At 34.7% G+C, this 261,664-nt stretch overlaps 31 protein-coding genes, 5 long non-coding RNA genes and 2 pseudogenes across 53 annotated transcripts; 12 read left to right on the forward strand and 26 right to left on the reverse strand.

The window, feature by feature from the left end:
• Positions 1-12,787: 12,787 nt before the first annotated feature.
• On the reverse strand, positions 12,788-16,313 carry LOC107419996 (probable serine/threonine-protein kinase At1g01540). The gene is made up of 7 exons (XM_016028848.4): positions 15,319-16,313; positions 14,920-15,024; positions 14,626-14,748; positions 14,361-14,531; positions 14,121-14,250; positions 13,779-13,988; positions 12,788-13,147 (listed from the first exon to the last, which is right to left on the reverse strand). The coding sequence occupies exons 1-7, from the start codon at positions 15,984-15,986 to the stop codon at positions 12,986-12,988; spliced, it is 1,569 nt and encodes a 522-aa protein (XP_015884334.3). The 5' UTR covers positions 15,987-16,313; the 3' UTR covers positions 12,788-12,985.
• Positions 16,314-17,923: 1,610 nt separating this feature from the next.
• On the reverse strand, positions 17,924-20,482 carry LOC107419948 (transcription factor bHLH95). The gene is made up of 3 exons (XM_016028792.4): positions 20,071-20,482; positions 19,006-19,455; positions 17,924-18,157 (listed from the first exon to the last, which is right to left on the reverse strand). Exons 1-3 carry the CDS (start codon positions 20,377-20,379, stop codon positions 18,059-18,061), a joined length of 858 nt encoding a protein of 285 aa, XP_015884278.1. The 5' UTR covers positions 20,380-20,482; the 3' UTR covers positions 17,924-18,058.
• A 1,436-nt stretch (positions 20,483-21,918) lies between these two features.
• Positions 21,919-25,489, reverse strand: LOC107419997 (transcription factor SPATULA). 2 transcript variants are annotated; one of them, XM_016028849.4, is made up of 6 exons: positions 24,465-25,489; positions 24,066-24,167; positions 23,901-23,966; positions 23,748-23,813; positions 22,321-22,644; positions 21,919-22,234 (listed from the first exon to the last, which is right to left on the reverse strand). In XM_016028849.4, exons 1-6 carry the CDS (start codon positions 24,990-24,992, stop codon positions 22,127-22,129), a joined length of 1,194 nt encoding a protein of 397 aa, XP_015884335.3. In that variant the 5' UTR covers positions 24,993-25,489; the 3' UTR covers positions 21,919-22,126. The 2 variants fall into 2 exon arrangements, with proteins under 2 accessions (XP_015884335.3, XP_015884336.3); XM_016028850.4 differs by having other exon boundaries at positions 24,066-24,164; positions 24,465-25,486.
• A 762-nt stretch (positions 25,490-26,251) lies between these two features.
• On the reverse strand, positions 26,252-32,645 carry LOC107419992 (probable E3 ubiquitin-protein ligase RHG1A). 3 transcript variants are annotated; one of them, XM_016028845.4, is made up of 6 exons: positions 32,331-32,645; positions 28,720-30,525; positions 27,829-27,882; positions 27,046-27,144; positions 26,790-26,930; positions 26,252-26,695 (listed from the first exon to the last, which is right to left on the reverse strand). In XM_016028845.4, the coding sequence occupies exons 2-6, from the start codon at positions 30,433-30,435 to the stop codon at positions 26,564-26,566; spliced, it is 2,142 nt and encodes a 713-aa protein (XP_015884331.3). In that variant the 5' UTR covers positions 30,436-30,525; positions 32,331-32,645; the 3' UTR covers positions 26,252-26,563. The 3 variants fall into 3 exon arrangements, with proteins under 3 accessions (XP_015884331.3, XP_015884330.3, XP_048332009.2); XM_016028844.4 differs by lacking the exon at positions 32,331-32,645 and adding an exon at positions 31,796-32,123; XM_048476052.2 differs by lacking the exons at positions 27,829-27,882; positions 32,331-32,645 and adding an exon at positions 31,796-32,128.
• Positions 32,646-36,271: 3,626 nt separating this feature from the next.
• Positions 36,272-39,896, reverse strand: LOC107419962 (NAC domain-containing protein 72). Of its 2 annotated transcripts, none has more exons than XM_016028807.4 (4): positions 39,158-39,896; positions 37,818-38,081; positions 36,629-36,936; positions 36,272-36,537 (listed from the first exon to the last, which is right to left on the reverse strand). In XM_016028807.4, the coding sequence occupies exons 1-3, from the start codon at positions 39,614-39,616 to the stop codon at positions 36,835-36,837; spliced, it is 825 nt and encodes a 274-aa protein (XP_015884293.1). In that variant the 5' UTR covers positions 39,617-39,896; the 3' UTR covers positions 36,272-36,537; positions 36,629-36,834. The 2 variants fall into 2 exon arrangements, with proteins under 2 accessions (XP_015884293.1, XP_015884292.1); XM_016028806.4 differs by having other exon boundaries at positions 36,623-36,936.
• Positions 39,897-41,367: 1,471 nt separating this feature from the next.
• On the reverse strand, positions 41,368-43,170 carry LOC107419963 (uncharacterized acetyltransferase At3g50280). The gene has a single exon (XM_016028808.4). It carries the CDS (start codon positions 42,914-42,916, stop codon positions 41,528-41,530), a length of 1,389 nt encoding a protein of 462 aa, XP_015884294.3. The 5' UTR covers positions 42,917-43,170; the 3' UTR covers positions 41,368-41,527.
• Positions 43,171-44,497: 1,327 nt separating this feature from the next.
• Positions 44,498-46,228, reverse strand: LOC107419978 (uncharacterized acetyltransferase At3g50280). The gene has a single exon (XM_016028826.4). It carries the CDS (start codon positions 46,080-46,082, stop codon positions 44,679-44,681), a length of 1,404 nt encoding a protein of 467 aa, XP_015884312.3. The 5' UTR covers positions 46,083-46,228; the 3' UTR covers positions 44,498-44,678.
• Positions 46,229-48,779: 2,551 nt separating this feature from the next.
• LOC125423090 (uncharacterized) lies at positions 48,780-49,789 on the reverse strand. The gene is made up of 3 exons (XR_009638853.1): positions 49,523-49,789; positions 49,279-49,380; positions 48,780-48,896 (listed from the first exon to the last, which is right to left on the reverse strand). It is a non-coding gene; the product is annotated as an uncharacterized LOC125423090 (long non-coding RNA).
• A 5,581-nt stretch (positions 49,790-55,370) lies between these two features.
• On the reverse strand, positions 55,371-57,111 carry LOC107419990 (uncharacterized acetyltransferase At3g50280). The gene has a single exon (XM_016028841.4). The coding sequence runs from the start codon at positions 56,945-56,947 to the stop codon at positions 55,580-55,582; it is 1,368 nt and encodes a 455-aa protein (XP_015884327.3). The 5' UTR covers positions 56,948-57,111; the 3' UTR covers positions 55,371-55,579.
• Positions 57,112-59,252: 2,141 nt separating this feature from the next.
• On the reverse strand, positions 59,253-61,529 carry LOC107419989 (uncharacterized acetyltransferase At3g50280). Its single transcript, XM_048475259.2, has one exon. It carries the CDS (start codon positions 60,885-60,887, stop codon positions 59,520-59,522), a length of 1,368 nt encoding a protein of 455 aa, XP_048331216.2. The 5' UTR covers positions 60,888-61,529; the 3' UTR covers positions 59,253-59,519.
• Positions 61,530-61,676: 147 nt separating this feature from the next.
• On the reverse strand, positions 61,677-66,725 carry LOC107419988 (polyadenylate-binding protein 8). The gene is made up of 9 exons (XM_016028838.3): positions 65,982-66,725; positions 65,632-65,750; positions 64,661-65,317; positions 64,487-64,564; positions 64,315-64,404; positions 63,534-63,671; positions 62,566-62,742; positions 62,274-62,474; positions 61,677-62,157 (listed from the first exon to the last, which is right to left on the reverse strand). Exons 1-9 carry the CDS (start codon positions 66,232-66,234, stop codon positions 61,915-61,917), a joined length of 1,956 nt encoding a protein of 651 aa, XP_015884324.3. The 5' UTR covers positions 66,235-66,725; the 3' UTR covers positions 61,677-61,914.
• A 4,822-nt stretch (positions 66,726-71,547) lies between these two features.
• Positions 71,548-72,854, reverse strand: LOC107419981 (WUSCHEL-related homeobox 4). The gene is made up of 3 exons (XM_016028830.4): positions 72,592-72,854; positions 72,111-72,389; positions 71,548-71,910 (listed from the first exon to the last, which is right to left on the reverse strand). The coding sequence occupies exons 1-3, from the start codon at positions 72,814-72,816 to the stop codon at positions 71,752-71,754; spliced, it is 663 nt and encodes a 220-aa protein (XP_015884316.3). The 5' UTR covers positions 72,817-72,854; the 3' UTR covers positions 71,548-71,751.
• Positions 72,855-84,421: 11,567 nt separating this feature from the next.
• LOC107419959 (ethylene-responsive transcription factor RAP2-1-like) lies at positions 84,422-85,754 on the reverse strand. Its single transcript, XM_016028802.4, has 2 exons — positions 85,612-85,754; positions 84,422-85,413 (listed from the first exon to the last, which is right to left on the reverse strand). The coding sequence occupies exon 2, from the start codon at positions 85,392-85,394 to the stop codon at positions 84,903-84,905; it is 492 nt and encodes a 163-aa protein (XP_015884288.1). The 5' UTR covers positions 85,395-85,413; positions 85,612-85,754; the 3' UTR covers positions 84,422-84,902.
• A 5,354-nt stretch (positions 85,755-91,108) lies between these two features.
• LOC107419957 (uncharacterized) lies at positions 91,109-92,858 on the reverse strand. The gene has a single exon (XM_016028800.4). The coding sequence runs from the start codon at positions 92,841-92,843 to the stop codon at positions 91,392-91,394; it is 1,452 nt and encodes a 483-aa protein (XP_015884286.4). The 5' UTR covers positions 92,844-92,858; the 3' UTR covers positions 91,109-91,391.
• A 2,794-nt stretch (positions 92,859-95,652) lies between these two features.
• On the forward strand, positions 95,653-98,586 carry LOC107419972 (uncharacterized). The gene is made up of 2 exons (XM_016028817.4): positions 95,653-96,918; positions 97,577-98,586. Exons 1-2 carry the CDS (start codon positions 96,003-96,005, stop codon positions 98,074-98,076), a joined length of 1,416 nt encoding a protein of 471 aa, XP_015884303.3. The 5' UTR covers positions 95,653-96,002; the 3' UTR covers positions 98,077-98,586.
• Positions 98,587-99,954: 1,368 nt separating this feature from the next.
• LOC107419968 (SUMO-conjugating enzyme SCE1-like) lies at positions 99,955-102,389 on the reverse strand. Its single transcript, XM_016028812.4, has 5 exons — positions 102,148-102,389; positions 101,932-102,015; positions 100,596-100,748; positions 100,362-100,475; positions 99,955-100,236 (listed from the first exon to the last, which is right to left on the reverse strand). The coding sequence occupies exons 1-5, from the start codon at positions 102,214-102,216 to the stop codon at positions 100,174-100,176; spliced, it is 483 nt and encodes a 160-aa protein (XP_015884298.1). The 5' UTR covers positions 102,217-102,389; the 3' UTR covers positions 99,955-100,173.
• Positions 102,390-103,144: 755 nt separating this feature from the next.
• LOC107420013 (long chain base biosynthesis protein 1) lies at positions 103,145-108,503 on the reverse strand. Of its 2 annotated transcripts, none has more exons than XM_025074968.3 (13): positions 108,297-108,503; positions 107,196-107,405; positions 107,002-107,096; positions 106,445-106,536; positions 106,171-106,264; positions 106,006-106,078; positions 105,777-105,909; positions 104,910-105,084; positions 104,623-104,763; positions 104,431-104,526; positions 104,030-104,171; positions 103,736-103,863; positions 103,145-103,642 (listed from the first exon to the last, which is right to left on the reverse strand). In XM_025074968.3, the coding sequence occupies exons 2-13, from the start codon at positions 107,341-107,343 to the stop codon at positions 103,466-103,468; spliced, it is 1,494 nt and encodes a 497-aa protein (XP_024930736.1). In that variant the 5' UTR covers positions 107,344-107,405; positions 108,297-108,503; the 3' UTR covers positions 103,145-103,465. The 2 variants fall into 2 exon arrangements, with proteins under 2 accessions (XP_024930736.1, XP_015884359.1); XM_016028873.4 differs by having other exon boundaries at positions 107,196-107,424; positions 108,297-108,502.
• Positions 108,504-109,811: 1,308 nt separating this feature from the next.
• LOC125423028 (uncharacterized) lies at positions 109,812-116,394 on the forward strand. Its single transcript, XR_009639104.1, has 3 exons — positions 109,812-110,249; positions 115,509-115,595; positions 115,730-116,394. It is a non-coding gene; the product is annotated as an uncharacterized LOC125423028 (long non-coding RNA).
• A 524-nt stretch (positions 116,395-116,918) lies between these two features.
• Positions 116,919-118,669, forward strand: LOC112491996 (aminopeptidase P1-like). Its single transcript, XM_048476020.2, has 6 exons — positions 116,919-116,951; positions 117,096-117,157; positions 117,417-117,483; positions 118,010-118,064; positions 118,241-118,276; positions 118,452-118,669. The coding sequence occupies exons 1-6, from the start codon at positions 116,919-116,921 to the stop codon at positions 118,646-118,648; spliced, it is 450 nt and encodes a 149-aa protein (XP_048331977.2). The 3' UTR covers positions 118,649-118,669.
• Positions 118,670-120,844: 2,175 nt separating this feature from the next.
• Positions 120,845-124,157, forward strand: LOC107419954 (uncharacterized; annotated as a pseudogene).
• A 418-nt stretch (positions 124,158-124,575) lies between these two features.
• LOC132803836 (uncharacterized) lies at positions 124,576-125,260 on the forward strand. The gene is made up of 2 exons (XR_009639059.1): positions 124,576-124,872; positions 125,011-125,260. It is a non-coding gene; the product is annotated as an uncharacterized LOC132803836 (long non-coding RNA).
• Positions 125,261-132,061: 6,801 nt separating this feature from the next.
• On the forward strand, positions 132,062-143,989 carry LOC107419991 (kinesin-like protein KIN-4A). 2 transcript variants are annotated; one of them, XM_016028842.4, is made up of 26 exons: positions 132,062-132,812; positions 133,762-133,908; positions 134,009-134,158; positions 135,022-135,275; positions 136,015-136,202; positions 136,375-136,499; positions 136,984-137,020; positions 137,628-137,719; positions 137,893-138,003; positions 138,226-138,339; positions 138,511-138,604; positions 138,810-138,925; positions 139,019-139,117; positions 139,199-139,303; positions 139,401-139,517; positions 139,609-139,689; positions 140,156-140,227; positions 140,626-140,719; positions 140,865-140,896; positions 140,983-141,080; positions 141,152-141,250; positions 141,410-141,631; positions 142,157-142,319; positions 142,655-142,825; positions 142,915-143,221; positions 143,352-143,989. In XM_016028842.4, exons 1-25 carry the CDS (start codon positions 132,696-132,698, stop codon positions 143,131-143,133), a joined length of 3,117 nt encoding a protein of 1,038 aa, XP_015884328.3. In that variant the 5' UTR covers positions 132,062-132,695; the 3' UTR covers positions 143,134-143,221; positions 143,352-143,989. The 2 variants fall into 2 exon arrangements, with proteins under 2 accessions (XP_015884328.3, XP_015884329.3); XM_016028843.4 differs by having other exon boundaries at positions 132,063-132,812; positions 138,813-138,925.
• Positions 143,990-144,424: 435 nt separating this feature from the next.
• On the reverse strand, positions 144,425-146,988 carry LOC107419974 (uncharacterized). Its single transcript, XM_016028819.4, has 2 exons — positions 146,629-146,988; positions 144,425-145,135 (listed from the first exon to the last, which is right to left on the reverse strand). Exons 1-2 carry the CDS (start codon positions 146,818-146,820, stop codon positions 144,770-144,772), a joined length of 558 nt encoding a protein of 185 aa, XP_015884305.1. The 5' UTR covers positions 146,821-146,988; the 3' UTR covers positions 144,425-144,769.
• Positions 146,989-147,673: 685 nt separating this feature from the next.
• LOC107419971 (probable inactive receptor kinase At5g67200) lies at positions 147,674-150,929 on the reverse strand. Its single transcript, XM_016028816.4, has 2 exons — positions 149,270-150,929; positions 147,674-148,424 (listed from the first exon to the last, which is right to left on the reverse strand). Exons 1-2 carry the CDS (start codon positions 150,717-150,719, stop codon positions 147,853-147,855), a joined length of 2,022 nt encoding a protein of 673 aa, XP_015884302.3. The 5' UTR covers positions 150,720-150,929; the 3' UTR covers positions 147,674-147,852.
• Positions 150,930-153,666: 2,737 nt separating this feature from the next.
• LOC107419983 (uncharacterized protein At4g06744) lies at positions 153,667-155,348 on the reverse strand. The gene has a single exon (XM_016028833.4). The coding sequence runs from the start codon at positions 155,204-155,206 to the stop codon at positions 154,013-154,015; it is 1,194 nt and encodes a 397-aa protein (XP_015884319.3). The 5' UTR covers positions 155,207-155,348; the 3' UTR covers positions 153,667-154,012.
• A 2,857-nt stretch (positions 155,349-158,205) lies between these two features.
• On the reverse strand, positions 158,206-160,449 carry LOC107420009 (probable WRKY transcription factor 7). Its single transcript, XM_016028867.4, has 3 exons — positions 159,415-160,449; positions 159,183-159,308; positions 158,206-158,748 (listed from the first exon to the last, which is right to left on the reverse strand). The coding sequence occupies exons 1-3, from the start codon at positions 160,239-160,241 to the stop codon at positions 158,586-158,588; spliced, it is 1,116 nt and encodes a 371-aa protein (XP_015884353.3). The 5' UTR covers positions 160,242-160,449; the 3' UTR covers positions 158,206-158,585.
• An 11,601-nt stretch (positions 160,450-172,050) lies between these two features.
• LOC107419994 (cysteine proteinase mucunain) lies at positions 172,051-175,634 on the forward strand. Its single transcript, XM_016028846.4, has 5 exons — positions 172,051-172,759; positions 173,855-174,090; positions 174,182-174,322; positions 174,448-174,900; positions 175,180-175,634. Exons 1-5 carry the CDS (start codon positions 172,285-172,287, stop codon positions 175,273-175,275), a joined length of 1,401 nt encoding a protein of 466 aa, XP_015884332.3. The 5' UTR covers positions 172,051-172,284; the 3' UTR covers positions 175,276-175,634.
• LOC107419980 (uncharacterized) lies at positions 175,179-180,156 on the reverse strand. Of its 3 annotated transcripts, none has more exons than XM_025074804.3 (8): positions 179,568-180,156; positions 179,434-179,487; positions 179,197-179,328; positions 178,992-179,100; positions 178,837-178,878; positions 178,653-178,709; positions 177,895-178,539; positions 175,179-177,485 (listed from the first exon to the last, which is right to left on the reverse strand). In XM_025074804.3, the coding sequence occupies exons 1-7, from the start codon at positions 179,765-179,767 to the stop codon at positions 177,904-177,906; spliced, it is 1,230 nt and encodes a 409-aa protein (XP_024930572.3). In that variant the 5' UTR covers positions 179,768-180,156; the 3' UTR covers positions 175,179-177,485; positions 177,895-177,903. The 3 variants fall into 3 exon arrangements, with proteins under 3 accessions (XP_024930572.3, XP_015884315.3, XP_048331051.2); XM_016028829.4 differs by having other exon boundaries at positions 175,179-177,492; XM_048475094.2 differs by lacking the exon at positions 175,179-177,485 and having other exon boundaries at positions 177,716-178,539; positions 179,568-180,155.
• Positions 180,157-182,460: 2,304 nt separating this feature from the next.
• LOC132803710 (uncharacterized) lies at positions 182,461-187,100 on the reverse strand. 3 transcript variants are annotated; one of them, XR_009638923.1, is made up of 3 exons: positions 186,571-187,100; positions 186,071-186,208; positions 182,461-183,675 (listed from the first exon to the last, which is right to left on the reverse strand). It is a non-coding gene; the product is annotated as an uncharacterized LOC132803710 (long non-coding RNA). The 3 variants fall into 3 exon arrangements; XR_009638925.1 differs by having other exon boundaries at positions 182,470-182,950; positions 186,571-187,098; XR_009638924.1 differs by having other exon boundaries at positions 182,524-182,945; positions 186,571-187,093.
• Positions 187,101-187,371: 271 nt separating this feature from the next.
• On the forward strand, positions 187,372-190,806 carry LOC107419969 (mannose-P-dolichol utilization defect 1 protein homolog 2). Its single transcript, XM_016028813.4, has 8 exons — positions 187,372-187,680; positions 188,345-188,498; positions 188,931-189,003; positions 189,127-189,193; positions 189,411-189,470; positions 189,982-190,042; positions 190,137-190,178; positions 190,356-190,806. The coding sequence occupies exons 1-8, from the start codon at positions 187,534-187,536 to the stop codon at positions 190,457-190,459; spliced, it is 708 nt and encodes a 235-aa protein (XP_015884299.1). The 5' UTR covers positions 187,372-187,533; the 3' UTR covers positions 190,460-190,806.
• Positions 190,807-192,318: 1,512 nt separating this feature from the next.
• On the reverse strand, positions 192,319-195,640 carry LOC107419998 (F-box protein At1g47056). 5 transcript variants are annotated; one of them, XM_016028853.4, is made up of 2 exons: positions 193,725-195,640; positions 192,319-192,695 (listed from the first exon to the last, which is right to left on the reverse strand). In XM_016028853.4, the coding sequence occupies exons 1-2, from the start codon at positions 195,260-195,262 to the stop codon at positions 192,632-192,634; spliced, it is 1,602 nt and encodes a 533-aa protein (XP_015884339.3). In that variant the 5' UTR covers positions 195,263-195,640; the 3' UTR covers positions 192,319-192,631. The 5 variants fall into 5 exon arrangements, with proteins under 5 accessions (XP_015884339.3, XP_060672964.1, XP_024930793.3 ...); XM_060816981.1 differs by having other exon boundaries at positions 192,319-192,759; XM_025075025.3 differs by having other exon boundaries at positions 192,319-192,730; positions 193,725-195,638.
• A 1,136-nt stretch (positions 195,641-196,776) lies between these two features.
• On the forward strand, positions 196,777-200,069 carry LOC107419961 (protein DCL homolog, chloroplastic). The gene is made up of 3 exons (XM_016028805.4): positions 196,777-197,332; positions 198,416-198,530; positions 199,715-200,069. The coding sequence occupies exons 1-3, from the start codon at positions 197,007-197,009 to the stop codon at positions 199,883-199,885; spliced, it is 612 nt and encodes a 203-aa protein (XP_015884291.1). The 5' UTR covers positions 196,777-197,006; the 3' UTR covers positions 199,886-200,069.
• A 6,004-nt stretch (positions 200,070-206,073) lies between these two features.
• LOC107419965 (cyclin-D3-1) lies at positions 206,074-207,841 on the forward strand. Its single transcript, XM_016028810.4, has 4 exons — positions 206,074-206,783; positions 206,881-207,082; positions 207,227-207,357; positions 207,472-207,841. Exons 1-4 carry the CDS (start codon positions 206,232-206,234, stop codon positions 207,736-207,738), a joined length of 1,152 nt encoding a protein of 383 aa, XP_015884296.3. The 5' UTR covers positions 206,074-206,231; the 3' UTR covers positions 207,739-207,841.
• Positions 207,842-224,517: 16,676 nt separating this feature from the next.
• On the forward strand, positions 224,518-226,626 carry LOC107420012 (probable isoaspartyl peptidase/L-asparaginase 2). The gene is made up of 4 exons (XM_016028872.4): positions 224,518-224,769; positions 225,093-225,326; positions 225,720-225,806; positions 225,916-226,626. The coding sequence occupies exons 1-4, from the start codon at positions 224,608-224,610 to the stop codon at positions 226,411-226,413; spliced, it is 981 nt and encodes a 326-aa protein (XP_015884358.1). The 5' UTR covers positions 224,518-224,607; the 3' UTR covers positions 226,414-226,626.
• A 2,117-nt stretch (positions 226,627-228,743) lies between these two features.
• On the reverse strand, positions 228,744-231,886 carry LOC112491964 (uncharacterized). Of its 4 annotated transcripts, none has more exons than XR_007241346.2 (5): positions 231,591-231,886; positions 230,739-231,299; positions 230,541-230,636; positions 229,341-230,368; positions 228,744-229,210 (listed from the first exon to the last, which is right to left on the reverse strand). It is a non-coding gene; the product is annotated as an uncharacterized LOC112491964 (long non-coding RNA). The 4 variants fall into 4 exon arrangements; XR_007241347.2 differs by having other exon boundaries at positions 230,739-231,321; XR_003056285.3 differs by having other exon boundaries at positions 229,507-230,368; positions 230,739-231,886.
• A 1,319-nt stretch (positions 231,887-233,205) lies between these two features.
• LOC107419986 (probable carbohydrate esterase At4g34215) lies at positions 233,206-234,816 on the reverse strand (annotated as a pseudogene).
• Positions 234,817-236,662: 1,846 nt separating this feature from the next.
• LOC107419984 (probable carbohydrate esterase At4g34215) lies at positions 236,663-238,426 on the reverse strand. Its single transcript, XM_016028834.4, has 2 exons — positions 237,707-238,426; positions 236,663-237,160 (listed from the first exon to the last, which is right to left on the reverse strand). The coding sequence occupies exons 1-2, from the start codon at positions 238,331-238,333 to the stop codon at positions 236,822-236,824; spliced, it is 966 nt and encodes a 321-aa protein (XP_015884320.3). The 5' UTR covers positions 238,334-238,426; the 3' UTR covers positions 236,663-236,821.
• Positions 238,427-246,472: 8,046 nt separating this feature from the next.
• Positions 246,473-247,938, forward strand: LOC107420003 (transcription factor MYB44). Its single transcript, XM_016028861.4, has one exon. The coding sequence runs from the start codon at positions 246,680-246,682 to the stop codon at positions 247,619-247,621; it is 942 nt and encodes a 313-aa protein (XP_015884347.2). The 5' UTR covers positions 246,473-246,679; the 3' UTR covers positions 247,622-247,938.
• Positions 247,939-261,664: the final 13,726 nt, after the last annotated feature.

The raw sequence follows: 261,664 nt of genomic DNA on the forward strand, positions 1-261,664 counted from the left end.
TTCGCGGACATTGAACCTAAATTGGGCCGCCTTATTAGTTTTGGATCTAGGAAAGCATGGACGAATTAGAATCTCAATTGGGTCTCTTGAGAAATGTAAACAAAATCCACAAAATAAAAACGTATCTGCTATTATTAGAAGCGAGAAACACAACACACACACGTATACAAATATATACTTAAAAAGTCAACATCTTGGAAATTACTATCGGACTTCTCACTTTGTGCCCGCCATCTTCTCCAATCCAAACTAGTTCACCATTTAGAACTTTCCCCTCCTTACTCCCTTTGTAACTCACAACCTTATGGTGTAAGATATCTCTTGTATTTGTTTCTGAAAACCAACTTCTTTGGCGACACTTCAACTTCACAACCATATGGTGCTGTCACATTGACCTCATAAATTACTGCGCCTTTTCCCACATTGGTCAACATTGTAAAAAGCAATATTGGATGGATAATTGAGATCATCATGAAAAGAAGAGTTTAAGCATTTGTAGTCGGTCGAACCTGTGATGCTTAGGGCTTCCTTCTCCGTAAATTTCATAGAGCACAAAGGACTTACATAGTCTTGTGGAGGTGAATCATAAATCAAACCTGGGTCGAGTGCTACATTCGGATCGATTTGACCCGAACCCATATCCATAGGTGAGGCAAATTGCTAATCTCGGTCGCCATCTCTTATGGGATTATAAGTGTTATCCAATGGATTCAAAGTGGTCCTTATAGCAGACCTAATGGCAGCAGGAGTCCATTCCAAATGTGGACTTTTGACAAGAGAAGCTAAGCCGGTAGTATAAGACCAGGCCGCCGATGTCCCATATATCATTCTCACCGAAATCATTGTAAATTGGGCCTGTTTGGGGCGCTCGTTTGTCAGGAACCCAAGAGCCCAAAACTAGGGACCCAGGTGCCATTACATCTGAACTTTACGATACTTGGAAATCTGGAAGGAGGACGCCTTTTGGTGAGGATTCTAAAACAGTGGGTGCAGGCTTCCAACCAGTGAATGTCTGACCGAACGTAATGCTTGTGGTTGTGTTCTCAGCAGTTGTTGCACAATGAATCACTTTTGATGCATCTTCAGAGCTAAATCACAACTCCAGGAACCTTAACTTCATGAATAGGATAATCAAATATGAATATAGAGCCTTTTTAAATCTGAAAACAGAATGTTTTGTATTTGAGAGAAGACTGCATATACAGCGCTGATATTTTTGTCACGGATGATGATGATGATGCTGGATTTGTTATCAGCTGCTTCATATAATGAGAGTAGTGATTCATCGCATTCAGATATGGTTTTGTTTGTATACCAACTATTGAACATTTTCCAATTTGGGACCTGTACTTGAAGGGAAAACCGTCAAACCTAGGAATTTTTCTCCAAAGCCGAGGCCACAGAGCCTGCTGCAGTGGTGATGACCCAAGGGATGCCACTATGTAAATTTCCAGGAATGCCCCCATTTCCTGCAGGACAAGAAACTAGAATTCCTTTCTGTAGAGCACCAAATGAAGCTATTGCTATAGGATCCTCATACAGCGGCAATTTCTCATCAAACCCCAAAGGGGTGGAAATTATATCAACACCATCGGCAATTGCTTGGTCAATGCCGGCAACAACATCAGTGGCGTAGCCTCCCACATCCCAACACGGACACTTTGGCATTAGGTGCAATGCCTTTGGCGGTTCCATTTAGCATATATATTCAAAATAAGATACATGTTCCACAAAGTTTCCTCCAGCTATGGAAGAGACTGGTGTCCCATGCCCATGGATATCCCTTCCAGAATTTATGTGTTTAATGCTTATTTGTACAGCTAATAATAAATATTTACTGAAGTATTTGGGTCCTATGATCGCTTGGTATCTCCAGTGGTAATATTGTTATTATCATTGTGTCGAGCGTGACAGGTTAATCTTTGTGAGCGGAGATAACCCCTCTCAGTTTAATTAGAGTGTTTAGTTGATTTTTTTGGAAGGAAGCAAGAGAAACCATGGAAAGCGTCATTGTAAGTGTGGACTAGTGTTGATGGGTCTGATGGGGGAGGATGTGAGGAGTTATTATTGAGTTTGACGTAATCAATCATGAAAGAGTACCAGTACTGGTTATAGCTTGGGAAGATTTTAGGCATCAGGGAGGTGTTTATGTGAATGATATACGTGTAATTCTCAGCAGATATAATCGTATAATTCTGATCGGCCGAAGCAAATTTTGCATGGAAAGTGAAGAAAACAAACACTATGCGTGGTCAAACAAGGAAGATTAACACTCTTCATTGCTTCTATGAATGAGAACCGAAAACCTTTCCTCTGGCAGACACGAGGAATGGACCCTGTATATATATATATATATATAGTGTATTCAATGTGCTAATTTTTTTTTTTTTTTAATTTTTCCTCTCTTTTTTAGGAGTCAAGTATTTATAACAAAACTAATTCATCGAACTATATGTTTCATCATGCTGGTCATAATTGATCATAATTGTTGAAAGTAGTGTTCCTTGGTGCATGGAATCTTTAAAAGGTAAAGAAAAGTTGCTTTTAATAAATAACCTTAAAAGAGGCAATTTAATTTCAAAAAATAAATAAATAAATAAAAAATCTATTATATGTCTCCTTCTTGGTATCAATTAAAAACACTTTACGATAAGCATAGATACTAACGTATGGAAAAACAAGAATTTTCATTTTGGCATATTAGTATTAAAACCAATCAATCTGCAAGGACCCTTTAGATATAATTATTTGGGAAGTAAATAAATTGAGAACCTTAAGAACGGCAGGAATTGATTAGACTAAAGGACAATCATCACTTGCCAGCTTGTAGGTAGAATATTAAGTACCATCTTTCTAACGGACCTCAACTAGGCTTTTTGCTAAGAAACAGAATTTTATTCACGGCCCATCGGCGTGGGGGTTTGAATTGTCCCTTTAGCGGACGAATCAGTGCGGATCGTTAAAACTTATAGAAATGGACTTCTGTGTAAACTGTGAAGTTGTCACTTAAGAATTAGCAAGGCAACATGCAGGTTATTTTATTTATTTTTCTTATTTTTCACTTTTTAGTCGACCTCAAACTAGAATATAGCATGCAATCGCCTTCTGAATTAAACAGAAAAATGACAGCGAGTGAGTAGACTACTTAACGTAGTTAACTAGTTTTTAAGATGTTAATAAAATAGAATATATATTTTAGAATCTGTCACATAAGATAATATGTAACGAAATATTTTATTAGATGATGTCAAATATATTCTAATGTTTGACAGCCTATTGATTACATATAATCTGGTTATAAATTACATATAATAAATAGGGTATCAAAGCTACATAGCATGCCCAATATCATCTAGTACAAAAAGACTATATTAACAAATATGCCAAATTAGTTAGTTATTTTCCTACTCAATTTAATTTCTTCGTTTTGGTCAAGAGGTGTTCTTTTATCTCTATTCATACTTTAATTTTGAAGGTCGTTTTGTGGGAAACCAACATCTAAGTAAGTATTCCAAAATAATTTTTTTGCAGTTGGACAAGAATAGGGTGTTAAACTCGTCTTTGTTAGGAACTGAAGTTTTGTAAGATATTCTTCAACATAGATCTGGAAGATGTTGAATAAATTAATATTTGTGGACTTGGCATAATCAATTACTCACTTACAGAGCCTATTTATGCCATTAATGTGACTGGCTTATTTTATTGTTTTGTAGTAGGGTCCTTGATCACACACTCTCTATAAGACTCCAGTTGGCCCATTAGACTGGAGGACCAACTCTCTTTAAAAACCCAATGACTTACCCATATTTTTCCTAGTATTATTATATTATTAAATTATTAGTATTTTGTGTGTGTTAAAATTAATGGATAAGTATAACTTGCAGAGACTATAAAAGGTCTAGGGCAAGCAAACAAACATATGTCATACGGTATTTTTGATATTAGGGTTTTCAGAGATCTGAGAGTGGTTTGAGAGTACTGTGTCCATAGGCACTATTTTACATTGTTTTCTATTTTGCAGGATTAAAGATTTAATTTATCAATGGCTGTGTTTGGAGGTTAGTAATTTATGATTAATGGAATTTATTATGTATATTTAGATCCATAAAATCTAACAATTGGTATCAGAGCATGGTTAATATGCATAGTAAATTTCTTTGTAGTTTATCGTAGTTAGCATGTGAATATTGATATGTGTTTCGGCCATTCATGATTGATTATCAGTGTTCTAGATATATATATATATATATATATATATATACGTTGCTTTACATTAATTTTTCTTTTCTTTTCTTTTCTTGATTTGTGTACATATATAAATTTTGAGATTCAAGATTATGTATTCTATTAAACATATTTACGTATATATATATACTCATAGTCGATTATTGTTTGTTCTAAAAAATAAAAATAAAAAAATAAAAAATAAAAAAACCTGGGTTTTCGGCGATCGAATTTCACATGCTTGGGTGTTATAATTTTCTGGGTTTTGGACCAAATTGATTTGGGGAAAAAAGTTTCCCAAGAAGATACGAAACAAACGGCACCAATTTTGCCCAAAATTTTCTGGAATTTCTTGTGTTTCCATGGTTGTTTATTTTTGAGTTTTGGCCGATTATAATCTTAAGTTTGGATGTTTGTTTTAAGCTCTCCTTTAGGCCAAATTGATCTATGAATAATATTTTCCACACTGAAAGGAATCTATAGACACCGAAATTGAAGAAAACGGTGGCCCTTTTTGTGGTTTTCCGGTCGGGTTGGGGAAGCGGGTTGCGCGACCCGTTAACCAGGAATTGCGACCCGGCTCAATGAAGAAGATGCTGACGTCAGCATCCCTTTTACTGACATCATCAACCTAAATTATAAAAAAAAAAAAAACCTTTATTTTATTTTATTTGATATATCTTTATATCATTTTATCACTTATTTATTGTTGATTATTCATTCATCTATTGTTTTATTATTATTTTAAAAAAATGTTATTTCTTTATTTATTTATTTGTTTATTGGTAATTAGTTCATTTGTTTATTTGTTTAATTATTTTATTCCAAATTTATTGAATTAAATTAAATATCTATATTTGGAGAATTGGATTGTGTTAGTTTTCCATAAAGAGGCTTTGTGCCTAGTTGGTATAGTAATATGGAATTTTAAGTACTCACCTGTTGTGAGACTTATTTTATCTGCATTATGTGTACCAATGTAATGTATGTTGGCATAGTGGATGGGATGTTTTATATTTGCCTATTTCATGAAATTGCTAATATGTTATTTTCTCTCATTTATTAACTAGGGTCTATATGGGTAACTAGGCTACCCTGTCGATGGTTTTAGTTGCTTAGTATGACGCCTGGAATGGCAGTGGATGTTGATTGAATGCCATGAATCGCAGGTTCTGAGTTACCCTGTCGGTAATTCAGTTCAATGCATTTGATTGTGGTTATTTGGTTGACTGTCTCTGGCCCGCGAAAGGGTATCTTTAGTGCTACAAAGACCCTAGCGATATTTTATGTTTTGTGTTGAGGGGCTGGAAAATAGTAATTGAATTATCTTAAATTTTTGAATGTCTTGTTGTTTACTATTTTTGGAGCTAATAGCACCCCAAACCTTCTGCCCATGATTGCCATGATGAAATTGGATGGGACAAATTATCAGAAATGGAAGAAAACCTTAGTTATGAATTTGACATTTATGAAATTGGATTTGCCTTTGGAGATAGATTCACCCAAGATACCAACTAATAATAGTAGTGCAGTAATTAGGAAACTTTATTAGGATTGGAAGCATTCTAATAAGTGCTGCAAAATGATGATGGAGAATTACATGGATGAAGCTATATATGCTAGTATTCCTAAGGTTGATATAGCAAAAGAACTTCTCGAGGAGATAGGAAAGAAATTTATCAAGTTTGATATGAATGAGAAACATCATTATTTGGACCTTTTGAATAATACTGATAATGCTTATTAGATAGGAGAAAAGAAAGAGTACTTCAATGAAAGGTGTGGCTACTGCAATAAAATTGGACACAAGAAGATAGATTGTTGGCATTTGAAGGGAAAGCAAGAAAAGAAAGGGGATGATAAGGCAAATGGCGCCAACCAATCTTGAGCAGCATGTTTATATGGGAGATAACTCGAGAGTGAAGGTGAATATCATGGGAACAATCAAGTTAAAGCTTGCCACTGGATATGTTTTAGAATTACAAGAAGTTTCATATGTACCCTCAATTAGGAGGAATTTGTTATCTATTTCACTTTTGAATAATCAAGGTTTTAGTTTTTTGTTTGGGAATAATAAAGTTGAGATGTATAAGGATGATAAAGTTGTTGGTTTTGGAACTTTATATGGCAATTTATATAGACTTGGTTTATTTAGTAATGGTCTTAATTCTTCTGTTAATTCTGTTGTTGACCCTGTTATTGCTTCTAAACGTTCAAGAGTTAATGATAATTTCTCAATATTGTGGCATAACCGTTTGGGACATATTTCGAGGCACAGAATGGAAAGGTTAGTGAAGGATGGAATACTTTCTAATCTTGATTTTTCCGACTTGTCGACTTGTGTTGAATATGTGAAAGGAAAATTAACTTCTAAGGTTAGAAAAGATAAGATAGCTAGATGTGGAGATGTTTTGGAGTTAATTCATACTGATATATGTGGACTTTTCACTCCGATTGCTTTGAGTGGTTACAGGTATTTTATTACCTTCATTGATGTTTTTTCTCATTATGGACATGTTGAGCTTATCCGTGAGAAGGCGGATTCTTTAGTTGCTTTTAAAGAGTTTAAATTAAAGATGGAGCTTCAGAAGAATAAGAAAATAAAAGCTGTGAGGTCTGATAGAGGTGGTGAATTTTATGGCAGATATGATGAGACTGGGCGGAACCCAGGGTCATTCGCAATTTATTTACGTGAGTGTGGCATTGATGTGCAATATACAATGCCTGGTACACCTCAGCAGAATGGCATAGTTGAGAGGAGAAATCGCACTTTGTTGGATATGGTGCGATCTATGTTGGCAAATTCTAGCTTGCCAGATTACTTGTGGGGAGAGGCTTTACGGACGGCGGCATATATTTTAAATCAAGTTCCAAGTAAATCCATTCCTAAGACTCCTTTTGAGTTGTAGTCAGGGAGAAAGCCTAATTTGCATCATTTTTTAGTATGGGGTTGCAAAGCTGAAGTAAGGATTTATAATCCCCAAGTTAAGAAGTTGGATCCTAAAACCATTAGTGGATATTTTGTTGGCTATTGTATAGGATCTAGGGGTTCAAGATTCTTTTGTCCTTCTCACACCACCAGGATCGTGGAATCAGATAGAGCCATTTATTTTGAAGATGATTTTGGATTTGATGATAATAATGGAACAAGGGTGCCTCAATTTAGAGAAAAAAATATTTTCATTCCCAGTATAGTTGTTCCTGATAGAGATATTGTTGATCTAGTAGTTGATGAACCAGTAGTTGGTCAGAATGAACTCATTGTTGAAGAGCAGGATACCCCAGCTATTGTAGATGCTGATGTGCCTTTGAGAAGGTCACAAAGGATTAGGAGGTCAGCTATTCCTGATGACTATGAGGTTTACTTGCAGGAGCATGATTTTGACATAAGTGATGATTCAGATCCAGTCACTTATGAGGAAGCCATAAGCAGTTCGCACTCAAACTTTTGGTTGGATGCAATGGAAGATGAAATGAAATCCATGGCATCAAATGGTGTTTGGGATTTAGTTGAGTTACCAGAGGGTAGCAAGCCTATTAGGTGCAAATGGGTCTTTAAGACTAAAAAGGACTCCAATGGTCAAGTGGAGAGGTATAAGGCTAGACTTGTAGCTAAAGGGGTTAGCCAGAAAGAAGGAATTGATTATACAGAGACTTTCTCTCCTGTATCCACAAAGGATTCTTTTAAAATCATTATGGCAATTGTGGCACATTATGACCTAGAGTTGCATCAGATGGATGTCAAGACTACTTTTCTGAATGGTGATTTATTGAAGATGTGTATATGGTTCAACCAGTTGGCTTCCAGCAAACAGGGAATGGTAATTTAGTTTGTAAGCTTAAGAAGTCAATTTATGGTCTTAAGCAAGCTTCAAGACAATGATATCTTAAGTTTGATGAGGTTGTCATCCAAAATGGCTTTAAGGAGAATGTTGTTGATAGATGCATATATATAAAGGTCAGTGGGAACAGTTTTATATTTCTGGTGTTGTATGTTGATGACATACTTATGGCTACTAATGACACTGATCTATTGGCTCAGACAAAGCAGATATTGTGCAACTATTTTGATATGAAAGATCTTGGAGATGCTTCTTTTGTTTTGGGAATCAAGATTGTTCGAGATAGGACTAATTATGTGTTGCAATTGTCTCAGAGAGCTTATATTGATAAAATCCTTAAGAGAGTTGATATGCATAATTGTTCTCCTGGAAGTGTACTGGTCACAAAGGGTGAAAGATTTTCTAAGGATCAATGTCCCAAGAATGATAAAGAGAGGATGGCGATGAGAAATGTTCGTTATTTTTCAGCAGTAGGCAGTTTGATGTATGGTCAAGTATGTACACGGCCTGATATAGCTTTTGCTGTGGATGTGCTTGATAGATTTATGAGCAATCCCGGTCCTATTCATTACTAAGCAGTTAAAAAAAGTCTTTAGGTATATTCAGGGTACTAAAGATCATATGTTGACATATCGTCGCACCAACTCTCTTGAAGTAGTGGGTTATAGTGATGCAGACTATAAAGGTTGTGCGGATGATAAGAAATCTACCACTGGTTATATATTTATCATGGCAGGAGGTGCTGTGTCTTGGTGGAATGCCAAGCAGTCAGTGACAGCATCCTCGACTATGGAGGCAGAATATGTGGCGTGTTATGAGGCTACCCATCATGCAGTTTGGCTACGGAATTTTATCCGTGATTTAGGAGTAGTTGAGTCCATTGAGAGGCCTATTATGATGTATTGTGATAATACTGCAGCGGTATCTTTCTCCAATAATTTAAAAGGTACTCCTGGTGCGAAGTACATTGATGCGAAATATTTTGTGGTAAAGGAGAAAGTTGAAGAGGGCCTCATTACTGTTGTTCACATGCCGACTTATAGCATGGTGGTAGATCCACTGACCAATGCTTTACCGGTATGCATATTTGAGGAGCATGTATCCCGTATGGGATTGTTAGGTAGTTGAGACTGTTGTGGGACAGTGGGAGTTTGTTATATTTTCTGCAGTAATATCCATGTTGAGTATTATTTATTTATTTGAGTATTTTGATACATTGATGTATGTGGATCATTATTTATTTATGAGATGATTTATTACACATATTATTGCTCCTATATTTACAGGCCTGTTAAGACTATTAGTCTATGTATATGTGTATGTTGATCCACAGGTGCCATGGTGAATCCCTACTACCTAGTTTGGGTATATTGTTGTATCCTGTCGATACGCAATGTGCTTGAATGAAATGGTTTTGTGTGTTGGGGGATTGCACATGGTTAGGTAAATCTCTACTACCTAGACTAAGTTTATGGCATGTAAGGTACTCAGTTGAAATGGTATAATGTTTTGGAAGATTTACTGAGAGAATCTCTACTGTCTAGTCTAGTATATTGTTGTGCCTTGTCGGTATACTATATATTTGGATGAAATGGCATTATGGTTCGGGAGATTCTATAGTAAGTGAGTTTGGATTTTATATGATGATGATTATGCAGTCCAAGTGGGAGAATGTTGAATAAATTAATATTTGTGGACTTGGCATAATCAATTACTCACTTACAGGGCCTATTTATACCATTAATGGGACTGACTTATTTTATTATTTTGTAGTAGGGTCGTTGGTCACACACTCTCTATAAGACTCCAGTTGGCCCATTAGACTAGAGGACCAACTCTCTTTAAAAGCCCAATGACTTACCCATATTTTTTCCTAGTATTATTATATTATTAAATTATTAGTATTTTGTGTGTGTTAAAATTAATGGGTAAGTGTGACTTGCAGAGACTATAAAAGGGGTAGGGCAAGCAAACAAACATATGCCATACGGTATTTTTGATATTAGAGTTTTCAAAGATCTGAGAGTAGTTTGAGAGTAGTGTGTCCATAGACACTACTTTACATTGTTTTCTATTTTGCAGGATTAAAGATTTAATTTATCAATGACTGTATTTGGAAGTTAGTAATTTATGATTAATAGAATTTATTATCTAAGTAAGTATTCCAAAATAAATTTTTTGCAGTTGTACAAGAACAGGGTGTTAAACTCGTCCTTGTTAGGAACTGAAGTTATGTAAGATATTCTTCAACATAGTTATGGAAGATTCATAAAATTACCTCAACCATACACCCAACATATAGGTCCCTAATTAAAGTTATAAAATGATGTAACAAATGCATCAACTCTTGTTTTTGTCTTCTTGCTGGACTATTATTAATTGATGCTATCCAAACCAAAGACCTAATTGTAGCATTTCACCATTAAGATCGATAAATAAACAAATAAATAAATAGGCCTGTATAGTTATCCGCACAATATTTAGTCTTGTAATTGAATTGGCCTTGGAATTTTGGATAATGCAGACGTACGCATTCTAATAATTAGTGGGGAAAAGCATATTCTAATGATTTCAGTAGCATAATGTCACATATATATGGATAGGTCCCAACATTGGATTCTTTGTCAGTGAGAATGGACATGATGGTGGCTATAGTCTTCTAACACTCACCTGGACTACGGAGAATGGGAGAATCGCAGAAATTTCCGACTTTGACTTTCTCCATACGCTTTCTACAATATTTGGTTGAAACATGGTGATGTTGAAACTTGAAACAAAAATGATATACTTTTTCTAAGGAGTTAGGTTGGTCCAGAAATCATGAGAAAGGTAGTTGAAAAAATGCCCGCTTATTTTGCTGCCATCCATCACCTACAGAATAAGAAAAGAAACTGTAAACTTCTAGGAGTTGGTGGCCAATCTGGTTATTTTTGATAAAAAAAAAAATCTAAATAAAAATTGGACATGGATATATTTGGTACCAAAAGATGTGGCAGTTTATTAATAATTTTTTTAAAAGATAAATGCAATGAAATGATACCAAGTTATTAAATATAAAAAAATTTGTTAGTAAATTTGATAAGTCTAGAATGCTCACTCATTATATTTTCAATAATCTAAAACGAATAAATAGATACTAATTGCAATATTAAATTCTCAATTGTTATTATTATTATTATTACGTGAATTAAGACGTCAGCCGACGCTCTCCTCCGCTCCGAAGTCCAAACTGAAAACTATTCCTTTTGAGAAGACTTTTAACTGAGTTCAGATTAGGAATTGACAATAATATCAAATATAGTTAACAAAATAAGCAGCAATCCTGTTTAATATTTTGTGGCCAAATTTCTACTACACGCAAATCATACCCCCACAATGCATAAAATCAATACGTAGGGCCTCCCATACAATGTTGTGTTTCACCAACAGCCATACGAAATTTGACGGGGTTTAAGACAAAGGAAAGCGGAAGCAATAGCTTTTATTAAATTTGTCAGCTTGGATATGTAATTTTGTACTCGGGAATATAATTGGAAAAAAGAACCAAAATAAACATATCAAAAAATAGTCAAAGCGAGCGACCAAAAGAGTTTTCAGAACACAGACAGTGCCATTTGACCAGAACTAATTAACCGAGTAGGCTGTGGACACCTAAACGAAACCAGCGCTTCTACTCCTTTTTTTCCGCCCAAGGATTTCTTCAACAAATCGCGGTATCTAAAAACATAAAAGGGCTTTTGAGTTGAAATTTGGAAAACAATCACCAAAAAGAAAAGGAAGTCGAGACAGATTACAAAAAGCGAAAAGGAGAAAGCAGAATCAGAAAGTGCCCAAATAACTTTCCTATTGTAACCAAAACCAGAAAAACCCATAATTAGAGGGGTCCAAACCATTCAAGCATTTTGTACATTACTAGCTGTCAAGGTTTCTTCTGTCACATACAAAACGTCCCCACATCTTCTAAGGGATTGAAGCAGTGAACCTTGAAAAACTTATAGGACCCAGAGCCTTTTTTTTTTTTTTTTTTTTTTTTTTTTTCTAATCACCCTCACCTAACATAAAAAGAAAAAGTTTTTTTGTCTATACCCATTTTTTTTTTTTTAATTTTTGGTGAATTTGTCTATAACCATCTTAATGAGGGGAATACTTGTTGAAATATTTAATACTAAAGTATGCTGTCTTTTAAGATTATGATATGATGTAACATGCTGCTTATTGATCCTTTTTTTCATCCTCCGATATTACTGGTAAAATTTTGCGTGACAATATCCATTGATGTAGCTCTTTGTCGGTGACCCATATTCATAGTCTACAAACATTATAATATATTGGCTGCCAAAAAGAGAATATTTTGTGCACGCAATTCTATGTTAAATGAGAAAATGAATAGACCGTTTCTATTGGAAAAATTGGTTACGCTTTTTTCCCACTTGATTCTTTGGTATTTTAGGCCACGCGACAATTGACGAAGGAAAAATTTAATAATCTGTACAGCTTTATTTTAATAATTTTTTAAATAGAAATTTGGGGTGTCAAATAGCTTTTGTATGAATTCTATGGCGTGGCGGAGTTTCCATTGCAGCTTTGAACAAGGTCATTCCAAAATATCAATAAATGGACGAGAAATGTTAAAACATTTTAATCTAGTTCTTCGTCTAAGATGTTCAGTCAATCCATGGGGGAGATTTTTTTTTTTTTTTTTTTTTTTTAAAGAAAACAACTACTTGAAATGTTAAATTACATACAAATAATGGAACAAAATACTACAGCATCTACACGAGTGCAAACTCAATATTCATGTAAATCACATTTACAGAACTAAATAAAAATTTCATAAAAGATACAGGCCAAAAAAAAAAAAAAAAAAATGACAAAATTAGGTGTGCTGATTCATCTTATAGATGGATCTGATGAAGAACTTAATGAACTCCTTCAACTTGTTGGTTTCTCCACAAAGCTTTACTGGTTTGAGCACTACTTTCATAGCCGCTACTATCACCAGATTCACTCACACGCTTCTCCAACCTTGCAGTCGCACAATCATGCTGTGAACGTCCATGTTCTCTTCCGGTTCGCCGGTCCTGAAATTATTTCCAGAGAGATAATCCTGAATGAGAAATAACGATCCAAGAAGCTTACAGTATAACATATTATGATGCACGCCTCATATGCTGAAGAACATACTGGTCTTCGATAAATGTGGCTTTGCTATCAATTATTATTATTATTTTTTTCTTTTCTCCCCAAAATGGTTTGAATATTATCATATGGTAAAACAGGTTATATCAAGACCCTGTTTTTCACATAAATCTTGTGTAAAAGCACATGCTAGCAGACCGACCTTAAAAGTAGATGGGATAGGAATTTTATCACTCTGAGACAAGACAATACGGATACAGTCTTACAACGGTACGTTGAAAATAAAAAGTTATTCAAGGGAGCATCAAACTACTTAGTACCATAATGATGGAGTAACAATGCAACACCTGACCATGTACTCTGCTTGTGTTTCTAGCTTTAAATATCTTAACAGATCCAGTCATTATTACCCAAAAAAAAAAAAAATCCAGATCCAGTCATTTGTCATTCCAAGTTGCAAGTCCATAAAGAATATCAAGGAAACAGAGAAGGCAAAATTTTCAATCAAGGTAGCTATATCAGCATCTAGATAGTAATGCAAATGATAAGCAGCCATAATGACTGTGTACTCACATCTCGGAAAGGGAACTCATCAGCTTCAAGCATATGTATCACATGCCCCATTTTTGGCCTCTTTTGAGCATTAGGGTCAACACAGCGTAAAGCTACAAGAAGAGCACGTTTCAGTGCCCTTGAAGATGGCTTCTCCAGCAACCTAGGATCCAGAACTCCCTCTGCATTCCTATTTGTAACCATTGTTTTAAGCCACTCAACTAGGTTCACCTGAAAGTTTGATTCAACGATCCATATCAGAGTAAGAAAGGGAAACAAAAACAAGGAAAATCATTGTAAAACTATGTCGTGAACCGGCAGTATGACAATATGATGAAGTGATATCAATCAATTGAAACAGACCTCCCCTGGTGGGCGGCTATAGTCAACCGGGTTTCTTCCAGTAATGATCTCCATAAGAAGAATTCCAAAACTGTATACATCACTTCTTTCATTTAACATGCCAGTGCTGGCATATTCAGGAGCTACATATCTACAAAAGCAAAGCCAAACACGAGATTCAATTTTGCTTTGTCAAAATGGTGAAGAGATCAATACAGAAAGTGACTAGGATAATTTTCACTCAGAAAGGTCCAAACTGACCCAAAGGTTCCCATAACACGAGTTGTAACATAACTCCTCTCTGAGCCCAGGAGTTTTGCAAGGCCAAAGTCAGATACTTTGGGATTCCACTGCTTATCAAGTAAGATATTGCTTGACTTGATATCACGGTGAACAACCTTAGGTTCAAGTCCCTCGTGCAAGTATGTCAATCTGAATTATTGGTAAAGTTTCTGTTGTGATGGAAATTCAAAAAATAAAAATAAAAAACGTTCAATTGGGTGAGATAATTTGATTCAACAAGTACCCTTTTGCCATTCCAAGTATTATATTCATTCGGATCTCCCATGTAAGAGGACTGTAAGGCCCAACATCTCCATGAAGCCACTGTTCTAAGTTTCCATTATCAACATACTCATAAACAAGCATCCTATAACAACACAGTACCCACGTTAGACAAAACAAAAGTATCCTAATTAGTCCAAGAAGATGAAAAATTGATAAAAAAAAAATTCTCTTTTAAAGTATCGAGAAAATAGAATCGTATAAAAAGAATAATGATCAAAGGGATACATGTTGTAACTAAGGAAGATCAAATTACCTATGAGCTCCTTCAGCACAATAACCAAGCAACCTCACTAAATTTTTATGCCGAACGCGACCAATCGCTTCAACTTCAACCTTGAACTCCTTCTCAGCTTGTCCCCTGACACAAAGGAAGCAACATGTTAAGCTTTCCCCGGTCTAATTCCCCAACAAAACCCATGCAACTCGATGAACCTATATGCTAAATAAAGCTTCTCAAAATCACAATAACGTGACAGGTTTGGTAAATTTACCCAATTAAAGCTTCCAAATTCCCATCTGGGTAAATGATAAACAAGATTCTGACATTAAATTATAATAAGCAGTACAATCCCCAAGCTTACAAAGTGGGAAGGAGGATAATTGCAAAACTGGTTTATTAAATTACGAACAAAAGCAGGAAACCAAGAAATACCTGTTATTGAGCAAATTTTTTATGGCAACCTTTGTATTATCTTCCAAGACGCCACGGTACACAATTCCATAACCACCTTCACCAATCACATTCTCATCAGCAAAACCATTGGTAGAGACCTCAAGCTCTCTGAGAGTGTACCAGTGTCCCCAACCCAAATGCGAGACCTCCGGTGCAACTATCAGCGCCTGGTCTCCGGACCGAGCTTCACCGCTTCCATGGGAGGACCCACCACCCTTCTCCGGGCATAAAATCCGGTGGTCCTTTCCAATTTCAATGTGAATTCTGTGGCGGCCACCCACTGGGCTCTCATCCTCAGGCTGAGAAAGTAGAGCCTGAGCTCTGGCCAAAGGCTCCGATTCAGGGAAAGTGTCAGGGTTGTCAAGTTGGTGAGGCTTTGAGTCGGGTTGAGGAGGGTGAGTCGGGTTTCGAGCATAGTCGATCCTGATTTCCTGAATCTCCTTAGAGACGTTAGGGATGGTGGGATTCTGAGAGGATTTAGCTTTGGAAGAGCTGCTGTTACGCCTCGAAGTGAACCAGAGGGATATGAGGAACAGTACCAAAACTATGGCTGCTCCTACACATATACCAAGCACCACCCATAAGCGTAAACCAAAAATGGAAGTACGTTTGGAGAGCTGATCGTTCAGAAACGCATAGTCAGACATTATTCTCCTTCTTCTTCTACTACCTACTTGTCGTTGCCTACGCGAAACGCAACTCTTGGTGGTTCTTCTTCTTCTTCTTCTTCTTCTTCTTCTTCCAGAAACACATGGAAACAAGATAGAAGAAGAAGAAGTGAGACAAAGTGAATGTGCGGGTGGCAGTCGAAGTATAAATGAGGTAATTGAAGAAAATGGACTGCTCAGAGTGAGTGGGGTTTTAGACACAGAGAGATAGAGAAAGAAAGAGAGCTGGCAATGATGGGACTTTTAGAGTGGAGCAACCCAACCCTTTCCTTTTATTTTATTTTTTATTTTTTTAGTTTTTGGTAAATACCCAAACCCTCCCACTTCTTCTTTGTGCTGCTCTACTTTTATATTGGCTAAATGCGCAAATCTAGTATTATCTCCTCCTTCTACACGCTTGATTGCAAACCTATTAGTGCTCCTTTCCTCTCTCACTCATATTTATTTATTTATTTATTTATCACTTTCTTCTTATGACTTTTTGTATTTGTAGGTTTTTGCAATTTTTCTTTTGCATTGGATGTTGTGCCTCGCTGCATTTTTTAATTTGGGATTTTATATATTTCCTATATTGCTTTTGTCTGTTTCTTTAGTTTTTTAATGTCCAGGAAATATTTATATAATATATATATATAAAAGATGTTATTCACCAAAAAAAATAATAAATAAATAAAAGATGCTCAGAAATATTAATACAGAAATTTACTTTTAAAGAGATATTTGGCGATGTGGTAACAGTGGTGCATTTGGAATTGGATTGTTCCATTAAGCTTTTAATATCTCTTTGTTTGCTTATGAAGATTGTGTTTGACCACCCCATGGCTGTGGTTGCCCTGTCTATGAATTATGACTGGTTTCAATTAAGATAACATAAACAAAGTTTTAATGCTATGTGATATTTGCCTTTGCTAGCCAAGAGGATTAAGGCAGTCCGGCCTGCCTTGTTTAGGGCCAATACTATGCAAAACTAAAGGGTAATAATGTATACTCATTAGGTGTCACAATATTGAAAGCTGGAAGTATATGCTGTTTTTGTTACATAAAAGCTTTTGAATCAACGTGGCCTTAGTTAGGTAGTACGTGCTAAAAATGAATTAATTATTTTCTCTAAAAAAGGAACCATGATAGGTGTATCATTATGGCCTAGCACACATCAGATGTGTATATACCCCAAGTATATATCATGAATATTCTTCACGAGGAGAATTCTATTTGTCTTGATTGGCATATTCAACAAACTTGTTCATAATCTCTTCTCTATCCTAAGGAATTACAAAAATGAGGAAGACTCTGAACCGATAAATGACCTAATTGCTACCAACTTATGACTATAAAAGCAGCAATTTTTTTTTTCATGCATTTTGAAATACTTAGCATAAAATGAATGATATCTAGATCGGACCAATGAGAGATTTCAATTTGTAAACACTAGTAGTCCATCTACAAGAGGAAAAGGAAGTAGAGAATGTTATAATAGGTTTAAGATTGGTGTTTTAATCCTGAGTCCCAAGTCACTGTTATAACCTGCCATCGTGTTTCATGCCCATTGGTTATCAATGTTAGGTTTGGAAAATAAATATATGAGAAGCACATCTTTGGTTAAATGAATTCCATCTCCATGTTCATAGCGATTAGGAGAATGGGGTCTTCTTCGATTTGATAAATAAATAAATTAACTAAATGAGAAAGAGTTAAAAAGAACAATCTTCCTTTTTGGGCATGTCTTATTAGTAGACTCGTTATATGACTATTAGGCATTTAAGCACCTAGCAAAACAGTCGGTAGCCAGTACCCCCACCCGCCAAGAAGAAGTTTCGTACAAGCCCATTTGTTCCTACGATTTCTTTCTAAATTCTCCCGAATCACTTGGAATAAAGTACGAACATAGTAATGTAATCTCCATATTTGAAGCTGGCTTTAGACCAAATGCTAATGTGCATATATATTAAAATCAACATGATAAGACTAAGTGAAAACCTGGTTGTACCAAAGTGAGAAAAAGCTGAAATAGCTATTTAGAGTACATATATACAAATATATGGCTGTATATATCAACATGATAAGAGCCACAAGTTCATTTCACCAGCAGCTAATTTGAATATATCCTCCACCGACAGTGCCTCAGGAAAGTGATCAGCAGCTCCACCTGCCTGATCCCCAAACACGAAACCAAAAAAATCATTTATAGCTACTACATAATTAAATGCACGGAAGTAAATTTTCAGTCATGAGGAATAAAATATGTAACTCCTTTCTTGAACTAAATATTTACTTAATATATATATATATATATATGAATATAATATGTATTCACTGTCTATATATTATACATATGGATCCTAAATTGGATGGCAGGCAGCGGATCTTCCACCTTTTTTTTTTTTTTTTTTTTTTTTTTTTTTTTTTTTTTTTTTAAACTTTGAATCTCTCGGGAAGAACAAAGGGAAATTAAGAGCGAAATAGAAACCATTAGCAGCTTGATAAAGGAAAGTGGATCTAAATTATGCAATTTAATGATTCTCCTTTCTGTTTCGTCGTTTTCAAAGTCCGTCAAAATCCATATATTATAATTTATAAGAGGAATTAATGAGCAATATCTTCTTCTTTAACTGAAAAATATTTGAAAGGACCTGCCCGGGCCAGACGACAAGGGTCCTAAACCATCCAGCTGTTCCCCTTATATATATAAATATTATACATATTATACTTTATGACTAATTCAACGTCACCGGCCTTTCGATAATATATTATAAAGATACGGACAGTTTCTTAACGGTCAACAGAGTCTTGGAAAATTTTACTCAATCAAATTAAACAGGAATTCTATTTCGTTTTTTTTAAGATTTTTTTTTTTTTTTTGAAAAAGAATAAAAACGAAATAAAATATATATTGCTTTTTTGGACAGCATTCAAAATGAAGACTGACCATCAATGTTTAAGAGGAAAATATAAATATAAGTTAGTGGGTTATATATATCTTAAGAGGAAGAGGACTTACATGGGCGTGGATCATGTACATGCAGCGATGGTGATAGGAGGAAATGTGAGCAGAAAGAACGTGGAGTTTGTGCTTTTCTAGTATGTAGAAGATGGTAGCAGATAAGCCGGGCTTTCTAGGTGAACAGACACTAATTTGAGCACTATCACCGCACATGTTGACCACTACGTTTGGCGAAAACCATGTCCGGAAGCTGCTGCTGCTACTATTAGGTGCAAACAAGTTGTCTGCCTGTGATATTGGTCCACCGACCTGATGGTGATGATCACCCAAAATCGATTCCCCTGGTTGAGTTAATGCCTCATGAGCTGTTTGTGATTTTGGCATTGATGGTGCTCCGTGCTCATTCATCAGTATCTTATTCGCCTTTTGTTCTTGTAACGTCTGGAGTGTTTGTTCAAGGGTCTTTATATATTTTACTGCTTCGTCAACTATAGTCGACTTGTCTGCCTGTACATACATGCATACATATATCCATATGACATTTATTAATGGCGGAATTTTATAAAGCTTTGGACTAGGGAAAAACAAAATGACATCATCGATTCATATATATTTGTGCCAAACTACTGTATTAAACATATATATATATATATATATATATATATATACATATACAGTTTGTCTATAGTGCGGACGGTCTTCATGCAGAATAGAATATTGGTAACAGTATTTTATAGTATTGGTGACGATTTTCTAAAAAATCATCGTTAATATTATAAAAAACCGTCACTAATATTGCGGTCCTCATACGGACCGTACTCACCATAAAATTTTCATATATATATATATATATATAAATATATAAATGCATTCCTTATCATATCTATAAAACCATTCTTTGTAATAGAAATCAAAAGAATTAGCTAGGCAAAATAAAGGAAGAAATTTATAACTATACAGTTGATCAAGACGAAATGAGTTGGATAGATTTATTCTTAATTAACATTATAGATATAAAATTCAGTAGTGAAGCATGTGACATCTCCTAAAACGAATCATACTGTGCAAAGACAAAAACTATCCGTACAGATAATAAAAAACAATGAGTATGAGAGTTACCACCTTAGGGGCAAGTTGTGGGAGCAAAGAATGAAGAACAGAGAACATGTCCCTCATCTTCTTTCTCCTTTCTCTCTCCGTCCAAATGTGTAACTCACCACCACCACCACCACCTCCATCAGCTTTTTGATTTTTGAACGAACTTTTCATCTTCTGGTGAATTGTAGTAGAAGTAGTAGTAGCAGTAGGGCTACTGGAGCTTGAAACATGCGGATGATTCATCATGCCCAGCTTCTCTTCACTTGCGCCACTAGAACTTCCAGAATTGACACCGGCCCAGAAAGGGTTGTCCTCCAACTCTAGGGAAGACATTGGACTTCTTTAATTTGCTTCTAAATCAAAGAGGAATTGAGGAGTTGCAGAGAGCAAAATCACATGTATAGAAATTGTTTTTTTTTGGGGGGGGGGGGGGGGGGGGGGGGGGGGAGAGATAGATAGAGAGAGAGAGAGAGAGAGAGGGATGATATGAGGGTTTAGTGAAAGAGAGAAAGAAAGCTAGGATGTGATAAAATTAAAAAACCAAAGGTGGTGTGAAGTGTGGTGGTATTGTGGTATTTGGTAACCGAGTCCGACTCAGGATTTGGATTTAGAAGCAAGAAGCACTCCAAAATACAATCATGAGACAATGCTGTTATTTCGCTTCCTAACAAAAACCGACGGTTTGTGCTTCTCACAAAAGATTTCTCGACGTGGACCCCACTCGTAATTCTTCTTTTGCATTACTCCTTCCTTCCCTCCCATATTACAACTGAGCACCCGCTCGTCCTCCTCCAATTTGGCCAGAGAATTTCCGTCCAATGTTCTGACACTAGACAATATTTATGTTCTATATAATGTGCATATGTGTTTTAAATAAACTCTATACTTTTTTATAGACAAATATCAAAATTAATTAACGAAATTGCAGTATATGGAAGGAAAACGATGGAATGGATAATTATATAGTGAAGCATTCGTGGTAAATTGGCATAGATAAACGAAGATAGAGTAGCATTTAGGTAATTTTGATGGAATTGAGAGGCAATTACAAGAGCGTGAAGACAAAGCCATTGTATATATGGCGGTTATAATACAAATCAAAAGAATTCTGATTCCTGACACTACTGACACTGCAGCCGAACTGCCCCTCTTTCTCCTCATTTTCACTTTCTCTTTCCCATTGTTTGCAGAAGCATGCTTTCCCCTGTTTTGCTCTTATTTACTTTTATACGGAAGGGTTAGTAATCCCCTGTACAATAGCCTTTATTCCCTACTTCTAGGTTTTATACAAATCTATCTCTCTTTTTTAAGACCCAAAAGTTTCGGTTTCACCACCTTTCTTTAGCTCCTGATCCTAAGATCGTCTCCATTCTTTGCAACTTATCACCACTCTCACCTCATTGAGAAACCTCTCATCCCTTCACCACACATAGCAATCAACCGCCAGCTCTAACCTGATTGGAGCTACTTTTCAAGAACCAAATTTTCCTCTAGCTAACATGGTCACATACATCTGCTGAAGCAGCTGGGCCATAGCTATACGCAAGAACTAATTTCAGTCAGATTATGAAACTATCAATAATGTCGCTAATCTTTCATTCACAGGAACGATGATGGCTGTCTAAATAGAAATTGGCTTGCTAATGATATGGACTTTCCGTCAACCAAATGCCATGTATAAGACATTGCCTCAAAATAATTTTGGCATATCAAAATTCTCTTCCAAGAACAAGAGAATATCCATAGTGATCTCTTTAGTAACTACATTATTATTCCTCGGTTTCATATTAATCATTATATGAGAAAATGGACTCATATTCCTATTCAATAACGTTTCACGAAACAGCAGTAACAGGAACATAAATCCAAGTATTCCAACCACAAAAATATAATGGCTTAGCTTAAGAAGTAGGGGAGAACATTTATACAAGTTAAGAAGTAACACAATCGGGATCCCACTATTATGCCAAGCGTCAACCTGTTACGATTTGCCAAATAAATATAACCTGATTTTATGATAATGTGTAAAACGCTGTGGTGTCTGAACAAAAAGAGCTGCTATAAATATGTGGCAACAGTTTTATACTTCTGGGCTTTTTAAAGATAAGACATCAACATCTGACGAACAATTCTTTCCAGTATGACTTGTATCTAATTGCAAGTGTGATTTCCCATCTGCGATGATTTCCTTCGCAAAGAAAAAAAGGAAGACATGAGTTTCAAAAATGCAAGCACATTAGTCAGAAGTTTGCATTTAATAAGTTTCAGAGTTACCTCGGAAGATGCCAGAAGATTAAAGGGTCTGTAGTGAGCCTGAATTGATTGTTCGAAACCAAGCGCAGCTTCTGAAGTTGTAATGTCTGAGACTGAAGGTATGATAGTTGGCTGATTTGAGATGTTGCACGAGTTGGAAAGATTATAGGCAGATTGCATTGGCCTCTCTTCATTCGAAGAAAATGCGTTTAGTCCTCTGCTGGAATTCAGAAATTTATTACCCTCATTGTAGCCCATTCCAGTATGAGGCAGCGGCAATTGCAGAGGCTGCAGTACTCCTGGTAAGCACATTGGGTGCAGATTCCCATTTCGCATAGATAGCATCTAAAAATCAAATAACAAGAAGAAAGACTCTGTCAGCTTTATTTTGAAAATTATAATTACCCTTGCAACTCAATCAGCAGTCTGGAAGAGATCAAAAACAGAAATTTACACACCAATTACAGCTTGGGGTGCAAGTTTCCTTAAAATATAAAACCCATTGGTTCCATCAAGTTTCCACTGATAATAAGTAAATATAAGCAAAGTCAGTGCGGTGGAATTTCTAGAATACATTCCAAGAGGATGATTGGACCTCAAGTGCCAATATTAGACTTGAGTCATTAAGCTCTACCCCTGATACTAGACAATTAGTTCAAGTTTCAACTTTCCATCAATTTCCAATGATGCGATTTGTTCATTTATCACAGACAAGTTTTTTCCATGAGAAACGGAATCCTACATAAATATAATTTCAAATGTGTCAGAACTACTTAAACTCTTGCAAGAACAAGAGAAGATGCTTTCAGAGGCGCTTGCAAGATGAGTTTTATGAGCTCTTAATAGTTTTTGCAGGCATTTTCTGACAAAAATTGAACTTGGTACTTCAATTGTAACCTCAACTAAGTTTTAGCAAGCTAACTAAGTTGACTTCAATTAGGTTGCTCTTACTTCTCCATAATAAATTCATTCAAGTTTTACTTAATATCGTTATTTTTCATAATCCACACAATTTTTAAAAGATACAATGCACTTTATATCGACTTCAGAATTCCCACAAGTTCCACAACATAAAGCACAAAAAGGTGCAGTTCAAGTTTGAGCCAATTATAGTTTACTAGAAGTCTATAACAGAGCTCAACAAGTGTCATTCTTGTGTCTGATGATGTGTTCTGCTGAGACAAAATAAAAACTATTATTTGACCTGAAATCCAAAGAGCATTCATAGATTTCATTTCACTTTTTCTTAACAAGAATAATTCTCACATCATCAACTTACCTACTGGATATAGTACTCAACGGGACCTAATTTTAAAAATCCAAGTTAAAAGCGAAGATAAAATGCATAGCCAGTGATTCAAAATTATTGCGAAATATTTTGGCTATATGAAAACACATTGTAAGAATGAATTATGGTCCAAAAGCACCGACTGCAAGAGAGCTCTCACCTGAACTTGAAGCTGAAGCTGCTTCAAATATTCAATTGCTTCATCAAGCATTGAAGCCTTATCCGTCTAATATCCACAACAAAACACATAAGCATTCCTTTATGAAAAATAAATTTGAAAAACCAAATTCAAGGCCATGGAAGTATAAAATACCTTGTTAGAATTTGGAATTAAGTTCTGTAAGGCTTTCATTTTCTCATTTATCCTACTCCTCCTCCTCTGTCCACCAATCAAACTGTCAGCATAGCCTAGAAAATAAAAAATAAAAAAATTCCGAACGTGACAAAACTCAAAAAGTATTGAGTCCTGAAAGACAACCTTTTCTGATAGATTATGGACCTCCGCGGCTCTGCTTCTCTTGGATGAACTCCGAGGTGGTGCTGCTGGATTTGATGGTACCTCAGACGCCTCGGGACCCTTCTAAGTCCAAAAAAATCCACAAACTTCAAATCCAACAAAACTAAAATAACCCTCGGTTTGGTCACCGAGACAACGAAGGAAAATAAAAAAAACAAAGGAAAGATTTCATCATTACGTTCGAAGTAGTTTTTGTTCGCTGAAAAAGACAGACCACTAGATTCAACTATTAGTGCCGGCTTCGGCTGAATGAAAATATTAAAAATCCAAAAGCAGCAATATTCAAGAATAAAAAGAAAAAAAAAACTTAAAATTTAAATTTAAATCCCCCAATCATGGCATCAAAGAGAGAGTGGATACCTCGCTATCACAGCTGAAGTCGCCGAGATCATTGTCAGGTGAAATCCTCCTTGCTTTCAAGTACGTGTTAGCATCAGAATCCGCAACTCCAGCAGAAGATAGAGTGTTATCGAGGCCTCCCTTCAACTCCTCCTCAAAGTAAGCGTCGGGTTCAGAGAAAAATCCAGAAGAAGAATCCGCCGCGACGGCAGACGAACCACCACCAACCGAGTTCCCATCCAGGACTCGGCAATCGGAATCGGACTGGTTCGTGGATCCGCAAAACCGAAGACGATCCGCCTCCGAGCCGAACAGTCTGGGGGCTGATACGGTGTCCGGAAACGACGCAATTGGGTGCTGTGGTGAATGCAGTAAATGCATGTACTTGGTTTTGAAGGACATGCAAGAAGAAGAAGAAGAAGAAGATAAAGCCAAGGAATACGGAGATGAGGAGTTGTGAAGGAGTTGGTTGAGAATGTTAGAGATTTCTTCCGGCTCGGAAGAGAGACCGGTGCCCGAAGATTGAGCCGTTCCGTACAGATCCGCCATAAATTAGCCCAGAAAGAAACAGAAAAAGAAAAATCTCAGGCAGCAGAAAAAAGGGAGAAGAAAAACAAAAGCGGGAGGACAGAATAATCAGAAACTGTAGGTTTGTTTGTTTGTTTGGCATCTCATTTCTTCTGTGGAAAACCGTGCGTGTTCTCTTTTTTTTTTTTCCTTTTCTTTTCTTTTCTTTTCTCTTGCTCTGCTTTCTTTCTTTCCGTCTCTGTACTTTGTTTTTTCTTTCTTTCTTTCTGCGTTTAAGAGGGTTTAGGCTCTAATTGCGGGAAGCGAAAGTGGGGTTTTGATAGTTGGAAATGGAACCTCCTTCTTCTAATCAGAATTTGATTACTCTCCCGCGCTAATCATCCAGGGTGACGTTTTATGGCCTTTTTTTTATTCATATTTTTTTTTTTGCCCATACCTCCTTTTTACTTTTCATATTTTCAAATATGATCCCTTACCTTGCCGTCTTTTATTGATTTTTTTTTTTCCCAAAAAAACACAACAAGAACGCCTCCCCTCCATCTTTCAGAATCTTCCTAGCTAATTACATGGCGTATTCTTAAATTTATAATTTTAAGAATTTTCTTTTTTTTCTCGGATAGGATATTTTATCGGTTAGTTTTTATTTTTTAATGCTTATTTGATCGTGCATTATAAAATTTAAGGAAAAAATAAATAAATATATATATATATATATATATTGAAGGGTGCAATAATTTAGTATGCATTACAGGGACATAAGCGGAATTTTAATGAAAAATTAAATAAATATAATATAGGTTCAACTTGTCCGACTGAGGAGAGAAGTCAAACATATCATATCCTTCACCGTCTTATCCAACCCAACGTCACCAAAGTCTGCAAGAAGAATTTATTATTGAGGGACCAAAGTTTGCAATTCCCGAGGTGACTTTCGAAACACGGTTCATAGGCTCTTTACTTTCCAGGAAAATTCAAGTTTGCTCTGTAGTTTTGCGTTAACACGTGAGTTTTTAACCATTTTTCCTTTTTTTCTCTTATCACAATGCAAGAAACTTTGTAATACAGGCGATCCAGATTTACCATAGCCATAAATAAAAAATAAAAAATAAAAAATAAAAAAAAAACAAATGAGTAAGGAAACAATAGAAAGAATCAATTACTTGTTTTCCATCTCAGGGAGTCTCTATGTTTGTAATGAACAATTGAACAAGGTCAAGATGTTATAACTTTGATTGCTATAAACATCAATAAGCCCAAGCATCATTTATAGACTCAAAAAATTCATAAACCAGTCATTCATTAATAAATGAAAAGTCGTACAAGTTTGCTTTCCTGAATTCGAAATTTCCAGCCACTCCAATAGGAGATCACTGGCTTAAAATAAAATTAAAAATGTAAAAATTTGGCTCATGACTCTTTTCACCTAGTGGTGGCCATTGACTAGGCTTTCAACCGGAACAACAATGCGAAGCAAGGCATTTATCAATATGACAAATGGACATAATGAAGCATTTTAGGCAAAAACCCAACATCATAGCACTCCTTTTTGTCCAATTTGAGGATCAAATAGCCTGCAAAACATAAACCCTCTCTCATGTTGCCAAGGCTGTTGTTTTGCAAATGGGACACAGATTCTTGTGCATCAGCCACTGTTTAATACAGTCAGAATGGAAATCATGGCCGCATTCAAGCGTTCCAAGATCTTCTCCTTCATTATAATCTTCCTGCATATGGTAGAAAATGGTTCAACAAAGGAGAACATACAGTCGAACATACACCCCACACACACACACACATTATCATGGTGGTCATTATTACCTGACATATACAGCACGGTTCTGCCTCCAATTGAGATACTACAGCTACAGAATATTTCTTCTGTTTCAGACGATTTCGTATAGTTTCTTCACTCAATCCAGTGCTCACATTTCCTATGCGCTCTTCCAGAGCCAATAACTCCTGCATTTTACATAAACATTGAATTGATAAAAACACTCGTTGAAACCAACAGAAATAACATGATTTTTTTTTTTTCTTTCTTTCTTTCTTTTTCTTCTCGAATGGTTTAATTTACCTCATAAGACATGTTATCAACATCAAGTCGCATGTCTCTATGCCGATCGTGAATATCAGCCACCCCAAAAAATACCGACTGGTCAAGAATCATAACATCCTGAAAAAGAGCAGGATCACAAGTCAAATACATAGTTTTACCAAAATAGAAAGATTAGCTCCTTATACCTCATAATTACAAAGCAAAGAATGTAACCTCCATTTTACTTTAAAAAGGAAAAATCCAAGTTCCCTTGGCACAAAATAAGTAAAATCACATGATCGAACTCTTCAAATCTACCTGAGCCTCTCTTTATGATGCCTTATATGACATCCTAACATTAACTTAGCAACCTACTTTTTGCCATCCTTTCTGCAGATTAGCACTCTGCATATCCTTGGTATACAGTGGCTGACTCAATTGTATCACCTCACCAGATGTCAGGAAGCTAAGACATACCATCACGCTTCCATCAGGAAAGTTGAAGATGCATACTTCTGGCTAAAATTTCAAATGGTTCTCGAGATGTCACGATCCTATGGCATGTTCAAAACTGGCCAACTTCCAATCTATCAGTTGATAGAAATATATGTTTCACTCTCTTCCATCTCAGTTTATCTTTAGGCTAATACAAGGGTACAATAAGTTCATGATCCTAATTTCTAACCAAAGATCACTGCCATTTTCAACTTTTGCATCATAAACAGAATTATTGCTAGCAGCTAGCCCAATGCACATTGCCAAAATAATATACTTATGTTGACATGCTTTATCAATTTAAAACACATGCAAAAGAATTCTAACCTCAAACCGTAAGCTCTCACCACCCCTTCGCATGAGACCAAAGACATTGCGAATCTATCCAAAAGAAATTAAGGCTTTGTAAGCTTTCTCATATTAGTAAACATTGCCAATCAAGATGTATTAGGTAACATAGGTAAAATATAACTCAGATAAAGCAACAAGCATTAAAGTATAGAAACATTAAAGAAAACTACCAAATTTTGCAACCTATTCAGAGACTTTTTCTCACATAAAACAATAAGATATCCATAAAAGCATATATCATGAAAAGTATGAATCTGCAGAACCATCTATGGAACTTCAATCTCAGAAAGGTACTCCTAATACTTACAAAATCTAATCAGACACAAGCCACTTAGAAATCAAAATCACCAGCAGGAATATGAAAACCTATTTGGAAGTAGAAAAATTACTAAAAAGGTATACTCAGTTGTAGGCGCCATAGTACCAGTAGATTCTATTAACAAATTGTCTACTTCATATCAACAAAGAAAAGTAAAGGGAAAAGAGAACAAGAGATACAAAAAACTAAACTAAATAAATAGAAGCAAAATAACTTATGATAAACCATGGATATATGAACAACTGAAGAATTACCAATGGCTAGACAAAAGAAAGGCTACTATAAAGAGCATAACATTACAAGCCTAGAAGGAAAAACATAATGCCATAACTGATCAGAACATGCTGCATTTACTATCTGCTTTGGAAAATTCTAATAAACAACTACTTAAAAACTTGAAAATTTTCAGTATTTTACAATATATATACTCTTAAAAAAGGATATGTACCTTTAGACAGTTGTCAGAAATAATTCATATTACAGAATAGACATACATGACCTTTCATAAGAGAAACCTCATAGCCAGACAAGAGAGTTACAGAACACACCTCAGATACAATCCTGTTGCTTCCTTCACCGCCAGCAGCCAAAGATCGTAGCGAATAGTGAATTCCAAGTCCACCATCATTTTGTCTCTCCATCCATGATGCTGACCTTGGGTGTGCTTGATGATAACCCTGATTACCAGCTCCAGATGGAAGCACCATCTCCTGGGAGGAAGCAGGGTGACCAGAACGCATTGGCAGATAGCTACTGCTCTGGCTCCCAGACTCAGTTCCAGCAGAAGAAAACAAGGTTCGACGAACATATTCTGATATTCTACGTGGATATTGAGGAGGAGAATTGTGATGAGGAACCCAGGCAGGAGCAGGCGATGGATGGGCACTTGAACTTGAGCTGGGCCGAGATGCAGGAGGCACATTTCCAGGGATACTAATATTTCCACCAGTTAAAGTTCGCCCTGCCGGATGTCGAACCAAATTTCTAAGTTCTGTAACAGGTACAAATATGGAATGATCCAACATATTTCTTGCAAGGCTTCTAGAGCTCAATTCCTCACGTGCTGGGGCATCTCTATCTCCATGAACCATAGAGCTTGATGAATTTCCAGTTCTTGAGCTAGAACCTCCACTCCACCTTAATGATTGCATATTTTGCGGTAAAGGAGGAACATGAATGGCAGGAGGCTGGCTTTGAGCACTCATACTATCTACTGCAGGGGCTGGACGTAAGTCCATATTATGATCCACAGGAAGAAGACTTGGAGACAATTGGGATGACATAACACTTGAATGCCTAACCGTCCTCCCCGTTGAGAATATAGAAGGAGAAATAGAATTTTGTTGATTCGAAGGATTTGTCCTAACACGGAAGTTTCTATGGGAGCTTTCAGAGCTTCCAGACACACTAGAATCAGGAAGGTTGTCAGAAGTTACTTCTCTCCCACCTAACCCAAGTATTGGGTTCCACTGTTCTGATGAAGCAGATACGCTTAGACCGCTGCCAGCATTATAGCGGGTAGGAACTCCAGGCCTTGCACTACTTTCTGCATGCTGATAGTAGCTACAACTTCCACTTACAGAAGATTGTCCAACATTTCCCTCTATAGCTTTTCTTTTACAAGATGCCCGTCGTCCCTCCAATGAACAACCTGGTCTACCATCATTCTCTCCCACCAAAAATCCAGCACCTCGAGAAGGAAGCAGAAAAGGATCAGAACCACTGGCAGGATGAATCTGCTCATTTTCAGACACAACACACTTGAATGAATTAGGACACTCCATGACTTGAGTATTCTCACTGCTATGACCCACAAAACTTGCATTTAAGTTGAGATTCTGAGGGATTGCATCAGAACTGGAACTTTGTGTAAACACATGGTTCGAATTATTATCTAGTGAGAGGTTACTAGTAGGTGCACAACGTCGTTCTTCTAACCTTGGACCAGATACAGCACAAGGACTTATTGAAGATGACCATCCAAGTTCCGTTTTCCGCTCATCAAGACTAACTTCATTCTGTGTGTTACTAGAACTGGGTTCACCTAAGCACCGTCTGCTCTGTCGTTCACGGCTCATAGAATTCACAAGTGTAATGTTCATATCACTTGGTGATAGCATATAGTCTGGCATTCGATTATCTGCAGGATTTCGCAAATTATTCCAGCATATCTGCTGATCTAAAGCAGCATTGTTTGACGTAGCTCCATGGTCAAAGTCAAGGGTTTCAGGCAAGGAACCAATAGTACCTCTCTGCCCTTGCATTAGGGCAAATATAAATATCCTAGTAACTTACAGAATAAAAGTCAGACTGATCTTCAGCGAAAACAAATTGTCATGTACACTTTAGGATATCTGACAATCAAAAGACAACGAGATGGATAAATTTTAGTGATTAAACAGCTCAAAAATATATTGTAGACAAACAAACCAAAATAAATAAAGAGGTAAAACTTCATATTATAAGAGAAACACCAGTCTCTCCAAGATATTTTTGAAAATTTAAGTGTTTTGTAGGTGTGAAAATGTAAAAATGACTAATAGGAGTCATATTTTCTGTTGGCCGCCAGTAATGCTTGTATTTTTTTTTTTTTTTTCTTCTTATGACTTTTAATTTCTGTTTTGTTGTCCAATGCATAAAGAGGATTAGTGTTGAAGAACTCAAATGTATTTTCAATGAAAATATTCTCACTAGACCTAACTACAAGGGACATATTTGAGCTTGGATTAATGACAAGGTAATGAACAAAAAGTCATTAAGTCGCCCTCATAGCCACATTGCAGCAATTTAAGAATATTACATATTTAATGGAACTAGAAACAAGGTAAAACAATTACGTGACTTTCAAAACATGAGGTGTGAGAAATCTTTACATTCCAAATATCAATCTCCCAAAAAAAAAAAAAATAAATAAAGAATAAAAAAATCTACCCTCCAGCAGCAGAATAAAAAATAAGGGAGAATCACGCCTAGAAAAGTAAAAATCCCGTTAATGCAACAGCTAAAGAAAACAAATTTCACAAAAAATTAAGGATGGAACAGTTCTAAGATCTAAAAAGAAAATTATGTCAAACAATTGAAAGACGCAAGCTTCCCAGCAGGAAAACTGACCAAACCCAGAAAATAAAATAAAAATCAAAGGAACATTTCCAAAGGGTGGAATTGGTATTCATATGGATGACAAATCAAACCCATTAAATGAAACGATAGGGTCAGGCAAACAATTTTTTCAGGATCGGTTCACTAGCTGCAGGGTCAAATATGGATTGCGCAAGGAGTTACCGAAAAGCTCACCAAGAATCGGCTTTCCAGCTTGTATCAAAAGGATTTTACATAATCAAAATGGAAAGTGAAGACCCATCAACAAAAAATAACCGATTGTGAAGACAAACACAAAAAACCCATAAGAAACAAACTGGGACAAGAAAACTATAAAGGCTTCAAACTCTACCTCTTAATCCTTCTAGCATATTTCGGTAGACCGATTAAACATTAAACCACAACCACAACAACCGAAAAGAACGATACATAAATCAAACCATATATCTTCAAATCCAATCTTATCACCAACCGATCGGTCAAAAACATATCAAATGAAAGAATAAATCTAGAAAATTTACATACCCAGATGAAGGCACCGATCTATCTAAAAAATATGAAGCAGAAAACCAAAAACAGGCCTGGAATTTCCGGGAAGATGATGAGAAAAAACCTCTTTAATCTGAGGAGCAGCTCTTTCTCTTGAAAAAATAAAAATAAAAATAAATAATTTCCTTTCCTTTCTCGAGAAAAGAAAGAGGTGTGAAAACAGAACCCACTGAGCAAATGGTAGAGAAAGAGAGAGGGTTTGGCCCTTTGGGTGGACAATATGAGATGAGAAACGCAATGTAGAGAAAGGGAAAGGAAGGGAGATTAAAGAGGACAGTAACGTTTAATTTACAAAATAACCCAAAGAGAGAGAGCCAAAGAGAGTAATAGTCATAGAGCAGCTTCCTAACAAAGAATTTAATAATTTTTTTTATAAAAAAAATTATTAAAATTAAAATTATAAATAATAAATAAACAAATAAAAGAAAAGACATGAGACATCAACATTCAACAACTAGTAGCAGAGGGCCAAAGCCAAAAGGTAGTGCCATGTTGGAGTCTGGCCGCTTACCAATTACCAAATGGTTCACCTCCTTCCTTCTATGCTCCTAATTTTTACATTTCTTTTTATTTATTTTCTGTCATCCCAAAAAAAAAAAAAAAAAAGTTACAGAAATATAAAAGACCCAGCTCCCAATGCAAGCCGTAGGCAGCCCCACATTCTCTTGTTTCCATCTCCTTCACGCCAAGCACCTACCTTTCTCTCTCTCGCTCTCTCTCTCTCTCTCTCTTTCTCTCTCTCGGTCTCAGCCTCAGCCTCTGCCTAAGCCACACCATCACATGCCTCTCTTTCTCTTCTCTTGCATTTCATTTTCTTGAGGAGCCCTTTGTGACTTGTGACTTTGAGCTGTGATCATCATATTGTCATTGTAAACAAAATATATATATATATCAAAATAAAGAAATATCAAAATATAAAAGAATATTGATTAAGATGAGTAAGACATACACGTGGCGTGGTAGTATGAATTGGGACCCACCACCCTTATGACTTTAAGATTTTCTTCCTCTCCTGAAAATCTGGGGTGGGTGCTTTTTATGCTGGGGAGTAATATAATTTTTGACTCTCTATTAATGGAGTTTGTTTCCCATCACATTGTTTTTTAAAGAAATTTTTTTTCAGGAAAAAAAAAAAAAGCAATTCCTTGAAGGCAATAATAATAATGACCCAAAAATGAAATATGAAAATATGAAATGGGTCAAATTAATTATTGTGTCGGTACAATTTTAGTGTGAATTGGATGTGGTTGGTGTCGGAAGGGCAATAGGGGGGTGACGGTTTTCGAATTTGATAATATTGAAAGCAGTAGTAGCAGCGGTCTTTGTACGTTGCAGCAGTACAGCAATCGGTTACATTATATAACTTTGCTTAAAAGAGGTGTGAATACTCGGACCTAAACTCCTTATTTAAGTATCTTTTTGCTCTATCTGGGGCAACTTACTTTCAATTGCCCTTTCGTTTCTCAATCGTGGGCCTCTTATTCTTTTACGTTTTTGGTCTTATTTGTTGCCTACCTTGTTTGTTTTTTTCCTTTTTCTCTCTTACCTTTCAAAGTTGGTTGCTTTGCCTTTCTTTTTTAACTCTTGTATTTTATTTTTCTTGTGTGTTTTAAAATTAGGCCACGAAAGCAAAACCTCAATGTGTCTTTAAGTGTTTGCTTGTATAAACCATTGCGTAATGACCCGTTTGAAAAATCAGCAGTATATTATATATATATATATATATATATATATACATAAATCACTGACAAGATAAGAATGAGGATTCCTCCACCAAAGCGAATATTTAGAAATTTTCCTACTTTTGACGATTGGATGAAACTTGACAACCTAAACCTGTCTAGCTAGGGAACAAACCAAGAGCTAAAAGCACATGAATTCTTTACATCCATAATATTAATTACTTCTTTTTTTTTTTGTCCCTTTTTTTTATAATTTTTATGCCTCTGAATAAGCTCATCATGGAAGAAAAGAAAAAACAAAATAATTGGGTTTTGCTAGTTGACACTTGCAATAAAGAAACTACCTGTAGTTAGTGGGGTAAAGGACTTGGGTGGGTCTAGAATGGCGATGAAGTTGCATAGGCAAAGAGTAGCAGTAGTTGGCAAGCATGAGCCTAATCTCTACAATTACTCAAATAAATCATTTTCTTCTTCTTCTTCTTTATTTTTTTATTTATTTTTTCTTTCTGAAAGGTGGGTGGTGTAGTTATTGAATCCATTTAATTTGAGGGGACAAAACACATGAACCCCCTTGGAGCTCTGCGATAGGGCACGGGTTGGCTTGAGATTGATCTATAACCATGTGTGACCAAACTAAGCATACGGGGCTTATAAGTCAAACAGATGTGGGATAATGATAATGCACATGGCCCAGATTTTTCTTTCTTCTCCATTTTTAATATAAAACCTCATGAAAAAGACCCAAAGAAAACAGATAAAATGTTATCATAACAACTTTTGGAGTTGGGAACAACATTTCTTTATAGCTACCACCACTGGTTTGTAAATGGGTATGACAACTTTATATTTTAAAAATTTTAGGTGCTCATTGGTATGCAATTTTATTACCCCCTCAAGTTTTGTTATTTCTTTTAAGGTGGAAAAAAAAAAAAAAAAAAAAAACCACAAAAATAAAAAGTGCCTTTCCTTTTTTTGGGTAAATAAAAGCGCCTGTTGTGTTGGTTTGATGCAAAATTGACAAATGTTACAGCAAACAATATATATGACTGACTTTCACCAAAAAAGGGGGGGGCAAAAAAACAAAAATCTAATGACCATGAGAAGAGGGAAACGGGTATCCACGCAAGCCCACTTGCAGGATTTCAAGGTAAAAAGCAGGCACTAATGGGGTGAGATTAATTGCCAAATGCAACTTCCTGAGAAGGAAAATAATTATTTTTTAGTACTATTTTGTCAGCCTCAACAATTCAACAGCCTCTGCCTCAAAGTTCATCAATAGAATGCTTTAGTATTTAAGCAATAGTATTCTCTATTAATCGCAATGAATGCACTTACCAAACCACCCTATTGACTTTTTTGGGATTCAATTTATATAGGGCTAACCACAAGGTATGGTTCACAGATGTTAGTACTTGATAGAGCAACCTCAACACGTTCAACAAATAGCGTGCAAGTTGCACCAGTTTTCTACTTCATTTCCTGAACCTACTAATTTGGGCAACAGAAGATTGAGATGCGTTTGAGAGTCTCTGAAGCAGGAATGGGAAAATAATACGGTAGTTCAATGATGTTGAAAACGCCAAACAACAAAAATAAAAAGAGGCCGGAAATATTAATAAAAGGTTTCATTTTTATATGCTCTTTTTGCAACCTTCTTATGGAGAAACTACAACATCGACAATTATAAAGAAAACCAAACCACAAACATAATCATGAACGACAATATCAAGTTTGGTTAGTCCCTTGGAAATCCAATTGTAATATGCCCGTCTTAGATTTGGATGGTCCAATTTATAGGAAAAGGTAACTTACAGCACCAAAAATCATAAAAGCCAAGAATAAAAGCATTTACATGAGATATAAAAAACAATCATATAATGGTTTCATCTAGCAAATTAGAATAAATCTCTATGTTCTTTGAACTAATGCGTATATAATACAACTTGGGTATCCAAATTTTGATCATTCGGCAGCTAATTAGTATTGATGCACAACTTTCTACACAATGACAAAAGACCAAAAAATAAGGATCAGCCAGACGGTTCAACATGTTTCACAAGAAGTTTTACTTCGAAGAATCCACCGACGGTGTTACAGTCAGGTTATATTTTTGAGTCGCTTCCAGAAAAGAAAAAAAAAAAAAAAAAAAAACTAATATTTTGAGTTTGACAGCTTTACAGAACTTCTAATATAAATTTGTCTCAAAAGTTTTTGGATTCAGGATGCTTCTGCACTACCAAAGACTCGGACATGTTTCCTAATTCCTTCATAGAGAATACTATTTGGCAATACGGATTATGCCAAAGATGATGGGAATGGACGGGTTTGGTTTAGAGTTGTTGTTAGAGAAAGCATGGATTAGGTTCTTTGCTTTACCTTGCTATCCTCTCTCAAAAGAATTGAGGGCTATACAAAATGATCTACTACTGTCTTTAGGTTTGAACTTACGTTATTGTACAGACGATTCAGGAGGAAAAATAGCTGGCAATTGTAGGCAGCAATGATGTTTTGACTATAAGTGCTTCTCTCGGATTGCCAGACATGCTTTGAGCTTATCTGACAGCCCTTTTATTTTGAGTGATGTAGAACATAAAGTGTTTCCATTCTCTCCCTTTCCCCCATGGGCAACTTAGCGACTAACACCCATTTTATAAATATGGCAGTTTGGTGCTCAATCTTGGCCAGCTTGCATATGACTAGTTAGACAATTCAGGCCAGACACACTAAATCACAAGCCATGATGAAATATAAGTTTAGGCATTCTATCAAATATATCAACAAATCATCTAAAAATACCCTCTTTAAGTTAATAATGTTACAGTCGTAATGTATGATAAAGGTGCATGATAAAATTATTTACTAGGAAATAAGGTACAATCTGTATTAAGACAGTAGCATGCTAAAATTACAAGTAAATTTTGGATGTGATAATTACGAGAATTCTACCATCCAGAAATGAGGCGTGAGGCGGCTGATGACAATGTAGCACTATTGTTCATCCATAGAGCATTTGCCTTCTTTAGGCATAGATCAAATCTGCATCCCAAACCAAAAGAAAATTAAATCCTTCTTCACATGGACAGTAAACAAAAGGGGAAAAAGTTAGTTAATAATTAATTACCCTTACTGGGAAATTAATCCAGCCATCTCATCTCTATCACCTTCATAACTGATAATACGTTTTTACATTTGCTTTTTCTTAAAAGGTTTCTTAGTGCATAAAAGCGCCTATGTCTTCAATTCTCAAGATATAGTTTCAGATGAAACTTCAGCCTGACCAGCAAGGTTAAGATCAACACCATTGAGATTCGTCATTGTAGTATTTGTAGATAATCAATCCACAAGATCATCCAACTCTATAAAATCATCCTTTAGAATGGAGAGTAAATGCTCAGCTTCCAAAGCATTTAAAGAGACTAAACTGCTAGAAGTCACCTGCACACCAGTTACCAACCATGTTACAAAAGAAATGCAGTTAACATGGAGAAATAATTGAGGATTTTATACAAAAAGTTCAAGAAGATGAAACGACATACAATTTGTAACTAGAATATGCTTGAGTCAAGATGTAAAAATCTCAATAACCATGTATATTTTTTTCAAATCAGACACTGTATTATACAGTCATTTTTATAACAAAAAGCTTGATGTAATCTACGAGTAGCTCAACAGGAATGGTTAGGAAAAAAATTTAAAATTAAGCTCATCGTTTTCTAATCTTGTTTTTAGTGTATCACAGGACAAAATGGTTTTTTTTTTTTTTTTTTTTTTTCTTTTCTGTTTGAGCTAGATGACAGAAGCCAACTATTTCGGTTGCTTCAAAAATGGGTTATACTATCCTTTCTATCCCAACCTTCAGTGACTGATCTTGACCCAGTATTAGAAGATTAAATCCACTCTAATCTTCTCCCATACCCATCCTCTTTATATGCCTTAGTAGTTAGGCACAACAGAAAAGACTCCATGGTGGAAACCAGATGAGAATGAAAAGAATACATATCAGAGTAAACTACCAATTTCACATGTTTTAATGCATAAAAGAAAACATCTAAGTTTTAGTCTGAACGATTTATAATTGTGGTTCACTTTATGCTTTAATAAGCAATTTTGTTAAATAAAGCACTGAAGATGAGCAAAACAAGAGATTATAAATGACTGAACTGTAAACAAATATAATTGTGAAATAAGTGGTCAAGCCACAACTTGAGATCAAGTATAATAGCAAGACAATAGAAACAGTATAGTAATAGCTCAAAAAGCAAGTAAAAATAGTCGAACTTTGATGCATGTTGATTTTTTTTTTTTTAAAACATTACCTGTTCCTTAGGCTGAATATCTGAAGGAAATTGAATGCTTGAAACAGTAACCGGCCCAGTCATGATCTGAGCAGGTTCACTGTCCGGACTGACTGGATATCTTGACATATCATTCAATCTACCAAATGAGTTAATTTCAGAAGTCTGTATTCCTATGTGACGAAATGCAGAAGCACTTTCCTCAGCGCAAGAATTTAAAACATTCTCTGATGTGCTATTTCTACCATGCGATTTGACAAAAACTCGGCACAAGACAAAAGAAGCCTGCAGAAATATATAAGGTTTCAGAAGACAAATATTAGAATTCAAAACTATCAACCAACCATCGCTTTCTCAAGAGGTTACAGAGGGTAATACATTGCAAAAACTAGCATCAAATGCATGAATAATACAACTAATAATCTTGCAATGAAATATGGATCGAGAGAATGAAGGGGTAGTACATTGGAGAAACGAGCATTCGAGGAGGAGGAGGCGTTCTGTTTTGCAATATTTTGCAAGCACTTTGAAGCCAAGGCTTCACAAATATTGGAGTAGATATTCTATTCTTTAACAGAAGGCTTTCCTAAAATTTAAGTAGAGCACAATATGGGAGAAAAGCAGGAGAAATGAACAACATCCGGACAGGAGAGCCAGGAAGAATACAGTCATTTATAACGTAGGACCACTATGAAGGTATAAAGGCTTAATGACTATTCACATATTTACATGCCTGACTAAATACAAGCAACTTGCAAAACAGACCTTTATAAGGTTTGACAAGTTATCTAGTTTAACATCAATATTGTATAGTTAACCAAATTTCAATTTTTTTTTTTTTCCCCTTTTCGGTTAATACGAAAATGGAACTTTTCATCAATTGAGAAAAACATGTAACTGAAACAGGTTATTATACGAGCAATTAGAAAGCTAAAAGGTCTACATGCAAGAAAAAGCTAAATATATTGATCCAGACAACTTCTCAGATTCAAATTGAATGATGTAAAATGCAAAAGAATAAATAAAATTCCAAGGTAGACTTCTGGCAAGTATGCTATGTTATAGTCGTGTGACCAGAGCTAGAAACTCCCAAATCAGAGACAACAGGGAATTTCATCGACAATATAAAAAGCAATCAAACTGAGAATTCTCGTCTTCATATTAGGAGTGGCAAGCAGCAGTCAAATATTGCATTATTGTCTAAACCAACTAGAAGCTGAGGAACAAAAATGTTTGATTTCACCCTTTTTAACAGCAACAGTTAGTCAGAGCTCAATCATACAACCGAAAGACACACTTAAGTACAGGAACATAACAGTGATAATAGCATAGGAAGGAAGGAGAATGTGGATAAATAGTACCTTAGGACGATCAATTAGGGCATATTCATAGAGAACCCAATCAGTCCGCACGGCAGTCTTGGGCGAATTACCCAAATAGAAGATGAAGCTGGTCCTGGTCCCCAACACCACTTTCCCTCCCGACCCGACCACTTCCCTGGCTCTCCCCATCCTCCTCCAATACCCGCTCTTGGCCCTCCTCCTCCCTCGACTCTCCTTCACTACCCTAACCGTGTAACAGAACCAGTGCGTCTTCATCCCACCGTAACCGTACGAATAGCACGCCCTTTCCGGCAACTCGAATGGATCGTATCCGTACAACTCCAGCTCCGATATCAAATCGCAACCGTACCGAGCACCATGGCCGGAGTTCGGGTCGGAGTTCTTGCCGCTCAGGTAGTAGCAGAGGAGCTGCTCGTCGGAAGGGTAGAATCGGCAACCCGGTGGGAGGGTCAACGACGTCGCTTTAGGTTCCCCCATTGCGGCTGCTGTGAATCCTCCGTCTCATGAATAACTTAGGAAGTGGAGAATTTGGGGGGGGGAGGGGGTGTTTTCTTGTTTTCTTTTTTTATCGGCGGAGTCAGGAAGGAATTGGAAGCGTGCTCCCGAAGCTTTCTCCGTGCCTCGGTCGTTTTTGCTTGATGGTATCCTACTGACGAGTACCTCCTCCTCTCCTTAACTGCTTTCGCTCTGTCACAAGTGTTGCCACTTCGCAAAGGGCGTGTGCGTGGTCTCCACGTCGCTCTTTCGTTGGTTCACTGACGAGGCTCCGGCGACTTTGGAACACCTTACGTGGAAAGAGAAACGACGTGTCGTGGGGATGGAGAATTTTATTTCCCTTGGTCAATCTGAGATTGTGCTACCGCATCCGGAGCCGTTGGATAGGACGATAATGACGTCACTTCTTGGTTGGCGAATCCGTATCTCGCTTTTGAAGCAGCAGTATCAAATAATGATGCGGATTAGAGTAGCTTATCGTCACTCAGTAAATGGAACCTACTTGGGACTTTCTATATTCGGAGAGAAAGATAGTGGGGTCATATAGTTACTAGGGTGCTATGATTGCTGTACGAAATGGCAGATTATGTTTTAAACACGTGTCTTTGAAACGTAGCGAGTAGCCAACCGCAAAAGAAGGATAAACTGAATTGTACGACTTTCAAAACAGAGAAAGATACTGTGTTTCAACCCGGGAGGCAAAGACAAGGAATTTCGAGGAACATACGGAAAAAAGACAAAGAAATCGTCAAAGCATATAAAATTATAAATATTAAATATTAAACAAAACATTTTTTAATTCTCTATTCGGTCAGGCGTCGATTCGGGTGGCCCAGTTCCCTTGAGCCCAATATTGTAGGCTTTAGATGGATTCAGGCTGGGTCCTTTGATCTCTATCATTTGATAAAGATTTTTGGATTAATTTAATCTCTCGATAAACCTTTTTATTGTAAACTTAAAAGAACTTTTTTTGGATGTTATTTCTATTTCAAACTTTTTAATGAGATTTACATCTTTTCAAAAAATTTAGAGATCTAGAATTGACATGAAATGACTAATTAAGTTACCTTTATCCCATGGTCAATTTTTTTTTTTTTTAAAAAAAAGTTACCTTTGGTTTTTTTTTTTTTTTTTTTGGTTGAATAAAAAAGTTACCTGTACTTAATAACAAAAGATCAAAAGAAAATTTTAGCTTCTTTTTTTTTTTTTTTTTTTTTTTGGGTGAATAAAAAAGTTACCTGTACTTGATAACAAAAGATCAAAAGAAAATTTTAGCTTGTTCCTCTTCCAATTTTTTTTTTTTCCCCCCCCCCTCAAGTGGAACCCCCCTCAAATTGCTTTCTATAGGCTATTTTATTTTCTTGGTTAATCCTTTATTTCTATAGGCTATTGTTCCAGCTGGATTTATTCAAATGAAATAAATTTGTTGTCCCATGGACGCTCACTCAACCGTGTTATGATACATATATATATACACATTAAATCCAGTTGGCTCTTTTCAAATTAAACGCATTAACTTAGTTATTTCAGGTAAAAAATCACTAGATGTCCATAGTTTTCTAAAAAGGGGGTATGCCTCATAAAAGTACTACCATAAAGTGCTAGTTCTCTCAAACATAAAATGTGAAAAACCTTTGAAGTCAAATTACAGAAAACATTTCTCAGTAAAATAAAATCAAGGTGGGATTGTAATTGGATATTGCCGACTATATGTCCACAAAGAAGGAGCATACTTTCACAAACCATATATATATATATATATATATATCAAAAAAATAGATCAGACCAAGAGAATATATAATTTCACAGCCAAACACCTTCAGCAAACGTTTTATACCCATTTCAGACACTGAATTCTTCATCAATTTTAAGTACTTACAATAAGCTATTTAATTAGTCCAACTGATTCGTTGAACCAGAAGAGGCAGCAGCTTCCATGAACTCCTTGTCAGATTCAAGAGCAGTCATTAGATGTGGGGGAAGGCAAATCTCCAAATCAATGCTTCCTCCTCCTTGACGTCCCGGATAGGAAGTCACTTTCCCACTAAACTTGTTTGCATAGCCACTGCGAAGAGCCAAAGCTTTTCCCATCCCAAATTCATTTCCATACTTGTCGAATCTTGGTGAGCTTCCCATCACCATACAAAATTGATCGAAAGTCTTAGCAGTTTGGTATATAGCCGGAGACTGCAACCAAGAATTCAGCCCCGCCTTCACCAACTCTTCATTGTAGCCAACCACCGCTTGGTTCAATTGCCATGCTGCCCAACCCAGACCCTGCTCCAGCAAATTACCTGCAGTGGCAACTCCTCTTACTTTAGAAACCGAGTTTCCAAAATAATCCCGAGACAATGGTGGGCTTATTCTCGATCTGCAATCGATTGCCAACCAGCAACTGGTTGTTTGATTTGGTTGTAGACGACGAACCCGTGTTATGGACCTCCACACAAGTGCAGTCAACGATTGGAAAGATGAGATTTTTTTAGTGTTATTGTACTCTGCATTGGCTTTTGCTTTCAGTTTGGCCACCGATTCCGATGAGAAGTGAAAGAATCTCTCTCTGAGTTGGGGAGACACGAATCTGCTGATGAACTCGTCATGATGAGTGAAAGGAAGGTTGATAATGGGGCCATGACCAGGAAGACACCAGCGTTCGAGAACCGGTGGGCGTGAGATGGAGTTATCAGAGTTTCTCTGTATTTTTTGGAAAATCTCGGACCACGTATTGAAGAAATTCCAATAAGTTGTTCCATCACCAATGGCATGGTTCATAGAACACCCAATGAAGACGCCATCCTTTAACTCCGTAACCTGGATGGAAAGCAGACTCATGGTGTGGCCGTCATGGTTGACGGCTTTGTGATGGTCAAAAAATGATTGAACAACCAAAGGCACGTCGACCGGCGAGAGGATGTCATTTACGGTGATGTCCAGAGCTACTGCATAGATAAATTTGGCACCAGGGCTGCTGTTGCAGTCCACAAAAACCCAGTAAGAAGCAGGGTTTTCAGATTTAACAGTGGAAAACCGTCCTGCAAGTGGGTAGAAATGGAGCAGGGCAAGAGAAAGGCTTTCCTTGAGCCCCTCCAGCAGACCTGCCACAAAGTTCTCATTGTGTTGTGCTTCAGGAGGCTTAGCAAACAGAAGACCTTTTTGGATGTAATGTACAGAGAGCTGGGTAAGATCCCATGCTGTCAAGTAGAAGGGCTGCTTTGACTCTTCTGTTACACAATCGGGTTTAATAAAACACTCTGAAATCTTACCAACAGTGGGTGGATTCATGGTTACTTTTTCTTTTTCCCTTGGGACAATTTTGGCTAAGCTCTTATCTTCTGTCTAGTTTACCTCGCTTTTGTTTCTTAAATTGAACTGGAATGGATTAGCAGAGTTGCCAGCCATGCTTTGTTAATATGTTACTTTTTTTTCTTTTTTTTCGGGTCTTTTTTTGAGGAATTAATCAATTTTGAAATGATTAATATTCAGTATAATAAAATTTTTTTAAAATTGTGGAAGGCTTGGATTGGGTTGGACAGGTGTAGAAAGAATAGTAGTCTTCGCGGCCAATGAATCAATGACAAATTAAAAGAGTGACATAACAAACCTGATTTATTCGCTTTGGCTTTAAATTTTAATTATAATCTGCTGCTGTAGAGGAACCTCCGAGGAAATTAAAGAAAAAAATAAAAATATCCTTTTGGAAAAACAATGGTCAACAAGGTAGGATAGAATTCCGCAAATGCAGGCATGTCCAAATGCAAAAGCCACTTGAAGATTACAAACTCAATTTTAGTTTTACTTGAATAATTGTCAAAGTCTTCTTGTTTCGATGGCGGCTAATCTATTTCTTGTAATCCAAGCTCCTTTTATTTTTTTATTTTTTACTTTTTTTAAAAAAAAAAAGATCCTTTTTATGTCATTATTTACTCTTTCTCTGCCCCTCAGAATTCATGTGTAATATTTTTTGAGGACCCAATGCTACCCAGCTTAATGGCTTTTCAATAGTCGTAAGAAGAAGTCAAAATAATGATAATTTGTTTTATTGGCTACTGGACCTAATCAGATTTTTTTATTTTTTTATTTTTTTTGACCAAATAGGTTAAGTTGAAATTAAGAATACGAGAAAAAAAAGTTAAATATAGAAATAAAACGTATATTATAATTGCTTGCAATGGGTCGGGCTACCAACACTCTTTCAGACAGTTTTGGACTTGTACCATGGGCCAAGTTTTAGAAGGAGGCCTTTGGTTTGGGCTATTGGATACTCGGTTAAATGGGGTCAGCTAGGATGTACAAGAATGCATAGCAACTTAATTTTTACTTTATTTTGCTGATTTCAGAACTTCAGGCCTAAAGATTCTACTTTTCGACGAAATTATACTTCTAACTTTTGTTTTGACATTCCACTATGCAAGCTGACTAAGCAGCAGAGAGAAGACTTAATTGTTAGCTTTCAATCACATATTCAGATACTGTTGAAGTGGTGCTGCACATTTTAAACACCTAAGCAAACAAAGCTTGGTCATATACAAGATTACTTGCAATGTAACACTTTTCCATGCCAATTAGCACCAATCTAATGACCAGTGGTGTTAAAGATTCATCGTACATGTTAATATGCATGAGCTTACATGTTTCTGTAAATAGGATAAATCTTTCTCATTTGTAAGTGTACTTCGCAAATAATGCAATGATGCCATCAGATAAGAACAAGATGAGGCAAACAAAAAGAACCGATAATCAATGTTAGAAAGGACAAAGTAGAAAAATAAAATAAAATACAAAATTGTAGAGGCAATCTAGCCTGGGAATAAAATGGTGGTTGCCAGCTACAGTCAAAGCAAGAAGCTATTCAAAAACCAAAGATAATAATAAAATAAAAAAACATTTCAATTGGGTTTTTGATTGCGACGGTCAAACAGCTTCAGTAAGTGTCTTCTGCGGACTTCGGACACTGAATTATTCAAGAAATTATAGTACAAAATCAAAGTTTGAGCCTACACTAGCTGATAAGCTATTCACTTTATTTAACATTATTAATGCAAATTCATTCATTAAGCAGAATTGTGTCCAACTGACTACTGAGATAGGTCGTGGTGGAGGCAGCTTCCATGAAATCCTTGTCAGATTCAAGAGCAGACATTGTATCCGGAGGAAGGCAAACCTCCAAATCAATGCTTCCTCCTCCTTCAGGTCCTGGATAGGAAGTCACTTTCCCACTAAACTTGTGCGCATACCCACTGCGAAGCGCCAATGCTTTTCCCATCCCAAACTCATTTCCATACTTGTTGAATCTTGGTGAGCTTCCCATCATCACACTGAATGGATCAAAAGTCTTTTCGAGTTGGTATATTTCAGGAGACTCTAACCATGAATCTAACCATGATTCCACCGTTTTGTGCGTGAAGCTAACCACGGCCTCGTGCACTTGCCAAGCTGCCCAACCAAGATCGTGTTCAAGCAATTCACCAGCCGTCGCAATCCCTTTTGTTAAACCGATAGAGTTTCCAAAATATTCCTGAGACAGAGGTGGGTTTAATCTTGGTCTGCAATTTGTTGCCAGCCTGCAACTGGTTGTTTGATCAGGCGGCAAACCACGAACCCGTGTTATGGCCCTCCACACAAATGCAGACAAGGCTTGGAACGAAGAGATTTTGGTGGTATTGCACTCTGCATTGGCCTTGGCTTTCAGTTTGGCCATCGATTCTGATGTAAAATGAAACATTCTCTCTCGGAGTTTTGGGGATTCAAATCTACAAATGAACTGGTCATGATGGGTAAAAGGGAGATTGATTATGGGGCCATGACCAGGAGGAAACCAGCGTTCCAGAACCGGTGGGCGCGAGATGGCATTAACAGAGTCACCCCTTTTTTTTTGGAAAATCTCAGACCACATGTTGAAGAAATTCCAATAAGATGTTCCATCACCAATGGCATGGTTCATAGAACACCCAATGAAGACGCCATCCAATAACTCAGTTACCTGGATGGAAAGCAGACTGAGAGTGTGACCGTCATGGTTGACTGCTTTGTGATGATCGAAAAATGATTGAACAACCAAAGGCACATCAACCGGTGAGAGGATGTCGTTTATGGTCATGTCCAAAGCTGCATAAATCAATTTGGCTCCAGGGCTATTGTCGCAGTCCACAAAGACCCAGTAAGAAGCAGGGTTTTCAGATTTAACAGTGGCAAGCCGTCCTGCAAGTGGGTAAAAATGAACCAGGGCAAGAGAAAGGCTTTCCTTGAGCCCCTCCAGCAGATCTGCCATGAAATCCTCATCATGTTTTGCTTCAGGAGGTTTAGCAAAAAGAAGACCCTTTTGGATGTATTGTGCAGAGAGCATGGCAAGGTCCCATGGCGTCAAGTAGTAGGGAAGCTTGGAGTCTTGTGAAGCATACTGAGGTTTAATAAAACATTCAGAAATTTGGCGAACAGTGGGATAATTCATGGCTATTGTTCAATTTCACTCTATTTGGAATTTGGATTGCACTATATGGCGAAGCAGCTCTTGATAACATCCCTCCCTTTTGTTGCTTAAAAAGTAATCTGGTTTGAACGGTGGGAGAGTTACCAATACGTGTCTATCCAGTTACTTTCTTTCTCAATTTATTTATATTCAGGAATTTATTGAGTTTGAACTAATCTAGAGGATCGTGGAAGGGACGGGACAAAGTCAATAAATCTTTTTTTTTTTTTTTTTTTTGTTATTTTTAAATGATGCAGATGTGGGTATGGTTGGTGCAGGCTGTAGGAAGCAAAATGGTGTTTGGGGCCATTAACAAACAAATGTAGATGTCACGTCACGTGACAAACCTGATTTATTGCGGCGGTTATTATTCCCCCTTGTTTTCCTTCAAAATCTGCTGCTCTTAAGTGGATCTCCATAAAATATAAACGAGAAAATCAAGAAAATGCACGTTCCCAAGTACGTCCAATTGAAAAAGCATTTTCAGGTCCATTGTTGAGAAACTTACCGTAAAGGAAAGGAAGTTGCAAAAGAATCTCAATTTTGTAATTTGTCCATACTAGGATTTTCAAAATCTGATCTATATGGCAACTAATACGCTTGGCACAGCCCAAGATTGAGATTTGAAATGCTTTTACTTATTTATTTATTTATCTATCTATTCCAATTAATCGGTAGAGTCCATTTCCAATATCTTCTTCAATATTGTCTCCCGTCTATTTCCAAAAGAAGAAAATTGGTAAAAGGTTTTCTAAGAAGCTAAATCACAGGCATAGCAGGCACCGCAGCCCAACAAACTTATTTATAAACCACCGACAGTCAGTCGTGACTCGTGACAAGATGACCTCTATGGGGAGGTAGAGGACAATTTTTTTCTTTTTTTTGACCAAATTACTCTGACCTCAATTATCATCATGGATTGGTTCCTATTAAGTAAATAGCTAATACATGTGTCTTATGTAAAAATTAAAAATTAGAAGAAAAAAAATTCATTATCAATTCCAACACAATATATTATAAATAAGATGAACAAAGTTTTACCCAAAAAATAAGATGAACAAAGAGGCAACCAATTCCAACCTTATAAACGAAGTAACCAATAAAAAGATACATTATACTGCTGGGACATGGAGTCCAAATTTCAACACCATTATTATAATTATAAATTCAGTTAATGCAGTAGGTAGGTACAACTTTGATCAGAATAGCATTCCAATCTAAACTTGCTTCTTTTGTTTTTAATTATTATTCTTTTAAAATTTATTTTTTTTTTTGAGAAGACCATAGAGCTCCAAGGTGCGATACAAGCAGAAACATTTTCTAGAAAAGGTAAGAGAAAATTACTAAAATATCTATGAAATGATACAATCTATCTAATATTTAATTGATTTATTTTTTCAATTTATTTATTCATAATTATATAAATATATCAATTAATAATATATAATGATGTTAGATGAATACCAAAAAATTTAACAAGAAATATACCAAGTAAAGAGATATTATTATTTTATTAATTTATATTTAATTATAACTATATTTTCAAAATTTCACTTTCCCACTCGAGATTATCCAAACAAAAAAGTTATATATATCTGGATTATATAAATATTTTAACCAATAAAATAATAATACATCACCAATAATAACACATCACCTTTTCATATGTAAATACGCTGATAGAGTTTCTTATACCTATTTATATTCATTTCGGGGCAACACATACCTTTCATTGGTCGGATAAACAAATTTTATCAAAAAAAAAATGGTTGAAATTTACGAAATTAAATAGTCCACCCACTTCCACCGAGGGTCCTTCCTAATGTAATAGGAAACGCGGACGCCCACTAAATCCGCCTCCAACATAATAAAAGATTAGAAGTAGTCAACAACTAAATTGAAAAATTAAAAAAATAAAGAAGGTAGATATAGTAGTTTTTAAATTAGTGAGGGATAGATTTTAGCATTAGGTATTGAGTCAAAACCTGGAAATTGCTCTAGTAGTTCATACCGCTTAAGCTGTCCCAGTGCATCATGGATGACGGATAGAGTAGCTTAGTCTAAAAGTTTTTATAAACCTTGTCATAAATGTATATTTCATCCAAAACAATAAAAAAACATAAATGTAGGAAATAAAAGTTAAATGTAAACCGTAACCACAATCAGAAAAAATAAATAAATAAAAAATTTATAAAATCACTTCCACTGGACTTTCAAAAGCCAGATATGTGGGAGGCATCAGCAGATAGGAGTGGGCAAAAACCGACCTGACCCGACAAAACCGACCAAACCGAAGAATTTGGGTCGGTTTGGGTTGGTTTTTATTGTTTAGTCGGTTTGGGTCGGGTTATACATATAAAAATATTAGATTTTCGGTTCGGGTTACTGGTTGGAAGGAATTTTAACCCACCCAACCCGAACCGAACCGTTTCATAACCAAAGAGCCATTTTGCAAAAATTATTTTCATTAAATTATTTCTATGAAATTTTGTAAGCCATTGATCTCTCACCATCTAATTACCACCGTTGGATTTCAAGATGAAAACACAATACACAACCGTGACAGCACTCAACAGTCAACACAATCTCAGATTCTCACAAAACGAAATTGAAGCCCTAGCATTCGCGTCGCCAATCGCCATTTTCGCAGGCAGCATCCTCCGGCCAGCCACCACCCGATTGAACTCCCAAGCAACGCCACCACTTGAACAACCGCCGGCACTGGACCCAGTCCACTCGTCGCCCTCTCGCCGATCGCCATTCGCCACCACTCGTCGCCCTCCCAAGTCCCAAGCTCTGCAGGTAAAAATCATTATATTTCTTATTATTATTATAGTGATTATTGATTGATTGAAATTGAAAGGAAATCTTTCATAATTTTATTTTATTTCGAGTTAGCAACTTCTATTTTATTTTTTTTTCGTTCCTTTCTGCTTCCCTTCAGATTGGAAAATTAAATAGATCTTTGCATCTCACACAATTCAAATCTTGTAACACTCAACACTTTCACGAGGCTCACTCTACATCCTAATTACACAAACACTGAAACACCTATGCACAAATTAAACAATTTTCCGGGAAATTGCAATCATCCTTCACAACCCAATTAAGCTAAAAACCCAGAAATGAAAGCAATGAAACACAGAAAACAAAGAGACAGAGACAGAAAGAGACTGACTTAGCTGAAGCAGACAAACGGAGTCTGGGCTCCACGGGACTCGGAGAAGCTCCTCTCATCTCAATCGATACAGCAACAAGATGAGAATGGCACCATCTGATTCTGATTTAGAGAAAAAACAAACACAAGCAGAAAAACAGAAAAATAGTATTTTTATTACTTTCTGGAAACACCCAAAAAAAAAAAAAAAAACAGATTCAGAGAAAGCAAATACAGAGAACTGAAAACGAAAAGTAGAAAATACCCAGTTGCTGTGATCTATTTAAAAGAGTGAGTAGCGGAGCTTTTGCTGGCTTAAAAAGAGTTAAAGACTGCCATAGAAGGCAGTTAATTCATTACTTTTTCATGCTCTTGTCTAAAACCCGGTAATCCAATAAAATATTGACTCAGACTAGTCAATGTTAAGAGTTCTTTAAATATATTTTCTAAATTTTACATTTTAGAGAATTAAATGGACAAAAAACCTTTCTCCTTTTTTTTTTTTAATTCAATAAAAATATTCACCTGGTTTTTCCTCTTAAAAGATAGTCAAATTTCACTTTTTTTTCTTTTCCTGTTATTTGGGTGATGTTTAAGTTTATTCTTTTCTTGTGTAATGGTGTAGGTGCAGAATGATTTGGTTGGGGATAAGTGATATAAAAAAGAACAATGATTAAGAAAACTAATAAGTGGAAACTTTTTGGGTTATGTACAATTTCTTTATCAAATAATAGTAATTTTGAATCTAGAACTTTAAAAATATTTGAAAATTAATTTCTTTGTTGAACAATCTGTCATTGCCAATTTGATTCTTGCTCTTAATGGTTAAAAATGCATACTTGTACTCAATTATGTCATTTGCATGAATGATGGAAAATAAATATTATTTTTTTATTTCAATTCATTTATATTTATGCCCTAAAATCTTGTGCAAATCAGAGTGTTTATATTGTTGTTTGTTTGATTCAAATGGCTTATTTTGTTGAATGGTGGACTAGGCAGTATCTGTCCAATTATTATATAAATTCATCATAATAATGTTCATAATTATGTACAAGCTAAACTTAAAGTACAAGCTGCATATATATATATATATATATATATATATTTATTTATATATTTATATATAATTATATATGAGGTTCTTTTCCTCAAGTCACTCAAAATTATTTATGCATAACTAAAACTTTTTGTCTTGATAAATATGAATAAAAACCTTAACCTACATTTTTTGTTCACAATCGCAGAATATATTGGAAGAAAGCTACTTCTTCAGTCACCTTCAAGGACCAAACAGCTTGCCTGAATCACCTGTTGGATAGGCTTCTCAAACTCTCAGCAGTCAGCACTAATTTGGGCAGTGAATCTAATTCCTCTCCAAATGGTAGAACAGATGTGGCAGGTTTGATAAGCTTCTAATTCTCTGGAATTTATTCTCTTTTAATTTCCTTTGGTGGTTGTTTTCCATTACTTAAAGAATCTATGCTATTTTAAATACATAAAATATTATACATGGAAACTATGGAATGCTGTTTTTTCTAATCAGTCTTAACACCAGGAGTTTGGATGGAAGAAGTGTATAGCAAACTTTTTTTTTTTCTGTTTTTTCTAATTGGTATTGCAATTTTATTTTTTTTATTTTGCTTTGTGGTCTAATATATGTTTTTCCCCTGTTTTGTAGATAAAATCAAACAGCCTATCGTGACTTGCATAAATCGAATAGCATTCCTTTTCTTCGTTTAATTCCAAGATCACAAACAATTGTGTGATTGTCTATTATTTGGAGGTAAGTTACTTAGCCTTTTTCTCGTTATTTTTGCATGTGGGAAGGTCAAAAATTGCTTTTGGAAAGTGTAGTGAAGCATAGGCTGTGAAATTGTTTGCTGTGAAGTTTGGAGATTGTGAAGTGATGTGTGACTTGATTGCTGTGAAGTTGTTAATATAATCTGGCCTGCTAATTTTGACAGCTATATGTATATATATTTGTATATATATATATATATATATATATATATATACATATATGTATATGTTTATTTTGTTTTTAATAGGTTCTAGATGGATGAAGGCCACAATGATTTGTATGATATTAATGAATTGGAAGAGTATTTAAATGAATCAGATAAAGCTGAATCTCAACCTTCACAGTTGGATAAACCTTATAAAACGCAAAAGAGAAAACCTTCTAGGGCTCCATCTTGGGTTTGGGAACATTTTGAAAAAATTCCAGATTATGATCCAAATAATCCTAGGTGAAAATGTAAACATTGTGGGGTAGATTATGCATGTAATACCAAGAGATGTGGAACTAGTACATTGCGAAACCATTTGATGAACCAATGCAAAAAATACCCTAATAGGATGGAGGATAAAAAGCAACAAGTTCTTTCATTTGAAAGTGGTAGTAGCAATTTGGTCTCTATGAGTACAACATTTAGTAAAGAGGCATGTACGCTTGCATGTGCAGAAATGATCATCATGGACGAGTTACCATTTAGCCACGTTGAAGGAGAAGGGTTTAGAAAGTTTTGTAATGCTTTGAACCCTAAGTTTGAACCGCCATCTCGTAGAACAATTTCTAGAGATGTGTTTCAGTTGTACTTAGATGAGAAAAAAATTTTGAAGAGTGTGTTTTCATTGCGGAAGCAAAGGGTGTGTCTTACGACGGACACATGGACTTCCATTCAAAATAACAATTACATGACTCTTACCGCTCATTTCATTGATGATGATTGGAAGTTGCATAAGAGAATTTTAAATTTTTGTATTGTGCAAAATCATAAGGGTGAGACAATTGGTAAGGTTATAGAAAATTGTTTGATTGAATGGGGTATTGAAAGGGTTTTCACAATAACGGTTGATAATGCTTCTTCAAATGATGTGGCTGTTAATTTTTTGAAAGAAAAATTAAATTATTGGAAAGGAAATGTTTTGGATGGTGAGTTTTTACATGTTCGTTGTGCTGCACATATTGTAAATTTAATTGTGACATTTGGATTAAAGGAAATCCATGATAGTATTGCTGGAATTCGTAATGCTATTAGATATGTTCGATCATCTCCTTCAAGGTTAAACAAATTTAAAGAATGTGTAGAGAAGGAGAAAATTGAATATAAAGAAACCGTGGTTTTGGATGTGTCTACTAGGTGGAATTCCACCTATTTGATGTTGAACTCGGCTTTGAAGTATCAAAAAGGTTTTGATAGGATGATAGATGCTGATGGACATTATCTTGGATATTTTGAGGAAGATGAAGTAGGAAGGAAGAGAGCCGGACCACCTCTAATTAAAGATTGGGATAGTGCAAGGGTTTTTGTGAAATTTCTTGCTACTTTTTATGAAGTTACCTTAAAGTTTAGTGCCTCTTTGACTGTTATTTCTAATATATGTTTTCATGAATTGAGTTTGATGTATAATGCACTTGTTGAATGGAGTAATAGTCAAAATCATTTGATGGCCGATATGGCAAAGAAAATGTTGATAAAGTTTAACAAATATTGGGGTTCACTTGGAAATGTCAACAAGTTGTTGCTTATTGCCATTGTGCTTGATCCACGATATAAGCTGGAATATGTATCATATCTTTTTGAGGATGCTTATGAAAGTGGTATGGTTGAATCTTTGACTAGGGATGTAAAAGATACTTTAGTTAACCTTTACAACTTCTATAAGGAAATTGATTCTATGAATGGGAGTTCTAAAGTATCAAATTCAAATGATGGTCAATCAATGCAAGCACAACAAAGTGGGATGATGATGGATTCATTGGATGATGGAAGCATAGATGATCGTCGGCGTTTGAAAGAATCACAATTTAAAAAAAGAAAAATGGAAAAAAATGAATTGGAAATAAAGAATGAGGTTGATAAATTTTTGTTTGATCCATGTGAGGATGTGGAGAGTGAGAAATTTGATATTTTGGCTTGGTGGAAAAATAATTGGACAAAATATCGAATTTTATCTCAAATTGCAAGAGATGTATACGCCATTCCAGTTTCTACAGTAGCATCTGAATCTGCTTTTAGTACCGGAGGGCGTATTCTTGATGTATTCCGAAGTTCATTGGGTCCAAAAATGGTGGAGGCTTTGATTTGTTCTCAAAATTGGTTGCAATCAAAGCCTATGACGTATGATTATAGAGTTGAAATACCAATAGAAGATGTTGCATATTATGATTCTATTGAATCGGGTAAGAATTTTTTTTATTATTATTATTTGTAATTTTATTTTTATTATCTATTTTAGAGTTTTTAGAATTTTTTAGTAATATTTACAACTTCTTTTAGCTTACTAATTAATCTAATATCATATTTTAATTTGTTTAGGAGCATCTTGGGTTACAAAACAAAGTTTACCTCCACCTAATTGATATATGATTACTTGGTAAGTTTGTTGTTAATTCCAAATCATCAATTATCTTTTAAGTTAGATAATATTTTAGTAATACACTTAATGTTTATTGATTGCTAATTCTTTACATTTAATGCTTAATGTTTAATGTTTATTTATAATTTTAATGTTTGTTGAAGGATGAATGGAATTTGGTTTATTGAGGTAGTGAGCTTGTGGTTGCTGCTGGTGGCTTTTCATGCAATGGAAAATGTGGAAGAAAACAATATTTAAAATAATTTTTATTTTTATGGATTATTAGTTTATTTAATTATAAGTTTATTTTAAAATTTTAGATTTCAAATATGGGTTGTATTTTATTTTGTAGCTAATAATGGTTGTAGACTTGTTATATACTTTATTTGTTGATGTATGGTTTATAATTGGGTGGTGGTAGTTGTAGATTTGTATTATAGTTGTATGATTATGTGTTGTATTATTTAATATGTTTGAGGCTTAATAATTAACTTATTTGGTATTTTTGTTTAGGTGGATGGATGTATGTTAAAATTATTTAATTTAAAGAATAATTTGAAAAGAATATCTAATTTAAAATATAGATTGATGATTAAAAAGGCCTAAAAATTTTTTTATACAATTTTTGTCCAAAAAATACCAAATTCGAAATATATATATATATATATATATATATATACAATTTGGGCCGAGGCCCAACACGAAGCCCAGACCGGCCCAACCCGCAAATCCAACCCAAACCGATCAAATATGGTCGGTTCGGTCGGTTTCGGGTTGTATATTGGGTTCGATTCGGTTCGGTTATGTAACCAACCCAAACCGAATTGGTCGGTTAGATTTAAAAAAACTCCAAAAACCGAACCAATCCGCACCGAGCCCACCCCTATCAGCAGATAGAAGGTTTTGGACTGGTACATTGGGCCTGGTTTTGTGAGCACGAATAAGCTTTGGGCTATTGAGTATTCGGCTTTGGTATATGGGTTTGCTAGACTTTAAAATTTTAATTTTTTTCTTATGCTGATTTTTAATATTCGAGCTAAAATATTAGACTTTATGATGATTTTTAATTGTCATTCCTCTATGCAAGCTGAAGTAAGCAGTAAGGAAGACTTAAGTTGGCTTTCAATCACATATTCTGATAGCAATTTAGAGGCATTAAAGCTGGAGATTCTGATTAAGTTGAGAAAGCAACAAAACCATGACAGTTGTTTAAACGTGATGTGAGCATTCTCCAAACTTAAGCCTTGCTTAGTCATTCGCTACATTACAGGCAAATGAACACTTTGCGAAGCCTATTTACCCATAATCTAATCGTTGTCTTCATGCATGAACTTATAATAAAATTAGTTGACACCTAAGTTAGCTAAATGTCAACATGCGTGACAATTTGATACTTCTATGAATATGGTGCTTGTACCATATTGCACTTCATAAGAAAAACAAGCCAAAATCTATTACTATAAGTGCTTGTAATATGAAAAGTGTTCAACGATTGTAAAAGCTCCCATCTTTTTTTAACTTCTTATAATTGAAAATAATTCTATACGGAGTTTTTGCTAGCAATTTCCAAACTATTCTTTCTTCAATTTCTATCAACCCTTTCAACATAGATGAAAATATATCTGTCTAATGCAACCAAGGTTGGGAATGGAATAGTGATTGCCAACTACCAGCAGCGAAGGAAGCTATCACAAACCAAAGACAGTAATCAATTCCAAGTAAGTTTTTAACTGCCAAGCGGAAACAGCTCCAGCAATTGTCTTCTGCGCACCTCAGACAACTAATTATTCAACAAATTGTGGTACAAAATCAAAGAATGTCATAGCCTAAACTAACTGACAAGCTGTTCACTTTATTTAACATTAATAATGCATGTTTTATTCATTAGACGGGGGACATGGAATTGGTGTTAAAATCTAGTAGACAGAAACAGAACCGAAAAATCAGTCCCAACTGATTACAGATATGTTGAAAAGGCAGCTTCCATGAAGTCCATGTCAGATTCAAGAGCAGACATTGTTTCCGGGGGGAGGCAAACCTCCAAATCAATGCTTCCTCCTCCTTCACGTCCTGGGTAGGGAGTCACTGTCCCACTAAACTTGTTTGCATACCCACTCCGCAGCGCCAATGCTTTACCCATTCCAAACTCATTTCCATACTTATTGAATCGTGGTGAGCTCCCTATCACCACACTGAAAGGATCGAAAATCTTTTCAAGTTGGAATATATCAGGCGACTTTAACCATAAATCCACCCACGATTCCACCGTTTTGTGTGTGAAGCTAACCACGGCCTCATGTAGTTGCCACGCTGCCCAGCCAAGATCACGTTCCAGCAATTCACCGGCCGTCGAATCTCCTTTCACCACACTGATCGAGTTTCCAAAATATTCCTGAGACAAAGGTGGGTTTAATCTCGGTCTGCAATTGATTGCCAACTTGCAACTGGTTATTTGATCAGGTGGAAAACAACGAGCCCGTGTTATGGACCTCCACACAAAGGCAGACAAGGCTTGAAACGATGAGATTTTGTTGGTATTGCACCCTGAATTGGCCTTGGCTTTCAGTTTTGCTATCGATTCAGATGTAAAATGAAACATTCTCTCTCGGAGCTGTGGAGATTCAAGTCTGCTGATGAACTGATCATGATGGGTAAAAGGGAGATTGATAATGGATCCATGACCGGGAGGAAACCAGCGTTCTAGAACCGGTGGGCGTGAGATGGAATTAACAGAGTTACCCTGTTTTTTTTGGAAAATCTCAGACCACATGTTGAAGAAATTCCAATAAGATGTTCCATCACCAATGGCGTGGTTCATGGAACACCCAACGAAGACGCCATCCAGTAACTCAGTTACCTGGATGGAAAGCAGACTCATGGTGTGACCGTCATGGTTGATGGCTTTGTGATGGTCGAAAAATGATTGAACAACCAAAGGCACATCAACCGGCAATAGGATGTCATTTATGGTCATGTCCAAAGCTGCATAAATGAATTTGGCCCCAGGGCTATTTTTGCAGTCCACAAAGACCCAGTACGCAGCAGGGTTTTCAGATTTAACAGTGGAAAGTAGTCCTGCAAGTGGGTAGAAATGGACCAGGGCAAGAGAAAGACTTTCCTTGAGCCTCTCCTGCAGACCTGCCATGAAATTCTCATCGTGTTGTGCTTCAGGAGGTTTAGCAAATAGAAGACCCTTTTGGATGTAATGGAAAGAGAGCATAGTAATGTCCCATGGCGTCAAATAGTGGAGAAGCTTGGAGTCTTCTGAAGCATACTTAGATTTTATGAAACACTCTGAAATTTGGCGAACAGTGGGAGAATTCATCGTTATAATTCAATTTCACTATATTTGAATTTGGCTTGCACAATATGGCTAAGCAGCTCTTGTTTACATCCCCTCCCTTTTGTTGCTTAAAAAGTTATCAGGTTCGAGTGGTGGGAGTGTTACCAGTGAGTCTATCCAGCTACTTTTCTTTCACGGTTTATTCCTTTGACATAAGTCTAATATTTTTCTTTTGACTTTTATTGCTGAGTTTAGTAACTTGTAGAGACAGAAGTCAATAAATTTTTATTATTATTATTATTATTATTTTTCTAATGATGAAGATATGTGTTAGTGTTTTTTATTTCTATTTTCATTTTTAGTTATTTATTCATTTATTTTTGGTAAATAAGATGGTGGTTGGTCGGTGCCTAGTGAGAGGTAAAGAAGTTTTTTCTAACCATGCTGCCTGGTTCCCACGCCTGCTGCCTCCCCATTGTTTCAAAGCCGGCTTCATTTAGTAGAGTGGTTAGAGCAGTTGAAGAAAAGCCTTATTTGGTTTAATCAAAAGAAAAAAAAAAAAAAAAAAAAAAAAAAAAAAAAGGAAGAAGAAGAGGAGAAACATTTCCCAACTCTCTGGTTTATTAAGCATTATCCTTTCTTTTTTTCCTTTGCTTTGAACATGTTACAAGTTAATATATGATTCGAACCGCGATCGAATTCATGCTAAACCCACTGTGTAATATTGGTTACAACGTTATGACAAGTAGGGTTACAAGGGCAAGGACAATCTGGTTTCTGCAATGGTTGATATTTATCATCATAAAACCAATCTCCAACTTCATCTGCCAATTTCTGTACATATATAGAAATTTGAAATAATTCGTTCTTTATTTGTTTGTCATTGTCAATTAGAGAAAAAAAAAAATAAAGAAAATGATCCCAAATTGGAAAATATATATGTATTTGATAAATGAAATTGTAATAATTAACAGCTAAATCGGGAAGGGGACAAGCAAATAATTACCTTGTTCGATACAACGGTAGAATCATTTCTGAACCACGTTTCTTGCTTATCGATGTGGCAGTGTTCATGGCAAGAGTCTATAAACATTCCATTAGATTCAGAATTCTTCTCCAATAATCCTCCCAATGCATCCAAAAATTTCAACCTGAATTCTGGAAAATTAATAGACATATAAATTCATCAATTTCGCGTTTTTAGAATTAATTGTTAATAAATTTATAAAGCTTCATGAAAATAAAGAAACCAGTTTGTTTGCTCAAAATATAATACACACACACACACACATATATATATAGAACATAGCACTTGCGCTGCAAAGTTTCGATTTGATCACTCGAACAATTTCTTACGTCTTGCTTGCATGGTAGGCAATTACCATGAGGATCAGCAGTTCCAGGAACAAGAATGTTTGTCACCTGAATATATCACACAAAGTATTTTACTCTGAATTTGAACAAATATATAATAATATATTTAACAATATATATGATAAAAGAAAAATATATGTTACTTTTTTATACCGAGCATTAAGTGAGCAATTGATTATACCATAAAAACCAAACTACTTGTTAAGTTAAAAACAAGCTAGTAATAACCTGCCATTGATCATAGAATGAATTTATGATATAAATGGGTATATGAACATGTTGAATCACATATTGTGAAAAGAAGCACTGCAAGATTTATCAAAATATAAATTTGATAAGTCATAAAAAAGAAATATTAATTGTGAAAATCCATATATATATAATATTAATATCAGGATTTATTTGGAAAATATCCATATACAAATCTCCTATAATACGAAAAAGATATATATTTCTATATATAAATATATATATATACATATATACACTCAGGATTACATTTCACCCAACCGATGGTTTTAACATCACGTGTATATTTCTTAAGTTAATTAGTATATTACTAAATCTATACTACATTATTAATTAATTTTTAAATATATTAACACCATCAAATGGATATGACAGAAGCCTGATTCTATATCTATATACACATATAAAAAAATTAGTTGACACCTAAGTTAGCCAATTTGATACTTCTATAAATATGGTGCTTATACGATTTGCACTTCATAAGAAAAACAAGCCAAAATCTATTACTGTAAGTGCTTGTAAGATAAAAAGAGTTCAACGATTGTAAAAGCTCCCATCTTTTTTTACTTCTTGTATTCGAAAATAATTCAATATAGAGGTTTTGCTAGCAATTTTCGAACTATTCATCAACCCTTTCGACATAGATAAAAACATATCTCAGTCAAACGCAACCAAAGGTGGGAATGGAATAGTGATTGCCAATTACCATCAGAGAGAAGCTATCGCAAACCAAAGACAATAAGCAATTCCAATTAAGCTTTTAATTGCCAAGCGAAAACAGCTGCAAGAAGTCTCTTCTGCCCACTTCAGACACTGAATTATTCAACTGTGGTACAAAATCAAAGTTTGTCACAACCTAAACTAACTGACACGCTGTTCACTTTATTTAACATTAACAATGCGTATTTATTCATTAGACGGGGACATGGAATTGGAATTGGTGTTAATATCTTGCAGACAGAAACGGAATTGCAAAATCAGTCCCAACTGATTACAGATATGTTGAAAATGCAGCTTCCATGAAGTCCATGTCAGATTCAAGAGCAGACATTGTTTCCGGGGGAAGGCAAACCTCCAAATCAATGCTTCCTCCACCATCACGTCCTGGGTAGGTTGTCACTGTCCCACTAAACTTGTTTGCATACCCACTCCGAAGCGCTAATGCTTTGCCCATTCCAAACTCATTTCCATACTTATTGAATCTGGGTGAGCTCCCTATCGCCACACTGAAAGGATCGAAAATCTTTTCAAGTTGGAATATATCAGGCGACTTTAACCATGAACCCAACGACGATTCCACCGTTTTATGTGTGAAGCGAACCACGGCCTCATGTAGTTGCCACGCTGCCCAACCAAGATCACGTTCCAGCAATTCACCGGCCGTCGAATCTCCTTTCACCACACTGATCGAGTTTCCAAAATATTCCTGAGACAAAGGTGGGTTTAATCTCGGTCTGCAATTGATTGCCAACTTGCAACTGGTTATTTGATCAGGTGGAAAACAACGAGCCCGTGTTATGGACCTCCACACAAAGGCAGACAAGGCTTGAAACGATGAGATTTTGTTGGTATTGCACTCTGAATTGGCCTTGGCTTTCAGTTTTGCTATCGATTCAGATGTAAAATGAAACATTCTCTCTCGGAGCTGTGGAGATTCATGTCTGCTGATGAACTGGTCATGATGGGTAAAAGGGAGATTGATAATGGGTCCATGACCAGGAGGAAACCAGCGTTCTAGAACTGGCTGACGTGAGATGGAATTAACAGAGTTACCCTGTTTTTTTTGGAAAATCTCAGACCACATGTTGAAGAAATTCCAATAAGATGTTCCATCACCAATGGCATGGTTCATGGAACACCCAATGAAGACGCCATCCAGTAACTCAGTTACCTGGATGGAAAGCAGACTCATGGTGTGACCGTCATGGCTGATGGCTTTGTGATGGTCGAAAAATGATTGAACAACCAAAGGCACATCAAGCGGCAAGAGGATGTCATCTATGGTCATGTCCAAAGCTGCATAAATGAATTTCGCTCCAGGGCTATTTTTGCAGTCCACAAAGACCCAGTACGCAGCAGGGTTTTCAGATTTAACAGTGGAAAGTCGTCCTGCAAGTGGGTAGAAATGGACCAGGGCAAGAGAAAGGCTTTCCTTGAGCCTCTCCTGCAGACCTGCCATGAAATTCTCATCGTGTTGTGCTTCAGGAGGTTTAGCAAAGAGAAGACCCTTTTGGATGTAATGTACAGAGAGCATGGTAATATCCCATGGCGTCAAGTAGTGGAGAAGCTTGGAGTCTTCTGAAGCATACTTAGGTTTTATGAAACACTCTGAAATTTGGCGAACAGTGGGAGAATTCATGGTTATAGTATTTGAATTTGGCTTGCACGATATGGCTAAGCAGCTCTTGTTTACATCCCCTCACTTTTCTTGCTTAAAAAGTAATCAGGTTTGAATGATGGGTGTTGCCAGTGAGTCTATCCGGCTGCTTTCTTTGACATACATCTAATAATTTTTCTTTTGACTTTTATTCCGGAATTTAGTAACTTTGAACTCATCTCTAGGATTGATTCATCAGGGCGGTAGAGATTGGAAGTCAATAAATTTTTATTCATTTATTTTTTTGATGACGAAGATATGTGTTGGTGTTTTTTATTTTTATTTCCATTTTTAATTATTTATTCATTTATTTTTGTTGAATAAGATGGAGGCGTACACAATTCAAACACCAATTGTTTGTGGTTGGTGATCTTTATTTTTCTTCGTGAGACTAGCATCCCAGTCTAAACCTACTTCCCTTGTCTTTTTTATTTTTTTTATTTTTTATTTTTTATTTTATTTTTTTCAAAGAGTAAATTTACTTATTTGAAAATTTTCAAGGTGTAAAAACATATTATAATATCTGATATCTTTGGCTCTAGTGCGACCATCCTGTAAAAAAAGGTAAGAGTGCGTAAACAACGGACATATTATATTATTATTATTAATTTTTTCGGGGCAACGCGTATTTTTTATCGATTGGGTAGAAACTAAATTTATCCAAAAATTGACGAAATTTAGGAAATGAAACTGTCCGCTTCCACTGACATTACAGCAAACGCCGTAAGCCACCAATTCCGGCCTACCATCGACATAATAAAAGATTAGGAGTTGTAACCAAATCAAATTAAATTAAAATACTAAAACGAGCAGATAATACTCCCAAGTCTAAAGTTTTAGAAACCATAACCAGAAACATAAATGACAAAAGCACAACTAGCTCCAACTTTCAAAAAACTGCAAATATCAAATAAGTCCCTAATTAAGTTCTACTACTAAACCACGTTCATGTCAGACAGAACGATAACAAGTGCCAATCTTTCCAACACAAACTCAAACAGAATAACACTTAGGAGACAAGGTTGTCATTTAGAGAGAGCGAAGCTAATTGATCAGCTGGACTGTTGGCCTGCTGCTGTGCAACATTCCTCAAAACCTCCATTGCCTCTGCGACCTTTGCCTTCAAAGCCTCTGGTGACTCGAGCAGATGCAGGACCTCAGTCTGGTCCATCTCAAGAAGCATACCTGTTACCTTAGCAGCTGAGTCATGCTCCAACTGATCTACAAGCGGATATAAAGCTTCACCCAGCATCTGCCAATTCAGGAAAAGAGCAGTAAACAACATCACTAATGTGAAGGACTGGTTAAAAATTCAAGCCAAAGTCCAGTAGATCATAACAGATGGGATGTGAAATGTAATGGACCTACCGTCCTTTGCTGTTCAGGTATAGCATTTGCAAGGGCCGTAGCCAAAGCTGGAATGGGCATCGCCTGGCCGGCAGCATCTCGCATTGGCATGCCACCCACATCATATGGGACTGAGAGCATGCCACCAGCAAAACCAGGAACTGGAACCTCTGATATGTTGCGGCCAGGTGGATAGCGATACATACGTCCCCTAGGAAGCATCTGAAACGTGAAGCAAAATAGATAAATATCAGATATGGGCAATAAACAAGCAAGAAACTAAGAACATAAACATAACACGTTTTATTTTCACCTGCTGTGGCATCAGTGGCCCTGGCTGCTGGTTTTGCTGTATAGGACCGCCCCCACGGCGACCTCCTGGGCGCTGGCCCTGCTGACCCTGCTGGACAAGTGGAACAAAGAAGTTTGGCATTGGGCCACCTCCAGGCCGCACTCCAGGAACAAGTTGCTGCTGGTAACCAAAACCAGCCTACAATCAAAATTATTTTTGAGACAGGTTCATTACCACCAATAAAAATAATTCCACACAACATTGAGTCAATATGAGAAAGAAAAAAAAAAAAAAAAAGATTAGATTTCAAAAATTACTATAAATATACATGGAATTTAAATGCATATCAAATTATTGTGAAATGAATTAAAAAGAATCCATCCCAAACATCTTCTGGGAAGAACTCAACTACAACTTTCAATATAGTTATTTTCAGAATTTACAAAAATGGAAACTTGCCAATCAAGTTTAGTAGAAAACAGCTTGTTGATCAACTATGCTCACATGCTCCTTTATTTAAGTGCTTCATTAAATGAATTGTATGATTGACAAGCTAGAAGAAAATTCAATTATATTTATATTTTTTTTTTAAAAAAAAAAAAAGGGACCATAGAATGTTTAAAATAAACAATTGTACATTTTTTTAATAAATAACAAACAATTATACATGCATTTTTATAAAAAGGCCAAATTAGACAAAAAGTAATTATTAATTATTTGGAGGGCCTAGCAATGTAATTTGTAATATCTAATTTTGATGTGGACAAATGAAGATGACAGGAACCATGTTAACACATGTATGAACAAAATTTCACAAGGAAACATGCACTCTTAATCTCCTTAAAAAAGATGCCTTTCATTAAAGCAATTACTTTTGACATCAACCAAACCATCGTACAACAGTTCTGCAGTAAATATCAAATTTGCACCAAGAAACAAAATTAAGTATAATAAGTGTGAGAAATAGATAATAATCAACAAGCAATCACCTGTGGAGGAATCATAGCAGGTGGTGCTTGCCCATATAAAAATTGTTGCCCTAGACCTGGTGCACCGGGAGGGTACATTGGCATGCGAGGTGCTACTGCAGGTGCCATAGCAACCGGCCTCATTTGTGAAAACTGAGCCTGTCAATTACAAATCACATAAAGATAAGGAAAAGAAAAGAAACTGCATCACCAACCATCCAAAAATGCAAGTTCCACCAAATATCTACAAGTCAGAAGAATGAGTCCACAGACAGTAACATCATTCTACAAGATCCATGTTTCATTATTCTACAAGATCCATTTAAAATAAAACAGAAACAACGGTAGATTTACTCCTAAATCTTCGAAACTCAATTTGGCTAATAAAAAATTCATAACAGAGCACAATGCATATGTCCCTATAACAACTAAATAGTTGAAACTTGATACAATAAAACAAAAAAACAAAGAAGAAACAGCAAGTTCAATAGAATTTTTTTCCTCAAGTCCCAACAACCACAAAATCCATCAAATATCCACAACTCAGAAGAATGAGTATATCAGGTCCACAGACCAGTTATCAGCATTCTACAAGATCCATGTTTTAAAAAAAAAAAAAAAAAAGGGACCAGATAGTTTACTCCTAAATCTTCCAAATTCAATTTGGCACATACAACATTCACAACAGAGCACAATGCACATGTTCTTGTAACAACTAAATAGTTGAAACAATAAAACAAAACAACAAAGAAGAAACAGCAAGCTCAATAGAATTTTCTTCCTCAATTCCGACCACTCATACCTGCAACCTAGCTCTTCTCTCTTCTTTCCGCTGTGCAGGGGCAACATAAAGGGGTTTGCTAACAATCATTTTACCATTCATCTCTGCAAGCTGAAAGTAAGCAGTGAATAGAATTTGGAGGTTAGCATATGAATTGCATACTTAGAATCAGATCAATTAAGAGATGACTTACAGCGCGAGATGCTTCTTCAGACGTAGAGAAAGCAACAAAACCAGAACCTCTACTAACTCCGCTAGGGTCACGCATAACCTTTTAAGTCAAAATAGACACAACAATTTTCAGTTTAGTACAACTACAGAGAAGGAATTGTAATTGCTGCATCAACAAAGAAGTATGACAACAAACCTTGAATGAAGTAATTGTACCAAAACCTGAGAATAATTCCTTAAGTTTTTCATCACCAATGCTATCATCCAAGTTCTTGACATACAAATTAACTCCTTGATGTTTGTCATTAGCTTCCTTCATACTCTGCTCAAATTGTTCTTTTAGTTCAAGCTCTCTTTCAGATTTTTTCTGGGCTTTCCCAACATACCACTCCTTCTCGTCAAATACCTTTCCATTCAATGACTCAACAGCTTTAGCAGCATCATCTGCATTTTCAAAGTTGACAAATCCAAAACATTTTGATTTGCCATCTCCATCTCTCATCACTACAGCACTGGTAATTGTTCCATATTCACCAAAAACTTTATTCAGCTCTTCATCTGTGGTAGATTCAGATAGATTTTTCACATAGATATTGTTAAACTTTGTCTTACTGGATGCAGCATCCCTCTCCTGCTTACGAAGAAAGTGTCCAACATAAACTTGTTTGTCGTTAATTAGCATGCCATTTAACTTATCTATAGCATTCTGTGCGGACTCTTCATTGTCAAATTGTACAAAACCGTAGCCTTTCGACAGGCCAGATGCATCTGTAGCTATCTTGCAAGAAAGAATATTGCCAAATGAAGAAAACGTTTCGTGTAATGCTTTGTGATCGATTTCCTTATCCAAATTCTGCACACATGAGGAAAAATAAATTAAATAAAAATTAGGAAGAAATTAAAGAATGCGGCATACTGCACAGGACTGACAAACTAACGCAATAAAAAATTAAAATAAAAACATTTCATTGCAAAATGCGAATCTTTACACCAACAGCAAGCATAATAAAAGCAAACCAAGTACGTTTTCACAACATATCATATTTATTGGGAGGGAAAAAGATCTCCAGCCGAATACCAAAGAAAATACAAACATGCATATTTTTTATATACTAATTAATAAAGGGCAGGAAAAAGGGTGGGGCATAGACCCTGGCAACCTGATACCTTGATAAATATATTTGCGGTTCCACTCTTTCTAATAGTCGGGTCCCGATGAGAATACATGATTCTGATGGACTTGCTATTCAGCGGAGTGAAGTTCAACAATCCCAACGCCCTTGCGGCTGCATAGAAAATGACCAATCGCCATGATTAATGAACACATCAAAACTATTAAACACACCAAGGCCAAATGCAGAAATACATTTACGACCAATTTGGTTGAAGCGCAATCTCTAAACATCAAAATATTTAATTTGGTCCATCACTCAGAATCTAATACAAGGAACAAATTAAATTCACCATGAAATTTCAATAAATCACAACCGAAGCTGCTCAGAAATAGCACGACTAACCGTCCTGAGGGTTGCTATAGTTCACATATCCATAACCAAGGGATCGGCGGGTTGTCAAGTCCCTACAGACCCGAACCGACAAGACCTGACCGACCTGGTTAAACAGATCGTAAAGCTGCGAGTCGGTGACGTTCTGGTCCAGATCTCCGACATAAAGTGACGTAGCCAAAAACTGGTTCCCACCTCCAGCGTTGCCTGCCACTCCGTTAGGACCAGCCACCGGACTCTGATGCTGAACCTGAATCTGCGCCATCTCAACCTCAATCGAACAAAACCTTCCTCTTTTATTTTATTTTTTCTTTAAATTTTTCTCAAATTTTTTTTTCTTTTTTTTTTTTTCCTTCCCCTTTCCGCTTGTTATTCAGATAAAAATAGCCGAGAGACAACCAAAAAGCATACAATTTCTGCACCTAAAACTTGAATCTCAATTGACCCACACTGCGAAATATAAACCCCCAATGTCTGCGACTATTACACTGAAAAAAAAAAAGGTAATCTACGGATTCTTTTTTTTTTTTTTTGGGGGGGGTGGGGGGGGGTGGTTTTCCGGGAAAGATAAGAAAAATAAAAGAGGATAGAAAGAGGTATAACGAAGATAGATCGCCGGAATCCGAACGAGTTTAGATGAAACAACACAGAACACAGAAACGAACTGAAAGATTTTTTTTTTTTTTCGGTTTTTCCTCTTTTTTTTTTTTTTTTTTTTTTTTGGGTTTTTGGGGTTCGGGGAGGGCAGAACGAACTGCACTGCACCCGCCTATAGGTAACTGTAGGGCATATATAATTGTGAAACTCTAGTCTGATTTTGAAACAAAACGTGGACCCTCTGATCTTCTTTGATGCCCCAGCCTGGCGGTTACGCTTTTGCGGCTACCTCTACAACTGTATCGCTGTAACGCGTTGATTGGGTGAGGGTGGACCAGCGCCTGTATTTCCTGTGACCACGAACTCTTAAGTCTTTATTTCCTTCCTATTAGGCTTTCTATACGACATGACGTTTTTCTTCATTTTGTTATACGAGTCAAATTGTCTGTTTGACGACGTCATGGCGCTTAATTTAACACGACATGACTGCCTTTCTATTTTTTTTTTTTTTTTTTTTTTTGGCCCGTGTCAAATGATTATATTCAGTATAATGTCCTCATAGTTGGAGTTGACTTATATCTTATAATCTACTTTCTTATCTTTACAAAGAAAATATTTGTTTTAGGAGAATGTATCTTTACCATATATGATACCGACTTCAATTATACCCAAAAAAAAATCATACCGACTTCGCTAATGAAAACTACCAGAAACGTCATTACCATTATGCATATAAGGAACAATGACAAACTGGCAAAGTTTCCGGACCTTAATTCCGTTAATAACTTTTTTCAAGAATCCGGGTGAAATAAATAAGCGTGTCATATTTTCCTTGAAAAAAAAAAAAAAAAAAAGGAAAGAAAAAGTAGACGTGTCGTGCACAATCTAATTATACCATGCCATGGAAAACACGTAAAGTTAATTTCTAATTCAATCGACTGGAATCATGCAAATTAAGCTTATTCCCATTCATTCAATTTAGTCGATCAGTTTTTTTTTTTTTTTTTTTTCTCTCCATACAAAAAACTGTTTTTTTTTTGTCTCTTTTTTTTTTTTTTTAAATCATTATTGGTTATTGTTTCTTTTTGGGCCGAAGGGGCAGCGAGGCTTTAAGCATGCAAGGAAAGCCCAATTGAGGCTCTTAGTATTCAAGAAGGTTTACAATCAGTGATAAGGATAAGCCCAAAGTCCAGAATTAGTTTGGCCCACAGTAAGTCCAAACTCAAAATGAGATTCCGCCATTGAAAACCTATCGGCCATCGTAACCATAATAAAACCCTAGAATGCAAAAAAATCATGTACAGCAAATTTGGGGAAGGTAAGGATCATTTTGCATATATTTAGCCATAAGATTATAAGGCTCTTTTTAGAGGCTCGTAAGATGAATGAAAACCTGCCACCTAATCTCACATTCCAGAAATTCTGTACCATTTTTCATATATTTGAACTGGAATGGAATATAAAGTAACACTGCTAACATCTAACAAAAGCAAGAACCTTGATTGAGTGCCAAATCAGAAACCTTAAAAATAATAATAATAAAATGTAACCATCAAGTATATTTGAAAGAGGGCGATTAACTAATATATGCTTTCACTTTTTAAATATTCACCCAAAAAAAAAAATTACAACAAAGTTTTCAATTTTAAGTATATATGGAATTCAAATATGGCTTCGGCCTACTAGACCGGCCTGGATCAGATTAATTTAATGGAAACTGGGATGGAGAACACATTAAAAGTACGTGGATTCAATAGAGATATATTGGAGGATCTCATTATTATGTTCTGGCTGCACGTACGGTCAGGAACCTGAAACCATTTAACATATTCTGCTTGGACTCAATCTGCATGGATTTGGCTCTATCCTAAATTTATGCTAATTAACAGATTCTGCCCTAGCTAATATATATACATATAGAGAGAGCATTCCGGTGTCTATAAATACATGGCTTCAGAAAATTATCGGAATTTTTATTGGTTCAACAAGAAAATTAAAATTCCTTATTAGCTTCTTATATGTTGATGGTTGTATTGAAAATCAAGGAATACAATTATTTTATATATGTTTTTAAGCGTAAAAAAGTTTATCATCAAGAATGGAAACAAGTGGGGGAAAAAAAATTGAGTGCCCTTGGAATAATGATATACCACCTACAGAGAGTTAATTGTTCGCAACATGCGTTATTGGATTGCTAAGCAATATCTATAAAGAAATACTCTTTCAAACTGGCGGTGGTCAGTGCCTGTAGCCAGTGCTTTATTAAATTTATCGAACCTTGATTGCCTATATTTTTATTAATTTTCATGATTTGGTAAAATTAAGATATTCATTGTGAAAAGTTAAAGTTATATATGGTGATTGAAGCAAATAGTCTTTTTTTTGGGAAAATAAATAAACAAATTGTGAATGCGGTCAAGCAGAGTCAATTTTATGCGGTCCTGGTGTATTGGACTGGAGCCCGCACTGCAGTATCATATATCCATATTGGCAGGCCTTATATTTTCAATTCATTTGTTGTCGTCTTGCTTGTTTAGGCCTGACAAACATTGACATCCAAATGTCAAAGACCACTTATTCTCAAGGTAAAGTTACAGATCATCCTTACGTTTTCCTATAATGGTCCCCATATCTGCGACACCGCATTACCCAAAAATAAAATTACAAAACTACAAATTATTAGATTGATTGTTTCATTTCTTAATTAATTAGTAAGAATATATGTATATTTTATATACCAGCTAACTGCTTCTTAGTCTCTTACTAAAAAAATTGAGTACATCATAATAGATCCCCATATATATATATATATATACATATATAGGATTATGATGTTTGATCTAACGTACGTATGACTCAGGTCGAGCTTTAAAAATGGGTGGACCATCCTCCAAGGTGATTAATATGTGCAGATAATCTGATTAAAAAATTTGTATACTGAAATGCATTGTTTGGACATTGTTGGACAAAAACTGACATTAAAATTGACCAAGTTTCATTATGCGATCCGCACTCCAAAACCCAACAAAAGAAGAAGAAAAAAGTCATGGATTTATTGCATGCATGAGGTTGGAGCTGGCAGTTGTTTCGTAAATGGTACGTACTATGACAATAAGGGTATCATTCAAACTACCAAAAGATTCATTGTATTTTCTATTTCTATATATATATATATATGTATGTTTCATACGACAATAGAGGGCCACATAAAAAAGAAATTATTTTAATTTATTTGTTCCTTTTTTGAAATGATAGAATAGAATTATGGTTATTCTTCTCCCATCATCCAGTAATTAATTATCCGAGGCACGTGCAATAGGCGCACTAATTATGGAGAAAAATGTCTGGGAGCTAATTTGAAATATTGGACGGCAACGATTCATGAGGCATTTCATTTGTGTGTTCCAGTACTAATCAGTAGTCATCAAAATCCAAGTATTCCTTGATTATTATTATGAATAGAGATCACGCACCGAATGAGTGCCTAATCGCATTAATCAAGGGCATGCCACCTTTCTTTTTTGTCATTGAATTTCAAACTGGAAGAAAGCTATATACATATGTAGGAAAGCTATGTCACCTTTCACAGCTAAGATTAAGCTGCACACGAAAATCAATAATTTTATGGAAACATGCCAAAAACGTAATAAACATGGTCACATCATCAATTCATAATGGGCTAAAATATACTAAATCATTTTTTTCTAAGGTTATTGGCTTGTTAATTACATTTAGATCCTTAATTTTTTTTTTTCACTTTAATCCCTGAATTTTTCTTATTGGTGCATTATGGTCCTTAAACTATTTTTAGCCTAATTTTAATGGCTTTAAGACATGCAATAAAACCTAAAATTATAAGTAAACAACAAAATTGTAAAATTAGACATTTACACAACATTTGTGACAGTTGCATCAAGAACACTTCATGTCTCAAAATTGATAACAAATAATAGTTTAAAAATCAAAGTGTAACTTTGTTATTAGAAGATGTCCTACATAATTGCTATTAGAAGATGTTCTACATATGGTCAAATCACCTTAATAGTAAAAAAAATATCAAGATTTTCGAATTTGAATTTTCTTACACTATCTGGTGATCAATAATTTGTTTTGTCAACAAAAAGTGTATGCATGATGCCTGCTAGGACAGATTTACACGGAGAACATTGAGAATCAAGGTCCTATTATAACTTGATACCGTTAATTGCAGTTTTAAATCAAATATTATTTCTGAAAATCATGCTATAGTATATCCTTTTCAAATAATACATCATTAATCTTTAAGCCAAGAATTCAAGAGTCGTAATCCCATATTTACCACGCACTAATTAAAATAAAAATTATTAAAAAAATAAACATGTAACACGTAGCGGTTGAGATTGAGAAAAATCCAAATTAAAATGTCTAAATTGTGGGGACTCCGAAGTCATCATTTGATTATAATATTATAATTACAATAGACGCAAAGGATCTTCCATCTTTCCATTTTAAATTTTGGATCATAATCTACCACCTTTCCCTCCCGAATCTGATTGGCAAAGTGAAGCAAAAGGACCCACAAAACACTAGCTGTCATTAAATTCGATAAATAATAATAATAATAAAAGAAAAATTGCATGTCAATGATTTCAGAGTAAGATAATGCATGTCTATCTCGATAAATGATACGCTACTTTATGAAAGTCTTATAAGTGCTAAGTATAGAATATAGATTTTTTTTGAAGTTGAGGCCGGAAGATGTTTGTCATTTTTATTTTATTTTATTTATTTATTTTTTGCCAGTTTGAAATGGAAGAAAAAAACGAGGAGTAGGCAGAAGAGAAACAAGTAGGTGCGTGGACTTCAGTGTCCATAGCTTCCCGCTTTTAACCTAAAAAAGCTTCGATTCAACAAGTTCCTTCCTGTAGTCAAAAAGGATTAGATACACAGTGACACCCACCAATCACCATATGTTGAAAATAAAGACTGGTAAGGCAATAAGAAAGAAAAGTGCTTTGGTTCCCATAAGCAGCAGTAGAGTACATAGACAACTTAGTCTTTCTTCTTTCCCGAAAACGAAGAAAGAAGTAAAAAAGGAAAAGAAACCCACATGATATCAAAGCCAGATCCATCCCACTGAAAATAAAGCTGAATTAATGAAAATTTTTCATTTTTTTTTTTTCATTTTAAAAATTTTCAAACCCCTTCATTTGCCTTCCGGGTGCAATGGGAACAGCTCCAGAGTTCTATCTTCCTCTTGATGATCTTTACACGATAATTTACTACTATCTTCTACCAAGCATTCGAACGCCCAGCTCCGGCACTTTCTCTTGTACGGACTATCTTCCTCTCTTTCCATGTCTCCCTGAAAAGTATTCACATATTTATTTAGAATTACATCTACAAGTTAAACTAAACTATAATTAATTATTACAGATCTCAAAAAGATCTTAAAAGGTTAAACAGGTAAGAAGCGGATTTACTATGTATATTTGGTTAGTGCCTTTCGAAGCTTCTGCTAAATTAATTAAAAATATTCAGTGTATATACATATATATTACTTACTCTGGTATCTAAAGTTATGGTAACGGGAGTAGGCGTACGGGGACTATGAACAAGACCGAGACTGTTGCGCTTTTGCTTCTGTCTCTCGCGTGCTTTGTGATTTTGAAACCAGTAAAATACATTCTTGCCTTCGATCTTGCCGTACTTGCCAAGCTGAGCGGTGATTTGTTCTATTTGCTGTGCATTAGGGGTGCGCATTCCTCCCCTGTACAGCATTTCCAGTATCCCAATCTGTTCTTGCGTTGGATTCCACCGAGTCCCTCCTGGGTGCGTTTCAACCTGCACAAACATCGTTCATATTCCAACCAAAGTCAATTCATACATATTTAATAACAATTAGCTCCAGCCACCCATATCATGGGCATGCAAGTACAATTATACGATTGCATTGCATGAAAATATATAATATATAGAAAATAAATGGAGATGAGGAAGATGTATGCATACGTATATATATGTGTATATATATATATATATATACCTGGTGGGATGAATCTCTCTTGTCGTCAGAGGATCCGAGCTTTCTGGGGCCGCTTTCGGGTCGGATGAAGCTCTTGAGATCGAAAGGAGCGAGACCAGCAGCAGCTGTGTCGACTGAGTTAGCCAGCTTTGGAGCGAGAGGGCGTAAGCGTTTACAGCCAAGCGAGAGGGAGGGTTCGTGCTCCCAGAGTCCACGTGCGAACTGGTGTACCTTCATGCTTCCCATGGTGAAGGAGTGAATGATAGAGAGCAGTGATTATATAGACCAAGGGAGAAATAGATGGAGCATTAAAAAAAAAAAAAATATTAAATTAGAAGGGACAAAGTGGGAAATGAGGTGGTGCTTGGGAGAAGCAAGACCAAATGATGAGGTGAGGTTGACTTGGGATTTTTCACATTTTAAAAAAAGAGGGAAAAAAAAAAAGGGATCAGAGAGATGATCAATTAAAAATACGAAAGCCAATAAAATGAGAGATGGAATTTGTATGTACGAGCGTGTGTATGTGCGTGTGTGTTGGCCCGTCAAATCGGGTCGTTTTTTTCTTGCTTTCATGATAAGGTGTCCATGCTTTTCGGTGGCCTCTTTGGCCCTCTCTCTTAAAGCTTTTTCACTATAAAGCGAAGAGGGAGGGAAGGGAATGAATAAAGATTCCTCCAATCCCAAAACTTGAATATGGGAAACCCCTTTGCTTTGCTTTTCAAGATACGGATATGGGTTTGTGTGTGTGAGAGAAAAAAATATTAAAAAAATATTTATATGAATGCCGTCTTCTTTATTTACTAGGGATGAGGTGTATAGATATATACATACATATATATATATATATATATAGAATGTTTGAAAATAATTAAACATATATAAACCAAATCTATCAATCTGAATGCCATATTCCCAACTCTCTCTTTCTTCGGAAAACTGTAGCTCCAATTTCCCAAATAGTATAATAACTATAAAACCACCAACCCAACTTTTCAAATTTCTTGTATGCCAAAAAAACATGCCGAACCAGCTCATATGATAAAGTGTAGGTGGCTTTACGTATTTTACAATGGGGGTAAATTCTAATCCCCCAGTCCACTAGCTCCATTTGGAATGATGAGTTGTTGAGTAAATTTGGCATCAAAGTGTTCCGAAATCGATCATTGCATTCACGGGTAACTCTAATTGAAGAGATTGAATGTAACACGTGTGATGGGGCACGTAACTTCATCCATTCAACAAACATGAATTAATAATTATCACAAACACACCTGCGGCGTCTGAAATTTTCCATAATGATAATTGATATACATGTGGAGCTAATTTTTACCACACTTTTTAAGGTTTAGGGGCCAATTCGGAGTGGGTTTGACGGTCTCCACCACCATTCTAAAAAGTACTCGTGATGTTTTGCCTGATCAGCGTCGTTACAGCGTACGTCTTGCGCTATTATTTCCACAAGGCAACAGGGGCTCGACTTGCACATGATTCTCACGTGTTCAACTGACGAAGATAGTGCGCTTATTGGAAGCTTTTGATGTGTACATATACATGTAAATACTATTATATAATATCCATATATTACTTGTACATAGACAGCTGAATATGTAGACCCCATATATCCTAGAGAAGCCAGCTGATCAGTTGGACACCTTTAGATTGATATTGTTTTGAAAGGCAGATGGCGATGGAAGTACTCTGGTCTTTCTCAGTTGATGAGCAAAGATCCCAGTTAATATCTTTGTTGTTGCCTGTAAAAATAAATCAATTGGAGCCCCCTCAAAATATGGCATTGGAAAGGTCCTACTAAAATGGCATAAGAAAAGAGAATAAATGGTACTGTAATGTGAAATTGGAATTTTTTTTTTTAATATATATATATATATATATATATATAAATATATAAAATTAAGTTAAAGGAAAATTTTATGCAATTAATTGCTACCAATTAATCATCAGAATTGCCGGGAAAGATGGATTATGGTGTTGAAGATTGGGCAGAGGGAGACTGATGTGACTCTTTGATCTCCAATTCTCTTCTGGAGCTTAGACTAGCACTGGATGATGAAATTTGACACTGACAATTCTGATAGCTACCTGATATATTACGACGCTGATTTAGTGCTGCGGCACAGCTCATTTATTTTGAACTCCCTGTGGATTTTACTTGGACAACAAATCTCAGAGGATCTCACTTTTTTCCCATTCTTCAACTTATCCCTTCAGCTTTCCATGTGCCTCTCTCTCTAACATGAAACAAATGTTTTCCCCAAGTCATCCTAGGCTGAAATTTTTTCCCACAACGTAGATACTAGATAGACATGTTGAGACCAAAACCATTTCAAACGTTAAAATTTATGCCAAAAATGTATAAATATTATTATTTTAATTATTTTAAAAGCTATGGTTTTGGGCCCTGTTTTTTCAAGGCCATTGGGGAATGGGTATGGGGATCGTTAATTACTCAAGGTTGGATTTTTTCCTTTTTTTCTCTTTGTACTTTTGGGTGGAAGACAAAGTGATTTTTATGGATTAACTTAAAATGGGTAACTGAGTTGAAGATTGTTTGGGAAAATTAATTACTTTGTACGGTGGAAGTAGATGGTCAGTAAGTGCATAGTAATTTGCATGGTGAAAAAATCTCTCCTTGTTATTGCTTTTAAAAGTAGGGAGAAATCGTTGTTTTTAAAAGCTCATTGGCCAGGTGTCATTCCAGTTTGACGCCAATATGGTAGATAATGATATCAATGTTGACAATGCACACATAAGGTTATGAGCTTGAGTCCATAATTCTATGTTTTTGGCCTTATTGTCACACCCAAAAATGCACAAATTCTTAATCCTAATTACAGATTATACCTAAACCCCATGATCCGCCCCCTCCAATCACGACAACATATAAATTTTTCTCCCTCCCACATGACGTTAGATCTTAACCTTCTCTCTACCTAGCTAGCTTAGCTACCTCAAATAGGTGCTCATTATTTTGTACCTAATCCAGGTTGTTCTTTTATTACACAACACAAAAAACAAATCACTATTTATTTCCCAATCTAAATCTAAATCAGAATCAAAAGTTTAGTTACTGAAAATTTGACCAATCATAATTATGCAAATTAATTAAAATGCAAACGGTAATTTTTAGACAGTGGAGGAGATAGCAGGAACAGAAAGGAAAAAGGTAAAGCTGAAGATGTGGCAACAGGAAAATCATATAAGAATTGGGCAGGAGCAGGATGGAACATTTTTAAGTTAAAAAATGTTGAACTAATTTTTATAACTAGCGCAGTGTACGTACGAAACTCCATGGCAAAGGGAAATAAATTAATAAAGTTTGATTGGACTGGCAATTTTGGCATTGCCATGTACAGTGGCGAAAAGTAGTATTAAGAGTCCAAAACGTAGAGAGTTTTTTTATGGGAAATTAGATGGGAGGAAGAGAGAGCACATTTCATCAGCGAAATTGTCAGCAACATTGATTTGAAATTGGGTATTTTGTCGGTCAAAGAAAAAGAGGGCATTTCGTGAAGTTGGGTCGCATGATAGGAGTGGAACCCACGCAGTGGAAGAAGCGGTGGGAATCCATCATTAGGGAAGACAATGCCATCATTTGCACGTGTCTATGGACCACATTCAAGTCCCATAATAATAATATTAAAAATTAAAATCATTATTTTTTTTCTTTTTCTTTTTCACACAAAAAAAAAATTTTAAGAAAAAAAAAAAAAGTCAAGAAAAAAACACAAACTGTAGCTTTAAAAATCCAAACTGCTATTTTCTGCAATATGCTTGACAGAGGAAACTGCAAAAACACACGTATCATCTTAGCTGTTTGGACTTATTACCAGTTATGACTCTTATTTTTCTTAATGGGTATGATGGCTAGACCACCTCTTTGCTTTTTCTTTCCTTTTCCAATTCCCTTCCAACATAGACCAATATTTTCCTTCCATGGAATTTAGCTATTTATCATTCTTGGGATATTCTTTTCCATTCTTACCAAATATCCAAACAAAACTTTGGTGTCTCTACCAAAAAAAAAAAAAAAAAAAAAAAAAAAAAAAACTTTGGTGTCGTTTTCTCAATATCTGAAATTCCAACACAATAAGTACCTTTGTACTGCTGTAAATTTAGAGTAATTCTTTTTTTTTTTTTTTTTTGGCAGTTTCATGTGTCAAAATAAAAAAACAAATTAGATTTCGAGTCTTTTTGGTATTGCAACCGTGAAGAACAAACTCTCAAAATAAAAAAATAAAAAAATTAAATTCTTGGCAATGAGTTTCGATATAATATCAGGCCAAGGAAAAATTAAGGCTACTATATAACCATCTCCTAAATTACTCCCAAAGTTGGAAGAAGATGATTTGTGAAATGAGAGAGAGAAGGTTTTTTTTATTTTTAATTTGTGGTTGGTTTGGTAGAGGGGAAAAGTTGTTGACACATGGCATTAAATGAGATGGGTAACTAAACATTATGATTAATTTTAGGGAGAAAAGGTCATCTTCAGCTACTTTTTTGGTAATGACTTTATATTTCCATACTCTAGTCCACATTTTGCTTGGAAGCCTTTTTAACTTGGAAATTGATGGAAAGGGATTGTTGATGCAAATGTGAGGCACTGACCCTTTAATCTATTAAGCCAAAATAAAGTGAATGGAGGTAGGCATCATTGTTTGGATTGAAATATATTCCCCAACTAGATTTAGATGGGGCATCTTTATATAAACTGAGCTCATGACTTTATGTTGTACAGTGTAATTCCCCCTTTTCTTTTTCCATTCCCTTTTCCTTTTTTTTTCTCGAGAAAGAGAGGGAAAGTTAGAGGGGAGGATGAAGGGGCATGATCGCATGGTGAGAAATTTGTCATGTCATGTAAGGGAAAGTGGGTGCAAATGTATGGGGAAAGTGATTTGGTTTTGAGAGTAAATGGATGACAGTCCAAACACAATTAATTGAATTGATGGCACTGAAAGATCCTCACTATACAAACTTTTCTTCATATATTCTTCCTTTGCTTTCCTTTTCCCCTTTAATTGCCTTTTATTCTTTTTATTTTTAAATTTTTAATTTCTTCTGATTTTTTTTTTCTTTTCCATGTTTTTTTTTTTTTTTTAACCGTTTGCTCTTTTGGTGGTGTTTGCACAAACTCGAAGAGTTAAAATTTTGACTGCTACTCTTTATAAAGTTACAAACGTCTTTTTCATTCTTCTTGTCTTCTTCTTCTTCTTCTTACTGTTGCCACATTGGCATACTTACCACGCTTTCTCTGAAGCGCGTGAAAATCAAGTGTCCAATTAAATTTTGTCCAAGTGTCATTGCCCGTGGTTCGTAAGTTGTTCCTCATCGCACGTAAGTAGCCTTGCGTGTATCACTCCATTGTCCAATTTCCCGCCAAAACTGACTAACGTAGCTTTTTTATTTTGTATTTATTTCATCTCTTTGGCCAAATTCTTTTTATTTTCAGTAATGCAATTTGTTGGATATATAGCAAGATCTTTACATTATCCTCCCCGGGGGCCAAAACAAAAAAAAAAAAAAAAAAAAAAAGAAAAAAAAGGGGGGGGAAAAATGACCTTTATATTAAGATAAGTAGCATGACTGGAATTTATTTGACCTTAATTATTTCTTACCATTTCTCCTCTCTTTAATTAATTTTGCTTGAGTTCAATTTTTTTTCTCCTTGAAATAGCTCACTGGGAAATGTGTCAAATTAACCTATTTTCATCTTTTTTTTTCTTTTATAAATTTAGGATGAGATATTTCATCACCAAATTTAAAATTTAAAATGTAAAAGGTTACAATAATCATTGTTGAGTAAGTTATTCCATGGCAATTGATTTTCACTTATAAAAAAAGGAAATTAAATCTAATGTATTAGCCCTACCTATAAAGAGATAATATATTAGTATTCACTTTGTTGAAAGTGAGCAAGCTAAAGGGCAAAAAGACAATAACTAAAAAAAACAAAAAAAACAGCAACAACAGCGACTTTGGTGAGGCTTAGTGGTATTAAGATGAGAACGAACTTTTCATATTATATGAGTTGAAATTGTATGGAGAAAAAGAAAAAATAAAAAGTTGAGCTCCACTTTGTGAAGGACAAGATGACGGTTAATTTTTGTTTCTTCCTTTTTTGGCCTGAAGACATAGTGTGGGATCTTGGCTAAAGATATTCTCCAAATAGGAAAAGGGATTGATATATAAATGATCAACATATAACGGAACCCATAGAAAGACATTAGGAATAAGATATTAAAAATTTTCATGAATATCTATATATATATGTATATATTTTTTTCCATAAGTCAAAATAATTCCATTCTAAATTATAGAGCTGCAAATTAATTATTAGCTTGACAGGCGCAATTATTTGGTTTTTGCAAGAAATAAATATGACTAATCAAATTTAAAATCATTCTCAGTTTAATAGGGAAAATATAAGCAAGATTGTAAAGCTTTATTAAAGCTTCATACTAAAACCATTTAATTATAAACAATGATCATGTGAAAAAAAATTATACTTAATGATTAATACTTTGTAAGACATTATGGTATATGTATATAATAATCATAAGCAAAGCGCTACACACGCTTAAAATACACAAAGTATAAGTTCGTGTAATATAATGTGTGACATTATGACATCGTCTTGGCACTTCTCAAAAGAAAAAGGTACAACTAATGGGTGTGACTTAACAACAAACTCATCAATCATATTACTTTAATATATATATATATATATATAAAGGTTCTTGTTTAAAGTCTTCATATAAAATGTTATTTCTTTGATTAAATAAATATATTTAATGTTTGGTCATAATGGCGACGATGGCATAAACGTGGTCATGTTGGGCTTACAAAATTTGTTGTCTTTTCGGTGTGGCCTGGTCCAGGCCTCAATTACAAACAAACTTTTGTGGCTCGAGTCGGATCAGACTCAGAGGTTTACTTGGATCAACTTGAAACCATGGCCCACTCTCAGTCTCACATGTAAAACCCGTTTTCTTTAAAACAGAAACGAATTAAGGCACTCATCAAATCAAAAGCTCTTTTACATGTTCATCGGTGGTGCTCGAGTCATCGTTTTCTTCTGTTATCTACAGAGGCCGAGATTCGTCTGAGCATGCTTTCATTTATTCAGGTTTCAATCAAAATTGATGCTTAATTTGAATTTCTACTTAATAATACTTTTTGATCAATCAAAAAGTGAATGACTATTGGTTTTTTTAATTTCGTCTAAGTTTCGTTGGAAATGGGCATATAACTAATGCTCTTGAACATGTGAATGTGAAGCGTACTTGCATTAAATTTTAAAGCAATTGATAAATTTAGAAATATCTTTAGGAGGTATTTAGTTTATCAAGGTTTTTACTGAATTATTAGCTATTTGAAAGGGATAGGCTGCCATTCTTATCTCAGCTTAACTTATGCTGGTATAAGTTCATTATCAGATTACTGATAGAAGCATATAAGCAAAAAAAAAAAAAAAAAAAAGAAAACTCTGCCAATTCTAGCCCACATTTGTTTTGCTCCAATTTTTGTGTCTTTGATGAGTATGAATGACTATGCCTCAAATTTTTGTGTCTTTGATGAGCATGAATGACTATGCCTCAACAGACTTTCATGCCTTAATTTTCGATTGGCCTAGGTTTTCAGACTCACACAATATAGCCTTATGAAAGGAAGGTAATTTAACGATTGTTACATTGAACTCTAATTTCCCATAGATAATTTGACATTTTTCTTTAAGATGTTATCAGAAGCTTAAAGTGCTAAAAATAATTCAATAATGAAAATCATATATATATTTGTGATTTGGCAAGCTGCTGTACCAAATCTGTTACAACATGAAGCAGGGTATTCATCAATTATTACATTGAACTCTAATTTCTTATATATAATTTAACATGTATAGTTAAGATATTCGCAGAAGCTTAAAGTGCTAAAAATAATTCAATAATGAAAACCATATATTTTTGTTATGTGTAGTTGCTGTAACAAATATGTTGCAAAGTCGAGCAGATTTTTTCTTTACCTTATCTTTCATGCTTTCAGACTGCTTACCTCCTTTTTTTTTTTTTTTTTTTTTTAATGCATTTATTGGCACCTTTTAATTTTCAAAATGATGAACTGTTATATATATGTATATATATATATATATATATATGCTACACCAATGATGATGTTAGTCTTTGTGGTCTAAGTGGTTCAAAAATTTCTCTAATTAGTTGTGATCAGCGAAAATGATCTTCATTGTATGATAGCTGTGAACTTCTTTGCCATTAATTTTCCAGGCCAGAGAAAATGGTAAAATCCACCATATGGTAGAACTATACAATGGAAGTTCATCTTTAATGGGTAAAGAATTTTACCAATGGCATACTGAAGGAAATTGTAGGACACTAGGCCCAGCTGGCAGAGATAGTTAGTAATTACTAGTTACTAAGGACAATTTCCAAAGGAAAACTGAGTAATATTTGTACTTTCTATTCGCATATTGAAAACAAAAGCATAACATACCACCATGTATAATGTATAGACTAGAAGACCTGTTCCAGCTTGAACAGAGAGATGGTCTGTCAGATCTTTAAGCATAACATACCACTATTTGTACTTTCTATTCGCATATTGAAAACAAAAGCATAACATACCACCATGTATAATGTATAGACTAGAAGACCAGTTCTAACTTGAACAGAAAGATGGTTTGCAGTTCTAACTTGAACAGAAAGATGGTTTAGTAGATCTTTAAGGTGATTGGTATCCTCTCAACTGGTAGAGATGTGCCCTTAATGACCATTTACCACTATTTCTCGTAGTACATTTACTTTTTTAATAATTTTATTCCTTCTCTTGAATCAATTCTCCTTTTTTCACACTTTGGAAGCCTTTTTTTTGTTTTTTTTTTTGGGGAAACTGATAGCTATTGTTGAAGGACTATAGCCTATAGTTTGGTTCAGTTCATTGGTTTATGTCAATCCCATATTATCTCTATTTAATTAGTGAAAGACCTTATTAGATTGATATTTTTCTTTCCAACTCAATTAAAACGCTACTTATGAAATATCTTAAAGACTTTCATGTTTTCAGATCTAATCAACTATTATTAGTGCCAGCAGTGCTTCTATCACTGCCACCCAACTACCTTCTTTCCCTGTATGTGGTGAGCAATAACCATTGACCATGTATCACCACCAAAACTTTGAACACGTGCTATGTCTGCCCTGCTTGCTATCTTTTCATATAAAAGATGAACATAAATTTTTGAATCACAGCTAGTGTGGCCGTGTTTATATTCTCATATTCATGCTTTCCCATCGTATCAATCACTATCTTTGGTCGTTCTATTTACAATAAATTGGCTGCTTTGATTATTCGCAGCCTAAATGAACCATGTTGCATAAACAATGTCAAAATGAAATAATTTCTGCTAATTTCTTACCCTTTCTTGCGGTGGATATTAGTGGAGTTCTTTTTTTATTTTTTATTTTTGGGTTAAGAGGAACAGAGTATGTTTAATTTTCCTTGAATATCGCTGCTTCTATGAATTTCTTGCATTGACCAAATGTATGTAGCATAAAAGTCAAATGTGATAGCTCTGGTGGATTCTGTATTCATTGATGCATTCACGGATTAAACCTTTTTTTTTTTTCTCTCCAATGCTAGCCCATTGTGGAAATATCAAACTAACCATTTTGACTGGAGATGTTGGGAGCTAAATGGTAATGTAAGACCGTGGAATAATATCTGCATCACATAACTTTTTTTTATGCCCCGAATGAATAATAAATATTCCATATGGTTTTTGCTTTTGGTGGTGTAAGTGAGTCGAACTACCTGCTTCTGCCACATACTGAAGAGATTTAGAAAATGATCATTTTCACTTCGGAACCTAATTGGGTTTAGGTTTGATGTTTACCCCATAGGAGGTGACAACCTTGTGACAAATGTCCCAAGTGAACTAATTTTTCCATGTCGTAAGGGAAAGCAGAAATTCCAGAAGGATCATATTCCAGCACAGAGCACATTTAGGAAGGAACACCTGTTTTGGAATTTCTCACACTTTACCCTTCCATTAATTGCGCAATTTTATGCATATTGTTGTCATATATAATCTTTGTGATTCCTCTGCTTGTTTGATTTTCCATAATAAAATGTTTAAGGAGTTAAAAGCAAAATTGGAGTAATCCAATCAAATTTTAGAAATACATCCTTGTCAGTCGTGTAGGAAACTATTTTCACCGTCATTTTTATATTCCCTGTGCTGTGTTGTGCACTTGTGGCTTAAGCGGAACCGACTTTTTTTTTTTTTTTTTTTAACATATTTGTTCTCAACTAGCAATCCACTTACCATATTTGGATACCAATTTCTGTCAAATCTTTAGACAGAGACAATCCGCTCCCACTAAACTAGTTCTGTTAATCAATAAGTGCAATTGAATCGTTCGTGACGGTGGTGGCGGTTATTTATTTATTTCTTTTTATTCCATTTCGAAAATATTAATGCTGGAAAAATTCAAATTGAAGACAATTATTATTATTTTTTTATTAATTTCTCTTGCATATACCTGAAATTGACAGCGAGAGGTTAAAAAAATTGCATCATTTGGAGGATTCACTTCTCAAAACGCTTTTGTGTGAACATATTTCCTCTTCTTCAGTGAATATAGATGTGAACATATTGCCTTGGTCGCCTGATGAAAGGCAACTTTTATAGCACTCCAACACAATTATTTAGTCATAGCGCCGACCCACACACAATTATGAGAAAATAATTACTAGTTTCCTCTGGTCAAAAACAAAAGGAAAAAAGACATTTTTTTTTTTTTTTAGTGACATACCAAATTTAAAATATTATCATCAAACCCATAAAATTTGATCATGAGCATACAGATAACATATATATATATATATATATTTTAAGAAAAATAATTGATCATCCATTAATGTAATCAGTTTATTATATATCGTTGTAAAGTTTTTATTTAGTAGAAATAATAAAAAAATAATAATAAGAAGAAAACTAGTACATGGAGATGGGTAGTGAACTACAAGATCCATTATCAGCGCGGGGATTTTATTAATTGTAATAGAAAAAAACAAAAGAAAGTCAAAAATGATTAGAGGACAGTTGGGCAGCCGTAGATTTTGGGTACAAGAAACCATTAAAAAGGAACCGTCCATATGAAAAAGCATAGAGCATCCACAACGTATGCACATTGTAGGTCTCCTCCATACTTGGACCATATATAAATTAACTTATTGACGAAAACATCTTATTATCAAAAACTTAAAAAAAAAAAAAATAGATATGTATTTAAATGATAATAAATAAATAAATATGTAATAAAAGCATACAAATCCAACCAACCGCGCACTTTCATCATCACCAGTAAACAAAACGCTATCGTAAGCTTCCACCATACCCTCCTAATGACATTGACAGCCTCGCTGATTGAGGACCACTCTCTCGCTCTCTCTCTCTCTCATACTTTGATTTCATTGCCTTGTGGTGTCCATACTCACGTCATGAGAACCGGTTCTTGGTGCCCCAACTCACCCTTATCTCCTTATCTGCTTGTTTTTGTTTGGCAACTCTGAAACTTATATGCAGCAACCCCAGTTTAGAAGCACACCTCCACTCCCCCACCGCCCATCCATCCATCCATCCATCCATCCATGCTCTTCCTACCTTCTTTCTTTTCCCCTTTTTTTTAAATATATATATATATTTTTGTATCATCTTTTTTCATTCCTTTCCCTATTCTTTTTCTTCTTATATATAATTTGCATCGAATAATATCTTAAATTCAAACTGTATGTATATAATCACTTATAAATTAAATTCAGATGAAACCAAACATGGAAATTAAATTATATGAGAATACAATTGATCCACGATCAACTAACTATATCTAAGTCATGCTGGAAATTATATCATATGAGAATTACAATTGATCCACGATCAACCAACTATAATCTAAGTTATACTATATATATTGATTGATTCATTCATTGACTGGCTTTTATATATATATATATATATTAGCTTGTTTGTGATTACAATCATGAACGTATATATACGTTTACCGAATCCAACAGAATCCTTTTGATTCCATTTTTTCTGGTTCTCTACTTGTAATAATTTTGTTCACGCTTTCACTACCACCTTCACGACCTAATTAAAAGATAAACCCCCCTCCAACAAAAAAAAAAAAAAAAAAAAAAAAAGAAGAGAAAAGATAGGAAGAAGAAAAAAGAAAAAAAAAAAAAAAAAAAAAGGACTATCTATATATGGACAGTTAACTTATTTGAATATGGTTTCATCTCTGTCAATCTTCATCCGAGTTTTCCGGGTCCGGATATGCGTTTAAGTCGGGCTTGGGATTGGATTTGGGTTGCGATGGAGCATGAAGAGCGGTTTGGATAGCATCAACCTTAGCACCGACTTCGGTGGCTTTTTTGCGAATGGAAGCAGCAGACCTGTCGTGGAGGAGTAGTTGGTCTTCTTGGAATATTAGTTCCGGGAAGTTAAGACGAGCGGAAGGTCCTCGGAGGTAGAAAACTGCGATGTCGTAGGCTCTGGCGGCGGCTATCGGAGTGGTGTAAGAACCAAGCCAAATCCTAGACCTCTTGTTTGGTTCTCTAATTTCCGCTACCCACTTTCCCCACTTCCTCATCCTTATTCCTCTATAAGGCTTTTCTACTTGGTGTTGATGATGACGATGATTATTACTATTATGTCTTTGCTTTCGCTTCTCGGAGCTGCTCGTTGTCGTCGTCGTCGATGTTGAAGAAGTGGAACAACAATCTCCTTCCATCATAAGGAACACACAAGCTCTTCTACCAAAATTAAATGATATATAAATATATATGTATATATAACCAAAAAAGAAATAAAAAATAAAATAAAAAGCCACCACCTAAAATGGGAGGAGAGAAGAATTAGAAGTGAAATCAATAAATAGGTTAAATATATAAAGGGGTGGGGAGGGTGTGGAAGGGTGAAGTGCAAAGAGGCAGAGGGCATCAGTTTCCTACTTGGCTGCTAGTCTGTCGTCTGGGAACGGCCGCCACGTTGATATCTCTTAAAGATAAATCCAAAACTGGCCGACATATTCCATCACCTCCCACCTCTCTCCCTCTCTCTCTTTATGTAATAGTACTGTTTTTATATTTATATGTTAAGCTTTATTGCTATTTTATGTTATGTTGGTTTTTGGCAGCCTCTCTCTCTCTCTCTCTCTCTCTCTGTGGGACTACTGCGTATGTGAGTCTAAAATCTATTTTGTAGTTTATTTATTTTCTAAAAAAATCCACGCAGCGGTTTTTGTGGGCTTGTGAGAGTGCGCCGACGTTGATGTATGTATAGTTCCGCCTCGTTTACGCAATCAAAACTGCTTCTAACTCTCACTTCGCTTCCCTTGCTTTGTGCCAAGGTAAGGTTTTTTTTGTCAAACCGCAAATAACTTGAAAGATGATATATTATAATCCTTGTGTGTGCGTGTGTGTGTATTTATTTTTCAAATTTTTGGATTGATTATCATCAATATGTTATCAGGTTTTGCTTGGTGGACAAGTGGATCAACGTTTTTTAGATAGAGAGAGGGAGATAGCCAAAGGTCGGTGATGGATGGATGGATGGGGTTTGAGAACGACTTTCCGTCCACGCAATGACCAACCCTTTGTGGTGGAAATAGCAAAAACTAGCTAAATAGAATAACCTAATTTGATTCCCTTCCCAGTTATTTTAATCAATATATATATATTTTTCGCTTAATCTATATATCTATGTGTATTTTATTATACCACCTTCTAGGTTTTCTTACATCAATTTATTAAGGACTGGCTTTACTGTTTAGGTGGCGCTGAAACATGATTAGAACACGTGTCACATGTATAGTGGTTATGGATAACAACCAATAATGGTTGGTCAATTTGTCAATTGAGCTATTGACTTCAACACCTTGGAAAACTGAAAACTTCAATTTCAATTTAACATGCCGCCTCGCCGTCTAAGAGCAGCAAAATAATCATGAGGAATCGAGAGGAAGTGGGGGCTGCTTTCAATGTGTGTGTGCATATATTGTATGTTGTGGCAAAACCCACACTCTTCTTTTATAATGAATGCATTGAGAACATCCAAAACCCATTATTAGTTTATTAGAAACAACTGTTTAATGAAAATGAGTTTGAAAAATGGATATTTATTAAGGAGGGACACAAGTAGTGGTCTGTGGTATATGGTGGTGAGGAGGCGGTACTATTTGATTGTCGACAAGGAAGAAGCCAAAAGAGACACTTACATCATCATGGAAATAAGTGTGTGTATTTTGTGGGCAGCAAGCAAATAGGAAATGGATGAGGAAGAGGAGGAATAGTATGCGGAAATTGTTTTATTTGTGGAAAGTATTGATAAGGATGATTTTGGGAAGCCGGACACTGAGTGTTATGGGTGTTGGCCTAACCGCATGCCCAATTTCCACATTCCAGTCGGCAGCATTAATTTTTAATTAAAATAATTAACATAAAAAAAAAAATGCAAAAACTAATTATTTCGGTTCCTTTCGTTGTTGGGTGCGCCTGTTTCTTTGTCATTGATCCTTTTCTTTTTTTTTCTTTTTTGGGGTCGCTTCTTTATCATTGATTTGATTGGACAGATGAGCGAGAGTTGTAAAACGGAGAAAGTGTCCCCCTTGCGATAGATATGTAGCAAAGTGAAAACAGCACGCAACATGAAGAATATTGGGGTAAATATATTGTTTTTTTAAAATAAAAAAATCCTTCAATTATTCATGAAATTTTAGGTGATATTATAATTTAAATAATTTCATTAATTTTTTTTTACGAGATTTAGAATTTTAGTGGTGGAATATTGTTTTTAATAATGTAAAATTCTAAGTTAAATGGTTTTCATTAATTTTTTGTACGAGACTTAGAATTTTAATGGTGGAATATATATATATATATATATTTTTAATAATGTAGGATTCTGAAATAAGTATTATTCCTAAAATATCTTACATTGATGTCCTGATTTTAGATGATCTTACTCCGTTCAAATTTGAGCGACAATTGAACATCAAAAAATTTAAAAATAGAAATAAAAAATCGGAGGTACATTGTGTGTGCAGTGGCAGGGCCTATTGTGCTGTAACGAAATTCTTCTGCAACTCCTGAACCGTCTCTTGCACCAAGTCTTGCCTGCTGCTTACATCCCCATCAAGTTTAGATGATTATTAGATGTTTGATTACATATTTCTCTACTAATAAAAAAATAAAAATAAAAAGATTATATATTTCTCTAAATATATATAAATGATTTTTCCTTCATAAACGTTTTTGAGTATGTACGTCTTAGATTATTACATACATTTGTAAAAAGCTTTAAAGAGTTTATTTTATTTTTAGTGATTCGTAAAAGCTAAAAGTTAAATAGACAAATGATACACAATTTTTTTTTTTTTTAAGTGCTACACAACTATTTGTATGGGAGATATCCTCGATTTAACCCACAAAAAAAAAAAAAAAACCATCAAAATAATATTATTTATTCCAACTTTTGGAAAAAACATAAGGGTTCGGCTTTGCTATTTTAAACATTATTTTTAAAATAGAAAAAAAAAATTTATAAAAAAAAAAAAAAAAGAGGAGAGAGAGAAAGTCTTCTATTGTTAAGGAACAACAATGCGTGTGTGAAATCGATTAAAATCCCAAAGCCCAGCCCTATTCAAAATTTCCTGAACTCCGACACCCCAGCATTCAAAATGTTGCCAATGTTGCCCTACTCGAGATGTCCTGAACTCCGACATCGTCCAGGGGACTCCAATCCCATTGCAGGGTACAAAATTTTGTTAAAATTGTTTCCTAAACAAAGGAAACGAAAAAACGTTCTTTCCTAATTTTGTTTTCAAAAAATTGTTTTCAGAAACCAATGGAGACATAAATGTTTTGGAGAATTATTCTAACAAAACACTTTTAAAAAGCAATTGACCAATCAGGTCCTAAGACTTATATATGTATATAAAATTACTCTCCAGTCGTCCGTCATTAATTAAGTCCTAAGTGTGAGAGTTCATTTTAAAAAAAACAAAAGAAAAAAAAGAAAAAGAAAAAAAAAAGAGCCTGGCTGCTGAGTGCTGACAAACCACCCTGTTAGTGGTCAGCCTCCACTGTATTATAGAAGCACCTATCCTGCGACTCCAGCAAATATAGAAATAAAAAATAATAATTAAAAAAAAAAAAAAACAACCTGCGACTTCCGGAGCTCCCACTCCACCAGTAATGCCGTCACCTATCCCAATTATTATGCCTAAGCTTTTAATTTTTACAATTTTTTGTATTTGGCTAGCAACCATTATGCTTAAGCCGAACCAACGCAGATATATAATTATGGAAGTATGATGAATGGCAAACCTTGTATAATTTCAGTTCCACAAGGAGCAGGTCTAAGTAGTATAATGAATCAACTATTTCAAAAATATAAATCATTGAAGAAATATTATCAAATTTGTTACCCAGAAGATAAACTCTACAAAACCAAATCCTTATATGCACCACAAGTACTAAAGACAAAATGGAGCAATCAACCTTTTTATTAGATTTTTTTGAATATACAGGTAATGTTCTGAGTTGAGAGTAACCTTGCCGAAGCATTGGACCTGACCTCCAAATCAAATCTTTAAGCTTTAAGAGTCAGAAACCTCCACTATGCTGAAAAGGACTCCTTTCGGTCTGGATCGTTGAATGCATATAAAAAATATTTGTACAAGTAACCTTGCAAAGTGGTAACTCTTGGTCACTGTATTAATATTATATCCATTGTGATTTTAGCAGGTACGCAGATTTCACAAAATAATGCTATTATTACAATGAAATTATACCGGTATTACCCTAGCATGGAAGATCTGCTCATTTTCAAGAATCACTCGAGCCCAGATCTTCATGATTAAATTCCATGACAAGATTTCCACAAAACGACATAATAATAAGTGTACAAGTTATGATCAATCAAATGTACAGTACAGCAATTCGGCAAATCCATTATTATAATTATGGTTGCTTGGTGATGGGAGAAAAATAAACAAAATAAGTATAGAAACATAAAAGATACATTACAACAAATTCATCTATTCAAAATCTCTGGATCTAGGACCAATGTATCAGTAATCAGTGTATTTTATTCATGAAAGAACAAAATATTTTCATTGAACTTTAGAACTCAAATACATCTAAACAGAGAAAGGCAATATATAAATGGTTGATAGTGATACCATCCCGATTGGTGTCAAATGCATGCAAATTCATATACTCTAGTCTCCTTTTAGATAGCCTGCCTCATTCAAACTGAACTACTCTAGGGAAAATCAAATGTTGAAACACAGATTATGCCGAGTCCTTGCTCCCTTCTTAATAGTCTTTTATTCCACCTGGTAGATTTTCTTCTGGTTGTTTGTTTTGTTTGTGCCTGCCTCTTCTCGAACCTGTAACATGGTGGACACAACTCATCCACTTGACCACAGGACTAGAAGGTTGGGCCACCTGGTAGATTTTCTTGTGTCCTATATGATGACTCCTTTTATAAAAATTACCGAAAGGTCTCATTATGTAGTACAAACTCCAAAAAATTGGTCACTTAGACCAATATTTTGCCCTTATCTTATTGTTTTTTAAGTTCTACTCTCTGACCTAAAACTAGTTGCAAGTACTACCAATGGAAACTAGCGTTCAAAATTTCTTTTCCCCAACTTGTAAAATCAGATACTCTCCAGTTACAATTCAGCCTTTATTCCTATCCACTCATCTAAAAACCACATCTCAACTCTCCATGATAGTGTATTCAGTATTGTTCACACAATCTAAGATTCTTCTTTTGGATGTTCTTTGGACTCATAGCACCTTTAGCACAAACGATAGCATGCTTCCTCAATGATACAGACAATATACATCATTTTATTTTATTTTTTTAATTTAAACAGGCAGTAGTGACACCCCATGTCAACCTAACAACAAATAAGTGAATTTAAGACATATGTCATGATCCATCAAAATGGTCTTTGCACATTCTGCATCCTTATTCCTTACAGATAAACGTCATATATTGACATAAAAACTTTTAACGTCAAATACTTCTGTTATATCCTATCTTTTATCTCAGCACAATTCTACCCACCAACCGAGGCCTTAGTTATTCTACTAGTTTCATATCATCATTCATGCAATCAGAATACATGGCAGAGCATTACAAACTAGCAGAAAATAATTGCATTTTTATTTTGTTAGTTGAGTAGAATCCAAGTAATCTTCAATTTAGGGCGGCATGTCAAAAAATAAACAGGAAGCAACAAACTGAAACAATACTTTAGATGCAATGTCGCATTGGTATGGAAATTATTTGGTGAATTAGCAAACTAACTACACTTTAGATCAAACAGCCATATCAAATCATTTTGGTCAGAACCCTAACCGTCAATACTTATGGAAGTGCCAAAAGGAAATGTTAAAGAGAGAAAAGTTTGAACCTTCAACATGGAGATGGTAAGACATATGAATCTGGTCAGAGACATCTTATAAATTCTTTGCACAAATTATCAACACTGTACATCCTGAAGACATCCAATCCCATCCTTACCATGAATGACGTATTATAGAATAGCCCCTTGTTATTTATTTCCATCTTGCTCCAATTCATCCAAATTTATAATTTTTAGCCTTAAAACAAAAACAAAAAAAATTAAATAAAACAAGTACCACAACTGAATTCTATGGCCCGATGAAAAAAGTTGCATAACATGACAAACTGCATTTCCTTAATTTCCATATCAAAAATTCTCATCTTCATCCATTTCTTCATCGTCACTATCCTCCAGCAGATAGTCCTCATCTATTTCTTCTGTCATAAAGTCAACATCTACCTCTTCCTCTTCTCCTTCTGAAAAGACGGAAATCCTCATACCATTAAACTGGGACCTTGCCACTACAAGTTCATCGAGTACGCTATCCAAATGACCATCATCACCATCGTCATCATCATCTAACCCCTTAACAGAAAATAACCCATTACCATCCCCATCATATATGCCGCTTCTTCTCCTATTTCTGGGCACCAAATCCTCCTCAGAAACCTCGCCATTCTCAACGCCCATCCATGAAACCCACACATCAGCATGCCTTCCCAATGCCCTGTCCCAATCCCCAACAACCACCGTCCCCAAATTCGCCTCCCTGGCCCTCCTCAACATCTCCGAGAAATCCGAATCGTCAGAGACCAAAAACAACCAATCAATCCCTCGGCTCATCGAGTGCTGCATTTGTCTCTTCAATGCCCAATCCGCCGCCTGCGGTTTATCCTGCACGGTCTTCACAAAAACCCCAGCACGCCTCAATTCCGAAGCCAAGCCGTACCCAACCTTTGGTGTGACTATGGTCCTCGCCGCCTCATTGTACTTGTGGTTCCCTGATATGTGCCTCTCTTTGTAACGCTGGCGTTTCCTCCCCTTGAGCGATCGCATTCTGTTCAGCTTCTTCTGGCGCTCGCGCTCGTGGAGCTGCCTGAAGTGCTTCTTGAGGTCCAAATTGGTCTTACACTTGCGGCCGCAGACCCCACAAACGTAAAGCTCGGAGGGTGAGACCACGCCCTTGCGCTCCAGTATGTCCAGTTGCTTGCGCTCCCGGCGCTGTTCGAGGACCCACTGGGGCATGTGGATGAAGGCGTGTCGGTTGGCATAGGCGGAGACATCGACGACGTCGCCGAAGCGTTGGGCGAGCTGCTTGAGCGCCATGGCAGCCTGGTAGGGAGGTCCACGAGGGGGCTTGTTGTCAAGGTCCCAGAGGATGACGACTTTCTTCTGCTTGGGGGCGTAGACACCCTGCTTGTTCTTGACCATATCGATGTCGGCGGCGTGGCAGGCTCTGATTGGCCATCTGAAATTGAACCTATCAGGTAGTGTTGCGGAGTAAGTGTTTGATGGAAGGTCTAGCAGTCGGAGAAAGGAAGAATGGGAGGAATGGAGCTTATTAGTGTGAGTGTGAGGGCAGCAGAAGAGAGGAGGAGGAAGAAGTGGTTTAAAGGGGAGGCTTCCTACTGCTATTGCGTTGCAGAGGGGGTTCATAGGTTCATTTACTTTGCCTTTGCCTTTGCTTTCTGAATGATAACCCTCTCCTTCGTTTATCGGTACTAGATTTTCCCACTCTAATGTGCCAGAAAACGAGGATAAGAGCTTTAGTGGGCCGGGCCTATTTGGTATCTGTTTTGGGCAAGAGTAATATTCCATTTGATCCCCTTCTGATTTTTTACGGGCTTGGAGAAATTTAACAATTTTTTTTGTTTCTTAATAGGGCTTGAAGAAAATTAACTGAATGAACATTTATTCGTTTTTACATGTAGATTCGTTCATCTTGGTCGTTTTTTTTTTGTATAAATTTAACTGAATGAATATTTATTCCTTTCCCCAAATTTAATAACTATAATAATACTTGTCATACCATTTAAATGTAAGACTTATTAAATAAACTTTCCGCATTCTTAATAGTTTATAATCAATGCCTTAAAAATAAGTGTTCAAAAATACTTATTGTAATTATCATAACTAATATATATTATCATTAAAATAATACCAAAGAAATCAATTAGTCTACTAGATTATTTTTCAAGCACATACATATTATTATTATTATTATTATTATAACAAATGGGTTTGATTTAATAGAAAACCACTCGAACACACATTTTAAATATGTTTTATCATAATATATAACTAAAATTTACTTTTGAGAGATAAAAGTACACTCACCTAACGTTTTGATATATATTAATAATTTTAATAACATAAAATAGATACACAAACACAATCGTGAATCAGGATATAAATATCCCATCGTTAAGAATGTCCAGATAAAATGAAATTAGAGATTGCCTGATGCAACATTGACGTTAAGTGACATGTCAATTTTATTTCTATTTTTTTCTTAATTCGAAATTATCCTCCCAATAAGCTCTAAGGACTATAACCAATCATAGCTACTCAGAAATATGTCTGCGAGAAGAGAGACAGACAAAATGGAGGAGCTCTTACTTAGATGGTTTTGCTTGGTGATAATCCGCGGTCCAAAGCTTTTACTATTTGCAGGTCATAATCCTCGTTGGTAGCTTTGCTCTTTTTTATCTTCACTGTTTCACTTTTCTCTTTTTCTTTCTTGAAAGCCTTCTGTTATTGGCAAGCAGACAGCTTTATTTCCCTAATTGACTTGCACTCCACTGCCATCTTTCATTCTTTCTTTCCATCAATCAACTAAATCAATTAAGCATGTTTCTTTGGCTAATTCGAATGTTCCTTAAGAATTAGAGAAAGAAAAAATAAAAGGATGTCTTTAATTATTTGACCAAGATTAAAAACCAGAAAGGAAAAAAAAAAAAAAAAGAATTTATTTTTTGAACAAAAAAGGACAGGTATATTCAGAGAATGTGTTAGCATAACCATGAGCTTAATCTTTTTATCAAATTTTTCCTCTCATTTAATTTGTAAATTATCCATATATATTCATAAAATATAACACAAACAAAAGGTGACCTCTCTTTGCCCTCTTTCATATTTGCAAAAACAAGGCTCCCTAATTAAGCTTCTAATTTCTCTTTAATGATATCCTCCTTGATTCATGGCCAATTATGTTAAAAATTATGATAACTTTTTTTCTCAACAACTACCGACCCAAAAAAAAAAAAAAAAAAAAGGCAAGTGAATGATATAATATAATTAAGATGATTGGTCACAAGATGATAAGTAATTATTCAGATAATTGCTTTGTGTTTTAAATAAATACTATTGATGGATGACAGGAATAAGTAGACAAATTTGTGGGGCTCTATAGTTGAGTACTTGTGAAAATCCAGTTCATGAATTAAATTTGAGTCTTGGGTTTTGTTAAATAAAATGCAGTGTACGATTTTATCCATAAGCTATTGACTTTAATTAAATTTTCGCAGCATTCTCAAATTTGTTTTCTTGTGGTTATTTATACTTATCCATGTAGGCAGTCAGAAATAAATGGGCTAGTGCTTCCACACTTAAAATTGAATTGTCTTTTTATTTTATCTTTTATGGAAAAATTCAACCCACCATTGCAATATGGGTGGTGTTGGACCGTTGCTGTCGCATACATATTGAATCTCTCTAATAGCTTTGCCATTATTGCATATAAAAGAATATCTGTAATTGGAATGATCAGCAATATTCAACAATATGTAATTTGATTAGTCTTAAAAAGACCTTATTATAAACTTGTGGTAATGCTAGTCACCAGTCACCACCTATCTGCCCCTGTTGGCTTGGCCAAACATAACGCCAGCAGTGGAAGTGGTGTCGCTTTCCTGCACTCTGGCCCCGTTAGACTTTTACAAAGGCCAGAACATAAATGAGACAAATATTTTATGCGCCTTCTTTTTTTTTTTTTTTTGGTTTTTCTTAATTAAAATGCTGAAGAAAAAAATGGTACAATAAATGTTTAATTAAATTTCCAATTAATCCTCACAAGTCGCATTAATTCCCATGTAGAGGACTATTGATTGTCAATATTAAGACTCACATTACCTTATAGGCTTAGAGAGAGATTTGCTTTTTATTTAATAGTGGGGAAGAGAAGGGAAAGGGAGCAGAATAGGAGAAAAATGATTTGGCCTACCCACAGTAGCATACACGAGGCCAACAAGGGTAATAAAACCAGATTAACTGTCAGAGTCGACAAATAACTACCAACACGTACTACTAAAAATTTATTTATTTATTTATTTATTTTTTTTGGGGGTGAAGCTGTTTCTGTCGCTTTATTTTAACAGTCACCGCCTCCCCGGTATTGAAAGAGCTTCACTGTCTCCTCTTCTATTCCAAATGTCAGACATTTGAAAAAAAAAAAAAAAAAAAAAAAGAGAAAAAAAAGTAGCCTCAAATGCCATTTGGCCCCTTAGGCTTTCTAGAAGTGCTAATGCACAATCAAATTCTAAGCATCTCTTTCTCTTTCTCTTTCTCTCTCATTCTCTTCCCTTTGAAAACAAGATTAATGAATCAACGAACGCGTTTTTTAATGACTAATGACTGTCGGTTCTCATTTATTTAATACAAAGTCTTTGTACTCAAAACGTTTTAATTTTCTATCTCTAAGGAAGTGCTCTCTCTATGCCCCTATATGTTTAATAATACTAGTCTTCCTCTCAACTTTCTGTCTTTCATTGTTTGTACCACGCCTTTCCTGCCTTTCTTGAACCAGTCTTAGCCCACCTCTGTTTTCTTCTTCCCCAGTCCTCTCCTCCTTTCCAAAATTGTTCAAAAACCCACAAATTAATCCAATCCTGCATTATTTTCTTTTTCTTTTTTGTTTTTATTTTCAGAACAGAAAAACAACAACAACGTAATTCACAGAGAGATCGAGTAAGGGAAGAAATGCTTGAATGGGTACACGTCGTCATCGTGCTGGTAGTGTGTTCCGCAGCTCTAGCAACTCTTATCGTCGTGATATCATGGCGCTGCTATCGTCATAAAAAAGGCAAAGAAATTATTGTCTCCACCACCAACACCAGGACAGAGAGCTTACAAGCCGGTATAATCAAGCTTCACAGAGAGGGTCTTAATCATCATCATCGAGTTGATTTAGATACCAGAAGAGCAGGGAGTTATTACATGTTTCAACGAGGGGTTTCTGGGAAACCTTTGTTTAGTTGGTCCGAACATCCATCGCTCATTACTGATGCCGTGGAGAATGGGTGGTCTAGATTCGCTTTTACAGGCTACATGTCGTCTCCGTCGACAAGATCAAGGCTTTTGGGATTATGCTCAGTTGGTGATCTCCGAAGAGATGAAGAACCGGAATTAAGCTGGGAAATCAGTCCGGGATCGGCGGATTTCATGCAGAAGGTAAGATTAAACTCTGGGTTGAAGAAGGTGTTGAATATAGGCAATCATTCAATGGCTGCGGCGTCAGTGATAAGGACAGCTCTGCCTTTGCCAGGGCCTCCTTTGGGGAATTCGTCTTTCCCACAAGAAGCCTATTTCGAGATCACAATCATGCATTGCGGCGGTGATGAATACGAGTCCATTGGGAAGGGCAAGGAAGGTGAGAAGACGAAACTCATACAGGAGAATTCTCATGCGAAAGCGAATTCGGAATCGTTGCTGCATAGGAATAGCAACAAGATGAATGAGGAATTGAAGCTTGTTGTGGGGGGTAAAGATGATGGCAAAGGTGAAGCCGTAATGTTGTCAATAGGACTCAGTGCAGGCGGTTCTATTCCTTTGAAACTTCCTGGAAGCTACCAAGGAAGCATTGGATTCAGCTCCAATGGTTCTGTCTATCTTGATGGTAATTGAATTCCAATTCTCTTTAACTCTCTCTCTCGCTCTTTCTCTCTAGCATTAGGCATTAGGATTAAATGTGCAGTTACAATTTTGACAAAAAGCTGAAACCCACCCAGTTCCTTACTTTTCCTTTACCTTTTAAAGACAGTGGACGCAGACTACAAATTTACTTATGTTCTTTGACTGCGCATTGTCTCTGAAAAGCGGCACTGCCACCTAGACATTTTATCTTTCTTTCCTTTTATCGATTGATTTAAAATTTGTGGATTTTGGAAAATGGAGAATCTTCTATTTTTCTGAACTTTTTTTCCTCTTTATTTTTTTTCTTTTTTCTTTTTTCAGTTTGGAGAAGGGAAAGTAGGAAGCTTTTATAAACTATTAGATCTCTCGCCTAAAAGATAATCAACATTTTGAAGGTGTATTAAAAAGAAAAAATAAAATGAAGGTCCACCATATGACATGTCCTGAATTATGAATGGAAATATTTTTCTTTTTATTATGCGGTTTTGGAGTTATTCACCAAAACAGATTAGTTGATATATTTTATTGCAACGAACTATTATAATATTCGAGATTCAGACCCCAAATACAAGCTGTTGGGAGAAGTTTTCATAAAAAAATAAAAATAAATTTTCCGATGATTTTTTTGATTTATTTCTCAGGAATGAAACTTGTATTCGAATCAGAAAAAGCAGAATGGGGAAGAACAGACAAGGTGATTGGTTGTGGTTTTGATCCAAGACAGAAAAAGGTATTCTTCACGGTGGATTCAGAGCTGATCCATGTGGTGAATTGCAAAGCAGAGGAATTTGGGTGTCCCCTCTATCCAACGCTGGCTGCAAACACTGACATTTTGGTTCTGGTTAATTTTGGGCAAAGCGTTTTCAAATATGCACCCGCAAATGCCCATCGGACCCCCAATCCTTGCTTCGTTGGTCCCGCTGTAAATTCCCCTGCAGCTGCACTCGGATACGACGACAGCAAAGAGCTTTTCTCAATGGGAAGAATCGACTCCCAGTGGCTTAATCGCTCTACAACCAGAGGTAGCCAAAATAATCCAGGCATCACAAACCGAGCATTGGATTTTGATGAAGAGTCTGAAGCGGATTTGTTTGAGATTGTGTTGGATAGTTGTGGCAGATCTCCAAACGTCGTTTCATAGTAACAAAAACTTAGAAAACATCACTAACTGAAGGTATTAATATCATTACTATTTTTGTTCTTTTTCCAGTTTTAACAAATATGAATTGCCTATGTGAGTGAGATGGATTTTTGCCGAATATGATTTTTCCTTAAGAGACTTCAGCCAACAGATTCACATTCCACTGTTTCATTATAAGACCAAAAAAACACATCCCTTTTTCTGCATCCTCAGCCTTACTCATCACCCAGAATATACAAGATAGATACACGTTCATACACACTGCGAACACTTCCATTTTCCCCTCTTTTTTTTCTTTTTTTTTTCTTTTTTTAAATTATCTTTTGCCCATTGTATATAAAGCAATTGTAATATCCAGCCACTTTGTATTTCATTTTTATAAATATATATTTTATTATAATATAGAAGTCCATAGATGTTTATTGATTCACTTGTACACCAGTTCTTTAAATTTACTCTATCAACCACCTTGACATGGTTGGGTTTGGCATGGATTTTGCTCATTAATCAGTTGTGACCTTTGTATACCCCAAGCATGTAATAAAAGTCCACAAACCGAGAAGAGAAAGACTAAAATTTCTCAGGTGGTAGTGGTGGGAATGAATGGATATAGTTTGCCATCATAATCATAGATGAGAATGTGCAAAAAGAGGGGACACAACAAAAACCAAATTGAGAAGAGAAAAATTATAAGACAGCTGTTTTGTCAAATGTTTGAAAGAATGGGTTAAAGGTAAATAAAACATACTATTCAACATGATGTTTTGCTGAATAAAAAAGGATCTCTTAGCTAATCAAAGCCCACAAACTATCCAGTCCAACAGTTTCTATCATTCTCTTTTACAGTGATATATATATATAATCTATATCAAAACTCAAATAGGATATGATAGGAATCGAACCCACAACTCCTACAAATAGGTACGGGTCGGCGGCTCCCTTCCATTTGATCCACCTCCTTAGTGTCTATTCAACATGATGTTTGATGCTTCCAGGGTCGGCGGCTTCTTTCCATTTGATCCACCTCCTTGGGTGTCTATTCAACATGTTTGATGCTTCCATGTCATGGAATTACATGGTTGACCATGTACATTATTACATAATTTATTACATGCGTACATTTCAAAAAGCAATATGTTCGCACGTAACGTACACGTGACTTATATTTATTCTTCGTTTACTAAATCTGGCCCATTATACACGTTACCCAAATTTATACCTAGTCAATTGGGTATATTATAATAAGAAAGGAAAGAATTTGTGTATATATTTACGTATAGCTTTTGTATTGTGTCGTTTTATAGTTCAAAATCAAGGACGGAATATAAATCATATAATTAGAGATTTTTGTATGTATAAATCATATAATTGGAGATTTTTGTAATAAGCTTTAAAAGCATTGTAAAACGTACTGTTATAATTAAGAAACTGATCACTTACTAAACCAAAAACAGACTACGAGTATTTGATTAGCTTAAGAAAACAGTAGACTACAAGGATCTCTTAGTTTTTCACGCTTTCTAGCTTAACTTTTGTTATTAAATCGTCCCAAATCCAGTTGGCAAAGGTACCATTTATGAATCTGACTTGGCTTCCCTTGACTGAAATTTTCCCTCAACACTTTCGGCTTGCAGTTGAGTTTTCCCATTGGCTTATCGGAAGGTTCAGCTAGACAACAGACCAGCTTGAAACCAATTCAAAATAGACATGAAAGTGTCAGATCAGTTCCACTTATCTGCGGGCTAAACAAGCCGTCCAAACTTGCCCCAGCAAACAATATGAAGCAGACAGGCCTTTTGACAAGTTTGGTGATATATAAACCTTTTCGATCTTTAGGAATTATAGAATTTCAAAAAAAAAAAAAAAAAAGAATATTGATAATACGAACATATTAACGGGGGAGAACATATATAGTATAAGCATGTCACATATACTAGAATAGCAACAACATTAAACATGGTAATTCTACAATTTCAATAATAGTTTGCCAATCGACTAGTACCCTAATTGTGATGGTTGATTCGGTCTGGCATAAAGACTCAGGCATTTCATTTTCAACCAATACATGGAGTTAATCATGTCTAGCAGAAGTAGACCTCAGACAAGAGGAGGATATTGCTTTGCCTGCTGCCGCACTCTTCTCTTATACTCGGCTGGTTCCTGCACATCCGGCTAAAATTGCTTAAAATAGTGACCATAATATTTCTACATAACATTACTATAGTTAAAACTAAAAATAATTAAATAAAAAAGAAAGAAATTAATATACTAAAATATGAAAAGACCTGAATGAAGAGCTGATATCCATCAGTTTGTGCTGGATCAGCAGGGTTAGGCTGGTCTAGCAAATCCTGGATGCCAACTAGAATTTGTTTCACTGTAATGGCTGGCCTCCACCCCTGTGCATGGCAACAGAATTTACATTAGATGAAAGCAGGTTTACTGACTGGGAGTATCTACAACAAAGCAATACAATCTCCGGCTACTTCAGCAGATTTAGATAAAAGCTGATTGCTTACGCTGTCCTCATTGAGGATTGAAAGGCAAACAGTTCCAGAAGGATAAACATTAGGGTGAAAGAAACCCTGTGGAAACTTGCACTTAGGGGGCTTGCTGGGGTAATCCTCACTGAAGTGAAGCGTAAGTGGAAAATAGCCACCCTCCCAATCAGTCTGCAGTGTTATTTATTAAGAAGGTAAATAAATACCAATCAATATTCAGGTTGGAAAGGGAAAGGGGATAAAACAGGTATTCATGTTGCTAAAGGAGAAAGAGGCTTGGAAAGGGAATAAAACAAGTATTCATGTTGCTAAAGGAGAAAAGAGTCTTGGAAAGGGAACAAAACAACAATAAGCGTATGCATAAGTGAAAAAACCATGTAAAACTATAAGGTGCAGATAACAATAAACCAAAATATTAATCCAAGAATTTAGCATCTATTTTACTAGAATTATGCAACTTCGTAAACAAATACCTAAAGTTTGTCAATTGCAATACTTCCAACATAATCGCCACACATATAGAGTAAATTATATAAACCCATCAAGGTAGAGTAAGTAAACTGCTAATGGCAACCATTTTTATAACTAGGACACCATGCAATCCATACATGAAAAAGTTACACCAGCAGCAGCAAAATTCATGACCGCATAAAAGTGTAGCACACGGAAAAGTAGACAATAACCACACAGTATGTAACCAAAAGGCTACTTTAGAGGTTAGTTTAATTCACTACCTCATATCACATCGCAATATGATCTTAGTAACAGAATTCTTTTCTATTCAAGATGATTTAGGTGACAGCAATTTCTCATACTTTACGAGATTCAGAAGTAAACTGATAATGCAATGAGATGTTCTAAGTTCTAGAGCCAAAAACACTTGAAAAATATCATAGACTAAGTAAACATCATTAACTAAGTTTAAATTCTGAAATCCCTCCGCCGAAAACTAGAATGAGGAAACTACCCAACTGATAAACGCAACCAATTTTCAAATAAACCGATATGTACTTCGATAACGCCGCTAAGACAGAATCAGTATCAAAATAAAATCACCTGCCCAAATAATTTTAACAATTCCTGAAGATAGTTGCGGTCCAAATAGCTGGATATGAGTCTAAGTTAAATTCACATCCATAAGAATTAGTACAATAAACACAACAAATAAATAAATAAATAGAGAGAGAGAGAGAGAGAGAGCAAAAAATGGGGAAATAGGCGATTCAGGCAAAGTGAAAAAGGAGCAAAAATAAAGCCATTACGTTAAAGCTAATGGCTCAGCAGTATGAGGGCCAGGAGACCCATCGTGTTAAAAGTTCGAAGAATAATAATTAAGGAGAAGAAGAGAACTAACACCGGGCTTTCCGGGAATTATGCATTGCCAGACCATCAGATTGACGGACCCATCCTGACCAGTCTCAGGCTTCGCCACGAAACCCTATATAAATGAAATCAAAGGACATAAATAAATAAATAAATAAAAGATGGAGGAAGAACTAAGAAGTTTGAAGTAAGGAACAAAGAGAGACAGAAAGAGAGGGATAAAAGATTATAGAGAGTGAGTACGGACATGAGGATGATTCTTACGCCAGGATTTTCGCTCCTCGGCGAGACGGCCAGGCGCGATTCCTCCCGACATTTTTATTTTTTCCTTCGGAACTCTCTGCCACCCAATTTCTGACTGTAAAGTCTTTTGAGTTTCCGAAGATGAAGTATATAACACGAACACGCCACGCCGTTCAAGACTTTAAACTGGAACAGTTTTTGGGTAACTATTAAGTACAAACATAACGCTCTGCCTTGTGCTCAAACTACACTTCCTTCGTACTCTCACGTTTCACTCACTCTCTCTCTTCCCCACCGACCCCACCTAACCTCTTTTTTGCCTTTCTCTTTAATAACTTTCGGTGTTCGACCTTTTTTTTTTTTTTTTGAGGGACCTTTATATGACCAAAAAAAAAAAAAATGTTCCAAAATTTTATGGTGTCTAAAATTTTACAACTGCTTAATTATACTTTAAAAAAATGATTATTTCATTATTTTTTACGGTGACTAAAAAATGATTATTTCATTTTAGATTTTAAAATGTTCTCCATTTTTCATTTAATAAACCTCTATGGGTTTGTTCACTTTTTTTTTTTTTTTTTCTATGTAAATATAATTCCCTCCGAGCAACATGCAATGTTCATCCATTGCATGTGTGAAGTTTTGGATTCAAAAAAATTAAAAAATACATATAACACAAAACTTAGGTCACTTTTTTTTTTAAAAAAAATAAATATAAAATTAATTAGTATTATTCACATAAAAATACTAAAAGGCCCCCAGATAAAGTTCAGCCGGTCCTAGACACTATTCATAAAATTCGTGGTTCGATATACCTGCTGTTGTATATTAATTCTAATCGAACACAGGTTGAGTCCGATGTTAAACTTTTAACACACATTCTGTCAATGAGAGAGATCAAATAAGAAGGTTATTGCAGAAAAAGCAATAAGACCTTTCATCTTTCTTTAAATAAACTAATAAAAAAAAAAAAATCTAAGAAAACAAGAACAAAAATGTACTTGTAGCAATGAAAAAATCTCCCAGCACCTGATGCACTATATAAATAGCAAGACTCCAAGCGTTCTAAGACTTTTGAGTTTATGTAAACCTTGCTCATATCTCGAAAGGGCAACATTAAAAGAAAAAAAAAAAAATGCAAATCTAAGATAAACACACAAGGATATTACATAGATTATCAACAACAGGAGGCCTTTTCTATGTCAGCCTGCCCGCATTACAAAATTGTTCAACCAACAGAGGCCCTTATGAAGAAACTTGGTTGTTGGGGGGCAAACAGAATCACAGTGAGAGAGATGGAGAGAGATACACTAGAGAACATTTCAAGAATGATCCTTCAGCACCAATTCTGCAACCCTTTTCAATGATTCAGATGCCTTAACCAGATCAGATTCCGAATGGGCAGCAGAAACGAACAATCTAATTCCTACAGGCAAACGGCATTTATCAAGTGTCGATCTCTTAGAGGTGACTACAAATACAGAGTCTTCCTTCAACATCTGCAAATGAAGAACCATTGGAATTAGAGTATATAAAGGATGTAACAATGGACTTTTAATAAGGATCAAAGCAATGAAAACTTATCTACTTACACGGTCAGTAATATCTTCAAGCAGATGTAAATCAGTTTTCACAGAACCTGTTGACTTATCTAATTTGAGAAAAACAATGGGTGATTCTGGATTGCTTGCCATTGAGAGCCCAGTTATGCCAGATAATCCTTTAGTAACCAATAAATATACACAAAAGTTAATATAGTTGAAGAAATGATGAGCTCGTAAAAAATGGGCACAAATCAGATCTTCACTGGCAATTTTTTTATATGGCTACAGAAAAGACGGATGCCTACAAGTGCTCAGTGAATATTTAGTTAGATCATAACAAACCTTTCCATAATAAAGCAATGTTTTCTTTCAGCTTCTTTATTAAATCAGGGTTTTCCTCCAGAACATCAATGGCAGTAACGGCAGCACTAGCAAGATATGGGGGCAATGAAGCAGAAAAGACATATCCAGAACTGCTTAGTCGCTGCAAGGGTTAGTATTGAGACATTAGCAATTGGAACTTGCAAGATAATGTAATTGCGCTCGTGCGCACAACACACAAACGCATGCAAACACACATGTTTATGTGTCATTATGTTTGTTTGTGTCCTTATTTTTGTTTGTGTGCGCAGTGTATTTGTAAACAAAATGAAGTGTTTAAATGGAGGAGAGCTAGGACTTTTATCTATCAACAGAAAGTCTGTTAAATGTAAGGCTGTTCCTATAAGTTACTGTTACCATACTTGGTGATCAATGACCCTTGCACTTCCAGTGCAGAATCCTCCTTCTGTGGCTAATGCATGTCCCATTGCAGCAGTAATAATATCTATTTTTCCAACCTGCAATACCATTCCATTGTTAGTCACATATGGATTGTGGATGGAATTTAGTAACTAAAAACTAATACGAAAATGGAAAGTTAAAAAGAAGAATACCGGAACTCCAGAGTATTCAGTCAGACCTCTACCAGTTTTCCCAAGCACACCAAGTGAGTTGCTCTCATCCAATAAAACACGAAAAAAATATTTCTCCTTCAGTCGAATGATCTCATCTAGTGGGGCTATTTGGCCAGAATTCTAAAATTTTAGAATCAATTTATCAATATCTCCCAATCAAGCAGTTTTGTGATTGATTAAAATGTAACATATAAATGCAGAATACATCCACATTTTTTGGACAAGTACAACTTTTAAACACCTGATACAGAACGGAGCAAACATACCTGATACACAGCTTCAACCACAATGTAGCGCCTCAACTTTTTAGCCCGTTTATTCTCAGCAGTGATTTTCTCCAAAGTACTTCTTAAAGATTCCATATCATTGTGCTTGAAATATACAATTGTGCTTCTAGAAAGATACAGACCATTTTGTATTCCCCAATGCACTCCCTCATCCCTGGAAATTGAAAAACAGGAACTGCTTTAATTTATGAATTCAATTTTACTCAAAACTATTGTAACAGCTATATTATCAGCAAAACAAATAAACATATATGTAAGATCTAGAAACTTCTTAGAGAATAGGCGTGTGACCACTTTTGAGGGTGTATGTGGGTGAACGATAGACAGTTCATCACATCTTGATACATGTATAGCACTCTATAGGACTCTCAAAATGAGAAAACATATAAAAAGTCAAAACCCAAAGGACATACTGATGACACTGGGTACAAGGACATACTGATGACACTGGGTACATTCTAATATAAATAAGGTCACATAACAAGTCAGTCCCATTGGACGTTATTTACTGGTAAATGCGATGAAATATCATTTTGGAAGTTAAATGTAACCTAGGTTTTATCATATGACAGTATTGTTATATCATCTGAAAAGAATCCAAGCAATGAGATACAGGCTAGAGAAGCGTATAACACCTAAAATTACCCGCTTTACCAATTTCATTGTGAATAATCAAAGTAACAATCGAAAGATCTGAAAACCAGCAAAATATAGACCTAAAAGATAGCATATAAAAACTTTTTTGCTTTGTTCAAATAATTCAATTGATTCAAAACCTAAACAAGTTCTATTACAGTTGCAAAAAAGTACCAAAATAATCATATAATTTACATTATGCGTACTCACACAACAACCACATCTCCTTTTTTGCAAAAAGCTGGAATTGCACTGAACATGGTGGACAGCCCATAAGAATAAAGGATTGAATCAGGAGTTCCCAGAAACTTCGCAATTCGCGCCTCACAATCGAGGTGGACATCTAAGTCAAAAAAGGAAAAGGACAAAAATATTACAAGACAAGAATCCAACATGTCAAAAGCAAGGAAAAATTCATTTGAAAGCAGCTCAGTTATACCAATTGTTCCATAGAAACCACGAGGACCACAGGAACCAACACCATATTTTTCCAACGCAGAGGTACATGAGTCCTGGGGTAAAATAGCTATGAATACTCTATTTATGCAATATTGTTTATGAAAAGAACAAGGAAAATTATAATAATGGGAAGGGTACTCCTTACAAGTAACTTCTTGTGTCCTATTAATCCAAGATAATTTGCTGAAGCAAAATTCACTACGTCTTTTCCATTGATTATTGCATGTGGTCCTGCGGCACTGAGTAAAAGCAAATGATTGAAAAAGAGAATATGAGCTAAGAAACCACAAGTTTTCGATGGGATTGTAAGGAGAACATGAAACTGATATAAAAAGTGTAAGAAACAGAACAAAGAAGCAAAAGAATAATGTCAAGAATAAAATAGAATCATTTTATGAAGAAATAACGAATGATTTCACCTTTCCAACACTGGAGGCTCCAACTGCATCTCTTCTGTGATAGGAGGAATAAGAGGTTCCGGAACCCATTCCTCACATAGCTCATCTATTTCCTACATGCATCAGACGCACTGATGAAGTTAGGTTGATACAAGATATCATCATATAAGCATAGAGGCATACCAATTGTTAAAACAGGGCAAAGTTAAAATCTGAAAAGCATTGTTAATAGCACAGATACAGCTATAAATTAACTTTTCTCCAAGAAAACCTAACATCAAAACAATTACAGAAATCTTCTTTTAGAAATACACTTGAGATTATATCTTAGACACAATATCCAGTCACCACATCGCAGATATCCACTTAGATATATTACTGCGGTAGTAGAATACTAAGGGAGAGAAAGAACAAGACGTGAGAGGGTAAGTTAAAGACAAAGACATAGAAAGACATCAGAACATAGAGAAACACCTATTCAAGAAAAAATCAAAAATAAAAGGAAAAAGAATAAGTGGTCAATAAAAAATCAAAAATAAAAGGAAAAAGAATAAGTTGTAGTTAGAACGTCAATAAACCTTATTCGTTAAAGGCCGCTTAGGGGGCTTGTAACTTTTTTGGGAAAGTAGAAAAAGGATGACCACCAGAAGAAGAACTTCCACAAATAAATGTCCTTCAAACAATAACCCAGAGAAAGAAATTTTAGTGTATCAAAACAATTATTAGTACAGAAGTATAAGGATATTAACAGTTATTAGGATATTAAGCGTACCGCCAATATGCACTCCAAAAACAACAGCTCGAGCTGAGGGGGCATCTAAAGCCAATGTCACCCAGTCTAAAGTACTGTTCACCATCTTCAAAATAGTTGATGCCATTTTATTTGACATGTCAGCTTGTAGAGAGGCTTCAAACATCATTCATACAAACAATACGCTCATTCGTTCTGAACAATTTTGTGACACTTGTACCTTGCAATATACTGGTTAGAGATCCGGGTCCTGCTAGTTAGGTAAACAAATTACAAAATTAAAGGAACCATATTTATGTTGCATTTGAGAGGGAAAAATATAGTAACCATTCTCCTTACCTAAACCCTTAAAATTACATATCCCAAAAGAGAGGGAGCTCCCAACTTCATGAAACACATTCTCTTTTCCCCAACAGACAATATACCACAAACCTATAACTAAGAATGGAAGCGCAAGAAACGTCTTTGAACAGCTGAACAAAAAAACACTCCCAAGGGAGCAGGGTAGAGATAGGCAACCAAGCAAAAGAATCGTATACAATTAATCACACCAGAGAACCACCAAATAGATGGTTTTTAAGACACCAAAGATGCAGCTCTCAAGGCAAAGCATTACATTCTTTCTTAGAATTGATTTGATGTGGGCAGGAAACCAACTGCCTTAATGGGAAACTTCGGATTATTATTTATTTTCATTTGTTCGTTCGGTAAAATCGGGTTGAGTTACTGGGAAAATTACCCACTAAGCTAAAGTTATAGATCACTGCACCTAATCTAGGCTAACCCACCAATCGATGTGAATCATTAAAAGGAAAACTACAGGAATTCTCTCTTATATAGAAGCCTTCTAAAACTTCTAGTTTCTTATTGATGAGCAAAATCAGAAAAAGTAAAAAGTAATTGAAAATATAAACTAATCCACTTCTTATAACATCTTTATAATGTATTTTAATATCTTCCATAGACTCGCAAGAAAAAACTACTGCCATTTCTATGATCCAAAAACCTATGCAGCACAAGACCCACCTCCAAATCGATTTAGCCAAACCGGAATTGTCCTCTCTATCATTAACATGGCAAATATATTTAACGTATAGATTGAGATTCAATTGTTGAAAGTACCTGATAGCTTGGCGGCGGCCTCGGTTCACGCTTAGGGCATCGGAGTAGGAGGTCGAGGATTTTGATTCTTCTTCTCCATTCACTCCTCGGATTCAGATAAAACGAGGGAAAGGGTCAACCACGTTACTCGTTTCGCAGAAGACAGGAATATTGCAACGATATTTTCTCTTTCAAAAAAAAAAAAACAATATTTTCCTTTTTGACATTTTAAGAAATTTTAAACAAGTAATATTAAAAAATAATAATATAAACAAAAAAAATAAAACAAACAAACAGGTCGATTTTTTTTTTTTTCATAAGAGTTGATTGGCAAATCTATTATAATTTATTATTATTATTATTGCAAAACACAGAGATTTTCTTCTTCTTCTTTTTTTTTTTTTCCCCAACGTACATATATTTAACTAAATTTGTATATTCTAAAAATTGAAATTGATCCAATGATATATCTCTCGTATTGTATTCATGTTGGTTAGAATTGTCAATGAATTATTAAAGTATTTAAGATGATCTTTTTGCAACCCATGAGATGAACGTCTATAAGTTATGGTAAAAATACATTTATTGCATGTTTATAATAATTTTTTTTTTGAATTTATGTTTATAATAATGGTTAAAATAAAATAATAGGTAACATGACAAGTTAATGCGAAAAGTAACATAAATGTATATATTAACAAATGAAATCAACTTTGTACAAAATTGTAACAACAACAATAATAATAATTACCGTAGAGTATATTATATTACAAAAAAAAATATATATTAGAGTGTACTATTTAAAAAATTTATTAAAGTTACCTGTACTCTTTGAAAAATGGATTTAAAAAAAAAAAATTACATGTACTCTTAAGTCTTACCGTTATTAGACACACTTATTATAATTATTATTATTATTCCCTCATATAATAGATTACTAAGATATTAATGATATTTGTTAGTATTTTTCTTTAGCTAAGAACGGTTCTTCGTTAACTAATAAAACGCATTGGTAGCAAAAATAACGGAAACATCAACATTTTTTATATTTTACTTTTCGCTTCAATCATTGATTGCAAAAATAAAAACATTAAAATAATTTTTATATATTTAACTTTCTATGTTTACTAAATAAGCTTATATTTGATTTTTATGAGTTAGTACATTCTCATTGTTTATGGGGGCAAAGCTCAACTTCAGAGGCCTTGGCTTTAGATAAATGAATTGTTTTTCTTCTTTGCCAAAAAAAAGAAAAAAAGAAAAAAAAAAAAAAAGGTGCCAAATTTTCTTAATAGGATAAACAAATTTTATTTATTTTAATTTTTTTGGGTCACAACTGTTTAATTTTGGAGAATTTGGCCCTATACCCCTATTGAAAAGCTCTTAATGAAATCTAGCCTCATCCTCTCAAATTTTTTCGTTTTACCCTTTTAATTTTTAATATTCCCAAGTTGCCCTTTTAAAATAGAAAAGCTATTTCATTTTTTCTTTTTAACAGGGCATGAAGAATAGAGGAATAGAAAGTGAGAGAATGGTGAGGTAGCTACTGGAGAGTTCTTTCAGCTCTGCCACATTCTTCTGGATCTTGGCCTTGGACTCACTGCCTTAGCATTCTATTTGGTTGGCGAGCAGATCTACAACAAAACCCTTGGTCCTTCCTCCTTCTCTTCTTCTGGGTCTACTTTTATTTTGTTTTTATCAGCTGTTGGGGAACAATTAGATGGGGGTTTGGGATTTTGGCATTGGGGGGATGGGTCAAGGAGATAGGGCGAGTTAACCAGGTGCGAAGGAGTGGATGCTTTGAGATGCAAAGTTTCTTTGTTCATTGTATTATAAGCACCTCAAAACTGAATAGACCACAACTGGATGGTTAGACAACCGTGGAAGTCAATAACATCACAGATATTAATAGCATCATAAAACATCATTTCAAGACCCACCCTTCAGGTATTGCAATATTGGAAGAAGAAAAAGGTAATTGTTAATTTTCATTTGATTCATTATAGGTTTTTATGGTCTTTAAAAGTTATCTGAAAAATGTGAAAGATATGTTATATTTTTGGAGATATAATTTATAGTCCCAATGCCTTATATCAATGTGGAGACGTTGAATGAAAAATGAATGAGGTTTAAGAACAAAGGGCTGTTTGATAGGAAATATCATTTTTATTTTGTGATCTTTGTGGAAAAAGTAAAACATAGTTTTGGGAATTTTTTTAGAGTATCAATTTTATTTTATGATCTTTGTGGAAAAAGTCAAACATAGTTTTTGGAATTTTTTAGAGGGGAAGCAATGGTTCTTATATGATCATAATGAGATTGTTGAATCTGGCCATAATTTTTCTATTAGCTTTTTAAGATCTTCAAAATTAAAACAAATTTAAGTTTGAATAAGATTCTAAATTTAGTTTCAACGATTATTTGTTTGTACAAGAATATTGACTATGATAAATATATAAATATATATATATATATTGAAGAAGATATAGTTTTGAGGCAGACTATTATGATTAGTAAGATTTTCACATATATGTACTTTCAACAGTTTTCAATCTTAGTTTGACTCTTTTTCATTTCCTCTCTACCTCAAATCTTGCTTCTTTAAATATGTCTATGAAACAATTCCAACATCTAAGGCCTATGGCTTTCTGAATCCATTGCCTCAACTCCAAACATGCATCAAGGTACTTGATTGTAAACTATATATATATTTTTTAATATGAATTATGAATTCTTAGGTAATTTCAATATGTTTTATGATCAACTGGAGATTAACCACTACTTTTTTTTATCTAGTTGGAGATGTTAATTGAAAATAATGGGATGTTTGTTCTTGAAATGTATCATTGGAAACAGAGGAAGAATGACTTTTAATTTTTATGTGAAATTTCTATTTTATGCATTGGTATTTTTGGAAAAATAAATGGACTTTTTAACAATTGAAAGCAAATGGTTCTAACATTTATGGATAGGATTGCCTAAAGGTGATATATAAATCCATTCTTTCATCTTCTATTTTAATTAGTGAAAAAGTAAATTTACGCCCCTATTTTTTATTTCTTTCATGCACAAACTATTATACATATATATAAATATATATATATATATATTACATGCATTGGTAACAATGGGTTATAATGTTTTTTTCAAAGGATAACTCATGGGCTTGGTTTATCTTAGGATTGCATTTTTCATCTTGCCAAGACATAATAAGTTATTGTGGAGATTGGTGGCTCAAAAAAGGAGGTATAATATGAAACCAAAAGTATATTTAAATGAACTTTACACAACTTTACTATCAATGAAAGACATAAATATTTGGAATATATTTCTATTTCATTTACCTTTACAGAGTTTTTTGTAACACCCTGTCCCAAAGTACAACGGAAATTTTCCGACTTTAACCGAGGTTGACCGTTGACCCAAGGGGTCAAAAGTTGACTTTTTGACTCGGATGAAATTCTAGGTTGACTGAGGTACCGTTATGAAGCACACATTGGCACGAGTTCGTACACTAGTAGCACGTCGAAAACAGAGCAACAGTTTGAAAGTTATGGGCAAAACAAGTCGAGATTCAAACTGTCCAAAAGGTGCTGGGAGTTGACTTTTTATGGTTTTATAATTTTGCTTTGACTTTTGTATGGTTGTAAAGTGCTCATCGATACGAGTTCATAGACTAGCGGCACGCTTAAATTGGACATCTAGTTAAGAAGTTATGGGCATGTGAAGTTTTTCAAATACCCTGATATTTTATTATATCTGGCTTAAGTGAACAGTAATGCCACGTGTCGACATCTGAGAGGTCCACGTGGGTGAACAGTGTCACCCACGGTGGCTTTTATTTGGCAAAACGACGGGGGACGAGAGAGAAAGAGAGAGAGCTAGAGAGAGAAACGACCGGCCACCACCGGTTGGCCACCGTCCGGCCACCGGAGGGCCACACGCGCCACCCCACTGCCTCCGCCTCCTCAATTCCGACCGGCCACCCAAATCTCATGGCCTGGATTGAAGCGTTTTCCGGCGACGGTGATTTTTCCCCTCCACCACCGGCCACCGCTGATTTGCCCAGTTTCCGGCCACCTCAAGCCACACGCACCTGACCGGTCTCTCACCCATGGGAATTCCGGCCTACCCACCAAATTTCACGACCACGGGACCTCCGACGCGCCGGGATCGGAGTATTTTCCGACGAGGGGCCGAAAATCTTCAAACCCAGATCTTTCTATCGATCGGCCTCCGTTTGCCTCACCGCCGGTCCCGTTGGAACCCTCTCCCCTTGATCTACAAAACCCCCAAAAATCTCAGCCATCGGCCACCGAACGCGCCGCTGCTGGCGACGGTTGCCGATGACCGCGGCGGCTCGCCGGAGAAATCACTATTCCGATGAGTACCATGTTGCACCACCGGTCCTTCTCCACTAATTCCGACCCCCTGAATCCAAATCTGGTGTTCTTTTTCTCAAATTCATGACGGTTTGAGAGAATCGAAGAGTTGAATCTCGAAAGCTTTCCGACGAGATTCCGGCCACCTCGGGTTCGATCTCTGGGAAGTAAGACCGGATTCGTAATCCTCGTCACTCAAGCTTCGATTCGGTATATTATTCGTCAATTTTGGTTAACGTTTGTGTTTACCCCCCGGGTACCGGATATTATTTATCCGAATAAAATATTAATTTATTTGAGTTGTGTAATATTGTTGTTTTAGGAGCACGGATGCATTGTGGAATCGATCCTATGGTGGATCATGGTTTAATTGCATGCTCCAGGTGAGTGACCCACCTTTAAAAATATTTTGGGATAATTAATTATATTTATTTGGTGTTAAATTGATATCTGGAATTATGCTCATGTGGTGGAAATTTAATTATAATTGTGCAAAAATATTATTTTATAAGTACGTATATGTTTATTGGTGCTAAACGGAATTTTGGATTATTAAGAAATCCCCGATTTTTATTATCGTGATTTAATTGTATTTATTACACATGAGCAAAGTATTTTCATTAATTAATTGTGTTTGGATTTTTATATTGTTTTTTGGGCATAATTGGTTTAAATATTTTAAGGAAAATATTTGTTTAAAGTGGTGACTTCAAATTTAATAATTATGCCCGTGGAATGTTATTTGATGGATTTTGTGTTTTGAGAAAATTATTGGTATATTGTTATCGATGGTTTCGTACTGGAAATATTAAAGGAAAATGTGGGATGGTGAATTTGAAAACTGATATATTTTCCACGGTGATTTTTTGGAAAATCGGTACGGTAATAATTAATTTAATAATTGGTTTTAGACTCACTCATACAGTATTGGTGTTCTGGTTGTATATGTGGATTAGCGCGCAAGTTATTATGTCTCCCGTGAGTTGCCATCGGACCGAGCGCAGGCAAGTTTGATATTGGCCATAGCCGCCCCCCTCCGTGGTTGGGATGACGGTTTCAGCAGCGACACTGTCGGGACGCCGAAGCGCCGTATGCAAGTTTCTCTCTTTAACCTCCCTGCCAGTCGGTGCTGGGGACGCTGGGTATCAGAGGGCATCATTGGTATATGGTGTGGTGCGTCAAGTATAAATTTTTCGGATAGAAATTTCAAGCCCCAAAGTGTTCAAAAATTATTTATTATATTTTATTACATTTTATTTATATTTGGGGTATTTATCTATTATTTATTAAATTAATTGATTCTTTGGTTTTCGGGGAATACGAACAGTCGGGTTTTGTGAAAATGTTTTAAAAAGGGGGACATTTCCAACGGAGTGAATAGTAAGGGTTTTGAGAGAAATTATTACATTCAAATGTTTATTATTATTTATTTATTTAACTGTTTGGTATTGATTAATTAAATCCTTTTATTTGTTATATTATTAATATTAAAGGTGTACAGTAGATAGGGTCACTCACTGAGATGATTAGCATCTCATATTTTTAAATTCTGTTCCCCTAGGTCCAGGTTGGGAGACTTTGATCATTCGGGGCGAGCCCAACGTCTCAGTTCGTTGCCGAAAGTCCAAGAAGTATTTCTTCCCTTTTTCCTCTTCATCTTGTATTACTTCTTTATCTGTCATCGTATTAATTTCACATTTAATTGTATAATGCTCTGTATACTGTATTGGACATGTAGTTATTAATTATGCACTGATTTACTGTTATTTTTTTTTGGTGCTGTAAATTTGTGGAATCAAATTGTAGTATTGTGGGAGGAATAAGGGGATAAATATAGAAGTGTGTTTTCAGTGCAGAAAATTTGTGGTAAGTCCAACCCTTAGGGGAGGTTCTGCCGGATTTTCCATTCGGTAGGGTTTCCCTGAGATCAGGGCTTGTCTAGGGTTCCGGTGAGAAATTTTGGACGGGTCCTGACATTTTAGTCATGATTCATTCAAGAAAAAAATGTATATATTAAATCATAATTTTAGTTCTTAGGTTGCTACAAATACATATCGATGGCAGAATGTGATAATCACATATTAGAAAATTTTAATGCCTATTCCATTTTTCTATATATTAAGCCCCCTCAGACTATCCCACTTGCAAATTTTGATGATCCAATTGGAAATTTCTCCAATAATCATCAAGAAGATTATATATTTTAGAGTTAATATTCTTTGCCTTGTGATATTGGATAAAAGTCGGACATTATATTTCATTTGTTGCTCAAATTAATATTCATATGTTTTCTACATTGAACAACATTTAATTTTTGTGGTTAGGTTGAGATACTAGTTTTGTACATTTGAAATTTGACTCCTGACAAATTCTGCATAATGGTTGCACCTCAATTGAAGAGTTTTGAAGATCTTCTATCAACTACAGTAAACTCTGTGAGTTGATTATTTGAATTCTACATAGAGCAGGTAATTCACCATAAGAATTCTGATAGCAGTTATATTTCTTGGTGGTAATCTACCTAAAACAAATTTGCGAAAGGAAGGTGTATTTGCTATATGATAATAATAAGTCCGATATACAGCTGCATTAATGTTGCTATGGTTGTAAGACAAAATTTTTACAACTAAATAACATGAAGAGTGAAAATCTCATTTTCTCAAAAAAATTTATTATTATTTGAAAAATTATAATGCACTGAATTGGTTTTCAACTATTCTCCTCCAATAATGTTAAATGCATATGAATCATTATAGAAATTTTATTGTTTAGTTTCAATTCAAAGTTGTGTTATATTCCGAGCTCTATGAATGTCCTTAAAATTTGGCCTCATAAGTTTTACTTTTGACAGTCCAAAACTCAGGAGGTTAAGAAGGAACTCACAGACAAGGACGTTCAGGAGGGTTTTGACATTACTCTTACAAAACATAAGGGGCAGGTGTATTTTCTTTGTCCTTGATGTTACATTTATATAATGAATATTGTGTTCTATTATTTATTGAGAGTTTGATATATTTTATTAGTTCAAATCTTGTAAAATTTCTTCCCTTTTTTTTTTTTCCTTTTTTTAAGTAAGTTGTACCATGAAAGTCCAAGGCTTATATGCGTACTATATACAGCTCCAACATATGGTCCATGTAGGACTTTGAAGCCAATTCTTAGTAAGGTATGCAAATAAAAAAATGTTTCACTTTTGCATGACGTTCAATCTCAATGCCACTATCAACTCTTACAATGATTGATGTCTAATGTGATTTGGAGGTGGCCAGAAATATTTGGGATGACATGATGAAAAACCAATTTTATGTGGTAACATCTCATTGTGTGAAGAAACACATGCTTTACTGTATCTGTCTATTTTAGTGTTGATGCCTCATATAGAATGCAGTAACCTCTTTTTAATAACTTTCTTTTATGGTAGGTGATTGACGAGTTTGATCAAAATGTACACTTTGTTGAAATTGATATTGAGGAAAATCCAGAAATAGCATAAGCAGCTGGTATTATGGGTACACCATGTGTTCAATTTTTCAAAACAAGGAAAATTTGAGGTTGTTTTTCTTCTATACTCCTGGTGCTGGTCCAACTGTCAAATCTGGTTCAAAGGGAAAGCGCCATTGTTTGATACTGAATAAAACCGACCTTAAATTGGTGCATACTACAGAGCATGTTTGCTAGGTATGTTAAACTTGACCATGCATTTCTAGTCATGGATTTATGTTCATATTTAAGATACATATTTTGATTGGTGCGTACGGTTGGACATATGTCAAGATGTAATATGTAAAATGTCCATTTCATATTTCTTAGACAATATGTAGAAGACAAGAAGTTATTTTTAAATTTGGTAGTTCTTACAAGTTTGTTCTTTTCAAGGGATGGTTACTTCTTATCCTGGATGCTTTATTGAACTGTATACCTTGCCCTTTAAAAGACAAGGTGGCAATGCCAATTAGAGATAGCCCTCAAATAGTCAGACAACCCTTCATAATGAGGAAATTTAAAATGTTTAAAAACTTTATATAATTAAACCTATGATTTTATCCAAGGATTTGACTTTTGTTCATTTTCCAGTAAAACATGTCATGTTTAATTTTCTGTTTGCAATTTGATATCTTAGACTGAATAAATTTTTTGCAATCAATTTATTTGGTTTGAATTATGATTTTTCCTTATTTTATTTACAACTGATTATTTAAAAACTTAGAACCCAGTGGAGTTGGAAAGTTTGAAAAAAGCAAACATTCGAGATGGCGTTATAATGGTGCAATATCTTGTCTGGTTGGATAAGCAGGTAGTTCGTGAAACTTGTGCATCTGTTTATTTCTTGGACAAGTAGTCAATATACCATTTTTGGAGGAAAAGCTTTTTATGAAAACAGAAAAACTAATAAATAAATAAAAATATGTCTAAGCTTTTAGTGCATATACAAATGCAGGAGATACATGGGGTTTCTGGTTACTTCTTGGAGGGAGACGAAGTGACTAAGAAAAAACAATTGTAAGTTCATTTTTTGTTTTTTGTTTTTTTGTTTTTTTTGTTTTTTTAGGTTGTTATGCAACATCTAACATTTGATAGAAATACTAGTTGAGATGTATTGTGGCCTAAATATTGCCTGAAAGAGGAATGTAAAAGGACATAAACCATATCAGACAACTTGTCAGTACACAGCTTGTGTATATTTCTATGTGTCTGCGTCCAATGCTCTGCTTGTGCAGTTTCAATACACACTAATCAAATAATGATGCAATGATTGCAGGCAAACACTTAAACTGACAGAGGTGACTGCAAGCGATAAGCTAGAGAGTTTTCGTGCAGTAAAAAAGGTACTGTGAACTTCAAATGAAAATTCTATATGATAATAAGTGGTAATGGTTGAAAATTCTATATGATATCTTTGAACTTCAAAAGAGGTATCTCTGACATTGTCATTTATGTACATGAGTGGTAATGGTTCTTAAGTTGTATTGCATGGGCACAACCTGCTTTTGAAGCAAGCATGGCAAATTTCACCATATAAAGATAAATAAAGTGTTTTCCAATTTCAAATGAACTTTGACATGGATATGCTAATTCCTACTTTTTCAAAAGCTAGCATGACATTCTATGCATAACAAATTCCAATATATCAAGAGAAATAAAGGGTTTTCCACTTTTAAAATGAACCTTGACATGGATATGTTAATTCCTACTTTATCAACTACTTTTAAATGTTCTTGTTAAAAAGTGATATAGTTGAAAATGCTATACTGCAGTAAGTGCTAATCTATTTTATTTTTCCTTTTTATTATCATTATTATTATTATATTTTTTCAAGTCTTGCAAAGTAATTTTCTTTGCTTCATTTTGTAGGTCCTCAAGGGTCATATTGCACTTGGGAATGCTCAATTTCCTAATGGAACCAACGGTATTTTATTTTATTTTTTAAATTATATATTTCATTTTAAGTGAAATGTATTGACCATATTCTTGTAAGATTGTGTGATAGGAAGGTACATGTTCATTTTCCTACAGGTATTGCCCTAGACATTCTTGCTTAAGTTCCACTATAGAAAAATAGTCTTGATTATCGGCATGGTATAGGCCACGGAATTGGGTCTTACCTTAATGTTCATGAAGGCAAGTGTGTTTTACTACTTTCCTCTATTATTACTGGGTATGAGCTATTGCCTCAATTGTTAGATTTGAACCTTTATACTTCTTTATGGAAACTCTAGGTATTTAATTATTTTCTTTGAAATTTGTATGCTAAATATTGTAACTAACCGCAAATATTTTGTTTGATTTCATCCAGGTATCAAATCGGTCTTCGTTATAGTGGAGGTGCCCCGTATGCTTTTAATGCGGTCACTAAAGTTTGGCATTACACCAATTGTGGTGCCAATTGGTGTTCGAGATTTTGACATTAATGGGGAACTTTGGGTCAAATTAGGATTGATACCAACAGAGCTTTTTGTAGGAGTTGTAATATTCTCTAGATTTTATTCATAAAACACTTGTACATTTTTCTCTTGCTAATTCAAATTTAGGTTTTAGTTTTTCTACATGATTCTCATGTCAAGATGAAGTGTAAGGACCCAGTTTCATTATTAAATTCTTCATATTGTTTGAGATGTGGAAAAGCAAGAAATAAGAAGGATGAGAATTTAAATGGATGGTAATTGAGTTCTCAAATATTGGTTCTCTAGTTTGGGACCATTTGAACTTGTTTGAATGGTATGCATTGAAATTTAGTTAGTTTTAAATTTGAGACTATTCTCAGCTTGAAACCTTCTTCCAATCTCTTTTAAAATGCGGCTTCATTGTAGTATGTCCAAAAGAGAGTAGTTAGGAGGGAATTAATTGTGTAGTTGTGGAAAATATTTGAATAAATGGATATGAAAGTGTCGAATAAATGGAACCATCTTCCATTTCTCATCTACCCACATTTCTCATTAACTGTCGAATAAAGTGGAAAATATTTTGCATGTTGTTGCACTTAACACACATTAGGGGACTTGTGGGGGTCAAAAAATTGATAAAATGTGATAACCATAGGGGTTTCGCTAATTACCGATGAAACCTACGGTAATTTTTCCAGCAACTACAAATTGATTACCATAGGTTTCATTGGTAATTACCGAAGGCCATACGGTAATCAAATTTTTGTGCCAATTTGAGAACTTTTTCAGAACTTTTGGGGTTTTTTCTCTCTAGAATCATTGAAGAATATATGTTTTGTATGTTGTTGCATCTAACACACATTAGGGGGCTTGTGGGGGCCAAAAAATTGGTAAAATGTGATTACCATAGGAGTTTCGGTAATTACTGATGAAACCTACGGTAATTTTTCCAGCAAGGACAAATTGATTGCCGTAGGTTTCATCGGTAATTACCGAAGGCCCTACGGTAATTAAATTTTTGTGCCAATTTAAGAATTTTTTCAGAACTTTTGGGATTTTTTTCTCCTTAGGATCATTGAAGAAAGTATATTTTGCATATTGTTGCATTTAACACACATTAGGGGACTTGTGGGGGCCAAAAAATTGGTAAAATGTGATAACCATAGGGGTTTCGCTAATTACCAATGTAACCTAAGGTAATTTTTCCAGCAGCTACAAATTGATTATCGTAGGTTTCATCGGTAATTACCGAACGTCCTACGGTAATCAAATTTTTGTGCCTATTTGAGAACTTTTTCAGAACTTTTGGGATTTTTTCTCTTTAGGATCATTGAAGAAAGTATATTTTGCATGTTGTTGCATTTAACACACATTAGGGGACTTGTGGACGCTAAAAAATTGGTAAAATATGATTACCACAGGGGTTTCGGTAATTACCAATGAAACCTACGGTAATATTTCCAGCGAGGACAAATTGATTACCGTAGGTTGCATCGGTAATTACCGAAGACCCTACGGTAATAAATTTTTTTGGCAATTTGAGAACTTTTTTTGAACTTTTTGAACTTTTTGAATTTTTTCTCCTTAGGATCATTGAAGAATGTATATTTTGCATGTTGTTGCATTTAACACACATTAGGGGACTTGTGGAGGCAAAAAAATTAGTAAAATGTTATTACCACAGGGGTTTCGGTAATTACCGATGAAACCTACGGTAATGTTACCAACAAGGACAAATTGATTACCGTAGGTTTCATCGGTAATTACCAAAGGCCCTACAGTATTCAAATTTTTTTGCCAATTTGATAACGTTTTCAGAATTTTTGGTGATTTTATTCACGGCTTCTCCAGCCTCCTTGATGCTGATTTTTCAAAAGAAACCTTGGCGAGCAACGTTAGAAACTTAAAAACACCCATAAATCTTAGTAGAACCGGAACAAAACCACCATTTGCTAAAGACCCAGATTCTTCCGATCCACCATTCAAGTATTTCTGAAGTAGCAGAGAAGAAATAACCACAAGTGAGAAGGTAAAAGCATTTCGATACTCGTAGAAATAAAGACGGGATTGAAGATGGGCATCGTCGAGCATTAGTGTGAAGATCTGAGCATTGCTTTCTTCGAACTCAAGCTTGTTGTCTTTAGATTTGATCCTCTTTCTAATATCAGTGTTGGTTTTTTATGAGAAAGAGAATTTAGTCCATTATCCTTTTGAAAAGGTTAAACGATATGTACCATCGATTCATGATTTATTTTTGTTTTGTCCTCTTCTTTTTAAATATTCCTAAAGTGCCCTTGATATCAAATTTTACTTTTTGCCTGTCTTTCTTTCACTTCCTTCGAAGTGCTTTTCTTCTCTTCTCCTTCCTCACCCTTCCCCAAAAAACCCCAGAGCCGGCTCCTATCTTCTCCTTCCTAGAGTCAGCTCTTCTCTTCTCCTTCCTCACACTTCCCCCAAAAAACCCAGAGCCTGCTCCTCTCTCACACAGCCTCCTCTTCAGGTACTCTTTCTTCTGTATTATTTGTATGCTGTTGGTTTTCTTAATCGACTGAGATCCAATTTTTAATATGGTGCCGGAAGTATTCTGATTAGACGTGGGATTTTTCCTCCTCCTTTTTGGGTGCTTTCAGCATTATTTTCTGTACTGTTGGAGTTTTGGCTCTTTTGCTGCTTCCGGTTCTTGCCAATAACACTTACATATTTGAAAATGCCCTCATGCCAAGTCAATTTCAATTCCTTGTAAAAACCATAAAATAAAAATCAAAGTGCAGTTAAAGTTTGCTTAACTGTGGTGATTATTTCAAATTATTTTTAATGTTAACTTGAACAGGTTCTGGGAATCCCATGCTCTCCAGGCAGGATGTATCGGAGGCAAATAAATGGGTGAAGGACGTAATTGCTCTCAATTCCAAATCTCGAGGTGCAGGAATGTATGTGCTTCCTTATTCGGTTTAATTCTGTGAATTCTAATTTAACAGCTTCAATTTTGTATCTGCAGTATGAAACAATGCTAGTTCCTTTTTTTAGAAAATTACTTTAAAATAGTTTTATAGCTCTAGCACCGAATAATCCTCTATACTATGTTAGCAAATTTTTTAAATTTTTATATGATTATTACTGGACATGCATATATATATATATATATAAGGGTACCCACCTCTAAGATTGTTGAACAATAAGATTGAAGTTAGCTTGGTTTTCTAAGTATCTAGATCAACTTGTTGTAGCCAAGCTCATGTATCTAGGGGATTTGATGTGAGTTGAAGTGTGTTTCTTTTTACATGCTTTGAAAATTTGGTTAAACAAATTTAATGTTTCTTTTTAATTCTTTCTCTGTGTTGCTGATCTATATTAAAGGTGTTATTGCTGTAACTTAGTGCATTAGAGATTCTAATACGTTGTTATTCAACTTTCTCAAGACATTTAGCAAAATAGTTGTAGGAAATTATATGCACTTTGCACTATGGGACCTCTCCTATTTCCTAGGATATTTTTTATGTTCTCTATTGCAAATGCATTTTTATTGCTTCCCTTAGCTTGACTTAATAATGTAGATAACCTAGGAAAAGAAGAAATCCTATGCAAGTGTGTTCTTACTTGGTTCTCTCTTAAATCTTTTGATTCAGAGAGAGGTAAAGACTGATAGCACAGTATATGTCAGACTTGGGTACCAAAGTTAACTATCACAAGTTCCGGCCTCAGGCTGTTCAGTTTCATCCATTGCATTTTTTTTCTGGTCCAGATTCTGGAAAAACTGAACAGAATATCAGTTGTTCAGCACCAATGTTGTTGGAATAATAAGAGCACCACGTCGTGATGGGAAGGAAGCAATTGTCCTTGTAACACCTTTCAATTTAGCAAAAATTAATCAGGGCGAGGCTTTGTCTTTGGGCATTGCATACTTGGTATTTTCCTTGCTCACCCGTGTCACTTGGCTGGCCAAGGATCTTATTTGGCTGGGTGCTAATTCCCAGCATGGAGAATATGCAGCAGTTGCTGCATGGCTAAGAGAATATCGCACACCACTATTTACCAGATTGTGCATAGCAGATGTGGAAATATGTCTTGAAATCAATAATGTGCATGAAGTGGAAGAGAACCCAATTGCTGAAAGGAAGATATACGATGAATTTTGACGTGCTAGGACTATGGCTGCAGCCCTTGTCATTAAGGTTGTGGATAAAAAGGAACAATCTGAGGACAGCCTTAGCATCTATGCCGAGGCATCAAATGGGCAGATGCCAAACCTTGACCTCATCAATATTGTGAACTATTTAGCTGTACATAGGCAAGGGTTGTGGGCAAAGGTGGACAAGATATGGTCTGTACTTGACTCCAAATGGCTAAAGATTTTGGGAGAATTACTCGAATCAGCAGGACAAGTGGCTAGATCCTTAAACCCCCTATGGAAATTTGGTATTCCAGCAGCTGATAATGTTGAAATCATTGACTATCTCAGTTGCCTTCATTGGTTTATGTCTCATGTTAGTCATTAACTTTGCTACAGCAGAAATTTGGGGTTTACTTATTGTCCCAATATGTTTACTGGCTCATCCCTTGAAGCTTGATCTTAGAGTTCCGAGTTCGAGAAACTTTTCAAGAGTATCTCGTAATCTTGTTTTGGGATTTATGGGATTTCCACCAGCAACATTTATGGTTTTCAACGGTGCATTTGAAGGTTTTAGCAGCATTGATGTGGGTGATTTCTGGAATTGGTTGGAGTCTCTTTGGGCTTGGAACAGTGCTGCTTACCTTTTTATAGGTATGGTTCACCTGCCATGCTGGTTATTATGCATTGACATTTTATTTCATCATTGTTGACACGTCTTAGTCGATTTTTCCGTGTACTATTTGTTGGTTGGACCTGCGAATCAGAGGATCAGTAGCACTATTTTTGTATGTTAATGCTATGTCTTATCGGATTTTCAATCTGAGTATTGGCTAGTACTGATACGTCTTGAAGCCTGTGGTGGTTTTTGATTTTTTCATCTTTGGAAGCGTTTTATCAACTTATACTTAAATTCTCCAACAAGTGTGAGGTCGTAAAGTTACTGCATATATTTTTCTATGTTATATGGTTACGCGGACACTTTCTATGGAAGGAATAAAAAGAGAAGTTCTCTTGGCATATAGAAAAGGCAATTGCTTGTAGCAGCAAATATAAAAATAAAAATAAAAAGATGATTGAAGTAAAAGAGACCGACAAGGACAGGTTGCCTTGTTGACATAGTTCATGCCCCTATCAGAATAATTTCTTTTTCTCTCTAACATTATCAAAGAAGATGCTATAAATTTGGATGTCATATTCCCACATCCACTCAAAAGGTTAAGGAACCTAAAGCCTTATGGAAGTTATATGGCTGTGATTGAAAAATTTGTACCAAAAATTTATGGTTTTTAGGTTTTATCATCCTCTTGTATTGATTGGTGAGGTATTAAAGCAGCCAGTTGGACACTCCCAGCTTCTTTTGTGGTTGTGGTGCTTTAAGCGTGACCGTACCATTTGCTTTCTAAATCAAAGTTTTTATTTTTATTTTTATCATTATTGTATAATTAAGAAAACTGAGGATGGATCTAATCATGATAATTATGAATATATTATCATCGAATTATAAGTATCTCTTGATATTTGCCTTTCCCATTATTTTGTTTTATGCATAAATAGATATAAAGAAGTACTTAGAAAGGAAAATAAACATATAATTTATTTATATATAAAAAAAATGGTTAATTAATGCAATGGCTAAACCAACACCAGAAACAATAAATAACAAGGTGCAATCCAATTCCAATGTCATACACAAATAATTTTTGTTACTAATATAATCTGAATCATTCTCAAGAATTTTATAACTTCTTAAACAAAATAAAATAATAATACCCCAATGTTTTATACTTCTTGTTAAAAAGTGATATGGTTGAAAACGCTATACTGCAGTAAGTGCTAATCTATTTTATTTTTCCTTTTTATTATCATTATTATGATTATATTTTTTCAAGTCTTGCAAAGTAAGTTTGTTTGCTTCATTTTGCAAGTCCTCAAGGGTGCACTTGGGAATGCTCAATTTCCTAATGGAACCAACGGTGTTTTATTTTATTTTTTAAATTATATATTTCATTTTAAATGAAATGTATTGACTATATTCTTGTAAGATTATGTGATAGGAAGGTACATGTTCATTTTCCTTCAAGTAATGCCCTAGACATTCTTGCTTGAGTTCCACTATAGAAAAAAGGTCTTGATTATTGGCATGGCACAGGCCACGAAATTGGGTTTTACCTTAATGTTCATGAAGGCAAGTGTGTTTCACTACTTTCCTCTATTATTACTGGGTATGAGCTATTGCCTCAATTGTTAGATTTGAACCTTTATACTTCTTTGTGGATACTCTAGGTATTTAATTAGTTTCTTTGAAACTTGTATGCTAAATATTGTAACTAACCGCAGATATTTCGTATGATTTCATCCAGGTATCAAATTGGTCTCCGTTATAGTGGAGGTGCCCCGTATGCTTTTAATGCTGTAACTAAAGTTTGGCATTATACCAATTGTGGTGCCAATTGGTGTTCGAGATTTTGACATTAATGGGGAACTTTGGGTCAAATTAGGATTGATACCAACAGAGCCTTTTGTAGGAGTTGTAATATTCACTAGATTTTATTCATAAAATACTTGTACATTTTTTTCTTGCTAATTCAGATTTAGTTTTTAGTTTTTCTACATGATTCTCATGTCAAGATGAAGTGTAAGGATCCAATTTTATTATTAAATTCTCCATATTGTTTGAGATGTGGAAAAGCAAGAAATAAGAAGGATGAGAATTTAAATGAATGGTAATTGAGTTCTCAAATATTGGCTCTCTAGTTTGGGACCATTTGAACTTGTTTGAATGGTGTGCATTGAAATTTAATTAGTTTTAAATTGGAGACTATTCCCAGCTTGAAAGCTTCTTCCAATCTTTTTTAAAATGCAGCTCCATGGTAGTATGTCCAAAAGAGTAGTCAGGAGGGAATTAATTATGCAGTTGTGGAAAATATTTAAATAAATGGATATGAAAGTGTCGAATAAATGGAACCATCTTCCATTTCTCATTTACCCTCATTTCTTATTAACCGTCAAATAAAGTGAAAAATATTTTGCATGTTGTTGCATTTAATACACATTAGGAGGCTTATGGGGGCCAAAAAATTGATAAAATGTGATAATCATAGGGGTTTCGGTAATTACTGATGAAACCTATGATAATTTTTCAAGTAAGGACAAATTGATCACTGTAGGTTTCATCGGTAATTACCGAATGCCCTACGATAATCAAATTTTTGTTCTAATTTGAGAACTTTTTCAGAACTTTTGGGATTTTTTCTCCTTAAGATCTTTGAAGAAAGTATATTTTGCATGTTTTTGAATTTAACACACATTAGGGGACTTGTGGGGGCCAAAAAATTGTTAAAATGTGATAACCATAGGAGTTTCGGTAAATACCGATGAAATCTACGGTAATTTTTTCAATAACTACAAATTGATTATCGTAGGTTTCATCGGTAATTTCCAAAAGCCCTACGGTAATCAAATTTTTGTGCCCATTTAAGAACTTTTTCAGAAATTTTGAGGTTCTTTCTCTTGAGGATCATTGAAGAAAGTATATTTTGCATGTTGTTGCATTTAACACACATTAGGAGACTTGTGGGCACCAAAAAATTGGTCAAATGTGATTACCACAGGGGTTTCGGTAATTACAGATGAAACCTACAGTAATTTTTCCAGCAAGGACAAATTGATTACCGTAGGTTGCATCGGTAATTACCGAAGGCCATATGGTAATAAATTTTTTTTGGCAATTTGAGAACTTTTTCAGAATTTTTTGGATTTTTTCTCCTTAGTATCATTAAAGAATGTATATTTTGTATGTTGTTGCATTTAACACACATTAGGGGACTTGTGGGGGCCAAAAAATTGGTAAAATGTGATAACCATAGGGGTTTCGGTAATTACCAATGAAATCTACGGTAATTTTTCCAGCAACTACAAATTGATTGTTGTAGGTTTCATCGATAATTACCGAAGGCCCTACGGTAATCAAATTTTTGTGCCCATTTGAGTACTTTTTCAGAACTTTTGGGATTTTTTCTCTTGAGGATCATTGAAGAAAATATATTTTGCATGTTGTTGCATTTAACACACATTAGGGGACTTATGGGCCCTAAAAAATTGGTAAAATGTGATTACCACAGGGGTTTCAATAATTACCGATGAAACCTATGGTAAATTTTTCAGCAAGGACAAATTGATTACCGTAGGTTGCATCGGTAATTACCGAAGACCCTACGGTAATAAATTTTTAGGCAATTTAAGAACTTTTTCTGAACTTTTGAAATTTTTTCTCTTTAGGATCATTGAATAATGTATATTTTGCATGTTGTTGCATTTAACACACATTAGAGGACTTGTGAAGGCAAAAAAATTAGTAAAATGTGATTACCACAGGGGTTTCGGTAATTACCAATGAAACCTATGGTAATATTTCTAGCAAGGACAAATTGATTACAGTAGGTTTCATCGGTAATTACCGAAGGTCGTACAGTAATCAAATTTTTTTGCCAATTTGATAACGTTTTCAAAATTTTTGGTGATTCTATTCACGCTTCTCCGGCCTCCTTGACGCTGATTTTTCGAAAGAAACTTTGGCGAGCAACGTTAGAAACTTAAAAACAACCACAAATTCTAGTAGAACCGGAACAAAACCACAATTTGCTAAAGATCTAGATTCTTTTGATCCACCATTCAAGTATTTCTGAAGAAGTAGAAATAGAGGCAGGATTGAAGATGGGCATCGTCGAGCATTAGCGTGAAGATCTGAGCATTGCTTTCTTCGAACTCAAACTTGTTGTCTTTAGATTTGGTCATCTTTCTAATTTCAGCATTGATTTTTTATGAGAACCCAGAAACCAAATCGTAGGAGCCACAAAAGGTTTTCTTATATTAAATTTAAAATAAAAGACATACAAGTCTTTTAAAATTTTTTTAAGGATGTAATAAATATTAAAGGGCAAAGAAAAAGAAAAGTTAACCGATGAAGCGGTATATATCATCATAGCCCTTTTAAAAGGAACATTGGACCAAATTCCCCTTTAATTTTCCTATGAAGCTTTTGTTTATTTAACTGGACCCTTAACCGAGAAGATAATGGACCGGCCAATGGTCCGATGGAAGACAACCATGAAAAAAAACCATTAGCCAAGCCCATCAAGTCAAAGACCCACGTTTTACTGGGTGTTAGGCCCATAATTCAATTGAATATTTTATTTTTAATATTTGTACTCTTTAATTTATTTATTTTTTACGGTGTTTGTGTCACAAACTTTCAATGCATCACTATTATTATATTTTTATGAAATTCATTTTAATACAGAAAAGTTAGTTAACCGGTCTCATTGTTCCAATAATGAAGTCTAACAAACAAAAAAATTTCAATAGTAAATATGTGTTAATGGATAATTATTCCAACATCAACAAATAAATAAGTCACAGGTTTAAAAATAAATTGAAGTTAGGAATTTAGTTGTATGTTTTATTGAAATAATGTTAATCAACAGATATACAACATTTTTTTTGAAAATGGACAAATTGAGACAAAAATGTCGATACCATGTTTTTGGTGGGACATAAAATATCCAACCAAGCCTGACTGAAAGGATCAATTCTGTGCCAACGGCTCTGGACACGGTGGGTGAAATGGCTGGGCAATGGCTACCCACACAGACATAGTCTTCATCCAATGCGTATGCAAAATACCTTTTGAGAAATACTTGACAAAATAATGTTCTCCACTAGTTTTTCCATGCTAACTAGCACAGGTGGGTCTTTTTTTTCTTTTCTTTTTTTAATAAAAAAAAATCTCATCCGCAACTCACTTTCTTTCAACTCCGGTCACAGTGTTAAAAACTGCACCGATTTTGTCCTTGGACCTTGGAAAGTAGAGTGAGATTTGGACAACAACACATTTGGATTAGTGGTGCGGTGCAACTCTTTCTGACTCTATCTAATTAAAAAGTTAAAATAGAAAAAGAGAAAAAGAAATGACCAATCATAAGCAGACTGGGCATCAAATGGAGAGGAGTGGAGGGGAAGAAGTAGAGGAACCAAACCCCACTTCCACTCATTATCCCAAAACCCACCTAAAGACAGAGGTCTAGTACCAAAACCCACATTTTGATGCATGCTCATGATGAAACTACTGCACCATTGCACATGTTGTGTCTCCACTCATCCAATGCTTTTTTATAAGAGCTTAGACCCAGGAATAAGAGAGAGCAATGGAGCTTTTAAGACATTGCAGATTTTATCCAATAAAGAATGTGATGGAACATAACCAAAAAATAAAAATAAAAAAAGAAGAAGCAAAACTCTTCAAGAACCACAATTAGATTGCGTATTCACTTTGAGTGGACGAGAGGTCAACTTTCATTATTATGCAATTGGGGAATCATTTTCTCTTCTATGAAACCATAATTTTAATGTGTTAAAAAAAAGTACTTAATACAAATGAGTGCACTGACTATATTAAACTGGGCGCGGGATTGGACCGTAAGATAGTCCAAAATTAGTTTTAATTATAATGTTAATGATTCTTGTACATGAGAGAGGATTGCTTGTGAGAATGATCCAACAAAGGGGAACAGAACGATTAAAAGGATGTTTTGGGAATAATGTTTTGATGTAAAGGAGGTGAGAGCATGTGATGCTAAGCTCCACATGACTAGAAAGCAAAATCCAAACCTCCCCCACCCCAAAAAAAATAAAAAAGTAGAGTTGGGGGGTGAGAGGATCAAGAATAACTTAAAGAAAAGCACCAGTGGCACCACAAGTAGCTGAAACTTGTTTATATGGAAAAAGCTACTGCTGTTAAAAAAGGAATGGACTTTATTTTCTCCAATCATGTGGTTGTCCTCGTGGTTTGATGAGAACGCTGTGTTGGGATACAGACATACACAAGCTGATAAGCAGGTATTTAATTGGCCGAAAGCTAATTGCTTTTGTTTCAGTGTATTATGATATTATATTTGTTGTAATATATAATATAAAAAAAAATAGTGTAAAAAAGAATGTAAAAAAGTAACAGCAAGGTGAAACGCAGCAACAAATTGACTCGTGAAAAAAGATGAGACTGGAATTGCTTCTAATTTGTTCAAACTTCTGATGGACATGTTCATATAGATGTGAAATGAAAAAATAATAAAATAAACCTGGATAGGTTGGAGGTAACACATCAAAATAAAAAGCCATTTCATCATCTTGGCAGGTAAAATTTTGATGCGGAAAAAATAAAATATAGATTAATATTAACTTTTGCAGTCAAAAAAGTGATCATTTGTTTCAACAACACATAAAGTTAATTTAAACCTCATATCCAACAAATGAAGTTAATTAGGTCCTTTTTAAAGTCGGCAAACATCTGTTTAAACATAAAAATCAATATAACTATCATTGATTATCAAAACTAAATTGCCACAACAAACTAATCCAAGAATATTTAAAAAGTGGGTCATCGTTATGGTTGTTTGGTCTGCATCCGAGCTAACGGTCGGAATCGAAATTAGAAAATCCAATGAAGGGGGAGTTAGGTTGGGAGAAGGAAACTTGGGGTGAGGCCAATTTCTAGTAGCTCTCTGTCATTCCTTCTGAATGAAGGAGTCTGAGAAGTTGCTCAAAGCATTGGTGTGCTAAGTAGCTTGCTTAACTTGCAGTCCACCACAAAAATTTTTTCTTTTTTTTTTTTTAAAAAGAAGAGGATTTTTCTTTTTGTTTTTTCAGTCACCACCGAAATTTACCATTTCAATTCTCAATTCTCACCTTATGAAAGTCCATGTGTGTGGGACTGTGAGATAGGGAGAGCATACCTCTCTACATTTGCAGGCTAAAGCCTATTCATTCAACACGTATATACTGGTTCTGATATTTGCAAAAGTGCTTTTATGGTGGTAATCTATGCTGGTTATGTTACATTAACAGGACTGGAAATATGACGTTACATCCTAGTTAGGGCCCACTAAAAAGGTTACGCAATATCGATGAGACGATAGAATTTTAGATCTTAGGAATGGAAGATAATCTACTGACCAACTATGTAAATTAATATTATTCATGTGCATTTAATTATTCAGACCATTTTAGGTAAAACTCGATTAACTTTCTTCTCTCTGGACCAAGCTGATTGAAGCCTAAAATGAAGAATTCAATTATGTTGACTAGGAGACTACTAATAAACTGCTTCAGACCCCACTTTTTTATGCCATTGATGATCTTTGCTATCTACTTCTTAACATTTTTTTTTTTTTAAATATCTCAGAAAAATCTAACAAAACAACCACCGTCACTATTATGCCCGAATCATATTAAGACGGTCGGGCTGTCAAATGTGTTCTGCTATAGAACAGTGCTAGTTAAGTCATGCATGTATATAAATAGAGTGTTATATGATTTCAGTGAAACCAGAAAGTGCACTAAACAAAAGGGAGGAAAAATGTATTTAAATAAATAAAAAGAAATTAAATCTTGGAGGAGAAAGTTGACAAGCCCACAAAAAACAGAAAAATAAAAGAAAAGGAAGGTAGTTTATTAACAAAATGAGCTGGTTAAAAAAATAAGTGAGCTGGTCTCGCAAGCAGGACTGAGAAAAGTCGCAGCTGAGCATAAAAAGATCAAAACTGCGAAGAGCCGATAATTTATTAAGTGCCACAAATTCTGTACAACGTGGGACCATCGGAGTCTGACTGAGTGATAGTGGGGTCCACTGGGTATTAAACACTAAAAGGCCATGTGATGTGGGAGACCACCAGCTGGCTGTGTCTAATTGTGTGTGGGTCTGTCTTTCCGTCCTCTCACTTTACTCCTTCACCCATGTCTAATACCCCGCTCGCTGTCACTTTCCTTTTACGACGCGCTCTCCATTTCTTCTCGCCGACCCACCCTCCCCAGCCCTCTATTTGCCCTTTCCACAAAAATTTAATAATAATAATAATAATTTATTAAATTTCATTAAATTAAAAGCATTCTAATTATTTTCACAAAAAGCTATTAATTACAACTTTAGTACTATCGAATAAAAATAATATTTATAAAGTGCAGTTCAGACAAAAACATATTTTACTGGGAAAACGACTATGTAACACAATTTTTGCAAATGAAGATTTTAGAATTGTCTACTTATTTGCTTAAAAAGACTTAAACCAAAAAAAAAAAAAAAAAAGAAGAAATTTGGGGAGTTGACGTTAATTGGGTTGGCGTGAGTAGCGCATGGTCTATTTTAATAGGCATAATACACGTAATTAATTATAGAATTGGTGGCAAGGACAGTGTCCTCGTGATGAATTCTTCTACGTAATTGTATTATTGAATGGGATTCCACATCACGTGGTCTGGGGTGCTGTTTGTGCCCAGCGCTTTTTCTACCACATTCCGGCAAATAGGAATTAAAAGGGTATAGTAGACTATCGTAGCTTCCACCTTTATTATACGTGGAACGAAATTAGGAAAACAACCAAAAAAAAGGAAAAGAATTGAAAAGAAATTTGGTTGAGAGGGGTAGGATGGTAATAACGGAGGCACTGGGACGGTAAGAGACCGTTGTGAAAGGAGGGACAAATTGGGAAAGAGTGTGATAAAAGGTTCAGAAACACAACCGTCTGGGCTGGTGTGCAGTGAAGCGCAAGGAAAATGATAGTGGTTGTTGTCCCTGCAGTTACCCGCTACTTCTATCCCCTCACACAACCTTAAGATGCCAATTCCTCAACTACCCTTCACTTTCTATCTCTTTCTCTCTTTCTTTCTTTCTTTCTCTCTCTCTCTCTCTCTCTCTCTCTCTCAAATCTCAAAAAAAAAAAAAAAAAAAAACTATTTTTACTTTCTCTCTCTAACAATATTGTCTGAAACTCCCATACAGATACAGCTTATTTCTTTCTTGCTCCTGTAGTTGCCGTATCACTTTCCTGTCCGAAATCTTCCCCCAAAGTTCTCAGACAATGAGAACGGTTTTCCCAAAAAATTGATCGTTCAAGTCAACAACATACATTCCGCTTCACCGTGATTCTCTCTCTTTAAATCTGGAATTTTCCGTTGTTTCGCTCTCTAGCCACTGCTGCTGCTGCCGCCGCTTGCTATGGAAGCAGGGGAAGATTGTTGTGTGAAAGTTGCGGTTCACATCCGGCCTCTCATCGGAGACGAGAAGCTTCAAGGCTGTAAAGACTGCGTCACTGTCGTCCCTGGGAAGCCTCAGGTTCACTCTCCCACTCAATAATGCCTTACTTCTTTTTCCCTCAATTCTGATGTTCTTTAACTCATATTGCTTCCTACTCTTGCTTGTCAACGTCTGATTCTTTCACTTCATTATTTTTTTTTTTCTGTTTTTCAATGAAAAAAGAAAAAGAAAAAACTTATTAATGATCTCGGAAGATCTAGATCCGAAATCCAAATGCCACGCTTACTTCTTGTTAAGGAATAAGCGCTTTTTTATTTTTTTTTCAGAATTATTTTTTTTTCCTTTTTGGATGGGATATAGGAGCATTTTTTTGCTTCCGAATCTGATTTTGGATCCGAAGTCAATTTTCTTCACCAAAAATTTCTATAAATAGATTAGTTCTATAATTGGATTAAATTTTAGGGGTGAAAAACATGAATTTCGATGGAATTTACAGGTATTTAGCTGACCACTAAATTTCCTGTTATATTTCCAATTCGAGAAAGTCTCTCGTCTCTAAGAATGAACAAGTAAAACACACTTCCTTAAACACGGTCTAAATTCTTCGGTGAATTTACGGCGAAGATTTTTAATTATTGTTAATTGTGAAAGCCACTCGTTTGGTTTTTTTGGTGCTATCTGGATTACGACTTGCTTGCTACTTCTGTCATTTCTGTTTTATAATAATTTCCCTCTTTTGGTAGTATAGGTTGGCACGCTATTTCTTTTCAGCGAAAGTATCATGAACTAAATATAGTTTTGTAATTACAAAAAAAGTTGAAAACTAGTCAGACGAAAATAGCAGTAGAAAATTTCTATCCTGAACCTTAATGGTTCGGACAAAAGGCAATGGCATGGCTAATTTTGGATTGTATTCTCCATGCAAAACTTCTGTTTTGTAAATCATGCATTTATAATTTCAAACAGTCCAAATTTAAAGTTTCTTGAGATACCTAATTGATGGTGGAAAGTATACAAAATAATGCAGGTACAAATTGGCACGCATTCATTTACTTTCGATCATGTCTATGGAAGCACTGGTTCCGCTTCATCTGCAATGTTTGAAGAATGTATTGCTCCACTAGTAGACGGTTTGTTCCAAGGATATAACGCTACTGTCCTTGCTTATGGTCAGGTAAATTATATTCCAATGGCATATTGATCAATCAGACCAAAGGCCGTATGTTTTGCAGTTTCAAAGTCCATTGCAATAATTATTTTCAATCTTCTTGCAGACGGGATCTGGGAAAACATATACCATGGGTACTGGCTTCAAAGATGGTTTCCAAACTGGATTAATCCCTCAAGTCATGAATGTTTTATTCAGCAAGATTGAAACTATGAAGCATCAAACCGAATTCCAATTGCACGTTTCCTTTATTGAGGTTTGTTAAACTGTTTCATTCCTTATTAGGTTATCTTTTATTAAATTCCCCTTTAAGTATAAAGTTCATAATGGATTGATACCATTCATATATACACTGGATAAATACCGGCCATGAATCATGACCTTAGATTATGAAAAAAAAAAAAAAAAAAAAAAAAAGGTTAATGGACTTCTATGTTACTTTGAGTTATGATGGAACCCCTATATTACGACTGTAGCAAATCACATGAAAATCTGAACATATATAATTTTTATTGGTCAGACCAACTAATATGAGATAAGAAGGTCTGTTGTCTTAAACTCAGATTTTGGAGCACCCCTGTAAAGCCATACTACAATTTTATCTCTTTTCAATTTCTTTTTGGAGTACCTCTAAAGTAATTGACTTCTATGTTACTACTTCTATGTTACTCTGAGTTATGGTGGAACCTCCATATTATGATTGTAGCAAATTACATGAAATCATATTTAATCTTTATTGGTCAGCCCAACTAATATGTGATACAAAGGTCTGTTGTCTTATACTTCAATTTTGGAGCACCCTTGTAAAACCATACTATAATTTTATCTCTTTTCAATTTCTCTTTGTTAAATTTTCATCTTCTATGCCATATGCATTTTTATTTTGGTCTTTATCCACTAAAGTTTTCAACATTTTCAGACCTCAGTTGAGAAGACATTATAGTATTTTACCAAGTTACAATTTGAATATGGCCTTTCTTTTATCTAAAAGTAACTTCATATAGATTTCTACCAACAATATCTAGCATGGCGAATAGATTTACAGCTAGCATTTGGTCAGCATCTATGTTCTTTTTTGTTTCTAAAGCGATCACCTAACTAAAAGATTTTGATTCAAAGATTTTGAAAGAAGAAGTACGAGATTTGCTGGATCCTACCTTTTTGAGCAAACCAGAGGCCATAAATGGGCATGTAGGGAAAGTAACAGTCCCTGGGAAACCACCGATACAAATTCGAGAATCATCGAATGGTGTGATTACTTTAGCAGGATCTACAGAAGTTAGTGTTAGCACACTAAAAGAAATGGCTGCTTGCCTAGAACAAGGTTCATTGAGTAGAGCAACAGGGAGTACAAATATGAACAACCAGTCAAGGTAAATCATGGATCACCCTTTTTTATTTTAGTTATATGTCCTATCAGTTTGCAGAATAGATGAGATCTAATAAAATGTCATTGACGTATGGAAAAAAGACTTAACCTTGTTGAACATGGGAACTTGAGAAAATTCCTTAATTTGGTATAAAACTATAAAGAAAGCGTACTTTTCATATAGAACACAAAATCTCCACTAATTTAGTTTTGTCTTTAATAATTATTATGAGTTCAACCTGAAGGAGGATTTTCATTTTATTCCAGATCAGTCATTCAGCAAAATATTTTTAGTAGCGAATGTCAATCACATAAGTTAATTGTTATTGTTAAAGCTTCTTTCCTGGTTTAATTATTTTTGAAACCCTGGATTGAATCACTTGTAAAATCTATTAACCAATGAGGTTTTGGGCGTCATTTACTTTTGTTTATAATAAAGTACCCAATTTGTATCTTATAATCATTATTGAAGGGATTAATAATTTTTTATGCTCAGTTCTTTTTATTGTAACTAGTCTAAGGATGTCAATTCAGTTTTATCTTTTAACACCTCAAGACAACAAAAAGGTTTTTCACTATGATATATTGGGATAATAGATAGAACTGGTATCAACATCCAAGATGTAATTCCATCTTACTGGTCTAGCTTAATAGAATGTGTGTGTGTGTGCACATTTTTGCAAATAGGTCTGCAGTAATTACCTCTGACTTTTAACATAATTCATCTCTACATATATGTGTAGTCGTTCACATGCCATTTTCACCATCACATTAGAGCAAATGCGTAAGGCCAATCCAGCATTTCCTGGTGATAGCAATCCTCCTGAGAGCATGAGTGACGAGTATCTGTGTGCTAAGTTGCATCTCGTAGACCTTGCTGGGTCAGAGAGAGCCAAAAGAACTGGTTCTGATGGCTTGCGTTTTAAGGAAGGTAGATTGAATTATCTACAAGTTCTTTTTAACTTATTTTCTTTATGGTTGTCAGTCACATTGATCTTTTCTTTCTTCCTCCTTTCTTTTTTTTATTTTTTATTTTTTATTTTTTATTTTTATTATTATTATTATATTTAAATTGGATTCTTGGGTTTTTTGTCTTTTAACAGGAGTTCATATTAATAAAGGTCTTCTTGCACTTGGTAATGTTATTAGTGCGCTTGGCGATGAAAAGAAGCGCAGAGAAGGTGTTCATGTTCCTTATCGAGACAGTAAACTTACTCGGCTTCTGCAGGTTTAATTCATCTGAAAGTATCTAACCTATAGTGTTTTAAGTAGTAATTTTGTCCTTTTTTAAAAAGATTTATCGTTGAGGAAGATGTAAGAGGATCTCTGTGGCAGGAAATCTTTTACTGAGTTGTTTTCATGCCAATTCCTTGGCCTTCCTGTCAGTGGTTGACTCTTTTTTGTAGATTTGGGAAAATGGTTCATTTATTTAAACACTGCCAGTATATTGAGTAGCATGATTGATTTACTTATAGAATAAATTTATTTTCTTATCTCTTGATGTTACTTGTCATCGCTAAGGTTGAGTGATTAATTCTTAGTGTTTGTTGAGTATGACTCAGTCATATGAAACTAGATTGTAGAATTTTAGAATTTTATACCTTCTGTCAAATGAAACTTTTTATTCCCTTTTACCATACTCTTTAAGTACTGCTTTTAGACTATGCATTATTTGTTAGAAATTTTAGACTAAAGTTTACAAATTTCGACAGGACTCACTTGGTGGTAACAGCCGGACAGTTATGATAGGTAAACCTTATTAGCATTGTTCTTTGTTTTTGTTAAATAATGGGATAGTAGCATATTCTAGTACTGCAAGCATAACAAGAAGTAGATATTTCTTTAAAACGAGAAATACGAAAATAAAAATAAAAATTATGCTCTAATAGGAACAGAGACAAATTTTCATACTACCACCCTATGTGTTATTCCCTTTCGTCCACAGTTTCTGTCTCACTTCAGGCAGATTTTTCGCATTTTGTGGATCAACTATAGGGAAAACAAAGGAGATCAAGATTTCCTAAAATGTCTTGAAATTACTGGGGTCCAAGTTGTTAGTGCCATTTAATCATAACATTCTAGCTATTCTGGCATCTTTTTTATTTTGTAGTTAATGTTCTTCACATATTTTTAGCAACCATTGCATGCTGCTACAGGGTCTGCAACAATATCGAGTTAGGAACATGTTTCTTTAGTACAATATGTTTGTTTCCATTCCCCTCCATGGAATGAACAGAATTTCTGTTTTTTTCAATTACTCTCCCCTCTTCACTATTTTCTATTTTTTCAATAGTTGATGCATGAATAGAATTTTTATCATGTCTTCCTCAAGTTCAACTTTTTCTCCCAATTCCAGCCTGCATCAGTCCTGCTGATATCAATGCCGAGGAGACCTTAAACACTTTGAAGTATGCAAATCGTGCACGCAATATCCGGAATAAACCTATTGTAAGTTTTCGGGATATCGATTTGATCTCTTTTCTTATTCTTTTTGCCATATCCAGACAAGTTTGTTTGGCTTCACCAAGATATCTGTATAAATTTTCTTTTATTTATTATTATTGTTTTTTAAGATTTATTTTTATTTATTCATTGTTATTATTATTATCAATTTGTAACAGGTAAATAGAGATCCCATGTCCAATGAGATGCTGAAGATGCGCCAACAACTAGAGTATCTGCAGGCTGAACTTTGTGCCCGTGGAGGAGGAACTTCGGCTGATGAAATACAGGTAATAATTCGTAGATATACGTGTCAGGTGGGGGATAAGGGAGGGTAACTCCTTATTGTTGCTTCTATTTTATGGTCAATTCATCAGAAAAGGAGTGGGGGGGAAGAAGAAGAAGCTCTTTTTAATTGTCAAATACCAGAAAAAATTGTCTGTCTGTTCCTTATTCTTAATAGCTCATTTATATTGGATAGTTTTATGCAAGTGATGTAACTCTTTGTGTAGGTGCTCAAGGAAAGGATTGCTTGGCTTGAAGCTGCTAATGAGGACCTTTGTCGGGAACTTCATGAATACCGTAGTAAATTCAATGCTGTAGAGCATTGTGAAAGAGATTCTCAAGTATGCACTAGACACCCTTTGTTTGACTCAACTCTTATTTATGAATTTTGCTTTTGACTCTTTTTTTATTATTTAACTGTGTAGACAAACTTATTCTTAATGGTTGCCACGTTGGATAAGACATTAATTAGCTAGATAACGCACATATATATCTAAAATGTCATATTTCAGGATAGCATTACCTGCTCAGTAAGAAGTGAGGGCCTTAAGAGGGATTTGCAAAGTGTAGAATCAGCGGACTATCAAATGGGAGAAACCATAACAGGTATGACTCTTCTCTGGTTTATGACTTCGTTTCACAACCTTACTTTCTTTATCAACTATATTTTTCGATAATATTTCATACTATCATTAATCCATAATCCCAGTCACCCCAAACCAGGTGAATCAGCAGCCTGGTTGTAGTTTATATAGATTCAAGCTTCCTTTTCTTGGAACCATTTTATTCAGGGAAGGATTGACAATTTCAGCAGGTGACAGTAGGGAAATTGATGAAGAAGTAGCAAAAGAGTGGGAGCACACACTTCTGCAAACTACCATGGACAAGGAGTTGCATGAATTGAATAGACGTCTGGAAGAGAAAGAGGTATTTATATACTGTGTTTTTGTATTAAAAAGGGACTTCGGTCATATTTTTTCTTTGTGTATAATGTGCAAATTGCATTCACTGTTTATGCAGTCTGAGATGAAACTTTTTGGAGGGTTTGATACTGTGGCACTCAAACAACACTTTGGAAAGAAAATCATGGAACTAGAAGATGAGAAGAGAGTTGTGCAGGTTAACTTCAGATTTTGAATTCAACGGGTTTGATTTCTTAAGAAGTCTGATTCAAATGGTGAACTTTTTTCAATTGAGCAGCAAGAGAGAGACCGTCTTTTGACTGAAGTTGAAAATCTTGCCGCTAGCTCAGATGGAAAGCTGCAAGATATCCACACCCAGAAGTTAAAAACACTCGAGGCACAGGTGATTACATTTTTCTGAACGTAATCTCTCCTTGGATTTAAGAAAACAGCCTTCTGCAGTCCAAATTCTTAGACCTTATACTATTTATTCATACCAGATTCTGGATCTTAAGAAGAAACAAGAGAACCAGGTTCAGCTTTTAAAGCAAAAACAAAAAAGTGATGAAGCAGCAAAGCGACTACAAGATGAGATCCAGTCTATAAAGGCACAGAAGGTTGATATTCATTCGATCTTCAATTTTTGAATTAATCATCATATTATTTGTCTTACGTCTGCTTCTATTATTAATTACTTTGAACTTATAGGTTCAATTGCAACAAAGGATAAAACAAGAAGCTGAACAATTTCGACAATGGAAAGCTTCTCGAGAGAAGGAAGTGCTGCAGGTATTTCACTTAGCTTCTATTTTTTGGGTTTGAAAACCAGTTCATAGACTCTAATGCTCCTGCCATTTATACTTCTGTATTTTTCTTTTTCCTGATTTTTAATGCATATTTCCAAAAACCACGGATGAGAGAGCTGCATTGGATATTTAATTTGGATGAAGTGACAGATTAGTAGTGCGAGCCTATAGCACAAAAGCCTCATTACTAGTTATGGCATCACACAAATTTCTTTGTTCAGTTATTAACACTATTAAAACCAATGAAGGCTTGGTACCTCATTAGTTGGCTTTTTTCATCATGATTCAGAGTTCTATTTTGAACACTTCAGCACTTTCATTATTATTGTTTATTTTCTCATCAGAGATTATGCTTTATATTTTTAAGTATCTTTTCATCTTAATGGAATCATCTGCGCCGGTTTATCTTATACTCCCTCCATCTTTTGTATATGTATTGGAAATAATAGTTACGAAAGGAGGGCAGGAGAAATGAATATGAAAGGCATAAGCTGCAAGCTTTGAATCAGCGCCAGAAAATGGTAATTATTTCTTCTTTGGTTGATTATTACTTAGAAATATCTCACTATATGTGTTTGAAAAAGTCAATCTGTACTGGGAACTTTTCTGGCTATAAGCTTCCGAGTGCCCCACCCTGACATTGGGCTCATTAGCTTATTAATATATGGTATCTTTTCCCTTTGCTAAGATCACATTTATGCGGATAAAATTGTCTGGTCTTGCTGCCTGATGCTTTTGCCAAATTAAGGACACTTCCCCTTGTAGTGTGAGGATCAATAGAATGCTATAAACTTTCAAGGCATGTAGAAAAATGGCTATAATATATAGTTCTAGATGTGGTAGCTTATTTCTGTTTTCCTCATATATATATATAAAGGCAAAAGTTTTAAGAAGTAAATTAAATAATTCTCTCTTTCAGGTTCTTCAAAGAAAGACCGAAGAGGCTGCAATGGCAACCAAGAGGCTGAAAGAATTGCTAGAAGCTCGCAAGTCTTCTGCCCGCGATAACTCAGGTATGGGGCAACAAAAGGTCATCTGAGGATATGCAATCCACAGTTTTTTCAAAATTCCTTCAATAACAACCCTTTTCCCTAGAAAATATAGAGCCTTAGCCTCCATTGTAAAATAGCAATTTTCTAATTGTACGCTATTTTCCAGTTGTTGCCAATGGAAATGGAACAAACGGACAGGTATGAACTTTCTTCCTTTTTTTGGTATAAAAATGTTTGCTACATTTTGGATTTTAAGCCTATTTTAACTTACATTCCATCACCAGAGCAATGACAAATCCTTGCAACGCTGGCTTGACCATGAGCTAGAAGTTATGGTGAACGTGCATGAAGTACGCTATGAATATGAGAAGCAAAGTCAAGTGTATGTATTTAATTTTGTTTAATTAATTTCCTAAATGAACTGTTGTGGCTTAATTACTCTGAAATCTCTAGGCGAGCTGCACTGGCAGAAGAGTTAGCCATTCTAAAGCAAGTGGATGAATTTGCTGCTAAGGGCCTTAGTCCTCCAAGAGGAAAGAATGGTTTTGCTAGGTATAATTTGAGGCTCAACACTTCAATTTATCAATGCAGCAATATATATTAGAGTGTGGGATTTGGGATTTGATTAAAATGGTAGAAGGAAACAGATATAATAATAGTAAATTAAACCTCTTTTCTCTGGTGGATTTACTACTGGGTATTGTCTTTCAGAGTGTCTTCCATGTCTCCTAACGCAAGAATGGCCAGAATATCTTCACTTGAGAACATGCTGAGCATTTCATCAAACTCACTTGTTGCAATGGCGTCACAACTTTCTGAGGCAGAAGAACGAGATCGTTCTTTCACTAGCCGTGGACGTTGGAACCAATTACGCTCCATGGCAGATGCCAAGAACTTGCTTCAATATATGTTTAATTCAGTTGCAGATGCAAGGTGCTCTACTTGACCTACTATTCTAAATGCTCGTCATTTTAATTTTTTCTTATGAAATCACATCTAGTTGCCTTTTCTAGCTTCCAAAGGATGCAAGTTAAAAAAACAAATAAATCTACTAATTCATTCTTGCCCAATTACTTTTTCCCTTAAAACACATAATACTTCTTTCTTTTCTGAAGGAAAAATTGGTAAATATAATGAAAATTGGGAGCATCACTGAGTAGGATGACAGTGAAGGGGCAAAAGAATTGTCTATCATCTATAAAAATGAACACGGAGCATCTATCATCTGTCAAATTAGTTGTCCAGCAGTCAAATTACGCTTCTTTTTTTTTTTTTTTTTTTGGTTTTTTGAAACGGTAGTTTGAAAATCAAGCAACTAGCTTCATTCTTATCTGACAACATGAATATGTATATGTACCTTCATTTTATTTCTTTTTGGCAGCTGTCAATTTTAAGCGTCAATTATGTTTTAAAAAAACAAAAAACAAAAAAATGAAGCGTCAATTTTCGTTTTGACAGGTGTCAATTGTGGGAGAAGGATATAGAATTCAAGGAAATGAAAGAACAACTCAAAGAGCTTGTAGGTCTGTTGCGGCAGAGTGAGACACGTAGAAAGGAGGTTGAGAAGGAACTAAAATTGAGAGAGCAAGCTGTTGCAATTGCATTGGCTACATCAGCCTCGGTAAGAACTCCCTAGATTGAATACTCTGCCAAATATATCCGTGTTATGAAGCTATACGTTATGGCTAGCATACAAATGAAATTATTTCACTGTTAGTAAGTATTTGGGAAGGAAGTTGGTCAAAATTGATCAGTTGAATTTACATATACTTGTCAAAGAAAAATATTATCGGCTGTAACATGCAGAATTTTGGGGTCCTTTCACTAGTTTTGCCACCACCATAAGTTGTCCATTCAATCTTTTCTTACCATGGACTGAAAATATATTGTATCAATATTATGGTTAGTACTAATTACAATATTCAATTGTTCTTGTTACAACTTGTTGCTTTTCAGCCTGGCCTTGATCAGGGGAACTCGCACAATTCATTGAAACACTCTGCTGATGATATGAGTGGTCCCTTATCCCCAATATCTGTGCCAGCACAGAAGCAGTTAAAATACACGGCAGGAATTGCTAATGGCTCAATCAGGGAATCAGCAGCATTTATAGATCAGACGAGAAAGGTTAATTTCCTGCTCCTTCCATTATAGAATTTGGATCTTTATTCCCATTTTATCTAAGACTAAGAAAGTGGGTTTTGCTGTGAGTGCAGATGGTACCAATTGGGCAGTTGTCAATGAAAAAATTAGCAGTTGTAGGACAATCTGGGAAGCTATGGAGATGGAAAAGGAGTCATCATCAATGGCTATTGCAATTCAAATGGAAATGGCAGAAGCCATGGAGACTGTCAGAATGGATTAGACACAGTGATGAAACACTCATAAGGTCGAAGCCTCGACTACAGGCTCTCTCGAAATGTGATGTGGTTTGATATTTCACCATATCGTTACCCAAATTTCATCTGTGGCCTATAAGCATCATCCCAACCATGGCATGGACAAGCAAAAAGACAAGCCCAGGTAACAAATTTTATAAATAAGCAGCACATTTGCACGTTGTTGACAAAATTGATGATGGTGGTGACCAATATTTTCTTTGCAATACCGTGCTCATGGACTTTCAATTTTGTCTTTCATTTGAATGGTGCAGCATGCTGTTAGTAGCCGTTGAGGATATCTGCTTATGTCATGAATGAATCCATTTTGGAGAGGTTAGGTTTACGATCTTGAAATTTTTATCAAGGGTGCATATTGTAAAGCTGTGTTTCATGGTGTCGATGGTTACCCATTTACATAGAGCTGTGTTTCATGGTGTCGATGGTTACCCATTTACGTAGAAGAAGACCACCAAAAGGGTTGAGGGTGCGGGTGGTGATGATACTTTGGTAGAAGGAGATGTAGCTCCGGAAGGTGCCATACAGTGTTGCAGTATATTTTCTGTTAATAACACCGATTCAAGAGAAGAAACCATTCTGTCAAGTCATAGAAATATATATTAAAAGAGGTTGTCCTTTTATAGTCGTACTTCTTCTGGACGTAAAGTTGTTTTTAGTGTCTATTGTGTGTAAGCACAATATCAACCGCTATGTAGCATAATTCTGTTGCATCACAGTTCACCCACGAAAAAAAAAAAAAAAAAAAAAAAAAAAAAAGGAAAATTCTTTGGGAGATTTTTTTTTTTTTTTTTCCACTTTGTTGTGTAAAACATTACATTTACTTGAATCCTGTATGTATGTTGTATGGAAATAGTGGAAAATATTCAATCACAATTAAAGCTTTTATTTTTTATTTTTTTATTTTCTTGGTAGAATGTGTATTCTTTAATCAGTTTGTTTGACTGTATTTTTACTCTTGTATATATAATATGTGCTGGGCTGGGTAATGGTGGAAGCCCAAGCTACAAAAGAACAGTGGAGAATACGATTTGGAAGAAGTGGACTCTTTGGGACCATCCTTTATTGATATAGATCCACATTACGTTGAGCTTCGTCCAATTTACCATACCAGGACACAGTAATATGCTTGCATTCTCGACTGTTGACATATTAACTAAAGCGTCCGCCTTGTTTTTTTTTTTTTTTTTTCTCCTCTAAAAGGGTATAACTTGCTGCAGAATTCTCAATAGAAAAAAACGATAAAGCTTGAAAACCACAATTTTGTCAATCCAATAAAAACATAGTAATAAATTAAAGGATATAAAAACATTTTAACTAAAAGCCACCATTTAAATTATCCAAACTAGGGTAAATTTCATTCATAAATAATGATCTCAATTGTTTACGCTATCACAACTGGAACGTTTACCATTTAGATATTCTGAACAAACATTTGATTTACTTTAAACGATTACAACATTGTAGTAAACTTATAATACAAGGGAATAGATTCCAACAGTTTAACAATATTGAGCAAAATGTAAATCTCAAGAGAGAGAGAGAGAGAGTGAGAGATACTAAATTCAGAGGAACAACTTCTCTTCAGGTAACATTAGAAGGGAAAATGTTACGCAGCCATGAAACCTATAATATCATTTCAAAAGTACAAATATCCACTCTTTGCAATACCTCATCATACTTGGCAACACCAATATGTATAGTGCTCCTCTTTGCGATGGTTGCTAACCAGTCCGCCACACTGTAAACAGATGAAGCTACTCCCATCTGAAAATGCATCCAAAACAATCTGTGTTCTACCAGTTTCAGCCAGTATAGAGCTCACATGAGCATCATGCACAAGTGATGAGTCATCCCTATAATCCGCTGAAGGTTCAGTTTTTAAAGGTTGAACTTCGGCAATTGCACACTCAGCAAACAAAGAAGCTAACTGATCAACAGCAGCATTTTCTCGCAGTCTACTCTTATACAATTCTCGAGCACGATGCAAGGACTGAAATACAGCATCATCCCCTCCTGTGGTTCTCATTGCCATTACAACCTGTTCAAAAACTAAATAAGCTTTGGATACTAACAGTAACAGTAACCAAATTATTTAGAATTTTAATTTGTTCAGTAATAAGGACCAAGCACTAGCCTCTCGTTGAAGAAAATGGATATGTTCTACGCTTCCATGTGTATCTGGACAATCCAAATGTACATGACACAGATACTAATTTACTAAATCCAGAAACAAAATACAACGACACATTTATATCATAACAACTATGTAAGGCATGCATATAATGCCATAGCAAACTCTAATAGAACCCCAAAACAAGACCCTCACCAAAGCCAATATAAATAGTTGAGTTCATAATAACAACAACAACTACAATAATAAAGGTGGAAATTATGTTCTAAGTGCCAACAAATACACTTCAGATCTGAATGATCACAATTGTCCTAGATAGCTTTACCTTAGGAACTGTTAGACATAGATGATAAATTATAGAAGTTGTTACTAGAAGTGTCAAGGAATTCATACAGTCCTCGTTACATGGTCATTGAAGCTGGATATGGTAAGAATTATGGAATCAATAGAAAATCCCTCTCAACCTACCCCATGTAAACTTTTCAAAGAAAGCCAGAGGCAATTTCTCCAGATTCATCACTTCAAAAGTGAAAGGCAATCTGAAGAGTTACACCCTTCAGCACCGTTAACAGCCCGACTAATTTTCTTTGCTCGCTACCTGTTAATAGAAGGGGGAAAAAACACGAATATTGCCTAAATTACTATATGAATCCACAACATGCACTTCATTTCTCCACCGCATTCTTTAAAACCACGATCTGAAAGTACCAAGTCCTTAAAACCAAGTGACATCTTGTGGAAGCGCTTCCAACATTTCCTTTTAACAATTGCCTCCATAAGTAATGTTTTTTCAGACCAAGAAAGTGTCCTCCGAGTCGGAAGATAAAGTTAACCAAAGCCCAAGTCTATGATTTTGCTAATACTTATTGACCCCTACAAAATTATGAACATCACATTCACACCATAAGCCATGTTGACAGCTTAAGCATTGTTTCAATCCACAAAGATGTTACTTTTAACAAATGCACCACTTGCAAGATGTTTCTTGAAGCTGGATCACCATAAAAAAGATTTCTCTATGATAAGATTTCCTCCATATCTTTACCGCCCCAAAGAGGGAAAGGTGTAGACACATTCTGGTTTTCCTTGTTAATATATGCAGTTTATTATTCTCTTTTTAACTCTTAATTTTACTCTTTTAAAAAAACAGGAAATAGAAGAAAAGGTGATATGCATCTGATGCGCAAAAAAAATTCATCAAATACCAAATTGGCATTGGCGATTGACTGAATAACTGGTCGTGGTAATAATTTTAGATTACCACAAATGATGGTCGCAATCACCGTGTAAACCCAAAAACACAGGTTAAAAAACAAATAATAATCTGAGAAGAAAGAAGCAAGTGATATAATCAAAAGGAAAACAGAAGTGAAAGGAAATTAGAGAGATGATAAAATTACCGCTTGAAGAGCCTGAGAAGGCTTGCCTTGGTTGATAAGCTGCCGAGCCATTGTGAGTAAGTCGCGTACGGCGTTAGAGTTGGAGTTGGAGGCCGCCTGCGGCTGCTGCTGCTGCTCAATCGCCGTCTCTGTTTCCATTATCTCCCCACCTTCCATGCTCACATCCCTCGTTCCTCTCTCTTCTCTCTTCATCTCCTCCTCCTACTCTCTTCTCCTTTTATTTTATTTTATTTTATTTTATTTTATACTTTTTTATCATTTAAATTAAAATTGCACAATCAAATTAAATTTTCAGATGTAGCTATCTTCAGATTTCGATTATCGTGTTTAGTGTTTTCTTTCTTTTATAAATTCTAGTTTAATTTGGTTTTTTTTTTTTTTTTTTCCTTTTTTATTTTAATGTTCTGAACCTGGAGGATTCTAGCAAATTCCGCACTACCGCCTCCCCGTTTCTGGATACAAATGGATCGCGCTAATAGTACTGGGTTTCAGTTTCTTCTTTCTGGGCATTTGTTTTTATTCATTGGGCTTTTAGATGGCCCATTATTTTTGTTTTGATTGTTTTTGTCATTAGTATTACGGTACTAATCTGTCACCGCATTGCCCTTCCAATGATCCAACAAATCATGAAAATGAATAATGCTGACATTCTATTTATATACACTTCTTTTCCAATTACAATCTCTGCGAGGTATTGTTATTTTTAATATGGTTCTGAGCAAGAGCAACTTGGAAATTGGAATACCTGAAACCAAAGATTGCTAGCTTTAATTAACATAACCCCCCACGACCCCACCATAACGATTATTGGAGATGGCAGTCAAATGCTGGTCATATCAGGCATAATTGATTTCCCAAAAAAATAAAAAATAAAAAATAAAAAATAAATAAAATGTCTTTCTTGCTGGAAGAATGTTTAGGTCCAATCAGAAGGATGGAAAAGTACTTGAGGTGCAAAGATACTTTCTAACACGGTAAACAAAATACCTTCACTTCAATTGCAACATTGCAACACAGTCACATAACTAATTAGGAGAGAAGGACCAAAAAAAATATATATATATATTGCATTCAAGATGATATAGAACCAAGAAGGCAAAAAAAAAGTAAAGAAGAAATGCAATCTCGGTTTAAAAAAAGTAGCAAAAGCTAAACTACAAATGCATTCTGTTTTATGTATATCTTTTATCTATGAATGACAGAAAAGGGTGTGTGGGTAGGAGACTAGGACATCCCAGCATGGGGGTCCAACTCACTGTCTTCCATTAATACAGTCTCTTTAATCTCCTGTAACATTTTCAGAACCTGCCACATCGTGGGCCTTTGCTCAGGCGAAGTTAAACTACAAGCTATACCAACCTCAACCAGCATTTCCATCCTGTTATCTTCCCCACCCTCCTCCTCCCTCGCCTTCTTCAGCCACTCCATCATTTCATCCGGAGCAAGATACGGTAGCTGTGATGGAGGCTTCCCCGTCAGAAGCTCCAGCACCAATATCCCAAATGCGTATACATCCGACTTCGACGTGGCTTCATGATTGGAATTCCGAGTTTCGGGGGCTTTGTAGACGGCACAGTTCGGGTCGTCGTTCTCAGACGACGAATTGGTGAGGACGGAGAGGCAGTAGTCGGTAACACATGCCTCAAAATCGGGGCCCAGGAGGACATTGGAGGACTTGAGATTGCCATGGACTAGCCTCCATGCTTGGTGGATGTAGGAAAGTCCTTGTGCAACATCCTCTGCTATTTTCAAGCATGACGTCCAATGTAGCGGCTTTGCCCCCGTTGATTTTGAACCTGTACATGTTGTTTTCAACATAACACCTTAATTAACTATAAATTGTTCTTTTTTTTTTTTTTTAAGAAAAGCAAAATGGCTATAAATTGTTCATTCTATCTTTCTTGAATTGTCATCTAATGAAGTCAGAAGTTTGCTCGTTGACTGGGCTGGTCAATTAGCCATATGTGGACCAGCTTTCCAAAATTAAAAGCAGGCCGTTCTCTATGGCCCACAAGGAATTCATTGATCACCCAATAAAAGGAATCTAATATTGAGCTGGAGAAACTAACCCTCCAACCTTCTTTATTGTGCAGTGGAGCGCTCACATTACACGTGGGCGTGGGGTTAACACTCCCCGTACGGTTTAAAATTTTTGGTGGGGTCCTTTCAGATTTTGTTTTTTTTAAATCCAGCAAGTAAGTAGGCTGGTTGGGCTCGCAAGCCAAAATATGGGCAAAATCTAAAAAGTGCTTTACTATTTCAGCAAATTTTCCACGTTACGTCAATTCCCCAAAATCAGAAGCAAGATTCTCGCTGTTCTCCGAAACTTATTTTATTACCAATCACACACGTACTCGTTAATTAATCACCGTTCATGAGACCCCCAAAAAAAAAATTAAAAAAAGTTATACCACATGAATTTTTTATCCTAAAAACAAAAAATTACTTGTCTGTTTCTGATTGGTTTTACTAAAACTTTTTACTACTAAGACCGTCAACGCAAATTACGCAACATGGAAAAGTAGAGTATCGGACGAGTCCACACCGAGTCAAGGAGCTCCGTTTTGAAGCCTGACTCACTGAAAGAAAGAAAGGAGGACTGAAAAGGAAAAACCAAAGCAGAGATGGAGATGAAGCTTACCGTGAATGAGAGAGAAGAGACTGCCATTGGGCTCGTAATCATAAATAAGGAGCCTCTCTTCCTTGGCCTGAAAATATGCCCTCAGCGGAACCAGATTTGGATGCCTCAGACCTCCCACAGATTCCATGTGGCGCTCGAATACCTCCCAAGTTGTGCCCGCCAATTTGGTCGCATCCAGCCTCTTCACGCTCACAATCAGACGGTTATCCAACACCGCTTTGTATGTGGTCCCAACGGTTCCTCTCCCAAGCAACTCCGCAGAAGCCCTCATTAGCTGCTCCAGCGAGTAAAGCTGTGCCTCACCCGCACAGAAAGCCAAGTTCCCACTCTTCGCCACCTGCAATCCTTGCACTTTCTTCACCTTCTGCTCCAACTCCTTCTCTTCCTCAATCTGCATCACCGCTGCGGCTTGTTCCGCGGCCGCGACATCAGCCGCCATTATTGGGGACATGCCCTTTTGCTTCCTCTGTTTCTTCAGGGCCATCACGAAGCAGAGGAGCGAACAGATCAGTACGAACACCCCGCATGAAAACCCAATAATCACCTTCGTTCTCTTGCGCTTCTTTTCACATGGCTCAGCCAACTCAACGCCGCGTACCTGTCCGCTCTGATCAAGTGCAACCGTCGGTGGCGGTGGAGCTGATGCTTCCGACGAAGTTGGGCCGAAAAACGGTGCGCTTGGGCGGCACTCTTTGTGAATGATCTCGCCGCACAGACCCGGGTTCCATGTGAATGAGGATGGTCCGAAGCGTAGCATTGTTGGCGTCACCGGTACTGCACCGGTGAGATTGTTACCCGAAACGTTGAAATCTTGGAGCGAGGACTGGTTAAGAGCAGGGACCGATCCGTTGAAGTGATTCCATTCGAGATGGAGATAGTTGAGCCGCTCTTTCATTGTTAGCCAAGTGGGTAATGGTCCGGTGAGATTGTTGTAGGACAAATCTAGAGTACGGAGCCTATGGAGCATCAAGATGGAAGGTGGGAAAGAACCCGAGAAGGCATTGTGATCAAGAAAGAGGCTCTTGAGGTTCTTGAGTCCGGAAAGATCGGGAATGGGTCCTCTAAGCGAGTTGTTCTGCAAACTGAGGACTCTGAGCTGGTCAAGGCGAGTCAATGTATCAGGAGCAAAAACACCACCAAGATCTAGACCCTGGACTACGAGTCGCACCACTTTCCATTGCGCGCATTGAACCCCGGTCCATTTGCAGAAATACAAGGCGTTTTTTGCAGTGAACGGGAGGCTGTTGTTCAAATCGGCTTTAGATTTGAAATCGACAAGCGCAAGAGCATCGGAGGGCAATGTGGAGTTCAGCGGCCTTGAAGCTTGAGGGAGTGCAGGGTTTGCAGGTTTAGAAGAAGCAATTGATGTGCAAAGCGAAAGCAGAACAAAAGCTTTTGAAAGAAACAGCAACAGCTGGTGAAGAAGAATATGTTGCCATCTCTTCACCATTGTTGGAGAAAATGGCAAATGGAAGTGAAAATAGACACTCTGATTTCTGTTGCGTATTTTGTTTCCCCTTTCGCTTTTCTTTTCTTTTCCTTCAGAGACAAGCAAGTAATTAATTTAAAAAAGGATTTTGCATCGATTCCATTCTTGTATTAGCTGAGAGCTGAGACTTTTACAGAGGAAAGTAGAGCATGGGGAGTGGGAGGGGGGGGGGGGGGGGGGGGGGGGGACTAGCGGTACGTGACAAAAAGCAATGTATGACCTGAGGAAGCAGCTGTCGGACTGCAAGCTCAGAATCACGTGAAGATAACCCCAAAGGCCAATGCCATATCAGATTCAGGGGATAAATAACAGTTTGTACTGCTTGCTGTAAAAAAAACACACACACTCTTTTTTATCTGTATTTACTGTGAAAAACAAATTTTTCCATCTGATTTTGTTTTGCTTTTTGAAAAAAATTGTTGCCTGTCCCGCCAAAAGACCATAAATATAGGCCTTAACCTCTAACGTATAAGACCCACTCTTTAGTGCTTTTAAAATTTCCTCTTCCGTTTTTCTTGTTTGTTTAGTGGTTCCTTAAATGAGAGTCTGTCCTCTTGTAAATTGAGGGTTCCATGTGAGTCCACAGTCCGTAATACATACAATTATATAATAATAGTATTATTTGACTGCAATTAACGTTGTATTATTAAAAAGTAAATGCGAGATCATGACACCTGTACCGGCATTGGAAAGAAGTTTTGTATGTCTTTCATTTTTTAACGTCACACGTTTCCAAACAGAGCTTTCCCGATGACAAGGATGTAGATATATATATTCCTCATTTTGCATATTTCGTCCATCAATGTCTCATTAATTACAAAACAACTACAAAAAAACAAGTGTTCAGTTGAAGAAATTATAATGGAATTATGAGAATGCACCTAACAACATTCAAATTTTACAGGTCCCCTCAACCCAAAGCTGACAATTACGCTGCATTAGTAGTAAATATTAGGTCTCGTCCATTTGAAGCTCATATAAATAAGAGAAAAGTCTGACGAACTTAGCAAAAAAATAAATAAATAAGAGAAGAGTCTGATTCTCCGCCATTACCATCATAATTTACATTTTACAGTAAGGGGCTTTTCGGAAGTGCAAAAGTATTATGCTGTTATTGTAATTTTTAAGTGAAGCAAGTAATCCGCCGTGCGTTTGATTTCTTCGTAGAGCAGCCGCAGGGCTATAGGTAACAAAGACACTTGAGAATCGTACTTTAATTGGGCTTGAAACTAGTTGTGTCCAAACAGATCGAAGGCCTTAAGTGAGCCCATTAACTAGAAATAAATAATTGGACCAAAGTAAGATATTTGGGACATTGGTCAGTAGGCCTACGACCATTAAAAAAAGTTCAAGTTCGCTTATAACAAAATGGGGCATATTTTGTGTTTTTTTTTTTTTTTTTTAAATATTAAAAATGGGACATATTTGACTGCATTTTATGGTTCCACTCAAGAAAAGAAAAAAAGAAAAAAAAAAAAAAAAAAAAAAAACACCGTTTTAAATCTTTCGAGAAGTGGTGATATAGGATGTAAAAACAATTATGTTTCTAAAAGCTTTTTGTCTTTTTTTCTTTTTCTGCCAACTGTTTTGGGATTACTGAAAAAAAAATATATTATATATAAAAATTTTAATTTTTTATGGCTGTATGGAGGTTGTCAATTGTCCACTACGTAAGGATAACACCTTTGCATTTTTCAACTGGGTCAAGATAATGGATTTTATTTTATTATTATTATTTTTTTTTTCTTTTTTTTTGAGAGACGAGATAATGAGTTGCTTCACCGTATTGCTAACAGATCTCCAATGATTTTTTTTTATTGGAGCTTATGTATCAATATTCAAATTAGATTAATAAGTAGTATAATATTTATTAATAAATAATATTTATTTAAATTTTTTTTTAATAAATTCTATTTAAAATTTGAAATAGAATGAATTGATATATGGAGGAAAAAAAAAAAGTTATGAATTGATGAACAGAGAAAATAGATTGAATCTATAATTTATTTTGTTTAATAGACCTTCCACAAATAAAAAATTTGCTAGATGATTTTTATTTTTTTTTATTATCATATCACATCACATTAATAGATCTTTTGTACATTATTATTAAAAAATATATATATTTTTTAAAAATTATAGATATATATATATATGATGTAGCAAAATTTTTTCAAAAAAAAACAAAACTAATAAATATGTCATGGGAGATGGTCTAAAACGAGAGTATCGAAATTTATCCCAAGAATTTAAAAGGAACATGAAGCTCGTTATATTACAACGTAAAAGGTAATCCATTAAAATTCCGACTGACATGGACTATTGTCAAGAAAGCTAAGATTTTCTATTGTGCGATCTCCGTCGGATTCAGATCATTTTGCTTTTGTTTATTTGATTATATAGAGAAGCTGGGTCAAGACTCTAGATCAATCAAAACTTGCGCCAGTATGGATTCTATTAATCTAATTGTTGGAAACCAGCATATAAAACAAATGATGTTTATATGCATGAAATTTATTAAAAGAAAAAAGAAAAAAATTTGCGAGCAAGCCGTCTCCATTGACTCTGTCTCTTTAACCCAAACAAGATGACAGAAGTGCTTCCACTTAATTTATGTAGCCCTCCATTAACAAATTTAAAATTAATATAGATCAGGGACCAATCAAGAGTCTATAATTTATATATCATTTTCAATCGTAATCTTGTACATGATGGCCAAATTATATGAATCAGGACTATTACGGAGTTACAGAAACGGATCATTATCATACTTCCATGATATGGTTGAATCATATTCCTTACCTCACTCGACCACAAACACTTTTCACCTACAACCACTTAGGTTGGGAAAAAAGGTTGTCACCGAGAAAGTGAATCTGCCAGGACAGCAATTTCTTGTACAGCAGCACAAGCACTCTGTTCCCATCTCTATAGCTTTTTTTTTTCTTCTTTTCATTTTTCCTTTCGATTTTCCCAATCCAAAAATTATTAATTTCCCAAAAATCGATACGTTTCACTAGGAATTTTATTGGCCGTGTTAAATGCTTATGGATGCAACTGCTGATTTTTAGTAGCATTAATTTCAAGGATAAGATATTACAGAAGAAAGAGAGGGGAAAAAAACAAAACAAAACAAAAAAAAAGAGTTGCCGTATTATGCGTACAATTTCAATGAAATTGACATTTGAACAATCAAGTTAAAAAAGCACTGAAACTAAATCCCTTTGTCCCTTTGCCTATGAGAAGAAGAACAGTCAAGGTGTAGGAGCCACTTGAGGAATGAAAGAAGCAGAAGAAGAAAAGCCAGGAAACATACAGGGAATGTAAGTATAAGACCACATATGAGGGCAGAACCTGGGTTGTGCAAAGAAAGCCACACATTCCGCTATTGATCTCTGGTTTGGAAGATAAGGAATGCAATTGTTCCTAACATCAAGAACTCCTCTCTCAATCAAACTTCTGCAGATCGGACCGACATTCGTTAAATAATTATTGGACAATGAAAAATTTACCAAATACTCCAGCTCGCAGACCACTTCTGGTACCATACCGTAAAACGAGTTACCAGCAAAATTAAGCTGTTCCACCTTATCTAGACAAACCAGGGAGAATGGTAATGGACCAGTTAACCTGTTGTTACCAACATCGAACACTACAGCCTCTTTTAGAAGTCCTATCTCGTAAGGTAAACAACCAGTCAACTCGTTATTGAGGAGCAAAACTTCAGTCACAGAGGACAAAACTTTGGCAATGCTCCGTGGAATTGGGCCAATGAACTTATTGTTCGCCAAGGTGAGACAGAGAATGTGAGAGCTGCCAAGATTATCAGGAAGCTTCTGCCTGAAATCGTTGTTGTTGATGAAGAGGTAATCGAGATTCTGCGTGAATATCTGTGGAGGGACTGACCCGCTGAAGAAATTGAAACGAATATCCAAGAAAGTTAGGCCATTCATGCCCAGAACAGCACTTGGAAATGGACCATAAAACTTGTTGTTACTAATATCGAGTTCGTAGAGATAGGGAAGCTTAGCGATGCTCGATGAAATTGTACCAGTAAAGTTGTTGGAGTTTGCATGGAACAGAGCAATGTCAGGGAGCTGATCAAGGAAGCCGTCAAGAGTTGGAGCACCAAGCTGAAATCCGTTGAAGTCGATAGAAGCAAGAGCGATAGCTGACTGATTATCAGGCGGATGGTCACAGTAGAATCCTCTATACTTGCATACATCTGAGCCTACCCATGATTTGGTGATGCCCAGAGGATCAGAAGTAATTATGGACTTGAAATTTTGGATAACAGGGTAAACTATTGCGAGCCTTTGGTCAGCAAACACCAAAGGCTGAGGCAAAGGTTTTTGTTTGTTGGTGGAAAGTGATACAGCGTTGACAACGAGGAAACTGAGTAGGATGTAGAGGGTCGAAACTAAGAGTTTGGTCGGGATGATCTTCATTCTTTTCCTACGTCTTGCTACTCTCTTTCTTTCTAGCTAGCTAGAGGCCACTTTAATTTCGTTCCAAAAGGTGGCCAAAAAGATCATATTCAAGAAGTAAAAATACGTTGAATTATAGAATAAGAAGTCATAGCCACGTAAGCACATATATTTTGTTATTTGCATATATGGATCAGAACTTTTATATATTTAAATTTTCTACGCATTTGTTTCCTTATATTCTTTTGCAGGTGATGAGTTCTCTAGTTCTCTAGTTCTTATCTATCAGGTCCTTGCCTCATTGTCATCCGTATTCCGAAAAACAAAACCCCAAAAAAATGAAACGAGATTCGTTGACACCTACTTGCTATGCATGCGTACCTAGTGGGTGAAGAGTGTGGTGGTATATATCAAATCAATAGTTTAAAAAAAAAAAAAATTGCAAATTTAAAGTGTAACTTAGAAACCAAAATAAATTATAAAATCATCAAAGGCAGGCTACTTTCAGATATTGTATTCCTTGATAAATCTTCATTTTAGTTTCGGGATTAAGCTTTTCATTAGGGGAAGGAAAACAAATAACGGTGAAGCGACTTGATATATTTTTTTCTTCAGTATTTTTTTTAGTGGCATTAAATTAAACGACAATGGTCTTATTTGTTATATAAAAGGGAAGGGATTAGGTTTGCTTTCAATTCGATGTCAAATTAAATTAGTCTCAACTTGCATATATACTGGATTCCATAATTTTTTATTTCTTTGTGGTGGCCAATGTATAATTGGGTCCACGTGGCAAAAGTGTTCATTAACAATACTATTGTATTTCAACTTCAAAGTTGAGAGAGCTTAATTAAATATGTAGATGATTTAGAGAAAGAAAATGGAGGAAGTTACGTCCCTAGCAATTTGTTGTTCATGCAAATGTTTTACTTGGGTCCCCACTCATCCAATGTTATTGTTGATTTATCAGTTTATGTCTCAAAGTACTGAAATTCCAATTTGAATTTTATGATTTACAGTAGCTATATCTATTGTATACTTGGTCTATATCTACGAAATTCAAAGTGAACATTGTAATCCTGACAATGCAATCTCGTAAGGGTTCAAATACTAAAATTTGCCTCCAAATCTACCCACCAAAAAAACAAAAGCACAAATCTTTTCCCCAAATATAAGTGGTACTATATCTGAGCCATGAAAAAGGTAAGTCCAAGCTACAATCCCTCGCACACTGGCCTTGGGCTTTCATAGCAATCCTGTTTACTGAATAATATTTCAAATCATGTCAAAAGAAAGTCCAATTAAAATTTGAAAAGAATAAAGGGAAAAAGAAAAGATGGAGAAAAAAGACACGAAAGGAAAAAGACGTTGGATCCCACTACACTCTTTATGATTTCGAAATAGAGATAAGTTTTATATATATATATATATATAGATTTTTTTTTTTTTCCTTTGTCAATAATGTCTTTCTGGTTTTCAAAATAAGAAAATCAAAATATGACCTTAATTACTCGCGCCAATGCCCTACTGAGTGGCCGAATAAAATACTCAAAACAGCCAGTCATCATTCATGCCGTGACGTAGCCCAAAACTTAGCGGTTTCTTCAATAGCTGTTGCTGTATTCGGTTTGGTTTACGCTTGTTTCAAATGGCGGTCACATAAATTCCAGTGGGAAGTGAAGCATATACCAATCATTTTTTGTTGTATCGAGAATCAAAAAGAACATTTGACTCCGGAGAAACCAAGAACCCCTGCTAAAACCTACTAAAAACACTTTGGGGCAACATGTCTCTACCACGGTTTTAAAATGGATTACCAGTCAATTGAATTCGGAGCACGAAGTACGGCAACGTGATTGACCCGTTGTTCAAATCGTGTTGCCTAAGAGTATTCCAATCTTAAAACCAATCCCTCCAATATTTGAAAGCTACAGTGTTTTTATTTGACAGATCAATACACATCAATAAAAAATAAACCAAAAAAAAAATAAAAAAGTACAAAAAAGAACAAAGATGCTTCCTTTATTGGGCTTAGAAGAAAGGACCATATTCAAGAACCTGACCACCAAATAAAGCTGGTCTGTAAGGTCAAGTAACACAAAATCCCATTCCAAGTTTTCTCATATGATTCTGAAAAAGACAATTAAGCCAAAATCCGTAAAAAATCAGCTTTTCTTCATCCATCCCTGTTTGGTTAGTACACAAAAATAGATACTTTTGGATTGCACCATTTTACAATACAAGTCGCACTAATCTATTCTGGGTTGCTTCATATCCAGACCCTCAAAAGACTTTTTTTTTTTTTTTCTATCGTTTCTGGTAATATTTCTCATTATTAGATTGTATAGGTTAAGCAGGTAGGAAATCACAATATAAATTCCAAACTATGTCAGAATTACATATAAAAATAGAAAGTAGTAATTCTTCCTGCGGAAAGCAACATCAGCAAGCCACCGAGTGTGACGAAGAAAGCGGTATACAAAAAGCAAGCATATACCTTCCACACTCATTATAAAAAGGGGAGAGAGAGAGAGAGAGAGAGAGAGACTATCAAACACCCTCCAACCGGCCCACTTTGACTTTTGCTATAGATTCCCTGATTTCGGTGGGTCACACATGGACTCTTACCACTCCTCCAATCCAAACCCATTTCTTTATATTCTCCATCATAAATAAATTCTCACTTCCTAATCAATCAACGCCAATTCCATGCCAAGAATAGTTGAAAATTTAAAGTCATTTGTATATAAATAAATTAAACCAACCTAGTCCTTATATCTGATATTAATATATATATATATAGATATTTATATATAGATTTCTTTTTCTCTCACCACCCCTCACCACTCGCGGAGCTAAATACTAAATTAAGTCTTAGGTCTCAAGATGTCAACCGTTCCGCACACGAAACCTCTTGTATCTAAAACAAAATGCACTCCTTTTCTACTGTACATTGACTGCTCCTCATTTTTGTGGTTAAAAAATTGTTGAGTGGAGTTGGGAACAACAGAAAGTGGGCATCCTCGGCAACATCCACCACCATCATGTATTTGAAAAATATATAAAAGTAAAATACAAATGAATATAATAAACAAAATAAAAAAAAGTCTAAAAGAAACCAGTACTGAGCATGACTGACCTCCCACCAAATCCATCATTTCTACGCTATCCTATATTTTACTTTTTTTTTTTTTTTCTTTTTTAATTCCTAATCAAAGAGTCTAAAACCTTATCCCCAAAAATAAAAAATTAAAACAAGGAATTCTATGCATAGGCAGCTAGCATACCCACCAATCTTCTTCAAGACGGTGCCCAGCCCCATCGTTAACCATGTGTGCCCTAAAAATGATTGCATGTAATTTAAATTGGGAAAACGTTCTAAGCCACTTGATTGGTTTGACTAAGACGATTCGAGAATCAGAGCGGCCGCTGCCTCAGTGATAGAGTGGGAGTGATTGTGGTCGCCTTCGTACGTTACAATCAGCATCGTTGGATCGTCCAAGGCACGCTCCACGTGTTTGCGTGCTGGGCAGCCTCTCAGGCTACTGCATTTGTAATAGCCCCTGTAATTGGGACAAAGACAGAGACATTCTCAGAACACGCAATGGTGTATTAGAAAATTTTAGAAATTGAAGAATTCGAAATACTAAAAGAGTTGCTTGACTCTGAAGCAAATAATTCACTCTCAAATTTCAATTCTTTTTTTTTTTTTTTTCTCATTGAAAGAGTTTGCAACGTAAATGACCTACAACCCCACAAAAAGAATAATAAAAGGACAAATCATTTATGAACAAAAACTGAAAAAGATTGAATATTTTTTTCATATCATTGTGGTAAAATTAGGAGACCCATAGTCAACGAGTTGCATTGTCATTCAGCAAGAGAAACGACCTTGTCAAAAAGATGGGTCAAATTCCGAATCAAGAGTGCCCTCCAAACTACGAAACGTGAAGAATTGGAAAAGAAACAAAGCAAATTATAGACTGAAGAAACCGACCTTGGATGTGGGGAGCCTTTGATGGGTTTCTGGCCGTACTTTCTCCATGAATAATCATCTGGTGGTATATCTGCCATCTTCATGCTAATCGCTGGGACTCTAATCACTCTTTTCACTCTCGATTTCCTGCTTAATCCACGCAATTGAAGTCCAATAATCAAAAACAATTCTTTTCTTTAAACAAAAAAAAAAAAAAAAAAAAGGCAAAGAAATAGATGGAACATAGACCGACCTTTTCTTGGAACAGTGGCATCGCCCAGAAGACGAGCCACAGTGGAGCGCCGCATCATCGACCGAGTTGCACTTTCTTTTCAACGAAGACGAAGAAAGAGGGGGTTTACCAGCGGATGACTGAGACATATTCGTAATCTGGAAACCCGAGGACAGGGAAGGCTGCAGACTTTCAGTATCCCCTGTTAACGAAGACATAAACGAATTGGCAGCCGATATCGGCGGCGAAGGTGAAAATTTGATGGTGCTTGTGGAATCCTTTTTCTCAACAGGACCATTTTTGGTCAGCATAGCCGAAGAAGCGTTTAGTTGGTTGTGATGAGTTTGGAGGCCATGACTATGAGGCTGAGGTAGAGGCAGAGGCAGAGGCAGAGACAGAGGAGGTAAACGCACCACGGGTGTTGGGCAGTAAACCTTAAAAGCAGAGGAAGGTTGTTCTGGTTTACGGTGATTGTGTTGGGGAACCGAAAGCCCTGTGTCCTGGTTCAACGATTGTTGATGGGATGGCTGAGGAGAAGAAGAAGCAGAAGGAGCCACTGGAGCCCTTCTGAAGCGAGCGTGGCCTGTTCTTCCTTTATCCAGCAGAGAAATTACCTTCTTGAACTTGTTGACAGCCACATCTGCAACAGTCCCATATTCCATGGGACCAGCTTCAGCACTGGAAGAAGAAGCCTGTTGTTGTTGATACTGCTGCTGCTGTTGAGAAATCAATCTTATGAATTTCTCAACGCTCTGAATCCCAGCCGACGCTGCTTCCTTCACAGCGTTCTCTTCCATTTTCGCTACAAAACTATCAACCCCATAACCCATCATCAGCTCCACAGCCATCTCTTCAATACCACCATAAGAGATTAACCAAATATGAGAGCCACTGCTTCTAATCGTTATATAATATAAATAAAATAGGTAGATCTTATTTGTTTCAATATGAAAATGATAAATAAATAAATAACAATCAAATTATGATGACGAGGAAAGCAAAAGCAGAAAGAGAGAAGGCAAAGGATGAAAAAAGGGCATTCAAGTCAAACTGATGCCCTCCCAATGCAAGGCATCGGGATGACGGATATGTCCATTCACTTCTTCTGCCGTCAAACTCACCCACCATTTAGATTGAACCACGTGGAGCAATTTCTGTCAGAACATTGACTCCTTCTTCAAGGTGGAGCCCCCATTAACGGGACGAAACCGGTTGGAGATCGTGCATAAATGATGTGAGAAAAGAGAGAGAGAGAGAGAGAGAGAGGGATAAGGTCAAAAGGATGGGTATTAGCCGTTGGATTGGTGACTAGGTTAAAATCAGGCCAAAAGTAAAAAAAAGAAAGAGAGAGAGAAAGAGGGTGTTAGTTGGTGACAGTGAGGTAGAGTTGACCTTTAACAGCTTTTAATGCAAAAGTCATTTTGAGTGATGAGATGAGGGGTGGGGTGTGGTTTGTGGGACCGGCGGGGTTCCTCTTTAACCGGACACCGGAAGCTGCGTCAAAGCCTCAACCCTCAAGTCACATGGGATTCTTTCTTTCATACTACATGGCCCACCACCGTTGGATTCAATCTGTTATCTTCCGTGCATCGTTTGATGTCGTTATTCGCCATGGGTATATATAATACTCTCGAATCCCACATTGGAGTTCACATGGCGCATAGATATACGGTTAGATGCTGATTGACCTTTGAATTTGAATGTGTTCCATGGACTATATATGACAACAAACTAGTATAAATACATATATTTACTCCAATTTAATCCTTAATAAATGTTCTCTACTTTCCTTGATCAATTTTATTTATACTGGTCAATTATTCTTTTCCCACTAACAGAAATAAAATGACATTTATATATTAATTGTGCTATTATGTTAAATCTAAAAAAATAATCAACTATATTTCTAGCCAAAACTAATAATAAATTATACTTTCGGAAACCTTACTGTATCCTTTTTTACTAATAGAATACGGATTGAAAATTCACCAATGCAAATTGTGAAAACCATGCGAACAATTTTGGAGTGCAACGGGCTATATGGCTTATGTGAAGCATGAAGGCTGTTTATTTATTTATTTAGATTTTTGTTAGGGGGGAAAAAAAAAAAAAAAAAACATAAACCGAGGATTTTGTGTGTTATCGATTGCTTAAAATAAATTGCTTAACGTCTTAATTCAACTGTCAATATGTACATCCAAAGGTTTATGATTTTGAGCTCCTCCTTCTAATGTAGAAATGGTGTGCGTGCACTTTGAGTCAAAATCTCATTCTATTACCACTTGGACCAATGGTAGAAGTTGGATATTGCGACAAGTAACTTCAATTGCTATCGTTAACGTTTGAAAATAAACACACATGTTGATCTTCAATTGGGTTGATTGCAACCAACATTGTTAATTGGACAAATCCATAACTGTAATCTACGAAATATGTATCAATTCTATCCAAACTCAGGCAATTTTTTTCTGAAAATCAAAACTCAGGAAATTACAAATAAACAACTTGCGTATTTCATGCACATAAAATAAAAACAATAAAAATAACATCAAGTAGTATGTTTTCAAGAAAAAAAAAAAACAAAAGATGGTATAAGCCCAAAAGGATCAAATATTAATCCTGTAGAAAGTATCAATAAATAGTCGTAATTCGCTGTATTTTCGAAAGAAGCATCGTTTTACAACTCTCTGGTTGCGTTCTGGAACAAAAAGCACCCCTGCCGAATGGACTGATCCTAGACCATGTGAAAATATAGATTAAATAATGAATAATTGTTTTGGCTCCACAGAGGATTTTAATAGTCAATTTCACCATTTCAATGAGATGTACCAATATAACTTTACCATTCCGGGCTTATCCAAAAAAAAAAAACAAAAAAAACAAAAAATCATCTTACCATTCAGTGTCATGTCAACTTATCAGATTCAAGGATTACATTTTCAGCAAAATAGTATTGATTAAATTGTAAATAATTATAGTTGCAGTAAAAAAGGCATTAACTTTCCTTTTATGCTTCAAAATCACAAGGAAGACAATAAAACAGGATGGCTCGAAATATAATTGATAATTGATTACATCTAAATTCCAGCTTCAATTACCACTCCACGTGTGTTTAAAATTAAGTCAATGCTTTGGGCCACTGTTTATTTATTTTAAAATTTTAAACTTTTTTCTTAACTAAATAGATTGACATTTAAAAGGAAATTAACTTTTTATGACTATTTTTTTTTTCCCATACATCATTATATATATATATATATCTTTGTTTTCTTATATTTATCTGCCCGTCTTTAGAATTATAAAAAAAAAATTTTAAAAAATAAAAAACTTTGCTCACTTTCATAGTTTTTTTTCTTTAATAATCACTGTAGAAGGTGTAACGGTTCAAGTACAAAATTGAGATTTTTCTATTTCATTTTATCTTTAGGGTACGTTTCAACATAAATGCATGCAATATATATATATATATATATTATTTTTATTTTCAGATTTGATTGATAAATAAAAATGTAAACTAACTTTGCAAATTAAAATTATTTCGTATTTAAAGATAACTACGCGGGTTTAGATCCTAGAAAAGGAAGTTAATTGAGATTCCGTTCCATGATGCATTTCTCTGTAAACAAATAAGCAACTTAGTCAAAACGATGATTTAAAAGTGTTTATACAGAGAATCAGTTTCATTCATGTAGCGGGAAATTCTCCTTGGATAATATTCACCGAAAAAAACAAAGAAAAAAAACTCTCTTCGGATAAACGCGTACGTGCATATGAAGTGGCATGTGTAGCCAAACAAGGCTTTCCCGAAATTCTGTTAAATTATTGTTGGAAATTTCTATCCACGTCACAAATGAATCTTGAAAATTTTCGCCCATAATTTTGACTTTCTAGCTTTTTCTATTTTCATAGAAAATCAAAGAGCTTACAAAGAGCAACGCCACACCTTTCTAATTTGGTATCCAGTTCATTTACAGAATTTGTTAGGCAGTTCGCAGTTTAATTTTGGAAAAACAATTAATATGGGGCATGAAAACTCCATTTTAAAGAGAATCTATTTTTATTATTTTTCAAGATTTGATTTCCAAATTAGATAGAAATTTCGCCCACCTTTTATGAGAGGGCTCCATAGACAATGATCAAAACTTGCACCGAATGAACTCTTATATTTGTTGGGTTAGGACTTTTTTTTTTTAATTTTTTTTTTAAATTTATTGTAGTGATAGAGAAAGACAATACCGTAAGAATGAAAATTGGGCGAACAAGGGAACTCAAATGACCGTATCATCTTTGCTTGCTTTTCTGTTAATCATAGTGAATAACGTGAAAAATATCATGGCAGATAAATTGTTAATAATTAAAGAGTATCTTAATTTAAAATTCGATAACTTTATCTTAAAAAAAATTATCTTATCAAAATATTTATCAAATGATAAATGTTAAAATATTATTGTTGATATATTCATAACCTTTAAATAAAAAATAAATTAAAAAATAAACAATTAAATATTATTATATTATTTAATAACCAATTCAATAAATATTTTTATAAATATAATAATATTATTTAAAAAAAAAAACACATTTAAAAATACAAAGAAGTCCAAAGAAAAATATGAAAAATGTTAGAATATATATATATATAAAAGAAATAATAGTATCCCTAGTTTTTGTGAGAGATAATAATTCAACTCATGTCAATAATTTTTACTATTTTCGTCATATATCAATGTGGGCTTCAATAGCCCATCTAACTAGAACTTTTTGCTAGTTGCTTTGTTACCCATTAACTGGGCTTATAATTATCATGAGCCTAGGCCCAATTGATGATGTGAAAATTTGTTCAGAAGTCGGAACTCAGAGCGATGGTACTACCTAGTAGACTCCTCGTTGCGTGATGCAGTTCCACAATTAGCACATATATGAAGAAAATCATATATATATATATATATATAAGGAAAAAATAAAACTTGGCTTAGTAATTTGCACAACATCCTCTAAAAACAAGACTCTGGATATTGGTAGAGCATGTCAAGATTAGGGAGTGAAACAGCTGAATTTATCATCAGCATAAGAAAATCGTTATTTCTTTTAAAAAAATCTCCACCTGTATTGAGAATTCAAACTCAGTTACTACTGGCTCTAGCTGTTCTCACAAGGACACCGAAATATTTAATTTATAACAAAATAAAAGATAAATAAACTTAAACTCTAAACATTTTAAAAGATAAAATATAATTTTTATTATTTAGATTCATTTCAATAAATATTTATTACTTGCTATCTTTGATAATGATGATCAATTATATATGATAAATTTTAATTTAAATATTAAATTTTATTATTTTTTATGAAAATGATAATAATTTAAATTATTATAGGTAAATTTTAATGAAAATCTTTTACCAATAATAATGGTTGGTAAATGACATTTTTAATAAATAAAAACAAATTTTTATTTTCACTTCCATAGATTAAATATAAGTTCTTAAAAAAAAAAAAAAATTTGCAGCTTTTCATTCAATCCTTGCTCTATATTATCATGCCATGCATTCCATATTAGGGAAAGTTTAGAACCATGGAAATGTGTCACAATTCGTTCAAAAGATGTTGAAAAAATACAAAATAAAAAGTTTGCGTCGCCCATATAGAATAAAGTAATATTATTGGATTATTTTGAAGACCAAAAAAAAAAAAAAATTATGAATAAATTATTCATCATTTATCATTCTGTTTCCGGGAGGAATATTGGGAGGGACCGACCCATCTACGTCATATTTCAGGATAAAATACGTGGGTTTTAAAACTTCCTTTTTTTTTTTTTTTTTTTTTGGGTAATAATATAACTTCTGCCTTTTCTTTTCTTTTTTTCTTTTTTCAATACACATATAAAGAATGACGTGGGCGAATTCTTTTTTGGGTATTGTATGATACAGATTCCAATTCGATTGCTGAATGTTTTTTCTTTAAAAAAAGATTACCCCTAGCATAACAAACTTGGAAATTATTTATTTATGTACATTACAACAGAAACGCCTTTCTCTTCTTTTACTTGATAAATTTTGTACTCAGTAGTGCATCTTGGAAAAAGTTAGCTTTGACTTAAAGATGACAAACAACCAACGCACACTCCCTATCGTCAGAAGAACAAACGAAAGAAACCTCCACCATAAATATTAGCAAAAATAACAATTACAAAAATAATAATAATAAATAGGGATGAAACGGTGGATCTTAGTCCCTTTGAATTGATTTTCTGTGGTATATGCTTTGCCCATACGGATATACAGTTGATTTCCCTATATTATTAATCAAAACTACCCTGCCAATACCTGTCCCCATAACTTTATCCCATTTAAGATCTCCAATAAATTGGCATCTGACAATCACCTAATTTTCTGCTCTATTTCAATGCAATAATAATCCCCAAGATTTGCTTCTCTCATCTATCAAGGGATGTGAATGAGATTTGGTTGAATCAATTAATAATTTTTTTTTTAGCACATTTTTTCAAAATAAAATTTCAATCTCAAAAAGGTCGAGTCCAAAAGCTATGAGAAGAAGAAGTTCGTACATCTAACTCGAATTCAAATATTACTTACCAAAAAATATATATATATATTTTTATCTTAGAAATATCGTATTGTTTGTCTACCCCCAAGTCCGTAGATACCTCATCATCTGTCAACAACAGATGGGCCCACACGTGCAAGTGGGCCAATTGAACTTCAAGTGGGGAGAGAGTGGGTCCAACCCATGCTCTAAAACAATTGAGAATCTTCAAAGTTGTAGATGAAGGAATGGTGATCAGAGGTTTAAAGAGACTTCGATGACAATGTGCCTTTGAGCTCAGAGATAGGTGAGAGTGAGACTGCTTTGGCGGTGAGGCAATAGACAACGACTCTTGTCATGCTATATTATTATTGTAAAGAAAACAATTGGAAATTCCAGTTTATGGGCTGTGGGCCCATTGTTCCCATGCTAGACGGCTGCACATGGGTTGGTTCGGGCCCAATTAACCCTTTTGAAGGAGATTCAGCTTTGGGGTATCATGGCTTTTGTAACTTTGAACTTCGATAGAGGGAATCAATTTGCATCTTCCCAGATCTTTTTTCCACCACACTTTTAGAATCTTTGCTTGTTTTCATCCTCTTGTATTTAATTTTTTATATATGACGTAATCTATAGTCTTAATTTTTATAGAAATATGTAAGAGGTAAGATAGATAACGCCCTCCGATTTGACACATGACAATAGAAAAACTTATCAGTCAATTTCACATGTATAGACAGCAGGATATACTAACAGGAAACCCCAGTGTAATGCAGTCATTGATTCTCCTTATGTATTATATTTTGCTTCTCAAGTTGAAAAACCTCATCATATAATTATTAGTGTGAATGAAACAAATAAATTATATTTTGAGTAGAGGATGGGGAGGAAAAGAGTGTTTTTGCCCAATACCGTCCACAGGATAGGATCAGAAGCCATATGGGTCGCAGATTAATTTTGCTATAAATTATAATCTCACAGATTTGATCGTTTAAGTTCTCGTTGATAATTTCCACATCGGTTCAGAAACCAAAGAAAAGTAAATACAAAATAGGCAAATATATATATATATATATATGAATGTATGAATATATAGGGATATTTTACAATATAGATGGTCCGTATGCAAACTGTACTAAATTTTTTTTTTTTATAAAAATATTAGTTTTGATGTATACAATGTATAACAAAATTGATATTTAAAAAGCATTAATTTTAAATGCATTTGCATACAAACTGATCCACACCGTATAACTATTTTATATTTTTATATATATGTTTGTTTTTAGATACAGCTACATATACTTGTTAGCTATAAGTATTTTTCCGCATGAGAAACGTGTTCGGCTTTTTTTCTTTTTTATGAAAAAACATGTTGGGCATTTAAAATATCTGTCGTGGATACATGATTGACCAAGAATGCCTTATTCCATACAATTTTTCTTTTTTTTTGATAATCTTATTTTCTACATGACTATACGCAAACACCGCCATACACAAATGTCGTTCTCACATGCTTCCGCATTTTATTTATAGTCAAATGCATATAAATCATTTTCTATGTAATATTTATCAACTTCAACAACTATATTATAGTCTACGGTAAACCACACCAAATTTTAAAAAAACACGCATCTCACAAGTTGAATTTTTTATTATTATTATTATTATTTTTTACAGGGGAGATGAAACCCAAATTATGGTCAACAATGAAATCTGCGAAGTGTTGATTTTAAAGAGCTTGCTAAGTGGTTGTTGCTGTTGTTTATTTATTATTATTATTGTTGTTATTGTTATCGGATAGAAAGCTTTTTAATATATTATTGAGCAAACATAAGTTAGCTAAAATTTAGGAGGTTTTACGGTTCTGCAAAAATCAAAATAATTTTCTGAATAAGAATGCAAAAAATTAAATTTATGGAAAAGAAAATTCTCTTGCTGAAAGATAAAAAAATAATAAAAATAAAAATAAGATCCGTGACTTTTAATCAACTTTTTTTCTTAATTGCTGATATATTAAATAATCATAGTGCACCCATAATTTCAGTTTTTCATTTCAATAAAGTAGCCACTTTACAAAGGAAATACAAGTATTGATTAGCAGATACATGTAGGAAGTATTAGTCACAACTTAAATGCATAGAGCTAGATTACTTCTAAATTAAAACGGTACGTAGATTATCAACAGAAAAATGATATATATATATATTTAACATTTTACTGCAAGAGTAAATTGCATTTAGATATATTTTAATCTTACAATATTTGTGATTTAGGTTATCTAGTTTACAAGATAGCAATATAGGTACTCAATTTTTAATTTTGATACAAATTGATTTAATTTTTAATTTGACCAACCAAATTGATACGAGACTGCTAACTATTTTCTTCTTATCGATAAAGCTTAATGTTTTTCTTGTAGATTTTAAATTTTCGACATAATTGTTATTGATTTGTCTGACTAACTTGAAAATTAAAACATTTAACAACGATTTAAAAAAGTAAATGACTTAAATCTTTAGTTTCGAAAATATAAAATCTAGATGGTAAAACTTTGCAAATTTAAAATATAAAAGTGTAATTAACCTTTAATATAAATTAAAGAAACCAAAGTAGTAATTTTGTATGACATTTTTCTTGGTTTTTGCCAAATAAATTTTTAGCACTTCAAAAGTACAAAAATGATAAAGGCTTTTGTGGAAGCTAAAAAATAAACACAAAAGAAAAATAAATAAAAAAGTAAGAGTTTAATTTTGAAAACAATGCAGTTCATCATGGTTTAGATTTTATCCACTTTATATATATAGATATAAATCAAGGAGGGGATTTTAGCATTTTGCTTATTTATTTATTATTTATATTCTTAAGGTTAGCATTATGCTCGTTGGACCCACCAATCGGAGGTTAGATAATTAATTTTATTTATTTATTATTATTTTTTTTTTAGTAAACAATTTTATCATGGGGGATTGAAGATTTTTTGTATCGGATAATAGGCAATGCGATGTAACATTTGTATTTGCCAAAAAAAATTTGATCTTTTCAGCATATCTAATGATCTATTTAATATGCTTATTTATTTAAAAGAAGTTTAGCCATATTAAATTAACAGATAATTTTTAAAACCACATTAGATTAACATATAATTAAAAAAATAATCTCTAATAGTATCGTGCAAGATCTTTATTAAACTGAGATAACATTGAAACAAAAAAAAAAAAGTTCTATTAAACTCTTCGCATGTAAAATTTTTTCAAATAGTGAGTTATAAATTCATTATTTTCTCTCTCATCTCTTCTATCAATTCACACATTTTCTCTCTTCTCATATCTCTTATTATACATCTTCTAACATGTCACTTTATTTTATTTAAAATTTTAACTAAAATCTATTAAAGAATAATTTTAAATAAATATTATTTAATGATTGATACTATGCCATGCAAATGCCAACACCTTTTAAATTCTTTATCAAATCTTTTACTATATAAATTTCAATGGAAATAACTATCAGAGATGCAAAATAGGTCACACTCCTCACCCATTAATAATGCTTAATGATTAGTATATATATTTTTGTACATAAATAACGGGTAAGCATCTTCTCCCTCCTCGTAAATAAAAAAGAAAAAGAAAATAGAAATGACACTTTTTTCCATTAAAAAAAAGTTAACGACGAAATTATTTTGCATAAAAGCTATAAAACAACAACTAATCTACAATCATAATTTTTTTAACTTATAATCGTATATTGAAAATTTGAATTCACAATAAAAAATTAATACCAACCGCAGCTTATCCTTTTGGTGGTATGAAAATTTAGATATAAATACTTGTATAATTCATTTATTGGAAAAAAAATAAAAATTTGTATAGTTTTGATCTATTCAAACATAGTTTTTATGTTGAGTACCTATAATTGTTAAAAATGGTTATATGTTCAGTTAGGATGTTAGTTTAACCCTCGGTTGATAATTTAAACTGTGAAATGTAGGTTTATAGTTTAAAAACCAAGAGAAAAACACTTTGGAAAATCATATTATCAATCACAATTTCTTCCTAACCTCTTTTTCTATCCAATTATAAATAATTAGTAACGATTCATTTTTTTTCTTTTCAAACTTCTTTGAAACATCTTTTTTAAAACTAAAATATTGATATTCAATTACAGTCAATATCATTGTTCAATGCATGATTAGCCAAAACAAAAGCATCCATGGATTTTTTCAGGAATATATTTATATAAGAATCAACGGATTCCATAAAATTAATAATATGATGGCAGCGATAATAATACATTCATCTTATATTATCTACTGAAAATTTATTCGACCTTGATATACAGATAAAGCGTCACATCACAAATGAAAAACTTAAGAAAATTTTAGCAATAGCTTGTCTAGTTTCCAAAAAAAGGCAATTCTTCATTTTTTTCAACTTGCAGTAGATTTCTAAAATTAATTTATAAATCAATAATAAAAAAGAGAATTAAATGTTTATTTGATGATATAGTTGATTAAAATAGACTTTTTACCTTTAAAAATTTATATAATAAATATTTTTTAAATTATTTTATTAAAAATTAATAAATATTATATTGTAAATAAAGAAAATTGTATTAAATGTTTATTAAAATTTTCAAATAAATTTTGAAAAAGTTTTTTCAAAAATTCAAAAATTAGATTTTTATAAAATAATAAAAAAATTATTTTTAATCAATAAATATTTGTTGATTATTATTAAACATCTTTATTTCTATTTATAGATAATAAAACTTTTTAAATATCAAATTAAATTATTGGAAAAAAAAAAAAAACTACCAAACTCACCATAAATTCTTTCCCCACATGCAGATCCACTCCATCCCTTATGTCCACCAAAAAAAAAAAAAAAAAAAAGGAAGAAGCAATGCTATGATATCTTATTGAGAGTCCAAACAACACACTAAGAAGGTCGACCACTCGACCTCGCAGTGATGGGCCACGTATCTCCATATAAAAGAGAGCATTGCCGAAATATCTATTTATATTAATGCTCCGTGACGCAAGCAATAACATCTAAGGCGCTTGTATTTTCTCAATTAATAAAACCTGGCCCCTTCTCATTATAATATATTAATTTCGCTACCACCTACTCCGTTACAGGGATATTCCAAAAAAAAAAAAAAAAAAAGAAAAATTGTGAGGTTAAGTGTATATCAATCTATCTCAAGTGGAGATTTTTAGGGATTGACATTCACAATAATGCCTATAAAATATGACCTTTTTTTTTTGGCCTTTTAAAAAGACCTTTGATTTTATACCTCTTGTATAAGATTTCAAATTATTTAGGGAATCAACACTATTCACATGAAGTGCATAGGAAAAATAATTATACTTTTACATCACATGTCTTCCGATTATAAAAGAAAAAACAGTACAATTTTCTAAAATTTGTGCCATATAACAGCCTATTTATAGGGGAAAAACATAATAGTTGGAAGTAAACCAAGAGAATGCTAAAATGAAAATGGCATACTGTGAGGGGGAGACTTTTTTTTTTTTTTTTTTTTGGGGAATAAAAAAATTATGAAAATATAGTTAAAAGAGAAAAAAAAAACATAATTTTTTTAAAAAAACCAATAAAAAAATAGAAATAAATACAAAGAAAGAAGTTGCAAAGGGACAACGGGACGAAAGTGTCTCCACACTTTTCGGTGGGGCCTACTGAAAAGGACAAAAGAGCAGTCTCAGTCATCTACTCATCGAAGGCATCCAACCTTGTCAGAGGACGTGGCCAAACTCAACTCGCTTAATAGGGGATCGAAAAGTCTTTGGTCCTACCCACCGGTTTTAATTACGCTCACAACCAGCACGTGAGTGAAATTCAAAGGTAAACTGCAGTGAAAATAAGAATATGTTAAGGCATTGTACGCGAAGAGGCGCGTGACACTTGCTTTGTTTTCTTACAGCTCCTATTTCTTTGGTTTGGTTTCATTATCACGTCCGTATACGCCTAATCTCCTCACTCCTTCGTTGTGCTCGCCTATTTCGGCAGATACTGATTTCTTTATTTCTTTTTTGGTAATTGTGAGCTCCTCATTTCTTCACTTGACAAAATTCTTATTATTTTTCTTTAATTTTCTAAGACCAATAAAAAATAAAGACCTGTATTATCTCCAATAAATATCATTCCCCTTGGTCTCATAATTTATTATCAATAAATAATCAAGAAAAAATAAAAATAAAAAAAGACCAGCCATCCTCCTTTTGCCTTTATAAGGGCATCTCCACTTCCCACAGTTTATCATACACTATTATTGTTCCCAATTTCCTCCTTCCTCAGACAAAAAAAATAAAAAACTATGGGTTCCTACAGATCCTTCTCGGCCGTGGCCATGGCCACCCTCTTCTTTGCTCTTTTCACCTTATCATCGGCGCACGACATGTCGATCATCGCTTACGACAACAGTCACGCCGACAAATCGAGTTGGAGAACCGACGAGGAGGTGATGACCATGTACGAGGCGTGGCTAGCCAAGCACGGCAAGGTCTACAACGCCTTGGGGGAGAAGGACAGGAGGTTCGAGATCTTCAAGGACAACCTCAGGTACATCGTTGAGCACAACGCTCAGGACCACACCTACAAGCTTGGTCTGAACCGGTTCGCCGATCTGACCAACGAGGAGTACCGGTCAACTTACCTGGGTACCAAAAAATCAATTCGTAAGAAGAAGTTCAGCAATCGTTACGCACCCAAAGTCGGTGATAAGTTGCCGGAGTCCGTTGACTGGAGGAAGGAAGGTGCTGTTGTCGGCGTCAAGGACCAAGGAAGCTGTGGTGAGTTTCTTTACTAGTATTACTATTATTTCGATTTTAGTTTTTTTACCTTTTTAAAATAATAATACGTGACTCTGTGGAAATAGACGGCTTAACTTGAAGGGTAGTTTTGGCAATAAAGGATTTTATTTTCTGTAAGATGCATGAATTGTGAGAATCTCCTATCTTCTTTACTTGGTTTGGTGATAAAGATTAAACTATAAAAGTCAGAGAGGGAGGATTATTGAAGCTGTGAGTGATGGGATCGGAGATTGATCGAGTTTTTATTTTTATTTTTATTTTTTGTGGGTTAAATGATACTCTGCTTAATTGTTTATTATTCATTTATACGGTTTTGAAAATTTTGGGAGTAACGTTCTTTCCGTACTGGACCAAGTAGGAAAGGAAAAAAGTAAATAAACAACTAAAACGAAAGAAATGATAGAAGAATTTGTTGTTAGAGAGAGCAAATCAAGATCTAGGATTGGCTCATAACCAGTTTACCTGCAATAGATTAGGAAATTTTTTTTTTTTTTTTAAACATTAGGTATAATTGAATTTTTGTCGATTAATAAGAGTAAGCTTTTCCCTCGATTTGAGGTACTGGCCCAGGCCTATTTTCAACTCTATGGACCCACTTAAAATATCACGGTGTTGGTGGGCCTTTTCGGTGTCTTATTGCAATAATTGCAATCATCCTCTCATATATTATCTATTTATTTATTCTTTAATTGTTTCTTGATTTCAATATAAAACAGCACAATCACAATTAATCATGCAATAGATATTCTGATGCTACCCATCGATGATTTGCTCCTAACATAGATTTAAAGTATTTCCGATAAAACAGTAAATGTTTAATATACGTAGATATAAGAGCTGATATTAGTTATCGAAGTTAATATGTATAGATTTTTCTTTCAAATTACTTTCGGTCAAAATATATTTTATAATCAAAGGTATTGATAGCGAAGTAGTCGACCTGCCTTGGAAGTTGGAAATGATTGCTTTTGAAAACTTGGTATTCCATCAGGACTTTTAAAGACTTTGTTTTGCTTCCAATGTGTTGTGATCTTATGATATATTTTGTAACAATTGGATAATAATATTTTGAAGGGAGTTGCTGGGCTTTCTCAACTATTTCTGCCATCGAAGGGATAAATAAGCTAGTAACCGGCCAGCTTGTTTCACTGTCCGAACAAGAGTTGGTAGATTGTGATACTTCCTATAACGAAGGATGCAATGGAGGTTTAATGGACTATGCTTTTGAGTTCATCATCAACAATGGTGGAATTGACTCTGAAGAAGATTATCCTTACAAAGGTTACGATGGCAAATGTGACCAGTACAGGGTTAGTATTTGTTCTTAAAAAAAAAAAAAGGTCTTTTGAACAGATATGAATAGACGGAATGATATGACCTCATCCTGTTGGTCTTTTACAGAAAAATGCACATGTGGTGTCCATTGATGATTACGAAGATGTACCTGCATATAATGAGGTTGCATTGCAAAAGGCAGTCTCAAAACAGCCAGTGGCCGTTGCCATTGAAGGAGGAGGCAGGGATTTCCAGTTGTACGAATCAGTAAGTCCGAAGTTTTTTTCACCCTATCGGTTTTAGTATTTTTGTATTTGGAATTCTCGTATGACTTACAATCCATGTAGCAAAGAATTGATGAATAAAATGTTTGTTTTCCTTGATTTCTTCAGGGTGTATTCACCGGAAGATGTGGTACATCATTGGACCATGGTGTTACCGCTGTTGGATATGGCACAGATGATGGTGTTGATTACTGGATTGTGAGAAACTCATGGGGTGCTAGCTGGGGAGAGGAAGGCTATATCAGGATGAAGCGTAATCTGCTGGGTGCAAGAACAGGAATATGTGGAATTGCGATGGAGGCTTCTTACCCAATCAAGACAGGAGACAATCCCCCCAACCCAGGTCCATCTCCTCCATCTCCAGTAAAGCCTCCACAAGTTTGTGATAATTACTATTCCTGTCCAGAAAGCAACACCTGCTGCTGTACTTTTGAGTTCGGAAATTATTGCCTTGAATGGGGATGTTGTCCTCTTGAGGCTGCCACCTGCTGTGATGACCACTATAGCTGCTGCCCACATGACTTCCCAGTCTGCGACGTCAATGCGGGGCTCTGCTTATTGGTAAGACCAACTTAACTTATACTGTTTAACATTCTTAGCTATGCTAGTGCTAGTGCCCCTTGATCTGGGCATTTTAAGGTATCACACCAACAGGAAAAGAATTTTATCTCAAGGAACAAGATAAGTTATTCCAGTTACTACTTGCATGTTGATTTGATTCAGCCTCTTTGAACTTATGAATCTCATTTTGTAGGGTCGTGTAAGTCCTCTAATCTCTGAAATTTGTTGTCACATTATAGTTGCTCTGTGGTTGCTTACGTAATTTCCTGTTTGCTACAGAGCAAGGACAATCCATTAGGAGTGAAGGCATTGAAGCGCACTGCTGCTAAATCTCACTTTCCTTTTGGAAAATTCGGCTTCAGGGGCAGTGCTTAAGTAAGCACTAAGGTATTTGTGCAGCAGTGACAAGGACAAGGATGGATCTAAAAGTTGGGAGGGTCTTGGTTTCTCCTTGTTGCTTTTGTCATGCTGCATAAACAGAAACAAGGAAGGATCAAACAGTTACAGCATGCTGGTTTCTCCTTGTTGCTTTAATACGCTGCATAATCCCATTTATGCCATCTATATATTTAGACGGATGGACTGTTTTAGATTATTTATGCTGCTTATCTGTATATAGCACTGTATTAATATGTTGCATTTGAACTGCAGCCAGAGACAGATTGTTTTCCGTTTCTAAAATCCTGTGTAAATTCAGTCATAAATGACAATTGGCTTTTATCAGTTGCTTATCATTTTATGGTTCTCTAAGCTTTTTCAGTGCTAATGTGCACACACTTTTTCGCATTACCCAAAAATAAGTTTTGATAAGATATAAATTAATATGTCACAATGCATAGCTGAAATGGTTAGGCCATGATGCCTTGGTGTTCTGGATATTAGCTGTTTATCATAATCATTATTCTTGGTAGAGAAATCAACATTATATATTAATCATTATAGATGATTGTTTGCTGAAAGAGAATGAATCGCTCTACGCCCTGCTTGCTTCAGGAGAATTTCCATCCGTACTCTCTTTCATTTAGGTTCAATGGAATCCTTTTTGGTTAGCACAAAAGTAAAAACTTTTAAGGAGGGCATACCAGTTTTAACCCTTTTGTCTTTTAGGCGGTATGCGTATCCATAGTATGTAAACATTGATCAACAGTTCACCTGTTGGGAACATGAAATATTGGGGAGGTGTCACGACTAAATTATGATTTAGAGTGGAAAAGTGTAATTGAGCGACGTTTTAACTTGTAGATAAAAACATGCCCCTCCCCAAATCTTGGGAAAATTGGAAGTGTCGCAACTCTTCAAAGCAAAGCAGAAAAAAAAGAAATGGGAAATTGGGAATGCCATGCGTCTGGAGTATCCAATATAATATTTGATATGATTTGCGTCTTGAAGAATTAAAGGCTACAGTCTTGGCTGTCTCAACTATCAAATCCTACCAGCTGTATCCTAAATTTAGATGGAAATGTCAAAAGTAGGATGCCGCTCTTGGAAAATTGGACAACCGTACGTGTCTACTACTCTCTCCACAAATGAACTTCCAAAACAACCCATTAATGCTTTCCACAATCGGCCGTTCTGAGAAAATGAGAAAATTCGAGGGTTCATATAAACGGATCTTAAAATAAGGTCTATCCAGTAAGTTAATCTTTTATTTTTCTCTTTATTTTTTTACGTATCTGCTAGATATTTTCTTTTATTTTTCTCTTTATTTTTCTATGTATCTGCTAGATACTTTCTACTTTCAATGGAAATGCCAACCCCAAATTCACATAACACCACCATTGTGTAAACTTTGTTGGTACTTTTGTCGAGACTAAACAGTCTTCGTGGCCTTTTCTTCAAGTCGTAAAGTTGGCAGTGTTTAAGGTGCTCCCACTCGTTTTCCAAAAAGAAATTGGCTTTTCTGTTTGGGGAGTGATTCAACAATAAAAACAGGGACTGCTATTCAAAATCGTCAAATAAATGGGTCCTATATATTAAAGAACACTTATCTGTAGAAAAGTAAAATTAAAAAAAATAAAATTAAAAAAACTAATGAGTGATCCATTTAGTATCTTCTATCAAAGCCATCCAAATAATATAACAGTTGGAAAAAGCAATTGCTGGGACTGAGAGGTGAACTTTAAGTGCATGTCTAGGCAAATTTACCCAGTATATGTTAAAAAACAAATATTTTTAACTTCTGGGTTTAACCTTGTGCTTATCAGAAGGATTAGTTATCCAGCTTAAAGGAGGAATACGGAAAATTATGGACAAGTATGAAGGTTGAACAATATGGAAAATCAAATACTTTCTTACACACCAAACCTATTATTCTAATTTAAAACGAAGACTGATTAGCCGCTTTCAAAGTTTCAAAAAACCAATCAATACGTCATTTTGAGCAATTAAAAAAATATCAGAAGATTGAGGTTGGGGACCGTCCATTTTGCCGGGAGATGGATGCCATATGTCGCATGCAACATCATGATCCAACTCCACCATCTCTAGTCATTTTTTTCATCTTCAATTTGTTTGGGGGACCATCGCATATGGTGGAATACCACTCCTTCAAAGGATAGGGATAGCCACAGTTGTTGAACCCCACACTGCACCCTACCAAAAACCTCAAATCACTGGAAATGACCATTTTCATTTTTGTCCATTTTCTTCTTCCTTCACAGATTATTGGAAGTATATATGTTATCTAAAAAGGTTCAAATAGTTTAAGCTTGTACTTGATATATGCATTTATTTTATGTTTTGCGCTTTAACCTCTTTTCAATTTCGTGGATTCTAGTAATGAAGCTAAAGCGAAAGCCAAAGAAAAGAAAAAGAATAAGAAAGAAAGAAATCCTATATTACAGACAACACATGATGAATGATTAATTAGATGTTAACAATTCTATCAACAAAAATCTCATTGGAGATTTAAGCAAACAGAGATACCAACCACCCACCAGCCAAAGCCAAATAAGTACCAAAAATTAAGTATTTATGATAATAAATGCAATGTACCTTTCCTACTTAATTAAGTTTTAGAGCATCACTCTGACTCTGGGTCTCTCCCTCCCTCGAGGGTCCAAATCCCGAGCCTACTTCTCTGCCTACATTGGGGTTTAGGGAGGGACAGCGCATTTTTTCTTCAGCTGCATCAAAATGACACGATGACTCCACCTTTACATTGCCACCATTATTATTAATCTTCATTATTTGGCCCGTAGAATTGTTGCTGTTGTTAGCCACAAGCATAGCCGTGTCTCTGGTATCAATGTTGCTATAGGACGGGACCACAGAAGGCAGCTTCGTTAGAAGTGCTCCAAGGCTGCATGACATGGAAGGTAGCAGAGGTGGAATTGACCATATTGGTGATCCTGCTGTGCCTGTGCCATTCTGTGGTGCGTTCCAACCCAAATTGATGGACTTAATGGGAGAATCATCACCCACTTCGCTGAACAATCTTTTCATCCCAGTTAATTGGCGCTTCTCATAGACTGATAAAGCTGCTGCTTCATGAGTTTCAATTATCTGGTTATTTGGTTTGAGGATGTAGGGATGTTGGATTGGTAGATATGGTCTTTGCATGGCGAACACACCTGGTATGCTCTGGAGGTAGCTGAATTTCCTCTGTATGCTGATCACCAGATTGAGATCTTCCACAATCTGGGATAACCCAACAAGGTCATTAATTATTTTGAATATTTGTGGGAAATGAAATTGTAACAAGAAAGAGTTGAGAGAGAGAGAGAGAGAAAGAGAGAGAGAGAAAGAGAGACCTTATCAAATGAGCCCAATTGAATTATGCCTTCTCTAACCGATATGATTGCTATAGTCTGGTAAAAATAGGAAAAGGACAAAGAAAGATTTTGTGTAAGCTTCATTGCGCTTTTGAGGGATTGTACTTAAAATTTGCTTTTCATTGTAACATCTACTTATGTTTGATTTTCTTTAAGTACCAACCTGAATGCCTGATTTGAATTGAAAGTCCCAGGCCCTTGGTTGCTGCAAGTGGCAATAGTTAAACGGAAAAATCAGGTTTTTTCCAAGCTAGCAAAATGATTATACTTAAAGCACTGAATTTCTGTAAATAAGCAAACATTATTGAATTGGCTTACTGGTTCAATGGATACATTCCATGAGGAAATGAAGCCAGGATCACCTTCATTTGAAGTATCTCTGAAGACCCATTTATGGCTATTATCTGCTGCCACTTTCCCCACTAATCTGTAATCATTAACAATGGCAATCACAGTACTCTGCACAGCTCCTTCTTCACCAAAAATTTTATTGCCTAAAAAAAATTAGAATTTGGATATTTACCCTTCTCCGTAATTGTAAACTTCGTGTGACATCTTGAAGAATACATCAGCTCCAAACCTTCCCTTAATGTATCCATTCCCGGCTTGCTCGCATTCAAAGGAGTCACAGAACCCATCTTCCCAAACAAGAATCCTACAACACACCAAAATTTCAAGCAAACATAAAAAAGAAAAAAATCCCATCAAAAAGGAAAAAGGAAAACATGGGTCCTGTTCACAATTCTTATTTAACTTTTACCAGTTCCTTTTGTTTCCTTTGGAGCGATCAAGAGCACCACCTCCATAATCCCACCTGCAAAAGAGCAATAACTGACTTACATTAGCCAAAGGATGAACTACTCTGCAGTGCGGTTTTTATAGTGCTTCCCTTACTTTGGAGGAGGATAATTCCGAGGCAAGATCCTCCAAAAGACTGCGTAAACCCACTTCGAAGAATTAGATGAATCGGAATATGAGCATAGGGTCCTCAATGTGTGCTGCAAGAGACAGTTAAGCATGGGGAGTCCACTTTCCATCGTCACAGAGCACACAGAGAGAGAGAGAGAGAGAGAGAGAGAGAGAGAGCAAAGCATTAAGCATAAGGTGGCACTGTGCTTCTATTTCCCGTCATAAATTGAAAAGAAAAAGAGCAGACATGGAAAAATAGCTATGCCACGCGCAGGTTGTGAACGGGGACAAAGAACCAACCAACCCCAACTGTACAGTGGCCCTGCAATGGTTGTTTTAGTGTGGGACCTTGATATTAACGATTCAGAAAAGAAAGCCCACTTTCGATGACAATTTTTAACGACCCTAGCCAGTACCAGTGCTAGTAAGCTGGTACCAGTCCTAGTGCTAGTGGTAGATTTAAAATGGTGGAAGAGTTGCCCACAGTATATCGCGCAGTGATACATCATTTCTTGTGCAGAAAGAGCAAGCCTTTTCCAATCTCCACGATTCTAAGCTTTATTTTATTCGGCCTGTCTCCTCAAGACTACGCAATAAGACGAGGAAGCTTCACAGTACGCGTTTTAACTTGTATAAAATTTTCAATAATTTATGCCAACAGAAATATATTTTTGACTGCTGAAGCCAATTTTTACTTTTTGCTACTTCTTCAGGGGTAAAGGGGAAGCTTTAATTTGATATTGATGATGTTTTAGATGAGTTCAACGATTTAATTCAATTATTCCATGCTGGGAATTCAAGTACTGTATGAAATTGCAGCAGTTTATTATTCGTAAAATCATTATTACTTTTTTTCATTTCAATTCAATGCAAAGGTATTCAACCATATTCCCAACCAATTGTTGCTGGAAAATTATCTCAACTAACAGAGAAGGTGAAACTTGGTTAATAACTAGCAACTTTTTATAAAAATATCACGTCAAGATTATTGAATGATATTTAACTTTTATTTATTTATGATGTGGACGTATCATCCCCGTTAGACTGGTGTTCATCGTTAATAACAACGAATTACATTTTTAAGCATGCAAATCTTATTTGTGTCGGAAAACCATATCGTTTAAATGTCATTAGCAGGTTATATACGTCACCGTAACGAATGGTTTTGTTGTCCTCAAGTGCTGATTTGTTCCCTTCACTATTGCCTGCACAAAACCTTGTCTAGGCAATATCCGGCCCCTCTCTGCGCTGTCACACACCCACACTTCAACCCTCCATTTTTCATAAACTTTTTTATTTTCTAATTTTTTTTTTCAGGTGAGAAGGATGGCCATAGTCCAAAAATAAAAAACAAAAAATATTTGATCTAATTTAAATTAGGCACTTGCTTCATCGGCAACGGTGACTAAAGTTGCTTCTTTTGGCTTTGCTTATGAAAACCAACAATAAAACATTTCGTTTCTCTTTCTCATCTCCAAACAGCGTGCCAAGATGGCTACTAAACAATGATGCTAATTCAAGCAATTCAAAATTTATAAGACTTTGCATGTACCATTTGTCTTGTTTGCTGATCAAAAATCTAAAATTTACAAATATATCCACCCGTTGTTGTTTTCCTTGTAACTTCAACCAACTTTAGGTGGTTCGCCGCTTTTTGGTAGGGCAAGCAAACAATTAGATTATTCAACGAAATTATTTAAGGCGTCCTCAGGGGACATTAACCAACTAATTGCTTCCTGTTACGCTACAATATTCTTTGTTCAATAAAGAAAATAACAGGGGAAGGGGCCAAGTAAAATTAACCAAAAGGTATTTTATTTAATTTGATGTGAGAAAAAAAAAATGAATAAGAATATCGACCAAAAAATCGCTAGTCCATTCACATTTAATACAAAAAGATATGATCTCGACAACTCCTCTCTAAAAAACCTTACTGAACTCTAAAATCAGTGCAAGTGATCATTTAGATTTAAAAAAATGTTGTTTGACATTCATTTAGAATCATGGAATAGCAACCGTTTGGTGATAACCTTAAAAAATTTAAAACTAAAAGAAAAATGAATTAATAATTAAATATTACATATGACGGTGATAGCTTATTATATGGTTTTTTTTTTCTTTTTTGGTAATAACCTAAATATAAAAGATAAATATTACCGTAAGATAAGTCAGTGAACAAAAATGTTATTTATTATTATTTACGAATGATTATTGATGAAACTTATATGTTAAATAATAATTTTAAAATTTTTGATATAATAATAATAAAATTAAATGTTATAATTAAAATTTCTTATATAAATTGGTGACAAAAAATGAAATATATCCCATTATAAATCTTTATAAGAATATCCCTATTCCGTATTCCATGGCGAGGCCTTTAATTTAATCCCATACTAGCTACCATTCCCTTCCTTATCTTTATGGATAGAAGATTTCTCAATATCTGCCTCTCATTGGCGTTTCCAATATCCACATTCCAGTAGATCCTTCTCATCATTTTTAGTTTTCAATGCCAGATACTCCAATCCCAGATGGTAAGTCCCCAGCAATTTAATATATATGTATATAAAATTTATTTCCCTCTATATACGCCATGAGCCATGTGAATGATTGGAGACGATGATTTGAGGATAATTGTGGCCATAAACACGAGGACTTCACGCCCAAAATATAACCAAATCAGAAGACAGAATAGAACCAAACCGAAAAAGTTGGAACTGATTGAATGAATCAAACTTCTGATTAGAAGACAAACGGACACGTGGAATGCCTTGTTCTTTTTTGTACAAGCCGGAATTGTATTTTAAATAATTTTAAAACTAATTAAAACATAAACAATTTATTTTGATTCTAGTCCATTATCATGAGATTAAATCATTTATGGATTTATATATTAACTACAAGAAGCACAAAAATAAAAAATAATCATAGAAAATATAAGTACAATCTTAAAAGCTTATAAATACTATTTTACTTTCATTAAATAAAAAGTTGTCACAAAATACTTATGTCATAGATGAAACTATCTTAGCATCATTGCTATCTTCCTAAGATAAATTTGCTATCTTTCTAAGATAAATTGCAAGATTTAATAGAAATGTATTAGGTTATACCTAAATCAAGTTTTTATTATATCTTGCAATGTACAAAATAATAATGTTAGTGTTACCATCATAATATAGTCAAAATGTGCTATGAGTTCACAAAAAGCTGATAATAATCTATCATGTTAATATTAACAAAAAGATGGTTCCCGTGATGACAAACTAAGCATTGTCTTTAAACTTGGCAAGCGGCTTCTTACTTCCTTCATCAAATTCTAAATATTTTCAACATTCAGCACTATTGGATCTGCCTCACCTGCACTTTTGAAAGCCATTAGCTTTAGTTTCTTTGTTGCCTTATTTCTTGTAACAGGCTTTAAAACCAAATTAGCTAAGATTTTATCTTCATTGTTTACTTGTTCTATCTTAGCATCGTCAATATTTCTAGACATATCTGATTTTGAAAGTTCCAATATACATGCATCAGAACATTAAATAAAAATCCATGTAATTTCACTTAAGATATAATATATCAAACATGTTCATACCTCTCAATTCACTTATGTCCAATGATTTTCCACTTTACTCTTCAACAATTTATAAAACCTGACTAACTTCAACATCGGTTGAGACATTTGTTTGTGTCAATGTATTGATTTCTTTTGAAAGAGTATCACAAATAGAAAGAATTGTGTATTTTCATCTTATAATATTATGATATTCATGTTTAGATGCTTTAACAATTAGAAGCTTATGACTACTGGATAATGTAGCAATTTTTTCAATATCTTTAACAGTATCCTAAAAAAAAGATTCATAATTAGTACTCACATAAGCATTTGCATAATTTATATATGTTTTTTCAAAGAAGAAGTTAAAACTAACAACTCATTTCCTCAAATAGATATGTAAAGAATTATATTACCCCATCAGAGTTATTCATCAACTCATATGCAGTGCAATCAAGAAAATTTTCAGCTTGATTTTCGAATAATGTAACATTCAAAAATGAAGAATCATCTATCAAATCAACAATGATGTGGCACCTAAATAAAAGAAGAATTACCAATTAGAGGTGATAATTAATCATAAAATAAATAATATGAAATGCATTTAGCGTACAACATTTTTTTGTACTATAATTGAATAAGGGATTTTACATTATACAAAATTGAATGTGATAAAAAAATATTAAGCTTCACACCAAATTGTGCTATTAGATTATAGGACTTACCGTGCTAATACAATCCTAAAGTATAAGATGGCTTTGTTATAATATTACCAACCCAACATAGGTCACCAAGAGAACCTAGCCATGCTTGTTAGGCTTAAAATGCTGAAGAACAAGGCCGTGAGTATAATCTTATTGAAAGAAAAATCATGCACATGAATCTAAGTAACCGTGAACCACCTTGGGAAACTAAAATACAAAGTTAACCAGTATGGCATGGTGTGCACGAAAAGAAAGACCAAAGAAAAACCAAAAAGAATGATTTTACCATGGCAATGATAAGTCCCATCCAGGGATAAAACCCAGTTAAGAAATTGACCATTGGACAAAATCCAAAGGTAATGTTAGGAATCAAACCAATAAATGGAAAATGAGAGCTTTAAAAGGAGCACACTGGGTAAAGAAAGAGGTATGCTTTCGTCATTCTTTTACCAAGCTTAAATGTTAATTTTTTAGCTTGAAAGGGAATTTATTGCCCATGAGGTCTTGTTAGAAGGTTGGCTTGGTAGTCGAACTTAGATCATTGAAGTGGCATTGGGTGGAGAGAGCGGAGGTGAAGATTGAGGCATTAACCTAATGGATTATAACAAAAGATAACGAGCAACAACTCTTTTTAAGGTTTTCTATGCATATAGCTAATACCACTTTAAAGTACATTTTTTTCTATTTTAACCTTGGTTTGTTATCTACATTATAATTTCAAGACTGCATTCACAACTAATAAAGATCTATAAATCCATATCCAAAATCTTAAACACACCAAATTCTATTTTCATGATAGAAAATGCAAGGTAAAAAAATATATAAGAGAAACAAAAGATGGATAAAAAGATAAGATCAAACATATTTCAAAAAAAAAAAAAAGCATTTTTTTTAAATATTCAACTACATAAATCTAGTAATCAAGCATGTAATACAAAAAAAGAAAAGAAAAAAAAAAACCTTTAATGACACCTTCATATATTTTTGCAATATTTTTTTTTTCCTTTTAATAATAGTTATACTATTATTCATGACAACTTATGTAGAGAAATTATCAATATTATCCCTACCTACCAATAATAACATACTAACACAACAATTTCACAAAACCAAAATTATGTAAATTTTTTTAAAAACTTTAAAAAAGATATTTAGAAAAAAAACAAATATATATATATATATATATATAAATACCTGAACTTGCCAAACTTGTTAACAAATAAAAGTGAGATCAAATGTAAGATGTAGCAGCAGTTAACACTTTAAAAAAATAAAAATTTACAGAAACATTAGCAAGTATATAATTATAAAAATAAAAATAAAAACTACATTTGCTATTTTTTTTTTTAAAACAAACTTTTAATATCCAATAAAAATTAAAGATAAAACAAGACAACAAATCAATTTTTTAAGGACTTTTATTTCTACGAAAAAGCCAAAATCTACACTTTTTGAGGTTGAAAAATTTAAATAATAACATATTAATTTTATATGTAGCTTCTACATCCTTAGCATATAATCTTCTTCTGTTATTATAATATAAATAAGAATAGTCATAGAATTTGATCATGTTTTACTATTTATAATATATGTTTCTTCATCCCTATCTTTTACAAAAAACATAACAATCCGAAAAACAAAAAAAAAAAATGATAGAATTCTAAAAATCCTCAATGATATTCAAAGCAGTCAGCAGTGTGATCCTATGATTCATTTACGTGATATCAAAACTACTTATAAATCCTTTGCTTTCGATTTTCTTCATCTTTACTAAATCACATTTGGCTCTGTAAGAAAAATATTAACATGAGGCTAAAAGGCTTGACCTTTTTTATCTTTATCAACTAAGAAGATTAAAATGAAATTGAAACTATTTTGAATAATATAAATTGGACAAATTTATTTTTATTTCTCCTACCTATATTTTATTTTTTAATAATTTTTTTGTCTTCTAGTATGGCAAACATGGGCCTTCTGTGAGTCTGGAAATTAAAGAGAGAGGGAGATGGAGGGAGGGACTGAAACTGACATTTCGAAAAACTAGCTTCCATGATAAATCACACATTACATTACTCTCTCTCTCCTACTTTCTCTCACTCTTTCTTTGCTTTTCTATTTCTTTCTCTCTCTCTCTCTCTGTGTCCAACAGCACAAAGTCTTTTAATAATGCATATTCATAGATGGGAGGTGAATCGGTACAAACCTACTTTTTTGTATAGAAAGAGTACCTGATGCCCTTTTTGATGTGAGAGTGGGTGGTGCTGTTTTTTCTCTCCAAACTCTCTCTCTCTCTCTCTTCATCTTTCTTCTCTTTCATTACTCTTTCAAAAACTCCATTTTTTCCCATTTATTTATCCAACCCATCTCTGTAAAATTTAGAAAAATAAACAAAAAGCAAGCTTTAAGCTTAGCAACAAGGTCAGACCACGTAGAAAGACCAAAAAAGAAAAAAAAAAAAATCAAACATCTTAGAAAGAGCAGAGGCAGATCAAATAAAAAATATATCATAGATTGGAAACAAAAATACAAAAACGTACAAAAACAAAATACAAAAAAATGGGGAAAAAACAAGAAAAGAAATCCAAAGCAAGATTGCATGCTTCTCCAATAATCATAAAAAATAATGTTAAAAATTGCTCAAAAACCATCCACCCTTCACTTCAAATTTGAGGAGAAAGGAAGAATAAATAACGAAAGAAAGAAAAAATAAAATAAAATATATACTCACCAGATAAGCTAGATGAAATTGAAACAGATTCTAGAGTTCTTTTTCTTTTCTTCCTTTCTTTTTTTTTTTTTTTTTTTTTGGCCTTTTTCTTTTGGAGGTGACTCCGAACTTCAATGGAAGAAGGAAAGAAGAATCCATAGGCAAGAAAAGATCACTTCCCCTACAAAAGTTAGTAAATACTTGAAAAGATGTTAATAGCCCTCGAATTCTTCCAAATTGCTAAACGAAATGCCTAAATATAAAGAGATAAAATGATCACTAAAGTGTATTTATGGATATGCAAACTAAAAGCACAAAAAAATGTAAAATGCTGAAAAGATGGTCGTTTTTTAACCATTATAAATAGTAAAACATGATCAAATCTTCCGGTTTTCCTCATTTATATTATAGACTAAGGATATACACACACACACACACACACACACACACACACACACACACACACACACACACACAAACACACTATATGGCAAAGCGAGGGAAAATGTATTTTCACACACACAAACACACTATATGGCAAAGCGAGGGAAAATGTATTTTCACTAACCTTGATATTTTTCTTCAAAATAAACTGACGTTGCTATTTATTCCTGAAAGAGACGGGTATAAATGCGTTGCCTCAGTACAGGGTTCTGCTCTTTTGGGCCTCTAAAGGAAGCCCAATCATGTATAGCCAAACCTTGGACTAGCCCATATTACAATATGGGTTGGGCTCTACAATTAGGACTCCCGACACCCATGCCGTTGGATACATTGGCATGTATAAGAATATATATATATATATATATACAGTAGAAAAGAAACAAATGAGGAAAGGGTTCGAGAGTTAAGAGTGTTTCGTTGTTAAGTAACAAGCCTATGATCTGACTACTGGGCAGCTAATAGTATTAAAAAGTACGCAAATCCGATATTGTGTTTCCAGACTGAGTCAGTGGCGGAGGTTTGGGATTCATACCGGCAGAAATGGAGTACCTTGGAATCGATCTCAGCTGTGCGTTGGGATCTCTCCGTCACGGCCAATTCCCTGAAAAAGACTGCTTGCTTCCCCTGATTTCCAAGCTTCTCGGCTATGCCATTGTTGCCGCTTCCACCACCGTCAAACTCCCTCAGGCATGTCAATTATTCTACTCTTACCTTTTATCCTTCTTGATTGATCCGCTATCTTTCTTCAATTTTTGTTATCCTGTAGATTCCCAACCCTACCTACCAGAGATCTCCGAGTTTTAGTGTCAGTATTGCGCTGCATGGTTTAACCCTTTCAAATCATGTATATTTTTAGGCTAGATATGAATATTTTGAATTCAATTCGAATCCCAGAATTCATTTTTTTCACTGGAAAAGCAAAAAATAAGATTTACAAGTCTAATTATTATCATTTTTTTACGACTTTATTAATTGAAAAATATGCGATGGGGATGTGATTGTAGGTTCTAACGAGTTAGGAATCAAATCCTTGGAAGGGGCGTCTCTCTTCTTAATTCGAAGCGATTACTTAGTTTGAATATTGTCTAGTGATTAAGTTCAAAAGCCTGTATATGTTCTTATTCTAATTGAGTTCAAAAATTCGTTGCTTGCAGCCTAAGAATGAATCTGATCCCTTTTTTCACTGTTGCTTCAACATGTGATGGAACGACTTGCAGGATTTTTTTTTTTTTCAATTTTTCTTTTTCTCGTTCTTCTGTTTTAGATAAGTTACAACTTGCTGCATCCTTTATGAAGCTTTTGGTCACTTTTGACATTTTAGTTAATATATTGCACTTGTTCTTCATTGCAGATATTAAAGATTTTAAAGCATAGAAGTGTTAGAGGCCTTAGTGTTGTATCTTTTGAGCTTGAGGTAGTTGGTTACACCATTGCTCTTGCCTATTGTCTCAAAAAAGGACTTCCCTTCTCAGCTTATGGGGAACTAGCCTTTCTTCTGATCCAAGGTATCCTCAAAACACTTCTATAGATGCTGTCTGTGTGGCATGTGGTGGGTGAGATGTGAAAATGTTACAAAATATGAAATTTGTCATTTTAAGGAAGAGTGAAACAGTGCTTTTAGCATTTTGATGTGTGGATTTTCCATGTTGACCATTGCAATTGATCCATATCAGGCAGTTGGAATTTCTTCGATAATGTGTGGCAACATTTAGTCATAGGTTTGTAGATTATAATCAGATCCTAACTTTTAAAGGTAGGTAGTGTGGGAACAGTTTTAACTTTTATCGTGGTATGACATGTATATGCCTCATAGATGTATGGTGTCTGGTAATCTCTTGGATTAGATTGCATCTTGCGTGAGGTTTTTTATGTTTACAAGGGGTTGATTATTATATTCTCAAGGATCTAACTTACTTTCACTTGGTTATCTGTTGCAGGAATTATTTTAGTTTCTATAATTTACTATTTCTCTCAACCTGTGGGTATAACAACATGGATGAGAGCCTTACTGTATCCTTCTTTGTTTCAATTTTGATCAGCTTGAATTCTTCTTCTTCTTGCTTGCTTTTGTTTTCCTTTTCTCCCTGTGTGATGGAATTTTGTAATTTCTTCCTTAATATGATGGTTTTCCAGATATTGTGCTGTTGCACCAACCATCCTAGCTGGCCAAATTGATCCTATTCTCTTTGAAGCTCTCTATGTGAGTTCCCACTTTCATCATCCAGTTCTGCACCTGTATTATATATCGTTGCCTTTAGTTGTAGTTCTCCCTTTTTTCCATGACTTATTTTTGTTCTTGTCTTTTTATTGTTATTATTTTTCATATGAATACAATTATTAGGCTTTATTTTGTTCCTGTTCTGAATTATAAGGTTCTTTGTTTAAAAATCTTACTTATGTGTGATGATGTATTACAGGCTTCCCAACATGCAATTTTTCTTATTGCCAGGATCCCTCAAATATGGGAGAACTTTTCTGTAAGTTGAAACATATTGGTTATTTTGGTTATGTTAAATTATTAAATTGGTGTTTGTTTCTAATTAGCCGATATAATTCGCTAACTGCATGTCTTGCTTTGAGAACTGGTATGATTCAAGTAATCTCCAAATGGATTCACTTTACTTGTGTGTAAACCCATAATGTCCCTAGCCTTTATAAACCTTTCATTTTCCCTGTTTTAGATAAATATCAACCTAGAAATTCGTGGGTTTCTAATGCTTGTGAATGTGTATTAGAGGAAAAAAAATAAATGGCTACTGGCAAAGGATCATGGAATACTTTTGAGTTTCTGGTTATTCGCAATCCATGCATCCGTTGCCTTAGATTAGCATTTCATTCAATTGGATATGTAAGTTTTAAGCTTTGTGCAGGCCTAAATAGGTTTCTCTTTATCAGTGTGAAAGGATTGATGGATGGTGAAAATTGCGTTTTTTTAAATGTATTAACCTTTTTTGTTATTGCTGAATAATGAATTTCTTTTCTGGGCAGAACAAAAGTACAGGGGAGCTCAGCTTCTTAACATGTTTAATGAATTTCGCTGGCTCTATGGGTAAGTTAAACATTTTTGTGTAACTAAAGGCATTCTTCTGGTATATTTTCTGGGGCAAACTCATATATATATATATATATATTCCTTTCTGCAGTTAGAGTATTCACCAGCATCCAGGAAAAAGCACCAACAAGTGGTATCCTTTGTTTGGTTGTTTTCTTTAAGTTCCATTCTATGATTATGTCCAATACTTGCATGCAACACAATTAATACTCTTTCTGTTATTTTAACATTTTTTTATGTTTAGCTGTTCAGCTAGCATGCTTGGTTATGCAAAAACTTCATTCATTTGGTGTCCTTAATTTGTTTTTAGTTCTGCTGGGCTCGTGTATTGGTATTGCAACAAATGGTACCATTCTGAGTCAGATAATTATATATAGAAAGCCACATTCTGGAAAAGACAAGAAAACAAAGTAGACAACTATGAAAGTTTATGCTAACTTTGCTTCTGTTGAAGGTTGCCACCATTCCGGCAAGTGAGCTAGCTAACCTTTTAATGTCTATGAATGTTCATGGAGGTATTTTACTTTTTGTACTACTTTTCAAGCTTAGCTTTGTCCAAAATTTAACAGGTCTTGCAATTGAGCAACTGTTGGTAGTCGTATTTGTATAATGGATTTTTTTTTTTTTTTTTTTTAATATGAAATATATTTGTAGAATGGAGTTGGTTATTCATATATCTTCCTTTGCTTTTTAGCAGACGGGATGGTATTGCTATAGGGTTTAAGTTTAATCAAAGTTATAGCAGATTGCTTTTCTTCTCATTACTGCAAATCTTTAGTCATATTTTTTAGTTTTTTTCCCTCTTCTTTTGATGAATTTTTTAGTTTCTTTCCTAGTTTTTATGGTTTTCACTAGTTTCTGCATTTGAGCGCGCTTTGACTGATTTAATATATTAAAGCAAATAATTTGACCTGTTCCCCAGTGATAGGACGGTTTTTTTGTTTATATGTTGTTTGAATCATGTTCATTAGCAAAAACTAGAAAAAAGAAAAAGAAAAGAAAGAAAAACGGAAAGCATTAGATGGTTATTTTCAATACTGATGTGGTTTGAAGGATATATACACATATTAGCTAAGATCGTTTTAGAGGTAAAAGGATTGAACATGGATGGGAAATGATGGATATCTTGAGTCATAACGAATTTTCCTGAGGTTATTACCGGGAAAAAAAAGAAAAAAAAAAAATAGATTCACCAAGCATGCCCCATGGGCTCGGAAAATCTTAAATGATTATGAAGATAAATTCCATTATACTAAAATTTTATGATAAAAATTTATGATTATAGGAAATGCTGGATATCTTGGTTTTTTTTTTTTTTTTTTTAAGTAATGGAATTATAAATCCCTCTCTAATAGAAGATTAGAGTTTCTTACCATTTAAAAAAAATAAAAAATAAAAAATAAAAACTTGTTTTTTCCTTACTTGTAGAATCTTGTTGCTATTATTTCTTTGTAATTTTAGGTGATGACAATATCATTGTTGTCGACTCATCAAATCCTAGGTGTCTATAAGCATAACCTCTCTTAATCACCTCTGGACTTTTCTAGACAATCGGATATACCTTCTCTTATTCTTAAAGTCGAAGATTAAGATACTATAATGCCATGGCGTCGCTTTTCCAGCCCCTTTTATTTTAAAATTTTTCATAAGATTCCAAGCTCCTTAAGAACGCCTACGTGCTTACGTGCTTATCCAAACAGTAAGAAGGCATGGAACAGCAATGTTGGACCAAACGGTTCAAAAGATTATTTTTGTCTACGATCCAGAGCCGAAAGTATTTGGACAGCCACAAAGGACCACCCTCCCGCTCCAATCACGTGCGCGAACAGAGCACAAATTGAATTCATTCTCTAAAAATGGGTTGGTCTTTAATCTTATTAAAAAATTATTATTTACTATCATATAAATTTAACTGGATAAGTAATGCGTTTCCCTAAACTATTTTAACACTAATTTTTGAATTTTTTTGACAATTTAATCCCTGAAATCGAATTTTGTTTGAAAAATTATCTTTAAAAGTGACAAGATATTATCAACTTGAAAACCTTTTATACAAGCCAAATTTGATTTATCATTGGTGCAAGTAAAATGTGAGTTTAGGAACCAAAAACTCAAGTTAAGAAACTAAAATGCCGAAACATGTTTAGTTTAGGAGAAACACACCAATTGCTCTTTTAACTAATTTCATTAAGATCGAACAGATTAATTCTATTTATTATTATAAAATAAGTCCTTTAAAAGATATATATATATATATATATGTATATAAAAGGTAATATGAAAATATCTTATGTTCATTTCTTAATCCTTACCACATTAATTCAAACCACTAAAATTCATCAAATCGTGAAGCCAGACAACGCCAATAACCAAAATAATGCCTTGGAAATATACAGGAACATTGATGATACAAAATAGCTTACCAGTCAAAAGGCTGAAGCAAATAAAAAGAAACAAAGTTCCACGGACCAATAAAAGCTAGGCAACTCGGTATCTTCAGACCAAATAAGTGTTCAACTAAGCCCCCATTAAAGCTGATATGGCATGTCTGAAGAACTCGTAATGAAAACTTAATACTTGTCAGCATCACTTATGGATTGGATTTACATCAGGTTCCCGTAGCTTCCAATGCAGCATGTCAACAGCATGGCTTATTAAAAGAAAATCTGGTGAATGAAGCCATAACTGCTCTTTTATTTAATGCAAAATATAGGCTGAGGGGGAATAAAATCAATCACAAAACAAGAAGATTTCACAATCTACAACTAATTTGCTTAATTTTCGCATCCTAGTGTATGATTTCCATACGTTTCTCACTACAAAATATTCGCAGTTATTGCACCAAGTTGGCATATAGAGCTAGAGCTTCTCAGTTTTATTTTAAAAAACACTGTACTTATCAAGATTTTTGAATGTTTGTTTTTATATATCAAACTGATTTTATCTTGGCATAAAAAGTGGAAAATTTTAGCTTATTTCCTAACGCATTTTAATTAACGCTTCAATTTTTATTTTCCTTTTTTTAGAATCTAGACTATCCTTCTAACCTCCACTTTCTCAACGGCTATAACCAAGCGCAACATACATCAAATTACTTCACTTATTTTTAACGTACAAAACTGAGGTCATGAAGACTCATTAACATGTTTTAAACTGATACATCTATTTGCATCAGAATAATTAAATTTCAGACAACCTTAAATCTCTTGCTCTTTTGCTATTTGGATAAACTTAATCTCTCTTTTTCTTTTTTTTTCGTTGCAAGAAAAGGCACAACCTTAGTCACCATCACATAATCAAGAACCATTCACATATACAGAAAGTTGCAATACCGTGCTAACAATTTCAAATGCACCGAGAAGGAATTATAAAGTTTTTGTGAAGAAAGAAACTGACAAAAGCAAAGAAAAACGCGTAAAAGAAGTGTGGCTATTCTGTTCCAACCATGGAGATCCGATTCAAAATGCAAAAAACAGCACACAGCATCAAATTAAATACATAAAAGTCGGAACCCAAAACAATACAACTCAAAAACAATAATGACCAAGACCAGGACCTTTTGTTGTTGTTTAACGCTTGTTTTAGTTGATTTAACTAAGGAAAGCCCCGAGTTTTGATATTACCATTTGACAACCTTCTCAATGTGCAAGCTAAACTCCTTCCAGATAAAAGGCCTAACCTTGATTTGAATGACGTCGATCGTCCCGTACCCGAACTGCTCGATGCAACATTATTCGTAGCCGTTACCGGGGCAGCCATTGGAGGGAACTCCACCCCATTATCTTGAACCCCACCATCACTGGCACTTGCGTCTTGATGTTCAGGCTCACCGGTATCCAAATTCACTGCTAACAAAGGCCTACTTGCCCTCAACCAATCCGCACCCTCCGGGGTCACTCCTCTACACTTCTTCACCTTCACTTTCACCAAATTGGGGCAACCAGCCACCAGAGCTTCCAACCCATTGTCGTTGACAGGGCAACTCTTAATGCATAGCTTCTTCAATGCTATACATTTGGTGGCAATGCATGAAATCTCAGCATCGCCGACGGTGTCGCTTCCGCACAATGCCAACCGCTCTAGATTCAGGCAACTCGACGCCAACATTTGCAAGCTTACTTTCGTGGGATTGACGCCGATTAGAACCAATTCCTGCAGATTAGAGCATGATTTTGCAATCGCAACCAATCCCTCATCGCCAATACGGTTTGCTTTCCATCCGTCAATGTGAAGCTTCCGCAACAGTTTACAGCGCTCTGCAATGGATACCAGCCCAACATTTGTGCATTCCGGTGTCTTGACCAGATGCAAAATTTCTAGATCCAAGCAATTTGAGATCGCTGCCAAACCCACATCGCTAACTTGAAGCCTCTCCAGATGGATCTCAACGACTCCCGGGACTCGGTCCGTAATTATAGGGAAAAGCTTATCCCAATCTCCAGAACACCTGAACAGTTTCAAAGTTCTAAGATTCTTTGCGCCGATAATAAGAGGTCCGAAACATACTCCATTGTAAAGCTCCTTCAAGCAAATAGTTTTCAGAGATAAGGCAGCTATGCCAGGCCCTATTGGCTCTGCAGCTGCCACGTCAGTGATGCCACGGAGCCGCTTGACCGATAACTCCTCCAGAGATGAGCAATTTTCCAACACCGCGTTCATCCCTTTGGCTCCGAAGGTGCAGGATCCGCAAGAGAGCTTCTTCAAGCCCTTGCAGTTCTTCGCGAAGGCCGCCATGCCAGTATCCGTCAATTCGCGGCAGGCACGGAGCTTGAGGCGTCTGAGATTCCGGCAGCGGAGCGAGATGAGGACAAGCCCCTCGTCTCCGATGCTCTCAGATCTGCGGCCGCATTTCAGTGCGAGCTTCGTCACGGCGTCGAATCGAGAAAAGAGGGAGGGGATCATGGGGCGAAGTTCTTTTTGAGCGTCCAGTGAGAGACGGTGACGGCTCTGTCCCTCGATCCTCAGCCACCTTCGGCAGACGAGCGAGCAGCGTTTCCGGTCGCCGGAACCCAGGGACTGGAAAATACAGGCCAAACACTCGTCGGGCAGATCTGAAATGTAGTCGGAGACCCCATCGAAGATTCCCCGGCAGCCAGCGGATTCTTCAGCCAGCATCGGAGAGATCAGAGCCGTTGATTTAATCTTTGAACGATTGCTATGATTCTTGCTTTCACGGCAGCTGGAGACTGCAGCTGCCGTCGAAGCTGACTGGCCCATCCACGACGACTTTCAAACGAACGATTGATTGAGCTTCTGCCACCTCAACTTTCTTCTTTGTCCTATGCACCACCGCATCCGAGGGCTCGCACCACTCACAACCTATCGCATCCTCTCTGTTTTTCTCCGAAATTCTTCAGCGACGGACCTGAAATCCGATTTCATTTGGCTTTTTTTGAAATTTTTGGGGATACACTAGCATAGAAAATGATGACCTTCAACAAGAGCAATTATACAGTGCGGTCCTGCTCTTGTTCTTACCGTGCAACCCTTTTCCTTGATCGTCCATCTGTAATGAGATTTTCATCGTGGCCAAAGGCGGACCAAGACTCTTGAACTTTTTAATTTTAAGTTGTTGTAATATTGGTGGGGTGGAAGTCGTGTGGAGAGAATTGTCAATTTAAAGCGAGCGTAAGATAGTGACAATTCAGTTGGTAAGTATCACCGGTGACAATATTAACATGCGTGTAGAACTAGAACTATTATTGCAATTTCAATTTAAGGTGTTTTTTTTTTTTTTTTTTTAATGATTTTTTTATAATTTTTTATAATTTTTTTTTTTTAAAGACATTTCAATTTAACTTGATGCATTCAAACGGGGATTTGCACAAAACATCCACGACCATGCGATTGCTAGGCCATGCTTATAGCATTAAGATGCCGGCTTTTTATTTTTTCTACTCTTTTCTTCAGGAAAAAAATAAAAATAAATAAATATCACGATCTTTCATCTAAATCATCCCAAACCCCAGGCACCACCACATGTGGCTTAATAATAATCATCATCGAAATTTACATTTAATATAATATATTTGAGTATTATATGCAAGTATACATTGTTGTGGATTAATTCCTAGCATAAATAACATAACATATGTTATTGTTTTTTTTATATATATATATATATATATTTCAAAAAATAACAAGTTATTAGTCTATGATCAATGACAAAATAATTAGGAATAACAAAATGTTGTAGCATATAAGAAAGTTAGTTATACTATTACAAAATTATAAAAAAAAATAAAAGCCACAAATCAAAAAATAATAGCAATAATAAGAGAATCCTATTCAATTCTTAATGTTTTTTTGTTCTTGAAATAGAAATATAGAATCCTATACGATTAACTTGTGAAACACAATTACAAATTTTTCAAATGCAAAAATTGCGTCAACAAAGCACTTAACTTTACCTAAAAAGAAAAAGAAAAGATAAAAAGTTTCACGTGATTTCTCCCAATCCAACGTTTTTAAAACAATGTGGGCCATTATTTGCTGAAAGTAAAGATAAATTTGTATAAATGCTTTTATGATTCTATTTATATTAAAATGATCAAGTTGGCTCATGGCTATCCATATCTACAAAATGATTTAAATTTTAAATTACAATTAAAAAAAAGAGAAAAATATGCAAATATAATAAAAATTTAAACCTAAAAACCACAACAAATATTTTCTCATGTAGTATATATAGTTGGTTAATTGTTAAATTAGTTAAATTAGTTGATTAATAATATATATAGGTATTTGAAAGGGGGAAAAACACCTGAAAAAACAAAGGCCGTAGAGTGGAGATAAGTGGGACATGAATCCAGCAAGGGGTATTGGCACTTAAAGCAATTCCTTGGAGAGTCAAACGGGGCGGTCAACGGTCATTGAAGTACAGATGAGCCAAGGGTGAGAAGTAACCGCCATGAAACCACGATAGACTCTCTCGTCACTGCCGCCAATAGAAGCCTTTCCAATGGCCGCGCCTTCTATGCTTCTCAGAGGCCTTCCGCTCCTCCGTCTAAGACTCCATTTTCAGTTTCACCACCGCCGCTGCGCCGTTGGGTTCATTACCGCTCCGTCTCGTAGGTCGTGGTGCACTGTCACGGCGGACTCCACTCGCCCCGATGAGAAATTATCCTCTGCGGACGATTCCACGGCATTCCTCCGTGCGCAGCACTCGCCCAAGTTCCCTCGTTGGGACGATCCTGACTATCGCCGGTGGAAAGATAAAGAGGAGGAAATCCTCAGCGACATCGATCCTATCCTTTCACTCGCCAAGGATATTCTCCATTCCGACAGGTCCGTGTCTCCTCTACCCAATATTTATATTTATTTTAGAAAAACCAATAATTTGGTAAGTTGGTATTTAACATATTAATGGTCGGATTATATTATCCGAAGAAAAATTGCCAACTTTTTGGGGTGGTTCAATTGAGTTTAGGCTGTGGAGGTTTAAAATACTGAATCTATATTAGCATGCCCCTAGTTAAGTTGATATTCCCATATAGCATGCAACCATGGTTTAAGTATAGTCCATGACCAAAAATTGATACTGTTTCTAACAAGTCCTTTAAGTGGTGGAAGTAAATTCAAGGTAAAGATAAAGACTTTGTGGATTCTAAAGTATTGGAAATAGAGAATATTGGCTAAAGTTATCGGGAGGTTTTTAAATTTTTATATATTAGCTTTCTTTTCGCTTTTTGCTTACTTTCTAAGGGAGTCTCTCCTGTATGCGTCCTGTCTACTTTATCCTTTTTTTCTTTTTTTTTTTTTTTAATTTCTTGTTATCTCCCCTACTTAACCAGGATTTCGACCTCACAAGTTTTTGGAAAATATGGCTGTGTCTTTAGCCCCTCTTAATTATTGATTTTATTTCTTACTGAAACTTTTAATCATGTGCTAGTAGATGATGATACTCGTTCATAGACACAAGCAATCTCAACTCTTCAGCGTAATAACATATTCTTGATATAAAACTTCAATGCTATATGGCTTATGTTGATTCCATTTATAGGTAGACATTATCAATTACTCTAGGAAATGGATAGTATGGGAACCACCTTATATACTAGTAAATATTGGCATGTATGAGCTGATATCGACTTTGTGCCTTGGCAAATTGATTAATCGCCATGTAAAATACTTAATTTGAAGGTTAGCTGGTTGAAAAATCTAAATGGGGGTAGACAAAAATATGGGTTTTAAGCATACGCTGGTCCCTCTGTTTGGGGATTAGATTAGCCCTGCCTCCTATGCATGCGATGATTGTGCTTGATTATGATGAATTAATATATCCAGTCGAATTTGTGTTTGAATTTGTATGTTATGGCTACTCAAATTTTCAGGGGACAATATCACTTACTGATTTTCTTAGCGCCCCAGGTATCTGGATGGGGAACAGCTGACAGTTGAAGATGAGAAAGTTGTGGTGGAAAGGCTGCTTGCCTACCATCCCCATTTTGAAGATAAAATTGGATGCGGACTTGATTCTATTATGGTAAAGATGCATCATACATGATCCTTGCGTTTTTGCCTAACTGTTGTGGCTCTTCTAGTTCATTTTGTTTAGGTTCATGCTGAAATTCCAAACCGTTTTGCAATCTGCTTATGGCTTTTTGCTTGCTGGATTATGAAACAAAAAAATGTTTGGTGTCTTATTCCTATTCATGGCTGCCTAAGTATAAATCTTTTATTTTTGCAGTTTGTTTGTAACAGTATGACAATCTTTTTCATTAAGTCGCTTACCAAATTACTCATTTATAACTGTTTTAAGCCACATTCTTGATCATCCTTCCTCCATCCTTGCAGTGCATTTGACCAACTTAAAAGTGTTCTCTTTATATTGGCTTGTGTTTCATATCAATTCTCTTACCTGTTATCTTTTTGTTGTCCTCATTTGTGATGAGAAGGTTAGCATTTGGACATACATACTGAATCATACTGGTGTTGGAGTTTGGTTTTCGTGGACCTATACTGATAAGATGACAAGGCCCCTACTTTCACTAGATATATTTTGCCTATGTTAATTCAATCACAGTGTGATCCGTAGAAGTGACTATCACGAGTACAGTATCAAGCCTTAGTGCAAAGAATAGCATTTTCTGTATAATTGACTTTGTTGTTAAAATGTGGACTTTCTATTATTCTTTGTGTGCCGTGCATGATATGTATAGTCATTAAGACCATATAACTCCCATCAAGCCTAGTTATCATAAAAATTGTGAATTGGAGTAGTCTACACTATTCGAGATTCAGTTTTCAGTTTCTGCTGTTTTCATCTTTTTGACATCGTTTAACATTTAGATACACAATTTATTTGCGATTGCTCTAACATTGAGGATGCTTTGACATTGATTACCAGAGAGTGCACGTTTGAATGTGCTTCATTGCTGTCAGCCTTGCATCTGCAATCCTATTTTGCAGGATAGTTATTTTCTTTTAGAAGTTTCCCCATCAATTAGTTACCAAAATGACATTCTATATTTGTTGGTAGAATCGATTGTTGACCATTTCTGGTTTTGCAGTATGAGTTTAACAGTAAATTTTGAATGAGCTAAAGTCAGCTTTTCTGGTCCTCTCTTTTACTGTTGATAAATAATTGTTTCGGATGATATGCTTGAGGTAGCTGTTAAGTGGTCTGTCAGAATAAACTAATGTGCTTTTTAATTCTCATTGCTGAAGGTTGATCGGCATCCGCAATTTAGACAGTCAAGGTGCCTCTTTGTTATCAGAACTGATGGCGTATGGATAGACTTCTCTTATCAGAAGTGTCTTCGTGCATACATCCGAGTTAAGTATCCATCCCATGCAGAAAGGTTCATTCGAGAACATTTTAAACGTAGTGGTGGTTAAATGTTCGTAAGTTGTGGTGCTCATATTATAGGTTTAATTTGCTTTTATTTGGTCTTTGAGTAGAAATTTTGCCCACTGTTATCGTTCTCAGTCACCTAAATATAGCCATCGTCAATGGCCATGTAATCTTGACTGGCACTTAAATGTTTCAAAAACAGAGTAATTGATTTTTTTTTATTTCTTATTTTATTTATTTATTTTTTTGTTTGAGCCAAAAAGAATAAATGATTAAAATGATGAGTTTGTTGAATTGCATCTGATGCCAGTGGCGTTTCACACATTTTGGTTTGGTGAAGTCTTGTCTTTTATTCCTACCATATTTAATATGGTCGTCGGGATTGTTGAACAACTTAACTACTTGTCTGTCTCTCTTTGCTTTGATTTTTAGTCTAGAGCTTAACTGGTAGCTGCTAGAAAGCTGGATTGGCGCTCTTTCTCTAGTGGGAGCTCTTTTGTTCAGTTGTAGATTTAGTTATCGAATGGAAAGAGAGGTCATTAACACAGCAGGATATGTACTATTACCCAAAAAAAAAAAAAAAAAAAAAAACCGCCTGTAGTCAACAAATTAGTAAAATATCACAGCTCATGATTCTGATTTCTGAAGATGAACGATGATCAATGATGGGTTAGGGTAGTACTTGGAAATCTCCCAGTGGAATTGTGTGTGTCTCTCTGTTTTCGTAATCATGCAATCATGTGTATTTTTTTTATTGTGGGTGGCATTCAACGAAGATGGGTTACATCAGGAAATGACAATACTATTCTCCTCAGAAATGCCATGCGTAGAGTCAATTGAATGCCATCATTTCGGTGCTGCACTCATAAAGATCCTCTTGCTTTTTCCTTTCCTTATTAATAAAGGAATTAATTTTGGACGTTTCCTCGAAATATTACATTTATCATTGCATTGGTTCATTACTTGCCCATTCTCTATACCAGAACTGCATATTAGTGATGTTTTTCAAGCTGTAAAATGCCCTAAAAGCACAATTGACAAAATTGCCAACGGATTGGTCTTCTTGATCAATAGTTGTCGGATCAAATTGGAAGAATAGGTAATAAAATAATTAGAATATAATGATTTAATTCGAGGACACTATTAGATGTATGATTGATTAAGAACTTACCATGGAGCCACATAAACGTTTCTGTTTAGTGGTAAACTAATATAAAATTGAGTGGTTGAGCCTGGTAATGCGAGTCAAAAGAGTCAAGCTCAGTTGGGTACGTTGTCCAGTCGATGTTCTTTGGCCTTTTACTAGTTACTAGTCAAAGTGGTGGGAAAGTGTCACTACCCAACTCTGTACTGTCTGCGAAAATGTAGGTTCATTTTCAAAGACAAAAATATTTTGTGTTTTTGGTTTCCGGGGATTAGAGCATGCACTGTTGTTGGATTTAACAGGAATTACCTCCACAACCAGGAAGTAAAGACTTAGAATGCGTCAAGTAGATCAATATTTCAACAGAAGACAAACTTGGCCTGTAGTTAGTAGTTTTTGACTGGCATGTTCTATCTTGCTCTCCTGTCCTGCTACTGTCTATAACCGCTGACCTAGCCAATGGGGTCGGTAACCAGCAATTTCCCATTAGGTAGTGGAACGCTATTTTAAATTTGAATTGTGGATTTCTCATAGGAGAAATTTGTAGTTTGATAATTCTATATAGATAATATTGGAAATTGGAATGGACATTAAAACAAAGTTTTATTTTATTTTTTATGCTGGTGTATTATTAGCATTTCTTTTTCCTGGTTAAAAATATTTAAAGATTAGCATGTTGGCAAGGGCTGCAAGGTATGGCATTCACATCTCAGAAAAACTAATCTAAATTCTAAATTAAACAAACTAAACAATGTCTTGGTAGCTTCATTTCTTGTTAGGTAGCAAAGCAATTAGGGTAGGTGAATAAACAATCCTATTAGGCAATGGAGGCATTTATAATTATAACCTAAAACTCATTCATTGGTGGAATTCCGGTTGAAAAACCTTAATTTCCGTACTGCTTACAATAAAGCATTTCTGGACTCTGGAGAAATGCCAAATGAAATGGGTGGTAGTGACAAAGGGAGGAAAGAAGGATGCATGGGTAATGGGTAATGGTTAATAGGAGGTCAACTCTCTCATCATCATGTGAATTGCAGGTTTACAGCCTCTCTAGTAGTTACATTCAATTATGAGCAACTTCTGTAGGCTATGCTATAATTACGGGACAAACTTGATCATTAACCTCAGACTATTTCTAGGTGGAGGCCCACTTCACACAGCTGGATGGAAGAAAATCCATGTGGGCCCCCATTCCACAACCCATTTACCCCCATTATGTGTTATATGGGCTTTAATGCATATATATATGTATATATATGTATGTATGATAATCTACGAAGGATGAAGAGAGCCGTGATCAAAGATCATTTAACCAAAATTTGAAGGGTCGTGATCTTCATACTGGTCCCATCATCTAACAGTAAGGGTGTGTAGGGATGGTTGATGAGTTCCAATAAAGAGTTGTTTTGCTTGTGTTGGTGCGATATGAAATGTAAGAAAACGAGCCACTTTCTGAATGTTCAGAGAGTGGGCTTATCTGACTTTGACCAGAATGATGAAACAGCTATTGTTGTTTTCTTAATCTTTTAGAAATTTGAGATATAAAAAGAAAAAAATAAAATACAATAAAATCACCAATCATATCATATAAATGGAATAAGGAAAAAGTAGATTGCTTTCAACTTTGGAGGTTTTCAAATACTAAAAACAGTGAAAACCTTTGTTGAGTTTTTTGGGTACTCGCTGATGGCCTTCGCTGGAGACCATCACCGTTCACCAACAATCGATCAAACACCTTGATCATCCCCCCAATCCACATTCGATTCTCTCACCCTATATTTCTGTCTAACTCATCACCGATTATACCATTTTTGTCCTCTTAGCACTTTCTGATCTCTTTCTCTTTCTCTCTCTAGCCACATTTCTTGGAGAACGAACCTATATATATATATATATATATAAATATATAAAGAGTGAGAGAGGAAGGAAAGGAAAAGAAAGGAGAGAAAAGAAAAGAAAGAAAGCAACGTTTCGGTGCAGAAACTCCCCACGCGTCCCTGTTTGGTAGACTAATCGTACTACTGTATTGAATTTCCGTAGCATAAACAGCAGCAATACCCCTTTTTTTTTTTTTTGCATATATGGCACAGAGAGGAAGAAAAAGAATTCTGCGAAGATTACTCCTCAAAGCTCTCTGTGCTGGTGTAGTTGATGCTGGTCAGCTAAGCTGGTGTGACATTATAGTTGGTTGAGTGCGAAGATAACTCATTTCGTACAAAAATGGAAACCGAGCTGTCGCTCTGAGTCTGAGATACTCTGGAAAAACGTTTATACTTGTTTCCAAGCATATAATATTATTATTTATATTTTTAGTAAACACTAAACAGTTTGTTGATTGCTTTAGAACATTAAGAATGAAACCCAAAAAAAAAAAAAAAAAAAAAAAAAAAAACGAAAAATGGAAAATGAAAATGAAAAGAAACAGCATTAAAGCCAAAGGTACATGTTAAAATCTTGATAGATATGGCTGGCCTGGACAGTTTCCAAAAACCGCTCTATACATATTTATTGAATTCGACAAGTCTAGTCTCTAGAGCCTTGAGGTGGGAAGGCGTGCTGTGCCTTTTGTTGCTTTCTGTCTAGATCTATTGCAAGGGCTTGTTTGGTGAACAAAACTGTACATAGTAGGAGGGTAAACCTGATCTGTATTTTTTATTTTGGCTGCTCTGCACTTTTGGATTAAGCAAGAGGTCTGACGATAATTAAATTCGAATGTCCTTGATGACTTTGATTGAAAAGTACCTGAATTTTGATCAAGTAATGTTATACATTTTCTTCTTCTTTTGATATAATCCTGCTACTTCACTAAACACGAATGCCTTAATTGATGCCTGAATCGTGCTACTTCCACTTGTTCATTTGTTGCATATAAAATGTTGCTAATAAATTATGTTTAGTGGTAACACTAGTAAGAAAAAGAGATAAAGTATCTTAGAAACGAATTTGACGGGGAAAAAAAAAAAAAAGAGTGCTTTTTGTGAGAAAACAACATTTTAGCACCTAAATCTCTCCGCAAAAGAGAAAAAGAAAAACACTTTAGCACCTAAATCAAATAAGGGTTTTTTTTTTTTTTCTTTTTTCAAAATTGCTACTCATTACAATTGTAGAGGAGAGATTTCAGTGTTTGAGCATGGTTATGGAAGAGGTGCATTCTCAATGCAGTTTAAATATGGATGTGAAGGAGGTGTTTTTTAGATGCTTCACTATAATAGGTTATTTTATTAGAAATATTTTTAAAATATTATATATATATATTTGGTTTTCTTTCAACCGTAAAATGCAGTAATTAACTGTTTTTCCTCAAATACCGGCAATAAAAATCATGTATTATGCACATTATCAATTTTCCATCCAAATTAGTTTTGCACATGGATGACTCATATCAATTAGAGTTATGTGGAAAAAATTATGGTTTGGGGTTCAATTGATAGTTTTGAAAAGTTGAGAACAAAATGAGAAAATAAATAATAGTTTGGAGTTTTATATTTCAACTAATAAAATAGTGATATATTTTTTATTTTGTAAATAATTTGGTAGTCTTCAATTAAAGCATCTTAGAAGCTTCTTTGTACCCATAACATTACTCCTAAAAAAAGTTAAAGTACAGTGAACTATTTTTTATAGTTTGCAAGTAAATACTCACTTATTTTTTTGAAGCAAAAAAAAATAAATAAATAAATAAAATTCAATTTTTATTTTAGTTTTTTGAAAGTGACATTTGATCAAATGCTGCCAATGCAAAATGCTACTGAATAAAAACATTTGTATATATAAGTTGCCATGAAACACATCTAAACGTCATTTGATTAAAAAAATAAAAAATAAAAACATTTGTATGTATAAGTTGCCATGAAGCACATCTAAACGTTATTTGATTAAAAAAACAAAAAAAAAAACATTTGCATATATAAGTTGCCATGAAACACATCTAAATGTTATTTGATTAAAAAAAAAAAAAATCTAGACTTTTTTACTTAAAAAATAAAAATAAAAATCCAAATATTACGACAAACTAAGTTACAAAATCAAATAAATAAGTTGCAAAATGATACAAAATCATATAGATTTATTGTGGCATCTTCGGATCTCTATGCTTTCCACACTAAAATGGCTAAATAATGTAATATAATGTTGTACTGTGCGTTGCAAACTCGACACGGTAAACATCAAATAAATGAGCTGCAGAATCCTACAAAATCATATAAATTTAGTATGGCATCTTTAGATCTCTATGTGTTCCACATGAAAACAGCTAAATAATTGTAATATAATTTTGTACATATATAAATATATTACATAGTCGACATGGTATAAGATGAACAGATGATATAAATTTAGTCGCATGTTGCGTTCCACACATGAAAACGGCTAAATGTATAATGTAAACCGTATATATATATATATATATATATTTCACATATTGAATGTGAAATGAACTAGTGTATGTCTAAAACGAACAAATGGGTGAAAGAGGTTGTTTTCATGTGTGGGTGTATGTGTGTGTGTGTGTGTGTGTGTGCAAGTGTGAGCAGGGTGCTCTCTTTCCTGCATAAATTCATTAATACTCACTCCCCACTCTCTGAAACGACAACAGAGTAGTCTAGCCCAGCCCCAGTGCAAGTGTAGTGTTTTTATTTTGTATATAAATTATAATGTCATGGTCTTTACCAAACAAAACAAAACCGCCAAAAAAAAATAAAATATATATAAATATTTTAAATATTTAATGCAGCGGAAGATCAAGCTCTTGTCTGGTGCACTCATACGTGTTCTCCGTCTTAACATTCTTTATTCCTGGGGAAATCGTATGCAGATGTATCATGGTTCTCCAATCCAACGGTTCATCATATCCACGACTTTCTCTTCTGCAACTAATTAATAGCCACTGGGTCCAACATGTGTGGGCCCCTTTACTATCATTTAAGTTACGAATGTCACGTGTCAACTTACTGGGCTGCATGGGCCATGATTCATGTCTTGTGGGGTTTTAGGTAAGAGACACTCCCCAATAAAAATTAAAAAAAGAAGGGAAAAAAAAAATAATAATAAAAATCACCAGTGGCAGTGGGAAAACCCACAATAAAAACTCATCCTTTGGCTTATGCTCACTCCCTCTCCTCCTTGTTGTCATTTCGTTTCCTTAGATAGAAAACAGAGAGATGCCTCAGTTTTCTCTCTTCTGCATCATCGTCCTCTTTGGCCTATAATGAACTCATACCGAAACCTCTTCTTCTCAGAGGAAGATGTCTCATCAACAACAATCAGAACGTCATCATCATCAGCAAGAATCGGAGACACACCATAACCCTGCATTTCTTTTGGAGGCTCTCTATTGCTCAGAAGAGCATTTGGAGGAAGAAGAAGTAGTGAGGGGGGATTCTTTCCAAGATGAAGAAGAGGAAGTTGATGAGAGTTATTACACTAGTACTAATACATATAAGACAAACTCTCAGTCTCTAATGTTGGTAGAGCAGGACTTGTTTTGGGAAAATGAGGAGCTAATCTCTCTGCTATCTAAAGAAGGACAAAATGAGCCGATGCACAGAACCCTCCAGACCGATCCATCTCTGGTTGAGGCTCGCAGAGAAGCCGTGGGGTGGATGCTGAAGGTCATTGCCCACTACTCTTTCTCTGCTCTCACCGCAGTTCTTGCCGTCGATTATCTTGATAGGTTCCTAGTCAGCGTTCACTTTCAGAAAGAAAAGCCATGGATGATGCAGCTCACTGCGGTGGCTTGTCTCTCTCTCGCTGCAAAGATGGAGGAGACCCAGGTGCCTCTTCTATTAGACCTACAGGTATGTCTAATCTGATTATTAAAATCTTGTTCATGTCTTAGAAAATTAGTCTCTGTCTATTGTTTGCTAAATCATTGGGGATTTTGATTTTGATTAGGTGGAGGAGAGCAAGTATGTCTTCGAAGCAAAAACCATTAAGCGGATGGAGCTTTTGGTGCTTTCCACCCTGGAGTGGCAGATGAATCCTGTAACCCCACTTTCATTCCTCGATTACATTACAAGGAGGCTAGGCTTGAAGGACCATCTCTCTTGGGAATTTCTCAGGAGGTGTGAGCGCATTATTCTCTCTGTCATTTCAGGTAATTACTCAAACTCATCCTTTTAAATCTCCTTCCTAATGATGATAGAATTAGCTTAGATTCCTTTTTGCGTATGATTAATTAGAGGTTCAAATTAATTTCTCACGTCCTTGGGTTTTTTTTTCTGTGTTTTCTCATCTGCAGATTCCAGGTTTCTGCCTTTTCTTCCATCTGTAGTGGCTACTGCTACAATGTTGCATGTTGTCAATAGTGTAGAGCCCTGTCTTCTATTCGAATACCAAAACCAGCTATTGGGTATTCTCGGAATCGAAAAGGTTGGTGTTTTTTTTTTTTTAATCCTTGACATTTAGTTGTGTGAATCTCCAAGGACTAATCTTTATTATATTCTAAGAATCCATCTGGAAATCTAATAATCGTACTCAAAACAGGAGAAGGTGGAGGATTGTTGTAAGCTTGTATTGGAATTGACATCGGTAAAACTTGGCAATCAATCGAACAAGCGCAAGTTTGGTTCAGAGCCAGGTAGCCCAAACGGCGTAATGGATGTGTCATTCAGCTCTGATAGCTCGAACGACTCGTGGGCCGTGGCATCATCGGTGTCATCCTCGCCGGAGCCTCTGTCGAAGAAAAGCAGAGCTATTCAGGACCAGCTTCTCCATACAACAAGTGCAGATTTTCTTAGCATCCCTCGCTAGCTCTACTTTTATTGGTTCCTTATTATTATTATTATTTTTTCTTTCTGTTATGCACCCAAAAGTCTACTCTTGTTTAATAATATACATATGTTCGTTCTTTCGATGTCTTGTTAGTTAAATTGCCTACCATCTCTGCATTTCCAAACCATTCTAATTCATAGGGCTCCAGGATGATGGGTATGGAAAGCTTGGCAGTAGAGATGGTTGGCATTTTATCCGGAGGAAGTATCAAGAACATTTAACATAGCAACGAAGAGTTTCCAATCTCCAGCAGTATATAACATCCTGTTGTATTTTCTTATGTGAAAATGGCGAAAAGAAAAACCCAATAATAATTTTGTTGTACGCAATTTAGCATGTCATTAGAATAAAGATGAAATTTTTCATTGATTATTATATATCATCTTTTATGTCAATTGTATGCAAATTTTTAACATGGCAAACAGGTGCAGAACTGTACATATTGAATTCTGGCGGAAAAAAAAAAAAAAATCGAAAATTGGGTGAAAGAAAAGAGGATTAAGAGATCAGCAGGATCCTTTGGAAAGGGGTTCTAAGTTGGCATGTGCCGGGAGGAACATGTTGTCGGCCACTAGAAATTTTGGGGTTTTAATTTTGGTGATTATTTTTTGTAAGGGATTTGACCTCGCTCGAAGAGTTTTATTTTGTAAGACCTTTGTGTTTGAAATTGGGTTAATAACCGAGTCCGAAGCCAACTAACCAGCTGTAGCACCGTCCAAAAATGGTTTTTTTTTTTTTTTTTTTTTTGTGTTTTAATATATTTTATTTTTATTTTTTTATGCGATGCTCTTTGTCTTGCCAGACATACGCACAAAACAGAGTATGCTGAAATATCTTACTTGCATATTGATATTGAAATGTTTTAGGACTAGGGCTCTAATTTTCATCCTCAACATTTAAGTGAAAAAAATTTTTTTTTTTTCTTTTTCACAATTTAGGATACAAAGACCATCAACTTTATTATTATTATTATTATTATTATTATTATTATTATCAATTTTGATGAAAGCGCATCATTAATTGAATATCTCCATTTTTTATTTTTGGCTGCAATTGAATATCTCCATTATGTTAATAACAGCAGTGCCTACTTATAAGCGGCTCAAAAAGTAAGTGTAGTATAGCAGACCAAAAAATTAAAAGTCAATGACGGAGAAAGGCCTTGACATTCATACTACATGAATGAGAAAGAAAAGGCCTTCGTATTCACATGCATCTCTTTTAAGCAAAAAAAAAATATATATATATATATATATCCCATGAAAGAAGGAATTGGTCTTTCTTTCTTTGTAACAATGGCATAAACTAGCAGAGCATATGTTGAGGATCAAGTCTTCTCGGTCCTTCGTTTTTTTTTTTTTTTCTAAAAAATTATTTTTTTTTGGAATGACAAATCTTTTGTTTGTTTTTTTTTTTTTCTTTTTTTTGTTTTGTTTTGATTTTTTTTTTTCATTTCCCAATGAAGCTTTAGAAAATAAGGAAAAATTAGTTAGATCACTGGTTTATATTTTAATAATAAGTGTTTAATTTAGGATTCTAAATTTGAGTATATACAAAATCCAATGAATTCAACCATATGCGAATTAATTGAATGGTTTCATTTTCGATATCCGACTTTTAACTTTTATTTGAGTCTATTAATTGAGGGCCCATCTTTATTATATCCCAATTGTTTGCAGAGCAGAAGAGTTGAATGTATAATTCAAAAGAGATCCTACCATTAGTAGTCAAGAAATGCAAATTGGCCTACACAAATCTCATCTCATAGTCATTGCTAATATATAACGAAAAGAAACCCACAAGACGGCTCTGCATGTGCTTCCTTCTACTACTTTTCAAGTGAATTATAAATAGAATCATTACTAAGCTTTTTTACTCTGCAACCTCACTTCAATTTCGTTAGGTTTCTTATTGAAATGTACTGTTTTACTTCACTTACATATCATTGAATAATCCATCAATATTTTATTGTACCGTGAATGTCGGAATAAATGTAAAGTAAGCAATTTCTATTCATATTTGACCACGTCATATACAGCCATATACAATCTTTGTTCGTGTGGATTTGGTAAATGGTAATGGACTCAATTATAATTTCCACTAGAGCGATTCTTTCTTTGCCGTCTATTCGAGTTTACCTTTTTTCTTTTTCTTGGGAGAAAAAGAAAGGTTCGTGAGGATGAATGAAAATACCTGAAGTTGGAATATATATTCCAGGTTAAAAAAAAAAAAATAAATAAAAAAATAAGGAAAGGAGGATCCACAAAGAAAGTAGAGGATTTAGCCGCATTATGAACATAAAGAAGGGGATAAGGGAAGATTAAAAGAGATTTTGGATTAAAAAAAATCAGATCCACCAAAAACGTAGCCAAAAAAAAAAAAAAGGTGAAAGGTTAGGAATATTGAAATTGGGGGACAAAATCCTTTGGTTTTGTTTGAGATGTCTTTGTTGTTCCTTTGTTCTCTACGCTTTTTGGAAGTTTGGTGCATAGACCGTATTGTATTTCAACCCAAAAAGAAAAAGGAAGAAAGACAATCATAAGATATGGATTTGGAGAGGGAGCAAATTGGTTCCAGCCAACATCTTCTTTTCTTTTATGCACTCTGCCTTCTTTATACTCCTCAAAGCTCTCCCCTTTTGACCTATTCACCTTATGAGCTCCTAAAAGTATACTCTGGGTTAACTACATCATTCAATATTATTGGATTTTTTTTGGACCGCTATATGATGTCTAATACTGTATTTTCTGCGATCCAAAATTCACCCACCTACCCAAAAAAAAAAATGGTAAGCCTTTTTGTTTTTTTCGTGGTCAAGCTGTCACTAGTCAGCAGCTGCCGAACGCTATAAAAGTATATATGGAAGGAGGCCTTAATTCTTAATCATGAAACTTGCTGTTAATTATTCAGAGGGCTGGGTTGGGTTGGGTTGGGTTGGGACTTGGGACCCTTCACTTTATGCAAGGTTTCAAAGACTGATGACCAAGCATACACCTTTTATAGATTTTTGAATTATTATTATTTTGGCAGGAAAATATGAAAGTCAAGCTACAGTTTAATGCATATTCATAATTAATCGCTTTTACACTTTTGTCTTCAAACATCAGACAGCTGCATCAAATAAAATTGTTTTGAAGCTAATCATATGGAAATTTCAATATAAGAGTGATGGTCATTATTTTAGTTTGTTTCTTACAGCTTTGGAATATTCAATTGAAATAAATATAAATGATGGTGGAATAAAGCTCCAAGAAATCCTGATAACAAATGCAATTTCACCATATAAAATACATGAAAAGCAGTGAAAGTTGAGAAGTTTTTAGCTTCTTGAATATCACAAAGACAGTGGAGGAAGTTGCACGCAGTCGCAGATGAAGAAGCATAATTCCCATGGGTGGTCCAGAGCACATAGGCATATTGACTTTCATCTGGAAATAATTGCAATTAATTCCAGTTATCTAAATGAATCTCCATATCATTACGAACTCAACAACCTCTCTTACGTCTTGAATATTCCTTAAGTTGACCAACAACCCCCACCATAAATTACTTTTCTGTTTCTAAACCTTTACATTTTGACTTAAAATCTAACAATATTCGAAGATAAATTTATAAAAATCCATGAATATATGTTGCATTTGATATGCCACATGAATACTCATCATACAGAGTCTGAATAGTGAGTTACTGTGCTGTATATGATTCATTCATCAACTGGGGGACCTCAATTTACTGCCATATCAGGGCCCAAGAGTTAGAGGGAGACAGCATATATCAACTGTATTCTCATACGGGCATAGCAAAAGCGGCAACTCGGTAGTTATTGAATTTACTCTGTCCACTTATTAAAACGACTTTTAGCAAGCAAATATGGACGAATATAATAAGTTGAAAAGATGCAACAACAGCGGCCTGCTTCAATTTCAGGCTACGAATTTAACGAGGGGGCCCATTTTGCAGAGATTTACAATTAGATTGGAGCAGAGTTTGAGGAATGGGCCACTTTGATCCATCAACTTAATAAAATTGCAGAGAAATTGCACATTCCATGCGTGACTTGCATAATTGTGAAGTGAAAGAGGAATGATATGATATTTATTATTTTTTTCAGTTTACTTAATTTATTTATTTGGTGTTTTACTTGGCAGAGAAGGTGCAGAGGCAGGAGCAGTTGAAGATATGAAACTATGTACAACACCACCAGACACCACAGGACGGACAGGATAAGTATCCAATGGGCTTGGTGGGCTGGGCTCCTGATGTCCAATCTTAGATGTCACAATCCTACGTAATTCCAAATGTACAATTCGGCCTTTTTACACAAGTAAAGACTAAAGACAGCCTTGCTGCCCTGTATTTTTGTATGAGGTAAATCCACGTACTCGTTTAACTCTTTCCATTGAAGTCAGAACAAGCTCCATAAATATTAGGCCTACTCATTCTGCGACGAACCGTACAAAGTGGTCCAATTAATTCTTGGGTATGGAATATTAGCCCTAGCCTTTGTGGTCCAACGACAGTTAGTTTTGTTTTTATTTTTGATCTCCAGATAATTCAAATGCCCTAACATCAACATGTTTCCCTAAAATTGTTTTTTAAAGTATGCTAGTTTTGTTTTTATTTTTGATCTCCAGATAATTCAAATGCCCTAACATCAACATGTTTCCCTAACATTGTTTTTTAAAGTATGCTCTTTTTTTTATTTATTTATTTTATGTTTTCAGTTAGGTTATAGTTCAAATTTTGAATTTTTTTTTTTTTTTATAAACATGTTATTTTCTTTAATAAAAACATAGGATGAAATTTTTAATGTTAATTTGTCCGTAATGAGAAAAACCAAACCCATCTTGCGAGCAAAACATAAACTAGGAGCCTAGAAACTTAGGCCTTGTTTGATAATATTTTTTATTTTCAGTTTTTAAAACACTATTTTGAAATTAAAAAAAAATTATTTTTATTTGTTTGATAAAAAACCAGTAGTATTTGAAAACACTTTTTAAAATTAAAAAACAGAAAACATAAAATATCAGTTTAATGTTTTCTAAATTTTATTTTTTTAATGTGTTTTCTAAAATTATTTTTGAAAATTGATGGCCAAACAAGTTTATTTGTATTTTGAAAACAGTTTTTCATTTTGTATAATAGAAAACTGTTTTAAAACCAATTGATAAACATGCCTTTAGTTTTTTTTTTTTTTCTCTTATACTTCTCAATTGTATATTGATTTTATTGATCATGATTTGTTGAAATCATGCCGGTGATGAACTCTAAAGTGTCATAGCCAGAGTTGTTAAACAAGCAAAAAAAAAAATTGGTGATGAAACAGTTAAAAGTAAATCAGAGTAGGGCGATTGACATGGTAGATGATAGACAAATGTGAAATAACCAGTGCGGTCCGAAGGTGGGGAGGTGGGCCACTTTTGCCTCCCTTACAGTGAGCGAAATGAAGGGGTGGGCTACAGACTACAGTAGAGGGGGCGTGTGGAATTTGGAGATAGAGCAAAAAAACACATGTGCAAGGACTTTTTGGGCCTCAAGTGTCGCTTTTCCGTGGGGCAGAGGAAAAGCGATTTTGCTAGATTTAGGTGTCTCCACCTTCCAGGCGTTAGGACCATGGCTTGCCCAACCATCGACCATTAAATATTGGCGGCAATTGGGGTTGGGCAGGCCGAGCTGAGGCGTCTGACTATCTACTCTTAACAGAAATTTTGAATTCTGTGACTTTTCATTCGCGAAAAATAGCATTATGCCACATCAGGAAAAAAAAAAGAAAAAAAAAACACACAAAAACAAAAAACTCTCAGTCAAATTCTTTAGTATCCTGCTGTGATATCATCAATTTACCCCTTGAAAGGCTAAACTGCTAAAGACCAGCTTTTTTGGGCTTGAAATCCACCAACCCAAACTGAATCCAATACCCAAAAAGAGGCCAACATTTTTTTATTACTTTTTTATTTTGGAGTCTTCTTCTTATGCAAACCAAATTGTTATTTACACTGCATTACCAAAAACATTCTTTTTGACTTTTTATCCTTCACCTTCTTAAAATTTTAACCTTTTTTTTTTTTAATTTTAATTTTAATTAATTTTTTTTTACTTCTTTTACGGTTTGGTCTTCTTCCTTCCCAAAATTCATTCACAGATCGCTTTCCATAAACGACGGCACCTTCAACAAAGGTCGATAGCAAACGTGGCTTCTTTGACATGTTGATCTGCTGCTGTAATTCATCCTGTGCTTCATGTATGAAGAATAAACCGGTACGTTAGCCAAGGAAGCCATAGTCGAGGAGAAATAAGAACTCCTGACCTGAAGAGGAGGTCTCTTTTAACTTACTTTCAAAAAATAATAAATTAATTAATTAATTTTGGAGGTAAATTGGCATGACGTGGCAAATTCTTTTTACCATTGGCAATAAACTATTTGGTGTGATGTGGTGGCTGCGGCTATGAAACCCTAAGAAGAGAAAATAAGCAAATTGGTCAAAAATTCTTTGAGGAAAAAAATTAAAAAGGGGCTTTTGAGGAAAAAAATTAAAAAGGGGCTTTTGGTAATTCTATGTAAAATATTGTATAAGAAGAAATTTTCAAGGGCGCAAAAAGAAGCATCCTGTTATGTTTTGTGAATTAGAAGCGAACAAATTCTTAGACCCAAAAGAGTTGCCAAATCCACTATAACATGAATATGCAGATTTTCATCATTGTCTACCAGGTCAAAGGTCATCTCTCTCTTCATGCGTTAGATTATTTGACTTAAAAAGGCTTTTTTTTTTCATTTGCCAACCCTATGCAGCATGCAAAGTGGTGATGCTAATTGTGGTAAATTTATCATGAGAATAGGTTTTCAATTCTAACTTAAACTCGCTGTTAAAATGGGATTATTGATGAAAAGTATTGCTATAAGTATTTGAATGGTTAAACATGATTCGTATTTTAGTTACCAAAATATGATTGTAAAATTCGGCATATATGTTGAATTAAAAAAAAAAAAAAAAGAAGGAAAATTTGACATACAGAGCGTTTTTCTATAGTGTTGGCATCGCATCTTTTTTATCATATAAAATGTCACAATTATGATAATTTTAAAAAAAATAATTGTCAATATTATTATATAAAAAATTTTTAAAATATAATCATTATATATATATATATATATATTTTAATAAAATATACATATGGGTCTTAAAACCGTCCTGCCCCGTCCCATCCGTCCATTATCAATTTGCTTCAGCAATAATCTGTTAGGCTGGAAAGGCCCAACAATATGAAAAGAGCATCTGGGTGTACGTATGTTTAGAGACGATACAACTTTTATCTTTTCCAGCGTTGTTATCAGCTTTGCCGTGGTTATATTGTGTACTGCTGTGGTCCATCCTTACGCAGCGTAACTTGGAGCCTTTTTTCACATTTTTATTAGCGTTTAATTGTTGTGTGGACGTCTTCAGCTCACCCATGGAATGAATTATTGGAATGGGATTAAATCCTCAACCAAATTCTATTTAGTATTAACGAAAATTAATATATATTTTTTATCAGGTTACTATAGAAAAGTGGAATATAGAATAATGAATACCGTTATTAATATTGAACAATATATATATATATGTATATATACACAAATACAATCAATCTAGAGAAGGAAATGTTACAGCCACTAATATGTACCATATAGAGACACAATCAAATACACACTAGGAATACAATTAAAGATATAGAAAGAAAAAAAAAAATAGTGCAGAGAAATTATGAAGAGATATTTTCCTTAGTTACAAGTATGGGTTTCAAGATCTTGCCACTAAATGAAACCCCAATTGATATATATTAATATTCTTTATGCTTAGCATATGTCCTGCAAATTAATCTAAATTTTATATGCACTTAATTTGTACTAATTTGTTTTTTTAATATTTAGTTTGTATTGGTTTTATTTTTGTGGTTCTGTTTCCTTGAACTTTTAAATCCAAAATTGAATTCACTTTATTTTTCCATTTTTTGAGAAATATCCAAATATCCAATGGAAGAGTTGGAATTTTGAACCTGTATCGCTGCTTACAAAAAATAAATCCAAAAAAGATATATACAAATTAGAAAGTGGCATTCGGCCACGGGAAATGTCCTTGTCTTTCTAATGCAGCCCCAGCCCACTTGGTGGCTTTGTCCAGTTCTGGTGGGGCACGTCCACGGGATCTACAGCATACATTTATGTATGCATATACGTGTGTGTGTGTGCGTGTGTGTGTGTGTTATACTTGACCTTTTTTTATTTTTTCTTTTTCATTTTTCTTTTCAAGAAAGCCCATTGTTTCAAAAGCTTGAAGGGGCAAAAACATATTTTACGTACCTGAGACCGATTTTATTATTATTTTTTTCCTTTTTCTCTTTTTTCGTATATCATTGGTATGAATAAAACGCCATGCGGTTAGTATTTCACTGCACATATCAAGAGGAATCAAAGTCTTCGAATGGGTCACTTGGGTCAGAGATGGCCCCACCACCAACTAAAGCAAATTTTGAGAGACAAAGACAAATCCAACCACAAAATGGTCTAAAGGTTGTGATAGGAAATATAGAAACAGAAAAACATGTAACACATCATAATTAAGATAGGGGTTGCAGCACTTGGGACCGAAATAGATGATCGTATGGGTAATATAAGTGAGTAATATTGTGCATTTGTAATCCACTCATAACCCATTGGTTCCCTTTAGATGTGAGGATAACCAAACATTCGTCTCAATGTTCTGGAATTTTCCTTTTACCCATTTTCAAAGAACAAAACAAAATGCCAATGCTTTTCCAATATTTTTGGGACTCGGTCACTGGAATCTTTTGTTTAAGTGAAATGCATTCCTTAGTATTTCAACACCAAAAAGAGTTTACGGACCTTTGATTGATATGGATAGTGGGTCTGGTATTCTTTTTTTAGTTTTTTATTTTTTATTTTCCCTCTTTTTGTTCATGTACTTTTTCTACGTGAGTTTGGATTCTTGAAGTTAATAATTAATTACGTGTATGTTTAGCTAAAAATAAATAAACAAATACGATTTAACTGTCCCGTGACATTAGTGTGAAGAATCTGAATCAAAGACCTAACTACGAAACGGAATCCTTAACAAGTAGTGTCCATTTTGGAATATAACGTATTTCTTTATTTTGCCATTAATAAAATATAGTTTTACTAGATTGAAACAACAATTAACTTTTTTATTTTTATTTTTTGTAAGTTTAATATTCTAAAGCAAGAGAGTGAGTGATCCAAATAAATTTAAAAAATTGCAAACAGTCCAATTAGAGCCGATGCGGGCCGGCGGAGATAGGCCGAAATAAAGAGAGACACGAACAACTTTTTTGAATTATTTAATTATATAATAATAATAAAGGGAACGAAATTTACTGGGCCGAAAGCTGAAAATGAAATAAAATAAAAAAGAAAAGGGGACAGAAAGCAGAGCCGGAGGCGAGGGGTGGTTTAGTCAGTGCGAGCAAGAAAATTGGAGATACCCAAACAGAGAGAAAAAGACAGAGCACGTGATGCGAATCTTTGGGAGCGCACGACACCAAGGACCTTGCAATGTGAAATGGTGGAGTGGGGGAGGGGAGGAGAAAGAGAATGCGTGAAAGCGAGAGGAGACCCAGTAGAGGAAAGAGTATCTTCTTAGATTCCCTCAGTTTTAGTGGGGTGCCCCCAACCCAAATGACTTGTTGTTGGATGTGACGTTTTCCCTTCTATTTTCGCCCACCCTTATTCCTTTTCTTTTCTTTTATTTATTTATTTATTATTTTATTTTATTTTAATATTTAGAAATCCATACCATACCCCGCTTCACTCTCACTCTCTTGCCTTTCAATTTGCATGTGCCCTTGCTGCAAGCCCCTACCGGCCGTCCCCTCCATCCACATCGGATTTTTCACATTAAAAAGGTGTTTTTACAAATGCGATCTGCATACTCCTCCATTTTACCTACTTTTTCTTTTTCTTCGTCTTGGACTCTCATTTTCTTTCTTTTCTTTTGACCTTTTTTTTTTTTTATTAAAAATAAAATAAAATAATTTGTTTTTTTCCTCCTCCTGTTTAGTCCTTTTTGCATTTTTAAAACTTAGACCAGTGGCCAGTCCATAACCTTTTGGAAATCATTATTATTACCTATAAGATTATTATTGAGATCCATGAAAACATGGCCGTAGTTAATCTTTTTGATTTCTTTTCACTTCAATGGCTGAAAGTAGTGATTGTCATTGCATATAATTAGAAGAATCAGAATCGGCGATCGTCCTTTTCTAATAATTAATTTGAATTGTTTCTGTAGAGTAGTGTACGGAACCATGTAAGAGAATGTGAATTCATTGGTTGAAATGCAATATTACGAAATTGCAAAGAGGAGTATGCCACTGGACGAAAGGACTAGCGGCTCCAAAATCTCTAAATTAAAATACACCTGTAAAATAATTACAGTAATGCATGGATGCATACAAGGACGGTGAACGTGACTTATTAACCGAAAAAGAAGCATTTTTAGAACCTATCATTCTCCATATGAATCACCCACCAAATATGACTATCATTTTCAAATAAGGACTAATTTATTTTGCTTTCTTCATCTAAAAGTTGCTAATAAATAAGTTAGGCCATGAAAGATATATATATTCATGCATTAATTCCCGGTGGGCATCAAATTTCAAATAGGGCTCAAACCGTCCTATTAATTAACAATTATATAGTAACATTCGGTACTGAGATTGATAACTATACAGGTCCAAGTTCGCAGAAAGTTTGAACTTTTCCAGGTTCCAAAAGCAATGCACGCAGTCATTTTAATTAGTGAAAGGAGGGCAGATGAAAAAATTATAAGGACAGTTTGTAGGCCATATGTACAGCCAGAGGCTTGCTTTCCTCGTCAGTACAAATAAGTGGCCACGCACAACAATCTACTAATATTGCATATATGGAAACCATCAAATCGATTACCATGGCCACATGTATGAATTTTAAACAGCATGACAACTGACACTTACGGCCTCATTATTAACCCTTCTTTTCTTTTTTTTTTTGTGATTAAAGCCTCAGTATTAACTTGAAGTGATAATAATGTTACTCGCACGGCTAGTCAGCATCTCATTGACATATTTTGTATTTTTCTTTTTAATTTTCTCCGACACGTATTAACATCAAATCGATAGGTGACAAGGGCAAAGACAGGTACATGTTCGATAATCGGTACACGTTTGATAATTACTATATGATTAAATTTATTTATTTCTTAAGTAATGTTAAGAATGACATGCAACACAGAATTATTCCTTAGAGGTTGAGTTTAACCATTTGTGATGGTTCTACATTTAATTTTTATTATTGAATACTAAAAATTTAATATTGTAAAAAATAAATCATGGTAAACGTTTCAATTTGGTCAAATGACATATAAATTTTATTGGTACTTTCTTATTATTCATAACATATAATATTTTTCGTGTAAAATAAATGATTTTCTTCTAAAAGAAAAAAATTGTTGATCAAAATACTCACAGGTCATGAATATCCAAGTGTATATATATATATATATATTGTTTTTTTTTTCCCATTCAATTTCTATGTAGAATTGCTTATGTTAGAACCATCCTAATAAAAAATAATCAAGATCTCTTTAATCAGTTATTGATTGCCGCAATAATTGAGATTTAAATTTATTTAGAATTTATATAAATCAAATGTTTATTTTACCTTTTCGGATTTTTTACTAAATGCATATAAACCATGAATATATTTAAGCAATCTAAAAATTGTTAATAAAGGTTATGAGGGTAAAACTAATTAATATCAAAATGTCTTAATAGAATAATTTTTTCATTACGATAGTCTTGATGGTTTCCATTAGAATTTTTTTTTATCAATTTTTAAATTGTTTAATAGTTAAAATTTAATGTATATTAAACAATTTAAAAATACATCTATAGTTTACATAAATTTATATATAATTATTTAAATTTTAATATGTTGTATAATTTAAAATTATATTTTTAAATGTTAGCTTTGAATCCATCTAAAAATTAGTAATAAAGTTATTTTTGATAAACTTGATACAATGTTTGATAGGATGACGATTATATATATATATATATATATATTTATATATATAAATATCATTTTCACAATTTTAATTACTACTTCCCAAGGTTCAAAATATCGATGTCGATGGAAATATCAAAAGTTTAAAATATAAAAATTTACATGGAAATATCAGAAAATATCGAATATCAATAAAAAATTATAAAAAATGATGAAAATTTGTTTTAAAAAAATAAAATTTTTTATTGAAACTTTAGAATTAGCTTATTTAATCCATCAATTATCAAATTGATTATAAAACTTGCTAAAATATTGAATGGATGTTATATTCTTCTTAGTGAATTGATTTACAATAAGCATTGATGACCATAGATGAAATATTATTAATAAAAATATGTCAAAAAATACATATATGATAAAATTATTTATTAACTAAAATATATAAAATAATTATTACAATTACATTGTAGTTCATAAAATGTCATCTTAATACCATATAGAACTTCTAGGTGGTTGAAAATCATCGGTTTCTTCCTTATTTTTATTTTGAGATGTGAAATGTGAAAAGTAGTTATGAAAAGATGTATCTTCCTGATAATTTTACATATAATTATTAATATGCCAACCATATGGATCTTGCATTATTGGTTGACTATGTGAATAACTACTACTCTCTGATAGTTGAGTTTGAGATGGTACCCATGAGTTGCTACTTGATAACGTCCCATAAATATCCATTGAATAAGAATTATGAAAATGACTTCCAATCCTCATAGATCCAAAATTTATAGAAATCGAATATTCTTCTTGTTGTGACATCTCCATGATAAATTTCTCTTTACGTATATAGTCTTTTCCAATAGTACTAAATTTTTTACATGCATCTCTACTCTCATGATCTTCATCTTGTGTTGTATATGTGTAATATTTTTCACCAGTAAATGGGTTTAATCCAACTTCTCGACATGGCTTCTAACTTCTAATTCAGATAATTTATTGGAGTCATCTTCATCACCACTGGAGTTAGAGTGACTACTAAGAGTCTCAAATTGTGAATGTGTACCACCTAATGGAGTTGAAGCACTAGTAGTTCTAGTTGGCTTTTTCATAAGCCTTTGAAATAAATCACCAAACATTATTATTTCATCATCTACTTATCCACATTTGTAAAACAAATATTTCCGACAATAAACTTGCCAGGTTCAAAGATATAATCCACAATTTTTGTATTTTTGCTTTATCGATATTTAATAAGTAGAACTTATCAATATTATTCAATTTAATTCAATCTATTTTGTTTATATCACTAAATGTCTAAAAAGCAATTAAAAGGTAAAAACGCTATCAATGAAGTTAATTTGATAACAAAAATTATTAAATTCAATAATATTTATAAATTTTTTTAAAAATTGTTAAGTATTTGATGTAAATATTTTACAAAAATTTCCATGGAAATTTTGATAAAATTTCAAAAATTTCAATGGATATTATGAAAATTCTATTCATTTTCATTTCGAACCTAAATTTTATATCGATCTCTTTGAAAAATAAAAATATCAAAAAAATTTTGAAAAAATATTATATATTTTAAACTTTACTATTTCCATTTACATGGTCCTTTCCTATATATAATTAAAATAAAAAATAAAAAAATAGAAAAAGAAAAAAAAGAAAAGAAGGGAAAGGAGAGGAAAGGTCTAGGAAGCAAACAAAAGGAGGGTGCAGAGGTCGATTGGAGAAGCGGGTACAATGTATTCAAATTCCAAAGGAAATGTGTTGCTGACGTAGCGTTGTCCCACCGTCAAGTTGGGGTACCGGATCTAGTGTTTAATATTATAGCGAATATATGTTGAAAGTTTTGAAAAAGCTTAATTCGCACATTTCCCAGAGGTTTCTCGTAACCCGGTCAGTGTCCTCGGCTAATTCAAGCAGCCAATCACCATTCTTATCACCTCCTTATTTAATTCTAATCACCATCTACAAAATGTAGCCAAATACCAAAACCAACACAAGAAACAAATAAAATACCAAAAGAGGGTCCATCGTATATCCGCTGGACCCCTCAACGTTTGATATTTGTGACCTTTGGCTTTTGGTCCGCCGCCACCACACCCCTAATGTTAGGAACCGGGTAGAAAGCGGCAAGAAAATAAATTTGACAAATTAATCAACCAAATAGCTTTTCTGCTTTGATTTCTGATTCTTGTAATTTACTCTTCCTGATGATGACGTGTACACTTAAGCTGTCCCACACGGACATACGTGTTGTATTTGAGAACCACATTAACGTCACAAAGCTATCATCTCTTTTAAGTTTGACAAATTTAGTATCGTTATCAAATTACAAAAAATAAAAAACAAAAACCCAAAAAACAGGGACAAGAAAATTAAAAATAAAAAAGGTTCTAAAGTCGTATCTATTTCAAATCAATCCAAATTTTACAAAACCAGCTACCGACGACAATACCACAGCTGTGGCGGGGAACAAATGGATCATTTTTCCTTTTGAAAGCGATATTTTCATATCATATATCAACCAACAAGATTAGATAAATGGAAACTAAGAAAATTCTGTGGACACTCTCAATACTACTGATTGTAATTAAAGATTCGGTAGGTAGAATAAGAAAGTAGGAATCTAATTATTACTTTTTTATCACTTCAACAATAGATATAATTGAAAATAAAAATGTAAGGCAATAAAAGTTTTTCAATTGTTAAATCATTAAAAAACTGATAAAAAAGAAAACTTAAACAAACTTTCTTAATACTCTTATTTATGTCTCTAACTAAACATACAATTATACTCTACGACGGCCGACCAAACGAAACTAATTAATTTCCATCGTACATTTCTTTCTTTTTCGTTTTATGAATTAATTTCCTGTACTTGTTCTCCCTATATTCATCCTTAATTTGTTCGAATCCGTCTATCATTATACCAAACATAAACCTTTTTTTTTTTTTTTTCCTTTTTGTAGATACATGGCCTTGGCAATGCCCAAAAATGACAATTACACATCTATTTCCATACCAAGCTACCCTATAAAGTGATTCACAACCACCAACAACAATAAATAAATAAATAAAGAAAAAAGAAAAGAAAAGAAGAGAAGCTATTCTATAAGGTGTGCGACTTGTTATCGGTTTTTACAACATTTATTCTTTTTTTGGCTGGACAATAGGGGTTATATACAGCATTTAATGGTTCGGGCATTGTTGATACAGTATAACAATTAATATTCATAATTAGTTAAAGCATTTGCTGCAATTTTTTAATAAATAAAACGAACCTCAAATTAATAATACAATCTGAGTTGTGCAAAGCTGGAATAGCTCTAATGCTTGGTTGGATTAATTAAATTTTGTCACGGCGCTTCCTTTGAATTTTATTTTATTATTATTATTTTTTTTCTTTTGGGTCTGCGCTTCCTTTGAATCTAATATATCAATTTAAACGTTATGCTGAAATAAAATAATAATAATTGATGGTCCCGTTTGTCATGTTAAGTTCGTTCCAATATTTAATTTTGAGCCGATATTATAGGAAATAGCATATTTAAATATATAAAATAATAATTAGCCAATGAAAGAAGTATAAAAAATTTATCAAAATCTGGATTGCCACGTCTCTCCTGATTGTGCATGCAGTAAAGACACGTACAAATATTTTAGGGCGTCTCTATATTTTTATTTCCTTCAATGCACGAGTTTCTATATACAAATATTTTATTCATACGTTATTATTCGCTTAGTGAAATTGATCATAATAAACCTACGGCCAAGACAATATCCAAAAAAAACAAAAAACTTCTGCTAAGATCAAGGAGCCACGGGTATTGTCGATGACTCGATTCTGTATCATACGGCCGGCTAAGCTTGGAATCTTTGAAGACCAAATTGAATCAGATCTCCTCCATTTTGACTTTTTTTAATTAGAAGAAAAACATTGTTTTGGTAAATACGATTTAGGGAATCCAAAAACTCTACCATCTTAGTGATAAACAATGAGACAAAATGGCAGATCTACTTACTTCTGCTCTAATACATTATATTATCTGCCAAACACAAATTTGCGAACGTATACTAACAGAAGGAAATAATATAAAGTTTATGAGATGAATACAAGAAGCTCTTAGAGTGTCTAGAAATTTGGTCCTATTCTAATATTAAATTAAAAATAAAGCAGCCCGACCTACCTCAAACAAAAAAACAATAATTACAAATAAAGAAAGTGAAAGCTGTACTGTAAATTTATATATTAAAAACAAATGAAATGTCTTTCTCTCACTTTCTCCTCATTTAATTATTCTTTTTTCAAAAAGCAAAATTATTCAAATCACATGTGTAATTAACTTTATGTAGAAAGGAAAAAAAAAAAAAAAAGGAAAATAGAATTGAATAATGAATAAATGATACGGTGGGGGGAGAATCTTGAAGGACAAAATGGGAAAAGAGCGTAATATGCGGGAGGGGAGGCACTAAATTTGAAGAAGGAGTGATGCGTTTGGGAATCTGGGGGCGTAGGGCCTACATCCGCAACAAGTGGACATATAACATAACAAAAATCGATGCAATGCGAAGGGCAAAAATTATAATTTAAGTTTAATTAGAAATTCAAATCCGAGTACGAGAAGGGGTATTGTTGTCATACAACACCAGCAGTGCGCCTATTTAATGCACCAACCCACTCCGTTTGCGTAGCGAGAAAACCACACGCACAACCAAAAAAAAAAAAAAAAAACACACATTCGAGGGGCGAAAGCGAGAGCGAGGCAAAGAGAAAAATGGGAGGGTGGGCTATAGCGGTGCACGGTGGCGCTGGTGTCGACCCAAATCTCCCATTCGAGCGTCAAGAGGAGGCCAAACAACTCCTCACTCGCTGCCTCAATCTTGGCATTTCAGCTCTTCGTTCTAATCTCCCTGCCATCGATGTTGTTGAACTTGTTGTACGTCCTTCCTTCCTTCGTTCCTCGCCCGCACCCTTTTCTCTTTAATTATCCACTAATTCTTTTTCGAGGATACAGAGATTTTACGGAATTCCCTTTTTCTTTCCCTTTCGTTTCTTTTTGCTCATAGAATACTCATATTTGACTCCAAATGCCGCCGCATGCGGATTTTTCCTTTTTTTAAAATTTTTTTAGGCAAACCAATTGATTTTGTAGGAGTATAAACAATTGTTAATTATTTTTTTCTATTTTGTTATTATATTTAAGCCAATTCTTCCAAATCAATGCCTGAATGGGCTCTGTTTGCTCTGTTTACAAAACAGGTTAGAGAACTGGAAACGGACCCTGTTTTCAACTCAGGGCGTGGATCTGCCCTGACTGAAAAAGGTACCGTCGAAATGGAAGCCAGCATTATGGATGGACCCAAAAGGAGATGCGGCGCCGTTTCGGGCCTGACCACCGTGAAGAACCCGATCTCACTCGCTCGACTCGTCATGGACAAGTCTCCCCATTCTTATCTCGCCTTTTCAGGCGCCGAGGACTTCGCCAGACAACAGGTTGCTCTCTATCTATTTACCCTTTTGTTATTTTTTTTATATTTAATTATATTTATTTATTTATTTATTTTTTGCCATATATGACCTCCTCTGATATTATGCAGTTGCAAAACATTGTCTTCTTTTTTTTCTTCCATCTAAATCTCCTGTGTTTCCTTCCAAGTTCACGTGTACAGAAACGGTATCCGTATCTGTGCACTGACACGTGTATATAATATGGTGTCTTGGTCTCCCACGTTTCTCTGTAAAAAAAATATTATTTTATTTCAGTTTTATGTGATGGCGTGTTAGATTTTGGATGTAGCAGTTTGCTGACCCTAGTATTGTAAAATTGTACTCCATATTTATATTGAAAATTATAATCTAATAGTTTTGGTATGTACTAATGAACAGGGCCTTGAGGTCGTGGAAAACGATTATTTCATCACAAACGAAAATGTGGGAATGCTCAAGTTAGCAAAAGAAGCCAACAAGATTCTGGTACATATTGATTTATAATGTCATCGATGCTCCTCCATTTAAATAATATTTGTTAAGAGTAGGCGGGCCTAACTTTATGAATTGTGTCTTGGTTTTGGTGGTGGTACAGTTCGATTACAGGCTTCCAACCCATGGATTGGAAACTTGCAGCGCTGGAGTGGAAAGCCCTCTAATCATGAATGGCCTTCCAATCAGTGTATATGCGCCTGAGACAGTGGGATGTGTGGTGGTGGACAGCAAGGGCCACTGCGCAGCAGCCACGTCCACAGGTGGACTGATGAACAAGATGACCGGCCGCATCGGTGACTCACCACTCATTGGTGCTGGGACCTACGCCTGTAACCTGTGTGGGGTCTCATGCACTGGAGAAGGAGAAGCCATTATTCGCGGCACTCTCGCGCGTGAGGTGGCGGCTGTGATGGAATATAAGGGCCTGGGCCTTCAAGAGGCTGTGGACTTTGTCATCAAGGAACGGCTCGACGAAGGTTTTGCTGGGCTTATCGCAGTGTCTAGTAAAGGGGAAGTGGCTTATGGTTTTAATACAACTGGGATGTTTAGGGGCTGTGCAACGGAGGATGGGTTTATGGAAGTTGGTATTTGGGAGTAAAACAGGAAGTGAAGTCCGGTCAGTATTTGAGTTCTGGTGCGCAGCAACCATTATGCGTGGTTGCTTTTGTTAACTCTACCTTCTGTCTGGATCTGGTTCTCGTTCAATCTAGGAATCTATGTTTAGTTGTAATTTTGTAGGTCAAGTGCATGCTTTGTAATTTGACGCGCTAATCTATGAAATAAAAAGCATATGCAACTTGTTTATGGATTATTTGTTTTCTTTTTCTTTTTCATTCATTCGGAAATATAATATTAGTATAATACTTCTTCTCAACCTCAAATAAGGAAAAGAAAGAAGATAAATAATTTATATATGGCAGTAACGGTAAATCATATAATGACTTAAAATAATCATATTAACGTCACAGATGAAATATATCATTCACATTTTTTGAAAGCTTTACTTAAATATTGAAAATATAGATTTTTTTTTAATATAAAAAAAGGAAAAGAAAATGATATTATCGACTATGAAAAGAATATACACAAGATTAAAGACTTTCATATTTATTAATTTTATATTAATTGTTTTATTTTTCATATTTTTTTAATTCTCTTACTCTTTTCTTTAAATGCTTGGACATTATACTTTTTAGCACAAATCTTTATAAAATTTATTTATATTCTCAATTATGTTATAATATAATTATTATATTCGTTGTAGTTAATTGCGTTATATTATTTATGGATCTTATTTGGATATTTAGGTACTATAATAAAATTAATAAACGTGGAAATATTGTAATAAAAAGCTGTTGCATTTATTTTATTAATTGCAACTGTTGTAATTATTTTATCAATTACAAAATTTATATTCAAATTTATTAAGCGACATCTTTCTAAATTACAAACGTTTATTTGTTAGGGGACTACTCTTAATTAAGTAGTTTAGAAGAACTTTATATATTTTTACCCTATTATATACTTAGACATTGTTTGACGTAACTTTTAAAAAGTTGTTTATGATTTTTAAGGCTTACAGTTTTCCCGAGTGTTTCAAGTTTCTAAAAGAGATTTTAATCAAAGTTAATAAAGAGTAGTTCAAGAAGCTTTTATAGGGAAGGAGAACTTAACCATCTTGTAATAATCAGCATGCTGGGGAAAATGAGAATAACATTTGGGCTTCCTTTCTCTATTTTGGGTACGTAAAGAATATTGTTTTCTTGGAGTTTTGTCAAATTCAAAATTATTTTTTCATTTTAACACGTTATTAATTATCTAGATGGAAATGAAACACATTGGTTTGAGTTTATTGAAACCGCTATTTGATTTATGATTAATGCTGACATATCATCCAAAATAGGATAAACATGGAGACAATTAACTTGGTAATCTAAATGGCTAATATGGCTTTAAACATTTAACTAATTCTTCGTCGACCATGAAAAAGAAAACAAAAATATATAGATTTGTATATGATAATGGAGGTGGAGAATTCGAATTTGAATTATTCTACGAAAAAACAACAATTTTTACCATTGAATTATCATATTAAGGCAAAGAAAGGATCATATTTAAGATGTCATGCCTCCATATTTTTCTTGCTTGCTCAGCTTAGCCCAACATTATTTAGGCCTCTCTCATTCTTTTTGCAATATCCTTTCATTCATTTATATCGTGCTTCACATGTTTAAGACAGTTGAATTTATCAAAAATAAAAGAAGTAATTCAGTTGACTTTCAGCGTTGCCAAAAATAATAACAATAATTATGATAATACTTGGATTAATCGTATTATATTTTGTATGTATTGAAGACGCTAAGAAATATTTGGCCTGTAGTTTTCGTATTGCGACAGATAAAACTAAATCGAATTCCATTTTCTTGAAATAAGGGAGGCCAGGTTGTGTAATACTAGAGGCTTGCTGCTGCATGGGTACAATGTGTGTTCAATTTTTTTTTTTTTTGGGAGTAATAAACATGGGTATAATATGTTGCGCAATGAATTGAACAGCAGGAGGCATTTCATGGGTTATGTGTTAAGCATTCAAGCATAAGCCGAGAATTTCATGGATCATGCCTAGCCTAATAATAAGCCAGGCGTACGGCTAGTAAGCCGTTAATTTTGATTTGATTGTGGTACGATGCAGTTTAATTTGAATTTGACTCTGCAAATTTAAACTTGTTAAGGGTTACAATCAGGTGCAAGTTATCTATGTTTTTAAGGTGGAAATTGAAGTAAAATGTATAGATCATGTTAGCTTAAAGCATTAGAGGGTCCTTGTATTCCGTCTCTTTCCATGATTTGGTTGTCCATTTTCGCTGCAGTCAATTTCTATTAATGTTATGCCAGTAAAATTATCGTTTAGATATATACTTGATTATGGTCTTTAATCAACAACAAGTACTATAATCCACGTTACAGAGGAACAAATACAGTAATATTTAAGCCCGCGGAAAAGAAAATTCTAAACAAAACAAACAAATACCAAGCAATTCCATATATTTTAAAATGCTGCTTGAAATTACGAGCTATAATCCCAAGACAAAGTCTAACAATTGCATTCCCCGATAACAAATTCCAAGCATGTTGGAAGGCATCATTGTTTGCTTTCATCTTTGCCCACCGCCAGAACTGGTATCCTTCACAGATTGAAAGGTTTTTCCAACTGCTTGAGCTGCATCGGCTAGGACACCACCACCACGGCCTCTGGGTGAACCAGGTCCCTTGCGAGTCGGATGAACCGCACTTGCATTTTCTTTGTGGGGTTGTTGGTCTTTAGCTGCAGGTGAACCGTAATCTACCGCCTCCACCTTGGTCTCGATCGCACCTTCTTCCTTTATCTCTTCACTTCCCTACCAAATACAATGAAAAACTACTTCTAATCAAATATTAATTAATGATGGAATTATACTAATATATATCTAATATATTAATCACAATTTTTAAGACAATATATATATATATATATATATTGAATTATACATTCGTAACACTCATGCTGCAGTCTGATGTTTGTTGTAGCAGAGTTTTAAGTCTGACTGTCATGGTTAGTTGTCAAAGGTACACCTCCCCTCCCTTATGTTGCATTGCTCCCTGAATCAATTCATATAATACAATTTCATTGCTGTAGCCAACAGGTAGCGAATACCTGGTCGGGACACGTCCTCTGTGAGTTGGCCACTCCTCCTTGCAACGTGGCTAACATCTTCAATGGTCTGGACACGTAATTGATAGTCTCTCTGGACTTGCCCTATTGTATGGTATAACATGCCAAAGATGTAATAGCTTTGGCCTTTGTTGGTTACAATAATAATTAATAATAATAATAAAAAGCCCCAGTTCGGAAAATTTTCAAGAACTTGGTATCCAAGTGACTCTTTCTCCCAAAGATACAGAGTGTCTACATTTGACCCAGTAAGGCCAACTAGGCCTCTAGTCAGCAGTCTCTTCCCCAGCAAGAAGTGTTTTACAAAAGTTTTTAGTGGCTGTCTTTCAAATATGTTGGTAGTTAATTAGTTGGGGTTGGCATACGAAAAACGAACCAGAAACTACCAACAACAGGGTAGTAACAAGGATAACGGTTTATTGAATATAAATTTCCCAATCGTGTAACCAAATTCCTGATACAGACTAATTGTGCAACCAATTGCAAAATTAGTCTGCCCAGCTTTTCTACCAAGGTAACAAACGGTGCTAGTTCTGATAAGAACCGTGAACTAGGGAAAAAGCACATGGAGATGGAGTTACCACGGCTCTAGTTATAAGGGTGTACGCTGCAGAGTTTTGCCCACTAATGCCTTTATTTTCTAATGTGTGCAGCCAAAATAAGAACAGCCATTCATTTGCATTTCAATGATATGGGTGGACTCTGCCCTAGATTAAGCAGCATACATGAAGACAAATTTTCTAATGTGTGCAGCCAAAAGAAGAACAGCCATTCATTTGCATTTCAAGGATATGGGTGGACTCTGGCCTAGATTAAGCAGCATACATGAAGACAAATCCACCTGCTATAAGGCAAGAACAAAAAAAAATCAAGATGGCTGCTTCATACTATCTCACAAACTTAGCACCATTTACACCTAGAATTCTCACCAGGAAAAAATTCCATAAAAGTATGCACCCATATCAGTAAACTTTAGACTAATAACAAATATCACTAAAGAATATGGAAATATTTACCATATCAGGGACCATGGCTGCATTCACAGCAGTTGCGGAGAGCTCCCCTTTCAAAGCCCCAAGAACAGCTTCAGCAATTTCAATAGCCACACCTTCCTGATACAACAAATCAGACACCAGGAATTCTAGACATTCATCAGAAACTAGAAATAGTTAGAAATTAAATAGAAAAGGGGAATATTAGACTGTCAAGCACACCTGAGCCCTTGTAGTGCTAGCACAAGATGAGGAGCTGCAGTAACATTTTCATGCTGCACCAACTTGCCGTCATTTGGAGGAGGCTCGTCAGTGAAGACATCAAGTGCAGCCAGAAAACGAAAAAGAATAAATCTAACTCTTTAGATGTTGTTTACTTGAATTAGTTAATGAGGATCCTTAATAACAGAACAGAACTTGAGCAGCAAATCCAGAATCCAGGGCCCCTAAATAAGGCTTCTTCATCAATCACTCCAACTTGAGCAACATTAAATATTCGTACTCCATTTTTCATCTTAGAGAAAGCATCGTCATTGAACATTTTGGATGTAGCAGCGGTGAGAGGCATGCGCATGGAAATGAAATCTGCAGTTGATATGGCCTCGTTGAAGGCCACCAGCTCCACAACAACTGAGTGTGCACGATCCGCAGGGGCATATGGATCGTGTGCAATAACATGCATACTAAGCTCCTTTCACGCCGAGCAACTTCCTGATCCAACCATTATTGCAAGTGTTTTCCCACCTATATGCGTCCCTACATGCTTGTTTCACTGCCACTTCCCTGAACATGAAATGCATATCCACTTGAAAGGAATAAGGGAAAAGGCACGTCAAGTTGTGACTATGTACTGGAACAGTTTGCCAGTGTGCGGTGTCTTCGAATTAAATGAAAAAAATCAATCAAATACCCGAAACCCAGTTTAGGCAAAATAGAAAACCAATAGACCATAAACCCTAAACGTTAACCTTATAATAATGAAAAAATTCAAAGAACCCACCATAAACCGCTAGAATAATTGCATGAATGAGAGGTTAGAAAATAAAAAACCAAAGAATAAGAAGCAACGTGAACCTGCTTTGATAGAGGAATCAGCCTGGGACAAATTGAAGTTATCAATGCCAACGCCTGCACAAGCCACCACCTTAAGTAGACCACTTGAGGAGTCGAAAACCTCCCGGTGAGTAACCTTAGTGCCGTTCCTTACTATCAAGGAGCTTGTTTGGAGAATCAGGTTCCATGAAGATGTTGAAGCCATTTGAGTCGCTCCTCCCTAGTCCCTACTTCCTCTCTCACTCTCTCTCTCTCTCTCTCTCTCTCGTCTCTGTGGCAGGCTTGACCTCTTTAGTTTTTTTGGAACAAAGTCTTGATCTCTTTGGTCTGGTGCGAAAAAATCAGAAATTCTTTTCAACAACATTTATATGACGTTGACTTTCTTTACTCAATTGCATTATCCTAGGGTGTCACCGTGTGTTACCGTTATTATCTTTCAGTGATTGATATCACAACCAAATAAAAGTATTAAATTTGATAATTTTTCTTTTTTAAATCATTACAAGAATATTTTTATTCTCATGCGAATGGATTGTAACTCGAATAGACAGAATGGATATAAGTACATGATTAGTTTTTAATTTTTATCCAATTATATATAATTTGTTTATATTAAATATCAGTTAACAATGGTTATAGTTTATTAAAAAGTATCAAAGTATAAAATTCTATAAATAAATTTAATATTTTGACATTATATTATATTTTAATTTGAAAATTGATATAATTTAACGTCAATTATGTAAAATGACAATTAAATATTTTAGTTAAATCTCAAATAAAATTTAAATTGTTATAAATTAAAAAATTAAAAATTTATATATTGTTGAATTAAAAAATTAAAGATCTAAATTGTAAAATTTTTAAAATGGAGGTTATCAAAACTTAATTAATCCTAAAACTTTCATATAGAGAGAAAGTTAGGCGGTAATTGGTGTTATTTTTATTTAATTTTTAATAAAATAAATATCATGAAGTAATGTGAGGGGAGAGAGAATCGCTTTCAAAATAAAAAAAGATTACACGAGAGTATTTCAAAATAACTGTTTAAAAATAATAAAAAGAAAAACAATGCTTTTTTATGTCGACTTAGATTTAAAATTTATTTTATTTTAAGTACACGATCACGCTGACAAAGTTTTTTTTTTTTTTTTTTTTTTTTCCCCTACAATGATTTTCTTCTTGCACCACAAAGTGTTTGAAATTTGATATTAAAATTTAGAAGGGTTGATTATAGTTTGGTAGGTAGGTGATGCTTTTTGGATATAGGAAGTCTCCTTGCCTGCAGCAGCTGCTTATGGTCATAATAACTAAGTGAATTACCCACAAAAAGATAAAAACCTAACTTTTTACCCTTCTTATTTTTTTTTTTGAGAAAAAAAGGATAGAAAACCTGCAAACTCATTACCAGCAGAGGTGACTTCTTTCATATTAGGTACACCGAATGTGAGACAAAGCTAAAGCACCTCAAAATTAAAACACCTTTCCTTCCTCTGATGCAACTACATTAACCTTGCTGGTCCAAATCTTATGAAAATTGGAAACTTGAAAAGCAAAATTAATTCTGATCTCCTGGACATCACAACACAATTCTATGAAAATGCTTCAAACCTAAATATGAATGCAATAACAAGCATAGAAATACTGCTTAATTAGCATCCTTAAATTAGAAAACATGGATTAAAAGATACAGGGGAAGATTAAGAGCTAAGAATTAAGAAAGGCTTGGGCAAACATTAGACCCAATTGAACCTCAGAGGTAGTAGTGAGGTGCAAATTATCTGTTTTGAGATGCAATCCCTTGGCATCTATACATTTCACATTCGGCATCGAGATTTCCAGCTGAGCTTTTCTCACAGTTTCTATAAATGTGCCTTCTCCTGATGCAAGTGCCACCTGCATATATATCGCACACCACATATTTATGCGTCCAGGCTTAGAGGAAATTCAATTGTACCCTAACACCAATGATTAAAAAATTGGCAGCTTTGGTGGTCACAAATTAAATTTTCAAATTTGAATATCATATAATTTTTGAAAAAGAGGTGTGCTACGCAACTGTTATACCAGCATTCGACCTTAAGCAGGGTCCAAGAGAACAGTGAAATTAATAATGATTTATTTAAATTAAATAAAATTAATGGCGACTAGAGCAATCAACCTGGATAATAAGGAGGTTTGGAATGTTAAGATCAGAACGCAAATTCGTTATAAGATTCTCCATGTTTCCTTTATAAGCCTCAGCATCTTCTTTTCTGACGGTGTCACTCTCTCCTTGATACCACAGCAGCCCACGAATGGTCCCCCTTCCTTCAATGACTCACTGGCTCTCTTCACCAACTCACCGTACAACGGAGTTCCTCGTGACCATTCACTGATTCTAGTACCACCAACTGCACAAGGAACCAGACCCAACACTCCATTAATTGTGGCGTGGGCTTGGAGGACCTTATTGGCAAAGGACATTCCGGGTCCGACTCCACAAGTCTTGCCCACATCAATGTCTGCGTGGAGTGGATCTTTGGCTTCCTCCCATTTTAGCTGAGCACTGAGTCGGAGAGTGGACGGATTTGGTGCACATTCTGGGGGTACAAAACCGTTCCATTTGCCACCTTCGACCCCACCACGGCCGGCCATGTTGCTCTGACCTGCCAGGATGAAGATGTCCTTCGCAACCCCAGCCCCTCTGGCTGTACCCACACCGCCTATTGACATTATACCCAATATCAATACCAGTTTGAACAAACCCATTATGAATTCTCAGAAGATTCTTTCTCTATCTATGAAATTTTTTAAGGCCAATCGACTCCAAACTGTAGTTTTGCTTACAGAGCTTTCATAATATATATATATATATATATTCACGTTCGACCGTTTTCTTTGGTTTCCTTGCCTACTTGCTAGTGAGGATATGATTTCAGCTTTTTATACACTTCACATGGAATGAATGATGTAAAATTTGACCAACAGCTATCTGATGAACCTACCAAAAACAGAAAAAATGTATGAACGGGGTATTAGAAACCGCAGCCAGATTTACTTATGAAAGTAACGAACAATTAATCTAGCAACAAAAAAAAAAAAAAAAGAGCAAGGATAATAATTACTCTTAGTCTGTTTTACAAATATCTAATGAGCCTACCAAAAAAGAGAAAAAGGAAATATGTACGAAAAGGGTATTTGAAGCAGCAGCCAGATTTATGTATGAAAGTGGCAGAAAAATAAAAAATACACACACATAAACACATGGAAAATAATTACTCTTACTCTGCTTTAAGGGATCTGGCTTCTAAATAAATTTTACAATGTGGATGCCTGAATTAAATTTGCTTAGCTGTGTTTTCTGTGTGATTGATGTAATTAAGGATAGGGACATAACAATAGTAGGAAAATCCAACAAAAATTAGTATTTCTCCTATTTGGGAAAAACATAAATAGGCATTTGCCTCATTTCTTCTATAATGTTACATTTTGCTTTATTATTCCATTGTCTGTTTCACATTTACAAGCAACACAATCGAACTTTTAACATTAATTTGGAAACTGATAAAAGCAAGGGTCGTTGGCATTGCCAAATCTTGTGGGTTTTTAGAACTAGATTTGGCTACTTTACGTTAAAATCAAGGTGATTTTTTTCTTTTTTATTTTGGTGAAAACATTAAAAGAAGGATGATATCTTAAATGGATAAATGAGTTTGATCTAGTAATATTAATATACTTTTTTTTTTTTTGAAAAATTCTAAATGAGTATATTTTGATTAAAAAATTAGTATACTTTTATTTTTCTTTCAATAGTAATATACTTTTTACATCTATATCAAAATGGTGGGTTTGGGTCATTCTCCTCTTTTTCTAGATTAAAAAAAAAAAAATTATAATCACTACCAAAAAATAATGCTTAAATTTGATTAGTTTAATATTTTCTTCCAAAGGAAGTTCATTTGTTAGTATTGCGATAACACTACACTACCATTTCATAGGGATGACATTTGCCCCCTTATCCCCAATCCTTGCGAGGAGCCAAAGGGGTTGGAAATCCCAATTTAAACGAGGAACTGGGCAGGACTGGGGCAAAAAACCTTAATTCCCTTCCCCACCCTGTATATATATATGTGTGTGTGTGTGTTATATTTCATATATTTTTGTTATACTTAAAAACAATTATATTATTAAATATGAGTATATAATATTTTTTTGGTTAAAAAAATGCTTTGAAAAATATTTATTATTATTAATTTCTTTTATGGTGGGAAAATGGGTAATCCCACCTTGCGCCCTGTTTCCCCACTGAGAATCCCGCCCAATCCAGGTTAAAAATAACCGAATACTTGAATTTGGAAAAACATCGCCATCTGTAATCTGTATGTATGGTTCATCCATCAATTCTTGTAGTAGAAGGATGAAGGTGCTTGTTAGCTGGTCAATGATTTTCTGAATACTTGAATTGGAATGTCATTATTATTTTCTTCGTTTGTCATTGTTGATGGATTCCGAGTGGGATTAAAAGTTTCCATCAAATGATGCTGGATTCTTTCACATAATTAGCATCCACTACTATACTAATAAAAGAGGTCCCCAGACGCTTTTGTGATCGTTACAGCGCAAATGGTGAATAAAAATACTAGGGTGGGTTAAATGTAAATCATTACACATAATGCATTTGCCTCTTAAACTGCAGAAAATGCCACATTGTATCTTGAATTATTGGTTTTTTTCTCTTTCAATTTAGTCTAATTATGCATTCTTAATAGATGAATTTTATGAACATTAGTAATTTAGAACAAACGTAATTTTATCAAAAAATAATTTTATTTTGAAACGGTCTTTATCCTTAATTTTTGTCAAATTTATTAGACAAAGTTGAAAATTTAAACTAATGTGACAAATAAAACAATAATTCAAAGGATAATATGTCACTTTTTAAAATTTTGGAATAAAGTGTATATCATAATTTAAAGAGCTAAATGTATTTTACCCAAAATTTAAATTCCAAACTAATTTTAGAGAATATAGAAATACATATTCCTCTATACAGCCATTGCGTAATGCCATTAATTTCTAGAAACATTCGGTAAATAAATAAATAATTCGTAAAAACTAATCTTGAATTGAAATCCAAACAAACATATTTACATTCTAACTACAATTAAGCTTTTGAAATGTTGGTTTATTGGCCTACGTTGTTCCCACATCATACAAAACTTGACAGGTTTGATTTGTATGTTGAGATTGGTAAAACATAAAAATAATACCTACTGGACTGATGGGCTTGTGAAGGAATTGGTGGTTAGGATCATCAGGAGGGAAAAGCTCAACAGGGGAATTACAGCTAATTGAAAAGCAAAATTAGAAAGTGTTGGAGGAGCAGTGGATTTGCTTAATTTGGATGTAGAATTGGCAACCAACTTCATATACGCATCAGCCATCATCGTCCCAAGTTTAACCTGGGACTGAGGGGTTAGGTGCAGCTTGTCCGGTTGAATTACTGCGAATATTTTGGGGTCGACAGTTACCACGTTTGGGAGGTAAAGTCCCAGCTGAGCTTTTCTAATTACATCTATGTATGGTCCTTCTGCTGATGCAATGGCCACCTGCCCAAGAACAACACTTTATTATTTCATTACATTATTTATCTTTCAGATCAACAATCCACTTTCAATTATTAAATTCACCCGTTGCTTCCTGGGTTACAACCATTCTTTTATATATATATATATATATATATATTTACTTGATTTTAGCACCAAGCCTCATTTTTTTCTTTTTACACATAATACCTGGGCTAGTAGGCCACAGCATCACATGCATATGATTTATATTAATTAATTATTATTAAGTTTATATATTCTGGGTCTTCTTTCAGTCAGCTTTATATATCGATATGATCTACAAGTAATAGATGTTGTTTTATTATCCTCTCGACAAGACTTCAAAATATAAGGACATATAAGGATAGATTAATCAAATTATTTGTGCGAATATTTGTATTTTACATAGCCGCATCCAAAACCAACAAATTTGGAAAAAGAAATTAAAGTGATGTGTATTATGAACCCACCATTTTTAAGAAGATTGTCGAATTGCTCTTATAATTAATTAATTTCGATGAATAAAAAAACATAGTGAGAAATGCGTACCTGGACAATTGGAAGCATAGGAGACATCATATCAAAGCGGACGTCATTAAAGAACTTTTCCAATTTAGGTTTATAGGCTTCGGCATCCGGTAAAGTATTGGTATCGCTCTCACCTTGCATCCACAGCAACCCTCTGATTCTGCCTCCACCAACCAATGAAGTTCGAGCCCTCCTCACCATCTGGTTGTAAAGCGGAGTCCCTTTGGCCCACTCGTCAATTGTAGTCCCACCAATGGCACAAGGCACAAGGCCAATGACTCCGTATTTGGGTTCCTTGGCAAGGAGCTCATGAGCAAATGGCATTCCGGGTCCAATCCCATTTACCTTTTTGACATCGATGTCTGCATGGAGAGGCTCACGGGCTTCGACCCAGGCAAGGTTAGCGGAGAATCGGAGAATGGAGGGATTAGGCTGGCATTCTTTGGGGACGAACTCATTCCATGTCAGCTCATCGGTGGCGTTGTTGTCAAGCACGCCTCCTCGACCGGCCATGTTGCTTTGTCCTGCTAATATAAATATGTGTTTGTGTGCTGCTGCTGCTGCTTCTTCTTCTTCTTGTTGAGATGTCGCTGCAGCGTAGGCGTGCGCCGTAAGTATCAATAACAAGAAGCAAAGCTTCATGCTCATCTGTCTCACTTTTGCGCCGTATTGTTATGTCTCTGAGTTGGGGGTCCTTTTGGCTGCGTCTCTCTCAAGCTTGCTTCTAAAGCTAGATGTACATTGTACATTGCTTCCTCTTTAAATAACTTATTAATTGGATCTCTACGTCAGTATTTATTATTATTATTATTTTATATAGAACTATTTTTTACACCTCGGATAATATAAGCGTAAAAATTAAATGTATGGATTAATTATATGTAATTTTTTTAATATATATATAGAATTTGGATAGGCATCCATAACTACTAAATCAGTAATTAGAAATTGAATCTGAACTAACTGATCCTGCCAAAGAGAAAAAGCTGCATCAACTACCCTGAACAGATGCCTTACTTCCTGGTAAAAGTATTTGACCATTGAGAAACTACTTAAGCTCCAGTTCGTACATGGAATTTTGGGTGCATAGTGGAGAAACTGAGGATAAAGCTAGATTTTTCCTTGAGTATTGAAATAGTATATCAGCACTTCGAAAGTGGTTTAAAAGAAACAAATTTTTTTTGGCAGTGGTTTAGAAGGGCCATGTTGTATATAAACAGTGCGCAGCGTGATATCAATAAATCCCCAACTCAATAGCGAGTCCACTTGTCGGAACTCCATCTAATAAAAAATAAAAATATTCAAATGAGCTCCCAATGCACGTGTCTGAGAAATTCATGTTTCCAATAATTGGGATATGCAGTGGAATCCAAGGGAATAAATAAAAGAATTTTACAATTATTGACAAGTCTATTGAATTAATACTCAGACTTTTCAATATATGAATTTATTTATTTTCCGTACTTCTTTAGTGCAATTTTCTTTTTTTAATAAATTATTTTTACAAGTTTAAATTGACAAATTCATACACCAATTTCTGAATTTCATTTGCAAATTTTTTTTTTAGTAGATGTCATTGTGCTCTGGTCATATTTTGTGATTATGGGCCTTCTATAGGACCCAAATTGAAAATTAGGCCTGTCATCGGCTTAGATAATTAGGCACATACCTATTTTTCAAACTTCGTTTCAAATATGGATAAAATATGGATATGAATGATTTATAAATTGTTCTCATTTTACGTATTTTTGAAAATTGAAACTAATATTTTTTGAAATTATCTATTTATTAACTAACTTATTGCTTAAAAAACATTAAACATCCCATCAAAAGTTCAAAAAAAAAAAGAAAAAAAGAAAAAAAAAAAAGAACAATTCACTGCAATATATATATATATATATATAAGCACCACCTAGACTTAATCCCAAAAAAAAAAAGCTCCACGTATTCATTTGAATTTAAAATTTAAGTATTGCGAATGGAAATAGGAAATGCTATATAATTAAAAAATAATAATTATCCTGCGATATTTTATTAATAACATTTATTATTGTTTGCAAGACTTTCAAATGGAAATTTAAATTGAATAGTTTTTATAAATATTAATAGTTCAAAATAAATAGTTATTTCTTCAAGTATCATATCAGATTAGTTTTTCTATTGATCCATATATATTTTAAAATTTAATATTTACTTATCGTTTCATTTCAAAGTTTTAAGTAAAAGTTATAAAGACATGGTAAAGATCTATTTGAATGCCTTGTGTAAATAAAATGATAAAATCATTAATTTGAAGCTATAAAAGGTACAAAATAGGGATAATGGCTTCCCAACGATAAAAAATAATTAAAAAAAAAATGTTATGACAAATACTTTTAACAAATAATCTTAGTATTTGATTTTCTTTATCCAACAGTTAATAAATATTTATTTTTAGTTACAATCCATTAAGTATGAAACAGTTTTCAACTGTTAGATGAACCTCATTCAATAGCTAAAATTATTTATTAAAAAATATTTGTCAAATTTATTTGTTTAGGAACCAGCCTCTACTACTACAACTACTACTTGCTGTAATTGTTGTTGTTGTTTGCTTTATCAATCATCAGTTACGGTGGCTCTGGTGGAGAAATTTGAGAATGGAGATTCTTGGGCAACCACTGGGCCCAGCCCAATAAAAGCCGCCGTCTAAGGCTAGGACTAGGCCTTAGCTTTTACGCACTTCCACCCCTCCAATTTGCAATTAAATACGTCTACCTGCCAAGTTTGGTTAGAATAAACTTTCATGAAATAAAAACCGTCTGTGGTGAGCGTAATGCCCAATGGGAACTATGTGGGTCCACACCGGATTGACATGACTATTGGATTGCTTTTCCAGAGTCATGGTTCAATATTAAATATAAGTGGAGACGTGTTAGGATTTGTTTGTTTCGGCAAAACTATTCACTCTGTTTTTTTGTAAATTCCTAAAAAAGAAGACCTTATTCACCAATAAATAAATAAACAAAAAAGACCTTTCAAAGAATCATATTATTAATAAAACTTTATAAATTTGAAATGGAATTAAAAGTCTAGAAGTTTTTAGCACTGTATTGTCCTCATAGACCATGATTAAGTAAAGTCAATATCAGTAACAGTTAACAAAATTATATCTAACACCAACCCATTGTTTAGATTAATCCATTTCCATATTAATTTTACAAGCAATGTTCCAATGAATCAATAAGGAGGATCACCAAAAGGAATACCATTGTAATAAAATTTCCCTTCTCCAATTAAAAGAAAAAACAAGAAAAGGGAATATCATTTTATCACTTTCGTGTGTACGTTTAATTTTAAAAATTAAAGTATTTAATCAACATTTGTTCGCAATCTTTTTTCATTTAACAAGTAAATGAAAGCTAATGAAAGAACATACATAGTACTGATTTGTTTTTGAAAGAGTACGTAGTACAGATTTGTGTAAGTTTTTATCTTGGTCCACATAATAAACTTGTACTCATATTTGTTGGCACCATGGGATTGTGACGCTTCAAGCTTAAATCCTTTACCATAACTTTTTTGTCTTATTGAATTCATAACTAATTTGATGCAATTATATCTAAACATTTCATCAGCAATCCCTTTTTTTTCTTCTATGATTTTCCTTCACAGAATTTAAGAATCCAAAGTGTAAAAAATTATCTGAATCGTCTTTAAAATATATAATAGAAGCATAAAATCCGTCAAAACTGTCAAAATTAACTATAATTTCCACAGTCATGTTTTTACCACGTACAAATAAAATGTACTAATGTAACAGCGTTAATGTTCACATTGTCGCTTCTCCTACTTACCCAGTTGCAGCCATCCACTGTATCAATTGCGGCCATCCACTGATATTTTATATATTATTTTTATTATAAAAAAAAAAGGTAAAATTATTTAAGAAAAAGAAAAAATCAAAAAGAGAGAGAGCAGTCAATAAGGGCCGTACGATGGTGCAGGCAATCATACGTCACGTCAGGCATTCACGTCGTACGATGGATGCATGTAGCGGAAAATCATGGTAAGTGGGCCCCAACAGACTCCTCGCGAATCCCTATAGTATGATTCTCTCTTGGAACTACCCCCAGTGGATTATAGCTGGCACCAACCGACGTGGCAATAGTTTAATTTCTATTTAATATAATAATAATAATTATTATTATTATTATTATTATGCTTCGCGGTTGCAGTTGGGTCCGTTGAAGCTATAAGAGCGCACCTGCGACGTCATCTCACAAATTGACAAAATAAATCGCTGCCCCATCCCAACAGTCATCCCCATTAAGTAAACACCTCTTTCTGCTTGTCGGATGTCGTTTGGTCCTCCCTCTATTTGCCTCCGTGGCTAACTTCTGGGTCCCACCCACCACGGTGGAGCGGTCTTTCTTACTGCCACGTTTTACATTCATTGATCGTCTACACGTGTTCAAAATGAGTATTAATATATATATATATATACATATATATTTTTGAGTATACTAGTATATAACCTAAAAAACCAAAATTCTCCAACTCAAAGAAAGGAAAAAAAAAAAAAAGAAAAAAAAAAAAGAGTACCGTAGTAGGAGATAAGAATTGTTCTAAAGTATATTTAACAAAACAAGCATTTGTTCTAGAGTATGTGCCAGTAACAATGCACTAATTATGTACCAAAACCAATGATCAATATTTAATAAAAGGCATTATAAAAAGTATCAATAAAAGTACGTATATGGTTTTCCAAAAATAAATAAATAAATAAAAGTCAATATTATTTCAATAATAATTTCGTTTATAATTTTCCAATAGCACTCTATACATCATCACAACCCTATTTGAGGAGCTGTTTTGTCTAACAGACTGTATCATCTAAATTATAATTTGGTTATTTTTTATCGATTAGATATAAAAATTGGGTACTTTTTAAATAATATAAAATTTTGGTTTAAATTATAAACCATGTATTCCATAGTTATTGCTTGCCACTAGTTTGCTTTTTGTTTTTATATCTTCGGTATGAAATCGCTGACCATTCCTCACAAGGAGCTAGATATAATATCATGTATCTGCATACTATACCATCCAAGGGACCCAAAAAAAAAAAATTAAAAACAAAAACGTTTTGTCATATAATTAACTATAAAATCTGACATAAATGTTGGTGAGTAATTAAATATATAAATTACGGGCATCTTCAATAGTTTCATTAAAGACCTGAGGAAACCTCGTTGCTCCTTCTAGACCACGTGACATTCTCGTAGATTAATTAAACATACCATTTAGTTAAAGAAGAAGATCTGGTCCCCTAATTGGTTATAATTTATTATTACTAGCTTAAACAATATTTAAAGGAATATCTGTGCAGAGGTTAGATGAAGCCACCCTTGATGGCTTTTGCATAGTTGTCAGAATCCAAATCATGAAACTGTTGCAAAAAGCCATGCAGTCCGATAGACATGCCCATCTACGGGACCATTCTATTATTTTCGATTACTCCCACAATTGTATATCCAAATGTTTTATTCTCTTTAATTTGAAAGGAACCCACCACCACAATTATCCAAATTTATATCTACATATGTATATTGTTTTTTAAAAACCATCTGTATAATTATTTCTGTAAAACTGTATGATATGTTTTACACGGAATAGATCCATAAATGCTGATAAATTATATTAGTTTTCTATCTAACAACTAATTTTTATTTGGTATATATGTTGAAATTAATATGACACTTTCGAAATTATATATGCTAATTAACAAGTGCAATGAAAAGATAATTTTTAGAACAAATGTTTTTTTTTTTTGGTAAAAATATTCAAAAAATGTTAGTTCTAGTATTTGTTATACTTTTAAATTTAAAAATATATTATTTTCAGGACTACCAATTAGTTTCTTATTATATGGCCAATAAATTAAAAAAAAACAGAAGAAGAAGAATGATTTCAAGCAAAAAATTAAATAAAGAAAAAAAAAAAAGAATGAATGGTGAATCCATGCCTTCCTGTTTAAGTACATCTCTGGGTTATTAATAACAAAAATGAGTAGATTAATCTACTAATGATTTTAGTAGCTGAACTGTTCAAGAGCATTTATAAAAACTGATTAATATTAGATGTTCTATATAATTGTATTATTTTTATTAAATTTTAGTCGTACTTTCTAATCCATAGACAGCTACATTTCCGAGCATTTATATTCATCTTCTTCTCATATTATTATGTTTAATAAAGTTTTGGCATTCAAAGTTGAAAGTTTTCAAAACATATATGTTTACATCTAAGTTAAAAATCAAAATCCAACACCTAGATTAAATGAAATTGACCATTATCGGTTCAAAGTAATTTAATTTTATATATTTGGAATAACTCGATTAAATTTTAACATTGCAATTATTTGATTACAAGTTTACACCATCCACACCCCCCCCCCCCCCCCCCCCCAAAAAAAAAAAAAGGACAGGGAGAGATAAGTAAAGCAAATTTAATTGAAACTTTACTCATCTAGTAACTGGGGGTTTTCCCGAGTCGGCACCGGAAAAATAAAAATAAACGGTGGAGGTGCTGACCTCACGTGAGGTGAACTCGTGTGGCGGACTAATTCACGTGAGGAGTACAGGAAAAGGACAGGGTTGGGTAGGGAAATAGGTAAGGGTGCGCGTGGCACGTGAGAGTGCGTGTATGCATTGCAGCAAGGGAGTCTTGGACAGCTGTTTCCCGCGTAACGACTTGCACATTGAAGACTTGGAGATAGGGACTCACCCGCTCCCCTTTTTCTCTGCTTTCTGTTTTTGTTTCCATCCTCTCTTTCCTTTTCCGTTTTTTCTGTTTCCTACTCAAGAACGCTTTTCCCACGCACTTCCGTGCGTGTTACTCACGCCGTTTAATTGGTTAAAATTAGGCACCTAACAATGTTTGGGCATGAATGGCACTGTCCTTGAATTGGGTCATGTTGGAAAAAAGGTGGACTTTTTTCCTCTCTTTACTATTTTTCGTGTTCTGATGTCGTAATTATGAAATGGTAGAACATTCATACACTTATCCCATTGCCATTGATTATTTATGCTGTTTCCTTTTATATAACAATTTATCATGTATAAGCAAACCTACCACTATTAACTTTACCACACACATACAAACACAATAAAAATAAACATAATAAAAATATCAAAATACCTACCCTTATTAACAATTTAACAACATTTTTTTAACTGCTAGATTGTATTTTTAACTTTTGTCAACATGCACTTTCCTTTCAGATTTAAGTGGCAGCGTTTTCCATGGTTAATTAATTTGGGTGATTTTAAAAAGATTTTGGGTTATCTTGATTTAGGTTTAAAGTCAAATGGAAAAGTGTCCTTGTAGATTAGGGAATCGATCTAAATATTTTCAGTTGGAAAGTTATGGTTGGAACTAATTAACACCATGTATATGGTAAGATGTATTAAATTCTAAATATAACAATAGAATATGGAATGTGATGATTGACAGAATTGAAAAATTATAAAAGAGTGAGTGGACATGGTATTTTTTGTTGAGATGCTTTTATTTTATTATTAGTTTCCAAGGAAAAAAATTGACAGGAATAGAAAAAGTGGAGGGAAGCAACATAATTTAGGGGAAACAGCAGATTGAAAACGAAATAAAATAAAATGGAGGAAGCATTAGGAAAGGGAAATTGGAAAGGGAGGGATAGAAATAAATTAGGGGAGAAGGTGGGTAAAGACGGTGAAGTCGGTTTTGGCAGTTCGGGGAGCGTGACCGGCACGTGGCGGTAGAGAGTAGGCCGTTGGATATGGGGGAGTGCGAGCGCGGAGTGGGGCTGGGCATTTTACAGGCTGGAGTGACAGATTTGGAGTAGCGTTCGTCCCCCGATTCTGCTACTGAATTTTGTCGTTTTATGGGCCAGCTGAGCACTTCCGTGCGTCCTTTTCCCATTATGAAAAATATCCTTTACCTAAATGCTCTCCAGCCTGGCCTTTGGTCAAAGTCATCCGCTCCAATCCACCCAGCCGTACCCCCTCTCTCTTCTATTTTTTTCAAACCAAAAAGAAAAAAAAAAAAAGAAAAAAAAAATTCTTTAAATATTTTCAAATTTTCTTTGCCGATAAGATAACTATCTCTCCCTGCATATCTTAAACACCACGTTTGCTTTGAATTTTACCTTCCCCTAACTTCCAAAACGGTTCATTAACCATTGATAATAAATACCCCAATTCTAGAATTATTGGATATTAAATGGGTGGACTATCATAACTTTTTTTAAAATTTCCAAACATTGCATTTTCAACTGCCAAATTAAAACAGTTGAATCTTAATCAATGAATTTAGGACTTATTGATATTCAATTTTTTAATTTTAATTTTATTATTATTATTATTTTTTTTATGGGAGTCAATCTGCTGCTGATCGATATATTTGTCAAATCTCATTGAGTAGCGATTGATTTTAGTACGTTGGATTGTCTCAAGGTGTGGCCCACTTCATCATGCATGCAGAGAGTGTAACTTGAAGACGTGTACAGTTTGCACAGTAAAGTAAAAGCTTTTCCCTTTTAATCTTTAATTTTATTTGGTTACAATTTAGGATGGGCTGAGGCGGTGTTTATACGTGTAAATTAGAGAGTGTACGGAAGCGACGCGTGTCCTTTTACAGCTGTATGCTAGTAACTGCCTTGCCTGGAAGAATCCTCCACTCACAACGGCTATGACCGGTCATTGCCACCGGCCCAACCAGTTACCCCCTTTCCCTTCCTTATATATATCCTCCCACTCCTGTATCATCCTCCTTCCTCTCAGAACAAGGTGAGGCTCCGCCTCTACCACTCCTAGCCTCTCTTGACTCGCCCTTCTAAAAACCCGCTTACCCCTAACTGTACAAAATTTTCAGCCCTCAATTATTGTATTTTGGTTTTAATTTTTTTTTTTATTTAAAAAAAAAAAAACTGCTTTCTTTGCCTTTTGGTTCAGAATAGGATCTTCTACATCCATGGCTTCCACAAAGAAAGAATTGGATCGGATAAAAGGTCCGTGGAGCCCCGAAGAAGACGAAGCGTTACAGAGACTTGTTCAGAACTACGGCCCAAGGAACTGGTCTCTGATCAGCAAGTCCATCCCTGGTCGATCCGGCAAGTCTTGTCGACTAAGGTGGTGTAACCAGCTTTCTCCAGAGGTCGAACATAGGCCCTTTACCCCCGAAGAAGATGAAGCCATTATCAGAGCCCATGAAAGGTTCGGTAACAAGTGGGCCACGATCGCCCGCCTTCTCAATGGTCGCACCGATAACGCCATTAAGAATCACTGGAACTCGACGCTTAAGCGGAAATGCTCCTCGATGACCGATGATTTGAACGGTGATGAGCATGAACAGCAGCCTCTCAAGAGATCTGCCAGTGTCGGTGCGGGAACAGTCGTATCGGGTCTGTGCTTTAACCCGGGTAGCCCGTCTGGATCCGATTTGAGCGAATCCAGTTTACCCGGTATTTCTCCATCCCATGCTTATAGACCACCGCCCATAACCGTACCCGTTTCTGCGCCGGGTCAGCAGTTGGAAACTCTATCTTCTACCACCGATCCACCTACTTCGCTCAGCCTCTCGCTGCCTGGATCCGATTCAGGTGAGGTATCGAATCAAGGTTGCGGGTTCAGATCCAATCGGGCTGTGTCCCCCACCCAGAACTTACATCCCCAAACACCGGCAATATCGGTGCAACGAGAAACAGCCAGCGCCTTTAATCAGAGCGATCGGAGCGGCGAGTTATGTTATGAGAAACAGTTCTTCAGTGCGGAGTTCCTGGCTGTGATGCAAGAGATGATCAGAAAGGAAGTGAGGAACTACATGTCCGGGATTGAGCAGAACGGTCTGTGTCTGCACACCGATGCAATTAGGAACGCTGTGGTTAAGCGTATTGGGATTAGCAAGATCGAGTAGCAGCAGCCAATCAAAGAAGAAAAGCTGTAGTCCTTGGTGATCATCACTGTGATCAAATTCTCAAATTCTATCCAACTCATAACAGAAGCATGTCCGAGTAGCTAGAGCAACCAACTAGTGCAGAACCGGATCTTTGTTCTTAAATTTCCGTTTCTTCTTTTTTTAAATTTCTTTATAAATACCAGCGAAATAATGGTAGTGTACAGACGAACCAAAAAAAAAAAAGGGGTTAAGGAGAGGTGGAGGACAATCGGAGAGGCTTTTTTATATTTTTTTAATTTTCTTTTTTATATGATAGAAGAGGATGATTTGGTGGATGGAAATGTGAAAAACAATTTCGTTTCAAATATTTAGATCAAAAATGAAAAAAAAAAACAAGAAAATGAAGAAAAATAAATTTTATCATCTAAAATCCAATGGATTGGTTCTAAAATATCTTATTGAAACGAAGGGAAAAAAATAAATAAATAAAAATAAAGTAACAGACAAATAGAAGCTCCAAGTTGGTTAAATAATGATAGACACAAACGACGCAACTGTTTTTCTTGGGCTGCTTCCCCATTGAAAGAAATAATCAAAACAAACAAATGTTTGTTCTGTTGTGGAGCTTCTTGTTTAAATGGTAGCCTTACAATTTTATGACACGTGAAACATAGGTTTGTTTCACTGTTCATCCAATGAAAAATGTCTTCCACTTTTTTTTTTTTTTTTTTTTTGGGGCTATTAATTATGATTTAGAATTCCTTTACCTTGATGATGGTGTGGACTATGGAGATAGGCCTTTGTGCGGTTTATGAGTTGTGGGGATTATGTTAAAAATCAACCATGGAGATTTAAACAAATTGGTTATGATTTGTGTTATCTTTTGGATATGGATTGTGAGGTTACCGTGTCACACCGTTGACATTGTACATCGGTTTGGAAATTTCTACATTAACCCACCTCCTATCAAATCTCACGTCATTTTCCATACCGAAAGTATATACGAACTATATGAACTATGTGCCATGAAGTTTATAATTGTATAATTATTACTTAAAATACAACTAACATCCTTCAATATCTTGCTAGGAAAGTATATGCCTCTGATGGTACTTTATAATGTCAATTTGTTTCTTGTTGTTTTGTGTCATTTGTTATCCGTCAATATTATTAGGTTTGTTCATGTTTATAGTGAACTGGATAAGACACGTGAAGGTCCGAATGGGAATTTGAAATTAATATATGTTTGTTGAAGCTTGTAAGAGCAGTCTTAAGAAATTCTTTATATGTTTAATTTGAAGAGCTAATATGTAAAATTACTTTACAATCCATTCTGTATTTTAACTTTTTAAAATATAGAGTGGGTTTGGCTTTTCAAATTTAGAAAGCCAAAAATATTATTTATTATCTAATGATGATCAAATTCCTAGATAATCATAATATATTTTACTTGCTAAAAAACAAAAAAAACAGAGGGAAAGAAACATAATAATAAATGTTTATTGAAAAAATAAAAATAAAAAGTGAAAATAAAAAGTGTTGTTGGATAAGATTTTAAAACTTAACTATTTAAATATAAAATGCTTTTTTTTGACAAAAAATGTTTTTTAATTTTAGAAAATCCTTTGGAGATGTTCTAAAAATCTTAAAAATGAATTGGTTGAAAATGCGCTTTCTTCTATAAATTCAACTTAGACTCAATTACTAAAAAAACAAAGAAAAACTTAGGCTTGTTAGACTCCGAATCGAATAAAATTTTACTCTCTTAGATAGTAAGCAACTTAAAATAAGATCAATTTCCTAGTAAATATCATATAGTTTTGATTTTGTAATGTAATATTATAATTAAAATCCTGTGATTCAGATCTTCCATGTACATATGTAATACAATTAAGAAGAATTCAAGACGAAGCCCAATGAAACTGAAAGAAATGGAGTGACATATTATCAATTAGCCACCTATTGACAGTAAAGAAGTGAGTTTGGAGCCACCTTCTATTAACAGTAAAGAAGTGAATTGGGAACCATCTTCTATTAACAGTAAAGAAGTGAATTTGGAAAATGTACTGTGCACTTTTATATGTTTGATTTTCAAGAGAAGAAATTTCACATTGGAAGATGGATTAACATACGGAAATGGGCTTTACTAGCAGAAAGATAGTTATAAGTAACATGTACTTAGCAGAAAATTAAATAGATAAAAAAAAGAAAAAAAAGAAAAAAAAAACTATTGAAACATGACAAGTCAAAACTAAAGTTTATTACAAAGAAAATTAAAAGACAGTGAAATTTCTAGAACTGGACTTTTGTTTTCTCATCTAATTTCATACTTGAAATCCTTATTGTTTTCTAAATATAAATAAGAAATATATTTGTGTATGCAACTTGAGCAAAATTCAGTAACAAGAAAAGAACATAAAATAAACTTTTTACATATTTAGCGAGTATATTGTAATGTAGGTGAAGCGTGACATTATCTTTTAAATTCTTTTTCGATTCCCTTAACAAAATAATAATAATAATAATAATAATAATAAAATGAAAAAAATGAAAAACAAAAAACAAAAAACAAAAAACGAAAAAACTCTTCTTAGATCAAGGTATTTAGATCAGTTTAGTAGGGTTGGTTTACAAGCTTCGTCTGTTACGAAACTGTAGAAAGAGATCAAGTAGTTTAATCATACCAAAAAAAACAAAAAAAGATCAAGTAGTTTAAGCTTTATTTTATTTTATTTCCAAATATAAGTAGCTTTAAAGTTGTACATTTCTCTGCTTTGGCATCTACTGTCCCGACGATGTAAACTACTTGTCGCCCAATCAAAAAGTATCCAATTTAAGAGACAGTTATGGGCCTTAGGCCACCAGCCCATCTTCCACAATGTACTTGGGCTAATACATATACTCTCAAGTTTGGGATGTTTGTACATTGGGGAATTTGGCCCAATGCCTCTATAGGGATGGGTTTCACAATTTTCACCCTTTCATTTGCTATCTTCTTCTTCTTCTTTCTTCTTTTTTTTTTTTTTTTTTTTTTTCCTATCCTTTCAATTTTTAATAATTCTAAAATATCCTTATATCCAAATTAAATATTTTTACTTTTTTTTATTTTATGTTATTTCTTTCTTTTCTTCACCCTACTGTTCTCTTCTCCTTCATCACCCTTTCCTAAAGCTGGCTCATCTCTTCTCATTCATCCATCAAGCTTTCTTCACTTAGTTACCCTTTTGCCAAACAGTCTCGTTTCATCTCTCCGGTCACCAAAATTCCATACAAAGAAATTGATGGTTTGGAATTCGAAATTAGGGTATTGTGAAGAAGGAGGACGTGGATTTGTATACGAAGCTCAAGGGTGGTACTGCATGGCGGAAGCAGATGCCTAAACTTGCTGTTTCACTTGGCCTCTCTGATAAAATGCCTGGTCTGTTTGCTTCATTTTTCCCTTGACTTTTCGATTTGAGTGGTTTCTAGGGTTTTTTAAAAACATTTGTGGGGTGTTTTTTTTTTTTTTTTTTTTAGATTGCTTTTGGGATAAGTTGGAATCGAAATTGGAGTTATGTTTTTTTTTTTTGGCTATTTCTGTAATTTTTTTTCCTTATGCTTTTGTAATTTTTGTTTTAGGTAGTGTTCGGTATGCAATTTGACGGTCCGATAATGGAAATCGGCAAGGATTCGGGAATGGAGGACGGGGATTTTGTGGTGGAGACTTGCATTACACATACTCTACCCCCAGCATTGACGCTTGAGAAGGGATTAGAGAGTATCAAAGATGCTGTGGGGAAGTTGAAGCTGAATCCTCCTTCTACCTCCAATGGGTTCTTTCAGTTTCAGATACTAGAAAATTCCGTAAGACTTTGCTGTTTTGATATTATGTCGTTTTGTTTGGTTTTCATTTCATATGTGATTTTGTGAGGATTTCTAAAGGTCACTGTGCCTTCCAGTGCGAAAGCTTTGGATTGGTTTGCCTATTAGTCAGAGTCTTGCGAGGTTTTCCCTCTGTTTTTATGTCGAAGGAAACAGGAAATCCTGATTGTAAATCGCTTTATGTGAATGAATCCGTTGGAGTTTTTGGAATTGGGTCTGCTGTTCACTTTACACGGAGTTCTTCTTCTATCTTAGGAGAGAAGACAACAACCAAAAGGTTTAGATTCTCGTATCTCTTATTTTTCACTCATCAAAAGCGTCTCCTATGATGATTTAGGGGTTGCATTTGGTTTTTATTGTTTGTTATCTGTTGTTCATTATATATATATATATATATATATGTAAAAGTAATTTTAACTTTATTAGGACAAGAGTTCCTTTTTTCCTTTTGAGCTTGATGGCTGAACTGGTTAAAGTTGGGAGTTTGTAATACGGTTCCCCAACTCCATAAAAGAAAAGATTGCTCTTTGAATAGTTAGTCTGAAAGATGGATGTTTCAAACTTTTATTTGGAGGGTCATGGACAATTTTAGAGCTATTGAGACGTACGGCTTACCCTATTCCATTGACATCAAGGTGCAGGAGGTTATCTAATCATTTTTTTAAGTGGCTTTAGGCTAACGAGCGGAATATGTGTTGAATAAGAACCCAAGATTTGTTAGGTATTTTGTTGAAAGGTCTATTTGGAAAATGACAAGGCAGAAATGAAATTGAATATTAACGTGAACTCTTCATTGGCAATTATGTAAGGAATGTTTCAACATATATGCTAAAAGCTTTAAAACATTTTATGAAATTTAGAATAATTTATCCATTTATTGGAAATTTGTGGTTGGTATGAAAAATTGATTAAGTAATGATGGTTAGTTGCTTATGGTTATGCATCTAATTATGATGCAAAATCTGTTGCCTTTAAGGTTCCTGCGTGTTTGATAATTTACATTTGGTATTGCAAATATGATGCATACTGTAGTGGCAATTTTTTTATCTACATTTAGGTGTACGTTGTTTTGCATGGATACTTGGGCCTTTTAGATTTGTATGAATCTTTTCCTTGACAGCTCTAAAAATGGTAGCTAGATGCTATTAAATTTAAGTAATGTTTGTGGCTTCTCCATAGATAGAACAAATGAGCTCTTGCAAAATAAGGGTAAAACTTCGACTGTTCATTAGTCACGGTTTTACATGTGATACTTATTTAATTTATTACTTTACGTAGTTGCATGTGATACTTATTTAATGTATGTCTTTGCTGTACTTAGTTGCCTGGTGCCATTGCTTATCTTTTTATTACTGTAGTTGTGTTGTGTAATGGTATGCATTTTCTTATTCTTCTTCTGTTTGTTATTTATTTATTTTTATTAATTTTTGGTTATTGGCATTCCAAAGCATTTTTGAATGTGGATCATGTCGATGTTTTGTTTGATTTGTTGCATCTGTGATGTGTATTTTGTTCTCTGCTACATGTTTTGTACTTGTTAGATTATTGGTGGATGAATTTGATGCTGCACTTTGGAAGGTTGGCAGAGGTTGACAAGAAAGTAGCAAAAGAATTTGATGGAAAACATTTTCACATTCTTCCTTCTTCTTGACACTCTGTTTTTGATAGACATGCTTTGAAGTAGGATTGAATGAAGATCCAACAAACATCTTTAACTTTAATTCAGTTTTGTTAACCTTTTTGAAGTCCGACTTATAGCCTTGTTTCTTTTTCTTCTTCTTCATCCTTCTTAATTTTTTTTGGCAAGTTATTTTATTTTATCTGTAAATAGATTAGACATTTATTATTGCCTTTTGTTTTCCTTTTCAAATAGAATTTAGTTGTGCATCACATTGATAATTTTCATCATTTGGTACTTTTTACTTGGATCAGTCTTATTTATACTATGTTTTTATAGAATTTGTTTAAGAAATGATCTCTTCTTCATTTCTTGCTTGAATCACACATGTCCGGGACCACTTGTATGATGTATGATCTATATGATTTTCTCAGCATATTAGTTGTTTATGACTGACTATCTTTCTCAATTTGTTTGCAGTGCTGCCAATAGCATCTCTGTTTCTATTCCTTTATTTGTGAGTGTTTTTTCCTTCATTATACTCATTTGTATATAGCTTCCAACATTTATACCATTTTCCATGCCATTGATGGAATTTTTTCATTGTTATTTGAATTTGACATGTTTATAAGTTTGAAGGTGTTACTTGACATGGAAATGTTTCCTGTGTTACTTTTAATTATATCTTATGTTATTTATCTTGCCTTTAGAAAATTCATAGAATGTATCTGCGGACATCCTTTTAGCATATTTTCTGACTCTTTTAGTTCTTGAATATGTATGAAATTAGATAATATTTTTTCAAACGAATTTGGGTGAATGCCCTTATTTTGAAAGCTTTAATGAAAAATACCCCCCCTTGTGTTGATATGTATATATGTTAATGAAATATACCTTCTCCCTTTCAACATTTTTTTATCTATCCTTTTATACCTATTTATCCTTGAAAAAAAATAAAATTGACTTGAGTGTCTTTTTTTAATATTTATATTTTTCTGGTAGTCTGGATTAATATTTGTTGAAGGTTGGCCATCTATTTAATGTATTGATTTAAATTGGTGTTTTTTTTGCTGTTTTGGAGATTTAAATTAGTCTATTAGATTGGATTTTGGTTCTATACAATTCATAGAGAGCAAAGGATATTACTGGGTATGAGCTATTGCATCAATTGTTAGATTTGAACCTTTATACTTCTTTATGGATACTCTAGGTATTTAATTATTTTCTTTGAAACTTGTATGCTAAATATTGTAACTAACTGCAGATATTTCGTTTGATTTCATCCAGGTATGAAATCGGTCTCCGTTTTAGTGGAGGTGCCCTGTGTGCTTTTAATGCTGTCACTAAAGTTTGGCATTATACCAATTGTGGTGCCAGTTAATGTTCCAGATTTTGACATTGATGGGGAACATTGGGTCAATTCGGGATTGATACCAACAGAGGCTTTTTTAGGAGCTATAATATTCTCTATTTTTTATTCATAAAACACTTGTACAATTTTCTCTTGCTAATTCAGATTTAGCTTTTAGTTTTTGTACATGATTCTCGTGTCAAGATGATGTGTAAGGACCTAATTTTATTATTAAATTCTCCATATTATTTGAGATGTGGAAAAGCAATAACTAAGAAGGATGAGAATTTAAATGGATGGTAATTGAGTTCTCAAATATTGGCTCTCTAGTTTCTGACCATTTGAACTTGTTTGAATTGTTATGCATTGAAATGTAGTTAGTTTTAGATTGTAGATTATTCCCAGCTTGCAAGCTTCTTCCAATCACTTTTAAAATGCGGCTCCATGGCAGTATGTCCAAACGAGAGTTGTCAGGAGGGAATTAATTGTGCACTTGTAGAAAATATTTAAATAAATGGATATGAAAGTGTAAAATAAATGTAACAGTTTCCCATTTCTCATCTACCCTCATTTCTCATTAACTGTCGAATAAAGTAGAAAATATTTAAACAATTTTTTTTACCATCTCCCATTTCTCATCTACCCTCATTAACTTCTATCCCTCTCTCTTACTCTCCCTGCTACCACATTAAATGAATCCTGTGTGTCTTCCTCTCTCTTTCTCTTTTGTTGGTTACGTACCTTTCAGCCTTTCTTCGCACTGACGAACCATTGTAGAAAACACAATACCACCTTCAGTTCAGTTCACTCTCCTTGCATACCCCCAACCTTTTGTGATAACAACAAGACTAAAAATCTTCATTGTGGAGCCCATACACTTCAAAAGGGTGTAATTAAATTGTACATTTCTACGGATCAGAGTTAAAGATTTTTTGGTATGTGTATATATATATATATAAATATATGTACAGATATGTACACATTTTTCCCTTATATTAGATTTATTATTTGTCACGTTTTGACATGATATATAAGTGCAAGTTCTATGTTGGTGCTATTTTATATAAAACATTCCATAAATGGTTCGAAAATTACAACCTTTGTTTGTTACATACGGTCCATCAGTAATTATGAAACACTTGCTTGTTGGAAAATTTAACGGCGGTTCCATAGGAATATTTAATTTTTCCATTTTCTGAAACCAAACCGATTGGACAATCAAATTTGTCCACTTCTCTAATGTTATTGTATACGAATGACATGCTAAATGTAACTATATTTATGATGTTTAACAAAATAATCCATAGAACACCACATTGTCAACATTGCATCCATTCAAGCTACCGTTATGTTATGATTTAGCACATGTGCCACAAATTTGACATCTTAATCTACTTGATCCACTATGTCTATCAAGAGTAGCTATTCTACTAGGCATTAATATGCAACATATAAAATGCGTTTGTACTCATTTACTGAAAATGCATTTGTATTTTATCTTTACTCATTTACTGAAAATGCATTTGTATTTGTATTTAAAATGCTATTATCCTCATTTGCATTTAAAATGCTATTCCACTAGGCGTTAATAATATAATTGTTTGGCTTATTTTCTAGACTCATTTACTGAAAATGCATTTGTATTTTTTCATTACTTTTGCTTCAGGATTATAGTTAAACCTTCCAGTAAAGATTCTACGATTGCAATTATTTTTAGTCATACGACCTCACGAATTACCACAAGCTTGTGACAAGGAGATACTTATTATGTTTTGAATTGGTAAACCCTTTGTGCTTAGTGTCACAAATTTCAGTTTTACTGTTCTATGATGGAACATGGAGTGTATGTTCTGAAAGTACTTGAAGATACCAACGTCAAAGAACGAAGATTATACGTATCAAAAGGAATTGTACGTTGGCAGAACTTGAAGATGTTGTCTACAACGCTCTCAACTTAGATTCTACACAACATCAATTAATCTTCAAGTTCATATACCATGTGTGTTTGTCATGTGAGCTGTACGTTGTGGAAAATGATGAAGACCTACAAAGTTTTATAGAAGAGTATAGTTCACACATACCTTAAAACACATCTCCACTTATTGTTGATGTGTTATCCAGGGTTCCACAGAGTATTAATACTGCTGGATGTGTTGTGAATAGGATACCTACAAGTTCAGGATTTATGACTAGTGCCCCACTATCTGCAGTTCCAGAGACAGCTACTTGTACCTTTGATGCTGACATGCAATCCCCAGCGATCGAACTTCATGTGCCGGAAACTCAACCTGGATTCTCTGAAAATCAAATTTATGAAAGTAATGTGCAATCTGTGGAACATGATCATGATAATGAGTGCTTCGACATTAATGATATGAATGAATATCATGGACATGATTATGATCAAGATGAACAATTTAAGGTTGAGATCAACACTGATCGTAGTGAAGATGGGTTATATGACATTTGTTGGACCCAACATTCGGGACTTTCAGCTGGTGATAGTCGACATGGTGATTCTCCTTATGGTAATAGTCCAATTGATAATGTAAATGATGATGTGCTTGCCTCTCCTTATACCGAAAACCATTTGAACATTCGACAGGATTCTACCGCATCCATGGCCGAACTTAGGGTTAACCGTCGCTTCTCATCTGTCAATGCCCATGAAATCATTCGAATCAACCAACTCTTTGTGAGTAAGAATGCGCTACAGAAGAAGCTTAGTCTTTATGCACTAAGGAGAAATTTTGAATTCTAGGTCAAGAAGTCAGATAGAGTTCGATATGAGGTTGTATGTGCAAACGACAATTGCATGTGGCGAATGCGTGCTACCAAGCTACATGGTGATAATACAGAGGTCTTCATGATTAGGGCCTTCAAGGATGAGCATATTTGCTCTTTAAATATCATGAAAAGGGATCATCGTCAAGCAACAAGTTCAGTTATCGGAGACATCATCCAACCAACGTTTGATGGGATTTCACGGCAATACAAACCTCGAGATATCATACATGACATTCGCTCTAATTACAGAGTAAACATAAGCTACAACAAAGCATGGGCCACTAAGGAAGTTGCACTATCAGGTTTGTGGGGCACGCTAGAAGATTCATATGCAAAACTTCCTTTATGGAGTCACGTTATGAAGAGCAAAAATCCGGGCACGTTTACTCGAATTGAAACTGACGATCAAAATAGATTTTTATATTTTTTCATGGCACTTAAAGCTAGCATTAAAGGGTTTTAGCAAATGCGGAGAGTCGTAGCTGTCGATGGAACTACACTGAAGAATAGATATAGAGGTTTGTTATATATTGCATCATGTTTGGATGGGAACAATCAAATTTATCCACTTGCTTATGGAATAGGCCCTGGGGAGACGGATGCAGCTTACACATGGTTTTTTGAGAGCTTTAAAGAAGTGTTTGGGGATGATCCGAATATAGCGTTTATATCGGATAGACACAAGAGCATTGCAAAAATGATACGTACAGTTTTCCCTAATAATCACCATGGCCACTGCACATATCATCTTGGTACAAATTTACGTGCTAAGAAGTTTAAAGGTAGTGTCAATGCAATTATATAAACATTTAATGATGCAGCTAGAGCATATATTGTTGAGGATTTTGATAAGGCCATGCAGCTTTTAGAAGGGGTTAGTATTGAAGTTGTACAATATTTCAAGGATTCAAATCCTGCAAAATGGGCTAGATCACATTTTTCGGGCAATAGATACAACATAATGACAACTGACATCGCAGAGAGCATGAACTTTGTGCTTCTTGATGCTAGGGATAAACCTATTTTGCCATTACTAGATCACATTTGTGATGTCTTGCAAAGGTGGTGGTATGAACGTCGAACTAATGTAGCTGCAATGCAAACTCCTGTTACTAATTCGTTGGAAAATATCATGCAAGAGCGCTCAAATAATGGCAGAGGCTTATGTGTTATTCCATTGAACTTATATGAGTTTCAAGTTGTTGGCCATGGCATGTTCGTTGGAGTTGTTAACTTAGAAAATAAGACGTGCTCAAGCAAGGAATTTGACATTGATGGATTTCCTTGTGTCCATGCAATTGCAGCATGTAAGAATCGACATATTTCTCCATATATCCTTTGCTCGGTGCATTACTCAGTTGATTCACTCCGTGACGCATATTTGGAAACCATATATCCACTTGGAGATAAATGTCAGTGGCATGCTCCAGATGATGTCATAAACCAGGTTGTACTTCCACCTCAAATTGGCAAACAGTCAGGAAGACCAAGAAAGAAGAGGATTCAATCTTAAGGAGAGGAGCGTCATCAATATAGATGTGGGAGGTGCAAACAGATTGGTCACAGCAGCCGATCATGCTCCGCCACTGTACCTCTTGATAGCACTACCAACCAACAGCACCATTGAACCGAAGGCCCATAAATCGCGCAATGCTATATTAAGACAATGGGGGCATGTTATGCTGTATGCGTGTGTATGCAATGTAGTCAGGAATGCAATTAGTTGCTCAACCACGTAACATGTGTTTTGGCATAATAGACGTTGGTTTTATGTGTTCTTTTGTTGTCAAATTCATCTGTTGTATTGTTTTGATAACATATCATTCTGTGTTCAGTTTTTGGTTCAGTTGTTTGTAGGTTTCTTACTGTTGCACGGATGATATTACTGCCCAATGGTAATGACCGATGCATCATCGGTAATTGATATTTGTACACCGTCGTAAAAGAATCACCACAATTCCATCCGACAACTTCAATCATGTGTGTTCCAACCAATAACATGCTAAATGTAGCATTATTAATGATAACTTTTGACAAAGTAAGAGATAAAACGGCATTATAAGGGAAAACGTTCAATTTGTTTTTGCTTCAAACATTACCGTAGGTTTCATCGGTAATTACCGAAACCCCAGTGGTAATCACATTTTACCAATTTTTTGGGCCCCACTAGTCCCCTAAGGTGGGTTAAATGCAAGAACATGCAAAATATGAATTCTTACATGATCGTAAGGAGAGGAAACCCCAAAATCTTTGAAAAAGTTCTCAAACTTGAAAAAAAATACGATTACTATAGACCTTTGGTAATTACCGATGAAACATACGGTAATCAATTTATACTCTCTGAAAAAATTACCGTAGGTTTCATCGGGAATTACTGAAACCCTATGGTAATCACATTTCACCAATTTTTTGGGCCCCACAAGTCCCATAATGTGTGTTAAATGCAAACACAGGCAAAAAATGGATTCTTCAATTATCCTAAGGAGAGAAAACCCCAAAATCTTTGAAAAAGTTCTCAAATTGGAAAAAAAAATACGATTACTGTAGACCTTCAGCAATTACCGATGAAACCTACAGTAATCAATTTATACTCTCTGGAAAAATTACCGTAGGTTTCATCGGGAATTACAGAAATCCTATGGTAATCACATTTTACCAATTTTTTGGGCCCCACAAGTCCCATAATGAGTGTTAAATGTAAACACAGGCAAAATATGGATTCTTCAATTATCCTAAGGAGAGAAAACCCTAAAATCTCTGAAAAAGTTCTCAAATTGGCAAAAAAAATATGATTACTGTAGACCTTCGGTAATTACCGATGAAACCTTCAGTAATCAACCTATACTCATTGGAAAAATTACCGTAGGTTTCATCGGTAATTACCGAAACCCCAATGGTTATCACATTTGACCAATTTTTTGGGCCCCACAAGTCCCATAATGTGTGTTAAATGCAAATACATGTAAAATATGGATTCTTAAATTATCCTAAGGAGAGAAAACCCCAAAATCTCTGAAAACGTTCTTAAATTGGCAAAATAAATATGATTACTGTAGACATTCGGTAATTACGGATGAAACCTATGGTAATCAATTTATACGGTCTGAAAAAATTACCATAGATTTCATCGGTAATTATCAAAACCCCTATGGTAATCACATTTTACCAATTTTTTGGGCCCCACAAGTCCCCTAACGTGTGTTAAATGCAAAAACATGTAAAATATGAATTCTTAAATGATCTAAGGAGAGAAAACCCCAAAAGTTCAGAATAAGTTCTCAAATTGGCAAACTAAATATGATTACTGTAGACATTCAGTAATTACCGATGAAACCTACGATAATTAATTTATACTTTCCGGAAAAATTACTGTAGATTTCATCACCACTGGAGCTAGAGTAACCACTAAGAGTCTTCATCACCACTACCTCTTCTAGATAATTTAGATAATTTATTAAAGTTATCTTCATCACCACTGGAGCTAGAGTGACCACTAAGAGTCTCAAATTGTGAATGTGTATGACTTGATGGAGCTAAAGCACTAGTAGTTCTAGTTGACTCTCTCATAAGCCTTTGAAATGAATCACCACTACTAGAATTTATTTCTTCATCAATCACTTTTTGAATATTTATTCCCTCTTTTTCAGCTTGTTGAGCAATCTTTGGATCAGGATTCCTTTCATAATCATCTAATTCATTGGTACATTTGATTGCCCTCTTCATCATCGTCTTCCATTATTTTTCAAACAAACATTATTATTTCACAATTCACATGTATATATTTCATAATCTATTTATTCATATTTGTAAAATAGATATTTCTGACAATAAGATTTCCAAGGTTCAAAAATATAATCCACAATCTTTGTATTTTTACTTTATCGATATTAAATAAATAAGTAGAACTTATTAATGTTATTCAATTCAATTCAGTCTATCTTGTTTATATTACTAAATGTCTAAAAAGTAACTAAAGGGTAAAAAATAATATCAATGAAGTTAATTTGATAAATTTTTTTACTAAATATCAATAATATTTGTGAATTTTTTAAAAAAATTAAAAAATTCCACAGATATTTTTGAAATTTTAGTGGAAATTTCATGAAAATTTTGAAAATTTCCATGGAAATTATAGATTTTTTAACCAAATTATCACAGATTTGATGTAGATATTTTATGAAAATTTTCATGGAATTTTTGCCAAAATTTTGAAAATTTCAATGGATATTATAGAAATTCTATTCATTTCTATATCGAACTTAAATTTTATTTCGACCCTTTTAAAAAATAAAAATATCGAACAAATATCGGATATTTTAAACCTTGCTGCTAATCAGTCACCAATAGAACCATATATTATTTGATAACAGTCACCAATAGAACCATATATTATTTGATAATTGAATTAGTTATCCAAAATAGTTAACTTTGCTTAATTAGATTT

Source organism: Ziziphus jujuba, chromosome 5 (assembly GCF_031755915.1).
Source record: "Ziziphus jujuba cultivar Dongzao chromosome 5, ASM3175591v1".
NCBI lineage: Eukaryota > Viridiplantae > Streptophyta > Magnoliopsida > Rosales > Rhamnaceae > Ziziphus > Ziziphus jujuba.

Excerpts from the sequence above, each read along its gene's own strand:
- LOC107419996 (XM_016028848.4), bottom strand. The coding sequence starts at position 15,986 with ATGTCTGACTATGCGTTTCTGAACGATCAGCTCTCCAAACGTACTTCC. Across the intron at positions 14,532-14,625 it reads ATACTTGGAATGGCAAAAGG|ATTGACATACTTGCACGAGG; the intron begins GTACTTGTTGAA and ends CCAATAATTCAG. Across the intron at positions 14,251-14,360 it reads CGTGTTATGGGAACCTTTGG|ATATGTAGCTCCTGAATATG; the intron begins GTCAGTTTGGAC and ends TTGCTTTTGTAG.
- LOC107419948 (XM_016028792.4), bottom strand. The coding sequence starts at position 20,379 with ATGTCTTCCCTAGAGTTGGAGGACAACCCTTTCTGGGCCGGTGTCAAT. Across the intron at positions 19,456-20,070 it reads TCCCACAACTTGCCCCTAAG|GCAGACAAGTCGACTATAGT; the intron begins GTGGTAACTCTC and ends ATGTATGTACAG. Across the intron at positions 18,158-19,005 it reads TGTACATGATCCACGCCCAT|GCAGGTGGAGCTGCTGATCA; the intron begins GTAAGTCCTCTT and ends TTTGGGGATCAG.
- LOC107419997 (XM_016028849.4), bottom strand. The coding sequence starts at position 24,992 with ATGGCGGATCTGTACGGAACGGCTCAATCTTCGGGCACCGGTCTCTCT. Across the intron at positions 22,645-23,747 it reads AGCTTCAGCTTCAAGTTCAG|ATGCTATCTATGCGAAATGG; the intron begins GTGAGAGCTCTC and ends TTTGATTTTTAG. Across the intron at positions 22,235-22,320 it reads ATCTTCTGGCATCTTCCGAG|GAAATCATCGCAGATGGGAA; the intron begins GTAACTCTGAAA and ends TTCTTTGCGAAG.
- LOC107419992 (XM_016028845.4), bottom strand. The coding sequence starts at position 30,435 with ATGCAAGGGCAGAGAGGTACTATTGGTTCCTTGCCTGAAACCCTTGAC. Across the intron at positions 27,883-28,719 it reads GCAACAGGATTGTATCTGAG|ATTCGCAATGTCTTTGGTCT; the intron begins GTGTGTTCTGTA and ends TCTTTTGGATAG. Across the intron at positions 27,145-27,828 it reads GTGAGAGCTTACGGTTTGAG|GATGTTATGATTCTTGACCA; the intron begins GTTAGAATTCTT and ends GCTCTTTTTCAG.
- LOC107419962 (XM_016028807.4), bottom strand. The coding sequence starts at position 39,616 with ATGGGGGAACCTAAAGCGACGTCGTTGACCCTCCCACCGGGTTGCCGA. Across the intron at positions 38,082-39,157 it reads CCCTAATTGATCGTCCTAAG|GCTTCTTTTGTCTTGTGCCG; the intron begins GTACTATTTATC and ends ATATTTCTGCAG. Across the intron at positions 36,937-37,817 it reads ATATTCAGCCTAAGGAACAG|GTGACTTCTAGCAGTTTAGT; the intron begins GTAATGTTTTAA and ends ACTGGTGTGCAG.
- LOC107419963 (XM_016028808.4), bottom strand. The coding sequence starts at position 42,916 with ATGAATCCACCCACTGTTGGTAAGATTTCAGAGTGTTTTATTAAACCC.
- LOC107419978 (XM_016028826.4), bottom strand. The coding sequence starts at position 46,082 with ATGAATTATCCCACTGTTCGCCAAATTTCTGAATGTTTTATTAAACCT.
- LOC107419990 (XM_016028841.4), bottom strand. The coding sequence starts at position 56,947 with ATGAATTCTCCCACTGTTCGCCAAATTTCAGAGTGTTTCATAAAATCT.
- LOC107419989 (XM_048475259.2), bottom strand. The coding sequence starts at position 60,887 with ATGAATTCTCCCACTGTTCGCCAAATTTCAGAGTGTTTCATAAAACCT.
- LOC107419988 (XM_016028838.3), bottom strand. The coding sequence starts at position 66,234 with ATGGCGCAGATTCAGGTTCAGCATCAGAGTCCGGTGGCTGGTCCTAAC. Across the intron at positions 65,318-65,631 it reads CCGCAAATATATTTATCAAG|AATTTGGATAAGGAAATCGA; the intron begins GTATCAGGTTGC and ends TCATGTGTGCAG. Across the intron at positions 64,405-64,486 it reads CTGAAGAAGCATCTCGCGCT|CTTGCAGAGATGAATGGTAA; the intron begins GTAAGTCATCTC and ends GCTTACTTTCAG.
- LOC107419981 (XM_016028830.4), bottom strand. The coding sequence starts at position 72,816 with ATGGGAAGCATGAAGGTACACCAGTTCGCACGTGGACTCTGGGAGCAC. Across the intron at positions 72,390-72,591 it reads AGAGAGATTCATCCCACCAG|GTTGAAACGCACCCAGGAGG; the intron begins GTATATATATAT and ends ATGTTTGTGCAG. Across the intron at positions 71,911-72,110 it reads CCATAACTTTAGATACCAGA|GGAGACATGGAAAGAGAGGA; the intron begins GTAAGTAATATA and ends AATACTTTTCAG.
- LOC107419959 (XM_016028802.4), bottom strand. The coding sequence starts at position 85,394 with ATGATGGAAGGAGATTGTTGTTCCACTTCTTCAACATCGACGACGACG.
- LOC107419957 (XM_016028800.4), bottom strand. The coding sequence starts at position 92,843 with ATGGAATATTACTCTTGCCCAAAACAGATACCAAATAGGCCCGGCCCA.
- LOC107419972 (XM_016028817.4), top strand. The coding sequence starts at position 96,003 with ATGCTTGAATGGGTACACGTCGTCATCGTGCTGGTAGTGTGTTCCGCA. Across the intron at positions 96,919-97,576 it reads TGGTTCTGTCTATCTTGATG|GAATGAAACTTGTATTCGAA; the intron begins GTAATTGAATTC and ends TTTATTTCTCAG.
- LOC107419968 (XM_016028812.4), bottom strand. The coding sequence starts at position 102,216 with ATGTCGGGAGGAATCGCGCCTGGCCGTCTCGCCGAGGAGCGAAAATCC. Across the intron at positions 102,016-102,147 it reads GGCGTAAGAATCATCCTCAT|GGTTTCGTGGCGAAGCCTGA; the intron begins GTCCGTACTCAC and ends TCATTTATATAG. Across the intron at positions 100,237-100,361 it reads GATATCAGCTCTTCATTCAG|GAACCAGCCGAGTATAAGAG; the intron begins GTCTTTTCATAT and ends CCGGATGTGCAG.
- LOC107420013 (XM_025074968.3), bottom strand. The coding sequence starts at position 107,343 with ATGATGTTTGAAGCCTCTCTACAAGCTGACATGTCAAATAAAATGGCA. Across the intron at positions 106,079-106,170 it reads TAGGACACAAGAAGTTACTT|GACTCATGTACCTCTGCGTT; the intron begins GTAAGGAGTACC and ends ATTTTACCCCAG. Across the intron at positions 104,172-104,430 it reads CAAGGGTCATTGATCACCAA|CGACTAAGCAGTTCTGGATA; the intron begins GTATGGTAACAG and ends TAACCCTTGCAG.
- LOC112491996 (XM_048476020.2), top strand. The coding sequence starts at position 116,919 with ATGGTGCAATATCTTGTCTGGTTGGATAAGCAG. Across the intron at positions 116,952-117,095 it reads TTGTCTGGTTGGATAAGCAG|GAGATACATGGGGTTTCTGG; the intron begins GTAGTTCGTGAA and ends ATACAAATGCAG. Across the intron at positions 118,277-118,451 it reads TTACCTTAATGTTCATGAAG|GTATCAAATCGGTCTTCGTT; the intron begins GCAAGTGTGTTT and ends GATTTCATCCAG.
- LOC107419991 (XM_016028842.4), top strand. The coding sequence starts at position 132,696 with ATGGAAGCAGGGGAAGATTGTTGTGTGAAAGTTGCGGTTCACATCCGG. Across the intron at positions 135,276-136,014 it reads AATATGAACAACCAGTCAAG|TCGTTCACATGCCATTTTCA; the intron begins GTAAATCATGGA and ends ATATATGTGTAG. Across the intron at positions 137,021-137,627 it reads CAGCCGGACAGTTATGATAG|CCTGCATCAGTCCTGCTGAT; the intron begins GTAAACCTTATT and ends TCCCAATTCCAG.
- LOC107419974 (XM_016028819.4), bottom strand. The coding sequence starts at position 146,820 with ATGAAGAGAGAAGAGAGAGGAACGAGGGATGTGAGCATGGAAGGTGGG. Across the intron at positions 145,136-146,628 it reads CTTCTCAGGCTCTTCAAGCG|GTTGTAATGGCAATGAGAAC; the intron begins GTAATTTTATCA and ends GTTTTTGAACAG.
- LOC107419971 (XM_016028816.4), bottom strand. The coding sequence starts at position 150,719 with ATGGTGAAGAGATGGCAACATATTCTTCTTCACCAGCTGTTGCTGTTT. Across the intron at positions 148,425-149,269 it reads TCTCTTCTCTCTCATTCACG|GTTCAAAATCAACGGGGGCA; the intron begins GTAAGCTTCATC and ends CAACATGTACAG.
- LOC107419983 (XM_016028833.4), bottom strand. The coding sequence starts at position 155,206 with ATGAAGATCATCCCGACCAAACTCTTAGTTTCGACCCTCTACATCCTA.
- LOC107420009 (XM_016028867.4), bottom strand. The coding sequence starts at position 160,241 with ATGGCTGTGGAGCTGATGATGGGTTATGGGGTTGATAGTTTTGTAGCG. Across the intron at positions 159,309-159,414 it reads TGCCACTGTTCCAAGAAAAG|GAAATCGAGAGTGAAAAGAG; the intron begins GTCGGTCTATGT and ends TGGATTAAGCAG. Across the intron at positions 158,749-159,182 it reads AAAGGCTCCCCACATCCAAG|GGGCTATTACAAATGCAGTA; the intron begins GTCGGTTTCTTC and ends TCCCAATTACAG.
- LOC107419994 (XM_016028846.4), top strand. The coding sequence starts at position 172,285 with ATGGGTTCCTACAGATCCTTCTCGGCCGTGGCCATGGCCACCCTCTTC. Across the intron at positions 174,323-174,447 it reads ATTTCCAGTTGTACGAATCA|GGTGTATTCACCGGAAGATG; the intron begins GTAAGTCCGAAG and ends TGATTTCTTCAG. Across the intron at positions 174,901-175,179 it reads ATGCGGGGCTCTGCTTATTG|AGCAAGGACAATCCATTAGG; the intron begins GTAAGACCAACT and ends TGTTTGCTACAG.
- LOC107419980 (XM_025074804.3), bottom strand. The coding sequence starts at position 179,767 with ATGCTTTGCTCTCTCTCTCTCTCTCTCTCTCTCTCTCTCTCTGTGTGC. Across the intron at positions 179,488-179,567 it reads CGGAATTATCCTCCTCCAAA|GTGGGATTATGGAGGTGGTG; the intron begins GTAAGGGAAGCA and ends GCTCTTTTGCAG. Across the intron at positions 179,329-179,433 it reads AAAGGAAACAAAAGGAACTG|GATTCTTGTTTGGGAAGATG; the intron begins GTAAAAGTTAAA and ends GGTGTGTTGTAG.
- LOC107419969 (XM_016028813.4), top strand. The coding sequence starts at position 187,534 with ATGGAGTACCTTGGAATCGATCTCAGCTGTGCGTTGGGATCTCTCCGT. Across the intron at positions 189,194-189,410 it reads TTCTCTTTGAAGCTCTCTAT|GCTTCCCAACATGCAATTTT; the intron begins GTGAGTTCCCAC and ends GATGTATTACAG. Across the intron at positions 189,471-189,981 it reads AAATATGGGAGAACTTTTCT|AACAAAAGTACAGGGGAGCT; the intron begins GTAAGTTGAAAC and ends TTTTCTGGGCAG.
- LOC107419998 (XM_048475145.2), bottom strand. The coding sequence starts at position 195,262 with ATGGGCCAGTCAGCTTCGACGGCAGCTGCAGTCTCCAGCTGCCGTGAA.
- LOC107419961 (XM_016028805.4), top strand. The coding sequence starts at position 197,007 with ATGGCCGCGCCTTCTATGCTTCTCAGAGGCCTTCCGCTCCTCCGTCTA. Across the intron at positions 197,333-198,415 it reads GATATTCTCCATTCCGACAG|GTATCTGGATGGGGAACAGC; the intron begins GTCCGTGTCTCC and ends TTAGCGCCCCAG. Across the intron at positions 198,531-199,714 it reads GCGGACTTGATTCTATTATG|GTTGATCGGCATCCGCAATT; the intron begins GTAAAGATGCAT and ends TCATTGCTGAAG.
- LOC107419965 (XM_016028810.4), top strand. The coding sequence starts at position 206,232 with ATGTCTCATCAACAACAATCAGAACGTCATCATCATCAGCAAGAATCG. Across the intron at positions 206,784-206,880 it reads CTCTTCTATTAGACCTACAG|GTGGAGGAGAGCAAGTATGT; the intron begins GTATGTCTAATC and ends GATTTTGATTAG. Across the intron at positions 207,083-207,226 it reads TATTCTCTCTGTCATTTCAG|ATTCCAGGTTTCTGCCTTTT; the intron begins GTAATTACTCAA and ends TCTCATCTGCAG.
- LOC107420012 (XM_016028872.4), top strand. The coding sequence starts at position 224,608 with ATGGGAGGGTGGGCTATAGCGGTGCACGGTGGCGCTGGTGTCGACCCA. Across the intron at positions 224,770-225,092 it reads TCGATGTTGTTGAACTTGTT|GTTAGAGAACTGGAAACGGA; the intron begins GTACGTCCTTCC and ends TTTACAAAACAG. Across the intron at positions 225,807-225,915 it reads AAGAAGCCAACAAGATTCTG|TTCGATTACAGGCTTCCAAC; the intron begins GTACATATTGAT and ends GTGGTGGTACAG.
- LOC107419984 (XM_016028834.4), bottom strand. The coding sequence starts at position 238,333 with ATGAGCATGAAGCTTTGCTTCTTGTTATTGATACTTACGGCGCACGCC. Across the intron at positions 237,161-237,706 it reads CTATGCTTCCAATTGTCCAG|GTGGCCATTGCATCAGCAGA; the intron begins GTACGCATTTCT and ends GTTCTTGGGCAG.
- LOC107420003 (XM_016028861.4), top strand. The coding sequence starts at position 246,680 with ATGGCTTCCACAAAGAAAGAATTGGATCGGATAAAAGGTCCGTGGAGC.